This window comes from Balearica regulorum, chromosome 5 (genome assembly GCF_011004875.1).
Source record: "Balearica regulorum gibbericeps isolate bBalReg1 chromosome 5, bBalReg1.pri, whole genome shotgun sequence".
Lineage (NCBI taxonomy): Eukaryota > Metazoa > Chordata > Aves > Gruiformes > Gruidae > Balearica > Balearica regulorum.
The window spans coordinates 15,885,001-16,159,747 of NC_046188.1; the positions used below are offsets into that span (position 1 = coordinate 15,885,001).

At 38.7% G+C, this 274,747-nt stretch overlaps 6 protein-coding genes and 1 long non-coding RNA gene across 23 annotated transcripts in view; 1 reads left to right on the plus strand and 6 right to left on the minus strand.

Annotated features, from left to right (window-relative positions):
• Nucleotides 1-86,035: 86,035 nt before the first annotated feature.
• Nucleotides 86,036-133,401, minus strand: PAPOLA (poly(A) polymerase alpha). Of its 8 annotated transcripts, none has more exons than XM_075753597.1 (23): nucleotides 133,108-133,397; nucleotides 121,489-121,659; nucleotides 120,814-120,880; nucleotides 119,303-119,384; nucleotides 118,745-118,854; nucleotides 116,711-116,764; nucleotides 113,513-113,624; nucleotides 112,115-112,204; nucleotides 111,883-112,021; nucleotides 110,418-110,490; nucleotides 108,802-108,922; nucleotides 107,790-107,874; nucleotides 103,146-103,199; nucleotides 102,261-102,380; nucleotides 100,448-100,557; nucleotides 97,583-97,704; nucleotides 95,801-95,943; nucleotides 94,359-94,459; nucleotides 92,545-92,765; nucleotides 92,089-92,154; nucleotides 90,368-90,442; nucleotides 90,101-90,169; nucleotides 86,036-88,212 (listed from the first exon to the last, which is right to left on the minus strand). In XM_075753597.1, the coding sequence occupies exons 1-23, from the start codon at nucleotides 133,113-133,115 to the stop codon at nucleotides 88,117-88,119; spliced, it is 2,289 nt and encodes a 762-aa protein (XP_075609712.1). In that variant the 5' UTR covers nucleotides 133,116-133,397; the 3' UTR covers nucleotides 86,036-88,116. The 8 variants fall into 8 exon arrangements, with proteins under 8 accessions (XP_075609712.1, XP_075609714.1, XP_075609715.1 ...); XM_075753599.1 differs by having other exon boundaries at nucleotides 94,359-94,456; nucleotides 133,108-133,394; XM_075753600.1 differs by having other exon boundaries at nucleotides 92,089-92,151; nucleotides 133,108-133,394.
• Nucleotides 133,402-135,398: 1,997 nt separating this feature from the next.
• AK7 (adenylate kinase 7) lies at nucleotides 135,399-164,454 on the minus strand. 4 transcript variants are annotated; one of them, XM_075753607.1, is made up of 18 exons: nucleotides 164,327-164,454; nucleotides 163,559-163,681; nucleotides 162,286-162,394; nucleotides 161,180-161,274; nucleotides 160,475-160,585; nucleotides 155,458-155,541; nucleotides 154,795-154,883; nucleotides 154,188-154,278; nucleotides 151,839-151,916; nucleotides 150,955-151,104; nucleotides 149,316-149,444; nucleotides 148,880-149,009; nucleotides 147,289-147,417; nucleotides 146,206-146,277; nucleotides 144,089-144,286; nucleotides 138,965-139,185; nucleotides 136,724-136,882; nucleotides 135,399-135,532 (listed from the first exon to the last, which is right to left on the minus strand). In XM_075753607.1, the coding sequence occupies exons 1-18, from the start codon at nucleotides 164,402-164,404 to the stop codon at nucleotides 135,494-135,496; spliced, it is 2,085 nt and encodes a 694-aa protein (XP_075609722.1). In that variant the 5' UTR covers nucleotides 164,405-164,454; the 3' UTR covers nucleotides 135,399-135,493. The 4 variants fall into 4 exon arrangements, with proteins under 4 accessions (XP_075609722.1, XP_075609721.1, XP_075609724.1 ...); XM_075753606.1 differs by having other exon boundaries at nucleotides 163,499-163,681; XM_075753609.1 differs by lacking the exons at nucleotides 162,286-162,394; nucleotides 164,327-164,454.
• Nucleotides 164,455-165,278: 824 nt separating this feature from the next.
• GSKIP (GSK3B interacting protein) lies at nucleotides 165,279-170,039 on the minus strand. Of its 3 annotated transcripts, none has more exons than XM_075753617.1 (3): nucleotides 169,900-170,039; nucleotides 167,792-168,050; nucleotides 165,279-167,167 (listed from the first exon to the last, which is right to left on the minus strand). In XM_075753617.1, the coding sequence occupies exons 2-3, from the start codon at nucleotides 168,047-168,049 to the stop codon at nucleotides 167,006-167,008; spliced, it is 420 nt and encodes a 139-aa protein (XP_075609732.1). In that variant the 5' UTR covers nucleotide 168,050; nucleotides 169,900-170,039; the 3' UTR covers nucleotides 165,279-167,005. The 3 variants fall into 3 exon arrangements, with proteins under 3 accessions (XP_075609732.1, XP_075609733.1, XP_075609731.1); XM_075753618.1 differs by lacking the exon at nucleotides 169,900-170,039 and adding an exon at nucleotides 169,309-169,426; XM_075753616.1 differs by lacking the exon at nucleotides 169,900-170,039 and adding an exon at nucleotides 169,060-169,289.
• Nucleotides 169,480-219,084, plus strand: ATG2B (autophagy related 2B). Of its 5 annotated transcripts, none has more exons than XM_075753610.1 (42): nucleotides 169,480-170,013; nucleotides 173,621-173,783; nucleotides 175,662-175,814; nucleotides 176,731-176,833; nucleotides 180,862-181,024; nucleotides 181,446-181,625; nucleotides 183,951-184,051; nucleotides 185,085-185,263; nucleotides 185,972-186,126; nucleotides 186,819-186,930; nucleotides 187,088-187,349; nucleotides 188,230-188,380; nucleotides 188,948-189,040; nucleotides 189,212-189,400; nucleotides 191,114-191,387; nucleotides 192,216-192,321; nucleotides 193,311-193,503; nucleotides 193,636-193,778; nucleotides 194,940-195,097; nucleotides 195,356-195,528; nucleotides 195,832-195,982; nucleotides 196,867-197,066; nucleotides 197,941-198,021; nucleotides 199,532-199,638; nucleotides 199,904-199,996; nucleotides 200,797-200,867; nucleotides 201,829-201,905; nucleotides 202,143-202,313; nucleotides 202,812-202,953; nucleotides 203,918-204,120; nucleotides 205,085-205,311; nucleotides 206,015-206,123; nucleotides 208,161-208,355; nucleotides 208,936-209,037; nucleotides 210,647-210,725; nucleotides 212,629-212,833; nucleotides 213,831-213,900; nucleotides 214,883-214,965; nucleotides 215,686-215,807; nucleotides 215,971-216,125; nucleotides 217,162-217,311; nucleotides 218,116-219,084. In XM_075753610.1, exons 1-42 carry the CDS (start codon nucleotides 169,852-169,854, stop codon nucleotides 218,344-218,346), a joined length of 6,237 nt encoding a protein of 2,078 aa, XP_075609725.1. In that variant the 5' UTR covers nucleotides 169,480-169,851; the 3' UTR covers nucleotides 218,347-219,084. The 5 variants fall into 5 exon arrangements, with proteins under 5 accessions (XP_075609725.1, XP_075609727.1, XP_075609728.1 ...); XM_075753612.1 differs by having other exon boundaries at nucleotides 206,018-206,123; XM_075753613.1 differs by having other exon boundaries at nucleotides 195,835-195,982.
• A 13,319-nt stretch (nucleotides 219,085-232,403) lies between these two features.
• On the minus strand, nucleotides 232,404-237,515 carry LOC142601992 (uncharacterized). Its single transcript, XR_012835580.1, has 3 exons — nucleotides 236,537-237,515; nucleotides 234,093-234,172; nucleotides 232,404-233,902 (listed from the first exon to the last, which is right to left on the minus strand). It is a non-coding gene; the product is annotated as an uncharacterized LOC142601992 (long non-coding RNA).
• An 11,567-nt stretch (nucleotides 237,516-249,082) lies between these two features.
• On the minus strand, nucleotides 249,083-253,895 carry BDKRB1 (bradykinin receptor B1). The gene is given in 2 exon segments (XM_075753615.1): nucleotides 249,083-249,952; nucleotides 249,954-253,895. Coding segments are annotated over 2 exon segments (1,071 nt in total). The 5' UTR covers nucleotides 250,994-253,895; the 3' UTR covers nucleotides 249,083-249,921.
• A 3,896-nt stretch (nucleotides 253,896-257,791) lies between these two features.
• The window catches only part of BDKRB2 (bradykinin receptor B2), a 25,424-nt gene continuing 8,468 nt past the window's right edge, over nucleotides 257,792-274,747 (minus strand). The window contains exon 2 of the mRNA XM_010305404.2: nucleotides 257,792-260,639. Within this exon, the coding sequence (XP_010303706.1) occupies nucleotides 259,492-260,637 (1,146 nt within the window). The 5' untranslated portion in view covers nucleotides 260,638-260,639 and the 3' untranslated portion in view covers nucleotides 257,792-259,491. The remainder of the gene's footprint in view (nucleotides 260,640-274,747) is intronic.

Below are 274,747 nucleotides of genomic sequence, written 5' to 3' on the forward strand. Positions count from 1 at the left end.
GATTTAAGAAAATCTCAGAGAACATCATCCTTTTATACATCTTGTTCTCATGATATCAGCATGATTGATGTTTCAGTGCATTGTACATAACACAATGCTTCCAAAAATCAGGGATTAACTGTAATTCTTTTATATTTGTTCTTTATATTTGATCATAGGTGCAAAAAAATTCTGAAATGCACCAAAATGTGCAAAAATAGAACTGCAGAAAAATAGCGCAGTGCTCTTTACCACTGTTTACTTTTGAAGTTTTCCTAAACAAGCACCGAAATGTAGCAGTCAACTTTAGTTAATAAAGCTACTTAAAAACAGCATAAAGCATGCAGCTATAGATTTGTGCATGCAAGGATAATCTATGACATCCATCCTGCTTTTGCTTAGAGTAGTAGTCAAAACATTTTTGCTTCTTGCAGGTCATGCTGATCTGTACTGTAATTTGAATTCTCAAGCTGTTATCCATACATCATTCCCAACAACTTTCCAAAATATAAAAGAATTTTCACCACTTTAATTAAAACAAGGAGCTACAGTCAGGCTGGGTCCTGACATTGTCAGGGAGAGACTTGAGCTCAGGGGTCAGATCCTCAGCTGAGGTAAACTGGTGAAGCCCAGTTGGAATTAATTGGGCTATCCCAGTTTACCTAACTGAGGATACAGTCCTTTTGTATGTCTAGAATCAAGCACTGCCAACTGTTTTCAAATACACCTGAAGTGCCTGAATGTCATTATTACTAATTGATATCTATACAGCACCTTTAATGCAGATGAGTATAATGCGCTTTACAGATTTTTGTGCCAGATTCCACCCACAGGAACACTAGACTAAATCAGGAGGAATGCCACCGAAATAAAGCATAGTAGAGAGAAGGAACAGCTCATCTTGAAAGAGAAAGTGCATCTGGCTGTTAGCTGAGTGATTGTTTGCACATCGCCGAATGTAAATGCAGCCAGTTCCGGGGTAGAACAAGGCAGCAGTTCAACAGTACCCGGGTACAACTAAACAAGTTGTGCATGGTAATAATTCCTTGATTTTAGTTATGACAAACAGTAACTAGCTCATGGTTATGTAAATACATTCTTATCCAGGTAACATTTTTCATTGCTTGTATCACAGACAGGAGCTCTGCAGCTAAGAAACATGCACAATTAGAAAAAAAAAAAAAACTTTTTAAATTATGATAAAGAGCTTCTAAGATTTGCTGTGTCACCAATAACAAGCAGCATTTCTCCCAGTTTCCAGCTACCTATATTGTTAATCAAGCAATAACTGATCTCTAACAAAGCCGCAAGGGAGGTTGCAATATGATCAGAGTGAGACTTTCCACTGAGGAAAACTGTTCTGTTGTGGGATAGAGTTTCTTCATCTTAACCAAGAACGCTTATGTCCATTTCCCATGCAGTTCGTCCGGAGTGTAGTTAGCTGTATGATCGAAGAGGTGCGTAGCTGTCACTCCTGAAGAGCTACTCCTTCATATAGAGGAGCATTAATCAGTTGAGGGATTTACAGAGCAAAGGCAGAGCCTGAGCTGGTGCTGACAGTGGGTCTCAGAGAAGGGAGTGGTATACAGAGCCCTGCTACACCTCTAGGGTTGTACTGGTGAGGAGCTGGGCCACTGTGTTCTGGAAAGCCATAATCTCTACATTGCTACTTTGTTCAGCTTTACATACAATGATTCACAAGTAACACACCTGGGATGTGACAAACATGAATTTCAGTGACTGTATCCTCATCCATGGTGGAAGAGGTGCAGTCTTTTGGCAAGCCCCAGATGGAAGACAACGTCCTGGGTATGTCTGTATGGCATGTGTGCTATGAATAAATTTTGGGCACCAGCAGCAGCACAGTCCTGCACATGAGCTAACGAAGTCCGGCAAAGTATGCAGTACAGTAGTCCAGGAATACCTCAGAGCTGTAATCTGCAGAGGAGGCCACAGGAGCATCTGGCCTTCACAGTCCTGACCCCTGTGTGGAGGGGCTGGCTAACCCTCACAGCACTCTCCCACCCTAGCTAGCTGTGTAATCAGGTCAGCAACACTTTGTGGCCAGCTTGTCATAAGTTGCAGAGATGGAGCAATGTGAGGACTGAGATTTGACATTTGTACTATGACTGGAAGACAGAGATCAAGGAGGGACAAACATGCAAGAGTCGAGAAAAGCTTGAGACAGGAGCGGAACAGAGAAGGAGCTGCAAGAGACGTCCTGAAGTTATTTCAAAGCTGATTATTTCTATTGTTATTTTATTTTTGTGAGATATTCAATGAAATGGAGGCTGACATTTCAGAATATGCTGCTCACGCTGTGACAGTAATGGCTGTCAGGGTATGCAGCTGACTACTTTCAATCTATCAGACCTCAGTAGCATCTGAGACTAGTTTAAGAGGCCTATCATAGTGTGTAAATGTGAGACACTAAGTGTGATGTATGTGTGTCACTTCTGAAATGGTGGACTAGCCCTGAGAAATTGTTTGTTAACAGTGGCTTGTGTGAAAGAATCACTGATCAGTAAAGGATTGTTTTCCTCTGATGAACTATGGCTTACTCCAGCACGCTTCTGTAGCACGTAGGCAAATTTACCTCCTTAGGAAATATACTTTTTTCTAATACTTCCCAGGACTCATAAACAGCATTACTTCAAACCAAATGCTCAGTGCTATTGAAAGTAGGAAGCCTGATTCTCCTTATGCTGGGTTGAGCCTCAGGACTAAAGCAACAACACAAAACAATTTGTCTGGTTTGTAAACTGAGAACATTTTCCATGTGACTGAATGGAACAGGAAGCACATGTTGAGAGCCCCCAAGTACCATTTCCGCAGAAGGATTCTGTGCACTGCAATGAGACCTTTAAAAATATCCAAGATGTGAAAAGATATTTGAGAAATTTTCATGAAGAATTTTTAGTACCCTCTGCTGTAATAAGCAGAAGGTGTTTAATAAACATGATATGCAGCAGTTGCTAAGCAGAATCTGATTTATGTACAGTAGCAGTTAGAAGCAACTACACATCAGGGTTGTACACTTTATTTGACTGTGAATTCTGATTTTCTGATGGCAGCAATTCTGCTGAACTTTATTTATAATCAGCTTACAACATGGGTAGCAGTATTATAAATGCTTCTCAAATTACATAGCAAATCTTGTTGTCTTCTTGGGCAAGTAAGAAACCTACATCATGAGCTTTAATTGTAATACAGGTCATTGTCAAGGGTAAAACACTTTCCAAACCCTTCTGATAGTTGAAATCATGCAGAATTTAAAAACAGAACGCAGGATAACTCAATGTACCTGAGATGGTATTGCATCTGCTCAGGACATACATTTCAAAACAAATTGTTCCCAATGTTTCCTCCTCCCCGCCTCTGCCATTAAATTAATTATTAAAACTCAATGGATTCCTGTATGGATTACATCAGAGTTTGTGTAAGGGAAGAAGAAGGAACCAGAAGCCCTAGTTGCTGCTCCACCAGTGTAAATGGAGCACAATTCCCACACCAACTTAAACCTGTTAGTCATGTGTCAGGGTAACAGAGATCAGAACCTGACCCAGAAACAGAGCAAGGCAGAGAAGTATGGTTTCATTTAGCAGTGTTCAGAAATCAAACACACATTCTGTCCATATACAGACCAAAATGAGGATGTAAGCTGTGCCTCGTGTGGCATTAATCGATTATAGTGCTCTATCCTTATCTCATTATAAGTCACTAAAATCAATGGAATAATGTTTACTCACATCAGATGAGTCTGATCTTGGAGATGAGTCTCATCTTGCCATAGAGAAAGCAGAAGGTATATAGGGAAGTATCAAAAACTCTCTTCCCCTTCCCTTTCCTCCTCCACTTCCCTTTTCCCTTCCCTTTTCCTTCATCAGTACATTAGAAATTTAAAAATAAAAGATTAGAAGACTTAATAGACCCCCACAATGGATTTGTATTGCCAGCAAGTGAATAATGACATTCATATCACTCAAGTCATATAGACAAAGAGATCCTGCTTCAGAATGGTCCCTCGAACCCGTGAAAACATTTCTGGGCATGAATCTGCCCTCACATTGGAAGTAAAGCAGCAACAGAACCCTTTCAAGGAATAAGCTGCATTTTTATCTGAATTAATCTGATGTTATCAGATGGCTATCATAATAATATGAAATATATATACATGGTTTTTTACCCATCTAGACAGGCTGATAGTTTTCTTTAGTTTTTTTCCCCTTCCTACGATCCCCCAGATTTTCCAACTAGGCCAATCCTGTAAGCTATTTGACGCACAGACCCTAACATACCAAACTCTCCCATGGAGAGACTGTTTAGAGAGCAAGGGTTCTGCAGCAGAGCACACACACACTACTCTTTCTTGGGGTCACAGCAGCATCTGCACAGAAATAAAAATGAAGGGGCTTCAGCAGGCAGAACAAGAGTGAGTGGAAAGAATCGTTGCCTGAGGTGAGGTGGTGTTGGATTTTAGGTCCTTGGCCCGGTGTTCCATTTTCCTTTGTCAATGCCCAAATTTAGATGCATCTGTCATCACACAGTGAGATGAATAAACACATCCATGGCCATGGGAGAAGAGCATGCGGGTTTAAACCCAGCCAGACCAGACTCTGGCAGATACAAAGGTACCACACAGCCCTCTTTGTGCTCAGGCTATCTGAGCTATACCAGTGCTGCTGCACTGTACAGGAGTCAAAAGAGTCTCGCTCCATATTTTTATTGGGTCAGAGGATGTTTATTCCTAGAGCAAATTTCTCCCCCTGCCCAAATCTGTGGGATGACTGTGGATGAAGATGCCTCCTCCATACATGGTGTCCTGCCATTGCACGTGTAGGAAGTGCAGTCCTTCCAGTTGGTGTCCCACACCAGGGCAGACCCTGCACTGCAAGACATAGCGGTCATGCATAATAACCTTCAAAGCCCACTTTGTTTACAGTGTTAATGTGTTATGTCAAGTTAAATTCTCACCCTTTTTCCTGCTGGCCTGGTCTATGAGGTTTGTGTTTCCCTCTCTCAATCAATAATGGCTTAAGTAGCAAATAGAGTTCCCATCCCCCAGCGCTAATAGACCCTCATGCAGTCAGGAAGCATCAAGATGAACCCTCAGTTACCACTGTGCACCCTGTTTAATGTATGCATTTTTATGGCCTCTGATGTATATGGTTCCATTACTGTCTATGAATACAGAGTACTGGAGCTAGTTAATGTATTATTTATTTTATTACCCCTTTGTATAAGCTGGTATTTGTAATTTGGAATTTTATATACTTTGGTTCTGTAATGGTTTCATAATGTGTACACAGCTCAATAATTAAAAAAATATATCTTACCACCTCACCTCCAGAGCCAAGTTTGTTTACGCTGCTAACTGTATGCCCTGGCCAGCGCACATCCCCAGCCGTCTGCCAGCCCCTCTGCTCCCAGCCCCAAGAGCCTCACCGGTCCTGCTGCCAGGGCATGTCCCCCACAGGCACCTGGAGAAATCCAGCACAGTTTTGTTCTTTCTCTCTGGGAAGAGAGGCAAGTTTTTAGATTTTTAGAGTTTTCAGATTTTTAGACCTAACGTGGCTGGCTGACATGTCCCCTTTGTTTCTGAGGATGGGAGCCCTGTGAGCACAAGGGCTGCCTGTCTGCATGGTGCTTGGCCCCACACGGGGTTTCATCTGAGCAGTAGCAGAAGCGTTTTCTCTTTCACCAGCAAAGCATGTTTCTGCCAGTACGACCTGTCATGAAGCACGCTAGGCAACAGGAGGGACCGAAGGGAAGAGGGAGTTTCTCTCTATCTACATCCACGTCCAGCCGGCTGCCCAGCCCTAACTCGGGTGCCCTGCAGCACTGCCGATCCTTCTGCTGGCTTATGAAGAGGAGCTTGTTGCTCCTCTGAATGGCCTGGAAGTTCACTTGCAAAAATTTACAGCCTGTGATACCTTTCAGGTGTCACAGCCTGGCCACACAACTGTGTTTATGGATTTGATTTAGTACTTTTTGCCTGGTTCAAACATTTGTGCTAAAACTATGACCTGTCCAAATACATAAGTATCATAGAATCATTTAGGTTGGAAAAGACCCTTAAGATCATCAAGTCCAACTGTTAACCTAGCACTGTCAAGTCCACCACTAAACCATGTCCCTAAGTGCCACGTCTACACGCCTTTTGAATACCTCCTGGGATGGTGACTCAACCACTTCCCTGGGCAGCCTGTTCCAATACTCGATAACCCTTTCAGTGAAGAATTTTTTCCTAATATCCAATCAAAACCTCCCCTGGCACAACTTGAGGCCATTTCCTCTTGTCCTTTTGCTTGTTACTTGGGAGAAGAGACCAACACCCACCTCCTTCAGGCTACAACCTCCCTTCAGGTAGCTGTAGAGAGCCTTAAGGTCTCTTCCCCTCAGCCTCCTCTTCTCCAGGCTAAACAGCCCCAGTTCCCTCAGCTTCCTCCCATAAGACTTGTGTTCCAGACCCTTCACCAGCTTCGTTGCTCTTCTTTGGACACACTCCAGCATCTCAGTGCCTTTCTTGTAGTGTGGGGCCCAAGACTGAGCACAGCACTCGAGGTGTGGCCTCCCCAGTGCCGAGTACAGGGGGACGATCACTTCCCTAGTCCTGCTGGCCATGCTATTTCTGATACATAATAATCATAATTCACTGTTACTTTCTGTCTTCCTCCTCATGGAGGCCAGCCAAACCACATGGCACCTGCACAGAAACCCTATGGTTTCAGTACCGGGTCTGCAAAATGCTGTTCTGCCACCACAAAGAGTCTCTACCAGTTCTTTGGCTGAAGGAGGTCTTGCCCTTAAACCAGCTTGTCCACTGGCCTGGAAGACAATGTTGAGGGTTGATTGATTGTGGTTCTCTGCAGCAGCACGAGCACTTGTGGGTTTTGGCTGAAGAGGCCCCAGTAATTAATGTCCACAGAGGATAGTGTCTTACTGCTGCAAGGGGCAATATGAAGGCATTGACTGCCAGAAGCAGCTTTCATCTTCCCAGCTCTGTGGCTGGAGGCAGAGCCAGGAGAACACACAGATGAGGGTTAGAGGAAGGGGAGGAAGATGCTGAGGAAGAAAGTAGAGAAGGCCTTTGCTTGGTTTATGCCAGCAGCAAAGAGAGGAGTCAACAAACCCAGACCAGAGTTTGCTCTATTCGTTCCATCCCACATAGTCTGAACCAATATGATGCAATGTGCAAAACACCGAACCAAAGTGTTAATGAACAGGCTTGCTGGCAGCATTGTAACCAGGCAGTCTGCTACAGGTCCTTACACACAGCCAAGTTGCTGGAGGCCACCTCGTGCCAACGAAGGCATCTAGCACAGACCCTGCGCGTGCAGACACAGCGAGGGGGGGATCAGAGGAGGGATCTGAGGAGCGCAGAGCACAGTACAAGTCATAGGAATAACTGTGGTCATGTGTCGTGACCCAGGGAAGACTGAAATGGAGAAGCGTTATCTGTGTCAGTGTTCAGTGCACAAAGGAGTGCAAAAGTCCCCACTTTTGTCTCTCCGTTGGGCAAAATAGCAAAATTTACAAAACTGATACTGAAGGGAAAAAAACCCTCAAACACAACTGTGCAGATCTTTGGGAGAAAGAAAGAAGATGGGGTGAGGAGAGCTTCAGGTTATGTGGCACCAAATTAGGGAAAGACAAATGAATCCGGACCTCCAAACCCACTAACAAGAACTGCCGACACCTGGTAGAGAGGGTTAGATACCAGAAAGGATAATACTCTGCCTTAACTATCAGCATTTGTATCCAAAACATTTGTGTCAGAGTATTAGTCAGCTGGAAAGAGGACTGGATAAGTTTGTGATGAAACCACTGGGTAGGAGATACGGGTTCAGTTTCTGCCTCTCCTGTAACCTTCCTGCGTGACCCTTGCCGAGTTGTCTCTTTGCCTCACCATCCCACTCACTCAGAGGTCGAGTACCACCGAGCAGGGGTTGCCTTGCTGCCTGTGTTTACTGTCTGCCTGGGAGAGCCGACTCTGCTATCAGGTGGGGCCAGCAGGCACAACAACTTGAAGAACTATTGCCAGTCATATATTGTATTAAACCGGCTTCTACCTCACACAACCGAGTTGATATAAATAACCAGTGCTAGTAACAGGTGATAGCGAGCAGCAGACTATTTCAGAAAGAGAGAAGCTTTCTCTGTTTAATTTAAACAAGTACACACACACACATGCAAACTAGACAGTTTTTCAAAAATGAGGATGCAGATGAGAGATTCAAGGACAGTTCTAACTTGCCCTCTGTCAATTTACAAGAGAATTTATTCCAGACTATTCATACATGAATATTTAGCATGGCAACAATTACATCCAATGACACCCATGAGATACATAGTAGTGAAGACCCTCTCCAAGGAGCATGCACAAAGCTTGATGTCAATTTTTTACCTGGACTGAACATTTGAAATGTGAGAATTATATTTCTTTAGATCTTGCAATAATATTGCCTTTAATTATTACATTAATTTCTTATATATTGCTGCCATGTTTTATAAATGAGAGGTATGATTGATTCACATGAGCAGAAATGGATACGTGACAGGAAGTAAAGGGGAGAGACAGTGGCTGCTGAGGCATGTTAAAATAGCCTGTGGTCAATCTTATTCTTAATGCAAAGACCTTGTTTTTGTTGTATAAAGGAAAAAGGAGGGGGAAGGGAGGGAGACTGTTGGGGGGGAATCACTCAGGGCTTAAATAGCACAGACTTAAGAACATATAAAAAGAAGGTGGCTTCAAGTCCTCAAATAAGATTTAACCCCAAAACCACCAAATAGTGAACATAAGATCTATGTATGGCTAGGTAGAATGCTTTTCTGTATGGATAATTTATTTATTTTCGATATGAAGCTCTCTGGTTTCATGCCCTATTATAAGCCCTTGCTGTGGAGCACATCATTAGTTGGGGAGGAGAAAAAAAAAAAAAAAAGAAAAAAACCTAATATTCAACTAAACATTCCAGATACAAACCTCTGACAAATCCAGTAAAATGGGAACCAGGGAATAATGAGGTCACAGCACATGCAACTACAGTTGTGATGACTTGAACTGCAAGCCTGCTTAATTCAGGGTCTACGTTAAACTGGACACCATTCCAAAGAGCACGTTTACCCAGGACTGAGACAATAAAAAGATGTCCATTGCTCACCATGGGATGTTCTTCCTAAGCAGGCGGTGCAGTGTGTATGCTCTTTAATTTACATGGATGCTGGCTCCGCTGCAGAAGTGAATGCAACAGGCAAAACCCACAACTAACACCTGGAATCAGCTCTCTGGTTAAAGTAGGGCATGTCTCACTTCCAACAGCTTTCTAGTAACCACTAAAAAAGTGCCTCTCAGAGCCTGGATGACCTCGTCTCTCATGCATTGCGCCAAGTAGAATTTCTTTTGCCAGGAACAGAGTGGATTTTAGCAGCTATGCTAAGTCTACCAACAGTGAAAGAGGGAACTTAGCAGGTTAGTCTCTGCTGGCACGTATTACTCAGTAAAAGACACTTACCATAGTCCACTAAATATTTTCCCTAAAACACAGAAATCCATATAAAAATAATCCTTGTCTTAGGACAAGTAAATTTGACGAAACTTTATAATGAGGTTTTACAGCCTTCTGAAAATGTGTTCTTGATGGGAATGACAAGTTGTTTTACCTAAAAAAGTGGCCCTGGAGCTCATTCACAAGGCATGGGAGCGTATCTGCATCTGCGGCCTGGGCAATACAATCTCCGGAGAAATCCACTCAAAACTCCACCTGCCAGTTGCATGGTTGGACTTGATAGTATAAACCCCAGACACCATGGGACTGTCTTCTAGGCAAAAAGTATTAAGTTGCAGCACATTATTCACTGAGTTAGAAAAGAACAAACATTTAATAATTGCAAATTTAAAAGCAAAATTCTGTAGAACTGGGATAAGGAGATAAATCATTAAGGGATTAGATACTACTGAACAGAGTAATGCAACGAGGTCAAGAAATGAAACTAAGCCTTTGGCTCATCAGTATTCCCCTAAAAAGCAATGGCACTGCCTCTCTGAAATTAATTTAGTGCCTGTCCCTGCCACCCCTTAGACAGTGGGGGAGAAGTCAGATATTTGCCTCTTTAGACCCATTTCTAAAACAGCTCGTTTGGTAGAAACTCTGCATCTGTCTCCTGTCCATCTGAGAACTATGAGATTGATGGCACCAGTTACCCAACATATTCAGTAAAAGTTTCTTCATGCATTTGAACCAGTTTCTTGTTTTCCTACTAATAGTACAGATGATGACTTCTTATTGCAAGAGGATTGTTTCTTAGTTTTCTGCAAGCAAAGATTCCATCCATGGTGGACATTTGAATTTGTGAATATGTCTCCAGAAGACTGTTTACCACTTACAGAATTTAGCCTAGGTAACAGAGACAAGCATGAATATTTTGGAATTAGACTTGTCTCCTGTCTCTAGTATAGGCCTCCCCCAAAACCTTACAACCTGTCCTATGATATGTTGTCCTGGTTTCAGCTGAGAGGATTGATTTTTCTTCATAGTAGCTAGTGTGGGGATACGTTTTGGATTTGTGCTGGAGACAGCATTGATAATATAGAGATGTTTTTGTTCTATGGACTTATTGTTGAGCAGTGTTTACACGAGGCCAAGGCCTTTTCTGCTTCTTGCACTGCCCTGCCAGCGGGATGGCTGGGGGTGCACAAGAATTTGGGAGGAGACACAGACAGGACAGGTGACCCAAACTGACCAAAGGGATATTCCATACTATATGACGTCATGCTCAGTTTATAAGGAGCTTGGGGGAAGAGAGAGGGGGGGTGGCGGCGTTCGGAGCAATGGTGTTTGTCTTCCCAAGTAACCGTTACGCGTGACAGAGCCCTGCTTTCCTGGAGATGGCTGAATACCTGCCTGCCCATGGGAAGTGGTGAATGAATTCCTTGCTTTGCTTTGCTTGTGCACGCGGCTTTTGCTTTACCGATTAAACTGCTTCTATCTCAACCCACAAGTTTTCTCACTTTAACTTTTCTAATTCTCTTCCCCATCCTGATGGGGGGGGAGTTGAACGAGCGGCTGCGTGGTGCTCAGCTGCCCGCTGGGGTAAAACCACGACTTATGTAAACCTTAAATCCTTGAAAAATAATACAGTGATAATCAGGATCACATATAGTCTCAGTTCTTATTGGGAAAAAGCCATAAAGTCATACCAGGAGACAAAGGAGCGGCTGATGCTGATTCGGACTACTTATCGACACCACCCTTTCCCAATTAGGCTAATAACACTGTGATGATAAGGTCAGAATACAGGCACAGAAAAGGATATAAACTTTAAATAATTCCTGCCTGAATGGGAATTTTACAATTCTGACCACTGTCTGACTAAGCCCCATTTTAAATAGATAATTTTTCCTGACTAGATATTAATCCAAGAAAGGCAAAAATACAAAATGCGATTTAAATTAAATATGTAGATTTTTCTGTCTGTTGAACAAGACTCCTCTCAGATGAGACCCTATTAAGGCATGCAGCTCTTTTTGAGGTGTTGTGTAGACCAAATCATGTGCATTGTGGCTGGTGATATCCTGAAGGAGAGATTCCGGGGAAGAGGAGGCACTATGAGCCACACTGAAGCCACCTATCTTTAACAGGGGAGCCTAAGCTAAGGCATCTACTTCTGGCTCACTCAGTCAGTGGAGGGGGAGAGACCATCCCAGAAGGTAATTCATCCCTTGACATCTCGGCCACCCTCTAGAACTGTGCGTCTGCCTCTACTTGGTTACTTAGGGTGCCTTTGGCAATTAGGCTCTTTATGTATATACCTCAGAGAGGTGTAAATTTAGGGACCAACTCAAGGCTTTCTGCCTTAGGGAGGGAGGTTAATGTATGCAAATGAGATTTACTTGAGCTGTTTTGTCACTGTATTGGCAGAATTTTCACTTGGGCAATCTTAAATCTAAGTAAACTAAGATTTTACTGGGCACTTGAGTTACAATTCCAGGAAGTTTAACACTGCTTGAATATAGAGAAATATATATATGTGCTATTATGGCATACAGAAGCTTTCTGATTTTGTTGCATAACCCTGACCCTGTGACACCATTTTCAGGTTTTATCTCTCTACTCAGCATTTCCTCCCCTCTTGGAGCGTTATCACTCTTGATTCATCGCCCTCAGTGACAGCTCACTCTGTTCAGTACAATTCCCCATCTTGTACACTTTCTATTGCTTTTTCTTTCTTACCTAAACTTTTCTATTTATTTCCAACCCTGAGTAAATTTGAAATAACTTGAGCTATTCTGGGTAAATAAATAATGAAGAATGTAGTCTTTTAAAAATCTAATAAAACCTTCTTAATCTCTTCATATATTACTGTAAGTAAATGGAGATTATTTTACATTAATTTTTGGAGCTGGAGCCTGAGAAGAAAATCATTTTGTGTTGTGCTGACAATCATCTTTCTCAATCATGCCTGAAATACTGATTTCCTTGACTATACGCTGTAAACCACAGATTTAGATCCTATTGAATTCAAGTAGAGTATAGAGGAGTGGCTGAGGGAACCACTTGGTGCAGTGTCTTTAGTGACTTATCCCAGGTCACCCTCTTTCCAAGCAGCAACTGTGATCCTGCAACCACTTAGGCAGGCTCCTTAATCTACACGAAGGCTCACTAAAGACCAGATTTCAATTGAAGAATTTTCCCGTGCAGTGCTGTTTGTAAGATTGGGGCCATTGCGAAGCCCAGAAACTCCTATTCCCTCTCCGTGCTTCAAAATTTCCTGTATTTATGTTATTAAATTGAAAACAGTTTCTCAAGTATAGCTGTTACATGTTGAAATCCCCCCCCCCCCATATCACTCATATAATAAATTCATATTGGGAAAATTATGATTTTGAAAAAAATCAACTTCTATTACACACTCTTGAAAGTATTTTGGACACTCAATAAAATAACAACACTATTGGGAAAAGAAAGGTTATAAACCAGTGCAGGGATTCAAAGAAAGGTAAGACATGGTATAGTTAAATTCAGAGGTTTGCAGATGTCCCTGAGAATGCAAAAATTTGCATCCAAATGTTTTTTAAATCCAATATATTGACAGGAACAGCTATTTCAAGGAGTACATCTGCATTTTTCTCTTCTTTTTCTTAAGAAACCTTTTAGTTCAGGAGCATCCCACAGAAGTTCTTCTTAATTCATGAAAATAATCCAGGCACATCCGAACAGCTGATATGGAATCAGAAAGGTAGAAGGGTCGTTTGACTTTGGCTCACCTCTCTCTGAAGGTTCTTTCATTCCCACAAAAGGTCCCTTATCTTCCGTCTCACTTCCCAGCAAATCCGCATCCCCAGTCACACCAGTCCAGCACCATCCTGGCTTCATCCCTAGCATGAAGGTCCTACCCAGACGCTATAACTGGCCACACCATCCCTTATCTCAGCATTAAAAAAGAAAACCCTCCAAAAACACACCCTCTGCTTTCTTTAGGTCAGGTGGACATTTGGAGGTTTGCTGATGATTTTTCTAGCATTTTCCCACCCACTGTGAAAACACAATTGCAAGTGAACAAGAGGTACCGGCCGGCTCATACTGAAACCTGTGATTCATGCAAATAATGTCCTTCCAGAAGTCTGTGGGCTTTAAAAGCACACATGCAGTGATTAAATAGAGGCATGCTGTGAGTGGCTGGCATTGTAAATAGAGAATTTATGGCCTTTCTAGCTATGATTTTTCTATCAAGCCTTCAGCAATGGTTACTCATTCTTTCTTTGCATCTTTCAGTCTGGATTTATCTCAATGGCTGAAAAAGACTAGGGAAATTTAAAAACTGGGACACTGCTAGACAGCCTCTCAGAAGCCCACAGGTTGGAAAGCAAGGTGTAAAGACCGTGGGTGGAAGCATGCGCTGTGAGAGGAGAGCTGGATAAAGCAGCTCAGGGTGTCAGAGATGAGGATGCGTCCGCTGCCATGAGCAGCAATTCTCCTAATAGCAAAAAGTGAGGCAGAGCTCTGAACAAAGTGCTACTAATTGATTTCCTTGCCTTGTCCTTCGTGTTAGGCAGGTAGAAAAATTAATTCTTGCAGATATATTTGATGTCGAATCTGCTTATCTGTAGGGTTTTGTTCAGGCAGGAGCCCTGGCAGTCATCAGCAAGAGGAATCCCTTTGGCTCGGAGGGGTGCCGAGGGTTGTCAGCGTTGACCCACGCTGCTCTGACGGGCGCAGACGCGTCCCTTTTGCCTTCCCGCCTGTGACAGGGCTCTGCATTGCTGCATGTCGTCCTGCCAGAGCTGCAAGCTTGGACACCCCACCAAAGAATGCCACTTTGTTGGCATTCTTTTGCCAGAGGTTTTCATCTTTTGCCTGTCTCGCTTGGTATAGCACGACAGTATCCAGCCACCACCTGGCACCTTCAGCTTCATCCCGATCTCCTAGGTATCTGCCCAAATCTCAGTGCGCATTAAATTCTCTGCTTGCCCAGCCCTTTCCTCTCTACCTCCTCCATACTGGTCCTCAATGCCCTAAGGAAGTGTCCCCTCCTTTCTTGCTTTTCATCATCACCAGTTTTGTTCCCATTTCTCTCAGATTTGTGTAGGGAAGGGAGGGAGGGGCAGAAGGGAGGAGCTGCCAAGTGTCCTCGTTGCAGAGGACCCTGTATCAGTGGAAGTTCTGTACTTCTTCAGATGCCCCTTGGCCCAGAGATCCTCTGCAATCCTGCTTCTGGAGGCAGACACTCCGGCCAGGCAGGAGCGATGCAGCAGTAGTGCTCCAGCCACCGTGGCCATCTGATCCTGCACTTCAATTTTAACTTCTGCAGTCAAAGAAGTCACCAAGTTGTCTGGTGTGGGTTTATACTCATTTGGAGCCTTCAGTAAGTAGAGAAGTCCCAGACCATAGCAAGGCCTCTGAAAACCTACTTTGGCTTCCAGCCCCCACGACAATACCCTTGCCGCTGTCCTCTCATGCCACCAGGGCTGCAGAGAAGGTCAACAGTAAACAAACACTGCTTTCAAAACCCTGGGAGGTGCTGAGCTCCCACTTGATTACCCTCAGCGGGTGTCTGGGCACCAAAGATTGCAAAACGCCATCCCAATCATTCAGAGCATCGGCCCAAACAAGAAAGATTTCTGAGCCCCCTCAAAGATCCCAGTGACTGACGCTGCAGAAATCGTAGTAAAAACAAAACATCAAAATGTGTATTGCACGTACATTCCAAATATTGTCCAGCACTAGATCAATGTAAATTATCTTTTTCCTATTAAACTTACTGGGACAAATTCCTCCTTTTAATGGAGCTATGATGATTTACACCAACTGATGTTCTGTCCCTTTATGCTCTTCTTTTCTTATTTTCAGAACAGCAGGGAAAATTTCACTATTATAAAAAACCCACAGATGCTGTTATTAATTTCCTGTAAGTTTTGGAGGCTAGCAGTTGTGTTTGCTTCTCTTTTGCTCTCTCACTCTCTCCCAAGAACAATCAGAATAATAGAAAAATATACAATGTTGTTATGATTACATCTTTTTTCATGCCTTGGTCTAATTTTTCTTACACTTTTGTTTATACCTTTCTGGAAGTAGGAATTCTTCTTTGAGCAAGAACCCTTACAAAGAGAAATTATAGTCATCTTACACCTAATGCATCGCTGAAGAAGAAAGAGGATTTATTATCCTTCAAGTATCTTTTCACGAAGAATTTATCCCAGCAGGTGGACTCAATCTATGTGGGGTAGGTAAGCGTAAAATTTGATCCACAGATTTTAGAGCTACTGTAAAATAGCCATTTATGTTGGTACCTTTACTAATAAGTGTTTCGATTTATACTGAAAGAGACTAAATTGAAGTTCCTCTACTTCTTGATGAAGCATACTTCGGCAAATGAGGGTTAAAATTATTCTGTGGCTGAAAAGGGTTATTTCCTTACACAAAACTATAATAAATTAAAAAGTGTTTGTCCTTTTTGTATTTCCCTTTCTTCCTCCATACCTTCAGCCTTTCTTTCCTTCCTCTTAAATTCTCCCCCGCCCTAGTTTATGCACATGCTCTATTAGCTTCACATTTTTTAGATTATCTATGACCAGAAATAGCTTAAATCTTTGCAATACTGGTCAAGGATAACATTCATACTCTTGACAAGAGACTCTCTCATCTCTAATCTACTTCAATTCTAATTGCTGAATTATTAAAGCCAGAGACCCTCTTGTGTTCTGTCAGTACCTACCTCGCTGCTGAAATACCAGCAGTGCCGGTGGAGCTGCTGCCAGCTTTGAGCTTGCACCACGCCTGCCTTGGGGTTGTTTGGGAAGGATCAGCAGTTTCAGATGAGCATGAAGTGAGTCCCTTTGCATGTTTGAATCAGTTAGGGGAAAAATTCTCTGTCTTCCAAACAGTGGGTCCACTATGAAGGGATAGCACTTGCAGAATATTGAGTGCTCTTCAACTACCACAAAAAAAAAAAAATCTTATAAGGGACGTTGAGCTATCTACTTACCTGAGCTCTTCAATAGTCTCTTCATTGATTTGAAAGTGCCTGACAATAAATGTGACCACCTGAGGACAGTTACTGACTTTCTCATGTCCAGACAATACTTAGGTGGGCCCAGAACTGCAGCATCTAGGACTGACTCAAGCCTATTCTTATAACCAGAAGAGCCATTCCTAGTTCTGCTCTTGTGCATGCACTGGAGTAAAGCACAACTGGAAAGGAAGCCAAAGGACTGAGTTGGGGCAGTGCTCGTGTGTGCCACCACTTGGCTACCTGCTCATAAAGACCATTACAAGAGCTCAGACTGTGCTAGGCTGCTCTATCTTCATAGTTTGCAACTGATATAAAACAACAGAGACCAGACAGTGTAATTTGTTTGCCTGATGCCCAATTTTCAGTCCCTTCTGGACACGTTCATGGTAGCTAGAACAGCAGGGAAAGTTGTGATATCACATTAAGTGTAGGCATGGAAATGAGCTTGTGCCATGGTGCTGTGGCAGAAACCACAAGAACATTCACACCACCCTGCTGACCAAGTGTAAATCAAAGTTACCTTAGTCCTAGCAAAGCCAATGTTTTAATTGCAAAGGCTGCTTTGAGCTGATTGTTTATATATTTATTTGCCTTTGAATTAAAAAAAGAAAAGAAAACATTTCTGCTGGCCTTAGCACCAGAAAACACTTATTTTTTTATGGAACCTATAATTTGAGTCTAATTTGACCTGACAGAGTCAACTGACCATGCAGTTACTTGGCACCTGCTGAATGCCTCCCCATTAAGCCAAATTTACACTAATAAGCAGCAGTCATTACCATTCACTGTCATTAGATTAAATCAGTTACCTGAGATGCCTTCCAGTAAACATAAATCTTGATAAGACACATTCCAGTTAAGAGCCAAATTCTTTTTTCTCATCCATTTTCACTACTCATGGCTTTAAGGTCCAGCAACCTGTCAGGCATGTTGCACATGTGTCTGTTGGATGTTCGCGTGTCACCTCTCCTGTTGTGGGTCCTCAGGAGAAGGAAGGATACAACTGTTTGCTGCTGACATATGCTAACAGCAAACTGTGGTGGCCTTTCGGCAACCTCATCTGTGCTGCCCTGCATGTTGGGGATCAGATCTCAGGCTTTATTCTTCCCATCCCCACCACGCATAGGAGAAAAGTGGGATCAGTTGCAGAACTATCTGAAGCCTTCATTTTCCATTTCCTGTGGTTTTAATATGTTCTTATTTTGAAAAGAAGTATTTTGAGTATATTTATGTTTCCAAAAATTCTGAAACATACCTGCTTAGACTATTGTAATATTTCATTTCATTTTTAGATTATTTTTGTATTACTTTAGGACATGCCAGAAGTAGAAATGCATATGATTTCTACAGTTCAAAGCTGTGTTATGCTGTATTCTGTCATGACATGATACAATTGTTAAAATATTAATATAATTTATTTTATGGTTTATTGGTTTTAGCTTACTGTAAAAATAATTAAATCTAACCACTACATAGTACAGTTTGAAATACTGTCTTTTCCAGTTGAATATGTGCCTTCGTTGGATGATAATGACGTTGCCTGACAATCTGCTTATATTTTGTTTTGAATGTGCCTCCTGTTTGCATTGAAATTAAACAATTTGGCACTTTCAGCAAGAGAATAAGTTAATGTCAAACTTTTGTTTCAACACAAAGTGGAGGCATTTTGATATAGAAAACAAATATTTAAATATGTATTATGTACCAGCTGCCTTAAATGATTTAAAAAATAAAATAGCGCAAAGCATAATATAAAATAGAGTAATAGAATGTTTCAGCTATCATTAAGTTAATGTTGTAGGAGAAGTAACAAGGAACAACTATGACTTAACAAAGTGACAATATTTTTTTTTCTCCAACACTAAGCCCTATGAGAGGAAAAAAAAATTGAAAATGTTAGTTTAGATGCAAAACTTTGTCAAAAGTGACACCACATACTCAAAAAACCCATAAATTTCCCTAAACACTTTTTCTTCCAATTAATTATTTCCATGCACCTCCAAAAAGCATACCCTATATGCTCATCTGGATAGTTCACGCAGAGACAGAAGGAGGCTTTTTACTCTTTATTATTATTCTCACGTTTCGATTCAGACATCCAGTGGTACAGGTCCACAGCACTGGATGACAGTGTTGGAGTTGGCACTGTCTTTCACCTTCAGCTACTCAATGAACTGATTTGAGTTGAAAACACTCATTTTTCAATCAACATACAGCTGAGGAGGTGGTTCACCGAGGTGGGAGCAAGCAGCTGGAATCAAATACCCGTAAACTGGTCATGCCAGTTGCAGGAGGGGGTTTGCTGAGCCGTGGTCACTCTGTGACAAGCATGTGGGCTCTGTTCCCAGGAGAATTTGTCACATAGAGTCATAGAATGATGTCATCCACAAATTTGCTGAGAGTGCACTCAATCCCACTGTCCATGTCATTGATGAAAATATTCAAAAGTATTGGTGCCAGTACGGTCCCTAGAGGTATGCCACTCATTACTGTTTTCCATTTGAACATTAAGCTATAGACTGTATCTCTGGATTCAGCCATCCAGCAGATTCCTTATCCATCTAATCATCCATCCGTCAAATCTGTACCTCTCCAATTTAGAAGCAAGAATGCTGTGGGGGAACACATCAAAGGCCCTACAGAAATCCAAGTAGATGACATCAGTAGCTCTTCTCTCATCCACTGATGCAGCCACTCCATTCCTATGGAAGGCAGGGGAAGAACGAACTCCAAAACACCCCAAATTCTTTATCTTTGTGAATATTTGGATTTTGAGAGATGTGGAGAGTTTTTAATCTATTGTTCAGGGTTCCTTGGACACACTAAGTTCGAGGAATTTTTTCCATTTTTCCAAGGATTCCCATGGGCCGGCCAGAGGTACACTGCTCAAACGTGCACTAAAAAAGTACAGCACCTCTCAGAAACATGTGGCATGGGCATGTTTTTCTTCCCGAGAAACCTTTGAAGTGAATATGGAGGCCTTAGCGCATGCATGTTCCTAGAGGTAGTCATCATATATTTTGCAGGTCACCAAGCAGTTTGAAATGACACACTAAGCTTCTCCCCAGTGCCACAGTTAGCACACAGGACCACAATAATCCCACAACTAAATACAGGCACCACTTGTATACACAAGTTTTAATCCTCTCAAAATTAGCAATAATAGTACCTGGCTCCTAGACAGCACATTTCATCAGATCTCTGAATGTTTTACAAAGGATCAGTATCCATCTCACAGCTCTATAGATGGAGAAACAGAAGCACCACAGGGCAAGATAACTTGCCCCAATTCACCCTCAAGGCCAGAAGCAGAGCTAGGAACAACAATTCAAGTTTTTCTGGTGCTAAATTTCCCACCTTCTCAAATAAAGCCAATGACCTCACTGTCATTTGTGATGAATAACCCATTTATTGTAAACAATGAATGGAGCATTACAACAACACAAATCTGTCATTTTCATCTGTAGTGGATTCCTCTTAGGCTGTCATGAAGTGTCCCTTGAAAGTGTCCTTTTTTTACCCAAATTTTAACTCAGAGTTAAAATTCTTTGTATGCAGATGTTTATTTTTAGATATCATCTCTATTGGTTGTTAGTGAATGCTTAACTTTCACAGAGGGTCAGAAAAGGTCATCACTATAGAAAAGCTTTGTATAAACTAACGACTCTTCCTGGGTCTCTTATTTAAAGGGAATAATATATTGCATGAAAAAAAAAATGCTGAAAGTGTTCTACTGAAAAAAGAGATGACATATCTATTTTTATTCAAGCCTGCAGCATGCCATAAAAATTTTATTTTTTGAATATGCTGAATGACATACACCCATAGACATATCAGATAATTTACACAGTATGTAATAGGAGTGATAATGATCTTACATCCTCAGAAAAAAAGCTTTGTTAAAGCAAAGTTAAGCTCATGCATATATCACAATTAAACTTAAAAAAACCCCAAAAAACCCAAAAACCCAACAACACAAACCAACAGTTTGGTTCTAAAAGGAAAACATTGGCATGCATGGAAATTTCCTGTTAATGCTGAATTCAAATTTTTAAAATATGAAGGTCAGGAAGTTCATTCTTTAGGCTCTACAAACAACAACAATCCCTTTCTACCTAGCATATCTCTCCAACAGCCATTTAGCTCACAGGAGACAAAGGCCATAACGTGGTTTTGCAAATCTAGGGTATCACAATCATGCATAAACTTGATTTCTAGCAATTGCCTGCTTGTTTTGTGTTATCTGAGATTCCTAGAATCCCACCAACAGGATATCATGAACTGCTGTGGGCATGGAAAGCCATTTCCTTAGCATATCCCCTCCCAGCATGTTTGGAGAAGGACTTTCCAACTATCTTTAGCAAAGAATTGGAAATGCCATTTGTGAATCAAGCTCGTTTGGGACCCACAGATCCTGGGACTTTTCTTCTAGAAAGGGACCCTTCAGGATCCTGGGCTGATCTGGAGCCTCCTACTCGCTTCACTTCTTCTATATCTGTATTTCTAGATAATTTTGGACCATGAGTCCAAAGGCTTCTTTTAAGTTTCCAAATTACCTGCTCAGCTATCTGTGCACACTGTGGCTGTGTGCACTCGTATTCTGAAGGATAAAAGGTGACATATTAGTAGCAGCTTCTGTCAAGACAGCAATGAAAATATGAACACACTTTTGTGGCCCTCGTGATGTGAAGCAGGAGAGAATCTGGTTCTGTGATCTGGCTGATGATTATTTGGAGTAAGTGAAAAAAAAAATCATGCTGGTTCAGGATTAGGCAATACCAGGAGTTCAGACTCTTTATATTTGCAGGTTTAATACTGTTTTGCTTCTTCAGGGCATTGCTTTTGAAGAGGCTTGAACGAGACGTTTGGCTGAGCAGCGCTATGTCAGCTTGGAAGGAGCAGGGACAAAGGCATTGAAAGTCAAATCAAGGAGAGTATTTGATACAGGGCGTCATTTGCATTAGAGTTACTTGGACAGAAGGAACTTCTGGAATTATATCCACTCCTATTCTCGTCCCTCAGGTTCCCACATTCAAAAGTGTTTCGTACTGCTGCAGCTGTCTGTTTTTGAGAGTGATCAGACAAATTTTGGACATGGTTGGACCAAGTCATTTTCTATGGTTTGTATTTCTGAACTAGAGGGCATGAAATGTATATAGCTTAGGAGAAAGCGTGTTGTTCAGAATTCCCTTTAAGGCAGGGGGAGGGAGAAAAGAAGAAAAGAAAAACAAACAAACCTTGTCAGTGCTGAGGTTTTTAAAACACTTAGATTTAATTGGCAAAAAAGAAGTTATTTTTAAATGTTGCCTTTTGTGAAATCTCTAGTTTTCCTTCAAGCTGTGTCAAGTGGCATAATAAAGTTGCCGCAGACACGAGAGGTTGTAGCAATTTCCCCCAGCTTTTCTTTTCCTTTGTACAGCAGCCCTGGGCGCTGTTAGTTGTGCTCATTTTGTAGCAAAGCTTCTTGCCGTGGGAGGGAAATGGTGGGAGAGCACTTGTGGAATGAGAAAATTAAAATAACAATGGAGTCGTGTTGCGAGGTGCAACCTTCTGCCACTGACTCAGCATGTTCATGTACATGTGGGCGATGGTCCATATGACTTGTGCTGACCTAGTTGACTCAGTCAAAGAATTTGAAATAAAATGCTACTACCAACTTTGGGACTTCAAGGGGTACTAAAAGCCTCTACCAAGATCTCGTGCACATTGGGCTGGAAAAGGAAGGAAATAAGTGGAATATATTGAATATAGAAGTGGAATGTGAAAGAGGGATTGGAGAGAGAACTGTGGAATAATGAGGAATGCTGTTTAGGATGTCTCATTTAATAAACAGACACATTTGTCTTAGAGAAAACTGGTTAGAACTCATAATTTTATCATGGTTCAATGTGTGAAATTTTTCACCAAGGAATAAGTTCTTCAGTTGCCTTAAACTTTAGCAGAAAATATGGGGCAATGCATACCTCTTCTCCATACCAATTAGCAGCAGAAAAAAGTCAGGCAGGGCATCTGGGATGCTGAGGCAGTCAAGAGGGAACATGGTATTAACAAAAGGCAATGAGACGAGCACATGGTATAAGAAAAATCCTCTGACAGTTTGAAAACACGTTGAAGGAAAGCACCGGGAGGCTAGGGCTTTTTGGGATAGTCTTCTTAGCCTTCCTCCCTTAGCATCCTGGCTTTGTCCCTTTTAGATCCCATCTCACTTTTTTCTGCCTCTTTCTGTTCTTCCTCCATCAGAGTGCTATGTTGGTCTGACCTTATCAGGAGGCACAGAGCGAGGCAAGGGAGTTTGTCCTGTTCTCTGAAACCAGACATACATCTGTCTCCTGTAGTCTAGGGAAACCAATGCGCTGCAACAAACCTTGGCTGGATTGGGGAAAAAAGATGGAAATAACACTGTTCCAAGTGTCCTAAAATAAGTGTGGGTTGGCATGGCCATGCCTCGTAGTGCTGGTGGAGCGGTGCTCCCCCACTCTCCCACGTGTGCATGTTTGGGGTAGCAGGAAAGACGGAAGAAGGCAGGAGGAGGGGACGTAGCCATAGCTGCAAGCTTTCCATCAGTGTTTGCTCCTCTGCAGCATACCTGTGGTGGGTAGAAAGGCTGGGCCATAGCTGGGGGCATGCAGATAACTAGGCATTTCAGCTCTAAGTGCTACCACATTGAGACCTGTCCTCCACATGCCTTTGTTAGCAGCCCAGCAGCCCCCTTCCCTTCCTCACCGCCATGAGCGATAGCCAGCCAAGCCCTGCTGTGTGATTGCACATTGGTGGGTAAGGACTGAAATCTTGCAGCATTGCCTAGGGCAGTAGTTATCCAGAAAAGAAATTTCCTTATTCCACCTCTCTTCCTAAAACTTCCTAGCTTACCTTCAGAAAATTGTCTATAGAAGCATACACAGTATACACCTGCCCGTCTCCTTGTTCAGAGAGGTTGTGTAGGGGAGGACATGGGATGTGTGAGAAAGGGGAAGGAAAACATCAGTATGACTTTATCAGCATGAGTTTAAAGGGAACAAATTTGGATTAAATACAGAAGTGATTTGGCTAAGGGAGAAATGAACTTTTCATCAAACTTAGACTCTTTTTAGCTGCACTTAGACTCAGTTCTGAGCTTTGGCTTGGACACCTGAAAGCGTAGAGAGATAGGTTTGTACTGAGTCATATTTGTAAGGTTTTTATTGCAGCAACCAGGATTAGATGTTACTTTTCTTTAAAAAAAAAAAAAAAGGAAAAGAGAAACATTGTGGAAATTACTAGGCTTCTAAGGAAGTGCAGCCAGTGAAATACAGTTATCAGCAGATTGCATGCTTTGATTTGGTCTGAATAAGTTAGGTGCGTGAAAAAAAAAAATTGCGATTTACAGATTTCTCCGCAGTTTGCCTGTTTTGTAAGGTTGACTCATGAGCAGCAGATTAGATTGGTTTGGAATAATCACCCTGGAAAGAACACGTTGCATCTTTAAACGGTCTCCCTTTGAAGCAACACTGTACAATATACAAGTTGGAACTGAACTAACTGTTCATTCTGAGTATGTCTTGATTAAATGTATCCTTTTGTTGATGAATGACCTAAAGCAGGCTATTTCTTTTCATACTAATTATTGTTAAGCTTCCCTTTTTTGCCAGGATATTTCAGTCTTGATTTTGCTTCACTGAGATGACTTCTGTGAGGGAGCATTTGCTATCTACAACTCTAAATTGGGCTATCAAAGGCTCAAGCTATTGTTTTTGTTCTCTGAATGGAAAACAACACATCTAAAGCTGACCTAATATTCTGTAACAGTAATACCCTTTCCTCTTCTGTTTTCTCATATAAAATGGGTTATTACTACATACATGTACTTCAGACTTTTATATACCCTTTGATCCTTCCAGCCATTCCCTGGCTTCCATCCACACCTATATTCTTCCCTTCCATGTTGGGTGGTCAAACAATTGCATTTATTTTACAATTTTTCTGTTGCAATGGCTAATTCCTAAACAGAAGCCCCAGAGACTATAAACAGGGCCTCCAGGACTAAATGAACTGGTTTAGCATATGGCTCAGAGCTCAAACCTTGCCAATTACCATCCCCTACAGAACTCGCTAGGGCTTTCAAGTCACCAGCAAGTTCCATTCTCTCTCATCCCACTTTTAATATCGTCAGTCTTGGAGATACCTTCATTGGCTCTGAAAATACATGTGGTCTGTTTCTATGGCCAGGAGCTTTCCACCAGGTCTTCTCTTGTGTATTTGGCATGCCAGAAATGTAATGAGGCATGTCAGTTTGATTTTGAATTTGACAGAATAGTTGAAGAGGTTTTTTCCCCCCATTGTATGATAGCACAGAAATTAAAATACATACCTTTTACTGCTGCTTATAAACTGACTTTCCATTAAAATCAGAGCCAGTTTAACTTGAGAAGACCTAGGAATTTAGAGAAGAGCAGTTGGGTAGATACAGCCTTGAAAGAGAAAAGGATCCCTGCTTGGGACCCAAAACATTTGGTGAAGTTAGAGCCTGGAGGTGGAAGCAATACATGTGTGCAGTCTAAACCCTCAGGCATGGCAGAGTCATTGTGGCAAATTCAGTCCTGTATTCAAGGGATTTCTCAGAAAGCAAGGTGGACTGGCCTGGTCTGGATAAGATTTGCCACCTGCACCATGGTGACTTTTAATCTAAATATTCAAGGAGACCCATAATAATGCCAGCCTAAAAGCTTCATATCCTGATTGTCTCTTAGAGGAAAGAAACTCGTGAGACATTTTTCTAAGACGAGACTCATCCTTTGTGCCGGAAGGTGAGAGCTGACCTCTGGATGCTAGAAACTTCGCCCACAGATAACATGCATATTGTATTTGCCCACGCACAGGTTTTCCCTATTTGGAAAAAAATCTTTTATATCTCAGTATTTTCTGCATTTATAAAGTTCTTTTGTTAATGAAAAAGCTTCAGCAGGGGTTCACATACTCTTAGAGTAAACACTCAGTGCAAGTGAGGACCAGAGGTGTACGCTTCTATGAAGCTGCCCTCTTCAGTTTTCACTTTATCAAATAAATTAAAGGTGCTTCATCTATACTTATAAGTACATCATTACTTCTAAGTGCTATATTATTATTATCGAAGTGTTCTTACACTGTCACAGAAAGACCTTGACATGCTGTAAATAACTTTGCCTCTCGCTTTGATACTACATAGACTCCTGCAATTGTGTTTATTGTCTGCAGGCATTATGGATGCCTAATATGAAAGAACTGGAGAGCTCACACTCAAAATGAATGGATATACATTCTCTTTCTATTCAAGCTGATTCTCTACCTCAGGGAATGTTTGATACATCATCTTGGGCTTTGGGACTGAAAAGGCTGAAAGGAAAAGGAAAATAAAACCCGTACACTGATTCTTTCAGAGCTTCTTTTTCTTCACCGCCCTTCAGTAAATGAAGGAGAGATAAAGCATTATGGAGGTAGCAGTCACTGAACTTCAACAGCTTCTTAGGTACAGGGCAGATGCTTAATTATCAGCTCACGTGAAACTTTCTGATCACTAATCTTGTACTAAACACTTATAAGACTCCTGGTAGCTGCTGTCTTGAGCTGGTCAAGGCAGCCTGCAAAAAGAACTTGACATATCATAGTAATTTAGTATTTCAATATCCAGACCAGAGGAAACAAACAAACAAACAAAAATCATAAATAAAATGCACTACAATAATTAACCCAACAGTGGGTCAAACTGCCAAGATACATTAAAGACCAAATTTTAATCTGTGAATTGAGTGTCTATAACTCCAGCAAGACAAAATTTATGACAGCAGAAAAGAGAATGCTCATAGGTATGAGAACCTGGCTAGGGAACGAAATAAAGAATGGACAAATCCATAACCTCAGCACCTTTCAGAAAGGCTTGAAAATTTTACTTGGCCAAAGAGCCTCTTCCTAGCATTGAAACTTTCTTCTGTTGACAGACCTGCAGCTCTGCAGAGCCTGCAAGAGCCTTTATTGTATTGCATGTTGTTTGCAAATCACTCAGATATGGGGGAGAACAATGATAATATAAAATCCCTAGAAAGAGAGTTTGCATTATTTCCAGCAACAAGAAACATTTTTACAAGATATTCTGTAATAATCTGTAAATTATAATGGAACTACTTTCTGGCTATTGAAATATCAGACATATCTACAAGGTGACACAAAATCCTTGCACCTGTTTCTCTCACCAACCTCTGTATTTATCTCTTCCTAGTAATGGCTGGTTTTCTGTAACAATCCCCATATTTTTAGCTTCTATATAAACCAGTCATTGACAGAGAAAAAGACTGAAAATATGAACAGCATTAGATGTAAGAGAAATATCCAGTCTGGCTATATATATATAAAGGCATCCTCCTCACTACATGAAGAAAAGGCTAGATGTATACTTGCAACAATAAAAAAAACCCCAAATGTATACATAGAGAATATGAGAGAAATTACTTAGAGTGACTTCTAGCTACCAGCTCTAGAATAACTTTCCAGTATAAGAATCATGGGCAAAACCTCCAGGCAATTAGTTTTCTAATGAAGCTTGATACATACAAGGAAGGGATTATACAACTTCACTGCTTGTAACTGGGGACCTGCTGATGACCTGCAGGGTCCCTCCCGGTGCTGCATCCTGATTTGCAACTAGGTTTGTTTCTGCTCAGATAGCAGAGCCAACCCAGGGCTCAAAAAGTTGGCCAGTTCACATCTGCAACAATGGTTGCACAATGTTTGTTGTTGCTGAGATGTGAGCCAGAAAGACATCCCCTTAGGAAGAAGAAAAAGGCCACTGTGCTTTCACTTCTATTTTACTTACTGTCCCTGTGGGTCAAAGCTACTCCTAGAATCCCCGCTATTGAAATGTATTTATTACATTATGTGTTGGATTGAAATTTAACTAACATACCTAGTTTAATCCCTGTGTATCCGGCTTTAAACGCTGTGCCTGTCACAAGGGCATCTGCACACTTTGGTAACTGAGTTGCAAGCTAGAAATCACCATCAAAAATGCTGACTTTCAACCGTCGCTCCAAAAGGTGTCAGCAGTTTATTAGGATGTTTGCCTGAGGAAAATCTGAGTGATGGCATTAGAATTCAGTGGCTCTCCTAGCAATTAATGTACAGAATAAAACTGTATTTTTATGTGAATAGAGGATCATTTGCTTTCAAAAGTAAATACACCTGAGCTGCACTGAAAGTAGCTGGAGTTTATGGTTACATCAGACAGAAAAAAAATTATGCTGCTCAGAAGTATATTGATCACACTGAATAAATATCTAAAATATTGCCTTTTTCAGAGCCAAAAGTTTAATTCCATACATTGATGAGGTACAAATCCATGTTACAAAAGACTGGAATAACTTCCTCTGTAATGCCTGCTAGGGTTGTGGTGGTTTTTTTCAGGGCACTGAACAGGGTGGAGTGCAACCCTCTGCATGGCCTTCATAGGTCTATGGAAAATAATTTTAAATTTCAATGGCAATGCACATTATATGATCACCACCACCTAGGCAATGACATTAGTTGCCATAGTAACCTCAGGTTGCATCATTAAGAATTTTAAATGTTGACAGTTGGGAAGCATAGCTTGAAACACTGGGAGAAGAGCAGGAAAGAGGCAGGCTTGAGAGAAGGGTACAAAGCAATCAGAGGGCTGAGTGCTTTCTGTTCTGCCAAGACGGGCTGGGGGAACAATGGAGGAAACCCATGGCATGGATATATCAAGTGGCTTTTCTGTTTTCCTCCCAGATCATTGAAACAGAGGGGAAAAAACGGTTCTCCAGCTTTCTTGTTTCTCCCTTCTTACAGTCAGAAAGAAGGGCAACATGCCCATTTGAAACTGGTTACTGATGATATCCTTTCGCGTTTTAGACAAGCTAGAAGTGCCTGTGGCTGGCTGGGGAACCATGTCTGGCTTCTCTGGAAATGGTGGTGTTTCTAGAAACTTGGTTATTCTGAGCCCCAGTTTGTTTGCACTGGTGTTGCTGTGCTGATTCTGATTACTAATGCATTATACTCTCTGTTTACCAGGGCATTTACACCACTGCCTTTGCCACAGCATAAGGTGGCCTTGTAAGTGTCAAGAATATCCAGCTGTCCTTCATAATATGCCTTTTCTCCATCAAATCCCTCTTCAGACACTAAACTGAATATTCTCATGGGCAACACAGCTTTTAGAAGTGCTTTCCATCTAAATTAAAAGTGAGCAAACCCAAATTTTGTCCCAAGAATGTGTGATTTCTATTCAGTAAGACATGTTCCTGTTTGATCCCTCCTTCTGTAACCCTGATTTTCCCAGTGGATTCGCGGTGAAAATGGTGGAATGCTGAGCTGAGAGCCAGAGGGAGCTGAACGAGTATCTCGTGTTGCAGTGCTCAGACCCTTATGCCACCCAGTCCCTCCTGGCTTTTTTCCTCAAAACTCAGACTGGCTTTGGGAAAGGATGCTGAAACTTGAGTATTTATCCAAGAAAGTACTCTGCAAACCCCTGAAGGAAGTCAAATGTGGCAGGAAAGTTCCATGTTTTTGTTCTTTAGTTATTTTACAAGCATGAATGCAATTATATTTGAATGTGCTGTAAACATATGAAGGAAAATTCAAGTTCCAAACACAATTTCTGGATGAAGTATAAAAGGCTCTCATAGTTTCCCAGGGCATGTCATGCAGAACCTACTTTCATTCTTCCTTTCTTCTTTTTTTTTTTTTGGTGTTTCTGCATCTTTCTTTCTATCTGTGTTCCAAACATCTGGCTATAGTGCATCCTGGTAAGGAACCTCTCAGCTAAGCTACCTCTAAAACTTTCCATATGACAAGGAAGGGACAGAAGCATCAACAGGTTAAAAATCCTGGGCTCCACAACTGCACTGGCTATAATGAAAAACCTAGTACTCAAAATGTATCAATAAAATGTCTTCCATAAAGTTTCCTGATGCAGCCTTATCTTCTGTATCAGCATATGAAGTGCCCTGTGTTGTGAACAGCTGTTTTAGGTGCAGATGTCAGACTCCCATGCCCTGTTCCCGGCTCACAGTGGAGGCAGAGCTCCCTAAGTGCATCAGTGTCTGTGTGTCTTCAGGAAGGTTTTGACACTATTCCAGCCTTCCTCAGAGCTGATTGTAGCCCATTAATTTAGAACCCGTGTTAAGCATTCTTTTGTCTTGGCTTGAGTTAAACAGTGCTCACATTCTTTTACCAATTCCCATAGAAACTGGACACTTCCGCTAAAGGTTTATGGCAAAAGACAGACCCTCTCCTGAGATGCCTGCACAAGTGTTTCCTGTAACCAGCATTAGCTATTTCTAGTCCTACACAGCTGAAGTCACACTTTATTTTGATGCTTTAGGAATATAAAATACAAATTTCCACCCATGATTTATCACTAATTTGGGATATAAGAATCTAAATGGGACATTAGACAAGCATATTAGTGCAAAACCTAGCTGCTATGAAATGGCTATTAGAGATTACCTTTAAAAATATATTTTACAGCAGATATGCTCATCTTGTTGTTGAATAATCAATGGCTGTACCTCTGTGTTAAATTTATTAGCATATCTACAAGATGCAAGTGCATTTTCATTATAGAAAAATGTACTGGATGGATATTTTCAAATTACGAATAATCACATGGTGAGATATATTAAGCAAAACGGAATTGATAGTAGCACTGATGTGTCACATACACTGCTATTCGGTTTTGCATTAGAAAGTATATTTCTTTGCTGTTGTTTTTTTTAAACATGCTAAATTGGCTCACAAGCATATGCATTTCTGTGAGTCCTAATAGAAGAAAAAAATCTCCCCCAATCAGAAGTAACTCTTGTCTTTGGGTTGTTTGTAAATAAACTATAGACAACTCAGAATCACAGGATGGTTTGGGTTGGAAAGGACCTTAAAGATCATCTAGTTCCAACCCCTCTGCCATGGGCAGGGACACCCTCCACTAGACCAGGTTGCCCAAAGCCCCATCTAACCTGGCCTTGAACACTTCCAGGGATGGGGCCTCCACAACCTCTCCGGGCAACCTGTTCCAGTGCCTCACCACCCTCACAGGAAAGTAAAGAATTTTTTCCTAATATCTAATCTAAATCTACCCACTTTTAGTTTAAAGCCTTCACCCCTTATCTTATCACTCCATGCCTTTGTAAACAGTCCCTCTCCAGCTTTCTTGTAGCCCCCTTCAGGTACTGGAAGGCTGCTATAAGATCTCCCTGGAGCCTTCTTTTCTCTAGGCTGAACAACCCCAACTCTCTCAGCCTGTCCTCACGGGAGAGGTGCTCCAGCCCTCTGATCAGCTTCGTGGCCTCCTCTGGACTCGCTCCAACAGCTCCATGTCCTTCTTATGTTGGGGCCCCCAGAGTTGGATGCAGTACTCCAGTGGGGTCTCATGAGAGTGGAGTAGAGGGGGCAGAATCCCCTCCCTTGACCTGCTGGTCATGCTGCTTTTGATGCAGCTCAGGACACAGTTGGCTTTCTGGGCTGCAAATGCACATTGCCAGCTCATGTTGTTTCTCATCAACCACCACTCACAAGTCCTTCTCCTCAGGGCTGCTCTCAATCCATTCTCTGCCCAGCCTGTCTGTGTGCTTGGGATTGCCTGGGCCTGTGTGCAGGACCTTGCACTTGGCCTTGTTGAACTTCAATGGGTTTGCATTGGCCCACCTCTGAAGCCTGTCAAGGTCCCTCTGCATGGCATCCCTTCCCTCCAGTGTGTCAACCACACCACAGAGCTTGGTGTCGTTGTCAGACTTCCTGAGGGTGTGCTTGATCCCACTGTCCATGTCTCTGACAAAGATGTTAAACAATGCTGGTCCCAATACCAACCCCTGAGGAACTTGTCACTGATCTCCACTTGGACATTGAAATGTTGACCACAACTTTTTGACTGTGACCATCCAGCGAATTCCTTATACACTGAGTGGTCCATCTGTCAACTCCATGTCTCCAATTTAGAGACAAGAATGTCATGTGGGACAGTGTCAAATGCTTTGCGCAAGTCCAGGTAAATGACAACTGTTGGTCTTCCCTTATCCACCAACGCTGTAACCCTGTCATAGAAGGCCACCAAACTGAATCAGAAAATCAGGAATTTGATGCTATTCCTATCAGGTAAACATGTATTGTGACTGAGTCAACATATTCTACCATAGGCACAAATATGCAAGTTCACTTTAATAATTGAGGATTTAGATTAAATTGTTCAGATTAAAGCCTAAAGAATAAATCAATCCTATCAATTGTTGTCATTAATGGTTAAAGTTTACCAAATAAATGTAGTATACAGAATGAAGATGTGTTTCTCCTCAGATTCTGCTTCAAAATTCTACCAGTCTCTGGCAGTAAAGTGACTATGAAGAATGGCCACATTAGCGTGTCTCATGCCCCTGTCCAGCAACCACCTAGGCTATGCACAGCATCTTTCTGTGAGATCTCCAAGCCTCTCACGTCCAGGAAATGGATAGTGTGACTCACATGCCAGCAGTGTCCTAAGACATAGTTCACAACATCCATATCCAAAGACCAGTGTGAAAGTGGTCCTTCAGGTGGATATGTTGAGCTCACTGCACCGGCACATGCCTTACACCACCTCGTGGACCCTTGACAAAGCAGGTCTTCCTGTGGATCCATGCATTTAGCAGCCTGGCCTTTGTGTCTAAATTGCCTTGGAGGCCAGGCAAGAACATGTCCTATGTGGTTTCTTCGAGCAACTAGCCCAAGGAAGTGTCCTAGAAGGACTCCTAGATACATTTTCATATGAATAGGCAGGAGGTTACCCAATGGGCTTGGTAAGCAAGGTCTTTTTGATATGTGTCAGACCTGTGTCTAATATGAGGAGATGCAAATAACAGTGGGTAGTCTATACATCAATGTTTTCACTTTTTTCAGTTTTGTTTAAAGGTAGTGGTTTTTAGAGGAAATGTGGACTAGACTTCAGGTTTCACTCCTTGACAGCAATCTCTCTCTCTTGCTCTTTGCATTTGACAACAGAAAAGCAGCAACAGTGGTTTTGTTTTGTGCAGTGGTTTTGTTTGGGTTTTGTTTGTTTGGGGTTTTTTGAAGGGGCTGGGCGGGGGGGGGAGAATGTATTACAACATGTATATTAGGGGCTATTCACAGGAGCTCTAAGACACCTAAAAATGGTGTCTTGGTATTACTGCATCCCTTCCAGCACTCTTTGTACGTGGTTTCTACTTGTTGTTCAGAATGAAGCAATCTCTCTTTGGTATTTGTACATAACGAGAGCTCACCTCATGGACTATGACCCTAGGTCTGTGGACATGTAAATCAAGGACACATTGATCCTTGAGTTGAGGTTCATGCACAGCAATAGCACATGCACCGTTACCATTACAGGAACCATCTCCAGACAGGCTGAAGGCACTTCAGCTGGCAGAACTCTCTGCTTCTCAGCACCATATAATGACTATCATGACATTTTCCACAGTGGTGTGAAGCTGAATTTCTGAGTATCAGGAAAAGTCCTTGAACCAACTGAGACCATTCAAAGGACACCATGAGGGAGCTGAGAGTGCACCTAACTCCTTGTGAGCACTGTGGTTACTGAAATAATGCTGGATACAGGGTATCAGCAAGAGGCAAGCACTACTGGCAATGATAAGTGTAGTTTGTCTGACCCATGGATGTCAGTGTCACTGAGTGGGAGGAGGGTATCCACATATCTCAAGTAACAGAGATATTGCAGAAGGCAGAAGCCTCACGCGCACACATCTACCATGGCTGACATGAGTGCAAAGATCATGGAGAGTGACAAGTGAGAGCAAGGAGTGCGAATGGTGACCCATACAATTAGGCTGAAAATAAGGAAACTCTTGTAGGGGAACATCATGTGAAGTTGTGCCCCATCAGTGCTGTGGCACAGCAGGCATAATTGGGCACAATGTTCTGAAATCTGAGATGACATTTGGGGTAATGTGAATGATGTAGGAGAATTATGGCCTCCTGGATCTTTTTTGCCAATGCCAACTGTGAATGGTCTTGCAAGTGGCAATTGTTGGGAGTGATCTAACAGAGAAGTATAGAGATACCAGTAACAGCTGAGTCTTTTGAATGAGCTCAGTGTTGGGCCCTGACACAGGAACTGGAGAACTGGTTCAGCACTCTATTGCAGAGGGACAGAGAAAAAAAATGCAGTGGTGGGAGAATGGATGCCATCTGAGGTGTAAGGCTGACCCTGTTACAGACATTCCTGAAACCATCTCAAGCTGTTCCAGGCAGGAGAGCTCTTGTACTTGACTCTGCCTTGGGAAGACAGTTCAGTTCTCACACTATTTTTTTTTTAGTCCGATAATGAAAGTGCTTTCCTAGGGTGCAAAAAGTACAAGGCAACAGGACATAATAACATGTATTAGCAGTCTCTGATATTAATAGTACAGATTGTCACATGATATGACAGTGATTAAAGTGGGCATGGATGGAGGTCTCCCTTTCTTCTGGGAGGCACTGTTCCCCTTTGCAAACAGAAAATAAACACAGCCCTTCCAGAGCATAAATGCCAATAACTGTGAAATTTTGATTAAATAATAGATATGTGTTCAGAAGCACTTTTTATAGTATGTGATTAAGAAAGATAACTAGACATCCTTACAGCTATAATGATAATAATTACCACAACACATAAAGTGTAGAATATGACACTGGAAAGGCCACTATTAACCTTTCCAAGGGTTATTTTTTGGTGCGTTTTTGACACTATGGACAGCAGTGCTCAGAGAACTAAATAAAACTATAGCTGTGACAGTTCTTTCGAGCCGTTCTCTGGTATGTTAAAGAGGAGGTGCAGAGGGGAGTGAAATATCTTCTATTCAAAACAAATGTTTGTTTAATATCAAACATCTGGGTAGTCTTAGAAAGACTATTTTGCTAAGATTTCTGCAACTCTTGGTAATTCAGAAAACTGACAACAGTGCTTCCCTGTTTAAAATTCGGCTATAAATAACAACTCCATGCCCCGGACCAAAGGCTTTTTTACTCCTAGCAAGCAAATTTCATGTCTCTAAAGTGTGATGCCACGTTGTCCGGCAGATCACATACATTATCAGATAACGCTAATCTGTGAATTCCATGTTATGACATCTCTGTGCCTTGCAGCGCTAGTAGAGAATTACAGACCGTACACGATTGATCATAAAAGCTGAACCATTATTTTAGATCTTACCAGAATTACTTGGTATGGAAGGGCTGGGTAAATCGGTTGGGGTAGGCAGTAAAGATTGGCTGTGATGGCATCAGTTTTTCCAATAATAGGAGCAAGAAGGGTAAATTCCAGGAGTTTAAACAGGAGACAAAGCAGAACATCTGAATACAGTGAATAGCTAATGTTGGTGCAAATCACTTTAAAGATTCCTGTGACTTGAAAAAGGGAGAGCCGTCTCTAGAGCTTTGTAATCCACCTGTAATAGAGGCTGGCCTCTGTAAATCAGTCAAGCTTGCAAACATGCCACCGATGTTCAGTTCTGCTTTTTATATGATAAAAAAGTCCCTATTAGTCAGAGTCTTCACAGCTGCAAAAATCATTTTGTATGAAGCTGAAAAGATGCCATTATTTTAAATGATGGCATTGCAATGTGATAGATGGTGTGAAAGAAGGCTGTAAATTCTGGGTCAGTCCCCTCAGCAGTGTCCTGCAAATAACACAAGCAATCCAGTAGTCCAAGCTGCTCAGGATAGTGTTTTTAAACACATTAATGAAATCAAATTGAAGTAAATTCAGCTAAGCCAAGATTTCTTCAACAATTTATTATTGAAAACACAATTAGCTGGAGGCATTTGGAGGAGTTTTGTGAAATCAAAGGCTGCACTGCAACTGAGAGTAAGTTTTCAAGCCGTCAACTCATTAATAGCAGAAAATGGATGTGCTGCTGCAAGGCACCAAGTCAGAAGTAAAAATATGGAACTTGTTACTGTGACTCCAAGAACAAATTCTAAATGTTAGAATATTTCCAAGCTGCTGTCACCAATGCCACAACTTCATTCTTAAAGTTGAAACTCAGACCACCTATACTCAAAACTGCTGGTCTTTGGGGCATATTAAACAGCTAGTGGGTAGAGCTATTGGGTTCAAATCTCTTCTGGCAACAGAGTTATCATGATTTTTCAGGATCATTTTCCTGACTCTCATTTCCCTCGATTTCCCTATCATTTCTCAAGTTACTCACTTTCTCCACTTTGTGCTGGATGCATCAAAAATAACTGTTACTGGAATGAGGGCGTGTTAGCCAAACTCAGGCCATAAGAAAGAAACCTGCTGCTCTCATCCATGCCACCCTGGGAACCACGTACTCTGGCATCACGACTTCTCTGTGAAAGGAGCTGAGAGTTCAGTCCACAATAGCTGCTGAAAGGAGCAAATAGCAGAGGCAGCAAAATGTTCTTTAACCAGCAGAGCAGGGCCTGACACTCTCTGCGGGAGGGACTAGCTGCATAGGCACAAAGGAAAGGCAGTTTTGCATTAAACGTCTGTGTGTAGCAAGGATTCCCACGTTAACCATTCCTATGTTAAGTCCGTAAAAATGCCCCAAATATCCATGATCTCATGAAACTTTTGTTCTAATAGGAAAAAAATTTAAATGCAACTGACCCATTAGTATCTGAGCCTCACTGTGCAGAAACATAGCAGGAGTCCATCCCTGTCCACCCCAGGATTCGTATTAATGTACGTCATGAGTTTAACTGACCTGATGTCAAAAGCCATTTGAAGTGAATGCTGTCACAAGTTTGAAGAAGACTTCACCTGGATGTTCAAAACAGCTTTAGGGGTAAAGAATCATCTTCCTCCTGCTCATATACAGTCTGTGTTGATGTGGGCTGTTTGCAACCTGAAAGTAAAAATTAAGTCTCTATTCTGTCTGCAGAAAAAGCTGGCTTTCCATTATATTAAGGTTCACACATCTGAGTTTGTTTGAAAAGAGGACTTAGAACTCTGATTCAGATAGAGGCATGTAGACAGACTAGATTTCATCCCACTCAGTCCAAGCTGTCAAATATAAGCCAAAGTCCACATTGACCGTGTAGTGTGTATGACACAGTGTCCAGACTAGTAAATTCACCTCAGCATTAGCTGAGAGGAACAGCATATTTTCCCCTTGAAGGTGCTGAAGGTGCTGACTTAGCCAGAAAGCTATGTAATTTCTGAAACACAAGGTTTTTTGCATCCGTACAGCTGGGAATGTAAAGCAAAGCTCATCCGTGTAGACATGGATCCTCCTTCATTTAAGGTTACAAATTGTCATCTGTGCTGCTTCCTCTCCTGTATTACATTGAAAGCAGAGGTAACAGGATTAAGGAATTTTGCCTTCCCACCCTCAGATGCATTTAAATGAATCAATCCAAAAAAAGAAAATGTTCAGTACTTTAATTCCTACTGTCTTTCACTGTTCTTTGCTTTCAGAATAGATTTAGAAATGCTAATGTAATTCAAGGAAATTATATGACTGCCTCCAATGACTTTGAGTAGGAAGTACTAGAAATCTCAGGCAGGCTTTGATAAGGCTACATTTATGTCATGATTTTGTTGATCTATTATTGATATGATGATATCTGTTGATCTAGTTCTGTTATTAAACCCCAGCTTAGCTCTGGCTCTGGGGTCATGGCATTGCAGGTTTTATCTTAGTCTGATTTGCCGAGGAAATTAGAGTTGAGATGTTCTCCAAATTTGTGTGTTTGTGTTCTTTTTGTAACGTTCGAATCCAGTGGCCAGTTTCCAGCAAAATCACCTAGGAGATGCTATCAAATACACTAACTTTCAATAAGTTTTGTGGAAATGGTTGATCAGATGGGGGAGTGAAACTCAAATTAGTGCCCTGCCATGGAAAAGGATGCAAACTGATTTCACCGGCATCATTAGACACAAGCAAATCAAATTGGTTAGAGACATCTTGAATGTCTTTGGTGGAGAAACTTCTATCAAAGCTCATATCTCATTAGCTTGGGACTACCCAAGTTGACGACATGGGGCCAGGACTGCAGCATTCAACTTCTGCTGCTCTCAGAGCTGCATGGTGTTTGTCAACCAGAAGCTTCTAGGCTTCTTGAGTTTGGAGGAATTTTTTCAAAATTATAGAGTCACCAGAGATGTCTGGCAACTGGTGAGGTTCAACACTTAACGTTGGCCACACTGCCTGTAAAGCTACACAGCCATACAAAGAAATTGTGTGATTTTTCTGGGCTTCCTCTTTCTTCCAGATTTAAGTTAAAGATGCATATACTTTAGGTGACAAAAGGAAACCAAGTAAAGATAGTGTCTTCTCATGAGAACAGGACTATATCCTACTTTTTAAAAAAAGTTTTTAAAAAACTGTAAACAAACTGAGGAAAGCGTGGAGAAAACAAAAATGAAAAATGGCACAAGATTTGGCAACCAGCTTTTGTGATGAAAAGGTAAGGAAACTGACCTTGATTATAGAATGGAAGGGAGATAGAAGAGAGGTTTCTAGACATGGGAAGAGATAGTAAACAGACCACTAACCCATGAAGTCACAACAGAAAATAACAACTACAAGCAAATGATACCTTGCTTTGAACACAGCACACGCATACCCTGCACAAATCCCTTTGTGTCGTGCTACACTGGCAACCCTGAAAACAACAACAACAACAGATGAAACTTTGCTCCCAAGCTTAGTTATTGTTAATACTTCTCTGTCCTAGTGCCTTGCTCGCTCACCCAATGGTCGCAGTCCAGGCTCATATATATCCCAATAAGACATAATAGGATACTCGTCCCACCAAAGGACAGATACTTTCTACTCCCCTGTATACATGTTTCCCTCGCTGGCTGGGTTACTCTGTGGTGCCATGTGGGAGTCTCAAACACTCAATTCTCAGATTAGGTGATCTGATTTCATTAAAGCCCCCTGCTAGTGCCCAGGGTCTTAGACCTGTTATTAACATATGGAATGAGGATGAAGCATTGAGGGTAAATGAGGAGGGTAAAAATAGCAAAATCTGAATGTACAGAGATGACTATAGATTGGAACAGTTATTTGGATGAGTGGATTAGTAAATCATCAAATTAATCCTATCACAATGCAGGGGAGAAGACTATATTGACCTTTAAAGGTCCCATGGAAATGAGGTGTTCTATAGAATGCATCAGGGTTGAGGAAAATGACGAGTTACATGGTTTGTCAAACATACTTATATATAATTTATTTTTCAAATATACAATGACGGTGATGATTATATTATGTACTTATGAAATGCCCCTCACCAAATCAGTGCCTGTTTGCAGAGGTGCTTCAAAGACAGCTTTCAGATGATACAAATTGCATTCAGGAGTCAACTGAAGTAAGCTGAAAAAGCTGGATATATGGCAAAGATTAATTATGGAGCTTTTTGGTATTTCGCTGCTCATGCACACAAGATGTCTGACAAAGTATTTTTTCATATTTGACAAAGAACACATCACTTTTCGCTGATACCATAAGCACACAGAAGCTGCTTTCATCTCCAAAGAGTGAAACATCCAATATGCAGTTAAGAAATTTCTAAGAGCATGTATACAAACTTTAGGCAGCCCCATAAAAAGCAAAGCCTGAGCAATAAAGAGTAAAAATTAGCCTGGAATTATTTTCATGTTCTCACTGGTCTCAATTCTGCCCCCCTGGAAGCTGCTAGAAATATTGTCACTGCCAGTACTGAAACATGAGAAGACCTCAAGCTGCTCTTGAAATATTACCACTGACTTCCTGATGTGATCTCGCTGACTTCACGGACATGAATGGAATTTGGCCATGTGTCTTCCATCTCCCTTTAAGCTGCTTTTTGAAATTTCTAAATCTGAGACATGCTTGAAAAAAGTATATATATGCACACACACATATATATAGGTATATATCTCAATTATTGGTGGAAAAATTTGCGCTTTTTTGGCAGAAGTTCAACATGGTGAGATGTTTATCATCTTCATCAAATGTTAAAATGCCCACATAAAATAGATCAGTATATGCCAGGATGTGACATTTCCAATAAATCGTACAGGTGTTTTCCCTGGGCAGGAAATGGGATGGAACAGCAGCCCTCCCTATTCTTCGCTACCCCTCAGGTCAAATTTCAACCCCTGAAAGCATGTTGCACTGACAATGTTGGTTTTGGGAAAACAGTTGTAACATAGGATTTCCACGCTTAGTGGAAAAGTTTTGTGCTGTCTAATCCCAAAAGTTTAATAGCCAGAGATCCAAATAACCAGATGGGCAGTATTATGTCTGAATCACGTACCTGACATGTAAAAGAATTTGGGCAATATTTTCTTGCTAGAAAAACAAGCCTCATTTTCACAAGTCCCTTTTGTGAAATCCAACAAAAGTTTAAAAAAATTATATTGTTGTAAAAACCAGTATAATTGTTCATGACTGGTGAGCTTGCCAACTTAAGGCCAGTAGTCATTGATAAGACACCTAACATGCTGCGGAGCAGAAGTCACAACACCCCGAGCTGCACAGGTGTTCCAATGTCTGTAACTTGGTTTTGCACCCAACATGCTCCTAACAGGACACCTTGAACATGTGTTCAGCAGTTAGATGTTGTGATATTAGACAGGATTTTCCTAATATATATAGGAGATATATTTGCTAATGTATAGAGGAGAGTATAAACACTCTCCCATATGTTGGTTTTCATTTCTAATAACAGACTATAAGTACTGCCCGGGTCGATTGAGGTAGCTTTCTTACAAAGCTAGAGCTGAAAGCCTTCTGACCTGAACCACAGTTTTGGAGAAACCCTGGGGTTAGTCTGGATACAGACAGACCCCCAGGGGACTTGGGTATTTGCTAAGAAGAGTCCTGGACACTCGACTGTGTGAGATTCCAAAAATATCACGTAGCATCAAACTGACTTAAAATTTCCATTGGGGACCTACTGCTTCCTTGTCTAAGGTATTTGTAACAAAACAACAACATCAACAACAACAAAACCCTACCCAAAAAAAGTCCTGCAGGGATGACTAAGTTGCATCAGTTCTCCCAGAGGTATAATGTATACAAATCAAATCAAAATATAAATCATTCCACCCTGTTGTGGGGTTTATGCACAGTTTCTTTTAATAAAATATGCAAATATTTTGCAGTAAATTGATTTCCCAGTTTCAGTTCTCTTATCTCCATATTTATTATTCATGATTCTTCTACTCCCCCACTTGAGCAGATGAAAAAAAAAAAAGGAAAAAAGCTGTGTAGAGTTCACTTGCTTTTAGGAACTAGCTTTATTATTGTTATTATTAGCACAATTTTATACTCCTAGGAGTGAAAGATAAATGTAGATATTACTTCTAATCTCAACCAAAGCTAAGAGGTAATACAATGACACCCTCTTTAATGCAAATCACTGCAATAAATGACTACATAGCCCAAGTGCTCTACTGCATTACAAATTGTAATGAAACTTTGAATTGCTGAGCAAAATGACTGTTGTTTAACCTGTGACCAAGTTGGATAGTATCAGTTCTGTTGTTAAAGGTGTACACACCATGATTGTACAGGAAATAAACCTAAATATCTCAGATATCTAAAATTGTTGCTAAATAGGGTTTCTGCTGGGGTTTTTTTGTTGTTTTTTTTTTTAAAAAAAAGGCCTTTTCTTCCTACAGGAAAGCAAGGAGCTAAAATTTCTGATCAGCTTTATATTACATTAACCAATATATGTAATTGCTATTTTCCATCACTATGTGGTTAACAAGTCCTGCAGCAGAGAATCAAGATTGATCAAGCCTGGGCGCACTGTTCTGGTTGCTGTTGCTGGAGGCCTCCATTGGAATAAAAACCAGAAGGACGATGGAGCCACTGACTGTCAGGGCGGCAGAGCAGGCGCAGCTCATCACGTGCCAGGAGAAGGTCAAATACAAAGGAAAGAAAAGGGAGAATGAGACTCTGAAAAGAATCAAATGTTGGGTTTCAGTCCTACATAGAGAAGACCCTATTACAACACAGGTAGTTTAACTTATGACAAGCATATGCTTCAAGTAAGCTCCATTTTTGCCAGCTTTACACAAATGGAGCTAGTTTCAATTTAATTAGGCATAATGATTTCTTCCCATTAAGAATCTCAGTGGATTACAGGTCTCATTTTTAAAAATATGTCTGTGATTTAGCAGTCCAATTGCCTTTTGAAGGATTTGAAAGTTTTATTCCTTTACAAACAAAGAGCAGGACCTGCAAATATTCTGATAGGAATTATAGTTGAGTAACAAATCCTAGAGGAAAAGAAAGATTTTTACAGATATTCTAGGTTTGTTGGACTGGCTTAAGGATTAAACTACATTTTCTTCTGATAGCGTGCTGCCTTATAGAAGTTTAGGTGACTGTAACCATGAATTTTGATCTTTGCAGAAACAACATTTTCATCTAAAAATTCCTCAGAAGAAAAATTCCCAACAAGACCCTAAGGTGGGCTATGTGTGAGAAGAGGGCTCTGCAAGGTTTGGCCCAAAGCACTGAAGATCAAATTCTCTCTCAAGTCAAAGAAATTGTGTCAGCACAGAATCTGGCCTTAGGTAGCTGTGGTGAAAAGAGACTACATTGCAACTGCATTGGCATTGCAAATCAGATGGGGAAAGAAGGAAAACTTCACAAAAAGGCCTTAGATTTCTTTCTAATCATTCAATTTCTTTTCTGCCAAGAAACTGATGGGGTTTGTCTCTGCACTTCAGCATCAGCTTTCACCCAGCATAAATCCCCTGCTTTAAATGGAATGGCATCATCAAACTAACGTGATGACGTGGAAAGTCACGCTCCTACTCTGGAAAAACTTGCAGGTTTATTCAACAGTAGAATAATCCTCTTTGTGGCTTGACAACAAGTTGTTTACCATAGGCAGGTTTTTTGATGTTTTCTTTTTTGACAGGCAAATAAGATGGTTTTTCATCAGAGAACCTGACACATTACTAGAAGTTATGACTGGTCATCTGGTTTTTTTCTCTACAGTCTTACTCAAAGAGCTCCTAAGGTTTATGTTCTCTGCAGTGGTGCACACCAGGTCCTAAAGCAGAGGTCAGGCATGGCAGTGGGTCAGGGAGGAATAGGCTCCAGCCTGCTGGATTTCTTACTGCGGTCACCTATTGCTCACTGCTGCTTGGCTATATCCAGTAGAGAACTTTTTTTATTATTATTTTATTAAGATGTAAATTAAATTTAAAAAACTCTGCAAAAGAAAAGTCTGCTTGAAAAAGTTTGTTCATGTTGCAGAGTATTATCTGTAAGTCCTCCAGCTAGGCTAAAAGCCTATCCCACTGCTCCTTGGGATTTCTAGTGAATTAATAATGTCACTGATGAATATTCAAAAGTAGGCAGCTATTGTGCCTCCAAGCACATAATTAATTATTCATTACACATTTTTATTCACTGAATTAAAAAACACAGGGTGCTCTGGGAAATGAAGTGTACTTCACTGCAGGGGCATGAAATTCTACACTGCCCCTTTAAGGATTATTACTCTGTATTTATAGTTTCCAGGGCAACATAAATGCCGGGCAATTAGATCATGGGTTGTCCCCGAAGACTGATGGGATAATAAGCAGTAGTCAAGTATTAAGTTGACCCAGTAAATGTCCCACATGAATAAACCTGGGCTAGGACCACAGCTGGCATCTTTCAAATAAAACTTTTACATTAATATAGTTTAAAAGGTGCATTTATCCGGGAATTGAGCATGCATCCACAGTAGGAAGGCTACGGCAAGGGCTAATACCACTTCCCAGTGGTGGGCCGCAGGCTTTGTTCCTTGGGCTGGGCTTTGTGTGAAGTTAGGAGCATAGTGAGCCTCTAAAAAGCCCAGAAGAAGTGGGGGGAGCCCCACGTTTACCTCCTAAGAGCCAATGCTCTGTGTTGGTGGAAGGGTTTTTTTCCCCTAATTATTCTGCAAAACTCACCAGCGGGAGGGGGAAAATGAGTTTTGTTCTGGGCTTTAATAAACCAGGTATTAAAATTTGCAGAAAATGTAACTATTTAACTGGGTATGCTTTTGCCTTAAAAAAATCAGTTTAACAGAAAAATAGCGCCAAGAGAACTCCTGTAAGTTATTACCTGTGAAAGAGTCATGTTACTGAGAGCATCTTTTTCTGGACAGTAAAGAGTGATCTAAAAATATCAAATGAAAAGGACCAGAGAGATTTCCCTAAACTACTTTTTTTTTTTTTCAGTTTCGTTGCAAATATCAACTTCAAATTGTTGTTGGCTACTGGCCATCCCTTTTTTCACTGAATTAATTTTCTGCAAATCTTTCCATGTGATTTCAGAAATTTATCTTGCTCTCAAAACTATTTTCAAGTTTAAAAAAACCACAACAGACTGTGGAGAACCCCCCAACACACATTATTCAATTTTTTCCCCATTAATACTTGTTATATTATTATTTTTTTAACTTAATGCTTTCCACTATCCCCACTGGTGACACAAGGTGATGGTTTTATTGTGCTTTTAGATCACTAATTTTGTAGAGGAAAATGGGAAATCATAGCTTATCTCTGCCTGCAGACACTTGGCTATGCTAGAGCATGAAATAGTTCTCAGTTAGAGATACAGTAATGCTTTCTATAGTTTTGTAATACAGGGGAAAAATACAATTCCCAGGAAGTATTATACATCCCTCAGTGTAAGAGAAAAGACAGATTTTTATCAGTGAGTGTGTGTGTGTGCATAGATTTGTCCAAACATATAGATACACATCACATTGCTCCAGACAGTTGAATGCATTTGCTCATTCATTAAAATTGTTTACATATAATGAAATGACTAGCTTTGTAGTGAAAATATTTTAAGGAAGAAAGCAAGTGCTCAGACACGGTTTTTCTATGATAGTATTATTTGCCAAAATGTCCCTAGCTGTCAACAGACTACACTTTTAATGATTTGGGTCATAATTCTAGCTGGCAAGCAGAGAAGTGTACCTTTCTCCTACAGGAGAAAAGGAGGGGCACTGTAAATTGCGGAGAGGACTTGGTCAGGACCTGGGCAGTGTGGCTTTGAGACAATAAAGTTAAGCATGCGCTTAATTATTTTTATGTGATCAGATCCTGAGAGTTGAACAGCTTATCAGACTGAACTCTGAGTCTGGTTATGGGTATGGGTCACCTTTGTCACGCAGGATGGAAACAGCATCCTCGTGCTCAGGCAGGAATTTGGGAGATGGAGCAAGACCGCCCTTTAGCACAGCCAAAAAACCTCGAGCTGCAACACTCAAGGACATTCACCCTGTCAGGGCTCTCTTCCACCACGTAACGAATCTGTGGGGATAGCGAACCCTAGGATATCACCTCTGCTGCTTTTATTACTTACTATTGAGTCCTGTGTGTATTTCCCAATGACAAGTCAAGAGGTACACGGGAATATTTCTAGGTACAAAATATATTCATTTTCATACTTATAAATATGGATGTGGTTATATTTTATATATGTGTATACAGACACTAAAATGGAAAATGTCTAGAGCAAATTAATTCGGTTGCATTTGTGGATTTGAAATATCAGCAAAATATCATTTCTAGCAATTATTTTTAGCTACAGGTAAATGATAGAGGACTGGCTGCTTCAGCAGCTTGTATCTGTTTATTAATTACAAGAATGCAAAAATTTGACAAAAACAATTGAGATTTCTTTCATGGCATTGTGAATCTCAGGACAATCTCCTGCAGAATTGGCCATTAATTCTACCTTTGGACACAGTCCACAAGAAACCTGACAAAAATCAGCCACAACGGATGCATCTGCAGCATTCTGGTCTGGTCTGTTGTTGCAAGAATAACAAGCTGATGGGGAATCTCTGTCTTGCTTAATGGTTAGAAAAATTAGGAACTGTCCTAGTCTGCAGGACCTAGCAAGAAAAACAGCACAATCAAATAGAGATGTTGATTTTGCTGGAAGGAACACGCTATCCAAAGTTCAAAGTAGGCTCATGTGGAGATAATCAATCACTATACTAATAGCAACACTGAAGAGATGGGATTTACAAGGCTATAGCTTCAGCCAGAGAAGTTATATCTAGGGATTTCCCAAAAGTTACATCTTAGCCTCATGACCTGGCAGCTCTCACTCCAAAGTCCCAACAACTTCAGCCCAAGGCAAGGAGCCGTTTTCACCAGTATTTCTAGGTCTCCTTGAAGAAAGGACAGGCTTTGGTGCTAACACTGTACCCCTGCACTGCATGGATGGGCATTGAGTTCCCTTGGTAACATTCGGCTCAAGACAAATAGTCTACACAGCATATGACAGGACTTCAAGTGTGCTGGGAGTATAAGAATAGTAAATGCTAACTGAAGGGTTACCCAAACATGGCACCAGCAAGGTCCATCTTGGCAGTTTCCCAGGCAAGGTAACAACGAAATCTCATGCTGTTATCCAAGTTTTAAATTAAGAGAAGGACACACACAGACCTTATGGTGACTTGAGCAGGCATCTTACTAGGTCCGTGGCAGTGAGATTTTTGGGTTTGGGTATTTTTTTCTTGATTTAACCATTACTGAACACCTAAAATAGAAGCCTTGCATTTGTAGGCACAGGAAGACCTCCAGGAGCTGAAGTAGTTGCCTTTAGCAAGTAATTCCTAGAGCTCAGACAAAAGAATTATCTTTGCTGGGAAAGTCACTGAGAGAAAACAAGAGTGGTTTTGCTTTCATTAGAAATGTGGGACTGGTCCCCACAATAGGAAGCTCTGCCGCAAAGCTCCAGAGCACAGTGACAAAGACATTTGGACAGCCACCTGTGTTGTTAAAAACTGCTTTAAAATTCCTTTTACAGTTAATTACACTGCATCCACTTCAAGGTGGAAGATGGAAGTTGGTGGGAGTGCAAAGTGCACAGACTGCATCTGAAGGAAATTTTCTGCTGCAGGACGGCAAGTCATGGCATCAAGCTTGATATATCATGCATCCATGATTTCACCTTTCCTTGGCAAGTAATGGTAATGCAAGGCACCCTGCTTCCTGGCCAAGAGTTGTTTAAATACTTATCAAACTAATTATTTTTCCAGGACCAATTTCAGTCTTTAACTGCTTGGAACCAGAAAGCCACCACATCATGAGCTTCAGTGCCTGGGCATTACTGCAGTGTCTCTTTTCATAACAGCTACACAGAAGCACTGCTGCCACATTTATCCGGCCCATCTCCTACAAATTCATTTCTTCTGCTTCTCCTTCTCCCATTCAGGCCAATTCCTTGACATTCACACTTTTTGCATCAGAATGAAAATCCTCTTCCAAGGCTGATATATCCTGTCTGCTGTCTCCTGATGCCCACCTCCCACAGCAGTGTGCTTGTATTTATGACAAAGCAAATGTTAATAATCCTGAAAATGTGACAAAGTCATTGAGGAAACAAGGACCCTCCTTTGTTTTAAGTCCCTTGCTTGCCTGGTGTTTTGTCGCTAAGTGTTGTCAGTTGTATGACACCTAGAGCAAAAAATTCCTTAGGAGAGCCATATTGTCTTTGGTCTCTTTAGGAAGTGCTGGGCACACTTGAAGAGTTCTGTGTCAGGGCTAAAGGGACAGGAACAACACTATCAAGCAAACACAGTATTCAAATTTCTAGCACTCACTTTTTTTCCTAGGAGAGGAAAATTATTTATATATATATTTATGTACTGAAAGTCCAAAGTCCACACTAAGTGGAAATCTCTGTATACTCGGGCATCAGGTCTTCAAACCAACAGAAGTGACTGGTTTTTTTAGCCACAGAAAGCACACAGAAGCCAATGACATGTTTACGCTGGCAGTGGTAACACTGTAGAGGTGCCCACGCCAGTTGTGACTCTTGCTCACTCAGTGATCAGAAGCTCCACATCAATGGCACCAGCACCTGAACTAATTAGCTCTCAGTGGCACAGTGCTGATAGAGTTAGGACTTTTGCAAGGTGCTGCGCTTCATAATGTGGATACAGGAGCATGCCTGGAGATACCAGCACCATGTGCCATTGCACAGCATTGACATGACTCAAAGAATTTATCCAAGGTCATGGAGGAGAAAAGTGACAAAGCCAGGGTGGGAGACACAGATTTCCTAAATTCTCATCCTGTGTTTAATTCCTCTGTCTCTCCAAGGAGTTAAAAAATTTAACCAGAGAGGTTAATGTACAGTGATATGAACGCAGATTTGCTCCATTGAAGGCATTCTTGATTTACAAAGGACGAATTAACACTGGGAAGATCACATCACACAGTCACTGCGTTATATGGGTTAAAGTAGAATAGTTTTTGGAGAGGCACGTTTGCCTTCTAGGGCATCCACAGTGCAGCAGCAGGGAGGATAGGATGGAAAGAACAGGAGGAAAGATGATGTTAGAGAAGAAGGGTAAACTGTGGTCTATTAAAACAGTATTACAAAAATTGTCATGAAGGAATATCTACATCCCAGGCAATAATAATTCTTATAGTTGATCAGGAGCACTTGATGAGATCTTCTGTTGAAGGAGTCTGTTACATGACTTAACAGATCCAGTTATGTACAACCTTATGGTTAAATCTATAGATCATATACATATAAATATATGTATCTCTATATATACATTGGAAGAACAACAAAAGAAAATTTTAATCATCTGTTCCAAGCAATGTATCTATACTAGAGACTCGCAAAATGAAGGGGGAGAGAAGAAAAGAATGGGAAAAGGAACTTGTCTCTCCCACAACTCCCAATCCTTAATTACAATACACAGATAAATAAGGAGACAGGCAGACAGGTAGGCAGAAGGGCACAGATAAAAGGGCATGTATGTTCAAAGGAAACATAATTACCTGCTATTCCCTTGCTCTGTGGAAAAAAGTTCAGAGTTTCAATACTGACAGAAGCTAAAAATTGATCCATAGAAAAATGTTCACTTCACTAGAGGCTGCAAAAGAGCCTCAGCAACTGACAGAGAGGAAAGTTGTTCTGAATTCCTTCAGGCGGGTTGGAAGGCAGCTCTGACTTGAATAACGCAAGAGGCCTTTGAGGCATACAGATGCCCTCCTTTCTGAAAAGTTTTTCTTGGAAAGCAAACTTCCTCCTCTCAACTCGCACTTGGCAGAGAGGATTGCAGTCCAGGCTTGCTGTGCGTTTCATTCCAGTATCAGTGGACACAGCTCAACAAAAATTAATAGCCTCTTTCCTGCTTACAGTTTTTTATATCAAACACAAGTAATCATCCAATCTGCCCCTTCCCTCTTTCAGTTCTTCTTAATCTCTCCTTCCTACCCATCCCAGCTAAAGTCTCCTCTGCCATCGGACAAACCCAGCCTTGGAAAATGCAATATTTATTCCTTTCCAAGCCGTGTCCCCTTGTAACACAAAGGATTCAAGCACATCTGGAGGTGAACAGATTACAGACTTTCATCTCTACAGTGTAACGTGGCATTATTCCCCCTGCTGCCCCCCCACCCCCCCAATCTCTCTGTGGGGCAGGGAATAGCTCTTTCTCCATGTTTCAACAACACCCAGCAAGATGAAATCCTGACTGAGCCTTTGGGCATATGCATATTTAGCAGTAATATTAAGATGATGTTGCAAACTCCATTGGCTGGACCAGAGAGTACGAGGCTGGGACGGAGCGTGCAGCCGGCAGGGCTCTGCTGGCCCTGCATGTGCTCCTGCGGCTCCTCCTCTGCTCCACCTCAGCACCAAGCTTTTCCTACTAGTTTTCTATGAACAGGGACAACTTCTATAAGGCAGTATTAGAGGTTCTTCTCTCATCATCTTCAGCCATGTCCATATTTTCTTTAGAGCAATAATTAAAACAACATATTCACCAGCTGGGTTATTTTTTTTCCCCTAGATTTAATCTGTTCAGGCTCTGATTTACATATTAAAAGCACTAATTAGCCCCTCAGAGTGTCTGAGCACGGATAGTGCAATAACTGGTCATGTAGTCACTAGAGACCACTCCCTAGTGTTTTTGGTAAGATCTCGTGTATACAGCCTCAGTCTCTGGATGGCAGGAATGGCCATGTGTAGAGGGTTGTCTGCTTTGTTTCATAGCATTGAGGGACTGTAGTGCCGAATTGTTTCATTCTTGCATTTTTTCTTCTCTTTGAAGTGTCGTGTTTGATCTGTCTGCTTGTCTGTCAGGTTTTCCCCCTCCCCCATTCCCCATTGTGTCACGTGGAAGAGCCTGCGAGAGGATGGACCGCCTTTGGCCAATGCTGGTGCAGAAAATTCCAATCCAATCAAAGGCACAATGGCCTTTTCTCTCAGTTTTGATGCAGCATTCCAATAAACAAGAACTGTGCACTCAAAAAGAAAAAAAAATCAATAAGCCTCTGAGCTGTTCTTCTGGCTAAGGATATTTGAAAGAATCGTTTAATTTTCTTTGCATGTTTAGAAGTCACCTACAAAATGGCTCATTGGTCTGGAAGCAGTGTTGCGTAGCCCCAGGTGAGAGGCCTGAGTCTGAATCCTGATTGAGCTTGTTTCCAAAAGCTGCCAGGAGCTGTGAAGCCTCCAGGGTGGGAAGAAAGTCTCTCTAAACCCAACTAACAGGGTTTTGATACTCAGCTTCTTCCTGGAAATGTGTAAAACAAGACAAGCACCCCTTCCCCAGCAATCACTGTGAATACTCCCTGGTTTTAGTAGATGCAGAAGGTCCCATTACTCTGGAAATGTACAGGGCTTGTTTCCGCCCATGCAATGCTGCCATATGAATGTAACACTTTTTGCTTGGGTGACAAGAGCTGGTATCACAACATGGCATTGCTTCGTGGCACCAGACCCCTTGGAGGGATATTTCCACCATATTTCATCAATATGTTCCTTTGGGAAACACAGCAGAGCAATTGGGCACCAGGCAGGGGCACTTCTTCCTTTTCTGAAGAAGCTGTGCCATGGGGCAAAGGAGATTTCTAGTTTCTTTGAGCCAAGGCTAGGCAGGAAGCAGGAACAAACCATCTAAATCAGTGCCAAGGGCCTCAAGAGGAAATAAAGTTCTCCCCATTGCTGCACCCCTGCATCTTAAATAATCTTGCATGAATATCCTAACTCCATCACCTTCCAGGCAAATAGTTTTCTGAGTGGGAACTTGTCTTGAACATCAGTTTGAGTAAACCCTAACACTAGGAAAAGGATTACTGAACAATATTCTCCTTTCTCTATTTGATACCTGGCCAAGGAAAACTAGCCTTAATGTTGTGATTAGCTCCTAAAACGGTTACGTCTATGACTGGGACTCAGGGGCACTAGAGTAATATGAGTACTCAGCACAGCAATATTACCAGCCAGGGAAAGGTTGCATTTAGGTAGATAAAAACAAGCCTGGGTAGAAGAGAGCAGGAAAAATGAGTGTCTCTTGAAGTTCTTGTCCTGAGTGAAACTTAGCACTGCGATTCAAATAATGATTTTTGGTGCAATTATGTTTCTTTGCCTAGAGGAGCCCTAAAGCCTATGAGGAGTTGCAATACCATAGAGGAAAGAGGCAGATGGCATCTACGTAGGCACCAGAGGCTTTGGCCAAAAAAACAAGGGGAAATTGTCTTGGCTGCGCCACCATCTTTGCTAGCTATTTTCTTCATAACAGCACTGTACTTTACTTTTCCAAGAGTCCCATTTCAGAATCATTTTTTTAAAAAGCTTGGATTCCAGTATTACCAGGAGCCAAAGCTGCAAGAGAGCCCAAGAGACTAGCTTCTAAAACTGTTGACTTCTCTTCAAGTTAGAGAGGAAATCATATAATGGGATGTAGTTCTGGTGACACAACTCTGTAAACCACCCTCTGCTTCCAACAGAGGCAGATACCTCTGACATATTTTAACACTTCATGCAAAGGAAATAAGTCAACAAAATCCCTTTGATTTAAACTATAGGCTCCCTGAGGCTATCAGAACAGACCCTCTATCTGCCAAGGGAGCTGTTTGACTAATGCCAGCTCTTGTGAGATGCCTTTCCAACCTTTAAACGGGTTGGAAATGCCCAGCAGACATACCATTCTGATTAGTAGCTTTGAAATTACAACTGAGGCTTGACTATACAAACGCCATCATCCATAGTCTGTGTCTCAGTGATTTCAGTAAGAAAGTCCCAGTCACAGGTGGCCAAATCCCACAAAGAGGAAGAGAATGACTGTATTTAGGAACTACTCCTTCAAGACAGGGCAAATCTTGTCTTGAATACATAAGACCTGATGAAGGTTTCCCAAGAAAAACCTACAGTTTTGTTGTCTAATCTTGGTAGAGCAGTATCTCAGAGACCTCCAGAGGAGGGAAGACTTTCAGTCCTCAAATTAAGGGCATCATTTCTTTACAAATTTCCTTTTAAAGACTGTGTCTCAAGACTGGCTTGTCAATCTCTGTGATAATCGAGGCAGCTAATTTTCCCCAAACTTCCCAATAACTGAAGCCCTATGTTTTGCTTTGATACAGGTTTGATCAAATTAAAAGACTGGCAAGAAACATAATTGTAGCCAGTATTTACTGCTAAATAGAGAGTAACAAAAAGACAGAAGTTTTTAGTGTGTGCATTCAGTTTGGGATGATCTGCTAGAGAAGTAGGTTGGAGAGCTCCATATAGCCAATTATTATATTAGCTGGTGCAAAACCCTAGGAAATAAAACACCTTTGTTCTTCCCTGTTGCACCTGCCTTAGAAGCACATGGTCTCATGCTTCCTCCTTCCCCGCTTCCTCTTGTGCCTTTATCACCTTCAGCTGTCAGATGAGATATGTCCTCCATTCCTAGCCCACTCAAATAACTTCTCCACTTCTTTCCTGCTCTTTAAACCTATATTGGGTCTGGCTGAGATGGAGTTAATTTTCCCCACAGCAGCCCTCACAGTGCTGTGCTGTGTATTGGTAGCTAGCAAGGTGTTGATAACACACCAGTGTTTTGGCCGCTGCTGAGCAGTGCTGGCACAGCATCAAGGCTGTCTCTCCAACATTTCTTCCCCCCTCACCAGTAGGCTGGGGGTGGGCAACATCCTGGTAGGGGACACAGCCAGGACAGCTGACCCAAACTGACCAAAGGGACATTCCATACCATATGACACTTGCTCAGCAAAAAAAGCCGCAAGAGAGGAGGAGGGAGCGGGAGAGGCATTCATTATTGACAATGTTTATCTTCTGGAGCAACCACTAAGCGTACTGAAGCCCTACTTCCCAGGAATTGGCCAGACATTGCCTGCTGATGGAAGTAGAAAATAAGTCTTTTGTTTTTTCCTTTGCTTCTGCATGCAGCCTTTTGCTTTTGCTCTATTAAACTGCCGTTATCTTGACCCACGAGGGTTTTTTTCCATCTTATTTTTCTCCCCTCCCTCTCCTGCTGAGGAGTGGAGTGATAGAGTGGTTTGGTGTACACCTGGCATCCACCCAAGGTCACCCTACCACAAAACCTTTCTGCTGTCACTCTACCAATGTCTTCTCTTCTACCCTCTGATTTCCCAGAGAGAATATATCTGAACTTCATGTTGTCCCCGTATTTCCAGTCTCTGCAATCTTAGTGCCATTTTCACTGTCCAGTCACCTTAGTGAGATTCAGTGGTTTATGCCCAGCCTTTTTTCACAATCATCATCAAAGCCGAACTGTAGGAGACAATAGACTAACAGCTCAACAGAAAAGCATGTTCTATTTCCCCTTGCCAATGTGTCACAGCAACCTCTTCTTGCATGCTGGGGCAGCAAGTCATCATGCTCAGGATACTGTAAGCACATTAGGAGTGTGCAACTTTGGGAGAGGTAGGGGGCAAGGGCTCATTAACAGCTTCTGTGCTGCCCAGTACAGAAGTAGCAATCTTCAGGTTTCATTTTATAGCCATCCCTTCAGTCTCCCTAAAATGGCAAAAGAAAACTCAGTTGCCACCAGCAAAGCCACACAAATTCTTGCCCTAAAGCCACACAATAATGCAAATTCTCGACCAACTCATGAACTGCTTCAATCAGACTCACTGCAAAGTATCTACATTAGCCACCACTGTCTTAGCAGAGCTGGTCTGACTGTGAAGTTTGTGGTCAAATAAGATCAGCTGAGCAGCCTGTGATCTGAGCTGTGCTGGGAATATTTCCCCAACAAATCAGCACTATGGTCTCACACCCTGCTCTAGATCCGTAGAACTATTTCTCCCTCAAATTTTCTCTTTGCTGTATGGATGCAAGTCCATGTGCAGCCACAGTTGGGGTAACTAAGACCTTAACTCCCATCACCTGTTTGCATTCTCATTGCTGAATAATGCAAGGCTTCCCTTCAAATGCCTACTGCACTGTTACACACAGCATATGTGTAATTACCTTAAAATAAAACTCAGAATTAACCACTACCGCTGCTAATTGCTCGTTAAGACAAAGCCTTGTTCAGATGACCAGAGTATCCTTTTCTCTATGCTGTGCAGGCTCATTTTGAGGTCTGCAGTCTGGATCATGCTCATCAGTGAGCTAGCAGAGTAGTTCTTACTAAGCAGGCCAAAGTCCACAGTGCCACATTTTGGTAGCAGAAAGATGTTGCTGAAAATAATTGGGCCTGGCAGCACTCAATTGGTTTCCAAAACCAGTCCATTAGTTCCAAGGCTCACTAAGTGTTTGGTTGCTGTGTAAACCAGCCACATGCCTAGATATTGTGCCCAATTAATCTGGAATGAGTTTGATTTAACAATGTATATTTGCAACAAGCTGCTTCTTTTAAAAAAAAAAAAAAAAAAAAAGAATAGAAGAAAAGAATTTAAATCCTTTGTTTTATCCCAGTTACACCTTTTCCCCTTTCTCTCATCAGCTGTGTAGCTGCCAGTGCCCACAGGTATTCCTCAGGGATGTGACAGGAGACAACAGTACAACTGGCTTCTTGACAAGGGAGAGGTGGCCTGCCAACTGCTACCCATTGACTGGAGTGTGTGCTTGGCTCTGGGAGGCAAACGCTGCTGCAATATGCTCTCCCTGGAGAAATCCATCCTCAGAAATCATGACTAGTGCTGAAATGCTCCCAGGTCTCACTGCACTTTTAAAGCATGGACATTGAGCATCAGGGGAACCAGTTAAAAAAATATGCATTTAAGTTGTTGGAAATAGTAATACTGTGCTTCCTCCCAACACCATTCCTGCATTTTTTGAGTTGTTTTTCTCTGCATTCAACCATCATCAGCAGTAACAACAAAGACAAAGCAGATCCAGGCTCCAGATGAATGCTGTCTTCTGTCTGGTTTTAAGACATACTATCCTTGGAGGAATGAAGATTCTCCATTCAAACAAGTTTGCAGACATGCAGCAATGCAACTATTTTACTGTTGCTTTGCTGGACCCTTCCTTCCTGTAAGCTCATAGTCACCTGTAAACCAGTTCTGTTCACATTACACATTAACAGAGACTCACAATTTGCAAAAAGGTACCTCCTTTCTAACTTGGAAAAGAGAGTATATATTGTTAGGGGTGTCTGATTTAGTCTAGTGACCACAGTCACTATACTGTGGGTAACACAGTTGCTCTGATGTAACTCCAGGCTCACTGCACTGAAAGCAGAGAAATCAATCTAGTTTCTAACTTCAATGATTTCTCCAAGACCAGCATATGGTTACAATGATTTCTAAAACTTCCAACATTGGAAGAGCCAGAATTTACCTACATGAATAGGGTTGGAAAACACTTGAACACAAATACTGAGAAACATTCTTGCATCACAAGTATGATATGTTTCAGCAGCAGGGATGCTCAGGTTTCACTGATGGCCTCTATGACCTTGAGAACAAAATAGAAGAAACTAGATTTAGTTCGTTACTCAAGAGGACCCTAAATTCAACTTCCATTTTTCCCCAGCCTACTTCACCTTACACTGTTAGGTGCAAGTACTGGTGAGAAAATGCAAAAATATCACATTAGTGATAGAGCCTAAAAGAATTAAATGAATTAATGCATTATGCCTCATGGGATTTCAGCAACTTTTAATGAGTACGTGAAATATTTCTTGGCACTAGCTAACTAGTTTGGGAGGAAGAAAGCTGATTTAAATGCAATTGTCCGAGTTCAGCCAGCCCAGCCTCAACTTTTGAGCAGTGTTATCAAACCCTCCTATTCAGCACTAGAAGAGTTTCGCTAGATTGTCTGCTTCCAAATCCTACATCCACTGAGCAGCCCCGCACTTTCCTTCCAGCAGACAAAGTCTGGAGTGGGGAGTTTGGTTCCATCTTTTTGTTGACACCATAACCAAAAGAGACAGTACGGAGCACATACCACCTCCGGGCACCAAAGTCCCCCTCTCTGTGCAACATGGGACTGGAGCGGGAAGGGGCTGGCTTTTGCATGATTTCCAGACCAAATTTTCCTTGTGAGGGAGGGGAATGACACTGCTGGCACAGAGTTATCCTCTTGGAGCATTTTACCCTTTCGCAAAGCCCTCCCCAAGCTGTGCACGATCCAGCCCTCCAGGACAGCTCACATTTCTGACCAGATTGTGCACAAGGTTCCAGCAGCCGCCTGGAAAGTCACTCCAGCAATTAAGTGTTGGTAGATTTTTTTTTTTTTTTTTTTTTTTTTTTCCTAAATACGAAGGATATGGCCCACTGTGCAGGGTATTGCAGCCACCCTCCCTGTCAGGCCATTTCACAGTAGTATTGTGGCGCCATGGAGAGGAGCTAATTGGATTTGTTGTCACCTCCCGAAGCTGCCAGGAGCTCACGTCTGCTCTGGTTACAGATGAAGACATCACGGTGACAGGCTTAGAGATGGCTCAGCTGGCATCCTAGGGCCACTAATAGAGCCATGTTGATTTAATGTCCGAGTGGAGAGGTGCAGACAAGCTGTTCAAGTTTTCTATTCCAAACAAAGCAGAGATCTGTTATCAGTTGTCTGCGGATCAGTAAATAAACTTCCATGTGGCTCTCACAGCACCTAACCATTGCTACAGAAGAATGACAAAGTATTTTAACATTGAGATGGTACTTTTAAATGAGAGCACTGTCTCTATGGTTTATATTGCCCTCAGGGAAATCAGTTAATTCCTTCATACATAAATTTTACTTAACTATGTAATTATGGATGAATCCTATTAGTCTTTAAATTGCTCACTAGTTAAAAGGTGTGCGTGTGTGTTTTCTACATCTCTTTTTTGAGGAATGTACAGATCATCTGCACTTATGAAGATTAAAAGCCTATTTGGGGATTTTTGTTTGTTTGTTTGTTTTTCCACTTTTTAAGTGAAAGCATAGAATTTTTTCAAAGGCTGGAGCATGATTTTTTTTGCCTCTTCCATATTGTACTGTCTACTCAGAGCACAGAACTGGGCTTAGGCAGCGTTTCCGTTATCCTCAGCGCTCTCGGCATCTCTGTCAGCACTCACCCTGGCCCTTGGCTGTGTTCACGTGGTATCACTCACCTCTCCCTTGTGCTCCATGTTAAGTGATCACTCATGCCAGCGTGATGAGCGTGAGAAAGACAGCTCAGACAGGACAGTGTCCTTTGATACCCATTTTCACAGCTCTGAGCCAAAGCTGAAGTACAGCTCTGAGTCACATTTTTGAGGTCTTGGCACCCAATGCCACATCAGTTCAGCACCTCCCATCTTAGTGCCAAAATGAGACCTTTCCCTTGATGACTCAAGGCAAGTGGAGCACTTTTTGAATAATCCAATCATGCCTAAATCTACAGGCATTTATGAAACACACCTGTGGTTGTTAACATCTCTGGTACTTCCATCAGTCCTGTTCTTTAGGAAATCTCAAATTCTGTCACATCCTGAACCTCTGAAAGGCAAGATAACCGCCAGGAGAGCAAGGTGCTTCCACAGTGCCACCAAGGAAATGCACTGAGGCCCTTCCAGCTGTCACCACCATCATCTCCAGCCACGGAAAGCAGTAACTCACTAGATTGTCTGACGCCTTTGGATCAGAAGCTAATTCAGGCTGGCAGGGACCTCAGGAGCTCTCTAGCCCGAGCCCGTGCTCAAAGCAAGGTCAAACTTGAGCCCAGACCAAGTTGCTCAGGGGTTTCTCCAATTGGGTCTTCAAAACTTCCAAGTTAGTGCTGCGGCTGTCCATCGCCAGCACTGAGGCAAGCCTGGTGGGATAGCAGCCTAAGCCCTGAAGAGCTCAGGTAGGAGAGTCACAGGAATATGACTTGGGTTGCACTAGCTGCGGGAGGGAGCTGCCCCTCCATCCCCCCAGGCTAGGGGTTGCTCCCTTTTCTCTTCTGTCATGACCTGGGCTGCCCCATGGAGAAAGGGCAAACAGAAGAAAAATGGCACCGATGTCGGAAAGATGCTTCAGATACCAAATGGCCTTTCTCCAGTCCCTCACTTACTGCCACAGGTACCCAAGGTCACACGGGGCCTGAACAGGCTGAGAGCAATATTTAGGAGTCTGGATGCAGGGCAATGATATCCTCTCTGCTCTGCCAATACTTGATGTAAGCCAGAAGGAAAGCTGAAGACCCCACCACACAACTAACAGGCAGCAAACCTGTGAACAGAAATAAATCAGGAGAGAAACAAGGACCCCTCTATTAATACTTGACTACAGCATTTCTCATCCATAGACTGAGGGATTTTGTACATTACACTGTTGTTACCCCCATTCTCCAGGCAGAGTAGAAATGTGTTGCAGCTTGCTCCAAGTCCTTCATCAGCCCAGCAGCAAAGTCAAGAGCCCAGGTATCAGAGTGCCGGCCTTGTGCCCAAACTGCTGATACCCACGCCTTCCTCCTCAAATAGTTATTTTATGGCTATCCTTATCTGAAGAGTGGGCAAGGCCTCTGTGTTCCACACAGCACTGCAAAAAAGCCTAAAACAAGCAGACAAAGCCAGTTAACTCTGTCCTTGCCAGAACCAGGACAGCCAGAAACATTGGACAGACTCAACATGCCCTCTTTCCTCTCCCTTGAGGGCTCTGCTGGGCCTCTGCTGTGTCTGGGGCAGCTGACCTTAATGGCAGGCACAACTGCCAGTCCTTCCTCACTCATTGCATTCAACAGAAGTCATGCCCATGTGTGTGGCCATCCCCAGGGACATCAAAGTGTCTCTCAGCTACCAAGGCTCTGTGTCAATCTTCACTGGTCCCACTGCGCAGCAGCACAGCAGGGGTATAGTGCCCGTGATGCTCCACACCACCAAGGAGGCCATCCCGGCCCCAGCCCACGTGCCAGCTGCCCTAATAGTGGTGACTGCACTCCTGTAGGTAAGGGTGGGAGTGCCCATGTACCCTCAACAATGATAAAGATGCAGCTGTTTAATTTGGTGCTGCTCAGGCCACGCTCCACAGACCCCAGGCGGATTGCAGAGCCAGTGGGTGGTGAGGGACTGGCGCAGCTCTGAGAAGCAAACACTGGGAGCTAAATGGTCACCAGAGGAGGGCGAGCCCCTCCTGGCAGCGTGGATCTGCCTCTTTGCAGAGACAGCTGGGCAATTACTTCTCTGATAGACATGTGGAGATAATGGAGGAAGAGGCCCACTGGAAGGCCATTCTGAAAATTTACAGCTGACCTTAAAACATGGTTGTGCCCTGCATGTTGTCCTCTGAGGTGTGGATGGAGCTTCCACATAGTACAGTGAAAAAAAGAAAAGCCTTTGACAAACTGCCTGTGAGCCCAAGCCGGAAGCTGTTTTGACAATGGTCTGAGGACACAAGCAACAGTGGATTTTGGTGGCTTACAAAACTTAGCTGTTGTCCCTTTCTCAGGAATGCAGATTGGGATTTTCTGTGGTAGTGCATAGAGAGACACTAAGCATTTGGACAATGAGAATAGGACAAGCTTAGACCGAATTCTCCTCACCCAGTGGTGCAACTGCTGTCTGAAAGCCTGTGGAAATTCACCGCCTCCTACAAGCTGACCTCTCACACCTCCAAATTGGGTTTTTCAAATGGCATCTTTTTCTTGCCAGGCAATAGATTTTCATCTTCAACACATCTTCATTTTTCTGGCACAGCAGGAACAGTACTTGGAGGAATGATCCAAAGAAGGGACACCACTTCTCAACCCTTTTTTCTAAAGGGAAGCCTCCTATCCAGTTACCATTGTCAGTAATCTCCACTGACAGTTACAGTCTGGAGAACTTGGACAGATTTTCCCTCTCTTCTCTCTAGGCTCCAGTTCTAGCTCCTTTTGATAATCTTCCCCAAAGCTGTTAGGACAAATCATTCCAGCTTCATCTACATTCCCTCATATTAAATGAGCTAATTTGTGTGTTGTAGAGTCACTGAGTAGATTAAACAAAGCCACCCGGCTGGAGATACGGTGCAGTACTCCAGCTTTTTCAGGCTAACCATTTCTTCTGAAAAATAATTCAAAAGGATTTGGAGTGAGATCTGGATTAACTGAATTAAGATAATTCTGGCTCCCAAGGGCTGGCTGTGACATTTCCTTTTCTCTTCAGGTATAAGAAAAAGAGAGTGTTTGAAAGGAAATGTAAGAAAATTTTGACTGTAGATATAGTACACAGAGGGAAAGGCAATAGATGGGGCAGGTAAAATGACTATTTTAGCTTTTACCTACTGGTCTCTACACCAGCTTTAGACTTAGCTGAGAGAACAGTTAGTAGCATAAACCTTGGCTAAGAGGGCAATACACTCCACAATGCTCAGTAAGTAGCAGACTTCAAATTCCCACATTTCTTACGGCCAGGAGCAGTGTGAAAAAAACACACACAATCTCCGGAGCAGCAGGTCTCCTATAACACCTGTGTGCTAGCTGCAACCATGTTTTCCAGGGCTGCAGTACACATCCCAGGTCCATACATCTGTTCGCTGTAGCTTTTGACTGGGGCTGACCCCATACTTCCAGTGTCACCTCACTAATTCACCAGGCTGTGTCCAACTAATCTCTGTCTTAGCCAAATGACCAGCACAGTCCCTCACTACAGAGCTACACTTTGCTCTCCTTTTGCTCATGTTCACAGAGCACCACAAATCTTAACAGGGAGGAATTAATATCTAAACAGTAGCTGTTTGTATGCATGTCAGCACAGACTGCCCTGGCTGGGTCTGGAATTTGGTTTAAAGTTGGGTAACCAGAAGCCAATTTCATCAGTGAGAAAGCAGGACATGAGGAACATTATCTGAACAAACAAAACTATCTAGTATCATTCCTTGTGCTACACGATAGCACTTCTAGATAATGCTAAGGGAGTTGAACCCAGCTTATTTTCAGCTTCCCATCTTTCATTCCATTAATAAAGCAGTGAAACAAAAGACCATGTGGCCTTCTTTCTCAGCTACACTGGATATGTCACGCTTTTCTAGAAGAATTTGTTTTAAAGTAATTTGGTTTGATTTTATTTCTACGTATGGCTGGTTCCAGCACTCTGCTGCGTAACTCCTGTTTCTCCCTCTCGCCTGGGGAGTGGTAAACTCAGGGGTCCCCAGCCCAGATTTCTCTTTCCTGTTACCACAAAGGGCAGACATCCTTCACCAAGACTAGGACAATTCTGAAAAGAGACCACTTATTTTCTACACAGGTAGTTCAAACAAATGAGTTAAGATTTAATCACAGCAATAGCCAAGTATATTTTATGTATTTACTCCTGAAAGTTTACTGTAGAGGCAGAAGCAACAGAGAAACTGCTTCTCATCAATAAAAATGAGTTCACTTTCACTTCCCCCAAATGCTTTTTTTCTCAGATTTAGCAATTAATCCAGTGTTCACTTGGATAAGGTCTCAGCAGATCCAGTAGCTACAGGGTCATTGCTGTCAAGTTGCCTCTCCAGACAAATCATACCTATCTGCAAATAGACATAAATGTAATAACCAAAAGCTTGCTATAGTGGTGGGCATCCACAGTGTGCAAGAAGCAGGCTAGGGCAGCTGATCAAAGTACGTCACTAAGCATCAGCGATCACCTCCTGATCATCTCAATGACTTGTAATATGAGAATCATGGGAAAGGCATCCCATCAGGGTCTAAAAGCAGTGGTAGAACACAGCCTTGCGTTACTTGTCCCATTACGTTGTCCAAGTGTAGATTGGTGGGGTTTTTTTACAATAACAGGTGACATACAAATTGCACGTTTAGCTATGGATCCCAAACCATGTTCAGTTAACTGATGTTTAATTTTAAATACATATGATTCACCCATCACTGAAGCCATTGAAGATCTGCAACGTTCAAACGAAGCAAATGAACACGATATAGCAGCATACCACAGAAGACAAGGAATACTACATGCAGTTAGGAAAACAGGAGAAAGATTTAGATATGCTGAACATAAACACCTAAATTGGTGGCTAGTAGGAGGACACAGAAATGCCCCCGTTCTTACAAGTAATACCAAGTCAGTGCTAAAGACACTGGCTCTGCCTCACACAGAAGCCAGCCACAGGGTCCCCTCTGTGATGGGGGAGAATTAGCAGCTTCTGGATAGGAGGAATGCCCTTGTTAAGCACAAAACCAATGTGTATTTTCCCCAGGATCCTCCTCCTGCCTGGCTGCAGGGATGTGGCTGGGTCAGAGCCTGAGGCAGTGTCATGGCACTAGCCAATTCCAGCTCAGATTTCCTGTGCTACAAACACTGTACCCCGCTGTTGTTGATTATAATCTTTATATTGTGGATGAAATCTGCATACATTCTTCATATTTAGAGGCATTAATTCTAAAATGAGTCATCAAATAGCTTATGGGCAAAATGAAAATGTTCAGAGCCAGCAACCCGGAAGGTGTAAAAGAAACCCCTATGCTACTCTTGCTGTTATTTATTTTTAGAGATCACTTTTCAGCAAAGTTCATTCATGACATTTCATAGTCAGAACCTCTGTGCCAGCATTCACACTCTCGCCTCCCAGCCAGAAGGTCCTATATTCATCTTGCATCAGATGTCGGCTCACACCCAGCACTGACACTGCAATGAAATATTAGAGAAATGCTGTACTCACCTTCACAGGGACAACCTGAGGGCACACTAAACCTCCTCCAAACATCAGAAATATTGACTTTTTCTCTGCAGAAAAGGACACCTAACTCCCAGTCCTGCTGCTCTGAGAGCACCTTGGTAACTTTGGGTAGGGAGACATAGCAAGGCTCTCTGTGGCTAGGAGAGATCCAGGTATAGCAGCTCCAGCTAAGTTAATTATTTTTCCTTCCTCTCTGCTAACTTAGTGGAAGAGAACAAAGCTGGGAAAGGGCAAGGATAAGTCTGGCTTTCCTCCCCTGTTCACATGGGGACCAGTGCTTGAAGCCCACATGGTTCCCTTCCCTTGAAGCCCAGCTCCCAGTGAGGCTGAGCAGCACCCAGGGCCTTTTGACTCTCGTGCTTCATGGTGGCCAGCACAGACCTGCCCTGGGCCCTGGTACTTCCCACCCAGCCTGCGCGCTGATGGTAGTAGCAGGACAGGTACTCATGTGCCGTTGGCTGCACCAAGGAGACAGAAGCCCCTGCAAAGACACCTCCTCTGCTCCCCACTTTGGTTAAACTTGCAGAGACTTGAAGGATCTCACGATTAAACTGTGTTTCCCAGTCAAAAAGGTGAATTTCATCTCCCTGCCTCACAGCCTCTCCTCCTTCACCTAACTGTCCTGCACCTCCAGAGCAGGTAACTAATATCCCCTAACATGAGCAAAGTTAAGTTGATAAGGAGGCCCCAAGGAACTACTCAAATCAGTCCTGGCCAGTCTGAGAACCTGTTCTTGATGTGCAGGCTTTAACTTGAAATCCTTTTACCTGATACGTGCCCTAAGTCTCCACTTAAATGTGACTGTGACAGTGGTATTTCAGTAATGTCAGTGCCCTGAGCCTTCCGGTAATTATTTTGCAGAAAGTAGTCTCTTATACTTTTACAAATATACATATGTGTGTGTATATATAGATATATAATACATCCACTTTGTCCCAACGTTAAACAGGGAAACTTTTGAAATGCAGCTCTAAGGACATGACTATGCAAGGCACAAAAAATCAGACCCTGACTTCATATGCTAACATTTGTATCTTTAAATACAGCCATTTAGAAGTAACAACCCACCCACCCAGTACCATACTGCTTTTTCATGTCGGTAAAGACTCCCACTAACCTCATTTACCTCAACTTCTCTTTTACTACCTCTCTGAACCCTGCTTAGTCTCCACATGTGACCTTGCATCATGCTATTCAGATGCACCCATTTCCCCTCTGTAGTGCTGCAGTGTCTAGATCAATCGCTAGAAACCTTTAAATTGTTGTGCAAAAAAAAAAAAAAAGTCCATTGCAAAAGGCTTTCTTGTGCCTTTACTCTACAGTGGGTCTCCCTTAGCTCAAGGTAGTGAGTTTGCTTTCAGTAGTACATATATTCCTGGCAAAGCTCTGTTTTCTGTGCTTTGCTGAACTCCTGAACACAGATGTCCCATTTGTGTTTCATTAGTACATCAGCCTCTCTGAGGCTTTCGACCTCTGCACTAGGCAATAATTACCTGGCGCAGACCCATTCCCTCGCCAGCTGGCCTGGGAGCTGCTCTGCTCAGACCAGGGCTGTCTCTGCTGTCAGCCCTTTCCAGTCAACTGGACAGCTCAATCAGCAGAAAATATCAAATATGGTTGTTGTTTAAGCTCAGCCAGCATTATTTCTGCTTGATCTGACAACATCTCTCCAAAGAAAGATTATGTTTCCAAGGTCTAGACATGAGACAGAAGAGTTAAGATGTCTGACAGGGTTTGTTGAGTTTAGAAGCTCTTTTGCAAGCAGTTTGGGCTGATCATGTTCTTCCCTTACTGCAAGCAGTGTTGTAGACATGTCCCTTTCTCAGGCCCAATGACTATTTAATTATTTGTACGAAGTGGAACAGCTCTGAGGAGAATGAGAGAGGGCGGACGAGACTGACTATAGTCCCAGGCTGAGGGCGCTTGCCTGGGATGTAAATAGGCAGTTTGCCCCTAATTTTTCCAAACTTGTGTCCCCTCCCACATGTGCATTCATGGAGTGGTGGGAATGATTTCACTTTTACAGATTTCAAGAGAGATGCAGATTTGCCTCAATGCAGAAATTAAAATTTTGGAGTTGCTCCCAAGCAATCCTTGCCTGCTGCGCCAGAAACCACACACCGTGGCAAAGGGAAACCCTGTGCCCAAACCAGAATATCTCTGGCCTCCCTGCCACCTTTACAGCATGGCAGCCCTCGCTTTAGGTGTTCTGCTGTCTGTACCAACTTGCAGAGGTTAAGGTTGAGAATAATTTTTTATGCAATGGTCATCATGTTTCTCAAACAGGATGGTGTAGGTTAAATACAGACAGGAACAGATGAAAAGATGGACTAGGTGTCACAGAGTCCCAGGAAAATCTACATTCACAAGATATCATTTCAGCACATTTTAGAGAATATGAGACTGAGCAGCATCCAAAGATGAGGCATGGTATGTCCTAACTTCCACAATAGTAGCACCGCAAAAAGAGTTTCTGGATGAGCTGAAGGGTTCTGGGGAATTCCTACTTCTTGTTTCACTTAGCAGATCCACTGCAATCCGTAGGAGCAAAGGAGGATTTCATGGACTCAAAAATAACTCTGATAACTGCTAAAAGAAGGCAAAAAACATAGTTCATGACGATCATAGAATCGTAGAATTGTTTAGGTTTGGAAAGATCATTGAGTCCAAGTGTTAACCTAACACTGCCAAGTCCACCACTAGACCTTGTCCCTAAGCGCCACATCTACATGTCTTTTAGATACCTCCAGGGATGGTGAAACTCAACCACTTCCCTGGGAAGCCTGTTCCAGTGCTTGATAACCTTTTCAGCAAGGAAATAATTCCTAATATCCAATCAAAACCTCCTGTGGTGCAACTTGAGGCCATTTCCTCTTGTTCTATCGCTTGTTATTTGGGAATCAAGAAAGAGCCTGACACCCACCTGGCTACAACTTCCTTTCAGGTAGCTGTAGAGAGCCATAAGGTCTCCCCTCAGCCTCCTCTTCTCCAGGCTAAACCAGCCCAGTTCCTTCAGCCACTCCTCATAAGACCTGTTCTCAGGACCCTTCACCAGCTTCGTTGCCCTTCTCTGGACACACTCCAGCACCTCAATGCAAGGGTCCCAAAACTGAACACAGTACTCAAGGTGCAGCTTCACCAGTGCCGAGTACAGGGGGACGATCACTTCCCTAGTCCTGCTGGCCATGCTATTTCTGATACAAGCCAGGATGCTGGCATACCTGGGCACACTGCTGGCTCATATTCAGCCGACTGTTGACCAAAACCCTCAGGTCCTTTTCCACCAAGCAGCTTTCCAGCCGCTCTTCCCCAAGCCTGTGTCATTGTATGGAGTTTTTGTGACCCAAGTACAGGACCTGACACTTAGCCTTATGGAACCTCATACAGCTGGCCTTGGCCCATCAATCCAGCCTGTCCTGATCCCTCTGTAGAGCCTTCCTACCCTCAAGCAGATCAACACTCCTGCACAACTTGGTGTCGTCTGCAAACTTACTGAGGGGGCACTCGATCGCCTCCTCCAGATCATTGATAAAGACGTTAAACAGAACTAGCCTCAAGACTGACCCCTAGTGAACACTACTTGTGACTGGCTGCCAACTGGATTTAACTCCATTTACCAGAACTTTTCGGGCCCACCCGTCCAGCCAGTTTTTTACCCAGCAAAGACTATGCCCATCCAAGCCATGAGCAGCCAGCTTCTCCAGGAGAATACTGTGGGCAACGGTGTCAAAGGCTTTACTAAAGTCTAAGTAGACAACATCCACAGCCTTTCCCTCATCTGCTGAATGGGTCACCTTGTCATGATGATCCAACAGGAGAGAGGTATCAGAGACCAATTCGTTATGTGACTTCCTACAGACCTGCTGCTGAGTATACTGTTTTCACCAGGTAATACAACAGACTTTAAAGGAGATTTTACTTCAGGTAAAGAAGCAGGAGCTATCACATTGCTCAGAGTCCTCTGCGGACTCTGATTTTTCATATTAAAAAAAGATGGGAACATTCTGAAACAAAAGGTGAATCGTTTATTTACAGGAACATATGGTCATTATGTGTCTATTCTCAAAAGCAGAAAGGTAGAAATAAGGCAGAGGAACCAGAAGGTAGAATGAGTGATGGATAACGTGATCTAGTGGGCCTAATTGAAAAATGGTAAGGTGAGATTTATAATTGAAATACTGATATTGATGAGTTCAATCTATACAGGATAAGAACAACAATAATATTTAGCAATGATACAGCACTTTTCATCTTTGGAGCTCATTAACTAATTAATCTTCACAGCACCCCTGAGAGGCAGGTAAGTATTATTATTATTATTAGCCCATGAGAAAGATAAATCCAGGATAGAAGCAGAGGAAGGTGGAATTAAGAGCCAGAAGCGACTTTGTAATAGGGAGGAGAGTAGAAAATAACTCCCTTGTTCAGTCACAGCAAGGGGCAATTCCATTACCAGAGGAAGATGGCCTGGCACAGGAAATATTCATATAGGAGAGCCATCCTTTCTTCCAGACCGGAGTAAAAGGCACAAAAGATGAGTCAGGAACTCAAACAGGGGAGTAAAATTTATGAAAGGAAAATAAGATGAGTCAAAAGACAGTAGAATGAGTTAATGCAAGCCAAGAATGGCAAAGGGCGGCAAGATGCTGAAAATTTGAAACCCAACACTGAAGCCGTGCTTTTTTTATACTAGTGAACTATTGGACTGGTTTTCAATGGGAAAAATAATAATAAAGACTGTGTTTGTAGACGGTGACGAATTAGCAAAGGCCTTGTTGATAAAGCTAGCGATAAAACACAGGAACTTGGCTATGCTCAACGGTAGGCTGGCAGCAGGCTCAGATCACAGAAATCCCACATATTAAAATGAGATAATTCTTGACATTTAATTCTCTTACTCTCTCCTCTTATGTGCGAGAGAAAACAGAAATATTGAAGGGAAAAATAGAAAGCAGACATAACAGTAATCTTCCAAAGAAGGTAGGAGCTCATGTGGGCAAGATTGGGAGGAAGAGCCATAGATCAAACTATTTGAGACTTGTCTTGATTTTTATGTCTTTCACTGAGATGTTCTGGGCCTTGTAACTACAATGTTACTGTATGCCTGCAAATTACCAGTAACATTTTTATTTTTTTAAACACAGAGTTTCTCAAATTTACAAATGAGTATTTGCTCAGGCCAGGATCTCTGTTAAGAATAACAAACCAGAGGGCTTAAAGATTGTCAGAATAATACAGATAAGAGGAAATCTAAAGAGATAGTAACTGGTCTCTACAAATCTTGGCAGTGTTTAGTCTGTAAATCAAAATAAACCATGTTATTCCTGAAGTTTTTCTACCAAAGCAGGAAACAAGGCTGGCGATGGTGAGGAAGGCCAGTGGTACAATTAACTACAGAGATAGTCAGGGGAAGAGTGACCTGGGAGGCTGCAGGTTCTCCTTCACACAGATATCAGGACTTGACTTTTCCACATCCTTTTGATGCTTGTTTCCCATTTTAAACCCAGCTAAAGCTTGTTTTTTAAGAATGTGGTGAAAAAAATTTTTTTCACCCAGAGAAAATCTTCTGCATATTTAATTGACATGTAAAAATAATTTCTTTCTCACCACCCTTCTTCCTGCACACAGGGCTGATCTAAGAATTCGAGTGAAAGCAGAGCTTTCCCTGGGACACATCTCAAAGCAGAAGGCTAAAAAGTTTTGGAGCAAAGGCACATATGGTTTTCCAGTAGCCTGCTGGTAAAGAGAAGCCGATCAATTTTTGCCTTTAGATCTTAGAATTTAGCTCTTGCACTCCTTTAGATTTTCCTAATTTTTGGAAGGAAAAAGCAAGAGATACTGTTTTGTTTTTAAATGGTAAGTGAGGAACTTTCTTCCCTGCATCCCTGTACAGGAGAACCACCACAGGTAGGGCCAACAATTAGAGGCTTGCATGAAACCTGTAGCTTTTTGCACCCTACAGACGTGCCGCCAAGATGCACACAGTGTTTTCTCCATTCCACATATTTTCATGGCTGTATCAGAGACGCTACAAACTTTGACATGTGCCTTATGCAGCGATACTACAACTTCACACTCAGTCTGGTCATCCAGGGTGAGAAGCAGCACTCCTGCCCTAGAAATTGTGCTGGTTTAAAGGTTCATGGACCACTCACCCCTGGCTGCTTCCCCTGGAGCGGGTCATAGTTCTGTCCTTGTTTCTTTGAAAAAGAAAATAGTTTAAAAGAAGTTTTATATCGTTCCTTGAGCTGAACTCAGGACATGAATCAATTGTGAGGAGCACTTTGGCACCCTCGCTACCAGGCTACAGTTGCCTCTTCGGTCGCATGCTGTACTGTGGCACCTGCATAGCATCTGGAACGGGTTACTGAAATAGAAAATAGCCATACAGTAGTAGCACATGCAGAATATGTAATTTTAAAGGCCGGGGCGGGGGGGAGGTAAACTACACTATCCTATGTCCGTTAGGTGTGGCCTTTAGTGAGGCATGATTTGTTCATTCCTGCAGCAAGGATGGGAAAGAAATCTTTCTGCCTTACTCTAGAATTTCCACGCTGCTTACTCGTAATGAGAAAGACTTTTGATTTAATAAGCTGTTTCCCCTCTGCAAAAGAGCTCACTCTTTTTCCTAAAAGAAGGAGTGGGGGGAGGCATTTACTGTGCTTTTTATTGAGTGAGCCACATGTAGGAAGATCTGAATAATCTTTGGGGGAAAAAAAGAAGAAGAAAAAAGAACAGAACATGAATTTCAGAGCATGTGCTTTTGTGTTATTCAATATCACTGATAGGGAAGGATAAGGTTGAAGTTCAAGGCAAGTATGGAAGTGTAATTTCTCTCTGCACAGTCACAAAATGAGTCTCAGCTCTACAGGATTAAATTAATTAAAGATGGATCTTGTGCTTGATGCTAGTTTGATAGAACTAGAGTTTGTAGTGGTTGTATCATGAACATAAGTGGATATCTCTAGTGGCTAGCTAGTATTTTCTTTATACTCATGAGTGTTTACTATGGCACAGAAATGCTAACCGGTTTTATCACACAGTCATTATCATATCTTCTTCCCTTTCTCTCTGCTATTCAGGTGTTGCTGCTACAAAATGGTTTCATATCAATTAGGAATTCCATTTCCTTCAAGGGGCTACTGAAGGAACAGCCACCTGTAATGCATGCTATTAAACTTCGGCTGCTCTGTATCTTCACGACAAGATCAGGTTTTTTAAACTCCATGTCCAAAATTGCAAGCGTTACCTAGGTATTTTTGCTATTTAAAAAAAAAAGAAAAGAAAATAATAAAATAGAAATATACACTGTAACTGGCTGGTTGTGTCTCTGGAAAACTTAGTTCTTATGACACACAATATATGTTGCAAGAAAAATCTTCTAAAGGTGACTTTAAAGATTAAAAAAAGTTGAAAATATATCAGATTTTTTCATCCAGCGTAAAAGTCAAATAGCAAACAAGTACTATGGAGTTTCTGTGTTGCTGTTGAAAGCAAAGACATTTCATTAAGCACACTCTAAAGATGATGGCTTCTTATCTAAGGGACAGCGATAAGAAACTCAACCAAAACAAACAACTTTCAACCTTTTTTTAGGGGGGAGCTCTAGTTTCTGTGTAATTTTATGGAGGAAAAGATTTTTTTTTTCCTCACGTACATAAAATAAGCCATTTGAGAACAAAAGTTCCAGATGTACCTTCACACCAGTTCCTAAGAAACATTAAGGAGATCTGGCATTTGGAAGGTTAATTTTCTTATCAAAACTATACAAAATCCTAATTTTGCAGAGTAGCAATTTGGAAAAAAAATCAGCAATGGGAAAATGTTGGTTATGCAGCACTAGACATTCAGTACTCAGGGGATCAATTATAAAAACACTCATTCAGCTATTTCTATTCAAATGAACACCTGAAGAGGAGGTCTCAATGGTTTTAAAAGTGTGTGGATATTACTGGATAAATGTTAGTCCAATAAAAGAGATCATCATCTGCTATTTGTGTGCATTTAAGTTGACACTAAAAAGATCTTTGTGGAATATTGCTGCTTCTTTTTCTTTTTGTGTGTGTGCATCTTTTATCTCATATTCCCTTAACACTTTGTGAACTGAAGAAAATAGACCAAATGAGCTGTTCTTTAAGATTAAAGGGGCAGCATTTAGTTGAACACACCTGAATGTGGAAAGAGTCTATTTTCCTCACACTTATGAATATGTAATGATGTGCTTGGAGGCACAGTCACGAACCCCTAATAAGAATTCACTAGTCTGTGTTTGAAAACAGACATTTGCATTTGCCCTCCGGTCACAGTACATGGGTCATTCTTATTCAAAAATTTATTTGCTTTATTTTCCTATTCCCCCTCCCTTTCCTTCCCACCTCAAAATATTTTCTCATTTCTAGGTTTTGTTTTGAGAAAAATTAAAAAGGGAGGGCTAATTCCCTCCAGAACATTCAGGATTCAATTAGAGTGAGCTTATTCGAGTATATATACATTTATTTGTTCAAGTGAAAAACTCCATTGTCTGATTTGAGGAAAGAGTATTTTTCAATCTCACAAACACATTTACTTTACCAAAAGCATTTGGAGAAGAAACAAAAAAATCCTACATAGGTGCGTAACGCAACGTTTTAAAAAGTGAAAATGGGAAATAACGTAATAGAAATAAAGTGATCTAGATTAGGGATATACTTCATAAAATTGCGTAAACACTTAGGAAAAGCTACCGCCAAGAAAAAAAACCAACAAAGCGTCATAAACATTAATATAGTGAGCTAATCAGTGTCATGTACCAGAGTACCAGCTTTGAAGGCATGGTATCCAGGTGGGGAAGAACAGGCTGTGGAGATTGGTACTTAATGAGAATATTGCATTTCTCTTAAAATTTCTCCTATAAAAAGCTGTTGGGGAGTGACTCCAAAATACACTCAGAATCATGTTTTTTGTTCACTTTCTAAACAATATGTTGTGGTTTCAAATTAGTCACAGGGGAAGATTTTGCTAACATTTTTTAAATCCCCTTCTTTTCAGTTCTTTCTCATTCCTTGTTTTTTCTTCAAAAAAGAAAAAAAAGAAAGAGAAAAGAAAACGCTGAAAGAGAGACAGAGCAAAAAAAAAACTTGCAGCACTTTACCCATTATCTGAATAACAACCATAGAAGAATCAGGCATTTGCCTGAAAAAAAGCCAGAGACTATTTAAAACAAACAAACAAAAAACCACAAATAAACCCGAGCAAATTCATTTGCGGAGAATGGAATTACCGAGCTACTGCAAATCACTGTAAACAATTTCAGATGCTCACTATCAAATCCCCATGTTAACGCTTCTACATTCTACAGCTGTATTAAAGATTTCATCATCGCTTTGCTAAGGGTCAGTGGAAGTTAAATACCCATCCCAAAACATGGGAGGATTTCAAAACATTCAGACTAAAAGTTGTAAGTCTAACGCGTAGAGATGTTTGAGCTTATTGTAAAGATGTTGAGATAGTTCTTGGTGGGGCATATACATCCACAGATATACACCTAAAGTATAGGTGCGCCCTCAGTACCTACACAAGCACACGTGCGCACACAGACACGCTCACACAGAGCTTGAACTGATTACAGTTTACTACATATTTTCTAGATTTTGCATTACTATCACAAGTGCGACTTTGGTAGGAAAAAAGAGTCTATTGTGACAGCAATAGTCAAAGAGCAAACCATTATTTTAGATCTAACAGTGACACCTGCAGTTGAGCCCCACACACTAACACACAAACATCTCATTTAGAAAAATATAGCCCTATTTTAGAGTTGTTCATATCTCCTGCTTAATTATCCTCGTGTACCTCAAATTTGCCTCTCCCATTGGCAGCACAATCAGTTTCCACACCAGCATGAATCAGCTTTTCCTCTTATAAAGCAAACAGCCTGCCATAAAGTATATAAATAGCCCAGAAAATCTTCCCTGAGCTGGTTGGTGGGAGTAGAGCTGCCCATGCATATACATACACACAGATCTCTCTTCCACAAGCAGGCATTTCAGAAGAACCACCTGCATGTCTGAAAGGCTCATCTCCACATTTCAAAGATTTAATCACTTTTCTGTTAATTGCAATATAAAGCGTTGCATTCGGCATGAATAAGGCCTAGATAACCCGACGATTTTGATGAATCCCCTTCGTTTCCACTGCTCCCTCCTTGGTTTTGGTTACCAGCTGGTGAGTGGCAGTAACGGGGTCACTCTGGTCCCCTTCTCTCCCAGACAGTCCGGGAATTTCACTGTTTCACCATTATTTAAAGCACTGTGGGTTTTGGGTTTGGGTTAGTTTTTTTGTTGTTTGTTGTTTTGGGGTTTTTTTTTTTAAAAAAGAAAAACAGTGCTGCGTTATGATTACTGCTCTGAAGGCTACTTTTAGAGGCCTGACTCTCCAGTTTAATATATGAAAGTCTATATTTAATTTTTCCTTTTCACTATTCTCACAACTTACTTTTTATTCAGCTTCCTCCCACATACTAGAAAACAAGCTCCTCTTCATCACCTAAAAGCAGAAATTGCAACTAAAAGGTAAATCTTACTTTGCTGTAAGATGATTTTTTTTTAATCACCAATTCTTTTGACTCACTTCCACTAGAACAGTTTCTAACCAAGATCAGTACTTGTATTTCACCTAAGCACAGTATGAACCTGGATTTAACTTAGCTCTTGGAGCTACTTCTTTCGTCATGTAAGCATCTAGAACATTGTGTATAAACGTGCGTTCACATGAACAAAAAGATTTCTTTGTAACTTTTGTCAATATTCTGCTGACTGCTAGTTCAGTAGCAGATGTGCTATGCTTAATGGTGCATAGACGAGAAGCATTCCCCAATCCCTAAATGAACTTCTTATCTCTAAATATATACAGGATAAGCTATCTAAACTCAATTTAGCAACTATGCTATTAAATCTACCAGAACCAAACAGTGAAAGAATACTGTTAAAGCCAAGCACCTGTTAGCAAAATACAAAGAATCCTACTAAAACAAAACATTGCTAACTGTAGATCAGAATAAATCAGATATAGTTCTACATAGATTAATCTCTATTATCAGCACATCTCGAACCCCCACGTCTTCATTTCACAAGTGCATACACGCAGTTTGAAACTCCTCTGGTTTTGTTAGCGCCACACTCTGTCAGTCACAATTCGCGGCAGAGAAATGAGTTGTTTTCAGATCAGACTTTTTAACTGCATATGAATGCAGATGGATCCATTGTGGGATTTAAGAGAAGCGCACAAAAAAAAGAAGGTAGTGTCATCTGCTGGTTGGATTACAGAACCCGGGAGCACAGCTTGTGGTGCAGAGGTTCCTGTGGCATCACCGATTCCCTTTGTGGCCCCCGTACGTAGCTTAACACAGCACCTGAACATCTTCATTTCTGAAATGAGAGCATTTTCACCTTTGCTCACAGCCAGGCTCTCCAGCCTGGCCCATCAGCTCCTCAGCAACGATCCCTCTCGTCCCTTGACCGTGCAGAGGAGAAGGCAGGGGATGCTCAGGGACAAACCCGGTTTATCCCCCAAGCTGTCCCTGGTGCGGGTCCCTGTGAGGGGCTCGGTGTCAGGCCACTGCCTTCCCATTCACCCCTGGGACTGGGGCAGCCCTGCAGGTGAGTCCTTAGAGCCACATGCAAGTTATTGCAGCCCCAAAACTGTGGCTCCCACAGCAGGGGCTGAGCAACGGAGGCTCAAATTTGCTATACAAATGACATCTTCCAGCTTCATCTGTGGGCAAACTCCCCAAGACTAACAGGCCAAGGGAGAAAATTTCCTTCCCTATCTTCCTCCTTTCACCTCCTTTTATTTGCATTGGAGCAGGGCATCACAGGACCGCAGCAACAAGAAGCCAGTTTCTTTTTCCTTTGGAAAAAGTACTGAAACTTAGTGCAAGGAAAAGCTTGTAACGTGTCACAACCACACATCACCTGTAACTCCTGGAAAATGACCATTGCCACCAGTGAAGCCAGCAAATGCATCTTGCTTTTAATAATTACCTGACCAAAAAACTAAAGTGTTTTGTGTAAACGCACAAGTGTTTCTTAAAACAGTTGACTATCTGAGAAGACCATAAAAGTAACCAAGCATACAGGATTAAGAAGGAGAAAGTTACACTCAGGCCCACGAAACAGATGACTCCCAATATTATCTGCCTGCTGGTGTTACCTGCTACAGTGAATAACTCCACCATAGTCCAGAGGATTCTCTTCTACTTTCCCTGTACTCCCTTGTTCCTCTTATTTCTCCTCCCTTCAGCATGAAGATGCTCACCCAGTACCTGTTGTTTACCGTGGACCATAAAAATCCACTTTTTTCCAACCTCTAAAATCAAAAAGTAGCATTAAAAAACTTATGGCTTTCCAGACTTTGGTCTAAAGTATAACAAAATCCCAAGCAAAATTGTTGACGGCCTTCTTGGAAACAGTTGCATGTAAAAGAGAATCGCCGCTCAACACAAGAGGAGGGCTCCAGTTTGGGACCAGAGAAGAAGACGAAAAGTTGCTGCAGAGGTGCATTTTCAAGGCACATTTTGTGGCATCTGCCTATGTTTTCCTCAGCTTGTGCTCATGTTATTGTCTTACTACCTTGGGAAAAGTGTTACAAAATCACATTAAAAAAAAAAAAAAGAAAAAAAGGAAGAGAGAAAAAACCCAAGGAAAAAGATAATTTTAAAAGAAAAGGCTATGCATATGCAAAGTTGATTCAAACGCTTTCAGATTGCACCATAGAAAAGCTGTGGCCTAGTTTTTGAAATACATATTTCACTTTATTTTGCACACAGCTGGGTTTATATTGGCACTCACACTAATATGCAAAATGCAGTATCTTGTATTCATGAATGACTCTTTATAAAATGCCAGGAGGGCACCTGCTTTCTTTTCTTTAAGTCTATATAATGACAAAGAAGAAGCCTGTATTAATGGCCAGCTTCCAGCTCTGACCACAGCCTGGAGGGATTTATGCCAGCTGTACACAGGTTTGGAAGTAAACAACATGCCCCGGTCAAAAGGAGTTTCTTACACTCCACGGAAAGAGACTGCTAATGAGATGCAACGTACTGACGGAGGGAGCGCATGTCAACACTAACCGCCGATGGAGCTGCTACAACGACGTAAATGTGCGCGCAGATGCGTCGCACGCACCCTGGTCCTATCCAGTATGTAAGTCTGGTATATTATATACATCATCCAGTCCTCACAGCATTGCTGTAGACACACTAGCAAAACTTTTTCCCGTTCCTGGCAGTTCTCAGGGTTCAGGCTGCCAGGGTGCTAAGCAAGCTAATTAAAAGTACCCCGGCCAGTTGTAGGTGGTGGGATTTCTTTAAAAAACAAACAAACAAACAAGATGCATCGTATGTCAGTGGTTTAGAAGGCAGGCTATTGAAACCACTCCTCATCTTAGGAAGTTGCTTTATCTACCATTCAAATCTGACAGGATCTGTGTGCGTTGAACATCAGATCGTGATGCAAAACTCATGTCTGTCTCAGGATTTCCCCCTCAGAAATCAGGAAAACATACGTGAGACAGCTTGATAGAAAAAAAGAATTTTCTTTAGTGTAGAGTTGATTAAACATGTACTTAAGAAAAAAATGTTTCTAAATGAGATATGGACAACAAACATTAGATATATTTCAGAGACTTTTGCACAGATACATAGAACTTCAAATAGAAATTTTTAAAATTAGACTGGTGTATACTCATTATGTGGGCATGTTAAAAAAATTTAGAAATTCAGCTGTAGCCTATATGAACTGGAGTTAATCAAAAATGTATTACGATCTTCCTACATTAAACTTTTCTACACTCTGCAAGATTGTTCCTGCAATGTGCTTTCTTGTTCTGATTTTGATTAATTCTTTTTCATGACTAAACAAGGGCACCACAATCATCTCAGTGTGCACTTCTGAGGTAAGCAAGGTACTGTAAGGTCAAATCAGCCTGAGTTTGATCAGAATGTTATTGAGCTAATAGCTTTCCATCATTACTGCGCTGCATTCCATGTACCATTTGATTGCCAGACTACAAACGGCTGTATTTCACTGGGTATCAACCTACGTATTTTGCCAACAGTAAAAAGAAACAGAAAAGTGATGGACATGATACAGATAGAACAAGCATGTGTACAATATTGCATCAAATCCCCTAACCAAACTTCCAAGAAAATTAAAATCTATGAAGATAGATTTGTGATCAGTTCCTCAAAAAAGTAACAGTCTTTCTTCCCTTTCCCAACTCCAGACTTAAGCTATGTCCTTATTCCTGCATCAGAAACAGGCAGAACCAAATAGCAAGACAATCAACAACTGGAAAACAAAACAGTTGTTAAACTAAGCTGTCTTCACACGTTTACCCTTGGCTCCCAAGTCCCTGCAGCAGCCTACGCCATGCTTACTACAAAAGGCTTTGCCACTTCCATCAAGTATCAGAACAATTAGAGGTGTTTATTCCTGGACCAGTATACTGCATATAAAGTATAAGTCTTCCCACAGAAGTTAATTTGTAACTTCTTTGAGATTTCCCTCTGAAAGATGCAGTTTGCACTGCAAGATGCGAGTTTGGCAACAGAGCATCTGCAGCATTCTGCTCAGAAACACAGCAGGATGGGAGAAGACTGTTAACTAGTTCTTTGTCTGACAAAGGCATTTGTTGCAGAATGCAAACATTTATTGATCAATTAAGTTATCACTGAACTCACTAGCAGCATTACCTGTTTTACTAGTAGCAAAAAAGAATCAACACCAAATGAGTTTGACACCGTCACTTCCTAGGAGGACTCCAAAATATTTTATGCACTAGAAGAACTATGAGAAATAAAGTCATCCTCCTTTTCTTAAGGTCAGACCAATGTCCTCTGTGAAGAAGGTAATGCTGTCACGTGTACCATTTTGGACATACACTCTTCACATACTGTAAACACCAAGCCAGATTTCTCCATTTTTCAACCTAGCAGCAAAAGCAGGTATGTGCCTTCTGTATTCAGGTGACAAGGTAGATTCAATAAAGTTCCGATGAGAGACAAAATCGTATCAGAAATACTAAGCTTAAAGTCCTCTGAGATCTATCTCCATTTTTCTTTATTTCCTCATCCCTACTCCCTATTCCTGCTAATCCCATTCCTGATATGGAATATTTTTAAAGTATTGCATAGCCTTTTCTTGGATGCAGGTAAGTAAATCATGAAGAGACATGGTTTGCATGTCTGAAGAGACATTAGGTGAAACCAGGAAATATTAAACAAATAGAACAACAGCTTTGAATCATGACATTATTATTATTATTATTATTATTATTATTTATTTCATGGGGCTGGTTGTATGAAGTACATAATTATCTATGCAAAGACTAGTAACAATTCAGAACTGTAGAAAAGCTCTGGGCATTGTCAGAATAGAAACTGCTATTATTTGCTCTATCTGTTTTTCCTAGTGTGAAAGTTTGGTTATTGTTTGCAGTTATCCAGGAGATGCTCATTTAAACCCAGCAATTAGAAAGGGCAGTCAGGCAGTTAATTTTCTACTTTTTCACTCCACCGCTGAATTACTAGGTGACCTTGGGCAAGACAACTACTCTATATCTTCATTTACCCATCTAAACTGCACCTATTGTATTTATTTAGTTCACAGGGGCCTCAAGAGGCTTAATGAATGTTTGCAAAAAGCTTTGAGATCATCAGATGAAAGGTGCTCATATAAAAGTCCAAAATATTATAAAGTCAATGAGAAAAAAAATGGATAGGTGCCAAGAGAGTCAATTGGACAAACGGCTTCTCCTATCAGTATTGTCCATATTTCAGTTTCTAGTTTATCAGTGGAAATATAGACGGCTGTTTAAATAAAGTCTCATGCATGTTCCGCTGTGTACAGAACAAGTCACCACAGTTTGTAGATCTGAAAACAGTTAGAAAGCTGTAAAAGAACTGTTGGGAAGACATATATTACACTTCAAGTCCAACACAAAAGAAGTCCTTCCTCCAGAGTGGTTCTATACTCTACAGAAGAATTCCCAGTGCCAGTCAGCAGCACATACATAGAGTTCGATTTAACATTTTTATATACTGTAATTTTTTGATCAATGGGCACTGGGAAGGATCTTCCCTTGACTGTTTTATGAGGAAGAGCTTGAATTTAATATCTGCAAGCACATAACCAGTGCCTAAATAAATAAGAAACTCCCTTCTCCCCAAGGATCCTAATGCTATAGCATCTAGGTCACTGCTGTTAACCTCTTCGCCAAGGAATTAGAAATAACTCCAGGATCCCAAGTAAACTCTATTCCTTGGCTGACCGGATCCCCATCTGTTCTCATTGTTTTCCTCCCAACCTGACGAGAAGTACTCTTACCTTACAATTGCTCACAGAAACGATCCAAGACACTACAACACAGCTTCACTTTTCAGATCCTGTTATACTTCAGACAGCACCAGGCCAGCCAAAGATGGATTTCCTTGATACCGTGGCATATCACCCCCACCCACCCCAAAGCCTAGCATACCTTTTGTATTCGTGGGGTTCAGTTGCAACCTGTCTCCCAAAGACAAAAGTTTTAAGCGTGCTTCTGTAGGAAAGAAAAACACTGAACAATCCTCTCCAAGAAAAATACAGCTAAAGCAGAAGATATGAGGCCAAGCTTTAGATACTTTGAGGGGCCTTTGACAGAGACAGGCTTGGATAACAAGAGATAAAAAATGTGGTAGCAATCAAAGCATTATTGGCAAGTGTTCAGCGTAGCAGACATCAACGTAACTCTCAATTAGGTTTAGTTTTTGCTGCCTCAGTTCAGTCCTCCAGGCAGAAGAAAGTAGGAGGATTTTTAAAATAACAGGACTACTTAGGAGAGTGCTGGAAGTAAACTAGAAAAAAATGGGAGGTGTTGAGAAGATCTGAGGGAAAATGGGATCACCATAGGGCACATCCTCTTCGCTAGTATAGGAGTACAGACACTCATTTTCGGATGAAGGCAGCCAGCCTAGAAGTACTTATCAAAATGACGGTTACAGGGGTCCATGTTACTTCCAGATTTTATTCAGCAGTGTTGCACAGGCTGATCCTCAAAAGGTGGTAAAACTTGAACTTCCACTACTCGCTTGGACTAACTTCTATAAACCACAGTAGTGCTTCTGTGGAATGCTACGCACACGGGAGTAGCAATGCACTGCCATCTGCCGCTTTGTAATATTGTCATGCTTTTCTTTCATCTAGAGTTGTCAGACATACTACACTAAAAAGGACTTTTTTTTTTGTTTTAAATCAATAGAAAAATAGAAGTGGTAGGTTATTTTTGCATTTACTGTGTTAATTGCACTTCAAAATTAAGTATTCCTTTAAAAACTCAAAACCCTTGACACTTACCATTGTGAAGAACATAAATGCAAACCATGAAGAGAGTCATACAATGATGTCTTCCCCAATTTTCAGACAAGCTTCCATATGAAAGCAACTGGAGCTTGGAGAACTAGAAAAATTCCTAACTTGTAAACAAAAGAGAAGCCAGTCTTTCCATGACGTCCTCACCACCTTCACTGTTTTTTGTTTACAGGGTGAGATAGACCACAGATCTATGTCATTAGTTTGTACCATCAGAAGCTGAAAAGTGGTGTAGCCAAAATTTATTTTCAGATATGCTATATTTAATACGGATTGTACCAAGGCATCAGTGAGCTACAAAGCTTGCAGACCACGCATAAGCAAATGGAAAGAGGAAAATAGGATTAAATAGCTGATAATCAGAATAGCAAACAAGTATGCAGTTTTTAGGATATAAATCTCTCTGTATTTTTCCTGGGGAAAAACCACCACATGCAGGTCTGTGTGTTTATATAAAAATATTTGTTTTAAAAAAAGGCAAAATAGGACACACTATGTCTCCAGATAAAAACAGTATCAAGCTGCCCAATTTTGTTGTTTTCCTCTACTGGAAGACTGTTCTAATAGCATGTACAGGAACCCTTCCTCTTTCCTATGATGCCGTTAGAACCAATTTACAGCAGGATATAAAGACGATATATCTGATACAAAACAGAGATTGGAAAACTAGTACAAGTTTCAAGTCGCATGTGATTCATGCTTACAGTAAAATCCCATGGAATAATTTTAAAGCATCTTCTATATGAAAATTCCAAGACATTCTTAAACGTTAACAGCCAGTATTTGTGAGATGTCTGATAATCACTAATCTCATTTCGTATACAAGGAGGTTGAAGCAAAGAGTCAATAGCCCTGTCAAGGTCATGTATACACAAGTCAGGATTAGAATTCAGGTTTGGCTTTGCTGTGAGCCAGTCTTTCTAATAAACTGCTTCGTATCATAGTGACGAGTTATAGTTGGGGGTGGTTTGCTTACACATTATATATTATTTTTCCTCATATAGCCACATTAAAGCCTCTTTGAAATAATATGACTATGACGCCTTTCATTTTAAAGAAACTAAAACACTGGGACTATTTTATAACAGGAAACATCCTATAGCACCAAAATGAGCTGTTACAGCTAAAGGTGGCACTGGTGACGTGCGACGTTGGTGGAACGCACAGGAACAGACAATTCATTCCCATGATTCTTTGAAAATTTACGTCTGTTGTCAGGTAGTGCATGCTGCTTCAGTTTGACACGTAACAGAGGGTGCTGAAAGTAAAAATGAGTAGTTTGAAGTAATCTAAAAGTTTAACATACTAGAAGATTAAATAGTAATAAATAGTAAAAATAACTCTATTTTAAACAAAACTAGAAGCCTACTTTCATAATGAATGTTCAGATTACCTTTGAAAAACTTAACAGGCCAGAAAGGAAAATCAACTCTGCAGTGACTGCAACAACTCAAAGTGTGACTTCCATGCATTTTTAAAAATACAGCCTATAGCAAAACAAACGTAAAAGTATTCTTTAAGCTAAAAAAAAAAAAAAAAATCCTAATGGTACTAGAACAAACTTGCCATTTTGACTTTATCTGCAAAGACAGAACATCTGGTGTGCTTCTGGCTAGACAGGTCCTATTCAGAACAACACTACTGAGACTATGAACCAATTCCTACACCTTCAAAACAAACATAAAGGCAAGACTGAGTTACCTTATATCTCTATGTTAAAAAAAAAAAAAAAAATCATCTTAGGTTACTATAATCACAATCAGTTAATTGACAGACTTGACATTCTCCAGAATTAAATCTACATTTTCATAAAATAAACTTTTTTTTTAAATTTTTAAGTAGCCTCAATCAAAATGCAAAATTTAAAATTTGAGAAGAAATTCCTTATGCCTATATGAAGTACTAGAATAATGTTACTACATCAGTTCTACTTTTTTTTTTTTTATTCACAGCAGCTACTACAAAACAAGATTTCATCCCTATCTAGGTCAAAGGCTCATAGAACAGAAGCCCTTTTCTTAGTGTTTTGTTGTTGTTTTTTTAAGAGAAAGAATACATATATAAAGACTGAATTCATTAATTTATTGGTAAACAACTACAAATTTCAAAAGAATTAGGAAACAACATCCTGTGGGAAATAACCCTGAAAAAAGTCTATACTAGTATTTGTACAATTTGTCCACAGAAGATGATCCACCACCACTTAAAATGTGATCAGACCAAAAGCACTGATCTTACTCCTGTAAATACATTCAAAAGCAAAACATTGAAGCATGGGCCTACTAAAACTGCTTTTTAAATCATTGTGCTTCATTAGGGTTGTGAGGATCTTTTTATCGGGCTACCTACGAGGACTAGATGCTACAAGGAAAAAAAAAATTACTAAATGAGATTGCATTTAGTGGTCAGAGCGATCACTGGTGTACAGAAAATCCACACACTGTTCTGGATGAACAAACAGTAGGAACAATCACCAGTAATTCTAGTATACTGCATGAGCAGATGGCCTCAGCTATCAAATGTTTTATCAGTCTTACTGTTTCTTACATTGTGATGGATAAAAAAACATACATGATAAACCATGGCTGAGACAATGAATGCTTCCATCCATCATTCTGGGCTTCTCTGATTCCAACCATGTGACTGAGTTGAATCAAGTTTATGACATCTTGGCAGGACGATTCCTACAGAAGCTAATATCTAGATTGAGTACATGAATAATGCATTTATTCCCCATAAAAGCAAAAAATGTTAATTTTAAGAACAAGAGATTTCTATTTCACTTCATTGAACCAGATCGCAATGAAATATTTTACAAGTCCTAGCAATCATTCACAAAAACATCAGAACTTACCTAACACTAGCCTTTACATTGCCACTGAAAGGGCATTTATTCTCAAGAGGCTGTGAAGTTTTTAAAAAATTGTGTGACGATCCAAAGTAAAGGAAATCTCACTTTAAGAACACAAGCTCAAAATCTAATAGAAATCCTTCCTGTAAGCTGCAGACTCCTCTCCCCACGCACTGAACAGGCTTGGCACAGTGTCCAGGCACGGCCAGCTCTCTGCTGGGGGCAACGTTCTTGGCTGCGAAGGCAGAGCATGCCCTCTGTCACTCATGGCGAGCAGTCCTGTCCAACTGTCTCTTTTCGACAACTTTATCATCAATCTCTTTATTAACAGCTCCACTGCAGACTGCGAACGCAAACAAGGACAGTGCGCATGCCAGGTTTCTGGAAGGCACACAGCAGCAGGCACCACACAGGGCAAGGTTTCGCTGAAGCAGAAGCTGTAGTGCAAAACTCTTACACACCGTTTTAAGAAGTATATTTACTTAGAATCAAACCTGGGGAGAGGCAGGGGAGGGGGGAAGTTATTCTTCAAGTGTCAAGGATTTCCACCCCCACCCCCCCCAAGTTTTATTTTAATGCCATTTGAAATGCCACATCCATGAAGGGTATGTAACCTAACATTCCATTCAACTTTAACAATTTTATCTGCTTTAAGTTAGCGTATGACCCTAACTGAAGCAAACATCACAGAAATATCTTAGATGAACTGAAAAGTCTGAATTGATGTATAATTTCAAGCATGTAAAACATTTCATTAAGTAGCCTTATTGAGGAAATTGTAAGAATACAAGCAACAAAGGAATTCATGAAGCATTTGCAGGCTAGCGCATCTAAAAGACAAAAAGACATTTGCACTTGTAAACTGTCTGGTATCTGTGTGGGCCACAGTTATTATGGGGCAGTTTAAATGCATTGGCCATTTTCCTAAGTTAAATAAATAAATGCAGCTTACCTTACCCAAGAAGTTGGGAGTTTTTATCACCTTACATCAATAGTAATTTTCCTCTTCATCCTTTCCTATTACTTGCCTGGATTCTGGCTCTTATTTAAAGACAGTAATTTACTGCAAAACCCAAGCCTGATAATAGCTACGTATACCATACAAGAGTTTTTCCCCAACCTTTATTATGCTGTTAAACTTGACTTTTTCCTAAATTCAGTATATTTAGAGTTTATGAGGTAAAAATTTAATAAAGTGTGTACAATATTGTCATTCTTAGTTATTTTAAACACTCCACTAGAATACCGAGGTCACAAAAATACAGAAGTAATTAAAAAAAACCAAACAAACCCCAACACACCGGACATGCTGAATAGGAACTGTGATCTGGTTAATCCATTAAGTGAGAGAGGAAGAAAAAAAAAAATTACTTAAAGATAGCATTCCATAATTTAGTCAGAACAATACAAATATGCCTAAACTTTATTAAAAAACCAGTAGAGTTTAAATATCCAAAAAGCAGATGGGACATCCAGCAGTGGTTCATCATATTCTTTTTCATAAACATGCCCTCTGACTTTGATATCAAAGTTTGCATTCTTTTGGTGACGATAGCAGCAGATGTTTGATGTTTGTAGATATTTCAAATTATCAGTTTGAACTTTGTAGACGTATCTAACTGCATCTGCCTATCAACAAATCCAAGATGCTTTCTTTCTATTGAATGGATCCTTAATTCAACTAAGAGATTAAACTAAAAATGGTTTATTACTGATGTTTTTTCCAATAAGAACATTGGATCTTTATAAAAAATAAGTGAACCTACCAAGCACTCAGCTAATCTATGTGTATAGACATTTGCAAGTGTACCATCCAGATTTGCACATTTTTAAGTGACAAAATTTTTAGTGAATATTGTTCAGCGACAGTGATGCCAAAAAGAGGTTAAGCACAGCAAAGCTACCCGACTAGTGCATTGACAGTTACATAAAGGATACCAGGATCGCCCCAACACATGAAATGCCTTTTGTACAAACGCACACAACTTCAAAAAAAAAAAAAAGTATTATGAGAAAGTAAACATACTCTGCTTCCTCAGTATACTACCACAGCAGTTGTTCTTGCATTTAAGTACAGATTCTGGCTCAGTAATATCTAGCAAATTCTTGCTATACTGAATTATTTTTTGTTATTCTAGAAGCTGAAGAACTGAGTTTTTATTTTTGTTTAAAATTGGTTTTCTCATTAAGGTAAATTTACTATCAATTGATACTCATTACTACTCAGTTGTTATAAATTTGTAGCTACAAGTTTAAAGATTTTGCAGTTTAAAAAAAAAGCGGTAAGAAATGGCATGCACACATTCTACCTACAGCAAGGAAGCACAATTTTAAGCTAGAACTCATCAACTGAAATGTCTGATTCAAATCACTATGTCTAAAGCCATCTGTTAGAACCACGGCTTATTAATGTTAATTATTTTGGCTACAACAGTAATTTTCAGCTTCTTGTTTGCAGATCCTTATGAGTCCATGAACTTACTTCTGGAGGTTCACAATGGGTATCTCAGAAAAACAAGCCTATTGAAGCCAGTAGATTGAGAAACACTGAACAGAAATTTGTGTATCTACTAGCCGATTTTTATTGGTCAGAGAAAATAAAAAGAGGAATTAAAGCCATAAATAACATCAGCTGTGATGAAAGGGAAATGGGGTGGGCAAGATATAAAGATGATGAATCTGTTCTAAACAAGACAAGCAATTGCATGCTGTGAAAAATATATACCACACTAAGGTTTATTGTTTTAGGCAGGGTAATTATAATATGAAGACCATAATCATCAGTGGTTTTAGCAGTTAAAGAAATTTTAGTCAAAAGGAGGTTACTTATTAAAGTTACTCACATCAAGCATTTGGAGGATTGGGCTTATGCTGATAGAAAGATCAATCAAGTGATGCACAGCTACTTGTAATTTTTACTTTTATTTCAGGGCAATCTTAAACTATTTGACAAGAAGAGAAATAGTGCCATCTGCTGACATAAGAAATTGTCACTTACAAGAAAAGCAACTGTAAGATGCCAAAACTGTTACATCTAATGTTTGCAAAAAATGGAGTTCAAACTTTTGAAGAAAGCAGTATATCCCCAAAGTGTTTATGCACACGTTTCTTCTAGTTTTGTCAGCTTTTAAAACTGTAAGATTTTGAGACGGACTCCTAATCAGGAAACAAGGAATGGATGCTCTTAAAGTGTTTGTGGGTTTGGGGTTTTTGGGGGGGTTTTGTTTGTTGGTTTTTGTTTGGGTTTTTGGGTTGGGTTTTTGGTTTTGGTTGTTGGGGTTTTTTTTTTGGCACAATAAACTCTGCTCCTACCAAGCCACTGTGCAATCCACAACCTTTCCCTACAACAGACTAGAACTCATCATCCTGCAGAGTGTTACTTCCACTTCCTACATCTAACATCATGCTTCTTTAGAAAACATTCATTTATGTACTATTTCTTTTAGGACATACTGTATTTTGTCTTAGCAGAAAATTTAAGAGCTAAGTATGAATTAAGAGAGTAAAATCAATTTTGTAAATTCAGAAAAAAAAATCAGACAACTATGGGATTGTGCTGTTTTTTATTGTGTTTTCAATGGAGAAATACATCATCTGTTTACAAAATAGCTCTTGAAAAATACAAGGAGTACAGATACTATAAAACAAAGCAAACTCCAGTCATGAGACACTACGTACATCATGCGAAAGCAACAGTCTGATCTCCAGGTTATGAAAACTAGAATTAAAAAGTCACTATACAGAAAGGTTCCAAGTTTCCAGCTTGGCAAAACTTGGGTGCAGTTACATGAAACGTTTAATAAAATGAAAAAGATTTTCTGATGTGTAAACAAAATGACAAGACTAAATTTGTGCCTGGCAATTTCGATCTAAACTCCATAGCTACACAAAATACACAGACACCTTGTACACTTCAACTGTTAATATAACCTTCTTTGGGGGGTGGACGACAGCAGGCTGCACAGGGCAAGGAAAAGAGAAGTATTGTATACTAGACATCTTAGACAAATGGCAAAAGAAAAAACCCTTCAGTTACTGCACAGCCTAAGTAAAAGATAAGCTACACTCTGACTTTGGAGAATTAATTTAGAAGGATAAGGGGAAGAGTGTAAGTAATTTAATTTTAACATGAAAGATGCACATGTAATAGGATGGAGCACAATGGGAGAAGAGAGTTCTTAAAACATGCTAATCAAAGTATGGGAAGTATGATTTGACATCCCACATATTTCAGACTTAAGTAATAGTAACATGAAGTTTGTTATCTACATCTGGTATTACTGTTGGTATCCCTCGTGTTCCTCAAATACTGCTGTTCTTTGCCATGAGAGATTCAGTTCTTTCAAAAGAAAAAAGTTGTTACTTATCTTTTTTGATAGGACTACAAGAACAAAAAATAGGAGTAAAGAGAGCTTACTAGATGTCAAGTGCTTACTAGAAATATGAATTTTAAAAATTCAATGTTGTTCAGTATGTAAAACTATTTCTGATGAGCCATCTAAAAATAAAAAGGTTAAAATTCTTAGGGAAAAATCTTTTTGCCTTTATTTAAAATTTGAAGCTTTGTAATGCATACAGGACTTTTATGGAGTGTACAAAAATCATCTTATATTTAGTGATTCAAAGGCCATCAAGACAGGTGTTATATTCACAGGCACGTAATACTCACTTAAACACTTTAGTCATGGGACAAAATTTTGCATTTGTGCCTACAGGCCACAAGATATTATGATTAGGTAAGGGGCAGGGGGGAACTCAAATAATGGTCTGTCTTATTTTTACAAAATAAAAACAAGTATTGTCCTATATGGTGCATACAAGCTGCAAAAAAAAAAAAAAAAAGCCCCCCAACATTAAACGCAAAAACTTTTCCCAAGAAATAAAGGGATCGAAAAGGGAATAAGGAGTTTCATTAGCTCAAAGGAAAGTTTATTTGCTGTTTGATTGATGATCTGTATGCACCTTAAAACAATCCTATAAATAAAAGTAGACCACATCTTAATCATGTCCCACCGATACCAAAACTTCCCAATTACTTCCTCAACATAAGTCTTATAACCTCAAGATTTGACATTTCATTTTAAAGGCTAACTGCTGCTTGATGGCAGTTGAACTAGATATACTACACACTTTGTTTTCAATGTATAGTATACCATAGAACATCATCCAATTTGCAGATTACTATTATTGAAGAGATTCTTCAATAAAATGAAAGTGTATCAGCTGAAGATCTAAAATTAGTCATAGTCCAATAAAAAAAGTACATAAAAGTGCATTTAAGGGATTCTTATGCCAGTTTTATCTCAATTTTGAAACAATGCATCAAACAAATTCAATCAGAATGTCAAATATGGCTACAAATAGTGTTCATGTTTTTAAAGGCAGTAATCCTTCGAAATATTTAATGCAACTGTTGCTAACACATTAATTGTACTCCTGGCTTCACATACTAACCTGGACTTCCAATCGAGTGGTGATTTGAGCCCAGAAAGGGAAGTGCACAAAATATACCTAAATCCATTTGCAATCATGTTCTAGTCTTGCACCCTCCGTTCTCCTTTTTTTCTAGCATTAGAAGACAACAGGTTGAGTTGGCAGATACTGTTTATGGACCCCTGAGGTTGTTTTTACCGATTCAATCTCAATTTTATTGAATTCTTGATAACAGGAATAGGATTTGCAGGGAGAGCAGGGATATCTGAAAGGTCTGTACTGGGTGTTTTCTGAAAAGAAAAGAAAAGTTTGGTTGTATTTTAACTTTATAAATATCAAAAGAAAAATATTGTAGTAAGTGGCACTAACTTTTAAAAACAAGATCTTTAAACGAGCTTTTAGGAATATACCAAGATAAGGATAACTATAAATTATAAATTGTAAATTGCCTACACAGTCATTATTAAGGAAAATTTGTACAAGAGTCTCTTTCATAGTGTGCATTTCCTTTTTCGACAACTGCAAGAAATCAGGAAGTGCAGCAGATAAAGCTAAGCCTACTGATAATCTGTAATAAAACATAATATCCACATAATAAGGGTGCTTGATCGGTGACATCTATTATCTGGCCTACATGTTTAGTATTTAAAAATTCCTGTGAACAATTCAGTGTTAAGCCTCTGCCCCTTACAGCTGAATGGTGAAAACCTGTCCCCAATGCAAAGTATGTGTATTCATGCATTCACATTTCAGACTGTTAAAAGCTCTTTACAACCAAATTTCCAACTTTTCATATTGGCTTAGATTTACACAGAAAGAGTATGAAGAACTCTAAAAACAGTGCTATACGACTGGGTTAAGAGTTTCACCTTGAAAATAATCAGGACACTTTTTTCTCACTTAAAAGACTTAAATTCCGTTCAGGAAAATTATATCTAAAGCCAAATAAAGAAAAATACAGAAAAGGAACACTCTCAAGATTCAGTGTGATTCATTAATTTCTCACATGATTAACAAGCCTCTATTGCTGGGTTTGTGGGTTGGGTTTTTTTGGGCTTTTTAAATTTTGAAGTATTTCTCCTCTAACTTTGGCAAGTTATTTCACATCCCAATAACCCAGTTATTATGCATTACTTCCCATGACTTATTAGAAATCATTTTCTTATGTTATAAACATTCAAAATTAATAAAAGGTACATTTGATACATAGGAAAAACTAGATTAAAATGACTGCTCTTAATTGTCATTTTATTAAAAAGAAATCAATCAAGTTAACACTGACTGATAACGGTAGCAGAGCACAATGCAACAAGGACTCAGGGCAAAATAGCCATGATCTCCCACATCCCTCCTGCCCCCAGCAGCCCACTCTAGTAGGTGCTGACCTGCGGTTTAAATGTTTCTATTTTCTGCAGGGTGAGCAGGGTTTTAAAGCCAACAAGAGTATTGAAAAATGACAGAAGAGGCCCACCATACTTTTGCAGTTTCTAGATTAATTTTGCTAAAGTAACAACTACTCAATTTGTAAAAGCTACAAAACTTTATATAATCATCCCTCAACAACAGGCAAAATAAACTTGGTGTACTAAATGATCTAAAAATTGCCCCGAAGCAGTTTAGACTGCCCAGGTAACATCTAGAGTTTTTGCCAAACAATTTTGGTGCCTTTATTCAGTACTGCTCAAGTAGTTCAAGAAGTTCAATAACAAATACCATTAATACTATTGCAATATATCTCTATTTTTAATCAATATATTTACTACAAACCATTAAATCAGTAAAGTGTGCCTAAAATGCTTTGTGATAGTGAAACTTCTATCAGTAGAGCACTACGAGAAGCTTAAAAATGCTAGTAAAGACAAAGATGTGTTCTCTAGAAGTTGTTACAATATTAAGAACAAAAATTCAAGTGAATGCCAAAGAATTCTTAACTTAATGTCTGTTTTTCCAATGCTTCTTACACTTATAATGCCTGCAGTGAAGCAACACAGTGGCTAATAAATTTAAAGAATACAATTTTCTCTCTCATATCAAATATCAGAATCTGAAGGTACATTTCAGACATTCTCAACCTCTACCAGGATATCTTTGAGCAGCAGCTATTTAAAGCATGTTTCCTTGTTAGAAAGGATTATTCTGTGATGTGCAAAGCACAAAGGAATAAACTGAGCCCCTTACTTTGAAGGCACAATTCAGAAGAGCGAATCCAGCTTCGGTCAGTTTGTATGGCAAGCCATACATGTTTAGCTACAATGCACATTCAATAAGATCAATGACCATCTAAAACACAAAAATTGTGACAGTAACAACAAGCAGCTTTCCAGACAATGGATTTATATTAAAAATTATACATTTATTTTTAACATCTGGACTCATTTTAATTTCAATGTTTTCACCACAGCTCAGCACACACACACACAGAGGTGTTGTTTTTAAAAACAGTACCTGAGGAGCTTGCAGAGAAGTTGTCTGAAGAGTTTCTGTTTGAGAATTAACATTCACTTCTGTCTCAAGCTGCTCCTAAAAAAAAATCCAAAAGCATCAACATGCTTACACCACTTTCAATTATAAAAGCTATTTATATAGAACTCCATTAACCAGAATATCTTAAGTTGTGCACATATAGCAAAAGAAAAAAGAAAAAAAAAAAAGGAAGTACTGGTACTGGCTACATGCTTTTATAGTACAGAAATCAACATACCAGAGAATGTTTTGCTGATTAGGAATTTGACATCAACACAAGCTACATCACTTCTCAGTTGTCACTTCTTTAACCACTTAATGTCTTTTATACATAATCTTATAGGAAAACATCATATGCCATTCAGCTCATTACAGACAAAAAGCATAGTATCAAGGAAGCCCATGTGAAAAGCTGCTGAATTTGTTGCAAATTGAACTGCTTTTCCACTCCTTTCACCATTCTGCCAGAAAAGTTTTCCTGCTACTTTAATGGGTTGAATCAGCTTTCTAGATGAACAGATGAATGTCAGAGCCAGTTTTTCAGGTAAAACAGGACTGCATGGCTAAAGCAGGACAGTGGCACATTCTCTGTTTAATGAGAACAGCCTGTTAGTTAAAATTGTACCATTTACTAAACCATACTCTACAAAGAAAGGCATACATTTCAATGGAGAAAAACCTATATTTATGTTAAAGAAGTTCATTTCTCCATTTCCTTCTATGCATATTAAGGACATAAGATTTAGAGGAGACTGACAATAAAAGCTAACATTACCTATGTCTTTTATAATGATCTGTATCCAGAGGATCTATTTTCAACATTAGGACGAAATGCTTACGTGCATTTCTGCCTTCACCTGTCTTGAGTTCAAAGAGATTTCAAGGTGACTACATAACAAGCTATAATTCCTCACTTAAGGGCATGGAAACTATAAACCAAAGTACGTAAACATCTTAATAGATGTTTTAGTTTCTCAGCATATTTTCCAGAGTATTCCAAAGACAACTGAACGTGCCCTGTAAAAACTGTATACAACCAACTGGAGAGGTGCTATCAGAAGGCTAAAGACAGATTGTCACTCTTTCTGTTCGCCAATAAGCAGAAAAATTGTCTGCTAAATTACAAGATACTGGAAGAGCATGCTTGAATCTCTGGAAGTCCCCAAAAGGTATGCTGTAACTTCATACAATAATTTCGCTATCAGAAAAGATTTAGTTACCATCATTTGAATTTTTTTTTTAATCTCAGAAGTGAACAAGGTAGCGCCTGGCTTTGGGATTCTCAGCCCAACATGCAATGGAATGCACAGGACAACTGTTCTTCAGCTAAATAACATATATCCAGTTTGTGAAGCAGGCAAAGCAAGGCACATAGACACATCCCTGATCTAACAAATTTAAATATAAATATCATCATTATTTTTTTCACTATGCATAATACTGCGTGAATGACCAGCAAAGAAATCACTGTCCTATGTGACCATAGACTTGGGCTCAGGTTAGCCTGGCAGCAGGTAATGTACTGCAATTCATTAATATTGATATATAGATTGAAATATAACATATCATTTTGATATCTTTACTGGAGAGTCTCTACTATATCTACACACACTCTTAGTCCTTCCTAGAGGGAAACACAGTGATTTTCACATGGAAGAGTCCCAATTAATACACACAAAATAGTATGGTCTGGGCACACATACCTTAGTTTCCATTTTTTCATGCTCATTCAAATCTATACAGCTAGTATCTTCACTTATTTCATCCTGCTGAAATGCAAACACAGAAACTATTAAAAATCATAAAAACATATTTTTAAAAAATCAACAAGAAAATAAGGTTTTAAAGTTGTTTTGAAGACAGAATTAGTTGTAAGCGTTAACATGTTATACTAACAAAAAAATTGCTTTTCAGACAAGAATTTAGAATCTGAGCATTTGTGCTAATGTAGTACATGTCACGTGACAAATATCAGCATAATAAAAAGCCACTAACACCTAAGCAAGCTGAACACATAAAGCAGCAATGCAGAGTAGGAAATATACACCCCATCTAAGAAAGTATTTGAAACCTGGAATACGAGAATTAGCACTCTGCAGCTGAAATGAATATTTGAAGTTTTCGACATTGTTATAATATGATCTCAAAATCTCAAATACCTCTTCAATTTTCAATTTCTTGGGAGACTCTTCTTTATGGGGAGAAGATGTCCTTTTCACTGCTGTGACAGGGCTAGGCATTTTTGTTGCAACATTTCCTGAAGTTCTTGGTGATGGATTCAATAGATACGCTGAGGAAACAATTCTAGAGATGGTAGGCTTTGGTGGTGGAGAAATGGCTGGTTGTGTGGCAGTTTGAGGAATGCTTTCATTTGAAGTACCTATGGATAAATAATTTAAAAAGCTTCAACAAAATGAGTTTCAACACAACCATTTCAGTTCAATCACTGGTATTTTTGGTCTCTACTCAAAACCACCATTACCCAGTAGGCATCAAGGAAGTGGTACAGTTAGTGGTATAAGCATCATGTTTGGAACAGCAGGTGTGCTTACACAGCAGAGTTTAGTTTCAAGCTCATTCTGGAGAGAATTCCCCTACCAGATATGGGGAAGCCACATCAGTGACACTCTGCTTGGTCTAATTAACCTTGCTTAACAGCAGAGTATATTAGCACAGAGCTCTGTCTGGGCTAGTATAACTGTATTATTCTTGGTACTCAAAGAAGTTTTACTGTTTCTGTACTCAGCCACATATATGCATTGCCAAAAACTGCCTTAAAGCAAATCCAAGAGCAATCTGATACTCCCTTTGTCACTCAAACATGAAGTTTATCATTTCTGATGCTCAGAGTACTCAATGATGGATATGAAGTCATCACAGAGCAGATAAAGATCTGACATTCCATACATGCTTTTGAAAAATGCTGCATATGACAAAGCTCTACCTCATCAATTGCCTACCTCAAACCAATAATCACACAGGGAGATGCTCCAGGACAAGAAAAATTACATTGAAGACTTTTTTCATTGATGCCTATCAGGTGACTGCTTTTGATTAACCAAATCCAAGAATTAAACAACTTCTGATATGCTTCCTCATCCAAAAAACCAGTCATGCCACTTAAGCTCCATTTAGTGCCCATGGACAAACTTACTCACACTGATGCACCTATGACTTAATTAAAAAAAAAAAAAATCAAAAAAAAAAATCAAAGAACAGTAAGACTCCACCATCCCACATGTCAGAGTGAAATAAAGACCCCACCATCTTGAAAGGCTAACCAGTTGGTTCCCTTTTACATCAATTTCTGACTTGCTCCTTGTAAACAGCTAAAGTTCCATCAAAAAAGAGGATTAACTGTCTACTAAGTGAACATTTTCACTACATGCCTTTGTTCTTCCACTAAAAAGTCTTTTTTTATTTTTTAGATTAAGTGAAGTGTACTTTTTCTTGTAGAAAATATGGAGGATAAAGTCAGCACACACAGTGGGACGTATTTGAAAAGATGTCAGTAAGGAGCATGTGTTCTGCTTACACCTAAGTCTTTTTCATTCCTAGACTCAGTTTCATGCAGCACAAAGAGCAGGAACGTGGGAGCACAGATTACAGACAGTACAGAACCACCTATTGGGTTTAACTACAAAATGGATTAAAAAATATATATAAAAATTGCTCTACCAGCTTAAGAGAGCTTTTCCTCATTTGAGCAACTGAGCTACAGGCCTGCATCAGGTCATCAGAAAATTACTGCTATTGTGAATAGCAAACATAAATCTCTAAGAATAAAAGAATAAACAAACATCGTGTCACATTCCACCATGATTTCCTGAGTCCTAGAGAAATTAGTTAAATCTGTATATCAAGGAGAAGATGTTACAGCACGTGTTAAGTAAAAACCTCAAACTGGAAAAAAACCTGCCTTATAAACATTACAAAAATCAATATAAACAATATACTATTCCATTTTCCTTACCCCCTGAGCTTTCACTGGAATTTATTTGTGGCACAGTGACTTCAGAAGCCTGTATGTTGGTCACAGATGCTGCTGTTACAGCTGGCACAGGACTGCTTCTGCTAAAAAGAGAAAAATGACGAAATGCTGAACATTAATAAAGCTACGGTGCTATACGATCCACCTTTCATCATAACATATGCATGGCCAGTAACCACAGCTGATAGGATTTTACCTACACTACAGAGCAGAACTTACAATACTATGTCACAGCAGGAAGACAGAAACGAGCATTGACAACCTACTATCAAACTTGAGCAACGGAAGTTATTTCAAATACTTAATCTGAATCACTTCAAAGACATGTTTTAGACCGGTAAGGAGTTGCATTAACAGAAGCAAAAAGGCAATGTCTGCCCAAATAAGGTGCAGGGGAAGACACAGGGAAACTATTTTCCTGAAGAATGGAACAAAACCTGTGTCAAAGGACTAGAACAGAAAGTTTGTTTTCAATCTACACACACCATAATGACTATGATTTCAGTCTGGACTTCCCGAGCAAAGGCCTGGGATTTCATGTGACAAATTATTTATTTTTTTTTTAATTATCAAGAAATAGGGAAACAGCATGTGCCTAAAACCAACACGCGGCTTCAAGTGTGACATCCTAGGTATCATAAGACCTGTTTTAATAGCATCGTCAGTGGCATCAACTATTGGAAATCACTTACGAAGGAAGACTAACTAAAACTTACTTTCTTTTGACAAATTAAGTTCACTAAAATATTTTATCCTACACACCATCCTATAATATACCTCCAATACTGCACAACTGTAGGATATTGATGCTAACTTGTGTATCAAATAGAAGAACATGAGACTCTTGAAAGAGGAGAGAGAGAGGAATCCCATTTACTTGGGCAAATTGAAGTTTAGATGGGAAAAGACTTAATACAGAAAATTAGCATTGAGATAGACATTAATATGTAACTTTGAAAATACAATGAAAAATTATGTTCTTAAGCTTAATTTGCATAGATATCATCAGTAATAGCAGTAGCACTACTGATTTCCCAGACAGAAAGCCTAAACTTCTCTACTGTCTCACATTTTGATCCAAAAACTTGCATACAAAACTTCCTCACTCTCACGCCTCAACCTCCTGCTCACCACCTCTCACAGCCTCCTACTGCAGTGCACCCAATGTTTTTATATCACCTTGCTCTTCTAAGGATCCTTACCCAACCTTATACCTCCTCATCTCAAGTCCAATGCCATGTTGCTCCCTATCCCCAAATTTAGCCCTGCCCCAGTACTCAAACTGGAAATAAGAATGCCTGCATGCTCCAGTTTGGAACATTCACACCTTGATAACCATAATATCTCGTGCACGCAGTACTTGCTGTGCTTTTAACACAAGCAATTCAGGAACAAAAAGCAGCAAGACTGAAAGTCTTCATTACCCCTGAGAACTTCCAGAACTGTTCAACGGACTCGTCTTCATAGCACTAGTAGGCGAAGGCACAGACGTGCTGTTATCACTGTCCATAGACAAGTCTAGGCTGCTGTCGTTCAGAGCTGTCAACCTGATCCCTTCTGTTGAATGCTGCAATCCACAACGCAAAAGAAAATTATGTTAGTCTTAAGGGCTTAAAAATCAACAGATTCAAATGATGTAATATTTCAGTTATGCAAAGGTTAGCTGTTACATCTGTGAAGAAAAAAGAAATGAGAGGTGATTTAACAGTGATGAACTTCCACCATGAACCAAGCACGTACACATGCTTTAAATGCAGTTAAAGTACGTTTTTAGAAAAAAAACCTGAAAGTAGGAGCATTTTCAAATGCAAAGCAAACATACAACTTTGAAATCCTTTTACATTTAAATAATCCACTATCCTGTCACTGCAAGCATTTACACTTTCACATTCACAATTCAGGTACAGATTTGTCTGAACCAATGACATTCAGAAATACAAGATAAACTGTTATTGTATTTTGTGATTGTATGTTCAGTCCACAAAAATAAACAAACTTGAAATAAAGCTGAAATCCAGCATATGTGGCTTTCACTAACTTCAAAGCAATACTGATGTACACCAAAACCACAATTAATACAAAGAATTTATAGACTGATTTCAACTTAGTGGATAAGAAAAGCCCTCCTATGACATAACACTACTTAAGAGATATTTACATTGTCATCTGAAACGTATTACAAACAGATTCACACTTGGTTTTAGTACAAGATTTCCTATTCTTTAAAGAAGCATTTAATATAAAACAGCTATAGTAATAAAGCATGTTATTCAGATATTCCTAAACCAGAGTATATAACAGTGCTTTAGCTATTGACAAAAACAAACAAACCTGTATTGCTCTCAGATTAAGCTAACACAAAGAAGCAGGAATTCCTAAAATACAGACTAAGTTGTAAAATTCAATATTGCACTCCCTTCTTCCTACCTCCACTGAAAGTAAATCACATCCAACACAACAGCTTCACTAAAGATTTTGCTATCATTCTCATGTACAGCCACACAGGTAAACTAGATATTGAGGGAGAAAATAACTGTGGCTAAGCAATGGGCAATTTTCTGATGTCAAAACTGTCATTTAAATCTTTTAATTAAAAGACCATACAATACCACAAGCTGCCAAGTTGCAGGTTGAAGAATACTTTACTTCAAACTATCCTCAAAGCATTTAACTTCAGTTACAGCAACAGACTACCGTCTTAGATACCAAAGGCAGCAACAAGTTCAACATTCTACTCTGCTTCTATTTGAAGACTTGCAATTTTAGATTTTCCTGTAAGTCTCCTAAACGTAAGTAATAACAACTTAAGAGGAAAAAGCTGGAGACAGCAAGAATTGCTTGACTGATTGTTCTACTGATATTGTTACAGATACTTTCTTTAGGTGACCTGCATGTTAAAATAGCAAGAGAGCTTTAAAACCTTATTATTACACTGTTTCAAATCTGTTCAGCTTCGGAAGGCCAACAAAATATGGTATTTCATCCAGACCTGAAGGTACTATCCATATTGTTGACATTCTGGGAAATCTAGTATTATATTTAGTGCGTCTAGTAATATTGCTACAGACAAGTGAGATCACATTTCTTATACAGGTAAAACTAAGCTTTCAAAATGTGATTTTACTTCTTTGACTAGTAAATCTCAAAAGGTGGGGAATCATTTCTCCATTGCATTTTTATTGCTCTCAAATATCAGTCAAGTTTACCTTTTTCTTTTTCTGAAGCACGTGATTAGGTAGCAGTTGGTGAAGTTGCTTACGTTTCACATGCCTTGCAGCAATCTTCATATCCATCTCAAACATCTTGCTGTTTATTGCTTGCCTATAAACTACACAATTAGAACAGCATTAAGACATAATCAAGCATTTTGCAAAGTCCACTTATGTGCCCAGGCAGAAACGATTTGCATTTCAGAATATTTATTACCCTCAAGACCAAGTACAGTGTTTCCCTGTTCTGAAGGAAAAAAGTGAACTGCCTGCTATGCCAGCACTGATAGTACAAACATTGAAATGTTACTTTGGAAACAGCTGAACTGTTTTCCAAGAAAAACACCTTGCAAGCACGCTGTTCTCTAAAGTATATTGTTAACAAGTTTTAACAATAACAGCTCTGAAGTGAATTCTTCATTTCACCTCAAAGGGACTAAAGACAGAAATGAGATTTCCTTATAAGAATTGCAGTATTTACATGAAACTATTTTCTTCACAGTCGATTCAGCTTTTATTTATGCAGCTCCTACAACAAATGGGTTCTAATTCAGGAGCTGAATGCTTGTGTGCAAGCTAATATATTACAAATGTAACTGCGGCAACTGAGATACCACTATGTTTTTATACAAAAATAATTTATGTTTGTTTTTTTCTGCTGTGTTTTGGGGTTTTTTTTTTTGTTAGTTTGCTTCGTTTTGGTGGTGTTTGTCTGTGGGGTTTTTTTAATTACGTCTGTTGTAATGAGCTATTTCTCTTCACCTCAGAATATTTACTTCTGGTGAGTCAACATGGTTAGTGCTAGTAAAAGAACTACACTGCAACCCAGCATCTTGGGTTCAAGTAAAACCAGGTAAAAATGAAAAATGTGTTGCTCTTTTACACCAACTTTCTATACAATGTTGAACAAAGCTGTGGCAGATGTATGAATAAAAAAATTGTTCTGTAGATCTTAAATACAAAAAACTTAAGAGGCATCTCCTTTATTCATGGTCTATTCTACAAACATTAAGGAATCTCATTGAATAGGCTGTGAACATGTAATTAAAAAGCTGTGAAGAGACAGACACACAAAGACCTCAATGAATACTGCATATTAAAGAGCCCACTACACTAATTCTTGGGATTGAAGAAGCTCATAAAGCCTCTGTGTAAAGATTACACAAGTTATAGTTAAGGTACAAGCACGCTAAGGAAAGCCCGATGTGGTTAAAGCATTCCATATTCCTGACAATAGGTCTTACCAAAGTTTCAATACAAGGCAAACTAGCCCACTCTCCATGGCTCTCTTCCCCCTCCCTGCTCCCCCTAAAAAAGCAAGCTATTCCCTAATTTCATTCCTGAAAATTCTTTGGTAGTTTGGATAAAATCTTAGGATCTATTCCAAAAGACAGGGCCCACAGAAGTTTTTTTGGGTGTATCAAAAACAGTGAAGATAGACCCACACTAATTTGAGATGACACAGAAACCCACAACACAAAGAGAAACATTTGCTAGTTGGTTACCTTTGGAAACACATTTACAAATCAACTGTGTGTCACAGTCTACAATGATTTTGATGAAATGCTACTTCATTTAAAATTGCATAATTTAGATAAATTTCAGATTTGAATGTAGTGCAAGTAAATCAGACTCCAAATTATAAGTGCAAGTTTTAGTATTTTCATAACAAAAGTCTAACAAGTACACTATTGAAATATCTGTTTATAAACAATAAAAAACCTGATAAACTGTAATTCATAGATTCCTTCATTCCTTCAAAACAGCAGCTAAGCTATTACATCTCTTCTGAATTACTGAAAATTAGGATGATGTGTCTATGGTTTCACCTTCACCACTTATAATCAAAAGGAATATTCAACCTCTCAAGAAAACAAAAATCCCTTTGACTGAAAAAGGCATATATATATATACACACACACACACAGAGATACCCCTCCACTGCAGCTACGTATGACAATACAGAACTTCAAAACCTTGGCATGATTTACTTAAAAATGTATCTATGTATATTTGTATTATATTCACTCATACACCCATACCAAGGGGGTGTACAATTTCCTCACTTCCAGTCTTACTGAGGCTTAGAAATCCAGAGACCAGCATTGCATTAGGTAGCACTGGAATCTATTCCTTGTAATACTTGAGCATTAACTGTCATTTGTTTAAAAAAATGACATTGCAAATTTATTAGATATGTCTGTCAAAGGTACTGTTACTTTCTTAATCTTAGACTCCACAGAGTCACACTCTCCAGCTTTTACCAATTCTTTCCTTACAAATTTCTTTTGCATGTTCTAAATTATTTTTGTGAATCAAGAAGTACTAATATTAGAAAAAGTTAAAAAAGTTTCTTGCACTGAGAGTTGGACACGAAAATAAAAGTAACTGAACCAAATAGCTAGTATGAAATGCCATGGAATAAAAGGCATTTTGTTCTAGTCTACTAAATACTCCACTTTAATCGACTGACAAATTCCGTTTCACCAAGTAGTAAAAATATTTAAACTATACACATATTGGCAAAATGAGGTTTGGCTAGGTAGTTTGCATAGGATAACAAATTTGTCTGCTTAAAGATCACAATATAATGTACCATTTTTAGTGAGATCTGAAAGATTTGTGTGCCTCATTTTCATCAGGTTTAATGAAAACAAAGTGAAAACTATTAGTCTGAAGTGTCTAGAAGCATTAAAACTCATTAAAACCGTATTTCATTAAATAACACCCTAACTCCTTAGCTGAATTGTTCTATGCTACATCTAGATACAATTCTACTACTGAAACAGACTGCATTATGAAGACAGTAAATTCAACAAGCTTATTAATATTAGAACATCTAGAAAGAAAAAAACAACTCACCCGTGTCTGTAAAAGACTGAATGTCGTAGGTAAGATCAACACTTAAATTTTCAGAATTTTCGGTTTTCTTAAACACCAACCCAATCACCCACATTGTACGGTATTCTTCCCTGGAAAATTTTACATAAAACAGTCATATAATACTGACAGAAGAACTGAATAACCTATTAAGTTAGCTGCTCCACAGAGAACAGATGCACATTTTAGCTCCGCTACCAATGGGGAGCTAGCCATAGAAAGACAAAAGCCAAAACTGGCTTCATGACATTCCCCTTTCATTCGCAACACACACACAAAAAAGAGTCATGAAACACTGACACATTTATCTCCAGCAAACTTAATGAACTAAAATAATCAGCAGAGTACATCATTGAACTGTGCTTCTGTACAGATTCTCTCATTTTTAGGAGTTACAACTAGCCATCACAACTGTAATGGAAATAGATTTGAAAGGAGATAACAGATTTTCAGCACCTGACCATGAAAGTAGTTAGAATCTATTCCCTGACTAAACAGCTTCCATTTTGCCACCTGAACTTGTCTTCAACTATTCAATTTCTTTGCTGTAACTGACCACAAACTGCAGTTTTCAGGTAAGAAAAGCATCTGACAGCTCACCTTCACACAGTACACATACAAGATGAACTATTATATTCTAACAGAATATAGTGTAATGTAACACTTATATAGCAGCTCAAGACATTTAATGTTTTAATTAAAAGTCTTTTCCCTGTAAGACTATTTCTGAAGAACACTGTTTTCCAATCAATCAATGAACAAATTTAGGCAGGCAGGTGAAAGAACATACATTGTTTACATTAGGAAAATGACCTTTCCTAAAAACATTGCCCTCATCAAGTCCTCTGAAATAACAGCTAATCAGAGCCTGTGATTATGCAGGCAGCTGTAGCTGCATTTACTCACTAGAACAGTGCTGAAGAGGTACTGCCTGCTTTTGTCCAATTTCACTTGCAACACGTATGTATTTTACATATATGACTTCAAAAAAGTTATCACCATACTGTCACTTGAAGCAGTTGATGTCTGATAAAGGCTGCATGGAAGGCAAACAAGGCTTTTCACATATTCCCAGTGCAGACAAAAATTTCTTTCCCATTCTCACACTTCACACAAAAATATGATTCCTTACAAGTTCATTACAACACTATCTAGAAATAAAGTCTTTGAGTTTCAGCCCACACACCTGCAATCACTGTTTTGAATGGAGGAGAAGAGGATAGCAGAGGGTGGAAGGAGTTGAAAAACATATATAATCCTAAACAGTTTGAAGTGCTTGGTATTCTCTGCACTGCTTCCACATCCCAAGGAATTCTAACAAAACCCATTACCACGCTCAGGTGATATGCATCTCAACTGCTAAATTTAATAACATTAAGTGTACTTAGTTACTCAAGGTTTCAGTTCTACTGTGCCTGATGTTCTGATTCTCAGCACTGCTTCATAATTAAAACTGTCTTACCAACTGAGACTAGATGCTCAAACAACAGCAGCTAAGTAGCAGTAGCTAACACAGATTAATGGCAAGAAATTATGCAATTAATACAGATACTAGCAAAAATATATTATTTCCTTAAAGTTATTTTCTAGCTTAGAAACATTCTTACACAGAATAAAGAATATCTAAATTTACGAATAGTACTTGAGAAAAGCTTAAAACTGTTTGCCTTTAGATGCTGTCATTAAAGTTTAATCCATTTAAAATTCTATAAAAATGCCAGTTAGTTTATTAATATATTGGTATTTTAGCCACGTTAGTTCCTCACCATTACATGAAACAAACAGTTTTGCTTACTTGTCAGGATTCTCCTTGGGTGCTGGGAATGACTGTGGATTCACATGAGCCAGTGTAATGAATTCATTCTTCTCCAGGTTTCCAACTAGAATACGGATTTTTGATTCCACCAAGCCCACCCTGCATAGACATCATTTATTAGCAAGTTCTTATTAATATGAAATAAGAGAAGTATCTAACTTCATATATCAGGATAAAATCCTCAACATTCTCTGTATACTAATATTTGAGACTACAAATTAACTTGTGCACTATACATGACAGATTAATTCAGATTAACAAACCAAGTGAACGCGCTACAAAAACTAATGCAAGTGAAGCCTAAGAATGCCCTGAAGCTCTCATTATGGCCTGCTTTTACAAATGGAATTAAATAGCAAGACATTACACATCAGTAAAAGGCAGTCAGCAAGATACTCTTTATATAGCTCTCCAATATTCTTTTGGCTTCAGATGATGAACTTTAAAGATGAAGAAATTCCCCATACCTGACAATCTTAAAACTTAGCTAGTAACAGAGCAGAAACAAGGGAAAGTAGTATTTTTGTTTTGACAAATGGTATTTCTAGAGATTGAAAACATACCTCCTTACACTGCTTATTCAAAAAAATGCATAAAGCTTAGGAAAATACAATTTGTAAAGTGAACCTGACAGTGCTGTAAAGCAGCAAAATTCAAGCATCTTCACGCCCTGGTTCTTCATTTTTAGTGTTTTTTCAGAAGCGTACCATCTTCATCCATTTAATTTTGAAACACTGAAGATCCACTTTATTTCATTAAAAAGTATGCTAGACATTCCCTTGCAGCCAAAGTTGGTAGGTTTTTGTTTGGTTTTGTTGTTTGGTGGTTTTTGTTTTTCTTTTAAATAGCAAGCATTATACTCACCATTCTAGTCGCTGTTTTTCTGTCGGTGCGCTTGCTAGAAGTACAATATAATGCCTTTGGAGATAAAGACAATATGCTATTCTATTTATACTTCTAAAACTAGACATTCAAACCTTAACATTAAAACTTTGCAGTAAGTTCTACATTGCAAAATACAGATTATTTGCTTAATTATATAGCCTATAATAAAATTAAGTATTGTTAGGTAGACAAAGGGGCTATGCCCCCCAAGCGCATGACTAACGGACTTCTTGAAACATGTCAGATTTTAGGGACAATTCACAACTACACTTTAATACCAGTAACCTTAATAAAAAGCTAGGAACATAGCACTACTTGGAAAACAGTACAGAAATTTAAATACGTAATGGGATCAGGGATTTAACTGACTACTAGAGATTCCTTGCAAGTAAAAACAATTGTAAACAACCATCTATACATGTCAGTAGTCTTAGTCGCAAAATTATTTCTGATCAGTTAGAGGAGTGGTTAGCATATATTCTTTCATTCAAAGTCAAAAGTAACACTATCAAGTGTAGTTTAAAAAAATTTTAAATGTGCTTTTTAGAATTGTCTTAAGACACTTATCTGAAACTTCACAAGGAATGTTTCCTCTGATGACAATTCTTAAGCTCTCAATTATATTCCAGGATAATCAGTGTATACCCACTGTAAGTAAATTTCAAAGAAACAGCATACAAAGCAAGAATGGTATTTTAAACAAAGAAGCCCAAGGATGGTGTAATGGGAGATGATTAGTTTTAACCTGAGTTCATAATGAGGGAGGTGGGGGAACCTTACATGTCTGCAGTCAGTTTTTTCAGAAGTTTAGCTGGGAAGTCTATTTTAACATCCTAAATCATCCAACTTGGCACTACTTTGTACTGATACAGTATATTTAGGTATCTTCAGAGCAGGATTTAAAGGAGAGTAATAACATGAGGGATTAGACCCTAGTACATATACCTCAGAGGGGGATGCAAGGTCAATGATGCCAAAACATTGTGGTGCAAAAAGAGTTCTCTGATGCTATAGGCCTTGAAATCATAACAGTAAATCAAAATCAACAGATCAAACAACTACATATTTCTGTACTTATCATTAGGTGGCAAGAGTTTTAAATTAAGAGTTTTAAATTTTAAACTCAGTCAGAGAACATCAACAAAATAAGAGGACTGGTGGAAAAAAAAAGTGATTAGGAGAAACTTCTTCCCCCTACTTTTTTGCATTTCTGCAATATTAACTGCTTCATACAAAAATGTGAAGGAGCTTTTCTCATTATCTTACTAAAATCCTCATTTTAGTTACTTGTAGGATATCATGACCATGACTCAAATAATTTCTATTCCTAAAATAAAAAAAAAAAAAAGGGGGGGGTCTTTCACTCAAATTCTGTATGAGAACTTACTCATTTCTAATATCAATTTCTTCTAAGGGGCACTAGATATCCGTAAGATTCCTACATCAAACATACCATGCAGACTTGCAGAATGTTTAATTTACTAGGAAAGACAACTTAAGCTTTTTGTTGTTTTTAACCATGTGTGAACCAAAAGAGACAAATCTAAAATCTGCAAGTATTTGAAGAAAATAATTTTCCAGTTACTTATTAAAACCAGCTCTTTGAAACAAACTTCTGAAGAACAATTTTTAAAAAAAAATATTAATTTGGCATTGTATAAGCCTCAACTAGCTGATGAGCACCTGGAAAAAACACCAAGCCTTATTTATGAAAATAAGTATAGTGATTAGCTATTTTCGCTCAGGTAGTGCTAGCTGAAAAAGAAAGAAAAGGAAAAGATGCAATTTCTTTCTCCCCTCCCCCTGCAGCTGTTAAACAGTGCTGAGGGGAATTAATCATTGGAAATCTGCTATTGCCATTTTCAGTAAAACATAAATAGTAAATAGCACAAGCTGTTAAAAATTAAGACATACTTAGAGTCTCAAGGTCTCACTGCTAAGTTTTTTACAAAATTTGTTATTAGTGCTTCATTCATAATTTTACCACAAAGAATACGTCTAATTCAGAAGCATCCATAACTTCATGATAAAGAAAAACAATTCTGAAGTTAAGCTTCTACCTCTCAATAGTGATTTTTAGATACAGGGTATTATTTTGAAGTATATAGCTTTGGGAATTTTTGTTTGTTTAGTTTTTTGTTTTTTTTTTTTTTAGAAACTGGTGCTGTTTCTCTCCCATTGTCTTATCAGCATTATGTTTTCATAAAAATAACCTAATGTAGATATTATAGAACTGTCTTACACCATTAACACCTGTACCTACAAAAACACAAAGTATTTTTAAGTCATACTACTTTTTGAAAAAAGTCAGAACACCTGAACATGTTCATTTCAGTTTTTCTTTATTAAGCTGTCCAGGATTTACATTAATTATCCAGTGCTTTAGATAAAGTCCTATCGAGGCAAGTGTTCAAAGTACCTTTCTGAAAGGTATGTTTATATTCTATTTATTTAGCAGGATATCAGTCTTTGTAACAGAGAAACAATATGCTAAAGCTCATTAAATGAGTGTTATTTCTCTCATCACCGTACTTCCCTTTTGGTTTTAAGCTCTAAATTTCTCATTTAACACTTCTTACTCATGTTACATCCATTTGAAATTATTCTTGTCATTTCCCTGTAAAGCACAGTATCCAGCAAGGGTTTGTATGTTGTTGTTTCCCCCCATCCAAAAAATTTAAACCTATATGAAGGGCAGATAACACATGTTGTAACTCCCTAACTCCAAGAAATTGCTGACATTTTAAGAATAAGGAAATAAATAACATAAATAAATTTACCCATTTTCCCAATTTCTAATCTGTTCCTGTCATGCAGGTATGCAGTAGCCTCCAGATTTCACACACCACTGAAGTTTGTTTAAACACAGCTAAGAAGTCAAAAGTGTTTACAATCAACAAGATGTTCAGCAACTAATTGCCATTGAGAGTGATACAGATTACTAAAGCTATGCTTTCAGGGAAGAAAATAAATGGTTTTAAAGTATGTCTCAGACCAAGGATCAGTTCTTCTCTTATCTGGCAGAGCACTACACACTGCTTTGAATTTCAGCAGGTACAAGTCAAGGCATCTACAATTTAAACAGGAGGAGAGTGTGAAGAGGGTGGGGAAAAAATCCAAAATATCTAGCTCTCAGATGGAGATTTGACCAACAGAGTCACATTTATTGCATACTGATGACTGCATATAATGATTTTATTTCATAAAGTTTACTAACCAAAGCTTTAAGTTAACTAAGGTAAAACAGAGAAAATCTTAGGTAATTTAAATTAAATCAGGCTCCATAATACCATTCTGCAGTTAAAAAAAATAAAGCAAAGGCATTTTGTGCAATACATACAAAACCTGGATATTTAATGTTGGCAAGAAAAGCTTTTATTGCTAAAACTGATAAAATTGCTAAAGCTGGCACACAAAGAGAACCCCCTATATTAAAATGGAGGTTATTTCAAACTACATTTAGTATTTCCTATTTTTTCCTAGTTTCGAAAGAAACAAAGATGATGTACTAGGGAACTTATTAGCTCCTGAGTAGAAACTGATTTGCTTGCAACCCATTTTTAACATGTTAAAAAAAAAAATAACATAACTTTACAGTGCTCTTTTAAATGTTTTCAAACTTAACCTCCAAGATACAACATAAAAGCCATCCAAATGTTTTAAAGCTTTTATCATGCAAAAGGTATAGAAACAAAACACAGACACATTATGAAGGTCATCAGTCTCTTTTAATGGGGGAACTGTATATTTCAATCTTGTTTAGATTAGTACATAACCAGCCAACCACCCAACACAGAAACAAGTGTAAAATATATTTGATCTTGATTCAAGAAAAATGGGTCTCCAATTTCAACTGAGGGCAAAGAAGATGTAGTCCGTATTTTAATAATCCATATTTATTATAAAAGTACAACTTTCAGCAAGTCCATGTACATTTAACAAGCTTCTGCCCCACAAGCATATTACTAGAAACCCTAAAAATATGAAGTGTCAACTTCAGTATTTCCCTTAGAGACATTACAAAATTAGAGAAGCTAGGTGTGAAAGAGTATTAATAAGAGCCCAAAGCCTTAAGCTTTAATGAAAAAAAAAAAATCTAGTAATAACTACATCTGGCAGTTAGTCAACACAATTGCAAAATTATCTTTTATTATCAGAGTGAACTGTTGACTATATTGACAGAAGAAAACACAGTGTCAAGTACTTATTCATCTTAAATATTGACCTTCAGAATTAGTTCTTTTAATACCTGTTTCCTGGGAGGCAAGACCCATTTTTAGAATGCTTACTGACACCACCAAAGAACACTTGTTAGTTAAACCAGCTGATACGACTTCAATGTTATTGGTAGCATATCAATTGTATAGATAACTAGTGACATTCTAAATATCTGGTCAGGGACTAACAGGTTTCTGAAATACATGCTAAAGAAAAAAAAGTATCTGAGGAAATTTTTCATTTTCTAAGAGAAAGGACGATAGTGCATTCACTCCCCCTCTACAGAAAAATTTTAACACTTTGGAAGTCTAACATATGTATATTTAAGATCCTATACTACAGAGCATCATTAGATATTTTAACTGATAAAACTTAAAATATTCTGCCATGCCATAAAATACATACTTGTACTTTTGAAAGAAGTTTGGAGCTTCAAAAAGTTTGGACCACTCTGCCTTACTCAGCAAAATTTCATCTGTGATAGCAAGACCTAAATTATAAAAAAAATTTAAACTTTTTTTTAAAAAAATACAGTTTAGTACCCAGAGTAAAAACAGCTTATTAACTTAGCAAAGATTACTACTATTTATTTCCCCCCTTCAAAGTCAAAGGAATTTATCAAGAAGCTTTGTATTCCGGTTATATCTTAAGTGGTCATTAATTATATAAACCATATTATTAAAATAAAAACCTCAAAATATGTTTGGAAATGTATGTTAATTCAGACTGATGATTTCATGTATTTTTGCTTTGCAGTGTAACAGCTCAATTTAATCTTCTGCATATGCCACAGTAACTACTCAGTCCAAAGAAGATACTTTCTCATTACAGTACTTGAATCATCTCTTATGCAAGGCATTGTATAACAAGGCAAAGAAACAGTGAGACAATAAAGTACTGCTCTGCCTAAGCATGCTACTGGTAGTTGATCTCTGCATTAAGTCTACTCCTTGCTTTGACAACGTTTTTTTAATCTACTATAATTATCCAAATAGATTATTAAGAGACAAGTCCTCTAAATTTATCCGAGCAAGTATATTGGCTTATATTAGGCCTAGAAACAGCCATCAAGTGGGATTACTACACTAATCTTTCATGCAGCAAGATACAATATAAAGCCACTAAAATAAATGAACAAAGAAGATATTGCACTGCTAAAACTCATTTTCAGAGCACAGGGCATTCTAATTAATTACCATCCGTTTCTAAGAGCGAAGGACAGATCTGCAGAAGTATCTACTGAATTTGGAACTTTAAGGCACACAAACAAAATAAACCCAAGTTCTACCTGCCTCGGAAGACAGTCTCGCATCAAGAAGCTATTTAACATCCTCCCACCTCCCAAAGCATACCCACAATAGAACTATTTTAAGTCTGTTTGAATACATTTATATAGAGAGCATAAGATAATACTTACCTTGTTTAAATTCCTCAACCATGACCATCCGTGTGGAAACGGACACATTGTAGGTAGAGTTCTGCTGTGGGTATGCTGGTGTAATTATAGGCATAAGATGGTACCTATCACTGGGGTTTACCTATATATAACAACAGCCAATCAGTTTTCTTCAAGCATACACATGAGTTAACAAATTTGGATTTTTCCCTTTACTACAACTGAGTCTTAAGTTCTAAGAGATTTTGGTTTGCAGACCAAGTAAATTTACCAGTAATTCAGAGAAGGTTTAGAAGAGAAGGATAATGCTCTCACAAAGGACATTATTCTGAACCACAGTGATGTGGGAGGGCTGTAACCTGTCAGCACATCAGGATAAGTTTCCAGGCATTTCCAAGTCAAGAAACACCAACTCAACCGAACAATTTGTCTCTTTAATAGAGATTAGCTTGTGATCACATCAAAACAAGGATACCTTATCACCACGTGAGCACCTGAAGAAAAATGACTGTCTTCAGACCTTGCAAAATATATTTTATACTTTATTTTTGTAACGCTACTGAAAACAAAGAGCCAGCTTAAGACGAGAGGCTCTAGGCAACCTGACAGAAGCATCACTTGCGTTAACATATTTTATTAAACAGTACACAGGGAAACAAAAAAGAAGGGACAAAACACACACGTGCAAAATACACTTAAAATAGCATTAGGGTAGCAATCTTGTAGACAGTAAAGATAAAACCCTGTCACTAACTTACTCCACTTTGTTTAGCTACTCCAAGATAGACAGTTCCCATCACACACTAACCTCAAACCCCCTATCCCAGCAAAAACAGTAAGTACCAATAACACTTTTTCAACTGTCTCACATTATTTAAACATGGACTTTTGTCAACCAGAAAAACAGATATGAAGTACAAAAGGGCATACAACTCAACCTCTGGTGTTTACACTATTCACCAAAAAGATTACTTGAACACTAACTACTCTAAAATTGACAAAACAGGACAGAACACATTCACGCTATGCCCTACTGGAACCTCAGAATGTGAGCTGTGCATCTGCTGCAAGTTGTTTTATTGACTGCCTGAAGGACATTAGTGTCCTATGTCCTTAATAGGAGTGCTACAAAGATAGAGATCAAATCTTATAAGTAACATACAAAACAACTTAAGACTTCAAATTGCCATCATCTTTGGTCCAAGATGAAAAGATACATTACTACAACTATATGAAACTGAACCTATCCAGCTGTGGCTGTTGCACTGAAGTGATTTTAATATACTTGCAAAAGTAACAGTTTTTAAGTCAGAAGCAAACGGTTTTAAGATAAGGTTTTTCAAAAAGGTATTGCTTTAAGGCATGTATCTAACTGCACTGAACATTTACTAAGATCACTTATTGCAAAAGTTGGGAGTAAAAAGTGCATTCTTCAGCAAGTGTGCTTCAAGTGGTCAGTTTACAAAATTAAGCTAGCTTCGTTTCACGATCAGGAGAACTAGAGGTTACTTATAAAGAAGACATAATACCAAAAATATTAAGTTTAAGACACCCAAAATGAAGTTCACCTAGGATCCTTTTAAGCAGCTGAATTTATTGTACAGTGTGACTTATAGGGGAAAAAATAATACACTAACCCTTGGGTCCCATACAGGCAAATTAAGATTGCATTCTTCTGGCTGTTTCAATAGCACTGGATTTGGCCATTCCCTGTTCAAAAAGATTGTAGCACTGAATAAGACTGTTGGATACAACCATGTATGTTCAACAAACAATACTTTTGAATGCGATCCTTCTTTACTCTGCTCTCAAGCTAAAGCATCACTTCCTCAAGACTAAGCTGTTCCAACTGGGGTTGTTTAAATAAGCTGTACTGCTGAACTACAGTACAGCTGCAATTAGCTTCTCTAGGGCATCAGAACAATAAATTTTCTGTAGTCTTGGAGCTTTATAACCACTGGTTTAACTAACTAAACTCCTCTTAAATTCTTGCTGAAATACAGCCAGCACGATTACAGCATTATAGTATCATTTCAAAGCATATGTATTTTAAAAAAAAATTCCAAGCAAGACAAAAAGAAACCATGCTGAATGAAATGCTAAAAAAGGAGAAGTAACACTTCTATTCTTCAAGTCGTCTCTACTCCCATGAGTAAAGTTATCTTCCTATAAAGAATGGAAGTCAGTTAATCTGTTGGTATTTGTACATTAATGCTCCCATGCCATGCACATATAAAATGGACAGCAGTATAAGGAACATATTAAAACAGAGCTTGCAACCAATTCTCCTCTATTAGCTTGCTGTGGCAAGATATTATTAAATGCTAGGTACCTCAGAGGCTATAAAGCCTGTGAATTCAAGACAGTAAAACTGCAAATTATCTTCACATTAAGTAGTAAAGACACTAGACTTGAAGTAAAAAGCAACAACTTGGTACAATGATTCTTAAACTTGTCAATGTCTCATGAAGAACATAGGTATCCAGGCATGCTCTTTCAAGAAAAACAGTATTCATTTGTAATCTCCGAAGTACACTTTTGTCCCATTCATTCTAAATTTATTTGGAACATTCCCATTAGTCCCATCAGTTATTCACACCATCAGAGGTAACTAGCTCAGGTGTTTGAAACCATATGTAACTCCAGAACACCTACCTCTCCACACTGACAAGATTAAAAACCACACTTCGGCCACTCATTCTCCTGAAACGCATTTCAGATGTGCCTAAACTAGATACTGACAGACCTCCTTTTCCCATTATCCCAGTATCTGAATGTTAAAACTTTAACTTTTGGGGTGTTTGCCCTTATTTTCCACTATATAAGTATTTATCTGAAGAGTAATGTTGAGTTACAACACATACTTATGAAAATTTTAGTTAAAAACTGAGTGGTTTTGTTTTGGATACTTTAAGAACAAGACACACTGGATGACACTGAAAGCCTCAAGCTAACAACTTTCTGGCACCAAGAACAATGCTTATAACTACCATCTTAATCTGGTAACAACTGCAAATGATACCATAAAAACAGGACTAAAATTTAGTGTCTACAAACAATTTTATTTTAGTGTAATCTAAATTAAAAAAATAAACAACATACCATTTAGAAAATACCAAGAAAAATTTATGTACAAGAGTTGATGCTATTGCATTTGGATAAAGCTGGCAAGTTCTTGCTACTAGCATAGCCCAGGAAACACCGCCAAGGAAACCTAGTATATTGGAATAGATGTTGTGGCCTGTGGATTGAGAAGGAAAGAGACAAACAGAGAGTTATCAGTAACCATAAGAGTTAATGAAATCCTCACAAATTTTGGAATAAAACTGCTTACGTTTTGCCCACAGTTTGATAGCTCTCAGTGTTAACCTGAAGTTGTCAATGTTTGGTACTAGATGCAGAATTTCATCGGTTACCCGGCAACCTGCCAAAAGAAAGAATCCGTTACGCTTGCTGCTTCCAAAGTTATTTGCTGGCTTACCCTCCCTCACCTTCAAAGCTATCAAAGATTTTAGATCAGCATGCTGGAAACTCATTTCATATTTTGATCACTTTTGTTTTGAATTAGAAAAGCTTAACATTTTTGGGTTTTTTTTTCTTTTTTACTGTTTTACAGCAGCATTCAGGAAGACAATTCATGCACGCATAGTTATAGTTTTGGACTGCTACTTTATTTTCTGTTATTAATGAACTGTACAAGCTGTTTAAGAAACAAATTTCAAGTTCTGCTGTTATGGGATTACATGCAGTGTATTCTAGAACACGCAGACAAATTTAAAAAGCATGAGTCTTTATGGATCCACAGAAAACCTGGAAGTCATAGGTCAAAGCTTTGTTTGAATTTATGAGAATAGGCTAAAAAGAATAATTTAGACATATAAATTGTATCATTTCTTTGATAGGATATTTTCAGGTTTAAGAATAGCGTTAGAGATGACAATATTAACTGCTTGGTTGGGGTTTTGGGTGGGGGGGTCGTTTGGGGTTTTTTTGTTGTTTGTTTGGGTTTTTAATCAAGAAAAAGAAGTTGTTCATAGTTACTAAATAGTTGCAGAGAGCTGGTAGCAAGAAAATAGTATTACCTAAGACTAGGAGTTCCTTTCAAAAGAAGTAAGAGGCCAGTATGAATTCCAGAGACTACACAAATGAGAACTTCACAAAACAGGTGATCTCAAATTATCAAGTTTCCAGCTCATAACAGAAGTCAGTGATATATCACATGCTGTTCTTCCCCACCAAGTTGCATACAGGCTGAAGCCCCTACCATCCCATACATAAATAACAATTTTTTAAGCTGTAGTATTATAGAAAAGTTAAGGGTTACATAAGCTGGCAAACTACAAAAGGCCTAACCTCAAACTGACAGTATTTCGATATCCCCAATTTATCACAGAAGCAATTTCATGTATGTTTATGCATATTAAAACACATACATATTAGAAAACATGCACATATATTTATTTATAGAAATAGACAGTGCTCCACACTTGCAAGTCTTGCAAGTCCCATTAATTTAGTTGGGTAGCAAATGGTGCTGTCTACAAAAGAAAAAAAAAATTTTAACAAGCTGAGCAAAAAGAAACAGCACTTCTCTCTGGCTATGACTTCATTTCCAGATATGGAATTGCTTTATTTTCAGTCAAGTCCATAACTAAACTACTGTATCAAACAATCTAGGATACTTATTCAAAGATTAGACAACAAGTTTATATGCAAACCCATATATACATACCATTAAGACTTCGTATGCATCTAATGTCTAAATTTTTAAGTAGGCTATCATCTCGTAGGTCTAAGTCCTCAGGAATAGTTTGCAGTGCTAATCTTGCAAACAAAATATCAATCTTAAAAAAAAGAGAGACGACATTAGAAAACTGTTCTTTCTTCAGACAATTAATTCCATAATACATTTTCATCAAGTTTGCTAATAATAAGAACAGTAGTCTTCCTAGTACAAAGAATCTCTTTAAAGAAACTAACACCCTTCCCAGACATTGAATGAAACACTTTCAGATGCTTCATCTATCTTACGGCTACTTTTCCAAGAGCCTAAAATACACATTAATATCAATACAGAACCAGCACACACATAAAAACTATGTCAACTGTCAATGTAAATAAAAATCATTTGGGGATAAGCACCACTTCTAGGTCCAGAATACAAAATTCTACTATGTCAGAGTAAGTTGTGAAAATATAACCTAGTTTTAACCTAAATATTCTCAAAATTATCACTGAATTACAGAAAGAGTAGAGAACCTTTCCCACCTAGCATTATAAAGCACACATTTAACTGGTTGCCTCTGTATAGGACTAATATCTATGAAAAGTCTACATATCTGATTACAGAAAACAGAAGTTCTGAAAAATCCAGCAAGCTACTGAGCAAGTGTATAAATTTGCATAAATGTTGAAATTACGTCAAATTTCTTTGCTATTACTTCTGCAATATTTGCCATCATAGCGTTTCTAGGTCAAGAACATCTAAGATACTATTTAGCACTGAACTGCATTTTCCATTGTCCCATACACAAGAAGGACATTGCAGAGAAGAGAAGTCAGTTTGCCTTTCCAGTCTGATACCATTAGGTATCAGTCAGCATGATGAGAATATAAAGTGTGTATCAGCAGTTCACTGCCAGACAAGTCCTCTTCACCTCATAAACTGATACCACTTCACCTACAAGATGATGGAATACCTACTGCTATTGCACCACCAACAAAACTGATTTAGTTACATTAAAATTATTTCAGACAAAATTAATCTGAAGAGATCTTAAAATGAAGAACTTCTCGTAGGTGCTTAAAACTTTGCAACCAACTGTTTTAAACTATGAAGCACTTCTCCAAAGAAAAGTAATTTCTAACATATTCAGTGCACGTTTGATTTTAAAGTCTTAATAGCTGGTCTTAACATTTTGTACTACAAGTTGAAGTTTCTACTTAAGTCAAAAGTACTACTTTTCAATGTAAAACAAGTTCAAAATTAACTTCAGCTTGAAGTTCTATTCTGATCTCTAGAACATCCAGCACCTCTAAAGATTCAAAGTTCATTGATAATAAAAGGATTTTTCAAATCAAGAAATTAATAGCCTGACCTATATCTCTCTTTTTTGGGCGGATCAGTTTTCTACAGGAAGAACAAAAAAAAAAATCAAGCAGGTTCTTGCTTATTTTAAGCAAGAACATAAAGTGCATACATAAAACCCAGTATTGGCAGAAACTTCTGAAGGTTAACTGACAGGATCATAACAAAACTAAAGTCCTTCTTCTCATTTCTAAGGTTTTCTTTACAGAGCGATTGACTCTGATACATTTTCCCTCGATTAGGAAAAGAAAAATTAAATTAAAATCTTCTGACATACTAGGCATAAACACAACCATCAGAAATTGTGGCCTAACAACACTTGCATATACAAAAAGATTGCTTATGATAAGTTAGTATTCAAGACTAGAGAACTCTCGCGCACTGTCAGCAACATGGGTGAAGTCTCAGAGCCCATCATAAATTACTGTATGGAGCAAGATACTACTACTCTTATAGAAGACAATTCTTTTATTTCCCAATTTAGGCTTGCATTTTGAATTTCATTTTTTATAAAGGAGAGACAACGCTAGCTTGAACATTAATGATTAAGAAAACCCATATAAAAACCAGACTAACCTGAGGATGCCTACAGCAAGTTTCAATACTTATAATGAATCCTTAAGCTATGTAAACAGAAAACAAGTTCTCCAGAAAAGCATTCCTATTACCCAACTGTATATGGGCAGTAATAGAATGGCTGACACAGATGAAAAGTCACAAGCTAACTTACTGCATATTATGACATTTCTCTGCATGCACCTCTCATTTGGAGAAAATATATCTCTCTGCCTAAGTGTCAACTGGCACAAATGTCAGTGAAACTACAAATAAGTAAAGCTGGATGGATGAGGTCAAAGGAGGTGGTTCATCTTCCTGAGACTCAAAAATTGCCAGTACCCTAACTAATGACTGTTACAATTGCAAGGCAGAGATCTAACTCAGACTGGGAGAGAAGGAACTGTCCAGTCTTGAGTACAATACTACAGCTCTTCAAATCATGTCATGTGTCAGAAGATCAGCATGGGAATTCTTTCCCCACTGTGAAGTACCCTTCTTATACCCACCAGTTGCTGGTTGACATAATCCAGCTAAGAGTCTGATGAACTGTGTGTGTGAACAGTTCATATGTTTTTGTCTTGACAGGTTGACTATGAAACAGTCTAAGAAAGATTAACAGACTATCTTTTGAAAGCAGTGTTGTTATCTCAGCAACATCTCCCAAAATAGTAAAAAAAAAAAAAAAAAACACCACAAATTAAGCAAGTTCATCACTCCAAGACAGCTAGTGCATCGGGCTACAGGCACCAAAATCATTGTTTTGGTCATATGTTTACAGACATCCAAAGAGATTAGGACAAAGGGGATACCCAGCTTGCCTTCAGCAATACATTTTTGAGAAATGATCCAAGATCAAACAACTTCCTATAGTATAAGATATTGAAGCAAATCTGAATTTAAGGTTTGGACAGTTAATCATTAGCCAAAAAAAATTACTGAAGCCACATTATTTACGAATATGATTTCTATTAAATGTTAAGTCTTAATAATGCCAATACTGGTACTCTACAGATCAGTAAACTTATCAGTGCAAGTGGGTAGCAATGCCTAAAAAAGAACAGGGAGATACTCTACGTACAGCAGGTACATTAAGAAAGACTTGTTTCAGTCTTAAAGTTCCACTTCAAATTACACAACTGAGAATTGCTGTCAAGGACTTGGGTATGACCGTAGAAGAGTCACTTTAATAGCATTCATATTAATGAATACTATATGAGTTACGGAAATCTTGAAAACTTTGTTTTAACCATGTTCTACCAAAATAAAATAAAAGATGATCTTTACCTCTATTCCATCAAAACAAAGTTTAATAACTGGGACAAAAGCTTCTTCAACAGCCTGGGGGAGGAAAAGTTATATTTTATTTTCAGTATATAGAAGAACATTTACAAGCAATAGCTAGCAGGTCTAAACAATCACAATGAAATGCTATTTACACAAATGCTTTTCTGTCTTCAGGTCAATTTTTGTCAGCAATGTCTTTCTCCATCGTTGAAGATTAATGCAGCAAGTACTGATCTACTATGTGCTACAGCCATCTAGATGGCAGTTATAACCTGAACCCACACCAGCCAGCTCTGATGATGTTACCTGAAGGTTCAACTCTTTCTCACTACATGTAGATGATCAAGTATCTTTTACTCCTCACAGCATCTCTAAGTATTCTAAGATCAACCTATGGAGATTCTTATTCTAAGAGGCCTCTTACTTCTACTGTTTCTGCAGTCAGTATTTTATGAGAAATGAGGAGACAACTGTGTAACCACACAGTATGACTTCACCTAAACCAGTCGCAAGTCACCAGTCTCCAGAGCTCAAGCATCTTTTCTAAATGTGGTCATTAATAAGGTACTTTGACAAACAATACCCATAATGAAACTATGGAACTGATGCCTACTTCGCAATCAGCTACAAATACCTGAACTGAGCATCTGAACTAAACAGAATCTGCAGAGCACTGTTTTCATAAAAGCAAAGAACACTGCATACGTCCAAATAAGAAATGTTAGGAACCGCCAAAGGCTAAACACAGTTGTAAGAGTATTCCAGTTCTTAACAAAAGGACATGACAACACTACTTTATGCGCTTAACCTTAGTTAAGGTTACCTTAATGTTACTGGTTGGCAGGATGGATCCTAAGCAAAACATGAAGTTCACAAGTGTCTCAGACTCACTCACTAGAGCAACCATTAAGAAATTCTAAAGACGGAAATGTACAAACTTCCTTAGACCTAGCTGGAATGACTTACAAGTGTTATGACACCCTGACCTAAAGGTTATTTGCCTCACTGCAGAGCTACACTGAATAGCATACATTGATCTACCTTGCTGCTAAATCAGCTACATTAGCTTGAGTTAGATATAGTTTATAGCAAAGTTAATTTGAAATCAGAAAAATCAGAATCCTCTTAATTATGGATTTAAAGATTACTAAAAATATTCAATAATAAAGCATTCAAAACAGTTGTTTCACTGCATATAGTATTACCACCAGATGTTTGCACTACCCTGCTAGTTACCAACTACAGGATGCACAGAGTGGAAGCATGCTGCAGAGACAGTTCCATTTATTTTTATGGGAGCAGGACTAAACCAAACAAAGTATAAGACTTGCGGCAACTATCTTAATCTAAAAAAAAAACCAACCAAAACCAACCAAACAAAAAAGAATTCCAGCAGAGACCAACACTGAGAAGATTAAAGCTCCCACCAATTGACATATGGAGGCTTGTCATTTAGGTGTAATAAAAACAAAATACTGTATACCAGTGTGTCTTCCATTCTTACAAGGGAAATCTTCATCTTTACATGCTAAAAATCTTGCACAAGCATCTAATAACGAGACACACTAAAAAAATGTAACTTCCATTTTCAAATGCAGTTGACAGCCCATATAGAAGGTTTAGTTAATATCCCTGTTATTGTTTATATAAGCATGAAACTATGAGAACAGCAGCATAACAGTACACTTTAAAACGTTCATTAAAAACACACAAGTTTGGTCTTGATCCATTTCCAGCTAACACATTGGCATCTGCCTGCTGCTAGACAGCAAGCAGAAATTTTGCAGTACTAACACACATGCTAGGAGATCATTCTGCCACCCAGATTTTTAAATGAGCGTCTCTTAAGTGTGAACAGAGAAAACTTGGAAAAATATTTACTTCAACTATGGTGATAGGTTTTGATGCAGCTTGATTAAAAATCCACTGCAAGCTTTAACAATAAAGTTACATTTACTTATTTAAAGCATCATCTTTCACTATTAACTTTCCAGCATCATCAGTTCAGCTAGCTGTACCAGGCAGTTCACGTACCCTCAGATCTTTTACTTCTTCTTGTTGTTTCAGTTTTTCATAAAACGATGTGAAAAAATCACTTCTTTCAACGTGTCTGGGTGCAACACACAGGGCATCAATATCAGCACCTGAAATTGTTAGCAAAAGTTATTCACACTTCACAAATATGAAATGCCAGCAATAACCAGAAATTTTTTTGAAACCAAACAGGAAAATTTAGTTTTTCTTCCTGTAGAATGGCCTTTCTTTGGCAATACTAAAGTCAAACCAAATGAAAAAGTTCACGGCCATTAAGCATACTGAATTCGTACATATATTCTTCTTTCAATTGTGGAACAGTTGTAGTAATTTTCAGAGAACAAACCATGAGAAGACAAGTATACAACTTCATTTTTAAATGACTTCCAACTTGTTTTGCAACCCATAACAAAAACATAATACAGGAACGTATTTCTTTTATTTAGAATTAAGATTGGAGATGGCTGACAAAAAAAATCTAATACCACCTCAAAAGACAACATACAGATACGTCATTAGCTCAAACACATGAGTTTTTGTAATAAAAGTAAATGTTACCTTTTGTATGAACCCCTAATCTATAGGATCCAAATGTAAAAATTTTTCCTCCAACATTTTCTATTACAGACTGTGGAAGATTCTAAATGGAGCAAATAAAATTGGTTATTTTACCTTAACAAGTTATAACGACACACACAATTTATTTTAAAACAAAAGGAAAAATATTCCACAAAATTTATGTTATTTAAGGTGTAGTTGCTACTGAAATAATAATCTTAGTATTTACAGAAAAGATGGAGGTATGTTTGCCACTTGGGAACTACTTGTAACATTTCAGCTGCATTACACATTACTGCCTCAAACTTGGTACTTGTTCCAGCAGTTCTACACTTCAGGTACAAAAGCTTTAAAAATATTATGGACATGACACACATTTTGGTTAATACTCAGGCATTTTAGACTGACTTAGAAATTAATGACAGATTCCAACTTAGAGCAATGGAAAAATACTATTTACAGTATCAGTTTATTAAATTACTGTCAGAGACACTCATACTCCATTCTTTAAATAAAAGTGTAGTTTTGGGAGAGGTATTTATGTTAAAATACTACTAAATACTAAAATCTACTGAAGTTCTTATATTTTTATCTTCAAAAACCTCTTGAATCCACAGTACTGTGGGCAGACAGTTACCCTTTCATAATGGAAGCAACTTTACAATCTGTACGTCTACATTAAGACCTACAGCAAAAGAAATAATCAAATCAAAAATTTATTATTTTGCCATGTATATTGGATTGACTTAAGTAATTTCCAATCTTACATCAGTCAAGATACTCTCACTGTTTTGTTTTTAGGGATCAACATATGTATACACCAGGGTCATCCCCACCCATAATCTTATGAAATGGGAATTTATATATGAACAAGAGAAGTGTACAGAAGAAATACAATCCTAAATATACTCACAGCAAAATAGCTTTAAAAATTTAGGGGTTTACCCCTAAAAAAAAAGCCACTTCCATCTTTATATTTTTGCAAGTCTATATTTATTTAAAAAAAAGGTGTGTGTAGGAGCTGAGGGGACTATAACCTGCCAAAAACACTACTATAATTACTAGAGTCTACAAAAATAACATTACAGGACTGACATTAAAGAAAAAGACCACGGGTCATAAAGCTGCAAGAAGTCAATTTTAAAACCTAGCACTGGTTCACAAAGCCAATCTAAGCATATAATTAACATAGTACTATACATATGTATTTTGACAAAAAGTCAAGATGTATTTCTACCTAGAGAGAAGAGGGAACAATTGAAAATTACTATTACAACTACCATGACTTCTTACAATATTTATCAGTTTGTTTCATTGACAACGTTCTACTTTGAAGGGGTGATGTTGCTTGGAGCAAAAGAAGCTACACAAAGACAGTATTTGTTTTTCCAATTTGATCAGATTTGATCCCCAAATCTAAGACTCATCCCATTTAGGCTGGGAACATATTTTGAAATTAATTTCCTACAGCACTCTTGGTATGAGCAGTTCCATGTAAAATAAATCCATACCTTGCTTTCACTGATTTCCCGTATCCATTCCTTTACCAGGTTATTTAATTTTCCCAAAATTAGAATCCTATTGATAAAACAGCAGAATCACAGGTCATGAACCAAACTAGTAGTATTTAAGACCCTGATCATCATTACACATTAAGTCAACTACAGAAACATTACAGATCTAATTACAGATCTTGTTTTATATATATACACACACACTCTGAAACAGAGTCACTCTTACAACATTCCTGCTATTTTTTCTCCTTTGAAGATGTTCAAATAATTTAAGCTCAGAAAAAAGCCTACACACATTTTAAATATATGAATTCTCCTCACTTTTGAAGTAAAACCTTAATTCACAAAACAGATACACCTAAAAGAACAGTGAGAAGCAGTACTGAAAGCAAAAAAAATTCTAGAAAGCTTAATAAAGGAAAAAATTATAGGGGCCACTACAACAAAACAGTTATGAAGGGGAAAAAATGTAAGCCAGTCTCTGAAATGTAAAGGTCATATTAATTCCTTTAAGTGTTCTGAGGTATTCCTCTTAAGGTAAGAAAAACCAAGCTTAATATTCCACTAGGTTTTTAAGAAAGCGTTTGAAAGAACATAAACATGCTTGGGGTTCAGTAGTCAACAACATGTCCCTCAAGATAGGGGAAAACCACTGCTAGAGTGTTTACTCACCTGCGTTGCAGTTCTTCTTCCTCTTCAAATACACCATAAGGTTTTAGGGTTTCAATTAATTTCTGGGTAAGCATGCAGTCAAACTCCTTGGGGGCAGCTAAACTGATAGGTGAGGTAATGCCATAATGCTTCTGTAGTTGCTGTGTTTGTGATCCCTGGGTTGTAACGGGACTAATAAAGGCAATTAGATAAAGTTACTGACAGAAACAAAACAAAACAGTTTTTTTTAAATTATTTTTTCTCATCAGAGTAGCAGACAAGAGACACATACTAAGGAAATAAAAAGTTAATCCTCCTGTTAGCATTTACATCCCAAATCAATTTGAGTTAAATCTCTGTTATTAAGGACAACAACAGAATTATCATTCTCCAACCCTAAATATTGATTGCAGGGTTACCAGTTGCTATGAGGCATGATCTTTTACATCAGCTAACTTCACACACTCAAAACTTTCACATAAGTAGGCTTTAATGTATTTTGAGCACATCAGCATCATACAGGTAGCTTTAAGCTGACTTCTCTGCTGGCTAACATAACAGGATGGTTAGACGAACAATGTCAGGTCAATACATGCTGACACTACTACATATAGCCTTGCTTCATTAGGAGGCTGAGAGGAGAATATCAGATTTGTGCTAAACTTTGCCTACCCCAAGTACCATGGACGCAAGCATTACTCTATCCACATAACTTATGTTTCCTTAACATGTTTACTTTATGTAATTATTTCTCTAAATAGAAGAGTAAGCCTAAAGCAAATCTAATCCGCTACAATGGGTTAAATCTGCAAGGACCTACAAGCCCTCATAGCATCCTTGCCTTGCACTTTTCAAGCTACACAGATAGATACAGAACCAAATCTCAAGCACAAGGATGATACTCTTAAGTTAACTTCCCATATTTCAATGTTGGAGGAAAGTAGAGGAGAACAGGCAGAAGAACTTCAACAGAAACACAAAATCGTCATATTGTGAGAACTAATAACAGTTTTCTTAGATAAGCATCCTGGATAAAAACAGCCATGCAGTTTTTCATCATGGGCATATATTTGTTTGTGACATTCACATTTAAATACAGCCTTACAGTTTGAGCTTTGAGACTAGTAATTCTATGTTTCAAAACTAAACTTGGTACCATGTAACGTACAAGTGCTTGGATTCAGTGATTACTGCATGCTATACCTACGTAGTTAAAAATTTTATAGAATCATAGAATGGTTTGGGCTGGAAGGGACCCTAAAGATCATCTAGTTCCAACCCCCCTGGCATGGGCAGGGACACCCTCCACTAGACCACGTTGCCCAAAGCCCCATCCAACCTGGCCTTGAACACTTCCAGGGAGGGGGCATCCACAACCTCTCTGGGCAACCTGTGCCAGTGCCTCACCACCCTCACAGTAAAGAATTTCTTTCTAACATCTAATCTAAATCGACCCTCCTTCAGATTAAACCCATTACCCCTTGTCCTGTCACTACACTCCCTGATAAACAGTCCCTGACCATCTTTCCTGTAGGCCCCCTTCAGGTACTGGAAGGCCGCAATTAGATCTCCCTGGAGCCTTCTCTTCTCCAGGCTGAACAACCCCAACTCTCTCAGCCTGTCCTCATAGGAGAGGTGCTCCAGCCCTCTGATCAGCTTCGTGGCCTCCTCTGGACTCTCTCCAACAGCTCGATGTCTCTCCTGTACTGGGGCCCTCAGAGCTGGACGCAGTCATGAACTGATGATGAACTGATACTAGCAACAACAACAGGTAGCCATAAAAAAAATCCCTTAAACGTATTCAGTATTGTAGAATAAATTATATACTTTATCATTTAAGATAGTCAAATTTTAAGAACACTTAGTCTTGCTCATTATATACTTCACAGGTTTAAATACACTACTTAAATTTGTATTTAAAAAGCTCTAAAGTTACTTGCAGCATTAGTCATTTCATATTGACATAAAACTTTCCTCTAAATTATAAATATTATTGATCCACCTTTGATTTTTTAAAATGACAAATCATTGTTTTTTAATCATACTGAAAAGCTTCTTTTCTGAAACCAACCTGTTACTTACTTAACCTTTCAGAGGCCAAGAAAACCACAAACTCTCATCAAAATACACGTTTCAGAAAATGTGGCTATTACATGAACACCTATTCAAAAAGTCTTACCAACAATTAAAGCAAGTATTACCTGAAGTTAAGGCAAAGCTTGTGTAGTGTTACGTCTGCATTATTTAAGTTATATTCTCACTCCATAAGATCTCTCCCTTTACAATGGTATAAAGTAACATTGTTTAATACCAAATGTCTAGCTATTATTTTTAATTCAGACTACGCATTAATATATATTTTTTCTGGATTTAATTACTCATTCTACTAGGGCAAAAGCTTTATCATAAGTTTGCTCTCCTTCAACTCCCATTAAATCTAAGAATAAGACAATCCTCCACGTCAAAAGTTCAAGCTGACCACTTACGTGAAAGTTCCATTCTTGACAAGCATAACATTCCCCTATATATTGCTGTATTATCAGTCCTTCATGTTTATACTTGTTATATACTATTTCTATCACACAAAATGAGAAGCAATTTTTCAGGCTAACTACATATTACATGTGAAAAACTTCGCTTTTACTTCCGTAATCTGTTGTCATCATCTCCTCAGGATTTCACTCCTCATTTCCATGAGGAATAAGTATTAAAAAAAGACCATCTTAACTTAAAATTGATGGGCATCAACAAAACCTAATGTAGTTTTCCACAAGTTAAACCCATTTTGAAACTATTCCAAATACTATAACTTATTTTAAATCAAGAATTCAATTACAATGCAAGTTTCTCAAAAAAGCAAGTTCTAGCACATTTGTCCTTTTGCTTTTTAGCTAAAGAGGAGAAAAAAGACAAAACAGGAAAAAATACTAAAAAAATTGAACATTAAAAAAAAATCAACCCTCAAGTAAGCATGTCGGGGAACATTATTTGACATTGCTTCCTTCTGGTAAGAGGTTTTATTCACCTAATGAAGAATTTTGTAGCAGTTGATCAAATCATATAGACCTTAGGACTTCATATGTGAATGAAAACATTTTTAAAAAAAGGTGTCCAGATGAATTATATAAAACCGTAATTCGAATTAAGGACAAAGGAAGCCACTAAAACAATTTTTATCTTTTTTTAAAAAAAAAAGTTAGGAATGTCAACACAAATAGTAGCTTCAGCCACTTCATTGCTACTAAAAAAAGCAGTCAGAAAACAAAAGAGTCTCAACATAAACATCCCTTGGATATTATGAATATTTTTACACTACCACAAACCAAACAGTTAAATTTGAACTACAATTTCTCCCCTTTTACAAACTGTTAATTTGAAAAAAAAAAATTGCTTTTTAAGATTTTGCAGTGGATTTTTACAGGTTTTTAAAGCCATAATCTAAAGCAATCAATATTTTAGTTTTGTGTAACAATTTCCTAATGATCTGACGATGATTTTCACCGACCCATAACTAGAAACTGTATACAATTAAACAGACAGACTTCATTGAAAGGGCTGGCAAAACACAGCTTGGCAGATGCTTTTACTAAATTTAAAAAACAAACAAACAAAAACCCCTCAATGTCACTCAAACCTAAATTCTGTGAAGCAGACTCCTGAAGTCAGTAATGCTGACAGAGCCCTCTGTCTTCCACCTGCTTGTCAGGTCCATGTTTCACCAATTTGAGAACTAATAACTAAAAAACGATCCTTCACCTTGCCCCCAAAATTCATAAAAAACAACCAAATATCAGATTGCTTCCCTGATCTGGCTTACAGCATAACTCTGGCAGCGCAATATGCACCATGTTGATGTGACTGAAACAAGTACTATCTCCAACACCTACAGGACCATCACAGCATGGTCATAGGGCACAAAATGAGCTTTGAAACTGTTCGCTGAAATGACAGCTTTAAACAACCTATTAAATCAATCACCTGATGTACATATTTGGAAACTGTTACACAAAACCAGTTACAGTTTTTACAGTTACTGCTTTTATATTCATGTATTTTATAAGAATGAAATAAGGATGTCAACAGTACAGGACCTTCCCACACAAGTGTTTCACACATGCTTGAAGGTTGAAGAGTTAGAAAGAACACTTTCCCTGGGATGGTATGTAACAACTCTCAGCACAGCTACCTTCTAGAAGATTTTACAACTCCAGAAGATACAATGAAGCTTCTATCTTAACATCTATTAGTACTGAAGAGGATATAGGTTATGTCCAGCTAAAAACATTTAAGTTGATCTCAACTGTTCACACTTGCCGAAGGCTATTTATTCTAAGGTTTCTGTAGCACACCAAAAGATCTCAAAAGAGTGCCTCTGTAAAATGACAGAAGTGGTATTGGGCAAGAAAGTCTGTTAAACTCATTTAAGGATGCAATAAACTAACTAGTGTTAGGTAACCCATGTTCATTCATTTAAATGACCGCAAGTCATGAAAATGACTATAAAACAAACAAGTATACCCTCTCGTCACCCCCCACTTCCCACGAAACCAAGAAACTTCAAATAAAGCATTTGCTAGCTGCTTTTAAAATGAAAATTATCACTGAGAATTAAACTTTAAGTGCTTGTTTTTCCAGCTTTAGTGTTGTATTTTCATGTTACATTTTAGGCAGAAAATGCTAGTGTTCAATACTCCTAGACTTATCTTTTACTTTTTCCTAAATCCATGAAAATCAGACTCTACTCCAATAGTTTCCCTCTTGAAAAGACTCATAAACATTCCAGGTTTTGCCTGTGATATGTCATGATACATCACTTTTGGAATCCCTTAAACTACCAAATTTATTCAAAAAGAAAGGACAGGTAAGTATCAATGTTAACCTTCTACCTGAGAGGATTAGGGAAGTTAAGGCCTTGGGGGCGGGAGTTATCAATACCTTGATAGTATGTCAAATCTGCTAATCACTGAAGTTAAGTATTAATAAAAATCAAAGAGTATTAAACAGCAACAGAAAGTCCCATCCCAGCTACTCAATCTTGAAAACAGCAGAGGCAGATTTGGCAGATCTTGTCAAGGTCTGACACTCAACTCAAAGCATGTTTAAGGCTTGCTTAACATCACAAAGAAAATTAAGATACAGATTGTTTATTTGTTTCTAGTCAACCACATATACACATAAAGATCTTGATCTCACTCTGCTATATGAGCTGTCAATAGTGTAAATATAAAATAAAGTTGCAGAAAATTATGTAGAGTTAAATTTAGCATGCTATTGTTGTTGCTCTAGTTTGACCTGAATTTAAGAGTGTAAACTGACAGTTTAAACCATCTACAAAGAGGGGAACAGCTATAGTGGTTTAATTCTGAACTGTTATGACCCAATATTTCAGATTCAAATATGAATTAATCTACTCTATCCAAGAAATGCATATGTACTTTTTCCCCCCATATAAAAACACAATCAGATACAAAGTTCTAGTCTGTACTAAGCTGACAGCAGTAAAGTTAAATGACTTTTTCTTCAGAACCCCAAGTTTCAATAAGCAGTATCTTCTTGTATTGTTATCAGTAACTACTGAATTAAAAAGAACAGACCCTGGTAATCTGGTCACTGCTAAAGTCATTTTACAATAGAGTGCAGAAGTGGAAGGGGGGGAAAAAAAATCAAATAAAACTTGTAAGAGGCTTTACAGTTTCCAGAGCTGTACAACTTTAAACTCCTTTAGAGAGAAGCAACTATACATTGTTCTACGGTAGAGGGGGGGAACATTGTGAGATAAAGGAAAAACTTTCCAATTCATCTTTTAAAGATCAAGTTACACCCTGAACACACAGTGACATAAACTGAAAACAGAGCAAACACAGGTGTATTTATGTAACACTGCTCCATATATAACTAAGAGTTAGATACAAATTTGAAGTACTGTACTATTGTTTTCTTTTACAACACTGGAACCTTTCTCCATCCTCAGAAGAAATGAGAATCCTGTCATGAACTTCTTTTTCAAATGTGCTTTGTATTTAACCCTCTTTCTACCGCCACTTGAAAACCCTTGTTGTTCTAAGCACTTTTTCCTCTTTGCTTCTGGTAATCTACCTCAGTTCTCCTGGTAATATTTTTATCATGTTATTTGAATTAAGATTTTATGCTTCTTATTACAAAATACAGTTGCAATCAGCACCACATTATCTTAACATCATACTCATGAAATTTGGGATGCTTCACAGAAATAAAAGACAACACAAACAACTGAAATCTTAAAAACAGATGCCATAATTTTTAAGAAGTTCTAACAGTTTGAATCCTGCGTAAGTTTAAAAGTCATCTCTGATCCACCCTGAAATAGATCTTGAATGGTTAAGACCTAACTCATCTAAACATGTGCCAAGCACATGCAAAAAACCCTTCCAGTTTCTGGCCACCAAGCCTTGCTTTTGTTAGAAGTCACAAAACCCCTTTCATACATCACTAAACCTCAGCTGAGGATTAAATTTGTCCAGACAGACATGCACAGTAAGGCCAACACTGGTAAAGCAAGAGAAACTGTGTGCTTTCAAGGGTCTTCAAATAGTGCCAACAACCCACAGAATGTTAAACTTTTAACTTCAGTCAGGACCTTTGGCTCATTCAGTGTTGCCTCCAGATACCAAGATAAAATACACAACTTAAGGAATCTCAACAACTATCCACTCTTCTCTATTTGCCTCTACTGATTACCTCAGTAAAATTCAGTCTTTCTTATTTACTGATATAAGACACCCAAGACAGATTCCTGAAGCAATACTGGTCATCATGCCATCTGGTCAGTCAGTTGGAGCTAACTTCACAAAGCTCAAGCTCCACTGTGTCAGATTTCAGAAGAAGTGTTTTGAGGGGGTTGGTTTGCATGTTTTAAAGCTTCCTCCAACAAGGACTGACTTGGGCAGTTTCAGATTAAAGTTTCTGGCTTAATGCTAATGCCACCACTCTGCGCAAAATTTCAGAAATCTAGGCAGGAATTTTCACAAAGTCTGTGCAAATCGGTTACTGGGGAATATATGTTTTAAATGGTTAAGACAATCCAGTTGCCCTTCCTGAACACAAGTTTTAATATCTAGCAGAAAATTGCTGGATCATTTAGACCATGAATTAAGTTTTCAACTGTCAGTATGAGATGTTCAAGATACCCGAAACAGATTTGAACACGGGTATTGAAGCAATAACAGCCAACACAGCTAAGGAAGAAGAGACTCACCTATGGCAAAAGAAAGAACATTCACACACATTCTGCTAACCTTTGACTCAAACCTGAGTTCGCTGGCTCTTCCATTTGTACAGAATAGTGAAGGCAGCATGTCCAAACACACTCCCATCTACAAGGTTCTGATTAACAACAGTTTCAGAAGCTTCTCAAGTTTAACCAAAAGAAATTTCTACTGAACTCTGCAGACAGCACTTGAACCAAAAATTAGGTTTAATGCTATTCTGGAGACAAAAAAATCCAAAGGGAGCAATTTAGGAAACTTGGTACAGTTGAATCAAAAGATAGTAGGAAGTATCAAACCAAGAACTAGGAATCCCATGAAGCATTTCACTCTAAGAGATTGATTTGTCTCAGCACTGAAATCTGCTCAGCCCAAAATAACCGGGTTTCCAAGTTCCGTGCAGTACCTCGACGTTAACAAGTGTAAATTAACAAGTGTAAATTCAGTCTTTTTTGGAGTGACATTAAGTCCCGGTTTCAGCTGGGACATAGTTAATTTTCTTTCTAGTAGATGGGTATAGCATTGTGTTTTGGATTTAGTATGAGAGTAATGTTGATAACAGTGATGTCTTAAGTTGTTGCTAGGTAGCCTAAGTCAATGACTTTTCAGCTTCCCACACCCTGCCACATGCACAAGAAACTGGGAGAGCACAGCCAGGACAGGTGATCTAGACTGGCCAAAGGGATATTCCGTATCACATAATGTCATGCTCCAGATATAACTGGGGAAGCTAGCCAGGATGTGGGATGAGAAACTGACTGGGCATGAGGGCTTTTTTTTTTTTTTTTGCAGGTGGTGAGCAACTGCATTTGTGCATCATTTGTTTTATATATATTATTACTATTCTCTTCCTTTGTTATCCTATTAAGCTGTCTTTATCTCAATCCACAAGTTTGTGGGGTTTTTTTTTCCTTTTTCATCCTCGTCCCCATCCCACTGTGGGGCAGGGGATGAGCAAGCAGCTATGTGGTGCTTAGTTACCTACTGGGGTTAAATCATGACACATTAGAAGACTGAAAGTTATTACAAAACCATGTACACTTGCCATCCCATTCCTCTGTATTACATACAATAAATTAATCCTCAGTATAGATTTTTATATTAATTTCTTCTTGATTAATACAGCTATCACTTTAAGGCGACTGTTCTTCTAAAGTAGGTCCTGTGTTTTGCAAAGTTAGGAATCATTTAATTCCTTCCGTAACAGTCTATAAAAACCTGAGCACGCACTGTTCAGAAACATACTATTTATCCACTCCCAATCAGTACAAGCCTTTTTAAATACACTGTTGTGCTGCTTCTGGAACACAAGTTGACAGTCGCTAATTAAAAGTCAAGAAAACAATGACTTTGTGTATGTCTGCACCAAAGTTCAGTGAAAGAAAACATAAAAAGTCTTACTTCAGAACTGAGAATAAGCATGACTGTCTACAATAAAGACTAAAGTAAAATTAATGACATTCCAAGACTCTAATAAGGAAGTTACCAATACCAACAATAGTTAAAATTTATAGCACTTATAGCGCTTTAAAGTGTTCTGATATATGACTTAATGCACTTTTCCACTTCTAGTTTAAAAAAAAAAAAAAAAAGTCTTTTGCAATGATTTCAGCAGTTACGAAAGTTCAGCAAAGAAGTTATAAGTGCAATAATATCAGTAATTTCACAAGAAACAATTCATGGTACTATTTCTCTATTTGGAGGGTCACAAAGGCCCAGGTTACATAAAAAGAGACTACATCATCAATTCAAATAAACAAAGCTGCTGCTTCACTGAGTTAGTAGCCTTTCTGCGTAAAACCTAGCCCCAACTGAAACATATGAACAGCTTAGTGATCTTCATTTGTCCCTAGCATCTTGCATTTCAGATAATGCACAGGAACACGTATTCTGTACCTAACAGTTCACTAAAATGTAACTTTATACTAGGGGAAATAATAAAAAAAGCTGGTTAGAAACAAAAGTGAACAACTGAAAGTTGAAAAGTTTTCCCTTATGCAGCTGCTATCACTTCACACAAGAAATTAATGAGAATCGCAACAAAGTCACTTAAGTTCCTAGGATAAATTTAGTATTTTTTAAACATTAAAAGGCTTTGCAAATGCCAGCTATCAGCATCATCAGAACCCGAGTTTTCTCCCTTACTACTGATGTGCCTTGTACATAAATAATTTGCTTTTTATAGTTTTGTACCATACTGCAATGAGAAATATGCACACATACACACACAGTGCAATATGAACAATGCTGTACACCTCTTAAGAACTCTGAACTAACGCTTTTCAAGTAAAGAGTGCTGACAATCTCTAGTTGTACGGGAGATCAGCTCTGACTAGGCCTGTCAAATGTAAACATCATCCTAAGAAATGAGGTTTACAGGATGTCTTGAAAGGTCAGGACAAAAAAAAAAGTATTTTTGGAAAGAATTATGCAGAAAAGGAGCTTCTTAAGTTTAGAGAAAAAAGGAAGGTGAGCTTAAGTCAGAGGTATCACTTCATAAATTCAAGAATTAACATTACTGGCATTACAACTTCCTAGCATTACAATGTTCACTTTGAAGTCTTGACTGAATAATATAGTCAATTGACTCCAAACATACAAATGACAGAATCTGACAAAGCTTTGCTCTTCCTAACTAAAATAAACCTCCTGTATTCGTGAAGTTGCCAAGTAAAGTTTATACTGGAAATATCAAGATATTAGTGCAAATATAACTATGTAATGTTATTTAAGAGTTTCTAGTTAAAATATCATGAACATCTACATTAAGAAAAATGATCAAGTCATTCCAAATTTGTTAAAATTGAAGATTTCTATTATTACAATTCATAGAAGTAGCCCAAACTTTAAAATGTTATTAAGCATTTGGAATTTATGTAGTCACAATAAAATAAACTAAGACTGAAAGTAGGCAGAATAAACACCCTCCCATTTTCCTGAGGCTAAAAAGCCTAGCCAACTTCAAAGATGGTTTCTGGTAATTTTTCATTGCCATAATGAACATGTGCAAAATTTATCTATAAAGACATTGCAATCTCATTATACAAGCAGTAGAAACTACTTGGCACAACCATTTTCCTTTCTGCATTCACTCACTGTGTTTTTCCTGCCATAAACACTTTCAGGTAAGTTTGCCTCCTGTTATCTACCCTACAACTAATTTAGCAGTAGTTTAGACTGAATAAAACAAGTATGACAGGTAAGCATGGTTATTCTTCACATAAAGTGTACACATTTAAAATAGTGAGTAATCCCAAATAATACTACTGAAACAATATTGAATAATCTCAAGTTCTTTCTATTTCTCCTTCAATGGTCAAAAAAAAACCCCAAACCCCAAAACCCAAACCCAAACCAAAACCTCACAAACCTAGCATATAAACATGTCTGATTCCTAAAAGCCACTTGACCACCTACCCATCACTGGTTCCCTCGACTTGTAATAAAATACTAACGTTATGGACTACAGAGCTGAGAGGCAGGAAGTTTTGTCGACTCAACCCAGAGCCGTCAAAACGTCAGCAAGGAAAAAAAAAAGAAAAAAAAAGAAAAAAAAAAAGGCAAGGGGTGTGGCTAAGAAACTGGGATGAAATTATGTCCCACTTCATTATTCATGACTACCAGCAGGGTTACAGCACAAGGACCACTTTTTCAGTGAGAAAGCCCACCGGCCTCCCGGCGGCGGAATGGCGGGGGGGTGGTGCGAGGGGCCGCCGCGACGGCCGGCCAGGGGGCGCTGCCTGCGCGGGCCGGCGGCGAGCTCCCCTCAGCGGCTTGGCATTTCGGAGCCACCGAGGACCGGGTGAATTTTGCACGGCCAGCGGGCTCGGCTCGGGTCGCCTATCAGAACCAGCGCCTGCGTCTCTCCTCCTCTCGGAAGGAGGAAAAACCGTTCGGCCACTGGCGGGGAGGTTTTGCCGGGACTCTTGAGAGGAAAAAGAGCTTCATCTTCCGCGGCTGGAGCGAGAAAGGGATATATATGCGGCACTTCGCCACTTGATATGGCCCGACTCAACAGCGAGTCGAGGAGGGCCACGGCAGGCATCCGCCCCGTGGCCGCCCGGCCCCTCTCGCTTGCCGCTATGAGATCGCGGAGGAGAAGACGACAACAACATAAAAGCCACATCAGCATCTCCTTCGGGGCTCATAGCGATGGGGGGGAACGACAAAAAAGAAAACAAGCAGCTTCTCCGCGAGCTGGGCGGAGAGCAGCGGATCCAGAGCTCCTCACACTGCGGCACCGGAAGAGCCCAGGACCGGAGGGGGGACAGGCGAGAGGGGGAAGGGCAAGAGACAGCAGAAAGGGCCCGAGTGGGCAGGGAGCACGGGGCGCTACGAGGAGAGCGCGGAGTAAGGGCCGGCAAAACACAGGCCTTTAAAACACTTTCCAACTTACAACGGCATCGTCTCTCCGGCCGCCCCTCCTCCTCCTCCTCCTCCGCCGCCGCCGCCACCACCACCGCGTCGTCCCCTTCTCCCTCCTCCTCCTCCTCTTCTTCTTCTTCGTCCTCCCCCACCACTGCCGCCTCCGGACCGGTCACTCGTCCCGCCAGGAAGCGGGAAGCGCAACCATGGTACGGGCCGGGGTCAGGCCTTAGAGGGAGGAGAAAGCCGTTCACTAGACCCGGCCGCCGCCGCTTCACTTTCCTCTTCCCCTCCGGCCTTCTAACATGGCGCCCAGACGCTACCACAGCAACATTCTAGACCGGGGGGGGCCTGACGCAGTGGCGCGGCCACCCCCGCACGCAGCGCACGCTAGCTCGCCCACGCATGCTCAGAGGGCGGCGAGGCCGAAGGGCATCCTGGGGACTGTGGTTCCGGCGTGGGAGCGAGCTGGAGTTTGAAAACAAAGCGCTAACGGCTGCGAGGCGGCGCCTGGCTCCGGCGCTGCCGGGTTCATGCCGGGCGAGGCCGGAGCGTCCCGGCAGGGGCGGCGGAGCTGGGCCGGCCGCGGAGGGGACCCGGCTTGGGGCCGCAGCACCTTCGGGAAGGGTTCGGCGCAACTGACGGTGTGCCTGGGCATCGGGGGGTTCCGAGCGAGGGAAAGCGGGGACTTTAATTGCCATGGAAACAAACGCGACGAGACCGCCCTCGCGTTACCCCGACGAGCCGCCCAAAGGGTCTTGAAACCGGCCCGCTCCGGGCTACTCCCGCCGCCGGCCAGCGGCTGGCTGGCTGCCTGCCTGCGGGGAGTCCCCGGGGGGTGGAGGGCCCGCCGGCCCCCAGCGGCAGCCCCCCGGGAGGGCACGGCGGGGTTTGTAACCGGTTCACACGGGCCCGGCGCCACCCGCCTGGGTCCCCCGCGCTGTTCCGGTGCAAAGCGAGCCCTGTGCCTGTCTTTTGTTACCTGCAGCGGGCTCATTTTGGGGTTTACGCCCCGCACAAAGCAAAGAGATCCTTTTCTACTAATTGTTTTTGAAAGCTCTGCCTGTAATAGCATCAATTTCAGAAAATTGTAGAGAAAAAAACCCCATACTTTACAAATCAGCTCAAAACTATTCTTAGAAAAGTAAATGTAATACAACAACTCTATATATAAAAAAAACAAAAAACAAAACCCAAAAACCCCATCACCATGTTTTATCTCTTTTTTTTAGTGTCCTATTTTCATCTTTACTCTGAAAAACAGGACTCTCAAACTAAAAATTTCTCTAAAATGACCGATTATTTCATCTTCAACTGCCTCATAAGATAAATGGTAACTTGGATTGGCAGCATATAGGAAATTTAGATCCCAAGAGTCTGGTTTTTTAGAGTCAGATATGATGGTTCTGAACTCTGTTCCTGGCTATCATCACTAACTTGACTATGTGAAAATAGATGAAATAAGACTGTTTGTAGAAATATTAATATATCTGAATAAGCACATTGTGCATTAATACTTCTAAAATTCTAATACTAAAAGTAATCGATAAGTGTAAAATGTTTCTGTATCACCATTCTTTCAGTTCTTCCTCTTTTTTTCCCCTTGTCCCAAACAGTCCTTGCTTTCTGTTTTGAGAGAATCCTGTATTTGTTTTATACCAACTATGTTATCAGTTTCAGCTCAGTCAGCATAAATATCGACAGTTTCTGTGAAAGGTATACAAAGTCAATAAAAAAGGAAACGGCAGTCACATGCTGGAAAGTCTAGATTCTTCAAGACTCTATAAAAAACATGTATCAAATATTGAATGATGAAAGTTAAGTAAGAACTACACCCATCTGTTTGATTCCAAAGAAAAACCCAGGGTTTATGACATACCTAGGTTGGGAAACCAGTCAGTCTTCAGTGCACCGCAAGAAGACTATGTTGTGTGACTTTTTGCCTCTTGGTAGCTGGGAGGGGAAATAACAGAGCCTGCTGCTTCTATTAGTTTCCATTATCAGTGATTTTTTTTTTTTTTTTTTTTTTTTTTTAAGAAAAGTTTTTCTCAGACTAGCTGCCTACGTCCTCTATAGATCAGGACAAGAATATATTGCTTAAATAGAATGTATACCTGAAAAAAATCCAGGAAGAAAATTTTGGAGAGAGAGAACAGATTCTTATGGTTCACAGTTTCAAATAGATAGATGAAATACAGCTGCATATTAATATGTGCAGTAAATGATACTTTTGTAGAACAAATATTAAAAACCCAATACAAAATAGTAATAAAGTATAAGAAATAAAAATGGAGATTACATAATAAGCTTAAACAAAAATAATTTCAGAAACTTAAGTATTTTTATTTAAAATGCATTAGGAATGTTCTCCCTTTCTACTTCACAATTTCGACAGCCGTTAGGATTTAATGTTTATCTCATTCCATATCAGGACTGTTCTTGAAGAGATATTCTGCCTATAAGTAGAAGAGTTTCAAAGTTACACTTATTTTCAAGTTTCCAATTTTAAAATGTATAGCAAATAAGAAAAATATAGTGGATAACATAACTTTAAACAAAATTGCAGAGAGTATTAAATGGCTCTAAAATGTAATTTCTGGCAGATATGTCAGAGAAACCTCTTCCCCACAAATAACATTCCAAATACCATCCATCTCATTCTCCCTCTTGGTAGCAGTCACCCCATCTCTGCCATGGGCAAGAGAAGGAAGTGAGCTATTTATGACAGTATTTGTCACTCCACGGAAAATCCTAGGGAATACCCTAGGGCCTGATTTCTGGACCCAGAAGAGGAAATAATACACATCTTTAAAAGTTATGCAGTTAGCAAGACAACCTCAGGCTCCTACAGCTACAGGTAGCTGTCATTCATCAGTAAGCAAAACTGTTAAAACAATTAAACATTCCTTAGTGCCTAAGAGCGGCACACAACACTGATGCTTTCATTTTAAGCTTTTGCTTGGTTAATAAAATGTTTCTTTTCATTAAAGCAGTGATAGCTTGTTAATAACTTTCTTAGGATGTGCAGGAAGAACAGCAGTACAGCAATCACTTTACAGTATCTGAATTCTTGTCTGAATGCAACACTGAACCTGCTTTCAGCTGAAAGTTGAACTAGACAGCTTCTTGAGGTGCTTCGCAATTGGAATTATTCTATGTATGTCTCATAGGATTTACTAATTAATTTATCTGTGTATTGTGAAGGGAATTACTGAAGAGCTTTAATTCATCATTGAAGTGCTCTATTGTGCCTAGAGGGGTGTAAACAGGATATAAAGTGGTGTCCCCCTTTCTGCAGGCCTCTGTGTCACAGCAGAATTGGCAGGGTATGTAAGACCTGCAGAGTGCACACACCAAAGAGAAACGGATTCTTGTAGTGATTCTTGTCCTGTTACTGTTTAACAAAGCTGGACCTTACTTGATACAGAGTATCAATTGAGCCCATGTAGGCTAGTTGCTGGGGTTTTAGTTTTCACAATAATTACTGCTCACCAGAATTGCAGGTGCCATCTGTTAATTAATTGTTATCATGATAGTGGAGAAAAAAAATTTAAGTCCTTATGGTAACAGAGATTCTTTGGGTCTGTGTGAATATTTTCATTAAGCTTTTTCCAACATATTTAAGAAAATAAATGTGATCACTTTACCAGAAAATCGACTGGATCATCTGGCCTGATCCTACAGCATTCATTTATCCCTTGCATAAGTGTTGGCATGACATTCTTCATTAAATAGTTTCGTAGTGGAATGGACTGGGCCTCCAATAACTCTTCTTCTTGTCTTTTCACTTCCTCCAGATGTTTATTCTACAAATAATGACCAAAATAATAGAGAATAAGGTTTATAACATCTACCAAATAGCACTTGACTAAATAATGAAGAAAAAATAGTGTTAGAAGCTGTGGACAAAACTTTAAAACTCACAACTTGGCCGGAAAAACTACGAACTGCTTATTAAATTTAGAGTACATGGCACACTGAGGACAAAGAAGTGAATGTGATGAAAACCGAAATAATCTCCTTAGTAAAATTATTTTTTCTTTAACACCTAAAAGGAGGTTTATTCTGAAGTCTTCCAGTGGTCCTGTCACCATATTTGGCAAAATGGTTGGAATACACTTTGAGGGTTCTTTGAACTGGAAGGGAAGGAGAATATTTTTACTCAGAAGAGAGCCCTGACTCTCTAAGTAACCATAAATTGTTGGGTTTGATAGTTTGTTTTGGGTTTGGTTTCTTTGTTTTGGTTTGGTTTTATTTCATTTATGTCAGTTTTCGAGGGGGATGAGAGCTAAATAAGCTAAAACCATAGCGCATTACATCTGTTTACACCAGCTAAATTTATTCTTGAATTCAGGTTAAATCAAATACAACGATTACACTCAAAAAGTAGGAGGGGTAGGGAAATAAAACTGCTGCAAGTTTTTCTATCTTTCATTTAATAGCACTTAATAGCATGTATACTTGCAGTAGTTTTAGCCAGATTACTCAAAAACATTTTTATTGTCCTCTCTTCTCTCATTTTATTCATCAGTAGTCTGAGTCATATCTAGAAACAGCAAGCAGATGATACTCTGAAGACTGCTTTTTTATACTTAAGGCATAACACAAAAGAAATATTCTGATAAAACCAATATACCAATATCTGGAAAATATATTTACCTTATTCACTCAATCCAGGAGTGCTATTGAATAAATCCTGTAAGTGGTCTTTGGTCACTACTCAAGAGACAACAGCTAATCTACAGTCTCAAGGGCAAATGAATAGTTGCTTAGATTTCCTGAGCATCTGCCTATTTGAAAGGATAAACTTAAGCACAGGTTTTATTTAAACACTTACTTAAGCTTTGAATAAAGCACAGTTTGCTCTCTTGAAAGTGAGATGATTTTGGATTGTATATAGCTAAAAATGTGTTAACTACCCTCACTAATCTTTTAGACAATTTTACAGAGAGTACAAAACGCTATTTTATGTTGAATGAGGCTGTAAATAAGCACAGAGATAACAAAGAAAACTTATTTATGCTAACATCAGAGCAATGTAAATGCTTCTTTAAGAGTGAGTAATTTCAGAGTATTATTTCCCCATAGATGTGTATGGACATTCAAATGCAAGAAAAGGATTTCTCTGTGGAATGATCAGGGTTTTTTAAATAGTTCTAGAGGAAGACAATAGAAGAACTGCCTTCTGGTGAAAAAACCTGACTTTGGGTGTGAATGAGAACATTCTTATAGTATGCATTCCAGGTTATTTAGCTAAAACGTCCTTAGGTGTGACAAAGTAAATAAGGAAAAAGCGTCATGTCATGTGCAAATCCTGTGAGGTCAGGTAGCCTAAATACCAAGTACTTATTAAAGTATTAGCAAACAAAAAGCATCCTTCAGACTGCATCAGGTAGTTCTCACTGAGCTGAGGACCTAGCTCTCAAAGCTGTTTCTCTTGCAGGCTCTTGCAGTGCAGACTGGAATATTGATCAGTGTTGAGTTAAAAATCTTGTTTGAAAGGCATGATAATTAAGACTTGGTTAGCTGCTTAAAAATAAAGGGAGCAAAATACAAAAGTCCTAGAAGTCTGGTTATGGAAAATCACCACTGGTTATAGTAGTAAGTTACAGCACAGCAACAGCAAGGGGAGTATCATAAAAGTATTTTAAAGACATGCTGATACTAACATATAAAAAAATATGCTGTCTGTAATCAAAAAGAGACTATATTCTTTAGGTTGGGCCTCAAAATGCACTGTGAAGATAATCTAATCCAGATCTAAAGTATGATATAAGGAACTAGAGAATTTATGTCACACTTTCCAAGTGCATTTACATAACAGATTGCTGGCAGCCATCTAAAACACATATATAATAATGATTACCCAAAAATGTGTATTAACCTACCCACTCTTCCCAATTTGCCATCCTTTCATCCCTTTCCTCAGCTTCTCTACGCTCTTGTTCAGCTTTATCTTGAGCTTCTTTGACAAGGCGTTCCTCAGCTGCTTGGCGTTCCAAATTGTCCTTTTCTTCATCTGTCAGACCATAATTCCGAGGTTCCCCAATTTCTTTGATGATCTCTTTTACAATAAATCTGTTCTCAGGATCTTCAAATTTGGCTACATCTTTAAACAGTACAAGAGATGTCATTTCAAGGCTTTTGTCAATTATGATTAGAAAATAACTGCAAGACCTAAAATTATATGGTGTTCATATTGTTTGAATTTTCAAGTAATAACATGTTGTTTTCAGTTGCTTATAGATATCAGGTTTTTTGCTACACAGAATGAAGTTTTCTACATCTGATTTTCTTTACTATTTTCAGCTAAAATAGTTTGTCTTTTTAAGATGATGTAAGGGAGAAGTGTAATAAAATAATTTTTACAACTATTCTGTTTATCAGTTGCAGCTTGACTAAGTTTTGAAACTTGAAAATGAGGTCATTCTATTATCAGACATGTTCCTTTCACCAATCTTAGGTCAACTTATCCAGATGCATAAAACCACCAGCTTTTGACCCTGTCTCCCCCACAGGTTACACAATAGGTTGTTAGGATTTGGCAACAAACTCCAAAGTTTTCACTCATCCAGATTTACAAATACACAGACCTATCTCTAGTTGAACTCTTACTGTGTTATGTCTACAAAACAGATCCGTAGCTTCATGTAGGAGCACAGAGATTGGGCAAGACCTTCTCTTTCATTTTATTCCTTCTCACTTTTTATTGCTGGAGGCTACTTGTGTATTTAACTTGGGGGGGGGGGGGGGGGGGGAAGAAAAAAAGGAAAAAAAAGGAAACAAGGAAAAAAGGAAAAGAAAAAAGAAAAAAGAAAAAAGAAAAAAGAAAAAAGAAAAAAGAAAAAAGAAAAAAGAAAAAAGAAAAAAGAAAAAAGAAAAAAGAAAAAAGAAAAAAGAAGAAAGAAGAAAGAAGAAAGAAGAAAGAAGAAAGAAGAAAGAAGAAAGAAGAAAGAAGAAAGAAGAAAGAAGAAAGAAGAAAGAAGAAAAAAGAAAAAAGAAAAAAAGAAAAAAAATAAGGAAAAGAAAAAACACAGAAAAATGGAGACAGCAGTCTCCAGGGCATTCTGTGCTCTTTATACATTCAGTGTGGGGAGGCATCTGGCAGAAAAGGTATAGAAATGTACATGGAAAAGAGGAAAGGTGAGCATTTCAGGTATGCAGAGAGTACAGAGATAAACAGCGTGTTCAGTGGTAAGGGACTGGGGATGTAAAGACACAGAAATGGGTGTGGTGGTGCAACCCCCCCCTTAAGGTGCTCTGTACTTGGTGCAATTTCCCTCCCCTTTCCTGGGCCACATGCCAGGGCAGCAGACCAGAGCATTAAGGCACTCCTGACATGCCTGGCTCTTGCTTTGCTTGGCAATGGTACGTGGTACACCTGTGCCTGGGTCGTGATGCTTTTGCTTCCCCTATTGTTTGGGGACAATAATGACAATCAATCACCTCCTGACAGCCTGGTACACCTGTACCTGGGCCGTGGCCCAAAAGGGGGTGATGCCAGAAAAGTTCTGAGTCTGCACAACTGGTAGAAAGTACCAGAATATTTCACCATCTTAGCTGGGCCAAAGTGGAAAAGTACAAAAGACAAAAGTCAGTTATCTCTGATCCTACAAATAGCCTTTCTAAGCAAGACCCTTTGAGTTCTCCTGGATCACAGCAGGCTGTGACCAGCATCTCCCCTGGGCTGGGATGCCTCTCAGGTACGAACTCCTTGAGGACCATCTGCTGTCAAAGCTGGTGCAAGGCCAGGGAGAAAGTCAACCTCCTCAAGTCTCAATGATTGCCCGCTGAGGAATGCCAATGCACTGTGAGTACTCACTCTAAACTCATCATCATAGAATGGTTTGGGCTGGAAGGGACCTTAAAGATCATCTAGTTCCAACCCTCCTGCCATGGGCAGGGACACCCTCCACTAGACCACGTTGCCCAAAGCCCCATCCAACCTGGCCTTGAACACTTCCAGGGATGGGGCCTCCACAACCTCTCTGGGCAACCTGTTCCAGTGCCTCACCACCCTCACAGTAAAGAATTTCTTTCTAACATCTAATCTAAATCGACCCTCCTTCAGATTAAACCCATTACCCCTTGTCCTGTCATTACAACTCGAAGAGGGAAATTTTAACTGTAAGCTAGCTTCCTCCATCCACATCCCTACCTATCTGTGTTTTTAAATATACACATTTGCCTTCATGAGTGTAGATGTCATATCTGTGGGCCCAAATATTTCTGTCTGTATGTACCTGCATGTTTTATGTTTATATATGTATATCTATACAAAAGTACATATACATTTTGATTTAAGATACCTTATAGTAAGCTACTGTGAATCTTGTCATCTTTGAATCTCTAATTAAGTCACTGTTTTGATTATAATTATTTTACTGAATTACTTGTAAATCTTTAAATTAGTCAATCATTGAGTGCTGTTAGAATTCAACCTTTGATTTAAGCCATACTATTAATAAATTTTGAATTGCTCCTAAATCATAACCATGTCAAATGTTTTCATCTGCAACAGTGGGTAAGGAGAGCAAGCAGAGGAAGGGGAAAAAACAGAACAACTAGAATAGAGAATTTAGATGAGAATCCAGTAGTCCCTACTCCACAGTCCTCTGCTTTATGAAGCTATTTTGAAACCCATTGGCAAAACATGGTTACCATTTCTTTCCAATCACTAATTCAGACCAAAGATAGTTGTTCAATATTAACATCTTTATTCCAAGAGTTTGTTTGTGATTTGGACCTGAAGTCCAAACTCTGCTAATGAGGAGAAAACTAACATAATTCTACATGATAAAATTTCTTTTACAGTTGCTTCTTTCAAAAAATCAGGAATTACAGTCCTAAAGTATTACAAATTAAAAGAATAATACATTTTCTGTGTCAAGCAGTCCGTTGTTTCTACAATTTTAGCTGTATCTGGATATACAAATTACAGTGCAAACCACATTTCTAGTCATTTAAGTATTGCTAAGGACTCTCTCAGCATTGAATTGGAGGTCTCAAAGCCTGCATTTTTTCTTAGATGGCCAAGAAAGATTACAATGCAAATATTACAGCAGTCAAAATTAACTGCATTTATCCTCAAAAATAAATACCTTTTAAATAAAAAATGAAGTTAGCACTGACTGATCACGAGAAAAGGCATTCATAAATTAAAATCATCAAAGGAAATTGCTGTTATAACTTTCATATGCCTTTTTGTAGATGATCTAACATGCCTGTGTCACCATCCACAATTTGCAGATGACAAAAATGAGACCCAAGATAACTGACTTGCAGACTTCATGCAGTGAGTCACTGTAGCAGAGTTTCCAGAATCTTGAAGCCCACTCCTTTGTACTAATCATATTTCAGACTCAGAAGAAATAATAATCATAAAAGCAATTCATAAAGCCATATGTTATGATTTTCTAAAATTAAGGTGGAACAAAGATTTGATTAATTTGAGTAAATATTTAAAAAATCAAGCACAATTTTTTAACTATTCCCCACTAAATTCCTTCAGAATATGACTGAGAAAGCAGTTGGTGCTCTGCTTAAATCTGATGCTATTTAATTCTACAGATCTGATAAACCCATTGGAACATCAGCTAGAATGGAGGGTTATTTGCAGAGCTGAAGGTTGCTCACTGAAGTTATCTTTGTAATCTGTCCTTACCATTTTACAACAGAAAGCTATATGCTTTCATACTTCGGTGGGTAACAATCAGTGAACTGAATATAGGTAAAGAGGCAGTTCCTGTGATAAACAGGACCTAAAGACGAGGCTCCTTTGAAGATGAGAATCAACACTATGAACTGAATGTGAAAATCATCTGGAAGTCACTGACCATCACAGTTGTGATACCTCAATAATTAAATTAGTAGGCCAGTGAGTTTCCTTATTTGGAATGGAATAGAGTTTAAGAGTATCTTTGGGCATAATTCTTAGAGGAAAACACTACAATATTCTATCATAGAGTATACAGTTTATAGTCCCCACCAAACTAAAACATCATCATGGAGAGTCCTACTACTTGCATATCTAGAAGTGTATAAGATATGATGAATTGATGGCATCAGACCTTAATATTTACGATTTATACATTTACTTCCTGTAGCAGAATTACCTCAATTCTAAAATGATTGTACTAACATACTATTTTTTCACCCTGCTACACTTCCTAACACCACATGTATGGTATTATTCTCAAGATAATCTCCATGACTAACATTAAATAAATAAAAAAAAAAATTAGGAAATCAATTATGACTGAGGCTGTTCAACAATTAACTTCCCATAACTCATCTCAGATGGACATTCCAAATATCATCAGCTTGATTTTAGTTCCAAGGTTTTTCCCTTGTTCTTTCTTTTCTCCATCCCCTGCTAAAAACCTCCCATTTTTCTTAAGAATGCTGTCACCTTGATCTCACTGTTTTTAATAATCAGATTATAGCAATCTTGTCAAGATTTCCCAGTGATCACAGTTTTCTAGATAGTGTGTAGGGAAGACAAATTTTCTCACATACATGTATAGTGCAAAACAGATTCAGCCCTAGCCTTCCACCTCTAATTTCTAAAAATATTCTTCATGGTCCATCATTTACAGATTATCCATATATTGTCACGGCATCTGAGGATAAGTCTAAAGAAAAAAATATGAGCAACTGTAATATTGAAAGTCAGTGAAAATACACTGTTACACCAATCTGGAAGGACATCAGTGCAGAGGTCTGTAACTAAAGTCAGAAAATTATTTTGATCATTTAGCCCACAAAAATGAACAGTTAAACCCCCTGTTTTTTAAAACAGGTTAACCATACGAGAATAATTCAGAATCCTGATGAGTGTACAGATATTTTTGCAGGTATATAATTAAATGCTTGTTGTATATGTATTCTGCAACATTAATTAAAAATATTACTTATATATGTAGACTTACTATATGATCTTTGCAAGTCTTAAATTTGTAACAACAAATTATTTTATTTATATTTTATCTACTGATTTTATTATTTCATACCAATAAACTGAGGATGTATTTCAAGTTCATCAAAGTAGTTGAGAACAGTCTTATCCTCTGTATTTAACTCTCTGAAGACATTCAGAGACTGCAGGAACCGCTCCTGGGTATAATGACTTCCAGCAACAATTCTCTCTGGCAGATTTATTATTCTGTTTATAAGGAATTCATCAGATGCAGTCAAAGAAATAACAAATTCTGTGAAGAACAACACCACATTATCAGCACCCATATATATTATTGTTTTTCCTTTTTCTTACCTATTTTGTGTTAATAATATATTTTAAACCACAACTGAACATAAACAGATCTGAACTGTGTATATCTTCACAGAGAATTTAATTATCAAATGCTTATATTCAACTTCTCCAGTTAGAGAAATCCAACAATATTGAGACACGTCTGTAAAGAAGCTACATATTCCAATTTCACCAAATTCTTTCTTAGCATTATCAACAAGCCTATTCTTTCAATAAGCAGAATAAAAATCTTAAGAACAGCAATGCACTGTAGCTCAAATTTTCTAAGAAAGTTATCATACAATCAATACATGTAACAAGTATAGGAGGAAAAAAATTCTTATGAATGGTGCAGCCAAAGCAGCAAGTAACACTGGAAAATTTAACTCACTTGTTTGTCAAGTCATCAAAAGTCATCACCCTGTATTTTAATTTTTAATCTCAAAAATAAAGGTGTATCTGATGAATTAAAGTAAATTAAAAAAATAAAATCAAATAGTACTTGCCACCACATGCCATAAAATTTAGTCTCAATGTTATTTTAGTACTACTGGTAGACAAAACACCAGAAATCTTTCACGGATCCATAGAAAAATCTGTCTCCTTTCTTCACTTCAGAAGTCTCATATTTGTAGCTTCATTAGGCTGAATCTTGTAGTATTTTATTAACTCAATAATCAATTTATATTTATTAAATATGGCTTAATGTAATTTATCACGTTATATTCTGGCATTTCTATTATTATAATTATTCAATACTACTGAAATCTGTTAATTTAACAGAGCCAGGAAGTAATTTTTCTGACATCAGAGAGAAATTTGCAGAATCAAGCACAGACACAGCCCCCTCCCCACCCACCAACTGTCCCCAGAAAAACTTCCCAAAAAACCAAAAACAGACTCAAGAAAACTTCCCTAAACCAACAAGAACCCTTTCTGGACCATTCTGTTTTTTAAAACAAATTTTCTCCAAGGTTGAGAAGGTACCTTCTTAAAACAGATCCCATGCCTGAAGTCCTTGTTATGGGAGAGAAAGTGGTACTTCTCCCACCCATCATAACAACTCATTCACATTTCCTCTTTTGAAATAGTGGCTAAAAGTGGCTTTGTTTATGAATAACAGAAATTATTTACTTCAGAAATTAGCAATTCATAAGTGGTGAAAGACTTGGTAGAAGCCTGCTCTTTAAATCAAGCCTTTGTCCCCCTCATGTAAGTGCAAGAACTAAGCAATTTTTCAGAAAGTTCTGAATTTTCTTCCCTTCCGCTGAAGCCAGTAAGTTATCATTTACTGAAACACTAAACATTTGAAATATTTAACCTTTATACTACCTAACTGTACACATCTTGTAATGCAGAATATGCCACGTGTATTGTTTGAATGTAATCCTATCTTCCAAAGAAATCAAGAATATTGAAAACACCAGAATGAAGCCATTTCTGCATAGATGAAAACCACTCTATTTTAATCCCAACTTAACCGATGCATTAAAATTAATTTGGTAACATTTTTCAAGACATCGCGCTAAAGATACACTTGCATTTTTTTAATATGTCAAGTTCAGGAGCTCATGTTTATTCTATTAATAGTTGCTATAATCACAACAAAGGCAGCCACCACTATTGTTATCAGCCAACAGTTGATAGCATTTTCACAAAAAGAAAAAAATGAAGAAAACACCCAGAAACTGAACCAAAACCTTCCTTTTGATTAATTGTTCACTTTCGAATAAGAGGGCAGCAGCAGCACACGGATTAGATATTTATTTTATGTTAAATTAAATATGAACAGATGGAGTGATATTTTAGACTTCTCGTTGGTGGCAGCAGTATTTGAAAGCTCCTCTGTTTATTTAGAAAGAAATCTATCAAACTTACCAGGTATGATTAATTTATCACATTTAGGTATTTTGCCTTTAATTTCTTCTTCTTCTTCATCTTCGTTTTCCACTAAAACAAAAGTAAGAATTGATTTGAACATTTTCATTTGAAGCAACAGTATAATTATATTTGCTAAAAATGTGCCAAGTATAAACACAGGTTTGTCTATATTCAAATCATACTAATTGTTGGAAATTAATCTAACCTAACACCAGTTTAGAAAATTCGATAAGTAATTCATGCTGCCAGCCACCACAGAATTCTGCCTTAGGACACTAATAGTTGTTTGTCTATACAGTGGAAATATGCACATGCATACACAATCTTAAAATGTGTCCATACTGCTATCCTGATCCTGGCCTCTCCTCCTGCCAAATACATCATTCTGCCAAAAACAGAGACAAGGCTCAGGACAGCAAGCAGAAATGTTTTACAGTACTATGATTAAAATGGTTTCTGCCACAAAGTGTCTGCTGTTCTGAATAGTCAGTAAAACTGCCTGAAGAGCATCAGCTGAGCATGGTAATTCACAGCCCAGCATATTAAGCTGAACAAGACTGGGTTTTGTTTACCTTCAAACCTCATGATGCAATTTACATGTGGAGATGATTCTTGGTCTTAATGCATGGGTGGTGCTTGCTCACAATTTGAAATGTCACAGAGCTCCTCTTGAGTCCTATCTACAGTAGCTGATCTAATATACCCACTCTAATTTGGCTCACGAGACATGCATTGGTGCACTGGCTGGATCCTCCCATTAAGCAGCCTTAAATATTATGAAGAAATTCTGCCTTAGAGCTGGCTTGAGTAGAGTAGACCAACACAGCACCAGAAAACATCCTCCATATTTGTGTATTTACTTATTACTTTGCCAGCAAAGATAGTCTGAAAACTATCTTGTGCTTAAATAAGGTGCATTACAATCCTTCTCACATTTTAAGCAACATGTGAAAACAACTTTGTTTTGCCCCCTGCACTGCAGTCAGTACAGTGTTGATGCACTTCAACTAATATGGCACTGAGAACAATAATGATAATGAAAATATTAGAAGCAATAAAAGCAAAAGCAGCAGTACTTACAATTAAAAAGATCTTTTGCCTGGTCATAAGTCTCCGGGAATCCATCTAAAACATATCCCTGATTCCTACAAGGCATAGATTTGAGCTTATCCTTCACAAATTTCACAACATACTGATCATCTAGGCGGCCTAAGACACAAAGAAGATTAATGGGTACCTACTTTATGCAAAAGAGATAATCTGAAATTATTTTACTAACATTTTAATTCATTTATCAGAGAAACTTCTATTTAGACCCTAAAAAAAGTATGTATTTTGAGTTATTATTTGTATATTACATGTTGTCAGAAATCTATGGAATATAAATGTGTAGCTATAAAATAAAATTACATTTGTGTTTATAAAGATATAATTATTGGAACATTAAGGATACTAAACACGAAATCAGGGTTTTTTTAGAATAATGCAATCAGATTTTAATAGAAGCAGCAAAGAAATATTTATAGAAAAAAGTGACAAAGCAATCATTTTCTATTTACAATTAACAGTAAAACTTAGATAGTCTCACAAAACAAACATGAGATAGGTTTTACAAGTTTCATTTTCAGATGAATAGATTGAGATATGAAGTGGTTTAGTAACTTGGCCTACAATGTCGAGCAAATGTGTGGGAGTAAGAAGTTTGGGTTGACCTGATTTTTTTGCCCTTTTGCAACCATTGGCTCCAGTTTCCTACTTTATTTTGCTTCAGCTTTTAAAAGTCTTAAATATTTATAAACCATTGTAATCATAATAGTATGTTACTATTTTAAAAGGCATTATTATTTCAGACAACAAAGCAAGGCATGCAGAACAAATACTGCCATGGATCTCACTACTGAAGCTTTTGGCTGCATTCCAAGTTCATTGCTTTGCAGATACACAAGATCAAAATCAGGTAAGCCTTTAGTCATACAATGCATCTTTAAGGGGGAGTCACTTTATACCACAAGCAAAATGTTAAACGCTAAGTTAAAACCCACATGACTTTATTCATATATAGATTTCAGTAACGGCAACTTTTATGGACATTTTTCAATCTGCAGACTTTAAAATTCTTTACAGGCTTCAGTAAATACTATTTACTTTTTAGAGATGGACAAAATGAGGTATAAGGTACTTAAAAATCCCCACAATCTCATATGACAGTGCACTAATTCTTTTTTTTTACTAGATACTTTTCTTCCTTGCAAATTTTATAAAGATATACTTCACTAACCTTTTACTTGCTGTTCTGAGAAGAAAACATGATGTTATTAAAAAAATCTGCCCAAGAATCTAATGCTTCTGAATATACTGTTGTTACTTACATATCAAGTTACAGGGTAAAAACAATTATATAAAAATGTATAAAAAAAAGTAGAAAGATGGAACTTCTACAATTGAAAAAGCACCACGGTATTTAAAAAATATATCACTTTTATTATACAAGGTATATAATGTAAAACACTGTATTTGATTTTTGAATAAAGTACATAAAAATGGACAGGGCATGATTCTTACTTTTAGTCAGACGTAAAAGTTCTAAAGCACAAATTTATTTCCTAATTTTCAATTTGCATAGGATTGCACTAGTTACCTAAATGCCATCTTAGTACTTTGTATTTCCTACCTGCACTCTGCTCCAGGCTTTCTTTTATTGCAGATAATAACTCATGTGCTGCTTCTACATTTTTACCCTCCTCCTCCTCCTCTTCTCCCACAGTGTCAGAGTCCGGTTCTTTAGGAGCCACAACTTTCTCCTGAAAACAAGATCAGAAATACGAATAAGCTCAGAAATTCTGTAGCCAAATATCTTTTATACACAGATGTAATAAAAGGAAAAATAACACATTTAAAAATTCATTTCTTGTATGTTCCTGGACAGGGAGACACTGAACAACCTTCAGTCTCTAAAAATAGTTGAGTGCATCCCCCAGAAGTCACCAGTATGTAAAAAGATATTTCCATTCTAAAATAAAGGAATTATAACTATTCTTTAAATTATTCTATACATTTTAAAATCACAGAAATTAAAATAATAGCAATATTGGAAAACAGCAACACACCAGATTTGCTATTGTTTCAGAAATCACATCGTTTGTCTTAATGTGATGTAGCTTGTAGTGTTTGCAGAGCTCTTCAGCAACAGTAGATTTGCCAACCCCAGGAGGACCATGAATGAAAACTTTGAGAGGCTGGAAAAGAAATATAAAGATGTAACATCATCTAAAAAATATGGATGGTTTTTATGTAAAAGGAACAATCTTTTTGCTATAGCTAGCAGAAAATAACAATTATTATCATTAAAAATTAAAACATATTATAGTTTTATTCACATCGAGTATATATTTTCTCACTGAATACCTTCTATGTCGTCCACAGACTTTGAGTAACACAGTTATTTGATTTAAATGTACATCTTCACCATTGGAGAAAAATCACCCTCCTATTTAGTAGACTCGCAGATCAACTTATAGTGGCACTATTAGTGTTTGAATGATCAAAAGAGATGAAACACAACCCCGTAGATAGGATGCAGAGAATTTTGGAATGAGGAGACAGATATTCTACTATACACGTGCAATAGCTCTATTTACCAACTGAGGTAGAGGTGCTGTCATCACAATGGTTATTTTGACCTCAAAAATTTCAGATCCATCACAATTTTAAGATATTAGTGATTTCTTATTTCAGTCTACCTAGCCTGTGAATGACTATGCGTAATTGAGATTCCAGTACACACTTACTAAATATATTATGCAACAAAATCAAAATCATACATCATTAACTGTCTATCTTACTTCAGTAAATCTGACTGCACACTCTGAAAATGTAATAGAGTAGTAACAGGGACAGAGGTCTAGCTAGCCTTCCCTCTCCTTGGCACTTGATATGTCTATATTTTGTACTGAATTTCTTTACATGCATACGTATTCAGATGCAGTAGTTTAACCTGAAAACAGATCTGATAATCCTTTCAGAGGTACGCAAGGACTTTTAACAAACAGCCTCGAACGACAGTAGCTTTATTTTGTTTCACACAACCTGAACTGTTGTTCAAAGTTTGAACAAGATTTAGACATGCTGAACAGCTTTCTCATACCAATCAATACTTGAATGTATGCAAACATTTTCCTGCACCTTTCAATAACCTTTCCCATACATTTGAATACAAAAGTTCTAAATATTAAGCTAACATAGGAAACAGCAAACTTGCTCAGTACATTACACAACAGAGCAGGGTAAAATGAAAGCTACATTGCAATTTAATATCCTGGCTCACTAAATATAATGAAGGACACAAAATACTCGCCTAACTATTGATTATTATAAAACAGCTTAAATAAAAGTTACACTTATTGTGTTCTCAAAGCAAAAATATACCAGGAATGCCATATATTGCATACAGAAACTAGTTTCAGAACAGCAGCTTCTCCATCAGGAAGCTTATTTGTGTTTGCAGAGTTTCAGTTTTAGGCATAAAAGAAATAAAACTTAATGACTTAATGATTATTGTTTTAATTAATATTCCCTCTTTTTTACATTCTTGAATTTAATTTTCAAGTTTTATGTTCACTTATTTTGCACCTATATCAGTCTTCCATGTATTTTTACTTAAAGAAATTAAAGCTTGCATTTATATGACCATTTCTATTGGGGAAAAAAGAAAGGATCACTTTAAAATAGTGTACACGAAACCATTACCAGTAATCCTCGACTTTGCTTGTATTCCTTGATGACTTGTTCAATGTTCTCCACTAGTCCTGCCTGAGCAACCCACTTAATATTGAAAGTCTCTTTCAGAAACATAGATTCCATTCGCAGGTTCACAAGCAACATATCCAAATGCATTTGCTGAGGGAACAAAGCTACATTTATTTACAGACTTAAGCTATGCATGTTAAAAGAACACTTTTAGTTTAAACTAGAGACTAGAATGGAGGGGTGAGAATAGAAAGTATTAAGCACAGGGAAAGAAGGTTTGCACACACAGCAAAACAGACATTTTAAGCTTTTTAAAAATATAAACATTTTCAATATATATTTGTATTTGAGTATTCTCATGAACTATTAGAACATGAACAATTATTCTGTACAATACAAATTTTCATATAATTGCAGGGAATAACCTCTATCATAAATTGATCAAGTACCATCTTAAAACTACCAGGGTTGTAATTTGTTTATTTCTCCTATGAACATTTTCTTCCAGATAAATAGATGAATACAGCGCAATTTATGTATGCTGCATTCATCAGCCTTAGCAGCACATCATTATTAGCTTTTTTTGTTATTTTTATAATTTTGTGTAGGTTTTGTTAGCGTGCTCCAGCATGCTCAATGCAACAGTGACATCAGCGTTTCACTGCTTTTCTAAATCAGGCTGTAACTCCTCAAAATAGTCTTTTCTATGATAGTTAAATTTTAGTGTGTTTATTTTCTAAATTTAAACTCACTGTATATATTTTTAGGTATGTTTTAGGATTAATTTTTTCTGGTGAAATAAAAAAAGAAATCATATATTTCATTACATTATACTTTTAAGTTTACATCCTTTACTTAAGTAACAAAAGGAGAAAAGTACTAACTGTTAACTCCTTGCTCAGGAATGCATTTTCTTTTGGAACCTTCTCAATTTTTCCTGGTCCAACATTTTTACTGATACACTATCAAGAAAAAAAATGAATACACTTATCAAATAAGATTCTTAGAAAAAAATGAACAGGATTTCTGTGGATAAAATATCTGCTTTAAATTTTATGTTACACTTTACCTGAAAAATCACTATAGTGATTTGAAATAGATCAAAGAATGGTATATTAACTTTAATGTTAGTATTGAACCCCTTTGTTTTGCTATATAATTCCTCTAGTACTTGCAATAAACAAACAAACAAAAAACCCGCAAATCCCCACCACCACTAAAAAAACCCAAAACCACAGAAAAGTGTTCCAAAGCTCTTAAATCTATGTACAACTTCCTACTGCTTAAGATCTGTTTGGAGATCTATTTTATTTTCCAGCACTTTCATTTCAGGTTCTTGAAGTATTTAATTCTATTAACAATCAGGAAGGGTTTTCAGATCAATGCCACCAATAACTCTCCATATCACATTTTCATTTCATCATTAGATAGAAACTGTTAGTTACTCCTACAGCCCTTTAAAATAGATTTAAAACCCCACTAGATTCCATAAAATCGTAAAAATTTATATAGAGTGTCAGAGCAAATCTACATATATTCCAGAGTTCTGTCTCCAACTATGTCAATTAGTGGATGCCTAAATGGAAATTAAGAATGGTAAAAGCATATATGATACTCCTTCCAGATAGTCTTCTAATGTTCAACCATTTTCAGCTCAGAGACTTCCTAAACTAGAAATAGCTGCTGTATATTTAAGCAACTCTCAAGGTATTTCTCTCCCATGTACCTTTTCACTCTTCTCCTGGGCTGGTACAGCTCCCTGCCAAGATTGCTCTCCGCAATGTGCTCTGCAACACTCTCTCCACTGGCAACTTCCTCTCTCTGCAAGAACTGGCCACTTACTCCTGCCCTGTATTTCCCATTTCTAAACAATCACATACCCATGAAAGGACCCAACCACTTTTCTTAGGGTGCCTAGCTGCTTCTCAACAGCTTTTAGTGAAGTACTTCTCTGAAAGCCTTTGGAAAATTCAAGTAGACTACATCAGCTTGTTCACCCTTATCCACAATTGTTTGTCACATTAAAGAACTTCAGGAGGTTTCCAAAGTATTTGACAGTACTTTTTTGGAAAGTATTTCTTGGGAAAGTGTTTTACAAAAGTCACATTGACTCTTCCCAAATAGATCATATGTATCTGGGTGTCCTTTAATGCATTCAATTTATTATAATTTCTAATAACATACTTGCTTATTAGCCAATGTTATTAGGCATATTGGCCTATAATTCACTCCAAAATTTCAGGAACCTCTCTTTTTACATTGGCATCATATTTACAATCCTCCAGTCTTCAAATGCAACAACAGTGCTAAACAGCAAGTTATATGCGTGAATTAGCAATTCAGAGTTATTTCATCCTTGAGCTATTTCAGACCTCTTCAGTGAATACCATAAGACATGCTAATTTTCATTTTCTCTTTCCTAAACTTTTCTTAATAAGTATCACGCAATGCCCTTATTGGCTAATAATGTAAGTTTCAACAGCCTCTACCCTTCTTCTCTAAGGATTTAATATTTTTAATGTCTTTTGTGTTCATTTTTATATAATGCATGGTTGACCACAGCTGCAAAAGTTATTTTGACCTTTGCCTCTTCAATAGGAATGTTGACTAATTGCATTATGGTCACTTATACAGAATGCCTCTTCAATTATTAACTTTTCAGTGAGACCTTGTATATTTACCTGAACCTAAACAAAAGTTGCGTCTTCTTGTGAGCTCACTAACACACTGTTCCATGAAACACTCTTTGACACAAACAAAAAATTGGGCTGCTATGTTTGGTCTTTACGTAACATTCGCTTAATCTACATAAGCAAGTCTCCTTTTATGTTGTGTTGACTCTCACTATTAGTTCAGCAGTGTCATCCAGACTATTTCTAGACTTAATTTCAAAATACTTGGAAAACCAAGATATCTTCCTACAAAATGAAGGGGAAAACATCTTAAAGACTTTGACTATCTAATTACAGTACTGTGAATCCCATAACAATTAATCAGAACTTTCTTAGGTAAAATTTCTACTTAAGTTAATGATAATACTGCAAAGGTTAGTTCTGCAAAATCATGTCCAAGTCATGTATTTTGTTCAAAGGACAGAAGTCTTTGAGGATTTCAAAATAATTTTCTATGTCATTTACTACACAGGAAGACCTAAGAACTTCTACTTCAGTAGAATGTATAGTTTTTAAAACCTTAAAGATATCTGGAAAAAAAAAAATAATCAAATCTCTTACCTTTACTAATTCTTGCAGAGTATGCATAGATTCATCTACTGCAACTATGTAGTGAGACCTTGGCCTGTGGTCTGCTACATTTTGTAACACTCTGAAACATAGCAAGTACAGTCAGGGCCCGTAGTTGGAGAAGCATACTGGGCTTTCATTGTTAAATGCAATACAAAGAATTTGTAAAATCTTGCAGAGCTTTTCAGAGCATGACATCTTCATATACATGTTCCTTAACAAAGGAGCACAGCTAGATATTTTATTTGTAAAGAAGTTCAAAGGATAAAAAGTAACATCTGTAGAAGATACTAACTTAGCTTGCTATAGAGTCCATAATCCATTTCCAGTTTTGTGCCAGTTAACTGGTATCATACTATAGATTGAGAATTGCTAGTAATTTCTTAAAATATAGCACCAGTGCAACAGTCAGATAAGTTTTCAGAAGGCCTGTCTAGTACTAAAGAAACAGAAGTCTCTCTTTGACTCAGTAAGAAGTGCCAAAGAGTGTTCTTAAACCCACCAATCTCAATTTAAAAGCCTCAGTATTCACCAGTAGATTTGAATTTGTTATCTAGCTGGGTATCAATTATTGCGCAGGGGAAATTTTTTTACTTACGCTGCTAAATCAAGAACATGAATGGTTGGAATAAAATTATTTCCATCTCCAAAAACAGGTATTGCAGGAGTCTCACTAAGCCAACCTATCTGAAAATATAAACAGGGAATGATGTGAGGAGGAAAAGGTTACTTTTAACTAGAGCTAAAAAAGTAGCATTTGTTTACTAGACAAGTCCATATATTCAGGATTTAAAGTTCAGTTTCTTGAATGATTAACGGAACTGCAGTAAAGGAAACAATTCTTAAGAAATACTGACTGGCAGCCTACTAAAAACAAGAAACTTTTTTTTTTTAAAGAATATTCTTTGATCTTGACAAATGTTGGTTTGTATCCCAAATAAAATAAATGCTTAGGGGAAAAAAGAGAATATAATATTGAGAAGAAAGACATTTTTCCTGATTCCATTGATATGGCAGACATGTTCTCACTGTAAAGTACATATGGAGATACTACTCAAAAACTATGGAAAAAACTAAAAAACATATAGAGCCAAAACAGTGGAAAATACTTCCACTGTAGCTAAAACATTCCAAAGGGATCAAATACTCAGTTTTGTTGAGAAAAGCATTAAGTTTATGATACTAAAGCTACTAAAAATGCATTCCAGTGTAGTTTGCCCCTAGAAATTAAAGGAACTTTTAAAAATTACTGGATGTCTACCTTAAAAAAGTAGTGCAAGACTCCTTCCCCAGCTCCATATTGATGTCCTGAGGCAACAACATAAGTTGAAAATTTATGTTTGTTCTGTGAAGTAAAATCAACAAGTTTTCATAAAAATATAGTACTACAAATGGGATACTGGCTTACCCTGAAACTTGAGTACTTGTGTAATAAATATACAAAGTATGTAAATTATATTACTTAATATTTGTAGCTAGATCAATTGTTGCGTATCCTGTGGTTTCATAAGTCATATTGCTAATATTTCCTTCAAAGAAAGCATTGCTCAATCAGAATTGACCTGTCTACATATGAATTCTAAAAAAATTTTAAGAGTTAAAAAATTGGAATTTATGTAAATCAATGAAGTAAACAGGATAACTCATGTTTCTACTTTTTACTTCCAAGGAAAATAATTCTGAAATTAATTGATGCTATTTTTTAATCACGTTTTATTTGCAGTTGACTCCCTAAAGAAGTGGGAAATGATGGATTAATGACTTTAGAATTGCTTTACTTTCATTTTGATATAGAATTAAAAAAAAAAAAAAATCTGTGAACTATCTAAGTGTTTTCCTAACCACACATCACAATCAACCCACATATTTTTTTCTGGCCCTTATTGCATAATGTCATAAATTTGCCTGTCCTGGCCACTTGTTCATATATAATGTTAATGCTTGGATCAGTGTTGAGGATGGTTATACAGAGGAGAAAAAAAAAAAGAGATTTTAAAATAATCTGAAGGAGAAAAGCTTTCAAGAAAATCTTTTAAATTAGGACCACTTTGAAATTTTTAAGGTGAAAACAAATTTATTATATAATTCCCATGTTGTAAAGACATTATATATCTACATAACACTATGTAAAAGAACCTGCATTTACCAGCAGATGCTATAAATGCCCAGTTTTGGGATCTAATTTTTTTGGAAAAAAAATGCATCTTTTGTTATCATCTTTATAATATTTCAGAAACCTAAAATTAAGAACACTTAGCCAATTTTTGACTGTATAAGCAAAGCGTCATATAAAGTGATGTTATAACATCAGCGTATTTTATCTGTGTATGTGTTTTTAGCTATCTACTTATAAATAAAACTTTGCAAGAAAAGCTACCTCAATTCAGTTGAATGCAACAGCTTGTTAGCAATCACAAGAAACATTAAAATTAGAAGACATTACAGATAGCATAAGAGCTCCCACACTTAGTTTGCTTGGGTAGTACCATTAAAAAAACTGTTTGTATCCTAAGAGTAGCAGCTCCCAGGATTGCTCAGGACAAACTGCGAATATGCCCCAGGAGAAGTCATACTGTAATTTCCGTTTCCCAGCAGGAAAAACTTGCCTCCTGTGAAAGCACAGGAGGTGCTTTTTCTTATCTCCTCTAAGAATAAAGTAACATAGGATTTTCTTCCACTATCCTTGCAGTAGCTTCTGCAGTAGTCACTTGTGGAGACAAACCACAGTTTGGCACTGAGTGCTATACTACACTGAAATAAAAACCTCTGAAACAGGTTCACAGAATCACAGATTGGTAGGGGTTGGAACGGACCTCTGGCGATCATCTAGTCCAACCTTCCTGCTAAAGCAGGATCACCTAAGAGCAGATTGCACAGAATCACAGCTAGGCGGGTTTTGAATATCTTCAGAGAAGGAGACTCCACAACCTCTCTGGGCAGCCTGTTCCAGTGGTCTGTCACCCTCACAGCAAAGAAGTCTTTTCTCATGTTGAGATGGAACCTCCTGTGTCCCATTTTGTGCCCGTTGCCCCTTGTCCTGTCACTGGGCACCATTGAAAAGAGTCTGGCCCCATCGTTTTGACAGCCACCCTTTAGATATTTATAAATATTGATAAGATCCCCTCTCAGTCTCCTCTTCTCCAGGCTAAACAGACCCAGGTCTCTCAGCCTTTCCTCACAGGAGAGATGCTCCAGTCCCCTAATCATCTTTGTAGTCCTCCGCTGGACTCTCTCCAGTAGTTCCTTGTCTTTCTTGAACTGGGGAGCCCAGAACTGGACACAGTACTCCAGATGTGGCCTCACCAGGGCAGAGTAGAGGGGGAGGATAACCTCCCTCGACCTGCTGGCCATGGTCTTCTTAATGCACCCCAGGACACTATTGGCCTTCTTGGCCACAAGGGCACATTGCTGGCTCATGGATAACTTGTTGTCCACCAGGACTCCCAGGTCCTTCTCTGCAGAGCTGCTTCCCTGCAGGTCAACCCCTAACCTGTATTGGTGCATGGGGTTGTTCCTCCCTAGGTGCAGGACTCTACACTTGCCTTTGTTGAATTTCATTAGGTTCCTCTCCATCCAACTCTCCAGCCTGTTTAGGTCTTGCTGAATGGCAGCACAGCCTTCTGGCACATCAGCCACTCCTCCCAATTTTGTATCATCAGCAAACCTGCTGAGAGCACACTCTGTTCCCTCGTCCAGGTAATTGACGAGTATGTTGAACAAGACAGGACCCAGTACTGACCTCTGGGGCACACCGCTAACTACGAGCCTCCAATTAGACTCTTCGCCGCTTATCACAACCTGCTGGGCTCTGCCTTTCAGCCAGTTCTCAATCCACCTCACTGTCCACTCATCTGACCCATGCTGCCTAAGCTTGCCTATGAGGATGTTATGGGAGACAGTGTCAAAAGCCTTGCTGAAGTCGAGGTAGACAAGTTCAAGTCCTCTAATAATATCTCTTTAGTGTCACAAGTCACACATATGACAAGGTACTACTTGAGATGACTTGGATATACTTAATTTTAAAAATAAGGCAATTATTAGGCAAGCTCCTATTACACACAGCATGTTTAGTCATGGGTAGACCTTCACGTTCCTGTGTAATATTCATCAAAGCCACTAGATGTCACATTCTAGCTATTATAATCACTTCTAGGCTTTGGTTCTTTTACGTTTGTTTGTTTGTTTTATTCTAACAAAATGCTTGAAGTGGGAAACAGGTCTAAATTAATGCATTCAGGAACTGTGATGCCACTGAGAACAGAGCTGGGAGATGAAGAGCTCTTCTGTCTGTGGTAGGCAGGTGTTTCTCCAAGGATTCTGAATTTGGCAGGACCCCAGAGTCAGCAACTTCTGAGAAAAGCTACACAGCCTGAATGCCCTACCACAAAGGTAAAGGTAAAAAAGTGCTAGTGGCAAAAGCAAAGACTTCTAGCTTACAACTGAATTTTAAGCAAAATATAGGTGGTAGATATACCAACTCAAGAGGGGTGAAATCTTGCTTTAAGCAACAACAGCCATTAAATTACACTCTGAACAGATATCAAGTCTAAGAAACCCTTCTATGCTTGGTGCAAGTTCTCTTGACTGACATGGCTGCTGAATACTAGTATCTCCTGCCGAGCTCTTTGCTGGGAGTGGTAACACTGTCATTTCTTTCACAGACGGCACATTCCCCAGAGGCCACTGAATACAGAAATGAGTAAGAACTGTAATCTAGAAGTCTCCAGCTATCAAAGGAAGCTAATGTTGATCTGCTGGGAAGAGCAGATGCTTTGAAGCCTTCCTGTTCCAAAGTGCTGACAGAAACCAAAGAGGGGCAATGATACCCATTGATAGTGCCCCTGGACTTCTGGAGGAAAAGGGCTCCTTTTGAAAGGCCTACAAGAGGTATATATCGAAAATATTCAAGTTGCTTTATCGTGTACTGCTGCATATTGTTCCACTGTCTTCTCAACAGACATTCAGCCTGGCAAACATTTAGAAACTAATTATATTAATACCTCTGTTACTTAGTGACTCAGTGCTTTGGACTAGTCAGAAAGATTGAGTCAATAGTTCACCTGGGTGTTACCGGTGGCAGAAGTTATTGTGAGGTTTGGAGGACAGTGTTTACAATCTTTATGTTTCTAACATCTCAAGTATGAAAGTTATTACATAATGTTATAACTCCATGTTAGCACAGTAAAAGTAAGAATAATTCACCACTAATTTTTCAAGCTGTAAACCAAATTTTTCTGGCATTCTGTACTATTAAACCCATCTTAGAATAGAATATAATTTCTAGTGTTATTTTCTCAACAGGGCACAAGATGACAAGTATATACTCAAATCAGAGTAATGGTTTTTTCCTCCTTTATAATTAGCCAGATAAATTTCTGCAATGGACACTAAATTATATTTATTATGGGAGACTGCTAACACACAAACAGAATGATGAAATGACACCTTCATCACACAGTGTATTTCATTGTCTTCCAGTTCTCTTTCCTAACCTCCACAGAACTTCATCCCTAATGACAACAGTGTCAATTTTCCTGAGTTGTGAAGCACAATCTGAGCCACTCTTGGTATTTTTTTAATAATAGCTCTTAAATACAGAGACAGGCATGATCTGCTCTCTAGTAAGATTTACAGTCTCATCAGGTCAAAACAAACAAAGCTGAAGGAAGTAATTTCAAACCACATATAATGTGATAACATATTCTAGTTATTCTGGGTCAGTTTATGGCCATGATTTTAAAGTGAATTATAGGGTGGAATAAAAGTCAGCAAGCTCTCTGCTCCAAGAGAACGAACTATCCAGGAACATGCTAGATGTGGCCAGAATGTCTTCTAAGTATTTAAACGATACATAAAATTAACATAGCTTGCTGGTATTTAAAGATGCTACTTTTCTTTAAAACTACACTAATATACCTTTCCTCTACATTCTTTCATCCTCAAGTTTTTCCCTACACAGGTGCCAGCTTTAATTCTCTCTCATAGAACTAATGAAACAATATATTTTTTAAATGAGATAAGCATGAGTGACTCACTACCTAAGCAAAAAAGACAGAATTCAGGATTTGTATTATGTAAACACTTATTTTCAAAAGACATTAAGGTCTTCTAAATACTTGATATTTTATTAATAGCTGATGTTATTCATATTTATCAAGAGAATAACATATTCTTAAAATTCATTCAAATTATTGGTAATTTCCATTACTAAGATAATGCTCTAAGAAAGACAACCAAACAACCTATTATTATTAAAAAAAAATAAAATCTTTACATACAGTTTTCCCAAGTTTGATAATGAGTTTTTCAGCATTTATGTGATCCATAAAGTTAGGATGAGATTTTCTTCTACGATAATCTTCATCAGTAAAAGGAATCTCAGGATCTTCCTACAGAGGAAAAAAATGTGACTGTTGTCACATCTTCAATGTCTTAGAACCATTTTTAAAGGCCTAGATGGTTAAAATAAGTTCTTAAAAACATATTTTAAAAATCTGGTTTAACTTTGTTTTCATTTGAAATTCTTAAAACTTCTGATTCTGATACCTGAGGTTCAATATTTTGAAAATGTCAATAGTTCAATTTTCACAGCAAAAGATTTTTAACTGCTTTTTAGATTAAAAAAAAAATTGTATTATATATGGCATTACACAAGCTTGAAAAACTCTGAGAACCACTACAGATAACATTAATGTGCACAATTTCTGTAAGACTAAATTTGAGAATTGCAATAGCATACTATAAAGTATCCCACATGGTTCCTAACAATACTTAACATATAGACATAAAGATGTATCTCTTTATCTGTCTATACACTGATTTAAATCTATACACTGATTTAAATTTAGTGTCACTTCCTGACACTAACTTTATTAGCTATTGTTGAAGTACATACTGAAATTCCTTGATTAATTGAATGGAATGAATATTTTCCATTAAATGGAAATATACAGTTAAAAATTTAATGTTTTCATATTACTTACAGGGTCAGGGGGTTTGCTTTTTGCCCAGCTCATTATTGTTGAAATGAGGATGAATAACTTTGGTGTTGCAAAATGCTCTATTTCCATATGTAGGGCTGTTAAACGAAAGCAAAGGATTTAATTTTTTGTAAGTGGTATTACTCAAACTGTATTATTGCTTTTATACAAAGGTCCTACATAGACATGTACCATAATGTTTTATGTGATATGTACTTTTAAGCAAATACTCGTACTCATTATTTGGGTTGGTATAAAATAAAGATAATAAATCAAGAAAGTAAACAAATAGATAATTAATGGTAATATAGTATCAAATTATTGGGAATCAACACAATCTCCATAGAGCTACATATCATGGGGGGAAAAAAAAAAGAAACCATCTATTCTAGGAAACGATTCATCTTTATGGACTGCTGAGATACTAGAAGAAAATAGAAGTGTGTTTTTTTCATGATTTTAACAGAAAATCTGCAGAATTCAAGTAAAGCTTCCTTATTTTAATTTAGGGCTAAATAATTAAATATGGGTTGTTTTGTTGACTCCTCAAACTTATGATGTTATCCAAGTATTTATACTATAAACAGGAAAGCGTAATTTAGTTTAATTATCATATAAAGAACAATATTGCATTGTCACCATAAAAAGATTCCAGGTGCCCATTAGAATTTGGATATAGCAATCAGGAGAAAGTTTCAGAAAGACTGTTAGCGGTATTTTTTATTGGACTTTTAAGTCAAAATATATTTTAAATATATGAGATATTGAAACATCATTTGAATATCACAGGAGCAAATTTTCTGCCCACCTCCCAATGCAAAGAGATAAGATGATGGTTGATAGTTATTTAGGGAAATAACTGCCTACACAGATATGTCATTTAAAGTGTTGAACAATCCCATGACAGCTTCTCTAGCTTATGAATGCTAGAGTGCATTCCATGGTCCCTTGTTAATTAATTGAACAATTCATGCAGCATTTCTCCATCAAGGAACCTAGTTTTATATTACAGTAAACTATAAATTCCTGATAATTTTATTATACGTTTATGGCAAATTTTGCTGGCTGTATGCCAACAAATTTTCTGTTCAGTTCACAGCTATACTAACCAGAAGCAGCCCATGTTGCTTCCTCAATTTGATTTGCATCCTCAGTGATATTATACGAAACAATCTCACACTCAAGCAAGTGACTTAAGAGCTCTTCTCGAGAAGAGACCTGGGGAAAGAGTTAGAAACTGACATTTAAAAAAAAATGTCAAAGTTCCTTTTCAAGTTATCTTACTGATAGAATTAGTTTTCTAACACTCAGATGTTAGAATAATGCGTAAGACTGACATCAAATTTATGTCAGATACAAGTAAGGTGATGAAATGTAAATTAAATGCTGAAACTTCTGATTTACAGTACACATTAATATAGTTCAAAAATATGCAAAATTTTTAGCAGTATTTTATGATTCATATTTTCAGTGCAATTGTGAGCATCAAAAAAAACCCCAACTATGGCTTTTATAGGTATTTTAAACAAGGATCAGCTGGCAGAATGGAGAAGAATAAAAAACTGTCTATTTCCTTGCAAAATAATATCCTGTAATTTTTGTTAAATGCAGATTGTCTGCAGTACTTCAGCAAGTCCAGCAAACACTCTGGGCAAGAGCAGTGATTGAGATTAAATAGTGCCAGCCATAATTTTCTGATTGAACAGGTCGGCTGTATAGATGTTTAAACCAAAATTTTCAAATGTTTGAAGAGATTCTGGATAATCAGTTAGAGACAATTAGAGGTGATTTTAGTTTCAGAAAACTAAATAAAACAATAAGCAACCACATTCTTAAAAGCAAGCCTCTTTTAGTTATGTCTCTGGACATATCTTTATATGGAGTTGTATGTATTCAGGATAATTAGCTGCTAGTGAAAACTGTGATTTCAGTGAACAACTAAGAATGGGGACACTAAGTTTGATTCCAGCACCACTATCTTTAAAATGGTGATAAAAGACACAGAGGAGACAAGAGATATACCCAAGGTGTGTGTTTTGAGGGAAAAAGAAAGCAGACCTGTGTATCATCAGGATAGATGATGTCCTGTCCATAATTATATTTTTTTAAAAATCTATTTTGAGTCTGAGTTTCTTCCTTTTACTATTTGCTGTATCACACCTAGCAGGAAGGAGATAATAGTGTGCAGGAAGCAGAAGGAATAAAATACATGTATACAGCTTCCAGCAGCAACAAAAGACCATATTATTAATGCAAGTCATTTTACATGACTTGCAATATTTCTAATGCTGTCTAATGGCAACCTGAAAGATTCTTACTTACTGCATATGTTTCCTCTGCAAAATATGGTTTAGTACTCTCTGGCTTAGAAAGGGTACCCACTATTTGGTAGACTCCCTCCTTTGGCCTACTAGAAACTTCAGCAGCTGAATTGTTTTCATCTTCCTCTTCCTCTTCTTCTTCTATGCTTTCAAGCGATGCCCCAACAATACATCTGGATAAATACTGCAATATACAAGACACACATCTGTATGCAAATACATATTGAATACTACACAGCTTCTCATGGTCTTAGGAAGACACCAATACTCTGTTGACCAGCCCTGATCCTGTTGTAAGTAATGTAGCTCAGAACACAGCTTTCCACAAAACAGAAAACATTATGGACTCCTCAAACACAGCAGTAATGTTTTGTATTGACTTGTGTCCTACGCCTCAGAGTCGAAGGTCTTGTTGAGTCCCTAGATGCCTCTTCTCTGCAACCCGCCTCCTCTCAGGTAGGTCTTACCTCAGAGAGATGTTCTCTCTCTCCATAGTGATCGGCTGTTGCCTGAGGTCTCCCGACCTGCTTTATCCACACCTCCTCCTCCTCCTAACTCTCATTTTCTTTCTTGTTCCTATCTTAACCCCTTCTTGCCCCCAGTCCCCCTCCTCAGCAGCTATTTTAGGTGACCGCAGCTACGCGGCTGGCTTCCCGCCTGGCCGAGCTCCCTGGAGGCCAGCCACGGCTCCCGGCCGCACTACCGGCCGAGGGCCAGGCGGGCGCTCCCCGCGACGGGCTGAGGCAGGCGGGAGAGCAGCGGACACCTCAGGCAGCTACCGCTAAGAAGCCGCGGCCGCCAGCAGCTGCGGACCGCTTCCCTCCGTCACCTCGCCGATGCTGCGGCCGGAGTAGGAGTCGAGGTGGTTGAGGAAGACCCGCCGGCTCTGCGCCGGCCCCGCCGCCATCGCCACAGCCTACGCCGGGGACGCGGCCGGTTGCTACGCGACGGCGCGGCCAGCGGCGGCTGCGCAGTGGGCTGGGCTGGGCGGCGCGGCCTTCCCCGAGCAGCCGGCAGCCCGCCTCCTAAGAGCCATGGTACTATAAACAGGCACTTAGTGGGTACGCTGACACTTTTTCTATACGTACCCAGTCTACCCTAGGACAAACAGGGAAGATAGCAGGCAGGCCTGCCGGCTTTGTAGGTAATTCATAGATTAACAGCTACATGAGGCCAAGTAGCACTCACTCAGGGGCTCAGGTAAGGAAAACAACCGACAGTCTGAGGCGCCTACTGAAATTCTCCATTGTCAGCGCTGTAGACAAGCTCCCTCCACACAGGCAGCAGTGCCCAAGGAGAGGGACCGGAGAGCATTTTCTTCACACTTATAAACCGAGGCATAGTGGAATGACATAGCTTTCCCATTTTTGTGTTAACATACTGCAGTACGTTATCAGAAACAACAGATGTTTCTTCTGGTAACACCTACAAAACACCTGTTTTGAAAGTATTTTTCAGCTTAGGCTCATAATAAGCACATGAAAGGACAAAGCATTTTAAAGATGTCTCAGAAAAAAATATAATCTTAGCAATGTAACATTTAGTTTGGCATTTTTCCACTTGTATTTAACACTTCCTTTCCAAGTCCCTCTTTACAATCACCTACTCTGTTTTTTCATGATGAAGTTTCGGCAGATACAAGTTTGCAGCCAAAAGTTTTCAAATACTTGTTAACTATCTGGTATTTACAATTTTTTTTTTATGGGCATGATGACTTTGGTTGTTCACTCCCCCCCTTTCCAGTAGCTCCCCTCTCCCCCAAGAAAACTGCAACACACTGGTGCACTTATTTAATGCTTTAGTCATTGAAGTAAATTAGTTGCAAGGGAAAATATTCAAATATAAATTTGGTAAAGTACATTCTCCTCACAGAGGACTAACCACGTGCCACAGACCTGTGTGCAAAAGAGAGCCTATGAACAATTTTTAGAGCATGGAAGCATACCCTAGGACAGAAGATTAATATCAGAAGTTTCAACCTAAAAAGATAAAATAAACACAAAATTAAGCTCTGGAAAACGGAAGCGCTAACTACAGTGCTCTTGTCATAGTTGTACATCACTATCCCAAAGATATTACAAAAGCTCTACTAACATGACTAATCCTTAGCAGGTAGAAGTCAATATAGCTCTACTGAAGTCACTGGAATTTGTGACTGCGTGAGAACCAATGCATCCCTAAATGTGGCTCCAAAAAGGCTACTGCAAGTACTTGTCACAGAAGCACGACAGAATAATGGCAGGATTATTTAAATAAAGATGCACAAATACTGAATAATACAAGAATACAAAAAGCATGAATGTCACAGAATGTTAGTTCAACAGTACTGGTATTTCTAACCAACTGCAATTTTTAAAAAGTCTACCATTCAGTACATACTTGAAAAGTTACAGCAGAACAATAGCTTTATAAAGAGATTTGTACCAGTTTTTAAGTAGAAAATACAAGTGATATCTTCCAGTTTGTATTAGTCTTAGCAAATTTCATACAGCCTTTGGTTTCAAACCAATACAATGCAATTAACATTACAGTGCTTACTTAGTATTCATTAGGAGAGGATGCTGTACAATTGAGGGAGAACATGTGAAAAACAGGAGTACCAAAGTACTGTATCATAGAAAGTAAAGGCTGAAGCAAAAATACTCTTGGGTATATCCTGTACATCATGTAAACAGTCAGAATAGTAAACAGGCTAAAATGTCTTCCAAGCCTCTCAAACAGTTACAGTATAGAATACATATACATATATATAGCATATATAACATCATCTTTAGGAAATGTAGACCATTAAATCCTAATTCTGTGCTTAACTCATTTGTGATTCAGACAATACATTCATATATTAGCAGTACATCTCATTTATTATTTGGAGTTTGCTGGTTGCCATAGACAAGGACAGATAAATAATACTGAGCCTTGCTTTTAACTCTGATACTGTCAGTATATAAGTAACGCTCAACTGTTTCAAGAACCATCCTTCTTGTTACTAAAGCTGAGAATTTTCAGATTTATGTATAGCAAATCAAGCTAAAATTCTGTTCTTTGCAGAACAGTAGTTTTCCCAATTACTTTTAATTAATTGGGTAGAGCAAGTAGTTAACTTCTATTTTTAAAAGCAGATATGAAAATTATCAGTAAGCACACACACACACAAAATTACTACTTGTATATATAACATTCAACCTCTATATTTTTTTAGTTTTAGTAACACTTTGAAAAGAGACCAAACTTTTTTAATGTTGTAAGAAGCCATTTACTTGCTCACCTACAACAAAATAAGAAAACAAAAAAGTTTATTAATGTTACAATTTATCAAAGTGGCTTTTAATAGCATTGTGGTATATGCAAATCCACTGTAGCAAAATGCTATAGAGTAGTATTAGCATGAATTAGATATTAATGCAAGAAATTAAGCTTAAGATGTTTGTGACTGTTTTTGTAAGAAATATCTCAGTGCCTCATACTAAGAATTCCTTCCAGCACTAAACCTTCCTCACTTCTGGGTAAATCATGACTGACTATCTTTCTTCAAAGCTTCTAGTCTTTGTAGTAATGCATTTCCAAACACCTCTCGATACGCAGGGCTGAGAGAGTCCAATAAGGAGTAGACAGTTTCATGGTATGGAGTTTGCAATCTGTCATCAGTCTGATCAAAATCATAAGCTACTACCTGCAACAAAGAAATCACTGGTTAAACTTCTGCAGTTAGGATCACCTTGCAATGGGAAACAAATATCACAATGTTTAACTTCGCCACTCAGGGTAGTACGGTAATGTGAGAACAAAAGATACTGGATTTAAATCTGTGCTTTCTACTATGGGGCTTAGCGCTAATACAATATTTAGACAGCTTCAAATACCTTTTGTCCGAAACTCAGAATATTGGTAAAATCTATCATTATGACCATTGAAAAGAAGTCCTATATCTATGTGTTTGCACAAAAAATACAAATGGTGCGAAAACGAGTTCTATATATGCTGTATTACTGATTTATGTGGGTACCTGAGAAACCCAAAGACTGACATGCTTGTAACAAATTCCTGCTTCAATCTTCATAATTTTGTCTCTCAAATAAATACCTGTTTTTCCATTAACTTCTCCTCTTGCTTTGTTGGAAATAACTAGTTAAAGTTCCACTTTCTAGCAGAAAACATGTAGAACAGGCTTTCATAAATGTACAAGAGGAATATGTATACTATTTTGGCATCACTGAAGTATTTTTCTAGGCACCTTTTGAACATGATCACTGTTCAAAACAAAAAGGCTTAAGAAATTATAAACAAATTAGTTTACCCTGAGTCCTGCTTCAGTGAGCTCCAGGCAGTATCTGTTCCTTTCCCTGGTCTCCACATTGATATATGCCACATCCTCTGCACAGGGAAGGGTTTTTGAGACAAACATGTTGCTGACAGCGAATAGAACATCATTCACAACAGCTTCAGCTTCTAGTCTCATATCTTTCACATCTGTTCCTTCAAAGTCTCTATAATCGGAATCCTCTTCAAACCCTGTATTATTGGGCAACTCCATAGGATTGCAATCAGTCTCCATTCTGCATGTGGAAACACTTATTTTAGATTTATCATCACTACACTCAATATATATTAACACCATAAAACAAGAGTTATATATTTAACATTGTCCACAAAAAGGAAAACAAGAGACCCAGTGACTTCTGTAACTCATGAGATGACAGTCCAGAGAACACAAAACCAAGATGTTGAGAACAACTGCTTAGGAAGGTTACATTAGCACATAGAAGCAGACTCAGTATCACTGAAGCTGCCTCTTCTTATGCAAGTAACTCGCACTCTGTTGTATAAGCCTATGATTCAGCAGTAATTAATTCTGCACTTTGCTAATCCAGAATGCAGTGGGAAGACAAGTCATGCCTGGAAAAACTCAAATCAATAGCTGTAGAAAATAAAACCCTATTGTTGGTGAATTTAAGAGAGACCTAGAAAAGTCTGTGAACTAAATGGGTTATCAGAAACTATAAAGACATTAACAGCAGCTTTTTGTTTACAGTCACTAAAGAATAATTCTCTCGTTAAGCTTTTATGCACAACTGTCAACACATTTCAGAGACATTCGCAGCAGGCCTTTGTAAGCAACGGTTACCAAAAAGGGACCGACTGCGGGGCTTACCACAGCGGCTCCGGCATTTGCCTCTCAGGTGCCCGTGCCACCACGGGGCCCGCGCTAACAACCCCGCAGGGAAGCCTGCCCAAGGCCGGCAGGGACAGCCCCTTGGGACCTGCCCCGACTGCTCTGGTAGCTGCGCGCTGGGGGCTGGCAATAACCGATCTGCGACACGCCAGACATTCACAGCATGACAGTCATCCCTTCCGGACAAATCCCACCCTGGACATGCAAACAAATTACAGAGAAACCGAAGGCGACAGGGGAGCTGGCCACCGAGCTGCTCAGCCTCTCATTCGCAATGAATCACTCCGACTTAATGACAGCAAAACAGCCACGGATCACACCTCCGCCACTGCCCCGAGCAGCGCGGGCACCCCCACCAGCACCGCCGCGCCCCGGGAGCGGAGCCCACCTACCAGCCCCGGCGGCGGGCGGCCAAGGCCCCGCCGCCCGACCCCAAACGGCTCCGGACACAACGGCGCCTGCCGCTTCGCCCTGCCGGCGGAGAACGACTCGCCCTGCTGCTTCCCCCGGGGCCGCTCGCTAAAGAGGCGGCCCACCCGCTACGCGAAGGCTCCTGGCACCCCCAGCTCTCGCCCGCCGCTTGGCCCCGGCGCCACCCGGCAGCACAGACCCCTCCGGCGCGACACCGCCCCCTCCCGCACCTCCTGCGGCCGCTTCCGCCCCCGCCTCCTCCGTTCCGGCAACGCCACTTCCGCGTGGACGTCACGGTGCCGGTGACGGTGTTCGGCGGCGGGGGGGCGCGCGGGTAGGAAGGAGACAAACAGTCCGGATCGGCCTGACCGCTCTCGCTGGCGGCGGAGAGCTGACGCGGGGGAGTCCGCCGGCCCCCGGCCCCTTATCCCTATTCCGCGCACCGTTCTGCTGCGCAGCGCGGTTGCGGCGGCCCCCTCCGCGCTCGCGGGCCGCCGAGAAGATGGCGGCGACGGTATCCGAGTGAGGATGGAGCTACCTGTCAGCACCTCTTAGCCCTGAGGGGAGGCAGCGCCGCCCCGCTGGCGGTGTGAGGGGCGGCGGGGGTGCCGCCTAGCAGCGGGAAGCCCCTGCGGTAGCCCGCGCTGAGGGGCGAGGCTGGGCTCGGCGGCTGCCGCTCGCCTCCCTCTCGCCTCCCTCTCTCCGTCCGCCGGAGGGGCCAGCCCCGGCCCCGGCCCGCTGCCTAGCCCGGCGGCCCCCGGCGCGCAGCCGCCATGCCGTGGCCTTTCTCGGAGTCCATCAAGAAGAGGGCCTGCAGGTACCTGCTGCAGAGGTACCTGGGCCACTTCTTGCAGGAGAAGCTCAGCCTGGAGCAGCTCAGCTTGGATCTTTACCAGGGCACCGGCTCCTTGACGCAGGTCCCGCTGGATAAGTGGGTAAGAGATGCCGGCGCTTCACCCCCTCGGCTCCTGCTGCGTCTGAAGGACCAGCTGATTCCCTGCCCCCGGCTGCCACCCACTTTATTTTCAGCACCCAGCCTTCTTTATGTAAAAAGTTACAGCCATAATTAGCGTTTCATCCAGGGAACGCTCCTCTGGTATGTGAGCACTTAAAAAGAATGAGAATCTGGGCATTTATTATGGATATGGTTTTTTAGCCACGCTTTGGTCTCATTGTTTTTAGTTATGAGAAAGGAAACAAAAACTGAAAGAAGGCAATAGCTGCTGATATTTCAAGGAGAAGGAGCTAGTGTAGCCCAAACTACTAGAAGTTGCTGCTGTAGTTATTGAGGAGTGGGTTTACTGACTACTGCTAGAGATGATAAATACATAAAGTAATCCCTGTACTATCTCTGCTTAGTCTTCATCTTGGAGGCACCTTTGTTCTTAGTGGCAGTGTTATGCTGAGTTTAATCAATGTAGATCTCTAAAAATTGTCCTCTAGTCTTGCAATGGTGGAAGTACTTGTTGACAAATGGAAAGCTGTTTTTAGGTGGAGTTTGCTTAGCAGGTGGGCTGTCATGCTTTGAACATGGTTTTTTTCAGTCCTGGTGCGTGTTTTTATATACGCGTGTGTGTGTTTATATATACACACACGTACGCACGCTTCTAGCCTACTGTAGTAATCCAAAGGTCTGTGTCCGTGTTTGTAATATTTCGTAAAGTTTCTTGGATTAATTACCAGTGTTACTGAATTCTACCTGCCGGTCAAGTGACGGTCATGAGGAGCCTTAAGCACTGCTGTGTGTCAGTCACTGACTTCCAGGGGAGCACAGATGATGAACTAGGTACTAGGTTTCAAAACGCATTTTTTTATTATACTGTGTTCTGGTATTAGGCCATGCTGGGTACATCTTAAAATACTTGTGAATATCTGATGTTTTCAAATAATGTTTTTCCAGTTGTTTGTGTGAAAATATGTTTGAAAGTGGCAAGAGACAGACGTTCGCAGAAATGCTTAATAGTACCAGTGTTTTAGTGTGGGGTTTTTTGTTGTTTGCTTCTTGTTTTGTTTTTTTTTTTTCTGGCTGTGTCTGCACCTTGTTTTCTATGGCAGGCAGTAAGGCTGTCTCGCATTAATTGAATTATTATGCCCTCTAGTGGGTATCACAGCACTCTTCACTAATCAAAGCGACATTATTTAAAATGTAAATACTTTGAAACACCGGCAGTTAGTGACCAGTGCTAAATGAACAGTTAATTGTGTATACACAGTGATTAAACGTATATACAATAATGCTTAGGTTATCTTCCCCATTTGTAGATCAGCACTTTTCTTTTTGGCTTGTAAACAATGATATGTTTGAGGTTCTCTGCACGTGACTTTCTCACGTATGACAGATTGCAAAAACAGATGTCGCGGAAGTACTACAGCTTCCCCCCGCCCCAGTCATTGTAAGCTTGTTCGCTATGAATCACCAGAATGACTATATTTTTACATATTATCTTACGCATTTTTGTGGGTATTTCTGTTCATCTTAACATTGTAGCTACTTTAGCCAGTATCCTACATGTTTATAGAGATATGTAGGAATACCTGGGGCTACTAGTGTAACCCCTTTGCCGCTTGGGACCTGTACTGTTTAGAAATATCAAAATGTAACCCATGATGCTTGTGGTTGAATTTTAATATACATGAAATGGTTCTTTTGCTACTAGAATTACTGTGATTCCAGCTGGAGACTTAGTAGAAAACAAGTCCTGATGTGAAGACTGTGCTTCAGTTTAAAATTTCACTTGGAATGCTCTAATTGCCACTTTCTAGGAACAACTGGCTTGTTTATGAAGCAATTTAGCTATAAAAATATTTGATTTTTTTTTTTGCTTTTATATAGTAAATTTCTGTTTCAAAGTAATGAGGAAGGTATTAAAATACACTGTTTTTTATTGCCATGTATGTTGGTAGCAAAAAGACATCTGAGATCAGATTTATTCACAATAGCTTTTGGTCACTATCTTACTTCCAGCAATAGAAAATTATTTTGTAATGGAAGTAATTCAAATGAATCTGTGATATTTTCAGATATGTTTTTCATGCCAAATACTTATTTTTGCCTTATCTTATGCTATTAGCACATCTAAAATTCTTACATTTAATTCAAAATAAAGTTTTCATGTTAGTGAACCTTAGTTGATTATTTGATTCTTAAATAATTTCCTGATAGAACTGTTTGAGGTTCTGTTTCTTTAAAGGTGGTGTCTTTTTTTCTGCTGCTTGAGTGGACTTTGGAACAGAAACTAGAAAAACTGAACATGCAAGCAAACAAAATTCTAGAGGCAAAGTTGTTAAGACCATAAGTAGAGCAATAAGTTAACATGATGGGGAAAATTGCACCTGGAGACTTAAGAATGAAAAATGTCATTTTCTGAAGACTTTTGTGTTAATTTTATTTTAAAATTATCCTATATAATTAGAACAACATTTTAAGTATAATTAAAATGTAAAACAACTTTTTTAAATCCTCATTTTTAAAACAACTTTTGATATAGAATTTATGTATTTTCTCAGGGAAATTCAGTGGCACTGTTCAACACAGGAAGGTCAAAACCACACTTTTGTGCCAGTTGAAGGTTATGTCCTAGTATTACAACCACAGTCTTTAGTGTATATATTAAAAAGTTGCATTCACCAAATTTAGTATGTGATTGTGATTGCTTTTATTTTATTAAAGCAGCCTAGATAGGTCTTGTTAAATAATTTAATTTTTAACTAATTTTTTTGAATCAAGGTACAAACAGGGATTTGCATATTTATTTTTTTAAACATAAATGCAAAGAATGTTTCATTTGAAAAGAGGTTCTTTGGACTCTGTATAGATGTAATGAAAGCTATGTAGTGCAGCAAGTGAGTCTTTTCTGAGGATTGTGAAAAACTTAAAAATCCAAAGTTACTTCTTCAGAGCTGGTGTTCCGTTTTTCTCATCAGTTTCACTTAATCTGTATGATACTGAGGACAACTTGATTGTAGCTTTGTTTATGTCACTATAAAGGATGGGATTAGTGGAACAGTTTCTGTAGAATATTGGTCTGTCCACTGACCTTTGATTTTTAAATTAGTGCTGAACATTGAACATGTTAAAATGAAATGTAGAAATGGCAAGTATGTTACACAGGAAGAGATGATTATTGGGTTTCATTTTTTCCAGTGTCACAGAGAAAGGTAAAATGAACATTACATTGAAATTACATGCTAGTGAAATACTCTTGTCACAGAAACCAGGTACTTTTTGTGTTTTTAATGTCAGCCTGTTTTCAGCTTTCTTCAATTATTGCCAGAGAAAGAATAGATTAACTTGTGTCACTACTGTAGTATTTGTAATAGTAAGATAGTAGAATTTTTTGGTATAGTGTGAAAATACAGGTTATACAGGTACCACAGAGAAATCTGTATTATGCTGAAAGCAAAGTGATTAATGTGAAACAAATTATGATGGAATCAAAATACTTGAAACTGGCCAGTTTATTGTTTTTCTGAGTATAATTTATTTTCTGGTAGCCTCAATATTATGGATATGATTATTTTATTTTTATTTTATTCTTCTAGTGTCTTAATGAGATTCTGGAGTCTGCAGACGCACCTCTGGAGGTCACAGATGGATTTATCCAGTCAATTTCTTTGTCTGTTCCATGGGGGTCGTTGCTACAGGATAACTGTGCATTGGAAGTAAAAGGATTAGAGATGGTCTTCAGGCCAAGACCAAGGCTTGGTAGGCTTATTTTTTAATTTTTAAAAAGGAGATTCTTTACAGTTTTTCAGAGGCAAAAAGCTACACTTGCTTTAGTCAGTTCTTAGTCTTATTTAAAGTGCAATTTAATTTACATACTTCAATGATAGAGAATGTAATAAAAAAAGAAACCATCAGGTGTTTGTCAACTGGTTGTCAAGTGCTTCTCAATTGGTTGTTCTGTTAAATAACTTAAAATGTTTATAATGTTCCTACTGTTCTGTCTCTTCTTCCAAACTGTTTCAGACATGTTGAAATGAAAATAATACTGTGTGGAAAGGAGTTTTTGTTAGCTAGGTTTTTTGTGTTGTATGCCAAGTGCTGTTAGTCAGCATTAGTAGCTGGCTATTAGGTGTCAGTAAGATAACACAATAGTGTAAGACTATGAGTGGGGATTCAGTGAGGTTCTGGTTTTCTTTGGCAACTTTAGGATGAAAGGTGAATCTTCTTGTGTATTTGGAGAACAACTAATACATTTTAATTGCTGTCACAGTCTGAAATAATGACTTTTAAGTACCCTAAATACTTACTACCTTTGACTGTAATGCCAAGAGGATTGTCTGAGCTCTTCTAGCTTGTCTGTATCCATATGAATCTACCTGATCTAGTTCAGACTGTCCTGGTGGTTAAGTTTGACTGTCAAACCTCCGTAAATTCTGTTAAGGTGTGTTGTTATAGTGTGTGTACGACATTTAGTGCATTTTTAGCATGTGGAAAACTTTGGATGAATGTCTGAAGGATTTTAATTTATTTTCTTTTTTTATAGTGTAGAGAAGGTGGAAGAAAGTATTTCTTTAAATGCATCATAAAGAAGAGAAAAAAATGCATAAACCCTATTTTCAATCATTTGCAAGTTACCTTAAGTAACTTGCTTATATATGCTCTGCATTTCATTCTTATTTAACTGGATCTAAATTTTGAGCTATCTTACTTTCTGATGTAAGATTATTAGTTTGAAAGAATGGTAGTATTAGGAGGAAGCTTTATTTATTCACTTGCATCCATTTAGTTCTCTTTGCACAGAGCTTTGTAATACAGTAGAAAAAACCCCCTCAATGCTGGTTTTATCACACTTCTGTAGCCATATGGATGTTTCTAGGCCTGAATGCTAAACTGGAATGTTTTGCCTATCTAACATGTTTATATTTGTGCTAGTTTTACTTTTGTTTGTCTATAGTAGAGTCTTATAGTTGAAGTTGGTAAACTTTTCTAATCTAGTTTTAGAGTATTTGCTTACAATGGGCTTGGCATTAGCTGGTAGGAATGCACTGTCAAGTTAATCTGGCTGCTAAAAAATTTGTTCAGCTTAAGACGTGTTGTGTTTTTGGATTTTTATTATGTTGTATTTATTATGTCAGGTCTGTGTTAGACATTTAAAATGTGTTCTAATATGCTAAGATAACATCTTAAACCTTGTTTAAACCTTGTTTAGTCTTTCCCTATCTAGGGTATGTTTCAAATGGAATAAGAAACTTTAAGTAATTCTTAATAAAAAAAGAGTTATTTCCTTGATTTCATTTTGTCAATTATGCCTGCAAAATCTTAGCAATATAATAAAAGTACTTGGAAAGTATTCACTTAAAGAAGCGCTGAAGATTGGTTCACTAAATCCTGGTTTCATCTTGTTTATATTGAATTTTCAAATTCCGGACTCTTACCAATGCAATCTAAATAAAGTAATTTTAAAGTAGTAGGGTGTATAAAGAGAGATTGTAGCTAGATTCTTTTTTTTTTTTAGTATGACTTCTTACTAAGCTGTTGAAACTCTTTTCTGGATATACCAAATGCATTATTTCGTTTTGTCTTTATTATTTCAAAATGTTCAGATTTAAATTTATTAAGACTTCTCTTACTCCACAGCATCTGGGTCTGAGCCTATGTATTGGTCAAGTTTTATGACCAGTAGCATGCAGCTTGCAAAAGAGTGTCTTAGCCAAAAATTGACAGATGAACAAGGAGAAGGGTCCCAGCCTTTTGAAGGACTTGAGAAATTTGCAGAAACTATTGAAACAGGTATGAATTAATTATTGAAATCTGAATGAACATCTGAGATTAAAACAGTTTATGTTGTGTCTCAGTTTTACAAAATGGCAACTCATTCGCCATAACTTGTGTCATAAATTTTCACTTGTTACCTGTAAAATTTAAACAGGAAGCCAGGACAGTTAATCATGTTTTTGGAGGTGGAGGAGGGGATGGGACACCACATTTAATTACTGAAACATGTGGATACTTCGCTCAGTGGACAGAATGAACCCTGTTTTAGGGCAAATTGGTGTTTGTTTACACCAGAACAAATCCAGCTAAATCTGTGTTTGATTGGTGAGATGCCTTAGTTTTGGAGGTTCCAATTTAGTTCTTCACACAGACTTAGATTGTTAATGGTGATGCTGTTGAGGGAGAAACAGAGAATGGCTTTTTTGTTATTTTTAAACAAAGCTGACCTTTTGGGACATATGTATCTCAATAGTCACACCATGGTGTTAGAAGGACTTTAGAAACTCTGGTTCTTCTTGTTGCTTTTTTTAAGTGGAAGAAACTAAGGGCTTGTGACCAGCTTGTGTGGTGGAGAACCTCATGCCGAAATGTCAGAGCTAGACATGCACAGACATGGTGCACAATGAAGCATGTACTTTATTTGAGGGCCATCCTCACTAAGCCATAGAACAACTTGGTCTGAGTTGTCACTTGCTCAAATATGCATGCATTAAAGGTCCATTGCGTGGTGTGGATGTACATATTAGACATTTAGAAGGAGTTTACATTGTCACTTGACGTCTTGTTACATTATTAAACTTGATTATGTCCACTGAAGTAAATATTGAGAACTTAATCAAAATGAAAGACAGTTTTAAATTAGTTATGGAAGTCATTGTTGAGTAACTTGACTTAAATGCTTGCATGGTATCTTGTTGTTTTCTCATTTAAGTTCTAAGAAGAGTGAAAGTTACCTTTTTAGATACTGTTTTGCGAATAGAACATGTGCCGGAAAACTCTAAAAGTGGATCTGCACTTGAAATCAGAATTGAAAGGTAAAAGTGTTTGGGGTTTTTATCTGTTTTTTTGTTTTTCCTAAGGTACTTTTTGTCATTTTCTGTACAGTATATTTTACCCATGTGTACACATTCTTAGTATACAGTCAGATACTAGATCTTGAGCACCTCTTTTACAATGCCAGTGAGCGTTTTCTTTCTGCAGCTTCCACTTAACGTGTTTAAGCTTGTGATGGGTTGAGCCTGGCTGAGGGCCAGGTGCCCACCAGAGCCGCTCTATCACTCCCCTTGTTCACTAGACAGGGGAGAAAAAGTACAACGAAAAGCTTGTGGGTTGAGATAAGGACAGGGAGAGATCACTCACTAATTATCATCATGAGCAAACCAGACTGAACTTAGAGAGGGAATTCATCTAATTTGTTACCAAGCAAAACAGAGTAGAGGAATGAGAAGTAAAATCAAATCTCAAAACACCTCCCCCCACCCCTCCCATCTTCCTGGGCTCAACTTCACTCCCGGCTTCAACCTCCACCCCGCCTCAGCGGCACAGGGGGATGGGGAATGGGGGTTACGGTCAGTTCATCACGTGGTGTTTCTGCCGCTTCTTCATCCTCAGGGGGAGGACTCCTCTCATCATTCCCCTGCTCCAGCATGGAGTCCCTCCCATGGGCTACAGTCCTTCACGAACTGCTCCAGCGTGGGTCTCTCCCACGGGGTGCAGACCTTCAGGAGCAAACTGCTCCAGCGTGGGGTCCCCCACGGGGTCACAAGTCCTGCCAGCAAACCTGCTCTGGTGTGGGCTCCCCTCTCCACGGATCCACAGGTCCTGCCAGGAGCTTGCTCCAGCACGGGCTTACCACGGGGCCACAGCCTCCTTCGGATGCCTCCACCTGCTCCGGCGTGGGGTCCTCCACGGGCTGCAGGTGGAATCTCTACACCCCCTCATCCTTCCTCTATTGGCTGCAGGGGGACAGCCTGCTTCACCATGGTCTTCACCACGGGCTGCAGGGGGATCTCTGCTCTGGCGCCTGGAGCACCTCCTGCCCCTCCTTCTGCACTGACCTTGGTGTCTGCCGAGTTTCTTACATCTTCTCACTCTCTCCAGCTGCAGAAGCGCTCTCTAGCTTGTTTTTTTTCCTTCTTAAATCTGTTATCACAGAGGCGCTGATTGGCTTGGCCTTGGCCAGCGGCGGGTCCGTCTTGGAGCCGGCTGGCATTGGCTCTGTCAGACACAGGGGAAGCTTCTAGCAGCTTCTCACAGAAGCCACCCCTGTAACCCCCCCGCTACCAAAACCTTGCCACGCAAAACCAACACAAAGCTAAAGAAATTTAACCATCAAATTAGAAGAGTTCTAGATTTTCCAAAGATAAGCTAATTAATTAATAAATACCATTTTCTCAGATGTTCAACAGTCAATGGATATTACTGGCAAATCAGGCCCTCTCCTACGCAGAGGGGTTTTAATATCTTAACAGTTCTTATATATTGAAGACACTTTAAGTATTTTCATAAAGAAAGATACAGTCCTGAAAAAAATTACACTGGAAGATTTTAGGTCCTCTGTGAGCTTTAAGAAGAACCCATGTGTACTCTACAGTTACTTTGAACTTGAATATTGCACATGTTCTTAAAGTATTTTTTCTGACCTAGGGGATACTTTCTTGCAAAGTGTTGAAATCATTATGAAGCAAAACTGATTCTTACTGAGAAATGCTTAAGAAATGTATTTGGTTTTGCACATTCATAAGCTTCAGGTTATGTTCAGTTCAGGAGAGATATCAGTAAAACTGTAATTATTTTTCTTATGGAAGTCCATTTCCAGAACAAACCACTTCTTCTATACTTTAAAAACTAGATTGAAGCAATCTGTTAAATAGCATGTTCTTTTGATGTTTGATACATTTTATTTAAGGAAAGGTAGGTCTATTTTTCCACTGTAACTTCTAATATGTGGAGATTTTTTACTAGATTACTATATATGCTGTCTCTCAGTATTATAGAATCATAGAATGGTTTGGGTTGGGAGGGACCTTAAAGATCATCTGGTTTCAACCCCCCTGCCATGGGCAGGGACACCCTCCACTAGCCCAAGTTGCTCAAAGCCCCATCCAACCTGGCCTCAAACTCCTTGAACAGGGAGGGAGGATCCACAGCTTCTCTGGGCAACCTGTTCCAGTGCCTCACCACCCTCACAGAAAGAATTTCTTCCTAATATCTAATCTAAAGCTACCTTCCTTCAGCTTAAGGCCATTACCCTTCATCTTATCACTCCATGCCCTTGTAAACAGTCCCTCTCCAGCTGTCTTGTAGCCCCTTTTCGGTACTGGAAGACTGCTATAAGTTCTCCCCGGAGTCGTCTTTTCTCCAGGCTGGACAACCCCAACTCTCTCAGCCTGTCTTCATAGTAGAGGTGCCGCAGCCCTCTGATCAGCTTCATGGCCTCCTCTGGACTCACTCCAAGAGGTCCATGTCCTTCTTATGTTGGGGACCTCAGAGTTGGATGCAGTACTCCAGTGGGGTCTCATGAGAGTGGAGCAGACAAGGAGAATCCCCTCCCTTCACCTGCTGGTCATGCTGCTTTTGATGCAGCTCAGGACACAGTTGGCTTTCTGGGCTGCAGGTGCACATTTCTGGGTCATGTTGAACTTCTCATCAACCACCACTCACAAGTCCTTCTCCTCAGGGCTGCTCTCAATCCATTCTCTGCCCAGCCTGTCTGTGTGCTTGGGATTGCCCTGACCCATGTGCAGGACTTTGCACTTGGCCTTGTTTAACTTCAGTAGGTTTGCATGGGTCCACCTCTCAAGGCTGTCAAGGTCCCCCTGGATGGCATCCCTTCCCTCCAGTGTGTCAGCTGTACCACACAGCTTGGTGTCGTTGTCAGACTTCCTGAGGGTGTGCTCGATCCCACTGTCCATGTCTCTGACAAAAGTGTTAAACAGTGCCAGTCCCAATACCGACCCCTGAGGAATGCCAGTTGTCACTGATTTCCACTTGGACATCGAGCTGTTAACTGCAATTCTGAGGGTGACCATCCAGCCAATTCCTTATCTGCTGAGTGGTCCATCCATCGAATCCATGTCTTTCCAATTTAGAGACAAGGATGCTGTGTGGGACAGTGTCAGATGGTTTGCACAAGCACAGGTAGATGTCATTAGTTGCTCTTTCCTTATCCACCAACACTGTAGCCCTGTTGTAGAAGGCCACCACATTTTCAGGCATGATTTGCCCCTAGTGAAGCCATTTTGGCTGCCAGCAATGACCTCCTTATTTTCCACGTGCCTGAGCAGAGTTTCCAGGAGGATTTTCTCCATCATCTTGCCCAGCACAGAGTTGAGACTGACCGGCCTGTAGTTGCCCGAGTCTTCCTTTTTCCATTTTCAAAAATGAGGGTTATGTTTCTCCTTTTCCAGTCAGATCTCTACCAAGCAGATCTCTGAAGAGGCCAAAGTCTGCTCTCCTAAAGTCCAGGGTAGTGAGCTTGCTGTGCACCCTCCTCACTGCCCTGAGGATCATGAACTCCACTGTTTCATGGTCACTGTAGCCAAGGCTGCCCTTGAGCTTCACATTCACACATTATAATGTGAGAAATTTAATTTCACAGAAATTTTATAGGTTGGAGCCTATTCTCTCAATTTTCAGCTTGCATTTTGACACACTGTTACTTTCAAGTAGTACTTTGAGACAAAAGAAAAATGTTAGAAGGTAGTAGATTTAAAAAAAATCAAATTTCTGAAACAAGAATTGTGTATGTCCTAATGGAAATGTGTATACAAGTGTCGAGTGGACTCCTTCACTTTGTGGTCAGATTAGACATAAATACTCAGATAATACACTAGGATATAGTCACTCTGGAAGCATGTCACAATTGTCCTGTGTGTCCTGTAGAAAACTTAAGATTTCCACCCGTTCCCAGAGAGTGGCGATTTCTCATTTCAGGACAGTCAGTGGCATTGTAAATGGTATGAAGAGAGAGAGCATGTACAAACTTAGAGGCTAAATGGCACAATAAAGGTAACAATTTGCACGTACCCACCATTTTTATTTGCTTGCTTTTGTCTCCCAGAACTATGTACTGTGATGAAACGGCAGATGAGTGCTCTGGAATTAATGTACATCAGCCCACAGCTTTTGCTCACAAGTTACTGCAGCTCTCAGGTGTCTCTCTCTTCTGGGATGAGTTTCCTGCATCAGCAAAGTCCTCCCCAGTGTGTTCAGCTACACAGCTGGTAAAATTAAACACGTTATATGAGAATGCAAATTGAAGGATAGCATATATTGTTACACTCAGATTAATTCTGAGCTATATGTGAGTTGAATCTGTGTTCTATAGGTTTAATAATAACTTCCTGTTGATTTTGAGGAGGGAGAAGGAAGTAAGAGGCTTTAGGACTAAAATTTAGGATGTATTGTACTGGAATCTGGTTGCAACTTAATGTGTAGAAGTCCTCTACAATTAACTGTTCTGTTTCAGATTGTGCATGTCTTGTTTCTTTCGCAGTTATCAATACATATTTTTAATGCCACTGTCAAATTTATATTTGTGTAAACTTACCACACAAGTGATAATTTTATTTTAAATACTTTATTTATTTATTTATTTATAAGAAATGGCATACATTCTTATTCCTTTCTCTGTATCGTTTTAAGGCAACTGAACCAAAGCTTTCACCTAGCTGGAATCCAAAAATCATTTATGAGCCACATCCACAGTTAACAAGAAACTTGCCAGAAATTACTCCTTCTGACCCTGTGCAGATCAGTAAGCTGATTGGTAGAATGGAGTTGAGCCTAACATTAAAGCAAAATGAAGTACTTCCTGGAGCTAAGGTTAGTCATGCTTTCCTGGTCTTTAACTAAATTAATAGTTATGTAGGATTTTATTTTTTCAACTGTGTACAAAAAATAGTGAGATTCTCAAGGGGTCAGAATCCCCTTAGTTTTATGTTAGATTCTCTGCATTCAAAACCAATGTATATATCAGCCTGCTGTAAAGATGTCTTATTAGACAATTGGCACACTGAAATCTGTTAAAGGAGAATTCCTGTATGTTAGAGAGACTGAATTTATGTATTGGAGTAACTTCTGATACAGTTGTTTTGTTTTCATGAAATTCCTTCTGCTATTTATTTATCCTTTTTTCTTGTAGTGCTATGACTGACTTTGTATGTGTGGAACGTTTAACTGGTTGATTAAAATCACTTTGGTTTTAAAAGGGTAGAATTTACTTCAACAATTACAGGTGAACCTTAAATCATTAATTAGGTTCCAGCATTGTAAAACTAACTACTTTGGAATTTTTATATTACAATTTATAGTAAATCAAATAATAATGCCATATTTAAATGCTACTAATTAAAATAATATTTGACTTTTACATAAAGATACAGGAAGCAAAGCAGTTGAAAATACATCCCTATTTTTTTAAAGTGTGAGTATATAAGTGAAGTTGTGTAAATGTATTCCCCTTGTCTCCAATTTTAAAATTGACTATTGACCTGTCTTGTGTAGTGCACTATGGTCTACAGAAAGCAGAAAGTTTCTACTGTAGTAAAAAGGCTTATGTCCAGCAATTTCTAATCAATCCTTATAACTTGTTTATTCAGTTAAGAAAAGTCCTTGAAAAGTGAAATAACCTATTTTGTTTGGTGTGAAATAGGAAAATGGTAGCAATTTCGGAAGCATGAGTAGTTAACATACACTCATACTTTTGAGTGTATGTACATACAGTTAACACCTTTAAATTAACTGATATCTAAATGTTCCTAAAGATCAAAAATTTTCCACTTTTTTATCATTAGTTGTATTTTAAGGTAGCCAGAAGAAAAACATCAAGGTCAGAGATGAGAGTAATTTTTTATTTTATAGAAGTTGAATATAATCAAATGCAGAGCAATGGTTTCTGCAAGTTGAGCTTGAGTACAGGCAAAACACTATTGGTATGTTAAATAACAGCAACATCTGAACTAGTGAATGGATGTAATACTGCATGACAAAATTAAAGAAGGACCTGGCTTTGGATTTATCAGATAGAGTTCATGCAGATTGGAAAGAACATAGATGCAGTATATTGTTTAGTCTAGGTTAAACTAGGTTAGTTTTTTACTCTGCAAACTGAATTAAGTCAGAACACTTCTGATTAGAATAGATGTTTCAAGCACGCAAACTACTTGACATGAGCTTATATAGCATATTTTGTGTGACATACTTCAATGATTTCATTTTCTTTCAACTCTTTCCAAAGGACTGGAAAAATAATAGGAAACAGTATACAAAACTAATTGATCATTTATTTTCCCTGCTTAGGTAAATATTCCCTTAAGGTCTTTATGAGCAAAAGTATATTTTCATATAAATGCATTCCACTGCATACCTTTTTTTTTTTTTTAATTTTTTTTTCCCCTCCCTGACTGTGGTGAATTGACCTTGGCCATCTGTCATGACACCCATCCAGCTGCTCTCACTTGCACTCCTCAACAGGACGGGAGAGAATGGGATGAAGAAGCTCCTGGCTTGAGATAAAGACAGGGATACCACTTAGCAGTTACTGTGACAGGCGTAATAGACTCAACTTGAGGAAAATTAATTGCCAATTAGAATGAAGTTGGATGACGGGAAACAAACTAAAATACCTTCCGCTCACCCATTTTTCTTCCCAGGCTCAACTTCTTCATTCCCAACTCCTTTTCCTCCTCACCACCTTGAGGAGTGCAGAGGGGGTGAGGAATTGAGGGGTTGTCCCTGTATACTAAAAAGAAGTCCTGAAGAGAACCTTTACAGTTTTTAAGGTCTATCTCAGTTCAGTATTTTATAATTAGTACGTAATACTAAAGTTATATTGTTTATTGTTTCTGGAATTATTAAAGAAGCAAAACAACTAAGAAGTTAATGGTATTCTTGAATTTTCCTAATAAGCGATTGGGTATTTATTTTAAGGTAATAATTTGTCAGCGACACACCTGCGTTTATTCTGCCAAGCTACAGATTGGAAGCAATACACAATTAAATTTCTAGCTGTTGTTGTGTAGAAAATTATTATACTGGAATGGCTGTATACTTTACAGCATTAAAACCTATTATCAGAATAGTTGATTCAAGACTTTTAAAGAAAAATTCCTTAAGTGTTCTTGAAACTTTTTTCTTTCATGTTTTTAGTTGGATGTAGATGGACAAATAGACTCTGTACATCTATTTCTGTCACCAAGGCAGGTTCATCTTCTATTGGACATGGTAGCAGCTATTGCTGGACCAGGCAAGTGAACATTCTGTAAATGTTAAATATGTATTATGGTGGATGAAAAATAAACTTTGCAAGATAAACAAGTTTCCTCAGTGGAAAAAAAAAAAATTATTATTAATTTCTATCTGATCCTAGGAAAATGTTTTGTAGCTGCTCTGAGTGGGACAATGATTGATTTATTGACTTCAGTTGCTAATTGTGCATGCTGGTAATGAAAATCTAGGTAACAAATAAGGCTTGAGATGGGGAAATGGTAGGTGGAGAAAACAAGAACAATTTTGGTTCTTGTAGCTTGTGTTTCATGAGAAGGGCTTAGCAGTCTGGTTCCTTCTGTCCTATACTTTAGTAAAATATAGAACAGGCAGTAACTGAGTTTGTTTGTCCATATGTGCTACATAATAACAGTATGTAGACTCCTGCACTAGCAGGATGAGGGTGTTCTGGTTTGTTCCCCTCCCCCTTCATCTACCTAATGTAACAACACTTATTAGGACAGAAGGTTAATCTTTTCAAAAAGATTTGTCATATCCTGGGTAGAGCTTAATATTCTTCTAATGATACTGATATATTTGTTGTACTGGACTTGTTCATTGTTTTTGGTTAACTGGAAAAGCATTATGTATAGTTTCCCGTATGTGTCATCTTCAAACCTAAAATTTTAATAATTCCTTAATAGTAAAACCTTTAAGAGATTATGTCCTTAGTCCCTAAAGCTGACTGAGAAGTTTGTGCTGATGCTATATGTGAACACATTTGCATATATGACCTTAAAATATTTTCTTCAGACTTGAAATTAACGAGTGCTAGGGAGAGAGTAATCTGCTTTAGACAAGTAAAATCTCCAAAACAACAAAATCCATGTGTATACATATCTGATATGCAACAGATATGTGCGTGTGTGTGTGTATATATACACACAAACGGATATATATATATATATATATAAAACAACAATTGGTAAGTTTTCAGATTGATTTTTGAATTTTCTTTGGCATACTGATAAGGAAATTACAGTGGGGTTTCTGTCCTTTTTTTTTGAATTCAGAGAGCCTAAGCAGGATAGAGTTGTCAAATAAAGATAGGAAGAACCGGCCAATGCAACAGGAAGATGAGTATCGGATTCAGATGGAGTTGAAACGTTATTTAAGAAAAGAGTCTTTATCTGCAGGAGCATCATCTGAACAAAGCTTCTATGAGACAGAGAGTGCCAGAACGCCTTCTAGTCGTGGCAAGTATAAAAGATGATGCAGCACAGCAAATAGCCTGTTGTTAAGATTATATTGATTGACTGTTCATATTTTAATCTTACTGACTTAAGTATCAGAAGAACTTTGACGTAGAATAATTGTATGCTATTAATTTTCAACAAATAAAACATTAGCACCTAGTTTGGTATCAGGCTAGGCTTGATTCAGTATTTCATTAAAACTGTTCAGTAATCCATATGTTACTGTGCAGCATGGTAAATACTTGTGCAGTGTCACGTAATTTCAAATGTGTGGTTGAGGAAATTAAGTATAGAATAATAGTTGCATTGCCCTGATATTCATATTTTTATTTGAATAATTTTTCTGATTATTTTAATGTGAAAATATGAACTTTGATTTGTCAAAAAGATAGTGTATGAATTTATAGAAATTATAATTATATATAATTACATATATATATAATAAAATATATGCCAACTTGAATATGAAAATGGAACATCTAACTGTTTAGTATTTATTAGGTTTTTTGCCTCTTTATTTTTTTTAAATAATCTCTGTCCATAGATGCTACTAGTCTCAGTGTCAAGAGAACTTCTGTAAATAATATATTTAGCTAGCTATTCTGTCTGGCAGTTAAATTTCTGAACTTACGAATACATTTCTGTTAAAAGTAAAGTTGGGGTTTTTTCATTAGAAAATAACTCTTTACTATCTATGGTTTTTATTAGAAGAAGAAGTTTTCTTCTCAATGGCTGAAATGGACATGTCTCACAGCCTTTCCTCCCTTCCACCTCTTGGAGACCCTCCAACTATGGATCTAGACTTGTCTTTAACCAGTACATATACAACTACACCAGCAGGATCTCCACTGAGCACTACAGTGGTATAGTATTAACTACATTTAAAATCTTTTTGAAATTAACACTTTTGTCTGAAACTGTTGCATAAATATTCTTTACAATATAAAGAACTATTGTGAAATTCTAGGATAATTGAATATGTTTAGAGCTGGTAGTATTCCTTTTCTGCTATGGAAATTGTGTTGGGAAGTTTCTCATCTGTTTGGCTACCAAGACATGAAATGGAATGTATTTGTTTTCAATGTTTTGAAGTGTATATAGAACACTTTATGATTTGTTTTAATAACTGCATGTTTTCCATCTGGGTTTTCTTTTATTATGGAATACACAGGCAATGACAATAAAAAGTACAAAATTGTTGTATTACATTATTCCTCAAAAAACATAAAAATTTTGTTGTTGATATCGCCATCTTTCCCAAATCTGTTATGTGCCTAATGTTTTGCTTAATGAAAGCCATGGAGAACAGTTGTGCTTTTTACAGAGATACAGGAGAATATATGTTTTAAAAATATGTGGGTGTAGATGATCATAGAATAAGAAAGTGTAGCCAAAAGTAAAGCATACCCATGTTGTTTAGTTGAGCGCTAACATGCCATGAAATGGCATGCTGTTGATTGTTTATGCATATATTTTTGTTGCTTTATTATTTATGTTTGATCTAATATCTAAGATCTATTTGTCAAATTTAAGATCATATATATTTTTGTTCTAGCTTCAACCAACTTGGGGTGATTTTCTTGATCGTAACAAACAAGAACTACAACCTCCAAGAGGTTCTTCACTTGCAGCCAACATGGTGCACCAGTCTTCCTTAAGAAGGACGTGTAAGTAAAAATGTTGTTTTGCATTCTGCTCCCTAGATAATTCTGGAAGTGAATTGTTATGCAACAACTTGGTAAAAAGAAATGAAAATCAAAAGTAAGATGATTTTATAAATGTGTTATTGCTGAAAAATTACGTGAACTTAATTTTGTATTTCAGCTATTCCATCCAGATCTGTTTCTGTGGATGAATCCAGACCTGAGCTTCTTTTTAGACTGGCAGTTGGAACTTTCTCAGTGTCTGTACTTCATATTGACCCTTTACCCCCACCTGAAAGTTCACTGAACCTTAACCCATTGACACCAATGGCTCGGGATTTCTTTACCCGAATAGAAAAGATTGAGCCAGTTAAGTTTTCAACAGAAGATTTTCTGTCCTTCCGAGAAGTGTTTGCAGAAGCTTGTTCTCATGATCACCTTAGGTATAACTTTGCTTATTAATAAATATAATTAACAAAAATATCTTTTAAGTAAATTTGAATAAAGTAAGTTTATTTCCATAGGAATTGTGTTGCTTAATATTTGAATTGCATTAGACTAATTTCAACATAGCCTTAAATTTTGACATCTGTTCTCCAAGACTGTTTATTTTTTTAATAAAAAAGAAAAAAAGTGCATAAACATTAAAATCAACCTAGCCCTTTTCAGCAGTAGATGAATTAAACTACGTACAGTTTCTACCACAGAAATCTAGACAGTCAAGAATCATTAAGTAAATTATTTCTTTAGAAATAGCTGTGTTTTACAGGACCATCTTTATTCCATTATAGGGATTTCTGCTTGAAGGAGTTTAGGGTTTTACTTAGTGCAAAATAGTACATCAGTAGTGATAAAAAGTAAGTGTGAGCAAAATCATAAAGTTAGGCAACAGTCTTTTTTCCAAAAGTTTTTACTGTCCCAGTACAGCGTATGAAGTAAAATATTTAAGGGCGTATATGTCTTTTCTCTACCTTATGCATGTAATTTAGACTTCCTGAGACATTTGACTTTTTAATTGTCTATATAAGGATGTTAGATTCCCAGCTTTATGTGAATTGCACATTTGGTTAGATATCTAAAGTGTTCTTTACAAATTTTTCCACAATGACCATTGTTGAATGTGTAACGTAAGTGAGCTCCATTGTCTTTGTTGCTAAAGCTAAAATCTGTTATAATTAGGAGGTTTTTTGTTTTTGAAGAAATTTTGGTAGTTTTAATTATTTTTTTTTAAAGGATTGTAGTGATCCTTTTTTACATGTATAAATCTTGACTTTTCATAAATTTTATTGGTTTATGCTACTATTGATAATTTTCGTAATTCAGATTCATAGGTACTGGCATCAAAGTGTCTTATGAACAAAGACAGAGGACTGCCTCTCGAAGTTTTAGTACTGATTTATCCATTGGAGATATGGAATTCCTGGAATGCCTTTTTTCTACTGACTCTCATTCCATTCAGCCTCACTATACAGAGGTATGTAAAAACCCCAGGTAGTTCCATAGAGAAGAAATGTTAATTGTGTAACTGAGAATGCTAGATTTTTAAAATGATTGTAAATTTCAAATTTAAAATTTTTTTTTCTATGTTACGACTTTAAGATGCAACTTACATTTTAATTACAAGCTCAAATAGTGAACCAGATTGCTGTCATACCTGACAGGAATAGCGTTAAGTAGCCAAGCTTCGCTGGTTTACTATCTTTTAAATATGCTTAACACAGTTTGGGAATTAGAGTAGAGGTTTTCCAAAAACTAACCGATGGAGTTGAGGAATGCAAAGGTATCTTTGGGTGATGATTATTCTTCCAGCTCTTTATTAGATGTCTCTGACCATTAAAAGTGGCTGAATTAAGTGGATTGAGTAAACAGTTGGGCTGGGGCTCAGTTCACTGACTTGAGTGTAGGGATACCTGCTGTCTGTTCTAGGTAAAATGTCATGAATATCTCTGCCTGTGGCATTTCTATTAAGTATTTATCTTATCTATTAAGTATTTTTAACTCCTTATCTATTAAGTATTTTCAACTCTATTTTATTCTAAAGCTGCTGACATTTCATTCTGAAGAAGGAAATGGTTCTCATACTATGCCATGCCTTCAGCTTCATTATAAGCATTCAGATAATAGAGGACCTCAGGTAAGGTGGGAGATTAAAAACATCGAGTTTTTGTATAATAGCCTTTGTCTAATTTTGTACATTTTAAAAGAAAGGTATCTTTCTTGTAAAACAGAGTCCTTAATTCTCAGTTATTATAACTTGTTTCATTATATTGTTAAGGATTTTAGTGCTTTTTCTCTTTCTTTTCAGGGTAGTCAAGGGAGACTCAGTTCTGTTCCACAGAAAGCAGAGTTACAAATAAAGTTAAGTCCAGTGTTTTGTGAGCTTGATATTAGTATTGTAGACAGATTAAATTCCTTACTTCAACCACAGAAACTAACTACAGTGGAGATGATGGCATCTCATATGTATGGTTCTTACAACAAGCACATAAGTCTGGTAAGTTGAAAGTGAAATGGATTAATAAACTTGCTGATTTTTTGGAGAAGGAAGGCTTAGTGGCATCCTGCCTGAGGTTGATAGTTCTGATTGATTTGTGGTAGCTGGGTTTTTTGTTTGGTTTTGGCTGTTGGTTTGGATTTTGTTTTTGTTTTTTTGGGGGGAGGGTTTGTTTGGTTTTTTGGGGTGGGTTTTTTGTCTTTTTTTTTTTTTTTTTACTTCTGCTACAGAACAGTAGCCATCAGATGTACATGCTCACTTTAGATTCAGTGATTGCATTCTTGATAACAGACCTAAAGACAATGGTAGCTGCTTCACAAACTGCTTAAGTTCCTGGTTCCTTGAAGCAAGCAAAACTGGGCAAAAAAGTCTTGACGGACTTCTAATCCCTAATCTGTCCCATCATGCTCTCCAGCAGCTGTTATAAACCACTGCTGACAATTCCGCTTCTGTATTAAAATCTTTATATGCCACGGTGAGCTCAGTTGCCTCTGTTGTGCCATGTCCGCGTTTGGGGTAGTTAATGGGAAGGATGGGGAGCACGTGCATTGCATTCTAGTGGTTGAGGACCAACAGAAGAAGTTGGAGCTTGTTTGTCTTGGTTCAGGTTGTCAGTGGGATTTAAGTGTTAGTATATTTAGCACAATAACATTAAACTTCAAGGCTTTTCTTGAAATACGTGAAGAAGGATTAATGCAATTAACTGATTTTCTACACAGCAACAAATATCTTCATGTAATTTTATTGCTGCATTGATTGATTACAGAAAAATTAGTCTTCAAAACTTAGAGTATCTTCATTTAAACTTTCCTAATATCCAAACTAAATATCTCCTGGCACAACTTGAGGCCATTTCTCCTTGTCATTTGTTACTTGGGGGAAGAGGCAGATACCCACTTGCCTACAGCCTCCCTTCAGGTAGTTGTAGAGAGCCATAAGGTCTCCTCCCCTCAGCCTCCTCTTCTCCAGACTAAACAACCCCAGTTCCTTCAGCTGCTTCTCATAAGACTTGTGCTCCAGACCCTTCACCAGCTTTGTTGCTCTTCTTTTGACACGCTCCAGCACCTCAATGCCTTTCTTGTAGTGAGGGGCCCAAAACTGAGCACAGTACTCAAGATGCGGCCTCACCAGCGCTGAGTACAGGGGGATGATCAGTTCCCTGGTCCTGCTGGCCGTGCTATTTCTGATACAAGCCAGGATGAATGGTTATGTCCTGAAAGTTTGAGTCTTTTCAATGGTGGTCAGCAATAAGCTATGCTTAGGGAGGTTTTGAATGACACGTCAGTAACAGGAGCTGGAAGCCATGACTTACTGAGAGGGACAAATATGCATGATAGTAGTTCCTGGTTTCTCAACAATAGCATGTTGGTTTGTTTTGGTTTTTTTTGTTTTTTTTAAATCTGAGAGACGTGGTGTTTCCTAACTGCAATTGAGTATTGTTTGGTACTCTGTAATTTTTTTCTTAAAAAGATAGCCATTTTTGAAAGATTGCTAACCTCTGCAAATTCTTGACTTCGAAGTAGAATCTTAACAGTGCCAATAATAGAAGAATATCCTAAGACTAATAATAATTGTTCCTAATGTGTGTTATGTGTGACATATGAAAAAATATTTTTACATACTACATCATCGAAAGCTTTCCCCATAGTGCCATTTAGTCCCATTTTCTCTAATTCAGGATTTCCCCCCCCCCCCTTTACTTTTGTTTTTTAGCATAAAGCATTTACTGAAGTTTTTCTGGATGATTCACATACTCCTGCAAACTGCAGAGTTTCTGTTCAAGTGACTGCCCCAGCACTAAATCTCTCTGTTCGCTTCCCAATACCTGACCTACGGTCAGATCAGGAAAGAGGACCGTGGTTTAAGAAATCGCTTCAGAAGGAGATTCTTCATCTTGAATTTACAGATACGGAATTTAAAACTGAGTTTATAGGAGGGTCAACTCCAGAACAAGTTAAATTAGAACTTACCTTTAAAGACCTAACTGGTAAGAATGTTAACACTATATTAAAATATTCTTTTTTATATTCCCAGATGTTACACTGTTGAGAAAAAAGTCCGCTCATATGGATCAACACAGGGAGTGTCTTTCCACCTGAATTTTGGAGATGATCTCTGCTGCAATTTAGTGTTCTGTGCTAAATAGCAGCATAAGTCAAAATAATATTACTTGGAGGAGAGGCTAATGTATGTAGATGTAGTGCTTGCATTCTTGTTTTTGAGATCTGAGCTAGTACTTCTGTTATTTTCTGTTATATTTTTATACCCTAAATTGAAACAAACTGGTATCTCTGGGATCTCTATCATGGTATTAGGGTAAGTTTTATAGATTTGTAGGGGAATACTACAGCTATGCAAATTAGGAATCTCAAGTCTAGCCTAGAAATTAGGTGAATGATGTCCTGAATAACTGCCATTGAGGAAAATTTTAATACTTTTATGCCTCTAATATCTTTCAAAGTAATGAATCTGAGACTGGTTTATATTTACAACCTTCTCTGCTGCTTTGTTATTCCACGTACTTTTCAAAGCTGTGACATAACGTAGTGGTGCTATAAATGTAAGTGCAGATACATATGCATCAGAAGCATCTGGTTTTCTAACTGCTGCTAGCTAGCTAGAAGATAACGTGAAATAATTTTTGTTTCTAAAAATTGGTATTTAATTTTTGGAGGAAAAGACAAAATTTGCAAAAGTACTTAGTAATAGCATTGACAAGTTAGCCTGTTGGAATCCAACAGGCTGAGGATTGGGCAACCTGAAGTTAGCAGTTGTTATTCCTGTGTTAATTTTTTAATAATCTTTTTCTATTCAGGTTCATTTGAAGAAGATAATGCAGAAGCACCAATAAAATTTTTTCAGGTGTCTGGTGGCACAGATGGAGATATAACATCATCGTCAGACAATTTTGACTGGCCTCGGTAAAATAATGTTTTATTTTTTAATGCGAGTTTGGATTTTTATGAAGCACCGTTACTTTTCTAATTTTAATGCAGATTGCCTGTGTGGTAAATGCATTAAAATAATTTATAAAGAAATAACATGTAGTTATTGAAAAGAACCCAAGAATTTATAAAAAACAAACCCCAAACTTCTCCATTCACAAAATGCAAGATGGTTTTAATGTTTAATGATTTCTGTGTAGACATGAGTAAACTTCAGTGAAGGTTAGGTGAATGACTAGAAACTTGAAACTTTCTCCGATTTTGTGGGTTTTTGTCACTTTACCTTTTCTCCTACTTTTACATTCAAGACTGAATACCAAACAAACAAAAATCTCTGTTGAATTTTGCCTCAAAATATTAATAGAAACTGATATAAAACAGTTACAACAATAGGGATAATTATATTGTGACTGAATTATTACAGCTTATATGTAAGGCAACACAATACATCAGAGTTACTGAACAGAAGGACTTAACATCTGTAGCATGGAATAAGATGTTTAAAGAGGCAATTTTAGATTTGTTGTAGAATTAGCACAATTCGTGTTTTGCCACAAAATTTAGTGGCTTTCTGACGGTGGGTTTGCGTGGACATTTTTCAATGTGGTTTTCTTTTATAATGGTATAAATAATTTTTTCTATAACAGTGTGTACATGTAATACACTACATCATGTAGCAGAGCATTTTTTAATAGCTGTTGATGGTCTAATGATACAAGTGTTGTTTTGGGAGAGTGCTAGGTTTTTCTTAGGTCACCGAATGGAGCTCAAAAAAACCCCAGACGCTAACCTTTTTGCCAAACCTTTAAGTGTGGTGTTTTTCTTAATGGTATCACTTTAATAAAATATGTTATTGTCTAATAAAAATGGCTGGCTAGTAGAGTTAGGGGACATGTGACTGTGCATCAATATAAAAACTCTAAGCGTCTCTAATGGCTTATTCTGCATAACTTCTCCAATGTCAGGATTGTATTGAAAATAAACCCTCTGGCTGTGCACTCTATTCTGGAAAGGATAGCAGCTGAGGAGGAAGAAGGTGATAATAACTTTCAAGAGGAAGAAGAAGGAGGGTCTCATTCTTTGAAGGATGTCTGTGATATTAGAAGACCAGAGCCTTCTCCTTTTTCTTCTCGTAGGGTCATGTTTGAAAATGAAGAGGTACTATAAAATTTTGTTATTGCTTTGTGCTTATGGTAGACAAAATTAGTATATTCTCACTACTTTATATGCATCTTCTGGCTTCCAGTTTTCTTTTTTAACTTCAGAGGTTTTTTTTCTTTTTTCTTTCAGATGGTGATGCCAGGAGATGTAGTTGAAATGACTGAATTTCAAGATAAAACAATTAGCAATTCTCATTATGTACTGGAACTCACGTTACCAAACATTCACTTAACATTACCAAACAAAAGCTTTTATGAAAAACTTTACAATAGGCAAGTATGATAATTGTTTTGCTTGGTGATCGTGACCTGTGCTTCTAGTGCTGCATTCATTGTTGATAAAAGCAATTGAATGAGCAGCTATAGCAGGAATTCATTTGTATAGTTTTGTAAGAACATAAAATGCTATATAAATATTCTTCCAAGTTAACATCAGACATGCCACTGTGTCATATATCTGATCGGTGCCATAACAGCCAGGTGCTAAAAAGTGTTTGGCAGATTTTGGGAACAAAGGGTGAAGTTAAATAGTCTTTTTCTTTCAGTGAATACTTTGTTCAGATCTCTGTTCGCAATGTTTCATTTTGCTCTAATCTTTCTGAATTCTCCCTTATAAATAGATCATTGTACTTTAAAAAGTATTGCATTCAATTTTATTCTTTCTTTTTATTCAGTGATTCTCCATCTAAAAATTGAGTCCACGAGGCAGTCAGGGGAAAAAATCCAAACCACCTGGTTTTGTAAGCCTTACAAAGGCTTGTGAAAACATAGAGAAAGTGAACTCAACTTACAGATAGGTGTTCAGCATTTATTTCTGTTAGTTTTCTGTCTGCAAAACAAAGAATTACAACTAGATTAAATCAACTAAAAAATAGATATTATGCTGCGCATTAGCTACATAGAGAGATGGTGATCTATTTTAGCCTCTGATAGGCATTACTTTACTTCCAAAGCATTTTTTCACTTGCAAAGTGGCGAAGCCGAACCCTTCATTGAATATTCTGTTAGTGTACTTCTGTGCTGAATGTCACATATATCTTTACCCTGACAGACACAGACTCACTTGAAATCAAAGGAACTAGTATTTCCTGCAACTTTGCTTGAAAATTGATGTGATCAAAATAGGGTTTGATCATACACCCCCCTCCAATCTACTGAGCTAATACGATCCTACTAATAGAAGCGTTTGTGTCACTGTCAGATGTTAGACTTTGATATGTACATACCATAATTACAGAAAAAGTTACTCTCATTATTTATTGCTTTTACTCATGAATACATTATTCTTTCTTGTGCTCTTGAACTTTTTTCCTTGTTTATGAAATCTGAGGTCTGTTCTATAAAGTCTGCAAAGGAAATATTGCTTGACTGACCTTATATTAAGTGTGAATTTAGTAATATATTTTTGTATAATGATAATGTATTTCTTCCTAGGATCAGCAATGATTTATTGTTGTGGGAACCCACAGCTCCATCTCCTGTAGAAACTTTTGAAAACCTTTCTTATGGTATTGGACTGTCTGTGGCCAGCCAGCTCATCAACACTTTCAATAAAGACAGCTTTAGTCAATTTAAATCTGCAGTTCACTACGGTAATACACTTAATAAATCATCTAGAACTATAGTGATTCAAAAGCATAATTGACTGAAGCGATTAAGATGATAGTGGGAAGAATTTACAAACTTATAACAAAGGATTTACTTAAACTAAGAAGAGAAAACATAGATTACTGTTGAATTAAGTAGAATAAGTGTGAAGTTGAATTGCAAGACCAGTGGAAAAAAACAGTGAGTTATTGGTGTAATATGTGTATTAGCTAGAGAGTTTGTTTTTCATTTTATCTCATTAGATGATGAGAGTGGATCTGAGGAAGAAACACTACAGTATTATTCCACTGTTGACCCAAACTATCGTTCACGCAGAAGGAAAAAGCTTGACTCTCAGAATAAGAACTCACAAAGCTTTCTGTCTGTTCTACTAAATGTGACACATGGATTAGTGTCAATATTCACAGATGTGAAGGTGAGACACTGGGGTTGGAAAAAGTTGTTCTGTTGTTTTGACTGTGGTATCCCCTTCATGCTTTATGTACTGTTTTTGGAAGGAATAAGTATTTATAACAGTAATTCTGTAATCTTTATACTATTGTACTATAACTAGACAGTAATGCAGCACAATATTTTAGCAATTCTGTTTGCTTTACATGAGAATAACTAAATAGACGCAGAAAAATCTGTATTGGTAGCGAGTGTTACGTTAGTTTAGATTGTCTAACTGCAGCAAACTCTGCAAGCAATCATTTTGTCCTTCCTATTCTTCCTTCAGCAGGATGATGGAAATACACTGGAAGGAAAATATGGCGAATTCTGGTTTGAGTTCAACAATGGTTCACTTTTCAGCGTGACTAAATATGAAGGCTTTGAGGACAGGCACTATGTTTGTCTCCATTCTAGCAGCCTCAATTTATATCATCAAGGTAGGGGTGGGACTGAGGTGGCTTTGGGACTAAATTTGAAATGAGATAAGCTTGAAGTTTTTTAGGAGAAATGCTGTCTTTTTTTTCTTTTCTTTCTCCTCTGATAGTGTATCATTTGGCACAATAGATGTAGTTCATGGCTAATGCTCGTAAATGCTACAGTAATACAAGCTCATGATAACTGTATTTACTTAGTTAACAGTTTAGCTCAAACTTTTCCTTTGCAACTGCTGATCATTAAAGATATTGTGGTCCTTTGGCAAATTAGCTGTATAGTCTGTTCTTTATTATGAAAGTACACACTTCCTACATGTTATTGGTTACTTATTTTAAAAGAGTACAGATTACTAGTGGCTGTCTTATCTTTCCTGGGTAGCTAATTGTAATCCACAGGTGAAGAGTTTTAAGCTGACTGTAGTTTGTATAACTGGTAACCCTCATGTATTTAGACCTTTGAAGGTTTTCTCCTCACATGTCTCTGAATCAGTGGATGTCAGGTTAGTGGATTTTCAGTGCGAGGCTTAATTATTGTGTTTAGAGATTAACCTAGCACCACCTCATCAAATGAAAAGGAGACATACATTCAAATCTCGCCATGTGACCTATAGGAGATTTCTGTCCTTTATTTCAACTTTGCCATTTTGTTGGGAAAATAAAAAAACCCAAAAACGTATAGTCACCTTGAAGATATTGGCTAGAAACATGGTTTTAAGTAGTAGATCACCTGTAACCTCCCCTTCACAATTTTTGGTTGTCACTGTGTGTTGCTAACTTTGGTAATTAAAATAATTTTAAGTGCATTAAGCATAGGAAGTATTTTCTTTAACTCTTCATCAGTAAGAGCTTTGAAGCACGAGGTAACTCATTCTAAAATCTTTTTGCAGGTATGGTAGATGGGGTCGTCCCTTCCTCTGAAGTACGACTGCCCAGCACAATACGTCCGCATTGGTTAGAACCTACTATTTGTTTTTCTGAAGAAGATGGTCTTAGTAGGACTACTTCAGATGGTGTGGGAGTGGATTGTCCAAGTATGCTGACTGTTGCAGTCAAAATCCAGTCAGATAAAATAGAGAGCAATACAAAGGTTTGTGTTTTCAAATTTGTGCTTTTATAAATTGAGTTGTCTCAATTTATATGGAAGCATCTAGATGTGAGGAGATAAAGAAACCATATAGTTCTGAGCCATTCATCTTCAATTTTCTGTTAGAATCTTTTGGGTGGATTGATTGTGAAATTTAAGTATCAGCATAATTTACTAATTCTTCCAATGCTTCACTTTGCTGATCACACTAAATTTCTTTACTGAATGCATTTCTTGGCCAGTTGACCTTCTTGTTTTTCTTTGGTTGACTTTTAATCTGGTGCCAAACCACGCCAAGAACAAATATAAAGAGATAAATAAAAGCTTTCTGCTCAGCTTACTAGCAGTGTCATCTAATAGGCAGCCTTTGCTTACCTATTTGGAATGCCACTGGGAAATAAGTGCTACATGTGGCTGTGATAGTAGCATTTATTAGTGTGGCTAAAAGATGACCTCTTAGCTGGCATAGTGCTGACAAACAGGTTGGTAAAGTTACCTAGAGAAGAAGGAATCTGCAGGACAGCACAATGTCATGGAGGCTCAGTTGACTGTGGTTTGAACAGCGTAAGAAAGAACTGCATTGGGTTGGTGCTCCTGATAATTCCTGGTGAATTCCAGAATGAGTGAACAGGTAGCCTGCCTTCCTACCACCACCACAAAACTGTCATTTCTACAGTATCCTGTTGCAAAAAGTATAAGACTGTATTAGCCATGGGTTTTTTATTAGGAAGCAAGGTTTTTTGAATGGTCCAGTCCTTTCTTCATTTCTAGACACTTGGAGATTCTGGGAGCAGAAGGATGACTGTGTTTCATAATCTAGATATCAAATAGTTACATGTTTTTCATGTAAACTAACTCGTGCAACTTCCTTGTGCAGGAATTTCTAGTTGCTGTTGGACTAAGAGGAGCCACCCTTCAGCACAGAGTACTGCCTTCAGGTTTAAGCTGGCATGAACAGGTCAGGTTGCTACACTTTTTTCAACTACATCTTCAGTTTTGGTCTCATCGCTTTAACAACTGCTTTAAGTATCAAACTAAATCTCGATGGAAAATCTTTGTGTTAAGCTGTGTCTTATTATCTTACTCTGCTCTTGAAAGAGTTATTCTGTTCTTTCTTCTCTCTTTGAGACCACTGACAGGCTGTAGTCTTGCTCTTAAATTCTTACTTGTGTATTCATTTGCTACAGTTCCTCTCATCATACTAAATCTCTGTCCACAACATGTCAGGGAGGTGTGTTTTGTTGTTGGTTTTCTTTCTTTTTGTTTGTTTGTTGGTGTTTTGGTTTTTTTAAGTTCAGATGGAAAATCTCAGTAGTCCAGTGCTATCCAAGTACTTAGATAATTCCCGATGTAAAAAAAAACCCAACAAACCAACCCTCAAAATAAATAAATGTGCTACTTGTAGCACTGAAAACATTTCTGTATTTTCCCCTTCTGTTCACTTCATTCTTCAAGTCCTGGTTTTTCCTTTGTCTATTTCCTGTTTTACATTGTTTGACTAGCAGTAATGGAGATTAAGACTTTGGGAAGTAGTAAGCAGCAGTTTTACATAAATGCTTGTAATGCACACTTCTGAATTAGAAGGGTTGTACTGATACATTTGGATGCAGAGGTATAGCATAGCAGACAGGGCGAGAGAGCTTTGATTCGGAAGCTGTGTGTAAACATGCATGCATTAGAACATGCCATTACCACAGTAGCAGTATGGTTGCATGTACTTAAAGCACACTGCATTAGTGTGTAAACTGTGCCATTCAGGCTTATACTGCTTATCCTCCAGTATGTGTGGTATGCTTATTTTTATATGCATTTTAATTGTATAATTGCATGGAGCTGAACTTAGCGCTTTGGACTCTGCTGTGTCATTACTTTATTCTCAGCACAGTGTTCCTCCGTGTTCATGTAGCTTGATTTACACCATGTTGCTTATTTGCTCTGTGATTTTTTAAATTTTTTTCCCCTCAATTAACATTGCCTGTAACGCACTTGGGAATCTTTATTGGAGGAGGAGGGGGAAATAAAAAATTGGCCAAAGAGGTAGGTAGAGGAAGCGATGAAAAGGCTAGCAGTGTTAGAAGAAAAGTTGGCTTTTCAGATAAAGAGAACAAAGAAAATACTAAGACTATAGTAACAACTGCAAAGAAAGAGGAATGAGACTGTACTTGAGAAATGCTTTAAAAATGGATTGAGGCCTTGTACAAGTAGCCACTTAGGTGTCTGTGGATTGGTCTTTTCCATACCTTTGAGGCAGCAGTTGGATGTTGTATTTTTTGCCCTGTTTGTAGGGCTTTTCTATATTCAGATGCTGGGTAAGCACCTTTAAATATCTGAGATTATTCACTCTTTTGTCCTTCCATTACTCAGACATTTTATTGTCATGCCTGTTACAGATTTTCTCTTTTCTAATGCATAATTATTTATCAATTTAACATACTGAAGTATTATAATAATATGTTTGTGATTTTTAGATTTTATATTTTTTGAATATTTCTGATGAGCCTGTTCTGGGATATAATCCTCCAGCTACAATTACAACTTTTCATGTACATCTGTGGAGTTGTGCTCTTGATTACAGGTAAATAAAACACAAGTGTATGTCACTTGGTGATACTGCAGCTATATATTTATTCTTTAAGTATGTTTGAGTTTGCATATTGTAAAGAATATATTTTTTTTAGGCTTCTTTAGAAAAAGTACTTGACAGAAATCCCTTAAACTGTAAGCAAGTAAAAGCAGGATAAGCACTTGCCTAGGGCTGGGAAGATCTGGTTAGGTAACCTATGAGAATTTGATTGCACTTCTGAATGGGTATAGAGTATTAATTTTTTTTTTTCTCTTAGGCCCTTGTTTTTGCCAGTCAGATCTCTACTTACTGTTGAAACTTTCAGCATTTCCAGCAGTGTTGCAGTAGATAAATCCTCTTCTATGCTCAGGTATAATTTAAGTGATTGTGAAACATGGAAGCTACTGTAAAACTTGTAATGCATGTCTGCTGTTTAGACCTAGGAAGTGTTTGTGTGGTGTAATGGTCACAGTGGTTTGTATCTTTTGAAATATACTTTGTTCATGTGTAATCCTTCTGTTTTATTAGGTTAAATACTTTTTTTTAAGTTGGATTGCTTTCTTTAGCAATTCTGTAATTTTTAATATGGCTGAAAGATGTCCTGACATGAAATAGTAGCACCTTAAGATGTCATGAAAATTTGTTATTTGTAGACAGTATATTAATAAAGAAAATGTTTAGTGATCACTGAACATCTCTGTAACTTTTTAATAATTTTTCTTGCAACTTTAGTTGAATATTCATTCTGTTATGCCTGTTCTGATGTGAAATATCTGCCAGGTTGGTTGTTTCTATTCATAAAACCTTGTAAGTGACCTTTGAAACAAATGTGTCTGTTACTTTATTAAAAAGAAAAAAAGGCAAAAAAACCCAAACCTAAGAAGTGTTAATTCTGTATGCCAAAAGCATTACTTTTCATTCTAGGAAGGATCAAATGTATAAATTGAAATGCAAATAAAATATAATTAGTGATGGCAAAAATATCTTGGCAGTGGTTAATTACCAATGGATTTGGAAATTATGAAAGGTGAAAGTGAAGAGTTTGGATTAAAGATATGATAGGTATATTTGGGTTTTTAAATATTTTTTTCTATAATAATTTCTTTTGTCTGGTGAATTGCACAGCATTTGTCTAGCATGTTTATTTCATCTGGTTTTTTTATCTTTTAGGATAATTTTAGATGAAGCTGCTTTGCATCTGTCTGACAAGTGCAACACTGTTACAGTGAATCTCCATAGAGGTAAGGATGTTTTAGATGTGACCAATGAATTGCAGAGCCTAAAGAAACAGAATTACAGGTATATTCAGCATACATAAAGGTTATTGAAGAAGTCTGAGGAGATAAGGAGCAGCAAGTTGAATATGAATGAATAATGCAGTGTTGATGAAAATCTGAGTGCTCTAGTTTGCTTTTGTGGATGCAGAGGTATGTCAGAGAACAGCAAATCCTTCACTTTGTTGTTACAGTTCCATAATGGGTGTTTGAAAAAAGCATATTTTAAAAAATCTGGAGTTGGCACAGAAAGAAGTCTTTACAGAAAAGAGATCTCATTTTGAGATATATATTGTAAATAGTTGAACTTGAAAGGTGTTACATGGCACAGAGTTTTAGGTTCTGAAAAGAATGATACCAAGTGGCTTGCTCTCATTTTGCAACAACCTTTAAGGACTGAGGAACTTGAATCAATATTTAACAAATAAATTGGGCAAATAATGAAACCCTGTGCCTGAAAATGTGTGTGTTTAGCTTAAGTAAGAGATCTGTCGTGAAGGACAGAGTAAAGATATGCCTGTTCTCTTTAAACAAGAAAGAGGGGGAATAAGTTATTCATGGCATTGAAAGATTAGTACAAACTGCTAGGAAGCTTAGTCACCCAACTTCTATGGGCCTCTACTTCTGTAACTCACACAGATGGGATGAGGATAAATATCTTAAAAGATTACACTGCACACAGATGGTGGCAGTGGGAGTGATATATTGGATTTAAAAGATTTGAGTTCTTGATTTGAGTAGCTGAAACTTGAATTCTGATAGTAATCCTCATAAAAGAAGGAAGTGCAGAGACATAAAAGGTTTTGAGAAAAATATACCTTTTTATGCTTGTACTATTTCTAATGATTTAATAACCAAAAATATATAGTAAGGACAATGTTTGTTATTAAATCTTAATTTTTTTTGTAATTCCTCATTGTCTTTTCAGATTATGTTCGTGTTATGGATATGGGACTGCTGGAACTAACCATTACAGCAGTAAAATCTGATTCTGATGGGGAAAGAGTAAGCATTTAATCACAAATAAAATGAAATGTAAAATCTCCATGACAGATTGTGATTTGATAATTACTTTATTATACTTAGAATCAATGAAGGTTTTTCAGTTTACATGTGCTATTTTTTTTTTAAAGTCCTTTTTGACTGGTTAAATAATTTAAAACCAACTGTATACATGCTTTTTTTATGGAACCTTATGTTGATTGGAAGTGTATTCTTAACCTTTTTATTCTTGCTGTCTAGAGTAAACCACGTTTTGAGCTGCACTGTTCCAGCGATGTAATCCATATTCGTACGTGTTCCGATTCATGTGCTGCACTAATGAATCTTATACAGTATATTGCAAGTTACGGTGATTTACATCCACCTGCTAAAACAGAGATTAAACGTGGAGTTAGCAAGCCAAAAATGAAGGTATAAAATGGCAAAATAATATCAACTTAACTTTACACTTCCTGGTAATATGTTTTAATTTTGATATCCCCATTTTATTTTCAAAGAACATGAGATTCCCTGCAAAGAAATGAACAGATTGCATCTGACTTAAAATATATTTGAGAGTAAAACAGTGCTTTTTTTTTTCCTGCTTTGGTCACTACTTAATATTCTAAAATATTTTGTGTAGTTTACCTCTTGTACTTTATTTTTACCTAAAGAAGGAAATTACAGGACGTATGCAAGCTGTCAAAGTACTCTGATCTAAATACCCTGAACCATAATATTCTAACGTACTTTATGAAACGCCCAGCTTGGAGTTTCAGCTCACTTGATTATTTATAAACTTAAGGTGTTACGTCTTACAGTTTAAAGCTCTGTATCAAGCCATTCTAGTAAAATCTTACTAGATTTTACTATCAGCATGATATTGCAGTTGTTTTTAAGATGTAACTATATGTAGTTTCTCTCCTACAGGTAGAGACCTTTAGCCAACCATCTTCCCATGGACCAGTCCTCGCTGAATCAGAGCAACAGATTTTACGGGATTTGATGAGTGATGCAATGGAGGAAATTGAGACTCAACAGACTGCTTCTGCCATGAAGCCAGAGTTTAATGGTAAGAGTCCTCTGGAGGCATAAGTTCACATAAAACACAGCCTTTCTGGAAAGGAAGCGGGATTGAAAGGTCTATATATGTAGAGATGCTGCAACAAGAATGGGAGCGTACCTTTGTCTGAAGTCTTCAAACTATCAAACAGCTTCTTGCTTTCAATAACAGTAATGCAAAAGTAATTTAAGATTCTAGTCAAATACACATTACTGAGATACTGAAAACAGCAAGGAAGGAATCTGGCTTTGTGGGACTCTTTCAAGACCCCAAATTCTCGAGTCAGTATGGGTGTAAGTTTATATGGCATACTGCAGTGTGAAAGAATCAAACACATCTGTGTATGAAGGCAGTCCAGGAGGATGATACAATTCTGAGTCACAGAAAGAACTTTTTAACTATCAGGAAATCTTTCAATTAACAGGTAGAACAAGGTAATTGATCTTAATCACAGGATTATGGCTTCTGCATCATGGCTAGAGTTAAATCCAGGTTTAAATTGGTTAAGGGTTTTGTACTGCAAATAGAGTTAACTATTTGTGCAAATAGAGTGCACTATTTCCATGATGTCTGGCGCTCTTTCTGATTGTGGAAGGTGAGCAGTCAGTGTGGAAGCGAAAGTTACTGATGCTGTGGTCTTACTACTAGAATGAGAAACTTGAAGACAAAAATGGAGGGGTTTTTTGTATCTGTGGGGTTTTTTACAAATAGTTTTTCTATATTTTGTCAGTTCATCTCTACTGCTAACTAGTTATGATTATATTGTAATCACTTTCAATTGTACAGTAGATTAATTTTTGAAAATTTTATTTATAGTAGGAATTGCTTCAAGATATAATAGGCAAATTCTGTTGATGTAATTGAAGTAATAAATTTTAGTTAACTGTTGTGTTATTTTGTTCATGTTTTTGTATTTTGTAAAGATTTTTTTCCACTGAGATATGTTTTTTCTCTACCCTCCTTCAACTCCCAGGAGTTTTGGATGACAGATCTCAAACTCAGGAGCCATCCTGCTCAGATCTCTTCCTGTTTCCAGACGAAAGTGGAAATGTCTCACAAGATCCAAGTCCCACTTATGCTTCATTCACTCATCACCTGATAAATGAGGCCATGGGAGATGTTCCGGCAGAAAGTGACGATTTCTGCATTCTTTTTGCACCCAAAGTTGCTGTTGCTGTAAGAAGCTTTGAGAATTACTAAAAAAATCCATATATAAACAGAATCAGAGAAAAGCCTCTGTAAAACCTGGACAAACTAGACTTCATAGGTTTTTATGATTGCTTAATGATATTTTTTATCAGTGGACAGAGTAGCAGAATGATAATCTTTCTGTTTGAAAGGACTTCATGCGTTGTTACTGTTAGGAATGAATACAAGTATTTTCAAATATACGATTTTTCTATATCTTGGCCATATGTGATTGTTTTCTGATCTGAATATTACATTCAACTATATTGAATGTTTTCGTACATTTTAGTCATGTTTTTTCATTGCCATATTGACTTACAAGAATGACATAGTTAGAAAAATATATTTTAAGCAGCATTTATCACAATAGCAGCTTTGCACATCTTCTAATGAATCTTTTACTCATTTCTTTCACTGTCTAAGCTTTCAGTGCTTTTATGGGCCTAAGATCCCTGCCAAATCTCAGAGAAAAGCTTGTGTGTCATTTTACCTCACTGTCTGTCCACTGCATTAAAAGATTTAGGAAACTATACTTGAACTCTGAAAACAGCTTGTGTTGATGTTTTTCATAGTATCTCTGGTTGTAGTCTCAATAGACAGAAGTAGTTCTGCATCCCTGATTGGAAGCTGTATTTGCCCAGTTATCTTTGATCTTGTTTGTTCCCCAAAGTGCTAATATGGGAGCCTGGGGTCTCCCATGGTTTTTTGTTTATTTTCAACTCTTGTTTTGTTTACAGTTTGGATGAGGAATTTTTTTTAACTACTTCCCAGCTTCTAGTTAATTTTTAATGTGCTTTTGTCTTTAAGTTACTTTATAAGAATCATTCCTAAACCAAGCCTATGTTGTATAAGCTTTAGAAGACAGTACAGTTCTCTTTATCGGAAAGAATTAGACATCTCAATAAAGAAAGCAGGTTTCACCTTTTTAATGCTATATACTTTTTTTAATTAGGAAAAAGAGGAAGAGCCAGTAATAAAAATAATGGTTGATGATGCAATTGTCATAAAGGAAAATCATTTCAGCCAACCTATTAAAAAAACAGATACAAGCAAAGCTCCCCTTCATTTTCCTGTTCCTGTGGTACGCTATGTTGTAAAGGAAATCTCTCTTATTTGGCATCTTTATGGCGGAAGAGATTTTGGGACTGCACCACCACCATCTCCAGCTAAAAGTTTCATGTAAGTGTTTGATGTAATTCTGGACATCAGAGCATTTAAAAATACTTAATTTTCTTTTGATTTGAGGTTAATCTCAAGTCTCCCTCGCTTGCTTCTTCACTCCTTCCTGACAAGGAGTCAGTCATAGAATGGTTTGTGTTGGAAGGAACCTCAAAGATCATCTAGAATCTTCTTAGTCAGTTTAGCTCCATGTACCAGTGTGTATTTTTCCTGTCTCTTAACGTAGACTAGCTGGGTTTGGTTTTCACAGGTTTTTTTTGGGATGGAGGGATGGCTTTGCTTTTAAGGGTTATGTTAGAAGTTAAATTTTCCTGAAGAGATTGGGGCTTAAGGAGCGTAAGAGACTTCAGCTATAGTAGCTGGAATCTAGTTTTCAGGATGTAATGTAAACTAAAGAGTAGTTAATATTAATCACAGCCAAAATTACGGAAATGTTTTATGAATGTTAATTTGGAGGCAAGCATACACCTAGCATTCTACTTAAGTGTGCGTTACTTGAGCAATAAAATGAAAGTATTTGGTTAGTAGCAACACAACTTCCAGTGTATTTTTTTTTAATTTATTTTATAGTATTTTTCTCTTGTAACCACTAAAATACTAGTAAGTTATATCCAGTGAAACATACATGCTTTTAGTTAGATTAACAGTGAGGTAGCTTTAAGTTTAATCTGTGAAAGTGTATTTTTCTTTTTTATTTCCCTAGAAGTCCTCATAGTTCTCCTTCTCATACGCCGACGAGGCATGGACGGAGTACAACATGTGGGGGAAGAGGAAGAAACCCAGACTTCCTAATGGAAATACAGTTAAGCAAGGTGAATGACAGGAACAGCTTCAGTCATGACCGTCTACGTGAATATCTTTACATGTTATATCCATTTGATAACAGCTTTTTGTTAGTATTCAGTAGGATTTCTTCCATTAGTAGCTACATCTAAGCAATCACTTTGAAAATGATGAATTTAGAATTTGTTTAACAAAAAATGTATTTGTTCTTCTAGCACAGTATAGTTTACTTGCTGAATAAATATACTTCTAAAGATGAAAGATATTTATTATGATATTCTTAGAGTCAGAGAATCATAGAATGGTTTGGGTTGGAAAGGACCTTAAAGATCATCTAGTTCCAACCCCTCTGCCATGGGCAGGGACACCCTCAGTAGACCAGGTTGCCCAAAGCCTCATCCAGCCTGGCCTTGAACACTTCCAGGAATGGGGCCTCCATCTTAAAGTTTTTGTTTATTATAAGCACATTTTGCAACTGCTGTTCTATCTTTCTGTCTAGTTCTACTCTGAATTGATAACATCTATTATGAAATTAATTTTTCTAGCAAAATAACCGGGATGTAGATCTGTTGAGACAGTGTATCAGTTGATGATAACTGGATATTAAATAACATCCAGTTATATCACAATATTGTTCTTGTATTTCCCCTAAAATATTTGGCCCCCTTCAGGCATAAGTATGTTGCTCTTAAGCCTGTGCTTAGCTCTGTCGCAGACGATAGATGCTTGATTCTGGTGCTGTGAAGAATATTGGCAAGGAGTTAACCTTATTTTAAAAAGGTTTTGTTATTAATCCATTTAACATGAAATTTAGTTTTCTCAAATGTTTCCATAAACATGAAAGGTACTACGTAAAACTAAATGCCCGTTTTAGTCTACATGTGTTTCTAGAACTTAAAATTCATCCCATTAGTACTTAAAAATTGCCAGAAATGTTTGATACTTATTTTAGCCTTTTCGAGAAAAAACATGACATTGCAATAAAAAAGAGGAAAAAAAGAAGTGTTTAATATTCCATGTGGAAAACTTCATATGTAGAAGTATAGCAATCTTTCTTAATTTGCAGGTATTTAATGAGTTGGTGTTAGTACTAAGGCATAAAGTCTACTTTTTTTTCCCCTACTTGTACCACTAACTTGGTACAAGGCTTAATAAAATAATAATCATAATATTTAAACAAGAAATTAAGGAGACAAGAGTGTCAAAACCGTAACGTTTCTGAGCAGTGTTGATGATAAACATCTGTTTTTCTCTTCAACACTTAAAACATTAATTATCACGTGTAGCATGAGTACAGGGCACTGAAATACAGTGTTTCTTAACATCCCAGCATCTGGCCAGCAGAGGCCACTGTTCGCTTGCTGTGTGTGCTCTGCTTCCTTACATTGCTGGCAAGGATGGTATGGCGGGTACGGAGACAGGGAATGGTTTGTAGGTAACCACAGGTCTTCGATTGAAAATGAGAACTGCATCTAAAGATGAGGAAAAAGAGAGAATTCAGAATTCTTTAGAATTTAAGAAAGGTAATGGATTAGAATTTATATGGACTAAAGTGAGTAAAGACAAGGGAAACTGAGCCTGAAAGAAGCTAGTTGAGAAGTCTGTTGGTAGGGAAGAAACCTTGCATAGAATGTGTAGGATTCAAGAACTGCAAGATTGCCTGGTACAAGCTTCAACATGATGTAAGAAAGATTGAGAGGAAAGATTGTCAGGATTGAGAGGAAAAAGCAGCGTTGATATTAAAATGAAAAGCAAAACTTGGTTTTTGTCTTACACTGATTTTTCTTTTGGCTTCAATTTGCATCTTAAAATGTGAACATGTACACGACTAGGAATTGTGATTTCTGCTGCTGGACATGCAAAAATCTGAATAGTTTTCAGAAATCTTAATATTATTCCTGTAACTTTAAAAGCTGTCTGCTATTTTAAATTTATCTGTGGTGTGGTTGTGGTTTGGTGGTGTGTTGTGTGGGGGTTTTGTTTTGTTTTTTTAAAGTAATATTCTGTTGTTAAAGGTTGTTTTTTCACTGAATCCGATTATACTGGTTTACTTTCCTCTTTAAAAGGTGAAATTCCAGCATGAGGTGTATCCTCCAGGGGGTGCAGAAGGTGAATCCAGTCTGTTGGAGCAGCCAGTGTCACGGCAGGTTTTTATTGTTCAAGACTTGGAGATCAGAGATCGCTTAGCTACATCACAAATGAATAAATTTCTCTATCTTTACTGCAGTAAGGAGATGCCAAGAAAAGCACATTCAAACATGGTACAGTTATGGAATATGTTAATTCATTATAAATATAGTAGTTGGCCTATCATTGTGGAGACTGTATATGTTTCTTAATCTAGCAGAAGAAGGAGCATGAGGTCATGGAACACTGAAGTAATATAACTTATTGATTACTTATTTGCTTGACTCCTTGTGGGTTTTAAAAAGTCAGTATGAATATTAGTATGTCAGGTATTAATGTTTTTGAGATTCTGTCAGTGTAAAAAAGTAGATGTGCAGGACTACTTTTGTAGCTTTCAGATTTTGGTTTTGAACAAACATCAGCTTGTATGAGTATGATTAGACTTGTCACTTCACATGCAGAATTGTAGTTTTATGACATACTGTATTCTTACTCATTTATAAAGGATTTATGAATTTGGGGGGTTTTGTTATTTTAATTTTCTTTTTTATAAAATCTGTAAAAGTTATTTATTGAACACTAGCTTTATAATTGGTAAGTGGAATCAGATTAGTACAGAGATTTTGCAGTAAATGTTTTTTTTAGCTAGCGTTCTGTGTTCTGAGATTTAATAATTGTGAATATTACTACTTTTATCTTGTTGCTTTTTCTCAGTTAACAGTTAAAGCATTACATGTCCGTCCAGAGTCTGGGAGATCCCCGCAGGAATGTTGTTTACGTGTTTCACTAATGCCACTTCGCCTCAATATTGACCAGGTTGGTTGCGACAATGCAAAAAAAAAAAAAAAAAAAATTATTTAATGATACTGGGTTTTTTCTATTAGATACTTGTAACTTTTACATATGTGTTACGGTTGGGTTTTTTTCCTTGGTTTGATACCTTTTTTATTTATGATCAATCACACGTATCTTTGCATCTCTGCTGCTCTGTTTATATCCATGTTAGAACTTGCCTTCTGCTCCAGCTATTAGAGAGGCTAGCCTTTTTTTTAATTTAAAAACTAAGAATATCTATAGACCTGGCTGTTTATTCAATAATAGCAGTTTACCTCCTGAGAATTCTGATGATGTCTAATGTTTAGAAATCAATAGCTTTTAAAAAGCATATACTTATTCTTGAACGGTCTTGCTTTGTTTGTTCATGAAGTGTCTTCGGTGTTTTTAATTTAAAGTTAATCATTAATCCAGAAACTGTTCACAACACTTTGGTCAAGGGCACTCAGCACTTGAGGACTGCTTCTGTACGCTGAAGGCTTTGGTTTTGCTATCAGCTGCAGTAGCATGAGGAACAGAAATGGGAGAAATTGTTTTACTTTCTTTTGCAAGCCTTTGTGCAAAGTATTTTTCATATACTGAAGAAACAATAGCTTTTTTTTTCTACATCAGTAAGGAAGCTATGTATGTTTGTGCATTCAAATTTAAAGTGCAGTTATTCCTCTTTGTTGAGGCATTTCTTGCTTAATTTGTCATCTGCAGAAAGATGTGAGTTTTTTTCAAGAGCACAATTAGGAGTTCCATATCTACCTTCTGTTTCCCTCAACACGTGTTAGAGACCAGGTTTTCATTTTACTGTTAGAAAAATTGAACTCTCTATAGTTTGTAATACTTTGATGTAGAAAAATAGCATGGAAGTACTGCCATCTAGTGAGGAAGTATGTTCCCTCTAGATTACTCTTCTAAGTCTTTTATCTTTTGTATCATAAACATAATTCACCTTTACAATTTCTCCAAACCTAGCCACAGCTTTCTTGGAAGCAAAGGGCTGCATGCAGTCATGTTAGAAATTTTTGTTATTACTACTTAAGCTGACTGCTTATCACTTGCAAACATACAAAAGAAAAGAAAGTCCAGGTGTCAATAGTTACAGGATAAACAAGGCACTAGTGCAATGCATCTGACATTAACAAGACATTAACAGCAGAGATATTAATGACTTTTAATGAAGCAGTGACAAGATCTGATCTAGGATAATTTGTGTGACATTGGCAGTATTAGAGATGAATATTAACTATACTTGAATACCCTTTTATTGGAAATCAGAGAAAAGTTTATAGCCATTAAAACACTTGAGTTCTGGAACAGTCTCCAAAATGAGAGTAGAGCTGATGAAAACAGCCCTGAAGTTTTAAGACAGAGCTATTATTATGAAATTGTTTTATATGTAGCAGGGAGCAGTGACCAAGAGAGTCTTTCTGGTTTCTGTCCTAGGTTTCTATGTGGCTTCTGCACTTGATAAAGGATCAAAAAGACAAAATGTGTTTTGATTCATATCTGTATAGAAATAAAGAGCTCGAACAGCAGAAAATATTTTTTAGAGAATTGGGTATTTTTTTTTAACCTGATTGCATTTTATTTTTCCCATTAGGATGCCTTGTTTTTCTTGAAGGATTTTTTCACTAGCCTTTCTACAGAAGTAGAGCTCTTAGTTACTCCAGATCCTGAAGGTATGCTGTTCAAAATTCTAATATGAAGGTGGTGCTTCTTTCTCCTCTGATGTGTGTACATGTCTGTAAATTCTCATGTGTATAAAAAAACCTTATGTTAGTGACCAAAGCCCAACATTAGTAACTGATTTGTTGGAATGTAGAAACTTTGGGTACTTTAGTTTTGTATTTTATAAATACTAACAAATATCTTCAACACCTGGGATCTCCATTGTATAAAAGTTTTCACCAAAATTGGAGCATATTTAATAATAACTTGTGAAAAAATTGAGGACTGCGTATATAAATGTGGTGGATAGGATGCCAGGTGCCCACCAAAGCCATTCTGTCACTCCCTTCCTCAGTTGGACAGGGGAGAGAAAATATAACAATAAGGCTTGTGGGTCAAGATAAGGGCACGGAGGGATCACTCACCCATTACCGTCACGGGCAGAATGGACTTGACTTGGGGAAATTAGTTTAATTTATTAGCAATCAAAACAGAATAAGATAATGAGAAATAAAAACAAATCTTAAAACACCTTCTCCCCACCCCTCCTGGGCTCAACTTCACTCCCAATTTCTCTACCTCCTCCCCCCACAGCGGCAAAGGGGGACAGGGAATGGGGGATGTGGTCAGTTCATCACACGTCATCTCTGCTGCTCCTTCCTCCGCAGGGAGAGGACTCTTCACAGTCTTCCCGTGCTCCAGTGTGGGATCCCTCCCACGGAAGACAGTCCTCCACAACATCAGTCCTTTCCACGGGCTGCAGTTCTTCATGAACTGCTCCAGCGTGGGTCACTTCCACAGGGTGCAGTCCAGCTCGGGTCCCCTATGGGCTCACAAGTCCTGCCAGCAAACCTGCTCCAGTATGGGCTCCTTTCTCCATGGGGCCACAGGTCTGGCCAGGAGCCTGCTTCAGCATGGGCTTCCCACGGGGCCACAGCCTCCTTTAGGCATCCACCTGCTGCATGGGGTCCTCCATGAGCCCATCTGCTGCAGGGGGACAGCCTGCTTCACCGTGGTCTTCTCCATGGGCTGCAGGGGAATTTCTGCTCTGGTGTCTGGAGCACTTCCTCCCCTTCCTTCTTCACTGACCTGAGTGTCTGCAGGGCTGTTTCTCTTGCATACTCTCACTCCTTCTTCCAGCTGAAGTTGCTGTTATGCAGGGTTTTTTTTCCCCTTCTTAAATACGTTATCCCAGAGGTACTACCACCATCATTGATGGGCCCGTCTTTGGCCAGCAGCGGGTCTGTCTTGGAGCCAGCTGGTATTGGCTCTGTTGGACATAGGGGAAGCTTCTAGCAGCTTCTTAGGGAAGCCACCACTGTAGCCCCCCTGCTACCAAAACCTGGCCATGCAAACCCAATACTGTAACATTAAGAGTTACTATTAGATAAAGCAAATACATTATTTAATATATCTTGTATAAAAGAGTATGTCTGTCTAATAGCTTGAAGTTGTGTAACTCCTAGAGAAAGGAATGGAGTTCAAGATTATAAATAAGCAGTGCAATATATATAGTTAAAGCAGTACATCTAATCAACTACACCATCTGATGCAAAAACCAGTATATATTGAAAAGCATACTTCCTCTTATTAACTGTGTTTGTGGGTTTGTTAGCAGCTATACTTTACTTATTTCTGTTGAGATGTCATACTGAAATGCATAGGTAATGAAGTACTCGGCAATACTGCCGTTAAAACTAGATGGAAAATTTATGCTGATTAACTTAAGCTTCTTGTAATAATTTCTTTTGATAACTAAGATATCGTACTAAGAGAATCTAAATATTGTCCTGCTAGTAATTCCTATCAATGAGCATTAGAGCTTGCTAAGGACACCATAATAGTATAAATACAATCTTTTTGTAATTGCTGTGAAAAATGAGTCAGTTTACTGTGTATAACTTCTTATCTTAGTTAAAAAGTCTCCTGGTGCTGAAGTTACGTGTAGTTTGCCCAGGCATGTCAGCAGCCTTAAGGACCCAAGCCCAGTCATTTCTTTCTCATCACACAAGCAAGCAAATGAAAATGGTAGCATTGATTCTATGGATGCGGTTAATGGAGATGACCATCATTTTTCACAAGAAGCAATGTCATACAGTGATCAGCCAGTATTTTTCAGGTAAACTTCTGTTACAGAATTTCCAGTGACACGCAGCTATTCTGCTGAATGTTTTAAGAAAGTCTGATGATAAACTAGTCAGACCTTATGACACAGTGTATTTATTTTGTTTATTTAATGAAGGATTGTGGAAATCAAATATATTTGTTTCTATTGCTGGAAGTTAACTAATATTTTTTTTATTAACTTTTGCACAGTACTGTGCACAAGACAATAAAATTAATTAAATCTCTGCAGTGTACAGAACCAGTAATGAGATGTTTTACAAATAAATAAAAAGAACAGTCTTTGTATTTTTATGTCTAACAATGTAAATTAATATAACAAGAGATGAGAGTATATGAAGGAAAAGGGTATCATGGGAGAGGTACGAGATTAACTTGTCACAAGAGAAACTCTAATGTTGTCCTGACTGGGAAGTGACTATAAAAATTGCAGCTTGTTATGGAGAAGCTTTTTCTTGTGTATTCAGATCATAAGTGCCTCTAACAACAGATGTGTACTTTGGTAAGCAGTGCAGAGCCAAATTATGAGAGAATGACTGTTATTCTATTTCATCACATACATCAGCAACAGAATTTTTTAATAAGTTCCAGCTGCAGGGCTAAATTTTTCCCACGGAACCGTAATTAGCCATACTCTTTTGTGTGGGTTTTTTTTTTTTTTTACTCTTGTTTTTTGTTTGTAACTGAAATTCATGCTGTGAAAATTGAGGGAAGATGTTCACCTGCAGGATTAGTAGCACTTTTGCAGGACTACTAGATTTATAAATGCTAACCTTGACTAGATGTTAATAAATCAAGAAAAGCTGAATTTTCCATTGTATTTTGTACACTTACTCTGAAGTACAAACACGATAACTACAGGATTTATGGTTTACAGAAAAGGGTATGGTATCCTCTTCCAGCAGGCTAGAAAAACACGGGTTTCTTTTTGGAAGGATAAATTTATTTCTTTGTCATGTTTCTCACTGTAAAATTTCCTTTATATGTCCCAGAGAATTTCGTTTTACATCAGAAGTTCCAATACGACTTGATTACCACGGCAAACATGTATCAATGGATCAGGTCTGTATATAATGCTGATGCTATACAACAAAAAATTGATGTTTGTTTTGTTTTTTTCCCCATGAGTTGGGGTATATTTTTATGCTCCCTATTCATTATTAATACAATCTTGAGAAACGTAGAACTTTTTTTTTTTTCCCCCCTTAGTTTCAATAAAGCTTAACCATATTTCACGCTTAATTTGAAAACTTGGGGAGGGGGGGATCCTCCGGGTATGATTAACTCAGAATGAGACTTGAAAGTCACATTTATCATGTCAGTGACTGGCAAGAAATCTTTCTACACAGCTGTGGTGCCTCTCAAAGGATGATACCACTATCTGATGGCAGAATTGTGCATGTATTTTCTTCCTCATTAATGCCAGAATAAAGTATTGTCGTCTTTTTTTTTTTTTCCCCTCCTTGTTTCCTTCCCTTGCTGTCCAGTAATCTGTGTGCTTTAGTGGCAGTGGCAGAATTTAATACAGATTAAAAAAATGCTCATGATTCTTTTTAAAATATATATTGGTTATCAGACTGAGTTTACAGAGCAGACCTCAAAAAATCCTGATGGCACAACCAGATTTGTACCCTGTCATGACAAATCAGTAAGAAAGTATGGACAAGTAGAAGCAGCAACTTCTTGAATTTGCAAAAAAAAATTTGCCAGAGGAATCAAAACATTAAATAGCAGCTTTAGAATGCGTGGAACACACTAATGCCAGAGCTATGTTTACATAATTTGTTATATATTAATATTTCTGAAGAAGCCCTCTTGTATCCAGATGTTTCACTTAGAGTAGCCCATTAAGTCAGATTCTGTCTTTTGCAAGTTTTCGTGTAACACAATTCATAGCACCGTAACGAATAGTATTTGGGAGACCGGGGGAGAATTAGTTTAGACAGAAATACATACAATAAGAGTTGAGATGATGAAATTATTTCTCACTTAAGAATGTACAGGATGAATAAACTCATGTGATAACAAAATATTTCACTTACAGGGGACGCTAGCTGGGATTCTTATTGGGCTTGCTCAGTTAAACTGCTCAGAATTAAAGCTGAAGAGACTTTGTTACAGACATGGGTAAGTTTATCGAATTATAGATTAACATTGGTGTTGTAAAGTGAAGATGTTTATGGTGAATAGCTGAATGTAGCAAGGAGACAGCAAATTCTCTGATAAGATGCACTTCTAAAATCCAAGAAACAGCTTTCCTTTTGTTTAAATGACATCTTTGTTGCCTTCAATGAATAATGCATTTTTCTTAGGAATTATCATAGAATCATAGAATTGTTTGGGTTGGAAGGGACCTCAAAGATCATCTAGTTCCAACTCCCCTGCTGCGCGCAGGGACACCCTCCGCTAGACCACATTGCCCAAAGCCCCATCCACCCTGGCCTTCAACACTTCCACGGATGGGGCATCCACAGCCTCTCTGGGCAACCTGTTCCAGTGCCTCACCACCCTCACAGTAAAGAATTTCTTCCTAGCATCTAATCTAAATCGACTCTCCTTCAGCTTAAACCCATTACCCCTTGTCCTGTCACTACACTCCCTGATAAACAGTCCCTGACCATCTTTCCTGTAGGCCCCCTTCAGGTACTGGAAGGCCGCAATTAGATCTCCCCGGAGCCTTCTCTTCTCCAGGCTGAACAATCCCAACTCTCTCAGCCTGTCCTCACAGGAGAGGTGCTCCAGCCCTCTGATCAGCTTCGTGGCCTCCTCTGGACTCTCTCCAACAGCTCGATGTCTGTCTTAAATCGTATGGTTTAAAAAAAAAATTAATAATTGTCTTTATTTCAGTTTATTAGGTGTGGATAAATTGTTCTCCTATGCCATCAGTGAATGGCTTAATGATATAAAGAAAAACCAGCTGCCAGGAATTTTGGGAGGAGTAGGGCCTATGCATTCGCTAGTGCAGTTAGGTAAGTTAAATCTTACTTCTATTCAGACACACGTGGCAGTTGTTTTAAACAAATAAAACTCAACAAAAAACCCCCAGTGCTGACACTTGTTTTGACTTCCTCTCAAGGCATTCTGTTTATCTAAGAGAACTTTCTAACCATGGTGTTCTGTCTTCATTTTCAGTCCAAGGTCTGAAAGACTTGGTCTGGTTACCAATAGAGCAGTACCGAAAGGATGGCCGTATTGTAAGAGGCTTTCAAAGAGGGGCAGCTTCTTTTGGTACTTCCACTGCAATGGCAGCACTGGAGCTAACAAACAGAATGGTTCAGACTATACAGGTATAGTGTATTTCTTCTGGAGTTAGACATGAGAAGTGTTGCTAGCAAGTGCTCTATATTAAGCTAATACCTTAGTGCTATATGTCTAAGGTTGGGAGCATGTCTTAAAAAAAGGCAGCTGTATAAATAAGAAAGCAGAGACTGGGCAAACTTGCAGCAGTCTGAGGTGGCATGAAATGCAATGGTTAGAAAATTGTGTTAAAATATTGCTGAACATCTAAGCTGGTACATGTTTCTTAATGTTTTTAATGTATTACAATGTACAGTTTAATACTAAAGTACTCAGCTGCACTGAAAGAATCACTGATATTGAGAAAGATGAGTTCCTTGCATATATGTACTTACTAGTAATAGATTCTTAATTTTTTTAAAATGTCAGTTTATCTGTGCTTATTTAAAAAAACCCAAACAACAACCAAAAAAGCCCAACATAAAACCAACCAACCAAACAAAAATGACTCAAATACTAATTGTGTTGATGTACATTAAGTCTATAAAGCTTTCTGGATTTAACTCTAAAGTAATCTTGGAATAAAGTGTTAATAAACTTATGTTCCTTAGTGTAAAATACATAACAAAAATACATTTTTCCTACCTAACTCTGCAAAAATAGTAGATATGCCTAAGCTTGAACATACATAATAAAAAAAACCAGTGATATTATTCACGAGTGGAATCATGTGTATGCTTGTCTCTTTGTAAGATGAACATACTATTGGCCCAATGTTTCAGTTTCTGTCTTGAGCATTTTCTGCAGATGAGAGGATGCCTTTCAAGGAATGGCAGTTGAGGTTGGGGGAGGGGAGAAACCCTATCAAAACCTACAACATTCATTCTTTCATTATGGAACGTAATGTGTAGTTACAGCTGCACCCGTTCCAGAAGTTCTTGTCAAAACCTTAATCTGATGTAAATGAATATTATTTATGGAATTAAAATTCTTTTATTTAAATTATGTCACCCTATTAGTAGTTTAAATTTGTGGTCGGATGCTGTAAGACTTCTTACATATTTGGCATTTGTTCTTGATCTTCAGGCAGCTGCAGAAACTGCATATGACATGGTATCTCCAGGGCCTACTTTTATTGAAGCAAAAAAGATCAAACGATTCCCTCGCCATCGTTTAGCTCATCAGCCAGTAGACCTACGGGAAGGTGTAGCCAAAGCATACAGTGTAGTAAAAGAGGTGAGTGCAAAAGTAGTTATCCTTAACCAAACTTAAGAATTATTTCCGAAGAGAGGAAATAAAATACTAGATACTAGCTTAAGCTACTTGAATGAAGAAGAGGATTTAAGTTTTGAACAAGACTGTCTTCATCACTTATCTTATACCAACAGAAAACTTGCATGGAAAAATCAGAGAAGCGGAAATAAACTTAAGATGTTACACAGATAAGTGTGAATAAGACTTCAGTGTCCTACTGTTGTGAGGGTTTACAATTATTCTGAGACATGTAAACCTGATATCCTGCCCTGTATCATCTGTCCTTCCCTTCCCACCCCGTTTTGTTACTGTTAATTCTGAGGTTGTTACAGTTTAAGCATAATGCTGGATTTAAAACAACGGAAAGTTCTCTTTACCATGACAGTGTATTAAAATTTAGAATACTGACCTATTTTTATTGTACTTTTTGTACTGTACTTTCACTTAGTTGTACCTGATACTGTGTCTAGGAAGTTAGGTCTCAGCAGGAGAGTTTTCAGTGGATTCTGTTATTTTTGAATAGCTCACAGTACCCCACAGCTGCTTCCCTTATGTACAGGAAGTGCCACCAGAAGTTACATGAAATATTTTCATCTGTAAGTTCATAGTGGGGTTATTTTAAGCGTCATTAGAACAACTAAATCGTATTTGAATCAATATGGTTGTACTACAGTTACAGTACAAATCACAAAGAAGGTAAATGCTGAGCAGTTTAAGTTTCCCTTAAAATTAGGAGAGGTTGCTTCTTCTTTTTCAGTGTAACTAATTTCTGTTAATTTCTCAAAGGGGATTACGGACACAGCCCAAACCATTTATGAGACTGCTGCTCGTGAGCATGAAAACAGAGGAGTAACTGGAGCCGTAGGAGGAGTCCTCCGCCAAATTCCACCAACTGTGGTGAAACCTTTCATTGTTGCAACAGAGGCAACATCAAATGTTCTAGGTGGAATGAGAAACCAGATCAGGCCAGATGTGCGTCAAGAAGAGTCTCAGAAATGGCGCCTTGGGGAAGATTGAGATTATCAATCTGGCTTGGCAGGCCGGTAGCAAAGCTGGAAACACAGAAGATTTTCCCGTTGGCAGCTTTAGATGGAGCTCACTATGTTTTGTCATGCTCATCTCAGGAACAAATGGGGTTTTCAACTATTACTAGCAAAACATCCAACCAAAAATATTTATGAAGTGAAAAGCGAATTGGTACTTGCTTATGCTGTGTGTTACCAATACATTTGGTAGATAGTGCCAAACATAGCGAAGCATGCGCTGCCAACTCAGAGACATGCTTGCTTTATTCTGTTTACCATATTTTTCTTGGTAGATTTAACATCTGAAGCAGTAACCTGTATGGTGAAACTGAATATACTTTAAAGATGTTTTTCTGAGTGTAGTCAAAGAACTGTCTTCAACAAAGGGCTCTACAGATGCTCTTCACTGACTAAAAGATAAAAGCTTTCATTTTGGACATGAGACATGAAGGCTGTGTAATATGGAAGCAGATAATATCATTTAGTGCTCATAAGCATCGCTTTTAGCGTGGCACTTACAGCAAGGGCAAGCTTGATAACCAGTCAGAATTTAGATTCAGTGTTGATACACCTATGAAGAGGATGTGTTCCTAAATATTGAATACCTACTTTTGTGGGTCTTTGAAGAACCTGAATGTTGCAGAAATGTTCTGTTGTGTTGCACTTTAAAGGATATGGCCTGTATATTGTGCTTTTTTATAGTGTGAATAAAAATGTAATGTGCATTATCCTTTATGTGGTTTAGAAGCTTACACAAATTATTGAAAAGAGCATCATTTGATGATGATCCTACAGAAAAGTGTCTTAAATTTGTTTAAACTACTAATTATATATAAAACCACTTTTGTCTTCTCTTACACTAACTACAATGTTTAAAATAATTATTCTTCAGGAAAACAGCAGTTAGCAGTTAAATATTGCTGTGGCCAACAGCTCTTTGTAAAAATGAGAAATCCTAAGCAAAGTAAAACCAAACTATTTCATAATTTCATAGCTAAAATTCTATACAGACTTTATTTTAATAGTCTGCTTTTATTTAAAGTTCATATTATTGCAAAGTTACTCTCTCAAGATATTTTTAATTTAAATTGTGTGTCGTCAGTTATTTGACAATGAGTATTTGGGGTCATTTAACTTGAACTGAGGATGGGTGAGAAGGTATATAAAAAAAAGAAAAAGATAACAAAACTTCAAAAATTGAAGTTGCTACTGACATTATGTACAGTCTAATAGGTGACCAGGGTCTCCACAGAGCTTTATTAAGCAATTGACATTGTGCTATTTCTTGGCAGTTAAAAGGCTCAGCACTAGCTGTGCAGGAATAATTTTTTTCCTTATATTAGCAACAACTGGAGGATAAAAAGTTAAGACTATTCTGAATAGAAAAATATTCATTTTTAATTTCAGTAATTTACCACTTTGGATGACTAGCCAGAACGCAAGTTTGTCATAGTCCTGTGCTTGTCATAAGTGAAAACCCTGCAAATATGCTATGTGGAAAATCTTCACTGACAGAGGGATATCAGATGCTTTTGATCAGACTTGTCTCTAAGGGTGATGAGGAGGTACTTTCCCTCTCTGTTATTTAATACCTGCCATGAGCAAAAACTTCGCTGATGGGCCTTACAGAACAAATAGGAGTGTATGAAGGAAAATAGTTACTGCTTGTTCATCCTGATATTATACTAGCTATTCCTGAGCACCAAAGAATCTGCCTGGAGGGTAAATGACTTGAAAATGTCCCCTCTGCTGGGAAGACTTCTGTAGTCTGCTTTATTATTTTTCGTAAAACAAAACTACAGTTACAAATTCTTGCTTTCGGTGCCTGGTGATATTACAAAGTTTTGTTTTCATTCACTGGATTCATCTAAGTTGTACGCTTTGCAGACCTGGTTACTTCAGTTAAACAACTTGCTGTAAGCAGAAGGAGATGCTTTTGAGAGGACAAATACCTGCAGATTTAATCACATGAAATATTTTCTGATATAAAAATACTTGCTGCAGTTCATACTTCTGTCCAGTAATTAGAGAGCTCAAAGCTTGAGCATTTTGCACAGGACTGAGTTCCGTGTTTGCAATTTGGCACCTCCTGAATGCCTTCTCGAGAAGTGGCAATGAGTCAATGTGAGTTAAGTAGCAACACATCGTTTTCATTTGCAATTACCATACTGTGTAATTTCGGCTGGTCCAGTTTGTCCAGTTAATTGGAGTATACTGTAATAGTATAAATCTACATATTTTCTTCTTTTTTGACGTTGCTGAAAAAGAGCAGTGGCATTTCTGTGTTCATTTCATTTTCAATTCTTCATGATCTGATTGTACTGCGATGCGATTAGAATATATTTTTATATGAGGGCATGCTGTCAAGGTAAAACAGTTTTATAGAGTGTCTCTCATTGTCAGCAATACAGATTGTACAAACTTATTAAACTTCACTTTTCTCTATGTAAATCCTTGCATTACTGCTTGCACTTTATTGAGCCTTTTCAGTGAAATTGATTTAAATTTTTTCCAATATTTTATTTTTACAAGCAGTTTCTTAATTTTTGTATGTATATTCTTCTTTTTTTTTTTTTTCAGTTGTAACATGATCTTGCAGTGTTTGAAAGGGTTTAAAAACACCCCAAACCCACAAAATTTGCCAAACTAGTCTTTACATTAAGACCTTATTTTCAAAATGTGTCTTGTGTGGAGTGGCTTGTGTTTTAAATCAAAAAGTATATATCATAGAAGAGAAGGGATTCATCAAATGCTCTGCTCAATGCTGTAAGAGTTTTTAGGCACTTAAAAATACAAAAAATGAGATTTGACTCTCGACATAATTTCTGGAAATGGAAGCCTATGGATACATACTGTATTCTCTGTTAGCATGAGGAGATCTGCAAAAATACTGTTGTACTTGAATTTTCCACTGAGACCAGTTGCTATAGATACTAGCACTTTCTGTATTTGTAGTGGGTGTAAACTGGCACAGTCCATGTTTAATGTTCAAATTCTCTAATGTTGAATTGACTTACACCACTACTGCTACTACTATTACTTAGTCTGAGAACTACCCTGATAGACAGAACCGTCATCCTGGGTTTTCTTAAGCATCCTGGCACTTCAAATACTACATTGATGAGTGCCTGGGAAGTACCTGAAAAAAGAGACAGGCACCTTTTGAAAAAACCAAAAACCACTATTTTAAGAATCTTAGCAGTGACTGAGAGCAGCAAATCATTGCATCCATGCAAAGGCAGCTTCCATTTTCTTTTGAATATCTGTTGACAGTTCCTAAATACCGCAGCTTTTTAGCACTGCTCTGTACCTTATACATACTTGCCTAATGATAAGCATTGGGTCAGTCACCAGTGAGTTCCTATGTGCTTAAGGGATATGTCTGTTTTTATTTTCTCATGAAGTAGTTGATTGCGAACATTCATTGCCTGCTTTCATTTACAGTTGCTTGAGTTGCCAAGAAAGGTTTCTTAAGAAACCAAAAAGCTGTTAAATGGTTATGAACAACACACTGAACATGATCCATATACCTGCAAATGTGATACTGATTGTACTTTGAATATTGAAATGTATGCATTTTGTAAAACAGTGAAATCCAAGAATTTGTTTAGAGTAGTTAAATACTTCTAAATCCTTTAAATATCCCAAGTCTCACAGCGATACAAGCTTTGTCAGAAAGGTGTGGGTATTTATGTCCGTTTGGATCTATAAGGTGCATAGTTTTCTCAGTCTCCACGCCTCATGATTTAAGCTGCTGACAACTGTTTTAAGTTGCTCTACATACTGAATCTTGTTTACAATTAAAAAGTTAGATACTACAAATTAAGTACTTAAATACAAATCATGCATTTGTACTAGATTTCTTAATAGTAAGGTAGCTTGGACAGAAACACAGCAATTTGTGTATATGTTTGTGTATATTTTTTACATTTTTGCTTTTATAGTAGTTTTGTGGTATTGTTTGTATATAGTTTGCTAGTGTAAGGAATATTATCTCATGAAATAGACACCACTGTTGAAGGGAATTGACTATTTCAGCTTGAGTTATTTTGCTTAAAGTTCTTGTCCCCTCAGTATGTCTTTGACAGTTATTTTTGACCATAATTTATATGGCACCAAAAGTGTATATTTTAGCTTATTGAAATGCTGAAAGGCCTGAGTGCAAGTAGATTGTCCTGTTAAACATGTTTAATGGAAAAAACCCCCACCCAAATTTGTAACAATACATAAATAAATATCTTAATTTGTTCCTTGAGTTGGTTTTCTCTACCTATGAATATAACTAATATAGAAAACAGTCTCCCAAAACAACAGAGTTAACTGTTAAAGTTTTTTACCTCCCTGGCCATACAGCTGTAACTTAAAAATTAAAAAAAAGTTTTATACTGAAAAAAATAAGAAAGCTTTAAAATTGCACGGAGGTCAAAAGCTAGGAAATAAATTAACTTGGCTAATAAAACTTTAACCCACCTCTGTTGTGCATCAACACACACCTTTACCTGCATGATGATGTACTGTATGATGGTACAAGCTGGGATTGCAACCCCAGGAAAGTGTCAAAGATCTACTTCTCTTTGCGATACCGGGGCGTACCAGGGATGCTCCTGATGTCTTCAGGTTAGTCCCAAGAGCAGAGGCGACTGAGAGTCCACAGGCTATGACACTCCAACTAACAGAATTCCTGGGAAGCCACAAGTATGACACACCTGACTGGAACAACATGAGCTGGAGTCCTTGAACTGCATTCCTAATTGAGGATGACCCAGGCTGAAGCGTTCCTTTTTTTTTTTTCCCTTCTTTTTTTCCCCTTCTTTCCTGTTAGTGATCTTTTGTTAAAAGCCTTTCAAATGTGATATTAAGTGATGGGGTTTTTTTCTACCAATTCATATTTCTAGGAAATAGTGTTTTAAGCCATCTATAAGAGACTGCATAATGCTGCCTTTTTGTGGTAGATAAACTGAGGTTTCAAAGCTGTTTTGTCCTGAAGTGGAGTAATTAGATGAAAGCAGATTTTACTGAAGGGCAACAGTGAAGTATTTACAGCCCCACAGGCAAGGAAACAGTTCAAGCTCCTTAGATGTTTGTCATGATGATTTGAGATGGTTATGTGTAGTGTAATTCTGTTCTCAGGCTGTCATTTGTGTATCTAATTATTTGCTCTGTTGTTGCTTTCATCTTATACTAGGAGTATGAGTGTCAAATTTGGCTCTTGGGGGCCGAGAGTGGAAGCCTCCAGGGAGGAGAAGAGGTGTGCAGCTCTATAAGCAGGAGGAAAAGTTACTTCAGCTTTGGGGATATGGACTACTTGTGCCTCAGCACAGAATTTGGTAAAATGGGACTTGGTCTGCTGTAGCTCACGGGCACAAACATAACGTGAGTAACAGTACTCAGCAGCGCTCAGCTCTCTAAGTAAGAAAACTTTAACTTTCAACTTTAACGCTTGGCAGTTGTTTGGTGCTGAAGATTTGCTGGTGGCTCCAACAACTCCGTGAATCTCGCAGCACTTCTTTCCTTTTTTCCTTTCATCTCTTCTGTCCAGTTTGAAAGTGCTTCCTACTGTGTGTACAGTAGTCTGAGGGAGGCTTACGACTATTTGAAAGGAGTTGTGAGTTTGAGGGTGTTTGACAGTAGCGTGCTGTTCATTGTCAGTTCTTGGCCAAGTGGCAGGTTAAGAGACTGGAAAAGGTGCAGGCATGGTGTGCTGAACTGTAAAAGAAGAAACACCGCAAGGTGTGCTGTGAGAGTGTTTCTAAGACCACGGCATGGGTACTGCTAGATCTGTGTATTGCTCTGACCAGTGTCGTACAGATCTGGATCCATTGCAGCGTATGGAAAGCCTGAGAACGCGTGGACCTGGCAGTGATAGATAGATACCTGTGGGTATATGTGTGTGGCAGACGCGTGTGCAAACACTTGATACTGTGGATGGAAAAGTAATAGAATAGCAAAGTACGACGTAAGAAGATGAAAATAGTAGTGCTCAACTGTATAATCATGTTCTCTATACAGACACAAGTTTTTAGGAAATACGATGCCTGGTATCATTTATCTCTTTAGTCATGTTTAACAGATCTGAAAGGTTTCCTGGAATTACTCAGTAAAATCAAATGCTCCACTCTTATTATGGCTTGTCCCTGTGTACTCAGTGCCAGAAGTGTCTTTTAGAGCACTAAAGGTATTTATTGTAAGTATGAGGCTTTCAGTGATGCTCTTGAGTTCTGTTTTTTCCTTGGCCTTTCAGAGCTCTTTAGTACCTTGTTATAAGGGTGTTTGCTCTTTTTGTCCTTTCCCATGTCACTTCTGCCTCCTCCTTGGAACGGTCAACAGGCCAAACTCAGCAGATGTAAATTATACCAATTCCATTGGAGGCAAACCCTCTTACTTGATAGCTGAATCTAGTTCACACCAGCCAAAAGTATTGTTTCAGGGCACAGCTTTCTATTTTTACTGCTCTTCTTTCCTAAGAGCTGTAACTTAGTACCATGTAGCCCCTTTTTCCTTTTCCCAACCAGAGGTGATGCCCCTCCAGGTAAATTTGTTCATACAATGGAGTTTGACAATTTGTTCAAAAAGAAAAATGACCTTCAGGTTTGAGAAGATCTGTTGATGTGGGATTCTAAGCTGGGCCCTGTCTCTTTGCAATGTCCCACGGACACTGCAGAAATGACAGGAGGCCATTACAAAGGAGCACGTCCCAGTACATTAACCATTAATGCCTCTACATCATTGCCCTAAGCTTCTCACATCATTTAATGCAAAGATCCACACTGACGTTGAGAGAGAAGGCTTTCAAATGCAATTTCCATCATAACCATCTTTCCTTGTTGTCCTCGGCCTGAATTTTTACCAATGCTGCTTCCTATTAAGCGCAAAGCCCCAAGAATAGCTTTTAACGGGTTTTTCTGAAGATGCAGAAAAGGCCAGTAAGGATGATGAATAAAGATGAGCAGTGTGTTTTTCTGCCACCCCTGAGCTTTGCTGGTAAGTGCTCTTTTGTCTGAACTACTTGATCAATACAGCTACCACGGGGGCAATCACCTGAATTTAAACCTGCCATGCAAAGAAGAAACAAAAAGTAAATTTTTCAGATTAACACTGAGGACCTGAAAAATATTTGGGATTTTTTTTTCCCCACTATGCATTTTAGGAGTAGCTATCCAAACAGGTCCACTGGAGCCCTCTTTGTGTTGCTGAGTAATAGCTCTTAATACTTGTTGCTTTTGCAAAACTCGTCCCTGCAGTGAAGTTAATGTGGGAAATCACCATAAAGTGAGTGCATCTGCCCAAACAGACTGCAGAGTTGAGGAGGAAAACTATGTGTGTAAGCATCCAGCCCTCCTGAGGAAGGACGGAGATGTTTCCAAAACACAGTGTTGGTAGGAAAATGGGGCCTTTCTGAGCTTCCCCTGTGTTTCGGGGAAGCGGCCCTTACCACTCCTCGCAGCGGGTGCAGGGCCTGCTGAGCGCACAGCTTCCTTCCTATCTGTAACATACCAGTATCGCTCCCTTTCCTTATTTAAGGAGATACTGTTTCAGCCAATCTGTGATACGAGTTAGGGAAGGTCTAAACTGTCAGATAAAGCTAAGCAAACCAGCAGCTCAGTACACCTTGTTTTTACTGTAAAATCCTTATTGCAGAAACATTTTCTCCTTGTTTTGTCCTATTCTTGTTTAAAACCCATAAAATCTGTTTTTCTCCTGCGTTTGGTATGACTGCTGCATTGCATAGGAAAATAAACACCCTGGGTTTAGCCTGCTGCAACATGCTGTGATGCTGGGACCCTGATTTTGCACGGCTGGCCGGGGACGCAGGTGCCAGGCCAGCCACGTGTTGGCCCCGGCGTGTTTTGCTGCTCGTACCTTCTCCCGTGTTCTCAGCTGCTGAAAAAACTTCAAGCATATGGCAGAACTGAAGCTATGAAACTCCGTCCCTGCCTATTTATAGCAAGGGTAAAGTGAGAGTTTGAGGAGAACTGGAAGAGAAGACTCCTTCAAATTCTTTACTGTTTGAAAATTGAAGGACCTGCTTAGAGTAAGGCAAAGAACTGAGAGTGTTTTGACAGAGTTTGTTAGTCTCCAGGGGAACTTCCACATGAGTGAGTCTGTTTGCTTTGCTAAAAGCTGTTTCTTTCTTCAGATCACTTTTCTGTTTAAGATCAAGTCCACTGTGCTGTGTTCCAAGCAGCAAGAATTTACGTTCCTCAGACGCTTCAAAATCCTGAATTTCTCTACAGTGTTTCCAAAAATATCAGCTGTTACTATAATGCAAAAATGTCTGAAATGTATTTTCAGAATAGCTTGTTTACATAAAAACTGGCAACTAATTTTGTCTTCTATAAATCAAACTCCACCCTATGTATCATGTGTGGGATAGAAACATCTGTGTAGAGGACGGCACATAAGCTCTACTGGTCCAGGACACAGAAGGTGCTGGATAACCACCATCAAGATCTACGGCTGATGCTAAGGGCAACTTCAGGTATTATCATACGTACTTGTAGCTGCAAAAAACTTACATCTTTATATGCATTGTAATTGTGACTGATAGTAATATTTTAGGAGGTCAAGATACATGTGAGAGTAATAGACATTGCATTTTCTGCAACAATTAAAGGAAATGTTTTATAAGGCTTAGCAATAATTTCCCCAAATTTTCTCATTTGCAGAGAGGAAATTTCTAGTTGTTCATAATGAAATGCTGGGGTTAAGCCTTCAGAAGAAACTGATGATACTGGCAGGAAATATTAACTAGAAAGTGGCTGCTACAGGAGAAAATTAAGTGGTTTACTATTAGCCATAGTCATTCACAGAGACCAGGGGAAGTCACACCAAATTAAGTATTCCTGTTTTCCCAGCCATCCACAACTGAAGTGATGCATCTTAATATAACCAAGGCTACCTTAATCACCCGCAATACATTAGCTTCTTTTAACAGAGAAAATGATTAAAGGCTTATTTAGCAAATACATATATATCTATGTGGCCTCTCAAAGTACAGTGATAATTGGTTTGTATTGCAATCTTAAAAAGTTATATGCATTGTTTAGAATGAAGAGACTGAAAACTGCATTAAGAATATTTGAAAATTGAAAAATTATATTACAGTCAAATAACTTGAATCATGACAATCTAGTGCTATGTTAGCTTCAGGAGACATTACTCTGTCCATTAATGGAATGCATGAACATGATGCATTTTAGCTGCGTGACTCCAACTCACATGGTGTGATGCTGTTGAAAAGCTTGTGTGCCATGTGGGCAGTTCAGGACATGGTTTCCCTTAGTAAATTCAGTTCCCTGAAGAACAGACTCAGTCAGGGAGGGAAGATGGTGAAAATGGCTTGAGGAAATACTTATCCTGCTTTCCGTCTAGCCAAAGAACTATCTGGTGTGGCCTTGCTGTTAAAGTTGAGTCCTGCACTGAAATGCCTACTCTAAAAAGAGAATACAGCAACTTTGTGTTTTCTCTGGACATTTTTCAGGTCTTAATTTGGAAAATGTTGTAGTTCACTTTTAGCCAGTAATTGAACAAATGGTGGGGTGGGTTTTTTTTTTTTGACAAATGTGATGTTTTTGTCAGGATGCTGTTCTGCTAGAATCAAATGTTGTTCTCCATGTCTATAACCTGCAAAAACCAGATAATAATTTTAATGAGGTATTGAAATACTTGGAATTGATGACAAAACTGTTATCTCCAGGAGAATGTAATCTCTGATAAACAGACAGCAGTCATGGATTTACCTAGCATAAAGAACTCCTTGTGTCTATGTATTTCCTATGAAATTATACTGTCCTTTTTTTTGGTATGCATTTTTGTCACAGAGTGGCTTAAGTTTCCCTTCACCCCTCTTTCCAGCAGCTACTCCATCCATGTCCTGCTCTGCCAGGATACCTGGTTTTGTGCATACATGGTGAATTAGAACAGGAACTGGGTAATTAATGGTTTGCTGGTTTTTAATCTGGACCACTATCCTGATTCAGTTCATCACACATCTACAGACCCAGCTGTCCTAACTCATCTAAAGGAGAAAGACCAAAAGTCTGGCTGGAGCAGGACAAAACAGCAGTGTCTGTGAAAGAAATATATGGGAAACTGTGGCCTCAGCAAAGATCAGTTTAGCTCTTCATTCACTCTCTGAGGAAAATTAAAGACAATTTGACTTGTTACTGCTTTTGGAAATACAGTTTGGTATTTGCTTATCAAAGTCACTCTCAGAGGTGGTGTTCTCTGCTAACTGAAACACAAGTAAGAAATCTCTTAATCATAGAATGGTTTGGGTTAGAGTGACCTAGAAGATCATCTAGTTCTACTCTCCCCTGCCATGGGGAGAGACACCCTCCACTAGACCAGATTGCCCAAAGCCCCATCCAACCCGGCCTTGAACACTTCCAGGGAGGGGACCTCCACAGATTCTCTGGGCAACCTGTTCCAGTGCCTCACCACCCTCACAGAAAGAATTTCTTCCTAATATCTGGTCTAAATCTACTCTCCTTCAGCTTAAAGCCTTTACCCCTTGTCCTATCACTCCATGCCCTTGTAATCAGTCCCTCTCCAGCTTTCTTGTAGCCCCCTTTTGGTACGGGAAGACTGCTATAAGGTTTCCACAGAGCCTTCTCTCCTGCAGGCTGAGAACCCCAACTCTCTCAGCCTGTCTTCATAGTAGAGGTGCTGCAGCCCTCTGGTTAGCTTTGTGGCCCTCCTCTGGACTCAATCCAAGAGGTCCGTGTCCTTCTTATGTTGGGGACCCCAAAGCTGGATGGGGTATTCCAGTGGGGTCTTATGAGAATGGAGCAGAGGAGGAGAATCCCCTCCCTCAACTTGCTGGTCATGCTGCTTTTGGTGCAGCCCAGGATATGTTTGGCTTTCTGGGCTGCAGGTGCACATTTCTGGGTCATGTTGAGCTTCTCATCAACCAGCACCCACAAGTCCTTCTCCTCAGGGCTGCTCTCAGTCCATTCTCCGCCCAGGCTACCTGCCCTTGCTTCCACTCTCTGTAGGCTTCCTTTTTGTGTTTGATTTTGCCAGGAGCTCCTTGTTGATCTATGGCAGGCCTCGTGGCGTTTTTGCCTGACTTCCTCTTTGTTGGGATGCATTGCTCCTGAGCTTGGAGGAGGGGATCCTTTAATACTAACCAGCTTTCTTTGGGCCCCTCTTCCCTCCAGGGCTTTGTCCCCTGGTATTTGTCCCCTAGGTAGAGTGACCTAGAAGATCAAGGAGCAAGCAGATCCCTGGAGAGGCCAAAGTCCTGAAGTCCAGGGTAGTGAGCTTGCTGTGTGCCCTGCTCGCTGCCCTGAGGATCTTGAACTCCACCATTTCATGGTCACTGCAGCCAAGGGCTGCCCTTGAGCTTCACATTCCCCACCAGTTCCCTTGAGAACAAGGTCCAGCATGGCATCTCTCTTCATGGGCTCCTCTATCACTTGGAGAAGCAAGTTATTATCAATACATTCCAGGAACCTCCTGGGTTGCTTATGCCCTGCTGTGTTGTCCCTCCAACAGATACTGGGGTATTTGAAGTCCCCCATGAGGACCAGGGCTTGGGAACATGAGGTTGCTCCTATCTGTCTGTAGAGGGCCTTATCCACTTGGTCTCCCTGGTCAGGTGGCCTTTAGCAGACCCCCACTATAGTGTCACCTGTCCCTGCCCTTCCTTTAATCCTGACCCATAAGCTCTCAGGTGGCTCCTCACCCATCCCCAGGTGGAGCTCCATGCACTCCAGCTGGTCATTGACATAGAGGGTGACACCGCCTCCCTGTCTCCCCTGCCTGTCCTTCCTAAAGAGCCTGTACCCTTCCATCCCAACACTCCAGTCATAGGAGCCATCTTGTGATACTATGCTACTTGTAATACTAATTTAATTTGTCTAAACATCAGATTCTGCCAGTAGCTCAGACGATAGTGCACAGCCTGGCAAAGACTCAATAACATTAAAATATGTGCGGAACTGGCCTTAACTTGCTTTACCTACACCACGTGTAACTCAGTGCATTTTATATACTGTAATTATTTCTACATGGTTAAAAAAATCAAGCTTTAAGTGTCCGCAAGGCTTGACTGTGACTAATGTTGCGTGATGAATAGATTCAGCAGAACAATTAAACAGAAGTCACATGAAGTTAGTAATACACATGCTTAAGTGTTTTTTGTAATAAGGGAGAATGTCCTTAAGTGTTTGCTTGAAAAGAGATTTCATATTTTATACAAATAGCTAAAATTCACAGAAGTGTGTGGAGTGTGACACATTGTAGGTCATGAACTGTTTAAAGCAATGGGATGATTCATCTTCTCTGATACCTGATTTTATGAAAAGACATTCTTGGATCTTAACTGTTGTTCAAATTAACAGATGAGTGGTTTGAGTGTATTTGTAAATCCATTAAGGTTTTCACTGGCAGCATAGTAAAGTGATAGAGGAAAAACTTTTTTGTCATGGCTGTAGCTGGAATTAAGCACTTTGAACCCTAGTTATTCTGGAAAAGCAATAATCCTTTTCTACCAGAAGAGGCTGCTCAGCAACTGTTCCTTGGCCATATAGCCATGCCAAAAAAAGAAAACCTAGCTGGGCTGCAGCTCTGCATGTACCCCCCCTGATTTCAGACAGCTTGTTGCAAAGGTTCCTCCCCTTCGTGCGTGTGTGTGTGTGTGTGCATGCTCTCACTAAGTCTTTTATGAGGCTCTGAAACATCAGTTATAAGGCAGAGTCTTTCACTCAATAGTGGCAATAGGCCTGAGGAGCTTGAAGGATTTAGTTCTACACGTCTGTGCCTCAGCTTCCCTTAAGGTAAATAATAATAAAACTTACTAATAAAGTAATATTTTGCAGTATAATTATTATTACAAATCAAATAATAATATGTCAGTAATAAAAAACTTTTCATACCATTATGACTCTTCTTACTACACCAATCAGTGACTTACAGTTTTGGCATGGATAAGAGAATGTGAGAATCCAAAGCATTGCAGTCCTTTGGAGAAATCCTGTGCCACATTCTCCCTACCCAGTTCTACGCAAGCACCAGAGCTTGCCTTACTCTTTAAACAATGAAGACAAAGCTACCTTGGACAACCATATCAATGGTCTTTGAAATGCTGTCAGATTTCTTGGCTTGCTTGGGTTTGCTCACAGCCTCTGCTCTGACATTTCTGGTCAAGCTCCAAAGCAACCCGAGCCTCTTCAGCGGCCACCCACACCACAGCCTGGACCACCCCAGCTGAACTCAGCATCCTGCTGGCACTGAGTGGGCATGTGCAAAGCTGTTGAGCACGACTGCAGCCAGCTCCTAGCAAGGCAAGCACATTTCCTCAGCTGAGGAAGCAGGTTCCCTAACACGTGAGTGGAGTTAAACATCATCTTTATCCAGGAACTTCTTCGGTAAAGAGTTTTAGCTGTGCTCTTCAAGGCAGAATAATTTTGCTATTCTTGCACAATTGTCTTGGATGGTGTCTTCTAGGTACTCTTTGGTTTATGGTCCCAGCCAGCCAGCCATGGCTCCCTTTGATGCACCTGCTCAACTGGAGCAGGACGCACAGCTTCTGGCGGGCTAACAGAGACCAGCAGGGTCTAGTCTCTACTCAAGGACTGGGAAAACAGAAGAGAGAGGTGGTGGGCTTTTGTGGGAGAGCTAGGGAGGAGGGGATGGATGTCAGGAGTGATTTTTGGCACCTGCTGAACAAATCCTGTCACTTGGTGACCTGTGTCTTCCCTTGCACCTCAGAGCAAGGCTGTAGCTCTCCAATCTGTTCTCTCCTACCCTGCTGTAGCTGTACCCAACACAAATCGCTCCTCAGTCACACTTGCCCCTGCTGTGTCCTTGGATGACTCTTAGGGCTGTGGATCTGTGCTGGGGCTGTAGCTCCCACCAAGGGAGGCCCTTCATCACGTAGCAGCAACGGGAGACCATGGGGAGCATCTCTGCCCAGGCTCTGGAGCACAGGAGGCATGCTGCTGTGAGTGGGCTGGTCCAGGGGGAGTGGTGACAGCCATTTTTGAGGATGACTGTCTTGCCAAGGCCACAGACAAGATTTGTGAGTGAGCAGGGAATTGGATCCTGCTTGCCTGAATCAGAGGTGCTAAAACATCAGAAAAAATAGTCATAACAACACCAAGCTCTGAGTATGTGCAGGTTTAGTGGTTGCTGTTCGTCCACACTGAGCAGGAAGGAGTTTGACTGCCCAAGGTATTAAACTTATGAACATGCTCTTGAGAGGAGATGATTTTGATTTACACTGACAAAGCAGATAAGGTAGAGCAGCGCTTGGTTGCCCATATGCCATAAGTTATAAATGAGACAGTTCTGTTCATTCACTGTCTTTAACGAACACAAAGTAGAAGAACACACTAGTGAAAATGGTTTGTGCCACCACGATCTGGGCCTGCCTGGTTTCAAAACTCTGGAGCATAAAATGTGCATCACTCTGTGACTTAACAGAAAATGATGTAGCTTTCATCCCTTCATAGTCCCTTTTTTAGTTACAGCCCCTGTTGTGAATTTTTTTTTCTCCTCATAGCCCTTTTCTTTCCAGGCTGAATTGCTCTTTGTAAGACTTCTATTTATTGCTCTCTGTGATCAGGCCCGCTTGATTCAAGACTAAGCACACAATACCTAAGCCTAAGCTTCAAGTTTTTAGTCTCAAATGTTACTCACAGAAAAGCAGTCTTATGAGCTCACAGTGCTTATGAACTTGCACTTTGTGAGTATGTTAAAGATGAGCGTCTTCACCAGCCAGAGAGACCTCCCTTATTTCCCTTCAGCTGCTGAGATGAAGTGAAGGCTGTGTCTTCTTCCCCAACTCCAAACGGTGCCTTGATCTCTAACTCACCTGGAAAAGCTTCCATCTTTCTTAAAATGTGAGTCTAATACTCAACTTCTGGCCATCCAAAAGTACCGAGTCAGCATCCAGATCAGGGCTTGCAATGCAGCACTGTCTGGATGTGAAAATTAGCCAGGATGCTGGTCCAAGAGCATCTCCTGAGCTCACTCGACTCACATGAAAGTTGGTCAGTCAAATAGCTACCACCATCCTCCATCTCGCAGACAAAGTGAAATTGCTTGTTGAGAGCACTCTCACAGCAAGTCAATTCATGTTTCATGTCCATCTTGGAGCTCTGAGGTTTGCAGACATTATTATTTTGGAATCATTTGCATGTATTTGCATATCCAGTTCTATTTGGAGCACTTGTCAGCAACATACAGCAGAAATGGAAGTGAAAGTCAGTTGTTAGTGTTGTATTGTCGCGAACATATGGTGTTTAATTCCACAGCTCCTACTACATGGTTTATGTATCTCGTCATATAAACACTGGAAATTCTGAAGGCATAACTGATCTTTCCTCATCAGAAACACTTCGGAATAACTCTGGGGCAGGTTTAGGCAGGATAGAGTCATCTCTGCCATGAGACTGTTGTTCTTATGTAGGAGGTATGGCAGCTAAGGGCTTGGGGAGTGATGAGCAGGTCAGTGAGTTCTCCATGGTGTTTGAAACAGCCGCCATCCAGCTCTGCATTGCCAACCACTGCTTTCTTGATTGTTTCTTTTTGAGTATAAGCTGCATGGGCAAGGCAATAAACGTATTTTTAAAAACTGCACTAGAAGGTTTGAGAGTAACCAAGCAACAAAGGTAATATATATTAAAAATGTAGTATACAAAAGGACAAGGCAGCAAGAATTCTTCAACTAATATCCAAGATATATGATTCATTCTCTGCACCCTCACAGAAGTGTGAATTCAGACTAACCTTGTTGCAGATAAAGGATCCATGGTGTTGGAGACTGCGTCTGTAGCTTTGTAGTCTTCCATGCTCACATCTTGCAGTGCCTGTAGTTAGAGATGAGTCTGTAGGTGACTGCCTCTTGGAGAAGGCAGTTAGTGGAGAACAGTGCTTTGTAAGAAGTGTTTTTGTAATATGCACTGCTTTTGGGGCAATCTGTGCTTCTGCCAAAAGAACTTTAGAAATGGGATGGATTTGCAGTCTAGCATGTGTTCAGATCACACAGCATTCCTCACCAGAAAAAGACAGAGAAAGCATGGTGAAAAAGCCCAAGGAAAGGGCTCTTCTACCTGCTAGCTCTCAGGTTAGATATGGAACACATTCACATGTCATCTTCACCTGAGACAGAGCAGAGACCTAAACACAGTGCTCAAGGTTCCAGGAGAGCATCCTAACAAAAAACTGTACCCTTGCTTGGCAATGTGCCTTTCTCAGCCTTGAAGTTGATGTTTCTTGTATGATAACTAAAATCTCTAAGGACTGTTGGCTCCCCGCCCCCCCATTGCAATGCCATATCTGTCCATTTATAGTTAATTTTTCACTTTTTCTTCTCTATTTGTGACCCAGTGCATGTATAAGGATTGTTTAGATTCTCAGGTTGAGGGAAGTGGTCCTTCCTTTCTTCTCAGCACTGGCAAGGCCACATCTGGAGTGCTGCAGCCAGTTCTGTACTCCCCAGTCCAAGAACGTATGGACTCACTGGAGTGAGTACAGTGTGGGTTTGCTAAGATGATGAAAGGACTGGGACATCTCTCTTATGAGGAAAGGCTGAGAAAGCTGAGACTGTTCAGGCTGGAGAAGAGAAGGCTCAGGGAGGATCTTATCAACCTGTATAGATACCTGGTGGGAGGGAATGAAGATGAGAGTGCCAGACCCATCTCAGTGGTGCCCAGTGACAGGACAAGAGACAATGGATGCAAATTAAAACACATGAAATTGAATGTAAGAAAACTTTTTTTTTTTTTTTTTTTTTTTTTTAGTGTGAGGGTGTTCAAGCATTGGTGTAGGTTGCCCAGAGAGATTGTGGAGTCTCCATCTCTGGAGATATTAAAAACCTGAGTGAACACGGTCCTGGGCAACTGGCTGTAGCTGACTTTCTTTGACCTGGGGGGTTGGACTAGGTGATCTCAGGAGGTCCTTTCCAACATAAATGATTCTGTGATTCTGTAATGTGAACTTTAGCCCTAGGTGCACACTGCTTGGAAGAAATCTGCCCACGGTTACAGAAGATTTATAAAGCAGCATAATGAGTTTTCAGAAGATTACTAACATTGAATTTGGCAGCATGCTTTCTTCATCTTTCATCTGTGAACAGGGAGAAAATACTTATATTTAAACTAAACAATTTGAAGTATATTTTCCTCACAAAAAATATGCACTTAGTAAAAGTCATGCAAAACAGTTTAGGTTACCATAAAGTTCTGTGTAAGTATACTTAGGACCTTCTTCAGCTGTTGACAGATCTTCCTACCTCTCTCTCTCTTGGCAACAACATTTCTGAATGTGTTTCTGCAGGAAGGACATTAATCCTTTCCTGTTACCAGGTGAGCTAGCATATATTCTTGGTAGGTCTCAATCCCCTGACTCCTCTATCATGTATGATCATGCACTCAGTCCTTCTACTTCCGTCTGTCTCATCTCTTGAGGCCTCAGATGCACATCTCGTATAACAGACATACTTTCCACTGTGGTTCATTTGTGGTACACTGATGTTGTCCCTGAAGAAGCTCAAATGTTTCTGATGAATGATATGTATCCCTCCTTTTCCAAGGAGTTGACAACATTGTCACTTCACCCTTGGGAAGGCAGGAATATGCTCAGTTACTTGGAGTTCATTCAAGTCATCTTGCACCAGTTTGTATTTCAGCACAATGTGGCACAATACCTTGCTGGCACAGGGCAGTATCACATCAACTGCTGCATCAGTGGACAGAAATCGGCACATTGAGGATCTTTTGACAAGTCTTAGGTAAATGTTTACTGGACAGTATGTGATAGGTAAAAGCCCTTTCACACCTTTGAAAGGGCTAGGGTTGGTAAGTGAGTACCTGTGAGATAGCTCACCTTGCCTTGAATCACAAGTTTCTGCTTTGAATTTTAATTTCTGTGTTTTAATAAAGCTCTGGCCTAAGTAATGATGCCAGAAGTTCCTCAGGAAGTAGAGAGAGTTAAAGGAGGCAATACAGATGTTTTTCAGAGGAAAGATGGAGTGCAGGTGTTTACTGCCTCACTACCAGGTCAAGACCTCTAGAACAACTAAAGCAACCAAAATAGATTGTAACCAGAAAGGAATAGCTGAGAAAAGGAGGAATAAGAGCTTTAATCTACTGTTACAGAAAAATATGAATGTCGTACTTCCCTGACATGCTTATACCCATCCCCAATGACTGCTTCTGTACTTTAACTCTTACCTTTCAGTAGAACTTCTTTGTCTTGCCCTTCAATCCAAATGAGAGATGGGTGAGCACATGGGTCAGTTGACCTGTCTGACAAGAACCATCTAACAAAGCAGGTCATGCTGGGAGCTGTTGGATGCTTCAGTGTTTTTCCCTAATACAGATCATGAAGGAGAGTGAAGCAGTTTAATGGCTGTACTGGGTTAGCAACTTTCAGCTTCACCTGGGCATTACTGAATCCTGTTTCTGGTTCCTCCATTTTGCTGTTTAAGTGCAATTTCCCTTCATTTTTCTTTAAGGTGTGTTAACTCTAATGGTATGTTCTATATATAACCTGTTGGTAGTTTCACTGCTGAGATAGATAGGCAGTTCTGGTGCTGGTTTCATTAGTGCATACATTGCTAGGGACCTGGCTTGCCCTGTGGCATTATCGTGTGTTGTAGTAGCAGCATCTAATCTAAGCTGGCAGTCTCTGCAATGACAGCCTGTGTGTATTGTGATTTATATGAAGGTGTGCAAAGAATTGGGATTGGACAAGGAGCAAGGAGGCTATTGCTGCACTCTTTAATTCAGTGAACACATGCTACACTGGGCAGTGCTAACGTTTAAGAGGACTGGGCAGGAGGGAGAGGCACGATACAGCTCCTATAGCCTTCCCAGTAAGAGCATGCACACAGTGGTGGTGCACACAGTATGTCTCTAGCTTGTCAGTTCACATAGGTCAAAAATTGATATGAATCAATGCTCCTTGCACAGACTTCTGCAGCAATGGTCCAGGCTCCATCACAAGAGACCTGCTGTGATATGTTTTGAAATTCTGTTATATATATGAAAAATTGCAATTGTGTAAATTGCAACTGCACTTAAAAAAGGTGTAGAGAAATTAGCCATTTGTGAAGCTCTATATGCCTTTACCAATCATTTTCACTAGTAGATATTTCTTTTTCTGCTCAGAGAAGGCCATCTAACGGGGTGGTCTGAATTCTAGATGTGATTATCATGAAAATATTGTGTCCAAATGTGTATAAAGCACTGTAAACATCATCAGTCTTTCTGAGACACACTTAGCAAACAGCGCTGTAAACTGCAGATAGCAGCAAGCAGAATAAGAGACTTGACCTTTCCTTGAGAATGAAGAGAGATGTATTTCAACAAAAGCCCCTAATCAAGGTCAATATTTTAATAGCTCAGAATAGCAGCTACTGGTAGAAGTACGCTGGGGTGCTTTGGGATACAACACAGCACTGTGTGTGCAGCTTGGTAAGTGCTGCAGAAACAGACTTAAACTCTGAATTAATTTCCATGTCTGTAGACCCAGTGGAGGCAGAGAAGATCCTTCAAAGAGGTCAAGCAGAAGAAATCTGGCTAGGTTCGAGCAGAAGTGATCAGCTGAACCACAGAGGCAGAGCAGCTTCAGGGGCTGCTACTAATCCAGCAAATCCTGGTCTTCAGCGAAGCAAAGGGGTCACCTTTTCTTTCCCATATTCCTCCCCTCACCCCCCCAACATTGCTGGCAGCAAAACTCTGTTCACGAGCCGGTTTGAAAGAAGTGACCTGATTTCCTGTGGGAGGGTGGTCCTGTCAAAAGAGTGCGTGAGGCTCCTCTCAGTGGGTCTGAAAGTATCCCGGGTGATGGAGGATAAAGGAAAGTAGGCGCCTTGAATGGCTGTCCACACCGAAAATCAGCAGCTGAAACTGCCAGCAACGAGATTAAAGGGTTAATCATTCTTTAGTATGCTGCACTATATACCATCTGCTGCATAATTTCAAACAATGAGCATTTAAAACACATAAAGAACGTTAATTTTGTAGATACTTGGTGAGGAAAAAAGTGGCTGTATTTTTCAAATAAAATGCCTGTCTGGAAACAGTTCACCAACTCTAATCAAACCGATCAATCTTGCTATAACTCAGTATCAGGCAATAATTGCAGTCAGTTATGTTAGAAGTTACTAAAACCAAATTTTCTGGAAGAGAAATTTAGTGAATTTATTGTAATGTTTATGTGGAGAGAGGAAGAGTTAATGCCCTAGAATATTGCAAACAGTAATTTGATGTTTTTCAGACCTCATAAATTAAAAAATGTTTGTCTCGCAGAGCACTGTAGCTTCTCCTCATTTTCCATTAGAAGAAGAAATGGATTATTAAACACTAAAAGGTATTGTAGTCTTAGTTCCATATGTAAACATATATACAATTATAGCAAAACTATTTATAGCAAAATAATGCAAATAACACTGAAAAGTCAGATGGCAGAAGGCAACCAAATGCAACAACCTCCACTGTCTGCCCTACCTTTACCTCCCTTAATGGGTTTGTGATGTGAGGATAATTTCTGATTACAGGACTGTATGCAATTATCACCACACAGCCTTTTCCCTGCTGGCTCTCTCAGTGCCTAGACTGACAAGAGACGGCAGCTCCTCTAGTTTCCTGACTCTGGCTGTTTACTTCCCCGGCTTCTTTCACCAAGGAAACACATCATTGTTTCTCCCCATGTCAGAGGGAGCAGCCCATATTGACCGGAGTGATTTGCCCACCATCAACAGCCTCTGCTCTTGCAGCCAAGCTATGACTCATTTAACCTTCCCTTGCATGATACACACATCATTTCCCAAACACTGAACTACTTTGTTGTCCTTCACCTTTGTTGCCATTACCAAATATGAACTTTCTAAGTACTTTACTTATAAGATACACAAGTTTTGGATCACATGTGTGGCAGCAGCATATGATAGAGAATTTCATAAATATGTTCTGTATCTTTGTTGCTGCTTTATTTTTGGATGTAGCTGGTTGTCTAATTTCCTTGCTGTGACAGAGAATTTTTCTCATGCCGTAACTTTTTCTGTTGCATAAGGAACTATAGAAGTGACCTTGGATAAGCTGGATACTAAAAAGTTCTCTCAGAAATAACCTTCATATTATTAATACTTAAAATTGTACAAATAAGAGAAAGTCTAGGAAAAGGAAAGCAATTATTTTACTCTCTGTAGTGTGCATTATTAATGTATAGCATGTAACTCAGTAATAACATACAGCAGAAGACAATAAGAAATGGTGATTCTGTGAAACCATGTGTCTATATTTTAAAATTGTTACACCAGAATTTTTTCATGAGTACAAAACTGTCTTCTGTTAGAGTCACTAAGACATTCTCATATTTCGATTGCTTTTTTCCTAAGACGAACTGGGGTTTTTTGCTGACAGCTTCTGATAACATACACTCATATTTCTCAAAATAGGTGTTTTTCCTGTAAGATAGTGTTATGGGATGAGTTTATCACTAATGCTCAATAAGTGTTATTAACCTTACTTTAAGTCAGACTAGTAACATCAGAGCTGTTCAGTCTTCTCATATCGTAGGAGAACATTCAAGGAACTGAGTGCATCTCAGTTCAGAGGACTGAGTGTATCTTGCTGTCTTGTTTGCTCCTGAAAGATGTGCAGAAAATGTCACTTCATATAGCAACAACCTTGGGCAAACAAAGGTATTTCCCAATTGGCTTGTGTGACAGAAAGAAGCTATTTTGGACATCTAAGAAGATACTGCTGATGTTTCCTAAAAGGAAGATGGCTTGACTAGTCCATCACATTTGTCTCGTACTGTTGTCTCCTGTCTCCTGGTTCTCTGCCACTAGACTAATACTTTACTGCAGAGTTGTAGGGGCTCTTCTGCTCCGGCCCAGCATGTGCTAAACACGGCTGGCTGTGCGTGGTGCTCCTGATGAGGGGGTAGGAGAGGGGCTCTGGGGCTACAATGAGGAGCCCTGCTGAAGGGCATCATCTGCCATTACCTACTACTGCAGGCTATCTCCACCAATGACCAGGGCTTTCACATAAGTCTCCCACAACACGGCTGGATACAGTATTGTCCAATGCATCAGAAAACGATCTATTGAACTGGAAAAGGAAGAGTTTCACTAAAATCAGAGCAGAAGACATCTCCACTAATATTAGTCTGAGTAGTTAGAATTTGAAAAAAGAGCAGACAAAGAATTCAATGCATGAAGGGGGTTGTGTTTCCCATCAGTATCTCAAAATAACTCTTCCAGAACCTTCACAGCTCATCTGAATAAACAGGATGTGTTGTGCAGAATGCCTGGAAGTGAAGCAGAGCAGGGCAGGGAGAACAATGCAGGTCTAACATCACACATCTAATTTTATTCTACTGAAACCTTGCCCTTGGTTTACATGCTTTCTCTGTGGACTACCCTTTTTAAAGTGATCAGTCAGTGGTACTTTTGTGTAGTTTCTCAGGGACATCATGTGTTGCTTAGAGGACTTACTATTTGGATTATGTGCGGTGTACTTGAAGGAGATTTGATTTTTTCCATAGCATGAAAGATGAGATATGAGATATCATTAATTCTAGAAGAGCTAGTTTTTTGCCCTGCTATTCCAAGTAAATGGTTATTTTCACAGTAAAACATATGAATGCTTCTTTTATTTGGCTAATATTTTACTATTAGATGCAAACGTATTAATACTCTGCATCCAGCACATGGGAAGGAAAACAGCAGCAATGCAGCCACCTCTGAGAATGCAACAACCAGCAAATTATGTACTGTGGGGAAGCTTAGGACAAGTGTTCCACAGTTAAAGTAAGTGCTATGTGTCCGTAGACAATAGGTAGAGTTTTGGCTTTTATAGTCTAATGAAATACTTGATAACCCCTGTTATTATAGTATCCGAATATCATATGCCTATTTTATTTTTAAGTGGCACAAGACATCTGTGAAATTTTTAAGCCTCATTCTGTTGATGGTGACCTGAAACATATTGGTGGCAGTGACCCCGCTGTGTATAGGGCTAACCACAGCAGCCTCAAAACAGAAGTACCTTTTCGGCTATACTGTTTGCTCTAAGGGTCACCTCTGGGGTGACTGTTGGTTCCTATAGGGGCAGATCCAGGCTGCACGCAGAGCTTACAGCAGCCTGCAAGGCTGCAATTAGATCCCTAGCTATCAAGCCACCCCATCTGCCCCCACAGTGAGGGCTTGACTCCCTCATCTGCCTGATGCTGTTTCTTGCAGGGTCCTTGGAGTCATTCTGACACCATTGAGCCTCAGGGCAAGATGGGGCTTCTAAGCATCACACCTTCAGAAGGAAAGCCGAATTATTGGCATCTGAGAGGTGCTGCTTCCCGAAAGGCCTCTGGAAACCAGAGCAACCAGTTGTCCAGTTTAGCAAGGCTATTTTAGAAGTAGTTATGGAAATTAAGGATTTCTCCAAGATTTAAAAAAAAAAAAAAAAAAAAGGCTATAGCAAGGGTGAGAACTGAAATTGTCTCTCAAAAAATCACACTTGTGCCTTAGTCATTGGAATACCTTTGACCACAGTCTTTCTGCTGAAAGCAAGCCTTCATGGTCAACCTTCATGGTGCTAATACAGCTGCTGCAGAAGGCCAAAGGGCTGAGTAAATATAGCTGGGATCAGACCTGGTGCTCTGTGGTTTTGGGGAGCTGAGATACCAGTTGTACAATTGGTAGTCAGACCACTGTCCTCTCCCCTTGGGCTACTAAAGTGCATAAGAAAAGATACTAAATCTTGGTGTGAACAAGGTCATGTGCAGAAGGAAATTATGTGTCTTTAATGCATTACCAAGCACCTGATTGTTACTTTTGATCTGTCACGACAATTTAGCGAAGAATTGCCTTGAAGTTCAGGATGTGTGAAGGTTCAGCTCTAGTATGCACAGCTAAAAGTCCTTTGATAAAAGAAAGACTTTTTCTTTCATGGAATTTGCTTCTGGTAGGTATTTTCCCATTAGCTTGAATTTACTTCTCTCTCTCCTTTAATATCAAGTCATGAAGAGTGCCTCCAGGGCTGGCTGTAGGGATTTTGATACCATTGACAAATGGCACTTTACATCCATTTCCATATACCTGCAATTCAGTTTGTTGCATTCTGCCACATGTGATTCCCTCTTTTGCTAACAGGGCAAAGATAACCATTTCCATGATAGCCTGATAGTGATGGGTTATTATTTAACAGCTGCAAAGTATCTGCCAAAGAAAGCAGAGTATTCCTTTTCTCCCATACCCTGGGAAGAAGAAATTTTGCCTTGATATGTATTTGATGATACTACACAAAGCAGTTTTCTTACAGTTGCAGAACTCTCTATTTAGCTGACCCAGTGGTGCTTTGCAGCCCTTCACGTCCCAAAGTCTGAGGCAAGATAGAAGACAAAACTGTGCTAAACATCACTACATCTTCTCACAAATAATTTTGGCTATTTCAGCAGATTACTATTTATCTGCAATAATGCCTAAAACATAAGGATATTTGTAGGGTGTTAATTCCCATCACACGCATCGTCACCCATTGTCTAACTACCACTTGACACGTCAGAGAGATTTTATGTTCTTGCTGTCTGCGATTTGCATTATGAATTACTGGCATCCACGTCGGGAAGCTGGCACGCAACCAGCAGATAAGAGTTAAGCAATGTTGGCAAAGGCCTCACTCAGACACTCAGTGCTTCTTGTGATTCTTGAGAGACTGACTAAAAGTTTCGCAGAATAGGCAGCCTAATCTTTAAATTTTCTTGTTTTTCTCCTTTTTGAAAATGTCTCAGCTGGTTTTCCATTTATTAAATTTAGTATCAAGTCTTGGCTTTCTTTTGCAATTTACCTACCTTTTCAAAACTGAACTTAATGAGTGTCTCACTATATAATTAGAGGTTGATCATAGGTTCTATGTCTTCATGATTTGTCTTGCAAAAGGGCAAATCCCCACCACTCCAAATAACTTCTGCAGTGTGCACCAGCAGTTTTTGTTATCAGAAGCTTTATATCTAAAAAGTATAGCAAATAAAAATTAAAAATAGTGAGATGGAGACTCTTGCTTATTATGCTGCCTTTATACTGATGTAATTCTATTGACTTTGAAAAAAATGTAGTAGCTTTGAAATGGTGTCATGATAGGTACTCCAAGTCACTATCTCTGTTCAGGACTAGCCCTTTGGCTGGTACGAACAGGTATAGCTCCACTAATTTCAATTTACTGTGATGTAAATGAGGTGAGGTTTTAGCATCTCACCTGTTATTCGTAGAACAGTTCTGTCACTCAAATAAGGAGGGCTTGAGGCTGCAGATATTAAATATTTCTACTTATCCTCCTCCCAGTGCTGAATGATGAGCATTTCTCACTCCATAGCTACCTGACATGTGCATTTGTCCATATATCAAGAAGATACTGGGACAATTTGAAAAGTTTTTTCAGGATTTGGCCTTGCAGTTTATCTGTTAAGTTAGTCCTGTGTGATGGATGTGAGACTTATTCCATCTCTTCCTGTGGGAAATGGTGGTGGCTGGTTTCATTCCTAATGTGTGGCTGAGGATTTTGCTGTGCAGGAGTTTAAATAGATAAATAGCAATGCATGAAACCAAATGTGAACTTTTCCGTGTGTGAATTACTTCCCAGAGGAGAACATCTCTTCCAGCTGTAGCTGTAGATTAGAGGGATGATGGAGAATAAGCCTCAGCTCCTGAAAGAAAGTATCACTAGCAGACAGTGAAGGTTTTGCTGGAACAAACCTGCAGTGCACAAGATTAAGATGGCAGAAGAGGATTTTCTTGAGCAATTGCTTCCTAAGGTGTTTTCCTGTAGAATGCACTGCAACCAGCCACGCATATGCTTTCAAAGTAAGAAGTTTTGAATTCATTGATCCCTTTTTACTCTGTCAGGTCATTTAATAACCTGCCATGACCCCTGCTTGATGGCACAAGAGAGTTAGTGTATTTGTGGCAACAGCATGGCCAAAGTGTCTTGTGTGGATAATGTTCTCCTGCCAGAAACTGAGGAGCAGAGTCCTAAAGCAAGCTTTTCCTCTCTTACCATTCACATGAAGAAGTATGATGCATTGTTGCCCATAGATTGACCCTGAGAGGCAGGTCAATCTATTCAAGCCATACTTAATAACAAGGTGAAACTCAAGAATGGGTCAAATCCCAATTCTTTGTGAGCACCTGCAGGGTAAACTCATACAGCAAGACTATGTCCCTTTTTTGCAACAGCAACAAAAAAAGGAAAAAAAACAACTTTGGAGCAGAGGTTTGCTAACATTTTCTCTTGCCCAGTGTAATAAGTATTTGCAAGGCAGTGTGTTCTGGAGAGAATGAAAGTAGGGCATGACTAAATGGGTCCATGGCTGTTCTCCACCAGAGAGAAACAGTAGTTGCAAGGGCTCTCTATTGTATGGGGCTAGGGAAAGAGGAGGCAAGTCCCTCATCTAGCCCAGCAGGCTGGGAAAGTTACTCTAGATTTGACTCTCAGATATGTGTGAAATAACAGGCTTGGCAATGAACAGCAACTACTGAAAACTTGAAGAACAAACCACCTAAAACACCAGAGTAACTAAGATAAGCTGGCATGCTGTTCAGATGGGCTTATTTTGCCTTCAAGCTTCAAATTCCCTTAGGAAAAAAAATAAAGTGGTCTTGCATGGTCCAGCCCAGGGGGATTGTGTTTCCAGCTATTCTCTATGTGCCCTGAGCTGACAGAGTAGGATTTTTTTTTTTGAATCCCCAGTTCTGCCCTTCTCCTGCCCTCCTAATGGACCCAAAGCCCTGCCTTACTTTTCTGTGATGAAGTTGTTTTAATGTTTTTTTTGCCAGTGACCAAGGCTGGTGTCTACTGCTTGTCAGGCATCCTACTGTGCTACAAGGAAAGGGAGATATTCCTTCCTACATTTATGCTGATGACAATATTCTTCCTAATTGCTCTTACCAGATTTTTTTCTAGTCTTTTCAGTTATGATTATATGTGATTATTAGAATCATTTGTTTCTATACAATCTCACTGCAGCAAATTTTTCAGTTTAATTATATGTTGTTTCAAAGATTTCTTTCTGTAAAATTCAAAGCAGGATGTGTATTATCAATATTGTTTTTATTTAATATGCAGGATGGATGATTTAGTTTCTTGAGGGTACTGTTTGGTTTATGTAAGTGTGTTTCTCTCCCACATAAGGCAGAGTGACACAAGCTAAATCTGAAGTGGTTAAGCTGCAATGTTGGAAATTCAAAGCTTAGTCATATAAGACAGTATTATAACTCATACACTGAAGGAGGCCCCACTGAGATTCCAGGGACAGTCTTAGGTCAAACATTTACTGGCCCTTGAATGCCTGATTTGGTAGAGCCAAATTTCTTTTAATGTTTTTAATTTTGAGAGGGCTGTGTTTTGTTTTGTTTTGGTTTGTTTGTTTGTTTGTTTTTTTAAGAGAACAAAATATGCTAAGTCCCATCAGGAGGCATCTGCCTCTTCCCTTTTTTACGGTTTGCCCAGCAGGTCCCAGCTCTTCCCCAGTTCCTTGTCAAAGCTGTTTCCCCTCCACACGCACACTGGTTCCTGCTGTGTCTCCTGGTACAGCCAGTCCCTGTCTCCTCTCCTCCCTCAACACTTTCTTTCGGTCAACATGACCTCCCTGCTCCTCCATACACTCCTGCATGGGGACGTGGCTGACAGAGATGCTGGCAATTGCTTTGTGCTCTGCCCCCAGTCTTTTCCTCTGTTTCTTGACTCCCAGTCTCCAGTCAGATATTTCTCTATTCACCACTAACCTCCAGCCACAGCTCCATATCCCCAGTCTGATTCCGGTCCTGTGGTCTGGCACAGCTTTTGTCTGCTGTTCCTTTCCTGCTGCTGGGAGTGCACCAACAAGCTCAGTAGGACCATGAGGAAGCAGCTTCCTTGACATCCACCGCCCTTGGCCCACGGCCACCCACAGGCGGTGAAGTGGGTCCTGTTGTTCTGTGACCAGGTCTTTTGTGAAATCCTGTCGCAGGCAACTGCGGAGGGTTTGAGCATCTCTGTGAGAATGGGATCTGGCTGCTCCAGAGTGTCTGTACTGTGTGCAGACTGCTTCTTCCATCTAAAAGTGAATGTTTTTACTTGATTTGGTACGATTTTCACAGGGGTGACAAACAGCTCTCTTCCCAGGAAGGTGACTCCTTGCAGACTAGAAGCCCATGTGGCTATAGATCTCTGAAAATGCTTCTGTCTTTATTTTTAGTGATCAATGTCTTTTCTTCTAGCTTCAGTTTTAGAAATGGATCAACTGGTTTTGGCTTGGGTTTTTTGGTTTGGTTTTTTTGTTGTTGTTTTGTTTTGCTGTTATTAAAGGCAGAATATGATATGAGAACTGTCTACCTTTACAGTTAAAGTTTGTAAAATTGAAATAGCTTGTCAAAATGTTTTGATACTGTAAATGCAAGTCCAGGTTGTACTATTCCTTGAGATTGGTTTCAGTGAATTCTAAATGTCATTTTATTACCCTAGTGCTAGCAGGGCCATGTTGTAAACTAAGACTAAGTAGGGCATTAAGCATGGTCTGAACAGATACCAAAAAGATAGTCCTTGCCCTAGAGAAATTGTGATTAAAATGTAAAATAAACTAAGTCAATGTAGATGGATGAGGAGAATAAATTATACTTGCAAGCTCTTAGGGTGCTGGGAGCTTGCCTACAAAAGATTGATATTGCAGGACAGAAGTGTATAAATGATCAACACTTGACAATGTTTATTGTGAGTGTGAGGAGTAACATGAGAGAAGGCAAAAAGGGTGCTTACTCAAAAGAACAACCCATGGGCAGTGGTGTCTGGCAGTATTTGTTGACTGGCTATCAGAGCTGACATTTCAGTATTGATTGAAAGGTGATAGGTGAAAAGCCCTGAAAGTGCAACAAGGAAACCTTATTTATTGACCACAAGAGAAAGAGTCAGTGGAGGGATGCACATCATTACAAATCCCCCCCCCACCCCCACCCCGTGCTGGTACAGAACCGACTACGCTCATCTCATCCCCAGCAATGCCTGTCCGAAGTGGTCTTGGAGGCTTCCATTGCTGCGACACTGGATTCTCTCCAAGACAGCCTATCACTAGCTTTACAAGCTCAAGGGTTTTATTAATGCTTATCCTGAGCCTCCCTTGCTACAATTTAGGTTCATTACCTGCTGTCATATACACCTTCAAGGTGGAAACAGCATGGTGCTCCTGGGTCATGTTCAACTTTTAATCTATGGATCTTTTTCTGCTGAACTGCTGTTAGTCTCTCACTCTGCGCCCTGGATCTGCGCAGTGGACTGTTTCTGATTAAATATGGAATTTTGCATTTGCTGTGGTATAAATTGCATTTACTGTTCATATTTTTCTATATTAATACAGCTCACGCAATCAGTAATGAGAGAAGCTGATCAATTATTACTTCATGGATAAAAAAATACTTTCATTTATGTACGTTCATATTGAAGAGTAAATCCGTTGGTTTGCAAGACCCTGCTAAGTAAGTGGTTTAGAGCGGTGTTTAAACTACAGATGCTTTTCCTGATGGTTGTGCACATGTAAAATAGAAGTGGCGCTTTCACAAAAGCCTTGTCTCTTGCCCCTTGAAGTAAACGGGAGGCTTTCCATTGATTTCAGATTTCAGACTGATTTTCAATCTATTAGCTCATACCCTAAATATGCCACAGTGCTCAAGTGTTTTTCCCTTTGTGTACATTGCGTAGCATGAACAAGCTTTGGTTAAACAAGACATTTTTCCCTTTTAAGGTCCCCATGCATAGTGGGAAAATGGCACTTTGGTTTATACACTTTTTGTCTTTCTGATTTCAGCTTCCCCCCCCCCCCCAAAATATCTCTTCTTGGAAGTTTTTTGAGTTAAGGATTCAGCAGGAGATGTATTAAATAAATGCAGTGGGGCAACAGTTTACAATAGACTGGAATTAAGTTTCTGATCTCAGATGACTCAGCGGACTTCATATGCTGTTGCGACTGCTAATGTCTAACTCTGCCATTTATTTACAAAAAGCCTGTCACAGAAGGAGTGAAACTAATAAAGCTGTGAGGGATTCTTCCTCCCTGATCTCTTAATCCGCTTTTAATTCTTAAACCATCATTGCAGGAAGACAGACTTTTAACTCTTCTAAAGGTTTCCGCTGTTCAGATTCAAAAAGTTTGGGGGAATCATTAAAAATGAAGACTAATCTTATTCCAATGAAGTTGAACAGGCAGATTTCTATAATTAAATAAGAGATTAAATTCATATTCCAAACTGCAGCGCTAAAAAGAACCACTGAAAATGCAGCACTGTTACAGTGAGTACAAGACTGAACAGGCTTTGTAAGAACTAATTAAGTAAACTGTTACACAAATGATGTGCTTGTATGCTCCTTTCTGCACTCAATATCTTTCTGGCTGAACAGGCTGCACTATAAATATATCTCCTGCCTTCTTCTTCCATTGTCTGTACATACACATACTTTTATAGTTATGGGAACAGATATCTCAGTTGTCTGAAGTCTATTCTGCAATTGTGGCTGTGATGGAAAAGAAGTTTCCTTCTTCTTATCTCCTGTCTGGTGTATTATTGTTATGTTGTTACTACTACTACTACTACTACTACTACTACTACTACTACTACTACTAGCTTATATCCTGGTAGCAGCAAGGGTTTTTAATCACAGAACTATGTATTTGCTCTTTCCCAAAGAAACAGGGAAAGAGACAAAATACAAAAATAAATATAAGAAAGAACAAGACGGTGGTGTAAAATGAGATGTTATGCAGTTTATTAATTTTGATTCATAAAAATATAAATATCTAAGAATTTGCCTCAAATGAATGATATTCCAAAATAATACAGTATCAATGGCCATCACTGATATTTTCATATATAAAAAATAAAAAGAATCTTTACATACTTAATGAGTAATTGTGTAACATTTTACTGGATCAAAAAAAAATGGCAAATTTTGAGGAGGATACCAGGGTGCTTTGCTTTTTTTACAGCTTATGTAAACTTTCTTTGTGGTACGTTGTCTTGTACAATATTTATGCACTGAATAGATTTCAAATGCACAAACTATTGTTTAAATTTTCTATAAGCTACTGTGAAAGTGCAAACCATTTAAAATATTGTTAAAAGTAACCAGAGCTATTCTATAATTGCTCAAATGTGCTATCAGCTGAAGATTAAGCTCATATTTGCACCGTAATACATGTTATAACTTTATGTACAGTGTTATTGGTGGTATAGTAGTCGTCATCACAGGTACAATGGAGTAAGATGTTCAGCCAGCTTATGGCTTTCTGTAGAGAAACCAGACTTCTGATATCTTGTCAAAGACTTTCTCTTTCAAGTCACTGATAAATGATAAGACAGGTTAGATAATTTGGTATAAAATTCTATTATCACATGTTATGCATTTGGATGGATAGCACAGAAATAGAAAAGCAAACCTGAGGACAAATAAGCAGTCAAGTGATTTACTTTAATAAATGATTTGTTGAGTCTGTGAATACCAGATCAGTGCAATTTATATTCATTTTTAATGCCATTTGAAATAAATTTTAATATCAAAATGAAGATGGAACTGAGAACCCCTAGGTTAAACTACTTCTGACGAAACACATTGAAATATGAACTTTTCTTTGAACAATACCCAGCTCAAAGGAAATCCACAGGGAATAAACTGTGAAAAAACTTCTAAAGCCTTTTGCCTGAAGTATTTCCCAACAAAGACATAAATCACAGGGTTAATGCAACTGTTGGTGGTAGCCAAAGTATAACCAAACTGCTCACCAAAGTTGAGCAGTTCCTCCCAGAAGCAGCCTTTGATCACTTCTGTCCGGAGCAATATATCAAGGAATACAAATAAATGGTATGGAGTCCAGCACAAAAGAAACATCAGTACCACTGTGAAGATCAACCTGGTAGCCTTCATGCCTTTGTGCTCCTTGCAGCTCTTTATTCTGAGTGATCTTTGTTCTCGTGCTTTTTTTTGTAGGTTGTGGATGGTAGAGAAATTAAGGAAGATGATTGCTGTAGATGGCAACACAAATCCCACTATGTTGAATACCAGGCTTTCAGCTGTTTCCCATGATGGGCTGGGGAAGTCTAAAGCACATGCTGAAATATTCCATGTGGGAAAGTGTTTCACAGTCCGAAACATAAAGATTGGGAGGCTGAGAAGGATGCCGAAGAACCAGGCGAGCAAGCAGATCCATTTGGCCATACTTTTGCTCCGTATCCCTCTGTGGTTCAAGGTATGAACAAAAGTCAAATAGCGATCCATGCTGACCGCCACTAGCAAGTAGATGCTGGTGTACATGTTTAGGCTGATGGATGTGCTGGTGGCACGACAAAGGAAATTGCCAAATGGCCAGTTGAATTCATTCCTTATGTTCTCTGCCCAGAAAGGGAGGCACGTGAGGAAGATCAGATCAGCAACAGCTAGGTTCATAAGGTAGATTTCAGCTATCTTCAGGGGGGCCTTGTGCAGGGAATAAGTGAAGAGAACAAATACATTTCCAAGTATTCCAATAACGCAGATGGTGTCGATATACTTGGGTACTATATAGAACACGATTTCCCACCAGTCATTCAAGTCTGGGCAAATAGTTGAGTTGCTCTCATTTTCACTTTGATTTGAGGAGGGAACATTCAGCAGAGGAGTTTCACTCATTTTTTTTGTTTAATTCTGAAGTGAACAGGAGACCTCTTTGAAATGAGAAAAAGGGACTGCAAAAAAGAGGCATAAAATTCTACAAGTTGTCTCCTATCAGCAGTGTAACAAATATTTTGCTGCTGTAAGTTCTTTATTAGTGCTCACTGATTATTATAGGCTAGATCAATCCATGCTTCATATGTACAATGGTGAGAAATGTTCCCAGTATTTACAAGGATGGAACTTCCTCTACATCCTCTGAAATTTCCTCTCTTTGCTGCCGTTGTTTACAGTGGCATAGAGGAAGGAAAGTGCCATTTAATGTATGTAGTTCTATATGTCTCCTTCAGACTGATGACAGAAATAGATATAGCCAAATTCCAGCTCCCTGAGAGTAGCAAGAGTCACGCTGGTGACAGAAAGTTAGCTTTGCACCCTTCCCTGCCCTTTCTCTTACTCTTATTTTCCGTGCTACGTGTAACTTCAACAGGATGATGCCTGTTTCCCCAGCTACTCACTCTGTGTGCATCACTTGTTTGCTTAACTTTGCATTCTTTTGTTCCCTCTCAGTTCCTCCTATCCCAAACATTAAGGTCAAAATTACTGTTAGATTAGACAGCTTATTGCCCTCAAATGTCAGCAATTGTAATAATAAAACACTGACTCCTCCGAAATCTTATGCTCAGAATCTTGCCTGGAGGGAAGGCCCCTGCAGTTCAAAAATTTCATTGGAGTTCAGCTGGAGAGAGACAGCTCCAGCCTCCAAAGCATTCAGGCTTTTATACCATTGGCAATACCTTTATTTCTCTCTAGTAACTCCATGTGAGATATTGTGCGGGAATGAGAGCATGGGGAAAAATGTTATACCCCCGTGAAAATCCACTGGGTTACCAGAGCTGTCTCCTGTGATGAATTTATTCTCCTACTGTTGTCATGCAGGACCATAGTGCCTGGATCTTGTTTTTTACAGGCATTCAGTATTAGAGTCGTTATGCCAGGCAAGACATTACTGAGCCTGTGGTGGCATCTAACATTTCAGGATTTCATATCCAAATGGAGCATGCCAAACATAAAAAAAAAAAAAGTATTTAAAAAAAAAAATCAATGTTGTGCAGTCAGTAATCCTGAATGTTAACTTTCTGCTACAGCTATTTAGCTCTGCTCTTTCAGGTTCTATATTTTTACACCAAGGAGATTTCTAAGGATGGAGCTTCTGAAAAGAGCATTTATGGCCATCGTTCATCTCTTTTACATATATGTACAGTCTTAGTGATGTCTGTGTCTGAGCAGCTTGCAATACTTATGTCTATGATGCCTCTATCAATTAGATAAGTACTAATATTCCACATCATGCAAGTTGGTCCTTAACGCACAAAACATTTTTCATCACTGCAGAATTAAGTGAGCAGCAAAGTTTTATCTGAGTTCATAAACTCATTCAAGCTGGCCGTCTTATCAGGGAACTGGGCTACAATGGAAGTTAACGCAGCCCTATGGCTTCAAACATCTTCCCTCACAACAGTCTGGATGTTACCTAGTTCACTGACGGTCTCATGGGAACTAATAACTTGGGAGGATCTAAAACTGCAGAGCAGACATACAGAGCAAATAAATGGCTGATTAGCATCAGAGAGGCTATTTGTGAGACAGCAGGAATCTAACAATTTTATAGCAGGAGGCTGGCTAAGGTGTGAGAGTAATGGAAGAAAATCTGTAAGGTCAAAAATAACATAGAAGAAAGATAAGAGTTCAACATTTCCTTTTATAAACAGAATTATTACTTTTACTAAATATAGAGGAAAAGGAAGTGCTTATTTTCCTTGCTTGCCCATTTTCTGATGATTTCTTGCTATCAGTTTATGCCAGTCACTTTGCCCACTTCGGATGTGATCTCTGGGCTGGAGCCACAAATTCATTCATGATGGGCTAAATTAAACCTGCAGAAACATTTACTTTCCCTTGCAACTTAGATTTTAGCCACAGCTAAATCTGACTTCTTGTTCAACTAGAAACTGTGCATGAAGTTTCCGTAGAGTTTGTCATCAGGAAAATTTCTTCAGTCTACTAGCCACTGTCCGAGCACTACCACAAGCCACAAGCCTTTTATAAACTCAGAGCTCCAGATGTCTTCTTGACAGAAAATGCAATTCATTTCAGTTGCTTAATTTCATTTCTTCTTCAAGGCAATTTTCTTCTGTAAATATTTTTAAATATTTAGTGCTAATGGACAATTAGCCACATCATTAATTTATGTTTTCAATTTATGTACTTAACACATTCCAGTCATCTTTTATGCAAATAATGACATATGTTTTCCTACCTTGAACTCATTTCTGATTAATTTACTTGTACAGTGAATCTATCACCATTATTACTATGCATACATATTGCCCAGTTAGGATCGTGTGTTCTGGAAACACTAAATAAATACAACTTGAGCTTTAGGAACAATCTTAAAAGTAAAGATTACTTTGGGAGAGAAAATTCTGCAAACAGCTAAGCATGTTCAGCTATAAAGAAACATTATACAATGAATCATGTTTTTACATATAAAGAGAACTAATCCTGACCTTCAGAGTTAGTTTCATGGTGAAAAAGAAAGGGAAAATCTCACTAGACTGCACAGATCAGAACTGAAAGCACAAAAGATTTTTTTTTTTAAATATGAAAAGTATGTGAAATGATTTTAATAAAGGTAAGAAATTAAAAACATACATACTTACTCCTTGTCCTTCCTGGCAATTTAGGCCAAGTTTCAAATTCAGAAACAGTACAGAGGTTACTGAGAGAATTCAAAGATGCATCCTGAGGCACGACTGAGTGACCAAGAGCTGTCTGAGAGTTTTATTGGCCGTCTATGATGTGTGTGATGTTATATTTTGGAAGAAAGCCCCAGGGTTTTTTTTTTTTGTTGGGTTTTTGTTTTGGGTTTTTTTTTTTGTTTTGTTTTTTGTTTTTTTTTTTTTACTTCTCGAAATGTCATCTGTAGTAATTTTCAAGGCATGTGAAATATTTTGTTCTTATTGTGAAATCACAGAAGCCATCTGCCATGACTCTTGTCCTCCTGCGACTACTAAATAAAGCTCTCAAATACAGCTCCTTGGCAACTAAAAGTTCCTTCGTATGACTAACCATGTCCGTAACAATATAATTTTAACAGCTCCGAACTGCCCTCTCAGTGCCAGTGCACACAAAGCCAAACTTTGAACTCGTTTTTTTGTTGTGGTGGGAGCTCCTTCCTCTGCCAGCCCGGGGCAGCACCATGCCAAGGAGCTGGGGCTACAGCCGAAGAGAGATACGGGAAGGGCTGCTGAAACGTGGACCCGCTAAACCCCGTGTCAGCCTTTCCACTGTTTTTGAAAAGCAATGTCTTTTGCACCCCACTGTAGCTGTGCAGGGCATGAGTCTCTGCGAACATTACTTCTCAGTAGTGCACAGTGACCGCTGTACTTTCTCAGGCTTGCACCCAGAAATAATCTTTTTATCTGATTACCTGCCGGGACCTTGTAGCCTGAGACTGGTTGTTTATAAATTATTTTTATCTTTTTCATTCTGATTGTCCCCTGATTAGAGCAATATTTTTAAAAGATTCATATCTGATGCATTTCAGATTTTCAATACAAATCTCTCTTAAGTATATCTGCACAAACAATAGGGGGTTTCGACTTATTTTTAAAAAACAGTGAAAAATTATCAAGGGACTGGAACGCTATTTACTTACATGAAAACATTTTTCCCATTGGCTACCTACCCAAAAAATGCACCATCTCTCTGAATTCTTATCCGACTGCGTCCATTCTTGTTTGCTAAAAGTGAGTTAAAATGAAAAGCCATGCAAGGCTGCACGGTGATATCTTATTATGACCTTCCCTATTATCACGATAAATACTTTTATTCCAACTTGTTATTCATTAAAAAGATACTAAGTTAGAGTTATGCAAACACTAGTAAAATTGACAAATTTGAAAAATATTTCTGGTTGATACCATCACACTAGAGAAAACCCTAATGAACTCAACATTTGATTTGAAGATTTAAAATGTATAAATACTTCTTTTGTTTAAACAGGATCCTATTCCAACATTCACTTATTTTATTAAATAAACAAGACAGTACAAAAAATACATCTCAAATGAAGCTATATACTTCATTTCTATCAAAATGATTTTTTTTTAGTATCATGATCAAAACTTTTATTTTGGTGAAGACCTGAAATGCAACATTTTTAAAATTACATGTTATCTAAGGAATCCTAATAACCTACAGGAGATCAGTCTCTAAACAACACATCCCACGCTGACTCATTAAGGTAAGTGCAATACAACAGGAGATCTTCGTCACAGACTTTCCAAAAAATTCTTCTTTGCTTACGCTAGTGCATTTCTGTGTTTACGTTATTTTTTCCCTAAAGAAGAACGTTTGAGCAATAAGAAGAAGTCTGGAATTCATCCATGCTTGGACATGAATCTCTAGGAGCCGCCAACATCTACATTTACTCACAGACTCTGAATAGAAAACTGCAGCTGTGTCTAAAATTTATATGATAAATAACATAGTCTTACAAAACTCAACACTTCAAAATGGGATCAAAATATTGGTTTGCAAATACAACTCCTCTTTGTAAATCTAGTTTCTTATTTTCTATTGTTTTTCATTGCCATCTTTAGAACTTTTTTTAGTAATAGAGGGAGATCAAAATCAAGAGTTTATACATTTGGTGGTAACAGTGAAATGAATAGGCACTGCTGTAGGTCCAGCTCTTAAACAACTTAAAATAAGTAAGTCCACATAAGAAGCTGTATCTTGATACAAAGAGGGGATTTAATTTATTATTTCTTTGCAACTTGGGTCTTCGTTTCAACCTGTAGAAAGCAGGTAGTGATTTCGTAACATTTTACAGTTTGCACAGATGTAATGGACCACAACTTAAAGCAATGTGAAGGATTTAGTTTAAAAACATTTATATAAGAGTCGACAGTTAAAACGTTTTTGCTGTGTATACATATTTAAAACATATCTGTCTAGTAGTGCCTTCAACTCGGGATACTCACAGCACATTAGTTTATGTTTCAAGCTTATATGATCTTCAGCCACTCTGTCTATGTTGACTTTCCTGTACAAAGTACACATTCTCTAGAGCTACATAGGAATTTACAAATGCTAACTGGGCCTCTCTGATCAGACAGATTAAACAAATATGTTGATGAAGGCAGAGGTAAGACTGTTTGCTCAATCTACCGTTACGTGGTAGACAAATGGCAGAAATCCAAAAGGTTTCCAGATTTCTGACTCAGCCATTAAAAATCTTCCTCTTAACATAGCTGGAGCCTTTAATGATCTAACAAATTATCTTTTTGCAACAGTATGATTTAAAGTTTGATTTTCTTTATTGAAATGATTTGCAAATCAACATAGTTATGTGCCATAACTGTTCATTTGCTCTGGAACAGGAGAAAAGTTTTCTGATGCGACCCTGTGATGTAAAATTCTTTGTTCAGCTTGGCTGGATTTCTTTACATATACTATAGACAGTTGTTGCTAAGCAGAGCTTAAACTCTGGTGCAGTGATTTACACTTCCTAATAAGTGATCCTGGTTGCATCACAGTGCGGTAATAATAAAGCTCTGCTAACTACAGTTAACAGGCTGAAACAGCAAAGTATGGAAGGAGTCAATACAGGCTGGAAACCCACAGTGTACTGATGGAAGAACAGAGTAAAAGGATGGTTCAATGGCTAAAGTACTACTTGGGGATTTGGGACACCTGAACCGAGAGCCTGTCTTCTCCACAGAAACCCTGCCTAAAACAGAGCAACCTTGTTCTGTCCACAACAAGCTAACAGCATTTGTGCTAAGAGTATTTAAGTTTGTTAATTTTGCATTTCAAGTGAAGCCAATAATCAACCTGAAAAACCAGACAGTGAAAAGATGAGAATTATTCCTGCCTGTACCTACTGCAGGAATACCAACTGGCTGTTGATACTCTCGCTGTCCCTCTGGCAATGGCCCCCAGCCACCTCCATCGGACTGTTTCATTGCCTTGTTTCTGTGAGAGCAGGACAGACCCGGGTGTCTGAGTGTGACTCTAAACTGCCAGTAGAAAAGATGTAGGTTGGGACATTGCATTTTATTTCTTGGGTTTTTTCGTTACCTGCATAAACGGCACATGCCAATACTGCACAACGTGTGATCGTGCTGGAAAGTGGCGGGAATGTGAATTAAACAGTCTGTGAACCGCCACTGTGCGTTCTGCGGTCTGGAGAGGCTGGTGCAGGGGCTTTCCATTGCTGCCGGCGTCTGTGTGCTTTGAGAAGAGTAAAGACTTTAGTCAGAGGGGCCATCCTGCAAACTGCACCTATAGGCTCTTGTGTACCCCAGGTCCTCACAAAGAAAAGTAACGTCTGCTGTTTCATGGGACCTTGAGCTACGAGCGGGCAGAGGAACGCTACTGAAAAGATTTCAGTATCCTTAGCTGCCTTAATTCAGACTTTACCTTCCCAAGGGACTGAGGGTGGTCAGCACCACTCACAAATGGACCCTGAAAAGAAAGCTGACCCAAAGCTTTGAAAGTAGCCAAAATTCTGTGCTTTCATCTCGCTTTGCTACAATGGGAAGTGAAAGAAAGTACCTGCAGCAGTTGCACTTCTCACAAGTCATTCCTGCGTAACAGGATACGAGCTAGAGAAGAAAATGCCAGTAAATCTCATTTCTTAAAGTAGTTTATTTTCTCTTGTACACACTTACTGCATAGCAAAATAGTGTCTATATATTTACATGATTTAAATTAATGTCATATTAATATAATAACATTTTAATATTTTATTTCTCAGTACCAAATACTCAAAAATCTCTTCCATTGCCTCAATAACCTTTGTATGGAGTTCCTTTTATTCAACGGCTGCATGAACAGCATGCTTGTGAACAAGACAGTATTGATAACACTGGAAATAACAGAAAGCCTTGCAATGTTTCATTATAGGTGTCTTGGACAGTTTAAAGAATGAACAATAGAAGTATTTATGACATAGGATTATACTGGATTATTAAAGAAAATCTATGGAAACTATCTATAAATCATCTACAGTGATCTAAATCCTATCATTTTAATAGAATATCTGCACACTTCTAGAGTATTTTTAGGTTTAATTATTTGAAGGTTTAATACAAATTCCCATTTTAAATGGCACCTTATTGCTCCATTCAAGCTCTGATGAATAAAGACCACGCAGTAGCAGTCTGAGTTTACTTATGTCATCAAACTCCATTTCCCTTGGTGGTTTTAAGGCTTTAACCTTAAGTGCTTTTAAAAGGACAAAGGCTCTGTTAGTTTCAGAAGATTTTATATCATCTCCAACACAGTTTTTGATCAAGGTTCTTAGAGGTAAAAGTGCATACTGACAATTCTGTACACTATGAGTTTATCTTCTGTGTAAACTCAACTTAGATCATAAATCCAGTCCAATTGGGGAAAAGCTATCTTGTATTAAAATCACTCAGATGATTAACTCTACAAATAAAATGTAGGTATTATTAGAGTCTAAAAAGGCCATTCTCAAATACTCTGAGCTTTCAAGACTCCTATTAGCTTTGGTTAGATTTCTAAGGCAGTTAGGTGATGCTCTCCTTCATATTCTCAGTTTCTTCTACTTGTAACATCATACCAGTCGTGCTGAGCTTTCATGTTTCCATTAAATAACATTACAAATATTTATTATGCTTTGTGAATATTAAAAACTAAGTCTCTGGGCTGAAGTATAGGTAGGAATGTAAATAACATTCACTCACTCAAAAGGAGGAAGTGAATGCTTTTACCCCAATGCAGAAGAGGTGAAAAACCTCCTGCTACAAAGAAAACTCAGCTAACTTCACATAGATGGCTGCAGCCTTCCTTCTGCTCATGCTATACCCTTTTTGAGCTACTTTCCTCAAATACAAGCTGATGTAAACCTGTAACCAGCAGAGGCAGAGCAGTTGCAAAAAGGCACAGCTTGTCAATCAAATAATCAAAATAGTTTTGGATGACTGAACATAAAGTAAAAGCCCAGGAGATAGCCACACCAAAAAAATCCATTTGAGTAATAGTCCTACAGGATTCATTTACTAGAACTTATTCAAATACAAGCCCCTCCTACCAAAAATCTAGTCTAACAAACTGTATGGGTACCATAAGTAGTTGCACAATCTTGACAATAGCTTCTATGCTGGGGGTCTATTCAGAGAACTGTATGTACATGTATGTATACCTTAGAAATGCAAACATTTCAAATAATGCATGCATCAAATATTATTCAGCCATGAAAATGTAACTATGCTACAAAGTAGGATTCAATAATGAAAAATGCCCAATAACATTAGAAGCAGATCTCTCTATGGAGTTTCCATTAACATCAAATCATTGGTTTTCCACAAATGATGAATATTGCCACACATTTATTCTGTGGACCAGTAGCAGACGGATATCAGTGGAGACTGATATGTTAGAAGGCTTTTTTCTTGTAATGAACAAATTGTGCTATCCTATCGTGGCAATGGAAAACCAGATTTTTTCCTTGGGTATTCACTTGAAATGGAAGTTCTTAAAGTGTCCAGGGAGTTTTCCATCTGCACAGACTGTGATTTTCTGCACCTCTTTGGGAACAAGTCCTTGTAGAATTCCACAGCCTTCTTCTGGAAGTGCTTCCCAACAATTACATACAGGACTGGGTTCAGGCAGCTGTTGCTAAAGGCACAGTACGTAGCTAGCTGGGTCAGTACGTCATTGATTTCTTCCAGGCATTTGAAAGTGGGTGTGAAGTAACGGATTGTGTCAATGAACGTGCTGATCTGGAATGGAAGCCAGCAAATGATGAACAGCAAGAGCACAGCAAGGACCAGCATGGTGGCTCTCCTTTCTGTCTGGACTAACTTCAGGTTTTGTAGCTCACTACTTCGTAAGGCTTTGATGATTTGCACAGTGCAATAGGTAATTACACAGACTGGGATCACAAAGCCCACAATATTCAGCAAGCAGTTGTTTGCAGGCTCCCAGTAGCTGGCTGGATAATCAAGACTGCATGCTGTGATGTTGTATTGTTTGTAATAACGTAAATTTCGGAACACCATTGTAGGCGAACACATGAGCAACGCACACATCCAGACTACAAAGCTATTCCATTTGGCACAGACAGTTCGTCGCATCCGTCCAAGAGACATGGTTTTCACCAGAGCCAGATAGCGGTCGATGCTCACGAGTGTCAGGAAATAAATGCTAGAATAAAAGTTCATGTTACTCATTACGTTGACAGCTTTACAGAGGAACAAGCCAAAAGGCCATTGAAACTCATTAGAAATATTAATGGCCCAGAAAGGTAGAGCACAGACTAACATTAGGTCGGCAAGAGCCATGTTTGCTAGGTAAATTTCGGCCACTGTGCAGCGACTCTTGTGGAAACACAGGACGATGAGGACAAAGGAATTTTCTATTGCTCCCAGAATAAATATAAACCAGAGGAATACAGGCTGAAAATCCTGTAGCCAGTTCCATACATCTGAATTAATACATTCATATCTATGCAGCTGATGCACTCCTGAATTATTGTGGAAATTTGCCGGAGTGACTGTGAGCTCCTGGTTAGCCATGATGTTGTAAACTCGTGTAACATTTTCAGTTGTGATAGAAACCATTTCTGTGCAGAGAAAAAGAAAAAGATGACATGAGATTGCTGCATCTAACACATTGCTGCAAAAGACACAAGAAGAAAAACTGGCTCTGCTTTTCCCACTGTTCTAAAAAGTGTAGTTTTGACCAGGCTTACCATTTTCTGGTTTGCTTTCTTGCAGACATCCTGCATGCTTGCAGAGACTTTCACAGACTAAACTGCTATGGGTTGTGTGGACCAATTTTAAGTGGGTGAAACATAGAGGATAAAGCAACAACAGACATTGTAACCGACAGGTGAACTGAAGAGGACCTTTACCAGCCTTTAGTCACTAGAACCAAGCTGCAGCAAGTCTTTTTTAATTCTTTGAGGAGGTTGATCATTACTTTCCTTATCTTTTTGTATCGATAGCCATAGTCTCCTAAAGGATGGATGCACCTCATGAGTCTCATGTTGCTCATTGTTAATCTGCTAGTCCTGTGGCATGTCCCTCAATATTTCACACCCTTTCCTATAAGGCAAGAATTGGGTGGAATTCAGTGGTCCTTCCTCCCCACACAACACTGTATTTTTTTCCCAAATGTTACAACTTTCACAGCAGACCTTTAGTTTGCAGCTCTAGTTTGCACTGAGAAAGCTGCAGGAGCAAGGATCGGTGTTTGCAAGCAGTGAGGCTTTCACGATGTCTCATGGGAATCACCTGTGTATTTCTGTCCCTGTGTTACAATCTTTTTCTGCAAGAAAGTCACAGAAGAGACAAATGGCTGAACCTTTGTAAGGGAATGCAGTTTTAATAGGTCCACAGTGAGTGAGTTGGCAGTTTGGCAAAGATGGTGGCCATGCAACGACTTGCCTGCAGTCAGGCTGCAGTGAGCCCATTTGGGTGCGAGAGCAGTCTGAAAACCAGGTGCTGTACTGTAAATATTCTACGGGTCAGAACAGCTTGGGGTCTTACAGGGAGCTGTTTATGGGGATAAATGTCAGATTTGTGCTTAAATGTTGTTAAGACCAAACAGAACTTGAGTGTCTAGCATCCACTTAGTAATGTTAAAATGTTAACTGCGGTTTTTATTGTTGTGCTCCGAGATACTTAATGCTGAGGTATTATTCAAATACAATATCTGGTTTCCCAGATCTATATATATATATAATTCTCTGGACTGGGTGATAGAAATACTGTTTGCTTTTTTCCAGGTTTTTAAAATACCACTGTTTATATGATGGTTGGATTGAAAGCTTTTCAGATGCATTTTTAATTAAGATATTTGTCTGATTCAGCTGGTAACTTGGCAGTAAAAAGGGGACACATTTGTAATTCCTGAAAGGACTGGGTTCTTATTTGTACTCTGGTTACTGGATTCATTGGTTGATGTGTCAGTGCTCAATATGCGTGTAGACTTTTGGCTGTTGGATGCAGAATTACTGAAAAATGATGGTCATATTTTGTGTACTTAGTTTTAACTAAGCACTGTACTGCTCGAGAACCAAAAAGCAAAAGCAAAGATGAAGACCACATTTTACTAAGTACAGTAAAGGCAGTAACAAAGGAGACTCTCTCTGTACTGTAAAATTTGTAACTGAGGTCTCAGGCAGGACAGGTCAACTGGATAAAACAGGCAAGTGGGACTGAGAACCTCTAAAGATAAGGAAACTTAAAAATGGACTAATGGACATAAAACAAAATGTCAGCAATGCGCTTTTCCAATCCTTCATAAGTTAACAAAAGGACAATATTTGCATAAACTGGCTAACAATGTAAATATTCTCATTCTCCAAGTTCATCCTCTCAAAACCTCAACTTTTCAAGCCCAAATCGAACTGCAGGAATATCTCTCAATCCTCTACCCTGCCTCTTCATTAACACTGTCATTGTTAGAACCACCTCAATCTTGAGACACCTGTATCCTTTTGATTTCTGATTGTTTTCAACCAGCATCTGGGGGATGGGTTGGTTGATCCTCTTTATTACACAACATTACATGCTGTAGACACCCATCCAGTGATATATGCTTTTGGTGACACTGGTTATCTGGAGCTTTTAGGTATAGTAGATACAGATTTAGTTGTTCTATACTGAATGCAAATACCATCCGCAGTGAATGCTATGCAACACTGCCAATATTCTGGTTTATGTCCTCTTTTCATCTTCCAGGTGCAAGCAACTACTGTAGGCTGTAAATGCTTTGGTTATAAATCTTACTTTTGTTTGAGCCCTTCGAGGTATAGCAGAGCACCTGCACCTATAGTGCATTTTTCTGCCACTATTTTTTCAAATTTCAGCACAATGAATTATAGAACAGTACCAGAAGCTCCACTGAAACCTAAATATGCCTGATCTATTGCTTCTGCTTTATCTCTTAGGCCAGATTGGATTAGTCTGACACAACTCCATTCTTGATAAGTTTATACTGGCAGTTCCTTATCACTTTGTTATTCTTTATTATCCTCCATATGTGGATATACTGATTATTTAATATTTTGCTGTCATGTTTTCCAGGTATTTAAACAAGATATTGACAAGTTTGTAAAACCCTGCGTCCTGCTGTCTGTGCCTTTTAAAGTTAGGTATTGTGTTTTGCCTTCTCTGGGCTTCTGAAATGTCCCCATTCTCCTTTGTTTCACAGACATAAAAAATGATGGCAAAGATTTCCTCTCCTAATTCCTGAACCACACCACGGTGGGTTAGATATGATCCTGCCACTTTGCATACCTCCATATATTCTTTAATCTGTTCTTTCCTAATTCACATAAATCTGATTGGTCAAATGAATCATCTTAAATATCAGATCACAATCTTCATTTCTGAGAAGACTAATGCAGAGTCATCATTGAACTTTTCACCATTCTCCAAGTTACTGGTTCCGTCTTCCTTTCAGTAATAGGCCTAGATTTTCCTCCACTATCCTCTTACATTTGATATATTTATAGAAACATTTTATATTACCTCCTATGCCCCCTATTAACTGCAACTCACTTTTATCCTGATGTTTTTGATATCCTTGATGTTCTGAGTTCTTAAGTAATACCTCAAATGATAGCCATACTGTTCTGTAATTAATCTCCCTATAGCAAAGCCTGACATCAAGGTGCTGGTATTCATAAACATTTAAATATCTCAAAGCCCAGCTTTTGTGGCTGGGAGAGATGCCACTAACAAATTGCAAACAGCAGTTTCAAGTCTCCCTTTCTGTGTATGCTGGCACTTTACACTGTGAAAACACATAGGAAGTAGAAATACTAATGGATGATCAACGAAAGGTCATCTGAGAACAGAGTTCTGTTGGGTGATGCAATTAGCAGAAGCTGTTTCTTCTGCCAGTAGCAGGCTGTGAACCAGCAGAAAGAATTGTAAGTAAGTGCATTATCTTATGCTTTGAGGTTGGATGTATGCATATATTTAATAAGATGTTCATTAGTAATTCAGAGAGTGGTCATAAAGGGTATGTTGGCAATTTCTAGCCTTTCCCTCATTATATGACTAATAGAAATACAATAAACAGGAATTAATTTACAGCAAATAGCAGCTAAAAACTGCCTACTGATTTATGATACTTTTCCTACAATCAATCTCTTTTAGATTTTTTTTTTTTAGAAGGGAAAGCCCTAGAATACTTTAAAATAAATTACTTACATCACATTACTGTGGCCTAGGAACAGTATGCAGGGGTTAGGACATGACCAAGTTGATGATGTGGGGCTTCTCATGACCTGCGTCCTTAGGGCAAGCCCTCCCATAAAGCATTGGTAGAAATATGGGAGACAACCAGGTAATATGTGCTAACGATCAATTTACAAATGCTGTTTAAATGATGTGCTCGGTGCTATTCTCTCTAGCACAGGAAACTCATTCAAAGTATGTGTTTGCTGAATACATTATGATTTACAGTCACAATTTAGAAAAGGGAATGAAGTCTATTTGCTGTTAGCTTATCACAATTCAGTGAAAATAAATGTGACCCCTTCACACACTCTCTACAAACGCTTTCTGTGTAATGCAAGACAGGCCTAATGTCTCAGCTGGGACCCTCCAAAGGATTTTATCTGACAGTTTTGATTTAAACACTGCCCAGCTGAAGCAATCTATCATTACTGATCATGAGGGATTCCTGTGAGAGCTGAATTTGTCCCTGCTGGAGTTCACCTCCAATGATTAGTTACCTCCTCCGTGACAGTCACTAAAAACCTTGTTGGTCATTATCTCTTATTCTAGAATATTTTTTGCTAATAGCATTGGGCACAAATGGCAAGGTTTTGATAGTGGGGGGCTGTAGAGGGCCCTGACAGTTTTGATTTAAACACTGCCCAGCTGAAGCAATCTATCATTACTGATCATGAGGGATTCCTGTGAGAGCTGAATTTGTCCCTGCTGGAGTTCACCTCCAATGATTAGTTACCTCCTCCGTGACAGTCACTAAAAACCTTGTTGGTCATTATCTCTTATTCTAGAATATTTTTTGCTAATAGCATTGGGCACAAATGGCAAGGTTTTGATAGTGGGGGGCTGTAGAGGGCCCTGTGTTGGCGGCAGCCAGACCTGTGCCTCTTGTAGACACTGCCCTGACCAAGGGAGGAGGGCTTTGGGGTTGGCTGATGCAGGGATATGTTGAGAAATGGCCAAATTCTGCAAATGCTGCAAATGAAGAACCCTTGCAGAGGGACTGGGAAGAAGTTGTTAATCAACTGTAGTTGCTGGGCTGTTGTATTGTGTTTACAGGCAAAGGGAGAAGGACCCCAACAAGGTGGTGGTCACCAGTGCCATGGCCTGACAGCTCTGAGGGCTGGGCACAGCCACTAATGCTCCTTGGAATTTCCTGGTAACCTGGGGGGGGTATGTCCTGCTGACCAAGGACTGACCTGTATGTACTGTACTGGGGAGAGCATGCCAGAAGACTGAGATTGTCATAATAACCTTGCTAATTTAAACCTCAGGAACAAGAGGTAGAGTCTTTAATGGATAAATGTTCAGGCTGTTCTGATATTAAACCTTATAATGTGGTTTGCTGGAGCAAATGGTAGATTATTAAAAAGTGTAGGCATACAGTCATGATGTTAACCTGTATAGTCTAATCTGCAGGGACAAAGGACAGAGCAGGCCCAAGGCCCCACTAATCTTCTACTCCAAGTGATAGATTTCTATGATATATGATCATTCACGATGAAGGTTGCCTAGAGAGCAGCCTAATTTTCCACTTATTGCAGGGTTCTTTTAACAAGGGACTGGCCTTGTGAAGGCTAGGTGTGACACCCGGCCTGTAGCATCCTTAACAGTGTTTTATAATTACCTGGTTTGTTTTAAGTGCCACCAGTGGCCAGAAGTGTTTCCAGATACATACATCTGGCTTGCCATACAGCTTCATATACAGGTGGGTGTCGATGGCACAGAGGAGTGGAAAAGCTGGGAGGGGCGCTGGCTCACTTCTGACATGGTGTGTTTTTAGCATGGTCAGCTACAGAAAGAAATAGAAAAACACCCAAGATCTGGCACAGCCTCTCTTCTAAATCTCTGTTCCTGTGCAGAGCCAAGCCTGCTTTGATGCTGTGTATTTTTGTGTGGATTTGACCTCCTGAAGATTTCTGAGCGGAGTTTGGGCAGCCAAGTGTCCCCTGGTGCTGCCTGTTAGTCTGGCAGCCTTGCTTCTTCATGCTGCTGTAAAAGCTACAGTAAATGCAACAGAGGAGCTGTCAGAGCCGTTAGGAAGAAAAAAGGTATCTTCCTGGCAGATGTGCTGTGCCTGAAATGAGAAACAGCAGGAGTTTAAAAGCTGCCGTAGGCAAGGGCGGTCCTCTGCAGTGCAGTGCACACAAGGAAGCCCGTGTCCTGCTGACTCTATGTAAGTATAGCTTCTGCTTTCTCAGGAGCTTGGAGTGTAAACCTGATTGACTCAAGAAGTTGTTAAGAGGCTGCAGAACTTCCCCTAAACTGCCTCATTTATTACCATCTGACAGGTAACAAGGAGGCCGAGGAGAAGTAGGTTTCATTTTAACAGCTTTGGAGGATTTGGTTCCAGGGTGATGTCTGTTTGTGAGGAAAAGGAGGTTTTTTAATTTAGTAAGAGGTTATAACAAAACAGTCTCAATGCATATTTTATCTTTTAGCTCCACACCTACAGGTCTAGCAGTCCTGAAGCACACATGATGGGATAGCATAAGCAGAAGCATTGCTCAGCAAGAACCCAAAGGTGTGCTGGAAGATTGAGGTCATCTGTGATGGACTCTTATTTTCAGAATCCAGTGGCAACAAAAATACAGACAAGACATCCTCCTTATAAATTCTATACCTTCTCCTTAAGGCTTATTTTCAAAGCTTCTATTTCAACCTGCTCTTCTTTCAACCTTTACTACTGCAAAAAAGCATCTTTGTCATCTATTCCTGGTCAACTGAGTCTCTTGTTTTCATCTAATCCAAGCCCAGAGGGACTGCTTGTACCCCTCTCTTTGGCATTAGAAGGGGTTTGATTTGTATCTTTAACTAAAGATTAAAAGGTAACATTATGTGGCTCTCGTGGCATCTCTCAAATGTGCTCTGAAATTACTCAGAATGTTTTTTTTTAATTCTGTTTTACTGAGGAGGCATTTGTTATTTTGGAGAGATGAAGTGTCAGAAACATTCCTAAAGGTTCTGCTTTTACTGACCCCATGACATTAATTTTTAATTTCCAATCTTTCTATAATGAATCTCTAATGGGCTTTAGCACATTTGAGGTTGTAGATCAGTGGACACTTTTGTGGCAATGTTAGCTTAAATATTTCCTGTTTTTTTCATTCACCCTTCACTGTCCCTTTCCACCCTGCGGCTGCCCTTGCAGTTCATGAGGCTTCATTTTGAACCAGATGGAGGAACTTGATTGGGATGAAAATAACCTTGCTAAAGAAAAAGTTATTTTTAATGCAAATCAACTCCCTAATTTATCAGAAAATTAAGCCAATAAAGAAAAGATACAGAGGAGCTACCTCTCAAAAGTGGAATTTTTAGACACCCTTTGGCATGTAAACTTGAAGCACTCCATTGAAGGACAGCCATTGCTCTGCAATTATCATTTAGGGCATTTACATCTATTATGTTAGGAAAATGGAAAAAAAAAAAGGTGTTCTGTTAAAGTAGTTATTTCAATAACAATGAGCCTAAGGTGAAAAGAAGCTATTAATTTTTCCCCCTGGGTGGAAGGTGAAACCACTCAATTCCAGTACTGTCTATTGCAATCAGCTGAAGAAAGATGTGGAAAGAGCACAAGCCCAATCAAGTGCAATGAAGCACTTTGCATAACATATGTTTTTCCAAGTGGAAATCTTGAAAGTACTCACTTTAGACTTTCCAGTGTTATACTTTTCCTAAAGAAAGCCCATACTTTTCATGCCCAAATACCTTGGGATTTTATCTTTCAATATATCTCATTCAATAACTGCGATGATTCTGACAAAAGGTGTTATCCATGTGTAAAATAATTGTAACTAAGATGGAGAAGGACAGAACAGCTGAACTTCTGTGAGAGCTGGTAGGAGAAGGAAAATACGAACTAGTTCGGAGAGAAGTACTGAACACAGGGTACTTCTATATGGAAAAGGGCCAATCTCTCTGTTTTGAATTAGTCCAGATTTAGTGATGGTGTTTGAGTCATAGTCCATGTTTGACCCCTGACTTGATGCCATCAGTATTTTCAAAACTTTCCTACGAACAATGCACTCCAAAATGATGCAACTGTTACCAAAGCTTGATGTTGCTGCCGTTCTGAAAGAGCAGTTTTAGTACAGTAATTCTGTTTAATCTGATTAGAAAAATAATTATTTTTAACATTAGATGCTGTTCCATGATCAAAACAACAGGACTTTCAAGCTTCTCTAGCCACTAAATCATTCCATTTCAACCTTGTCAACCTCAGAAGTTTTAAAGACCCAGCTGGATAAAGCCTGGAGTGGCACGGTCTGATTTCACAGCTGACCCAGCTTTGAACAAGAGGTTGCACTAGAGACCTTCCAAGGTCCCTTCAAACCTGGATTATCTTAAATTCCTTAATTTGTGCTTCTTATGCTAATAACTGAAACTTCCAGATGCATTAAGGCCAACAAACTAAAGCTGAATTTCAGCAGAGAGTGCCCCAGCTCGCTAGAGTTCCTAGCTCACGAAGGTGTCCTTGCTCACTGAGTTTCCTTAGGAAGCTATGGACATTTTGCTGGAAGTGCTGTGGGAACAGGCTTTTGCTAAAGTAATTTATTATTTTTTTTCAATATCGGGACACAAAATTGGTGGTTCCAAATCACAGAAGTAACTGGAGAAATGTTGTTTTGTATTATCTGGGGTTTTCAGCAAGAAATTCTGTGATTTTGAGGGGGAGAAGCAGCCAGGTGTTTGGGAGGCAATTCAGGTGCTTGAATATGGGTGGTTTGGAAAGTACAGGCTGTCTGTGATGCCTACATGGGACTGGTATATGATACAGGACCTCTGAGAGGTCTTCTGGAGACAAGCAAGATACCCTGGAGTTTCTGAACTGCCCAGACACTGCAGGGCAACTTTGCCCCTTGATGTTAGCACTACGATTGCATGGTGGGGGGCATAACTCCACTGTGAAAGTGGCAAATCTTTGGGCTTAATACAGCATTACAGAGACTATAAAATAGAGCATTATAGCTGTAAAATGAAATATGGAATTATAGCAAAGGAAGATAAGAAAAAGATTCTCCTGGGAATCAGTCTGTTAAAACAGCCCAGGTTTTAGGAAGTCAAAATGAGAAGCTGCTGATTTCTTCCAGAAGAAATGGTTAAAATACAAGTTTCTGATTTTTAAGTATTTGAAAAATAGAAGAAAGGAGGCTTGGGTCCATATTTGAAATGAATAAGAATTTGATGGGGTGCTAAATGTATTGGACCTTGGCTTAGTGCTGTTTTTCAGGAAAATTTCTGCTTCTTGTCTTTTGGGAGAATAGAAATGCTGTGTAAAGTTGTGCGCTACCTTGGCAACAGCTAAAGCAGATGAGCTAGAGGATTTTGTTTTTACTGTTTTGTGTTTCTTCTGACAAAAGGAATTATCTATGGTAAAATAACAGGGAGGGAAAACAAACCGGCCTCTCTATACTAATTTTTGCTGCCTTTCTGACCTTTTAAAAATCTGCATGTTCATAACACCTTCCTAATTCCTGAGAACTCGGTATTCCTCAAAGTTGACTTAAAACTCATCCATATTTTAGTCTTTCATAGCTATCTCAAAGGCAATATAAGCTAGAAATGTTCAGCAAGAAACAACTTTTTAAATTCACTGCTTGTAGAAAAAATTCCTCTTCTTCCTCTGAAGTATGGAGGAGGGAAAAACATACATTTAGCCGTAAATGTAATGCTACACAACTCTGATCCTCTATCACTCCTATTGTAATAATTTTAAATGCCAAGTATTATTGTATTGTTCATTAGCAGTAATTTTACTGAGAGCAATTTAGAAAAGTGATTGGATTCAGTCTCTCAGAAATCTAGTTTCCTGTGAAAATGTATCAGATGAGCTGTTACGAGGCTACATGACTGACTCCCAGTCAGTGGTGAGCACAAGGGTTAGATGGTGAGCTTGGGCGCACTTATTGGGCACTTCTTAAATCAAAGTGCCGTAAAGATTTAGCTGCAGTTTTGTTGCATGTGTTAGCTCACTTAGCTGTTCTTTGGAGCTGTGTAATTCCTCTTGTGTGGAAAACTTTCACAGAACCTGGATTTAAGAAAGTATCCCAGAACAACACTGCCATTGGTGATACACTGGGTTAGAACGTTCCTCTTGCAGATAAAGGCTTCATCAAAGCTTTGTTACATTAAAAAGGAAAGGGTATAAGCAAATAAATAGTAGAGAATGCCAAATCCCTTGAATACTGCTCTAGGGTTGTTTTGAGGCATATCACAGCAAGGTGCAGTTTGGACAAAGGAATGAAATACAAGGGTAAATCCCTCAGCTGTTTGTTTTTCACAATAAACCTTCTGCTAATATTTGAAAGTGTTTGGCAATAAAAAGTAAATGAGGTCTGTAACTGTAGGGCCATCAAGAATTGAAAATTTGATACATACAAGACCTGTACATAGTGCTGTGCTCATGGCAAAAATTCCCTAAGTTAAATTTAGACCTGAATAAGTTGTTTAACGTTTTATTTTCCTGGAGATTTCCATTATGTTAATGCTGTGCAGCTTTTTCCTTCCCTTTTGTACATGATGGGTTAGTAAACACAGTAGAACTTCCTGTACTTGTTCAGCAACTTTTACCACTAGTACACAGCAAAGAAAGAAGATTAATTCAAAAACTGTCAAACTACTCTGAAAACAGAGATGGTCACTGCATTTCTCCCCCTCCCAGCACACACTTCAATTTCTGGTTGTCATGGTCCAAGACGCAGTCCATACTTAGGGTTCAGGTTTGGACTATGAGACTCACAAATCATGTCTGGTCTTTCAGAGATAGGATGAGCCCTGTCATGCCTATACATGTGTTTATCACACTTCTGACACTGTCTTATCAGTGCTCTGGGTTTTCACATGTATATGATACTGGGTCAGCCTAGTTTTGCACACTGGTATCTTGGGCTTTTTCGACAGCATTTGCTTTCAGAAAGCTCTCAGCGTATCCTCGAGCTTAGGGTCCATCTGCTGCCATGTCTGACTCTGTTCTTTTGGGTTTTGTTTACTTGATCTTCATGTTTGGTCCAAAATGATGTTTTATATTTAATTCTTGGTAAAGTAAGGGATTGTCCTGGTTTCATCTGGGATAGAGTTAATTTTCTTACTAGCAGCTGGTATAGCGCTGTGTTTTAGATTTAGGGTCAGAATAATGTTGCTAACACACTAATATTTTTAGTTGTTGCTAAACAGTCAAGGACTTTTCAGCTTCTCATACTGGCCTGCCAATATGAGGGCTGGGGGTGCCCGAGAAGCTTGGAGGGGATACAGCCAGGACAGCTGGGATATTCCATACCATATGATGTCATGCTCAGTATATAACTGGGGGAGTTGGCTGGGAGGCTCAGCAATAAGGTGAGCATCAGTTCTGGGTGGTGAGCAATTGTGCTGTGCATCACTTGTTTTGTATATTCTTATTCTTATCCTTATCCTTATCATCATCATCATCATCATTATCATCATCTTCCTTTTCTGTCCTATTAAACTGTCTTTATCTCAACTCATGAGTTTTACTTTTTTCTTTTCCATTCTCTCGCCCATCTGAGCTGGGAAGGGGGGCAGTTAGCAAACGGCTGTGTGGTTGTTTTAGCTGCCTGCTGGGTTAAACCTCATCAAGGGTAGAAGGTCAAACTTTGCAAGTGACATCAAGCTTCTCCCTTCATTTTCTCAAGTTCTTTGGTGCCTTTGAGGGCAAGCACTAACTTACAGCAATAACATAAGCAGGAATGCTGCTACTTTACTAGGCAGGGATTTTAAATAATGCCAGGGTAGGATACATCCCCCAGTGCAATGGTTTAAGATTCCCACTTAGCCTGGCTTTCAGGTGAAGTTGCTGCCTTTCTTAAAGGCACAGACAGAGGAGATGCTGAGGAAAACGGAGAGATGACTATGGCAGATGGAGTCACGGGCCCTTGCAAATTTGCAGGTCACACAGGTGGAAGAGAAGGGAAATGTACCTGATGGATACAGTGCTGCCTGGGACCCTGACTATTGCTAGGTAGAAATAAGTAAAGAAGGACAATACACTTGGTTTGTAGTATGGGTGAAATAAACACAAGCTTGGTCTCATTTGCTTAGACTCACAAAGCTCACCAGTTTCTATCATTAGCTGAAAGACCTACTGCCAACAGGGAAAATGATCAGGTAACGTTTTGCTCACGTTTTTCATCTTTGTAGAATTTTCACTCCACATTGGATCTGTTGCGGAGAAAATAATCCATCTAGTAACATAATTTATTCCTGTGACTAGCTGGCTCGGTGCCTAGCTTGATATCATCTCCCCGGTTGCACTGTCTTGCAAATAGCAATGGATGGGATCGAGCCTAACCGCACGTTCGTACAGTGAGAGAAGCAGCAAAAGTGCTGCTTGGAGTGCGAGCAACACGCTTTGGCAGCAGGAACCAGCCAGGGCTCCCCGGCAGGCGGCAGTGACTGCTGGGAGAGCCTGAGCCTTGTCCCAGGGCTGGAATCTGGCATCTCCCTTAACCCCCCTGCAGCACTCATGGTGTATGTCTACAGTGCTGAGTGATCAAAATTCGCACAGTTTAACTGAAGTACGAGGGCAAATGAGAGACTATAAACTTCCTGAGTTTTATGATGTATCATGAAGTTTTCCCAGGCTGGAGTAGGGTCAAAGGAGGTTGTATCCCCTCCCACGAGCACTGCAGGCACCACGGGAATTCTCTGTTGTATGACAAGGTATTGCTGTACTCCATCACCACTGCAAAATTCAAAGAGCTTAATGCACTAATGTTGTGAGACCCATTTAATATCCATTGCAGGAGTCTGATGTCATGTGAAATGGCAGGTCTGATGGTACCAAACAGTACAATGTGTCTATCAAGTGGCAGACAATACCTTGAGCCCAGTGAATAGCCAAGGTAACCTGTATCCAGTGATAAAGAGATAAAATGTTAATGATTTTATCAAGAGCAGCTTGTGCAGCTAGATTACATTTCTTTGTTAAAGTAAGAATTTCCTGCTTTAGAAAACAACCTTTCCTGAAACCCAGATAGATCAGAACTACTGCTAGTGCCATGCTGAAAACAGCTAAGCTGGAAAAGAAATACATGCATTTTCAACTGGCCGACAACAGTTTTTGAGAGGTGGGCTGGAGGAACTGTTCCTGGGGTAGGCTGTCAGAACTGGCCTTGAGGTTCAAATAATTAAATAGTTACAGTGCTGATCTCAGTATGAAAGATAGGAGAGCACTGATGAGCATGCCAACGACATAAATTGCTTGATATCTTTGTTGCAGAGAGCAATCGGAATATCCTGCAGAAAGCACCGGGCAATATTAATAGAGCAACAGAGGTAGAATAATAAGAGGAAACCCCAGTAAGTTCTGAAGCACTTCTGTTCCCCAAGAACATGTAGTAACTGATGCTCCTTTATTCACCTTGCAGTAGTGGAGGCACAGAAGAGCTGTTCAGCAGCACACAAAACTCTGCTTAAGACTCCCTCACTGCTATGCACATGGATGTCCTCTACTGCCTTGCTGTTTGTTGCATTACTCCTTCCAGACCTCTTCAGCTCAGTTTAGCCGCTCCTTTTCTTAGCAATTGAAATACTGCTCTTTTTGCTGGGCAGCAGCCCTAAGTTCTCATGACCAGGCAAAATGTGAAGGTCTAATGGCCAAACAGTATTTGCCAATATTGCTCCCTTTGTGCATTAAATACTTAATGGAGAGATTTGCCTTTCAGATGAACTGGCTCTGTGCCATGAAAGCACTTTGCTTCTAGCACCCTGAGAACATTATAGCAGTCATTTAGAAAAAAGGCAGAGATTTGCCATCTCCCATGCCTCCAATCACTGTCATGTTTACATTGTTGTCAAGGCTATTTGCAATAATGCAGTATTATTTGCTGCACATTTTCACCAGCAGCTTTCACAAGTACAGCTTTTGAGAAAAGCCTGACTGTCTCCAATGGCAAAGGTTGGAAGCTCATCATATGTGTGGCTGACTGGTTGCTGTCCCAAAGTCTAATAGCTGTTTCTTTGACAACAACTGTTTTCATCATTTCTTATCATACAGGTCAATGATTATTTTACTCTGGAGTTGATTAAGTGTCTGTTGCATTTTGCAAAAACGTAAAAGATATTCTAAACTGTCATATTATGTCTGCAAAACATATTTGCAACCACAAATAGTCATCCCTACCAGCAGCTGGAAATGTTGCAGTCACTGCTACTTTTTCTACTGCTGAGCCACACGCTGACGGCTCTGTGCGAGTAGAGGAGCCCTTAGTGCGGAGGGCAGGGCATCGCACGCAGAAATCCATCCTCTCTATAAATTAGTAATAATGCCTTGTGTTCCCTTAATGCCTTCCACCAACGGGATATACGCACGGCTGCACTGAGTAACGGTGCAGTTTTCAAACAGCACGTTGGGCTCTGACAACAGAATAGACTAGAAAGTGTGATTAACTATATAGTGTTCAAGTGAAATTACAGCTTTAATTTCAAGCAGGTAGAACTCAGAGGAGATTATATTTATCCA

What these genes read in the sequence shown, in the direction of transcription:
- PAPOLA (XM_075753597.1), bottom strand. An exon ending in GAAGAAGAACTGCAACGCAG is followed by an intron (nt 120,881 to 121,488) that starts GTGAGTAAACAC and finishes TTTTATCAATAG; the next exon opens with GATTCTAATTTTGGGAAAAT. An exon ending in AGTTCTGGAAGTTCTCAGGG is followed by an intron (nt 94,460 to 95,800) that starts GTAATGAAGACT and finishes TTCTCTTTTTAG; the next exon opens with CAGAAGCAGTCCTGTGCCAG.
- AK7 (XM_075753606.1), bottom strand. Translation starts at nt 164,404, where the DNA reads ATGGCGGCGGGGCCGGCGCAGAGCCGGCGGGTCTTCCTCAACCACCTC. An exon ending in AGCAACATGGGCTGCTTCTG is followed by an intron (nt 161,275 to 162,285) that starts GTTAGTATAGCT and finishes TTCGTTTAACAG; the next exon opens with CCCTACATATGGAAATAGAG. An exon ending in ATGATCCAGTCGATTTTCTG is followed by an intron (nt 135,533 to 136,723) that starts GTAAAGTGATCA and finishes TTCTACTTATAG; the next exon opens with GCAGAATATCTCTTCAAGAA.
- GSKIP (XM_075753617.1), bottom strand. Translation starts at nt 168,049, where the DNA reads ATGGAGACTGATTGCAATCCTATGGAGTTGCCCAATAATACAGGGTTT. An exon ending in TCACTGAAGCAGGACTCAGG is followed by an intron (nt 167,168 to 167,791) that starts GTAAACTAATTT and finishes TCTTTGTTGCAG; the next exon opens with GTAGTAGCTTATGATTTTGA.
- ATG2B (XM_075753610.1), top strand. Translation starts at nt 169,852, where the DNA reads ATGCCGTGGCCTTTCTCGGAGTCCATCAAGAAGAGGGCCTGCAGGTAC. An exon ending in GTCTTCCTTAAGAAGGACGT is followed by an intron (nt 186,931 to 187,087) that starts GTAAGTAAAAAT and finishes TTTGTATTTCAG; the next exon opens with CTATTCCATCCAGATCTGTT. An exon ending in TTAGCAAGCCAAAAATGAAG is followed by an intron (nt 202,314 to 202,811) that starts GTATAAAATGGC and finishes TCTCTCCTACAG; the next exon opens with GTAGAGACCTTTAGCCAACC.